General features: G+C 38.6%; 1 protein-coding gene across 2 annotated transcripts; it reads right to left on the bottom strand.

Moving 5' to 3' along the window:
• Positions 1-146,798: 146,798 nt before the first annotated feature.
• On the bottom strand, positions 146,799-284,548 carry SCARF1 (scavenger receptor class F member 1). 2 transcript variants are annotated; one of them, XM_053706231.1, is made up of 13 exons: positions 284,344-284,548; positions 284,143-284,270; positions 260,503-260,854; positions 240,190-240,251; positions 210,138-210,239; positions 192,720-193,245; positions 189,859-190,077; positions 187,667-187,795; positions 180,876-180,979; positions 149,503-149,614; positions 149,008-149,129; positions 148,781-148,918; positions 146,799-148,029 (listed from the first exon to the last, which is right to left on the bottom strand). In XM_053706231.1, the coding sequence occupies exons 3-13, from the start codon at positions 260,664-260,666 to the stop codon at positions 146,975-146,977; spliced, it is 2,733 nt and encodes a 910-aa protein (XP_053562206.1). In that variant the 5' UTR covers positions 260,667-260,854; positions 284,143-284,270; positions 284,344-284,548; the 3' UTR covers positions 146,799-146,974. The 2 variants fall into 2 exon arrangements, with proteins under 2 accessions (XP_053562206.1, XP_053562207.1); XM_053706232.1 differs by lacking the exon at positions 210,138-210,239.
• Positions 284,549-288,358: the final 3,810 nt, after the last annotated feature.

Raw genomic sequence — 288,358 nt, 5'->3', positions numbered from 1 at the left:
ATGCTAATTTCTTATACCTTGAAGGCCGCCTCTAAGCTGAATGCATTTTTACAGTTTTTCACCGCTAGAGGGTGTTAGTTCATGTGTTTCATATAGATAATATTGAGCTCACGCATGTGAAGTTACCTAGGAGTGAGCACTGATTGGCTAAAATGCAAGACTGTCAAAAGTACTGAAATAAGGGGGCAGTTTACAGGGGCATAGATGCAAGATAATCATAGAGGTAAAACGTGTATAATTAAAACTGTGTTGGTTATGCAAAACTGGGAAATGGGTAATAAAGGGATTATCTATCTTTTTAAACAACAACAATTCTGGTGTTAACTGTCCCTTTAAATATATCACATCACATTAAAATAAATAGACATATATATATATATATATAAACAACATTTTAAATTAGGGAGAATACAACAAAATTTTAAATTAGGGGGAGATAAAAGGCGAGTTCAAAATCCTCCACTATGCACAAAATATAGACAAAATAACTCATTGTGTAATTCATTAACAAATTTAGACAGGCCCGGAGGCTTGTTTTCCCACAGAAAACCTCTGAATTACATTGTTTCCAATGCAGCAAAGGATTCTGGGTAAGATATGCAAATTAAGTACACAATGACACACCTTTTTACTTCAGTCTGCTTTTCAGCAGGTTCCCTTTACGCCAAAGTATCGCTGTTCACACAGCTTACAAACTTAGCTAGAATTAGTGCAGTGATTCATAACCATCCCAGAACAGACTGTTTCATGGTTTTTGCCACTCATCAGCTGGGCGAAGGTTAGAATCACTGCTGGGTGAAGTTGATTCCAGGCAGAATACAAAAATATTTTAAATTAGGGGGAGATAAAAGGCGAGTTTAAAATCCTCCACTACGCACAAAATATAGAAAAAAGAACTCATTGTGTAATTCATTAACAAATCTAGACAGGCCCAGAGGCTTGTTTTCCCACAGAAAACCTCTGAATTACATTGTTTCCAATGTGGCAAAGGATTCTGGGTAAGATATGCAAATTAAGTACACAATGACACCCTTTTTACTTCAGTCTGCTTTTCAGCAGGTTCCCTTTACGCCAAAGTATCGCTGTTCACACAGCTTATAAACTTAGCTAGGGTTAGTGCAGTGATTCATAACCATCCCAGGACAGACTGTTTCTGCCTGGAATCAACTTCACCCAGCAGTGATTCTAACCTTCTCCCAGCTGATGAGTGGCAAAAACCACGAAACAGTCTGTCCTGGGATGGTTATGAATCACTGCACTATCCCTAGCTAAATTTATAAGCTGTGTAAACAGCAATACTTTGGCGTAAAGGGAACCTGCTGAAAAGCAGACTGAAGTAAAAAGGTGTGTCATTGTGTACTTAATTTGCATATCTTACCTAGAATCCTTTGCTGCATTGGAAACAATGTAATTCAGAGATTTTCTGTGGGAAAACAAGCCTCTGGGTCTGTCTAGATTTGTTAATGAATTACACAATGAGTTATTTATATATATATATATATATATATATATATTGTTTAACAAGTAAAGGGGGCACTCAGAATTGTACCAAATAAGTGCATGCTCCATGCAAGCAGTCCCAAAATAATGTATACCATACTTAGGAAGATAGGGTCCCAAAAATATATGTGGAACCAAAGAAGGACAAGGATGCACAGGATATAACTTTAAACAAAATGTTTTATTGAAAGGGAGATAAGAACTCCAGATCTGCCTTTACAAATAAAATAATAAAATATACCAGACAACAGGTAGAGCTGATAATGCACATCACAAAGCTGCAGCAATCAAAAAGAAAATAAAAAAATCCCTATTCCATGCTAGCATGTACTCTTAGAGTAAATTCACAACCAGGTACCCTCCCAAATACTCTGCTGTAATCGGGGCACTTAGGTGTAAATACACGCTATGGCAGTCATATTATAAGTCCTGTCTACTATGTATCTTAGCAAGGCTGATGACAACCTTCCAACTGGCCATATGCTCAAACACAGTTCTCAGGGAAATGCTACCGGGTGCAAGACTTAAACCGCACGGCTTACCTTCACCACCTTGACAATTCCGGCCGATACTTCCTGAATATCACTTGCCTCCGTGTCTTTGTATCGCGTGATGCCTATGCCGATGCGATACTTCACTTGCTAAACTCCGGTAAGTGCACAGCATGTGAACAGGTACATCAGAGCAGCTTCACCTGTGGCATTCTCCTTGGCTGCACAAATTAGACTCCACACATTACGCGTTTCGCCCCTCCCATTTGTGGATTGGACTAGGGCTTTGTCAGATGTATGATGATCCTACACCTATGGTGCTTAAATACTTGTTCAGTTACTTTATTGCATATCCCTTGTAACCGCATCTTAAAGAGATATAGCGCCTGGCACAAAATTAAGTCTGGTAATACTTTTAATACATTACATTAAACAAAATACGCATTAGAGGTGACACACCTTCATGGCTTATTTACAAATGTTAACATCAGCATATTGTACGTCAAATTCTTCAATTCAATATAAATAGAAGACAAATATATTATCACAATGTCTCCCAATAAATATTGTAAGATTCTTTTATATACTTCATGTGTCATAATTAATTAAAATGACTACAGAATCATAGAAAACAGGCATATTCAATCTTGTAGGGGACAGTGTGTTCAATCTATACATTCAGCGTGATTCATGCTGGAGTAATATTTGATCCACACTGCCCCCTCTCCTCTTAGGTCTCTCATGTTCAAGTACTTTTAATTGTGCATAATATGAGCAATGGGACATCTGGAGATGTCTGGCCACAGGGCTATCTTGATCGTTATCTTTGATGCTATCCCTGTGCTCCCTAACTCTTTCTTTCAGTTCTCGTGTCGTTTTACCAATATAAAACTTTGGGCACGAGCAATGTAGCAGGTAAATTACATTTTTAGTGTTGCATACAATTCTTTCATTGATATGATAAATTTTATCTGAGGTTTCTGTACTAAAGCCGGATGATTTTTCAATAAATTTTCAGTATACACATCGACCACATGGGTGGCATCCTTTTACTACCTGAGATCTAGTCAACCAGTTTGTAGGAACTGTGCACTAGCTTATCTCCTATGCTAGGGGCCCTTTTGGCAGTCATCAGGGGATATTCTGATATATATCTCGCCACTGAACTATCACTGGACATTATGTGCCTGTGTTTGTTGAGTATATTACGAAGTTTATTCCAGTGGGAATTATAGGGTGGGATTAGTCGTATTTGATTATCTTTGTTTTTAGACTCACTTCTACTATATAACATCTGAGTTCTTGGCATTTGTCTGACCCTTATCCACCCTTTACGAATCTGCCTTCTGGAGTAACCCCTTTGTAGAAATCTGTTTGCCATTTCTGCTGCCTGTGTTTCAAAATCTTCCTCAGTGGAGCAGCATCTTTTTAAGCGTAGGAACTGTCCCACCGGTATCCCATTTCTAAGTGCTTGTGGATAGTGACTAGATGTGTGCAACAAGCTATTGGTTGCCGTTTCTTTACGGTATACCTTAGTCCGTAACATGCCATTATTTATGGTTATCTTTAAGTCAAGGAATGTTGCCTCCTTCTCACTTATCTGATAAGTCAAATATAAATTCCTGTTATTACCGTTCAACATGTCTGCAAATTTGCTCACAGACTTAATGTCACCTTTCCACAATACCAAAATGTCATCCACATATCTCAGCCATAGGGCGACATGCGCCTCCACCCATTGGTTCAAACCCTGGAAAAAAACAATTGTTTCCCATACCCCTAGATGTAAACAGGCATAGGTGGGGGCACATGCCACACCCATGGCTGTACCTCTCAACTGTCTATAGTATTTACCGTCAAACATAAAAAAATTGCGTAATGTATTAAAAGTATTACCAGACTTAATTTTGTTCCAGGCGCTATATCCCTTTAAGATGTGGTTACAAGGGATACGCAATAAAGTAACTGAACAAGTATTTAAGCACCATAGGTGTAGGATCATCATACATCTGACGAAGCCCTAGTCCAACCCACAAAGGGGAGGGGTGAAATGCGTACACAGGTGAAGCTGCTCTGATGTACCTATTCACATGCTGTGCACTTACCAGAGTTTAGCAAGTGAAGTACCGCATTGGCATAGGCATCACGCGATACAAAAACACGGAGGCAAGTGATATTCAGGAAGTATCGGCCCGAATTGTCAAGGTTGTCAAGGCGGTGAAGGTAAGCCGTGCGGTTTAAGTCTTGCACCCGGTAGCATTTCCCTGAGAACTGTGTTTGAGCATACGGCCAGTTGGAAGGTTGTCATCAGCCCTGCTAAGATACATAGGAGACTGGACTTAGCTGCAGGAGCGTGTATTTACACTTAAGTGCCCCGATTACAGCAGAGTATTTGGGACGGTACCTGGTTGCGATTTTACCGGAGCGTGGTTTTACACTAAGTGCCCGAAATGTTTACTGGACTATTTTGGCCTAGAGAGTACATGCTAGCATGGAATAGGGATTTTTTCTTTTCTTTTTGATTGCTGCAGCTTTGTGATGTACATTATCAGCTCTACCTGTTGTCTGGTATAATATTTTATTTGTAAAGGCAGATCTGGAGTTCTTATCTCCCCTTTAATAAAACGTTTGGTTAAAAGTGATATCCTGTGCAGCCTTGTCCTTCTTTGGTTCCACATATATTTTTGGGACCCTATCTTCCTAAGTACGGTATATATATATATATATATATATATATATATATATATATATATATATATATATATATAAAATCAAAATTTTCATACCACTCAATATCTTCCTTGTAGTATCTGGGATCAGTTACTGGTGACAGATGTGGAAAAGGGTGCACAATCACAACAGTGCTGGTGAGACTTACAATTAAATATTACAAATGAAAAATAAAAACACAACATTTGTAGATGTCGGGGACCTGTAGTGACTTTTTGTGCACTTCCCCTTAGCAGTGCATGATATCACATTGTCAGCATGTAGTACATATGTATATGAACCCTTACCTATGTAAATGTGTGCCCTGTTCACTGTATACAGCCTCTCCAGTAGGGATGAATGGAACTTTAATGAATTGATACCATATATGTTAGTAAATCTCTAGAATGTCTGCTGTGGTCATTTTTAGAGTGTTTAACATGTTTGCAAGATAAAAGACTGCTTGCAAAAAGCTGGGAAATAGTGTTAGATTTTGCCAAAAATGAAAGTTTAAAGGGACCAGAACCACAATTTTATTATTTCATGATTTAGAAAGAGCATGTACTTTTAAACAACTTTTCAATTTACTTCTAATATCTAATTTGCTACTTTTTTGAAAAGCATATCTAAATAAGCTAAGTAGCTGCTGATTAGTGGCTGTACATAGATGCCTTGTGTGATTGGCTCACCCACGTGCATTGCTATTTCTTCAACAAATGATATCTGAAGAATAAAGCAAATTAAATAATAGATGTAATTTGAAATGTTGTTTAAAATTGTATTCTCTATCTGAATCATAAAATAAAAATATTGTTTTTCATGTCCCTTTAAATTGAAGTTTTGTGTCCCTCTAATGACAGTTATACTCCATATCCAATGCTATTCTCATTATCTTTCCTTAGAAACACTGTTTACAGCACATTTTACTTATCTACTTTTATTGCTATAATTCTCAAAAGCTCCACCCAGCACATTTCTGTGTAGCTTTGCCCTTGTTCACCCTTCGGGTAACAAGAGACAAACAGCAGCAACTGTAATTATACATCTGGAGACTTCAGATTGCTGAATAGCACTGAACCATTAAAAGAAAATTACACAATTCTAGCTCTTACTGGATAGGGATAATGTGTGTTATCTTTTGCAATCATGAAAATTGATTACATATAGTAGGGAATGAAAGAGGAGTTGGTTTTTATTGAAATAAAAATATTCACATTGACCCTTTTATATTTGCATATATACAGAGTATTTAAAAATAACAGTTATTTCATGGAACAGCATGTCTAAGAATTACTGAATCCTGACAGACGTAAATCTTTGCCTATAATGTTTGAACAGCTGCAGTTGTTTATCTTTAATCTCTAGCAAGCATTTGAGGTTATCATGGCTCATATTCTGAAGCCAGGCAAATAACAAAACACGTTTTAGAAATATTTCCAGTCAAAGAAAAGAAGCAGAACAGCGCACCCTGTTGAGATTCCGTAATTTCTTGTTCTTGTTGAAGACAAAAAAAAAAGTACAAACTTGTCATGAATGTTTCTTTTGCTACTAATAAATAGACATGAAATCTGACAGTGAACAGTACTTTAAAGGGATATTAAATACTAAATACATTTTATAAGAGTACTATTAAGGTTATTCGCACCTCCCTCTAATTGCGGGTGTTGCCATGTTGAAATATAGCTTTCACTGCATTCGAGTGCTGACACGTGTTTGCGCATGTGCAGCAACTTTCCTTCAGACACCTACAGTGAAACAGAGGTTTCCAATTGGTGGCACACATAATTAGAGGTAGGTGACTGAAATTTAAAGCATTTTAATGTCCATTTAAGGAAAAGTGTTTTAATTTTTATTTATTTTTTTGCTATACTGAGTTATATCTATCTAAATAAAGATTGACCCTTGAATTATTCATCTAAGATTCCCACCCAACAGTAACTAAGACATCTGTTTATATAGCCCACATCAAATATATGTATTTTATTGATTAAAACACCCAGGAAACCATTTTCATGTTCCTATAAATGTGAACACCCTGAAACACTGACACTGAGCATGAACTACTTCTTTGGGTCCCCTATAAAAGTTTTTAAGGCCAGATAGAATAGCATGGGTGTTTGAAATAGCCTACCAAAGATAAATCCAGAAACATATCAACAAGAGTTCTAGAACTGTTGGATTTCCTACACTCAGATTAGGTAAACATATAAAAACCTAGTATGTAGATATCATGTCTACCTTGGAGATCACATACCTCAGCCTATTCCTTCTATACATGATTATAGACTTCTATTTAGTTGCTGCCAGATAGAACCTTATCATTTTTTATGAAGTGCTCACAGATAACCCAAATAGATAAAACTTTAGGTGTCCAGTTTTACTATGAGCTCTTGCACATGCTCAGTAGGAGCTGGTGCCTCAGTGCATATAAAAATGATATATAAATCACGAATTGATGATTGAAGTACATTGTAAAGTTGTTTAAAATTGCATGCTCTATCTGAATCATGAAGGTTTATTTTTTTACTTTAGTTTCCCTTTAATTTAACTAGAATCTATTTGGAGACATGCATCTGAGCAGAAGGCTTTAGAGATCGTTCCCCAAAGTGGACCCATTTGTTTATAAAGGGCCAACAAATAGTTTAAAAAAGGACCCCTTTATTTGAAGACCTTCACTTCATAATGCTGAAAATAAATTCTGATTGTACACCCCCAGTATACTATTAACTGGTTATGCCCCTTATTAGACGATTAAACAATAATACAATCACTGCAAAATACTAATGAAATGTTACAACCTAATTTAACACTATTTATAACTTCCCGTCTTAGAACTGTTCTGTTAATATAATTTTTGATGTTGATAGCCGGGGTTAGGTTGCTACAATTATCTCTACCTGTATTGCTATAACTCAAAGTTATTCCTCCCAGAACATTTTTGCATTGTTATACATGGGGTCAATGAGGACAAGAGAAAAACAAAACACCTGTAATTTAGCTGTCTATGGGCTTCACATAGTTTACCAAACACTTCAATGAATATAATTACTAAAGTTTAGCCTCAATATAAAGTTGTTTTTTTTCCAACTGTTAAACAATTAAAACAGTAGAAGTGAAATGACACTGTTCTTAGTTCACTTTACGAAACACAGTTCTCAGTTTTTTACCCATGGATATACCATTATTAAAATAAAAACATTCTTCCATAGAAGATCATTTAGAAAGGACTGAGCATAGTGGAGATATATGACTACTTTGCATTAGCCATCTGATATTATTATTATTTTTTATGACTGTTGAACGTATGTGTCTCCTGGAAACATTATTTTCTGGCTCACTCTCTGTGGCTAGAAAGCTTTTGGAGGAGTCTTAGCTCAGATAGCTGCCAAAGTACACAATCCATTGGCAGCCCAAACTGGGAAAATCTTTGACTATTCAAGATTGAAAAAAAATATTTTTCAACACTTGTAAGTCCTCTTTCTTCTTCTCCCAATCTTATTTCTCCAAATGCAAATCATAACTGTTGGAGATAGTGTGGTTCGAGTGGCACCATATACATGATGGCAATGCTAATTCATAGCTCCTTTTTGGAAGACCGTAGAGTCTGCTGCTAAGAACTTTTTAGATTGAAATAATTTTTATTAGCATTTTCCGCAATTTACAAACATTGCAAACCAGTTACATTCTCATTACATCAGAAATAAAGACATTTACTACATATACAGCTTAAGGCATTGACCATATATGAATCCCTCTTAACTTCTCGCTGTTTCCAGAGTGAGTTTAATGTCACTAGTATCCTTCTACTTATCACTTATATATCTTCTCACTCTAAAGGTTTACATAGGTATTTGAGTTGTAACATTACAAAACAAAACTAACCTAACACACAAATGCAAAACAGAGAAAAAAAAATTGTCACCATATTGTATATGTAAACTTTCACATAGGTTCAGAAATTTGACTGCTTAATATGTCTAAAGACCTTGTTTCACTAACTTCTCTTGAAGTGTGTTTCTATTTCCCTTTCTCAATAGGGATCTGTCCCAAGTTAGCTCTCTCTAGCATCACCCATATCTGCTGCCTTCCACCTGTGTTAGTATTATGAAGCACCTCCTTGGAGTATCCAGTATTACCACATCCTACTAAAGGAGTCCACAGTGTCCTGTATATGAGCTGCAGATTCGTACATGGAGTATGTGTGCTGAATTCTGGCCATAATTTTCCAATGCTTAGCGATACTGGTTCTCGTAATGGTACATAAGATTCTGACAAAAACATTCGTAGGAGTATTTAATCTAGGAACTCTCTCATGCAATAAAGCTTGCTCCCTAGTCAGAGCAATATTTTCGCTTAGCATATTGCTTATCAATTTAGAGAGATCTGAACATATCTTTCTGACTCCTGGGCAATCCAACCACATATGAAGATATGTACCAATTGCGTTGCATCCTCTATAGCAATATCTGGAACCCCCATTCGGTAAATGAGAGGTTTTAAGGGGCGTGAGGTACCACCTGAAAATGGTTTTTATAGTGTTTTCTCTTAGATCTGCACTCAATAAACCTCTACATGATTGGAAAAACATTTGTTCCCAGACAATTATATCTTCCTCTCTCGCCAAATCCGCCTCCCATTTACATATAACTGGGGATCTAGTTCTATTCTTAGCAGTTTGAATACTCAGGTATAGGTGTGATATAGCATGTTTCGGTCTATCTAGAGAGTTGTATATCCTTTCTAGTGTTGTAGTGGGCTGCATCTTTGCATCTGAGAGATAGCTCCTTATAGCTGTGGTAATCTGCAAATATAAAAACCAATGCAAGGGCAAATTATCCAGTTTAACTTGTAGCTGAGCATAAGTAAGGGGTGTTCCACAAGACACAAAATCTGCTACTCTGTAGAGTCCCTTATTTTCCCACTTATCCACAAGAGAACTACAGTCCTCTAGCACAATATATTTCAGAGGCTTTAGAAGGGATTTAGTCAGTAGTAGATTGAATTTTTTGGTCAGTGATACCCATAGTTGTCTAGAGGATTCCGTAACCCCTGGTTTACGGCCTTTCCCCCCTTCCACCTCATCCCACATTATGTCCTCCAAGGACTCATATCCTCCCAGGAGGGATTCCAATCCAGGCCAAATCGCATTATCCCTGTGTTTTATTTCAGAGGAACCTGTGTAAAGTTGCCTGGAGTGAGTCAATATCAGGTTTGTGAAGCCTGACTGGCAGGGCTCTAAATAGGTACATTAGCCTTGGAAGAACGTTCATTTTTATTGAAGATAGTCTACCATACCAAGAAAAATTAGCTTTCTGCCATTTATTAATGTCTGTCCTTATTTTTTGGAATAGTAGTATATAGTTTGCCTTATATAGATTCATAGAGTGAGTTGTTAAGTTTATCCCCAAATACTGGATTGAGTATTTGGCCCACTAAAAGTCAAAATTTGTCTCAATAATTTTTGCCGTAATGTTAGGTAATGCAATTGGAAGAGCCTCACATTTATCCCTATTAATTTTGTATCCTGATATAACTGAAAAGTCCTTCAGTATAGAGTAAAGATTGGGGAGCGAAATTAAAGGTCTCGTCAGAGTTAATAATACATTGTCACAAGAGTGATTTTGTGGTTATATGAACCAATCTCTTGGCCCGTGTTGTCTGGGGAGTTCCGAATCGTGATTGCTAGTGGTTCTATACATATGGCAAACAGAAGGGGAGAGAGCGGACACCCCTGTCTGGTGCCATTTAGAATTTGGAATGTACTCGACTGATGTCCTATCGCTCTAACAAAGGCTGTCGGTTTGGAATATAGATTTTGGATAGCATTAATAAAGGGTCCTCCTAAACCCATCATATCTAAAACTGTCCTCATATAAGTCCAGTCCCCTCTGTTAAATGCCTTCTCTGCGTCCAATGAAAGCAACAGAGAAGGCACCTTCCTTTCAGTCAAGTAGTCAATCACCACTGTCATCCTACGTATATTGTCCGGGGCCTCTCTGTCCTTGATGAACCCTACCTGGTCTGGGTGTATTACAGTCGGTAAGATTAGTTTAAGTCTGTTTGCCAATACCTTAGTCACAATTTTTATGTCTTGGTTAATCAAAGAGATAGGTCTATAACTAGAACACAACTTAGGGTTCTTCCCTGTTTTGGGTAACACTATAATTTTGGCCTGCAGCAGTTCCTCTGGGAGATTGTGTCCCTCCATTACATAGTTTGCGAATTTCACTAGGTGGGGCATCAATGTTGATGTAAACAACCGGTAATATTTGCCTGAGAAACCATCCGGGCCCGGGGCTTTTCCGGGCTTAAGCTCTTTAATTACCCTAGCGATTTCAGAGTGTGTAATCTCTTTATTTAAGCTTTCTTTAATTTGGCTGCTTCTAAAAATGAGTGTAGGAGACCTCTGGTTGTCTCATTTTGCTCCACCTTCCTGCCATCATATAAGTTCCTATAATAATGAGCAAAGCTATCCACTATCTCTTGTGGGTTTGATGTGGTATGTCTGTCTGAAGTCTGTATATATGGGATCACCATAGTCCGATAATTGTCTCTAGTTTTCTTTGCTAGGTATTTGTCAGGTTTGTTTTCCAACAAAAAATAATTAGTTTTTAGTCTGTGTGCTATCTTAATTGAATTGTCATTTAATAAAGTAGCTAGATTCTGTCTTTTGTTTTGTAGTGCTTGTAAAGTCGAATTATTGTTTGGAAGTTTATGTTCCCTCTCTAGCCGTTCTATTTCTGAGTGTAGCTGTGAGATGTGTGTATTTGTTTTTTTATTGTAAATGGCCTTTTCTTTAATGAGGAGCCCTCTAACAACTGCTTTGTGAGCGGCCCAGACTAATGTGGGATTGCGGGTAGTGTTTAAGTTAATCTGCCAGTATTCCCCTACAGCTTTCAGTACATTAGTTTTTGTTGTGGGGTTCTTTAAACATGAGGGGTCATATGTCCAGGATTTTACTTTTCTAGGATCCCGCAATTCTCCCAATAACAATTGAGTGATCGAATGATCCGACCATACACACGCATGAATATCAGCCGATCTAATAATTGGCTGGAAAATTTGACTAGTAAGGATATAATCCAATTTAGAATATCTATTATGTGCTGCTGAGTAGTACGTGGAATCTGCTGTGGTCCCATATAAAGACTTCCAGGAATCTATTAGAGTATGCGGGGCCAGCAGGTCCAGTACTCTTTTAGCCATAGATCTTTGTCTAGCATTCTTCTTGTTCTGTATTAAAGGCTGTTTGTTTGTAAAATTTTGTAAGTCTAAATTAAAGTCCCCTGCCAGTATTATTCACATTTTAGACCAGCCAGTGAGCAATTGGGAAATAGACATAAAAAATGCGGTTTGATTATCATTTGGAGCATATATGTTGCATATTACTATATCTATACCCTGAATTTGACCCTGGACTATTAAATATCTGCCTTCTCTGTCTGATACCATGTCTTTGTGGGAGAATTGCAGAGAAGAATGGATTAATATTGAAACCCCCCTTTTCTTAGCGTCAGTGGTGGAATGAAAGTGATGTGAATATTCTTTGGACCAGTATTTGGGTATAAGGGATTTAGCAAAATGAGTCTCCTGGAGAAAAATAATATTTGCATGGAGTCTTTTGTATTGAGTCAGGGCTGTTCTTCTCTTAATATTTGAGTTGAGCCCTCTCACATTGTGTGAGAGGAGATTAATATTAGGAAGAGACATCAATACATTGAAGTGATTTTAAATATTCTATATGCATAACCATATATTTGGTCCCAAATTTTCCCCCGTGATGTATCAGATCTGACTATGCCCAGCAAACTACAGTCTCCTAGTAATGTTGAGGTATGCGTGTCCCTCATGTAACCCTCCCAATTGCCTCCCATCCCCTTAGAGTTAGTTACTACTGCTCTTAAGATCCATGTGAAGTTTCTTCGTTTCATGTGACAATTCTCTGTTTTTTTTTTTTAAATGGTGACATAATAAATAACAATAAACAACAATATGAACTGCATGTAAATATAACATACAATATACACAATACATTTACAATACTAAACGAATAAAGAAATTAACTACTGTTCACTTGTATACAAGCACCTTAAACGATATGAACCTGAGTACTCAAGTCCATTCTTGTATACTAATATTGACGGCAATTGATACTCTGTCCAAACCAGCTCGCTGAAATAGAAGCAAAGAACCCTATAAGTTCATTTTGCTGGTATACCCTTATAGTGAATAGTGTCCTCCCATTCTTAGAGTCTAGTCAGGCTAGGATTTTTTTTTAACAGCATCCTAACTCCTGAAACAAAGGAAACCATACTTTACCAAAGATTTGCCCCCCACATCCTAGATATCACTCTTCTCCATGAATATATTTCATCTGTTCCATTTCATGCTTTAAATTTCTTCCTGCTGACCCTAGTTCATGTTCTCTAGTGATCCCACTCTATTCCCCATTTCTGCAATATCATTTTTAATATCCTTCAGGCTAGCAGTGACTGAAGTGTGTAGGTTGTAATTTTACTCCAGAGCTTTTCAAAATTGGCATTAATATCTTTCTTAGGAACCAGCTCCTGTAAGTCAGCCTTTGTCACTGGCGTCTGGTCAGAATCTCCTATTTGTGAGCCCTGGTCTGACTCCATATCTTCTTCTTGATCTGTGTCAGCCTTTTCAATTGGTTTATTTGTTTTGGACGATTTCAGAAAAACATCCATAGATGTGGGTTTAGAAGATTTCTCTGGTCTATTCGATTTTCTCATGGACATCTTTCCAACCTCAGAGTTGGTTTACAGATAAAGTTGACTGAGAAGAACAAATTAGTTGATGTCTGCTAGTGTAGCTGCCTTTATCCCTGAAAAGATTCTTCTTAAGTAATGAGTACTGCAGCTTATAGTAGTGATAAACCTAATGCTAACTATAGTGGGAACTCATGCATCAAAGAAGCTCAGCCTTAGGGTATGTAGTTGTTATGTCAGCACTCATATTTTGCCTTTGGTGCCTGTGTAGCATAGTGTTGCCTATGCACAGCGTAACTTGACAGGCTCATACCTTGCTCAACTTTCTAATCAGGTCGGCAATGTAATCTCCCCTTTACTACGCTCCACTCCTTCCCCCTTCAGCCACTTATTACCCCTCTGTCAGCAAGCCGCCTTTCTCAAATCACAGATGGCACCTATCTGTCAGGCATCTATCACTGCGAGAGTGATGTAGCTGTAAGCTGTGAGGAAGGCCTTCTCCTTGATGCGCCTCTAACTCCCTTCTTGCTTTCCCGCAACACTCATACCCTCCTCACCTACTTTCTGTTGTTGTCGCTGCCTCCTTGTTATGTGAAGATGAGCTGCAGGTTTGATGGAAAATCGCTAAGATGCCGTACACTCCTGGTTCTTGCTTAGACACATAATCACCATGTGACTCCGGCCTGTAAGAGGTGTGTAGCAATGAACCTGGATCTTTGTGCTCCGTGCTGCTTAAAAACCTCCTCTCAGGTTAACAGTCGACACCCACATGAATCCGGAGCATGAATCCCACAGGTCTGCTCATTTAATCTGTGAGAAAGTCAAGATTGCCACTTTGATGTGCTTGTTTATTCTGGAGCTCCTAAATCACAGCTCCATCTTGGAGCTTGGTCAAGCTACGCCTGCTAAGAACTTTTTAGAGGGACGCTTTTACACATTCTCCTCTAATTGCCCTCCTGAACTATAAAACTAAAAAATGTTCTAAAATCTGATGGAGCCTTCTACAGATTGGGCTGAATAGTGCACACTCCCTTATATATAGGAAGTTGAAATCCACACAGGTCCCATCCCTTGCTGATTGGATTAAAAATATATCCGATCTTCTATTCCTGGAAGACTATTTCTATTTTAGAAAAGGGTAATCGCCTTTATAACATGATATCAAGTTTTACTGGGAATCCATGGTTGTTACTGTTCAATCCCATAGAGTAAACTAATAAAGTAGCAATAGGGCAATGTAATAATGACTCTCTTTACAGTCTTTAACTATTAGCCAGGAGGATTGGGATTGGCTGGCATATTCACCCATTCTATTATGCTCTACTTAAACTTTACCTATTCAATACATTCTAACTTTCCTTAGATGTCTCATGTTTTCTTGGAACTTTGGACTCTTTCTCTAGGTAATCTTCCTTTCATCTCTTCTATTTCTCTTTTTATATTCCACCTGAGATTTTTCTTTTTTATGATGAGTTATTTTGAAATGGAATACGAACTACCACTTTTACTATTCAGGCTTATTCCTTGAGTCTATTTTGATAACCAGTTTGACTATGAACTGTATAAAAGACTTTTCACATGGTTGGAAATGGTGCTAACAATGCCATAATCCATTGTCTCAATTTGTAAATTGATTACATAACATCTGATTACCTATTCTCCATGTGAAAATTAAAGGTTATGGGCTAGCTAGATAACAAGTGGCACGCTAATGTTTTTTTGCAAATGATATTGTGTTTTTGCGTGTAACAAAAAGAGCGTTCGTATTACAAGTTGAAAGTAAACGTGATCACGGGAGCACAATCACATTTTACCCTCATCAGGTTAGCAGGATTGAAAACCTTGCGTAAAAGGGTAGTGTGTTGTAATAAAGTTGCACCAAACACAACATAAATATATTTAGAATTACAGTTACACTCATGTAAACTCTATATGACAAAAATATTAATAACATTAAAAAAAAAAGTTATATGGGTTAAAAGGTATATGGTATAAAAGGTGTTTGATTGCAAAGGGCTATATTGTATATGGTATAAAAGGTGTTTGATTGCAAAGGGCTATATTGTATATATAAATACATACACATGTCTAAATATGTGTATGTATACAAAAAATTTATACTGTATATATAAATATATATATATATATATATATATATACACAGTATCCCACAAAAGTGAGTACACCTCTCACATTTTTGTAAATATTTTATTATATCTTTTCATGTGACAACACTGAAGAAATGATACTTTGCTACAATGTAAAGTAGTGAGTGTACAGCCTGTATAACAGTGTAAATTTGCCGTCCCCTCAAAATAACTCAACACACAGATATTAATGCCTAAACTGTTGGCAACAAAAGTGAGTACTGTATGTATATGTATATATATATATATATATATATATATATATATATATATATATATATATATAAAACAGACAGAGCAATACAGCGCTATAAATGCAGAAAGTCCCAATCAAAAAAGTACCAGTACTGTCCTATGTGTATAGGTCTCCCTGTTATCTTCCAATAACACCAATTGTTGATGTCCGGAGGGAGAAAAGGTCCTTCTCTTCCACCTGCAGCCCAATCCCAAAAGGAAACAAAGTCCCCCTGCGAACAGGAAAGCTCCTTGGAACAGATCTAGAACATAAGAGGGAAGGGCGCACAGCAAAAGAAACCTCCTGGTGTAGTATATCAAAACACTTACTGTATGTTCTATAGTATAGTGCCAAATGCAAACTCACATGTTTCTACCTCAACCTTATGAGGTATAGATGAGACTCTGAGTGGTGAATGTCCACTAAGGAAGGCAATCCAATCACCTTGTGTTTCCAGCTTCTTTCTCTCTCCATAGACACAGTCTTCACCTCTCCAGCAGAAAGTTAACCACTTCGAAAGATGTCAGCAAAACCTTGATGTCACAATCGTGGCGGTTGGCTGGTTGCCTGGAAAGAGACGCCATTGCGTCTGGTGGGTGCTAATTTTTACCAACCGTGTGCGAGGTTGGGGCTTATGCATATATAGTGTGCACGTATATTTGCCTCAGACAAATAAAATGTCTATGCACAAGAAGCTGATGTATGAGCACTGTATATAAGGCTTATACATATTTACTGTGTGTGCTTAGGGCTGTGTCTGATAATATCAAGTGTTTATAAACATGTTACTTATCCTCCTTTGAATACTGTATACAGAACTTTGGTTTCCTTCTAAAAAAAAAAAAAAAAGGGCACTGCTGGTTTCAAATATCATCATGTCATGGTACTTATGTGTGTGCTCTGTGTACCATGCCAGTGCTGTGCTGCTCACCTTATGCTAAGGATAGACATGTAACTCAATAGAACAGGGGAGGGCTGTACATTTTTAGCCATTTTGGTCCTCTTTGGGCCGAAATTGGAATTGCACATTTTCGGCGGCTCCAATTTTGGTGCATCGCTAGTATTATTCTTTATTTAGTTCTGTGTAACAGAATCAGATTAAGCCATTTTTTTTTTTTTTACCAATTATCAAAATAAAGTATAGTCCTAGAAAACTATTATTATATGCAAAACAGTAAGTCAAGTAATGAACTCAAACAGCAGCTCTAAGCTGGCATCAAATTTGAAATATGCTACACAATAATTTTACCGAAAATAAAAGGAAAAAAACAAAAAACGAAATAACCAAAAATGCCATTTTCGGGCCTAAACTTTCTGCGGCCGAAATTTCGGTGCATCCCTAATGTGTACATATGGTTTTATGTGTTCATATGTGTATATATGTCATAAAAATACATACATATATATATATATATATATATATATATATATATATATATATATAAAATATATATACATACATATACATTTTTAGACATGTATATGTATATATGCCTATATTATAGCCCTTTGCTTGCTTTTTCTTCTAACACCTGAGATCTCATATTTTTGAGCCTTTATTACTTTTTAAAAAAAAAAATATTTTAATTATATGGTGTTGTTATGTGTCACTGTACTGACTGTAATGTATTTTTAAATGTATTTTGTGACAGTTTTGCAAAACAGTTAACCAGAGCTCTGAGTTTGCGTAATCACTCTCGAGTAAATGGCTATTGCGCTTACGCGTTCACATTGACTTTGAACTGGTAATCCGAACGCAATTTATCTTGCTTCTAAACGAATGTGAGAACCTGATATCGCTCGCGCAAACAACAGCCACTCGTAATCTGGTCCAAAATGTTTTATGAGTAGTAATACTTCAAATAATGCCTGTGTAAACTTTTCAGTAGATTTCACACACTGGAAATTCTCGCCACTGAAAAGCGGCGAGACTGATATGCCTGAAAAGTGCATCTAACATGGAGGGCAGTGCTCTGAATATTAGAAACAAAAATATTTCCCCATTAAAAGACAAGATACTCCCATGGAACGCCCATCAAATTTCACGGAACTCCTTTTTATTTCTTATGTCTGCAATCTTCCTTGTTAATAAAGACAAAAAAAAAAATTACTATTAAATTTATACATTTATATACAAATATTTATTTATATGTGTTTTCTTGTATAATGCAATAAGTATTGTTGTGATTTGAAAAAGGTTTAATTTGTTTACGTTTTTTTAGGAAGATTTCTTTTTTGTGATATTAATATGTCATAAAAGCCATTATCCCCTAAAGCGACATAATCACCACAGCTACCTAACCCCACTACACTATTAACCCCTAAAGCGAAATAGACACAACAGTAAATGGAAACAACATATCACAACAAACAACAACCAAAGCCCCACAACATTAAACCACATTAGATGCACTTTGTTATGGTTTATTGTTCTTGGCTTTTGGTTAATGTTTTGTTTACTTTGTTGTATTTGTATTGTTATTGGTTTTTGGTTTACTGTTTTGTTTACTTTGTTGTGGTTTATTGTTGTTGGATTTTGGTTAAACTTTTGTTTACTTTGTTGTTATTTACTGTTGTCGGGTCTTGGTTGTTGTTTTTTGTTATAAGTTGTTTTGTGGCTTATGTCGTTAAGGGTTAATATTGTAGTGGGTTTATTTTTTGGTGGGCATTATGTTGCTTTAGGGGCTAATAGTGTAGTGGGGTTAGGTTGTGTTGAGGGTTATGTCACATTAAGGGTTAATAGTGTAGTGAGGGTAGGTTGCAATGTGGGTTATGTCACTTTAGGGTTTAATATTGTAGCGGGGTTAGGCTGTGTTGGGGGTTATGGCACTTTAGGGGTTAATAGTGTAGTGCGGGTAGGTTAATGTGGTGGTTATGTGCTTTAGGGGTTACAGACAGTAGACTTACTATAAGTGAAGAAAGTTAATGTAAATGTGGTGGTAAAGTCTGCATATAACTTTGTCCCCTGGCTATGATGTAGAACAGTTTTTACCTACTAATAGCCTGTGGGCTATGTGAGTGCATGAACCTTGAGATGCACCCACTCTACCGTGCTTACCAGTAGTGATGTTGCGAACTTAAAATTTTCCGTTCGCGAACGGCGAACGCAAACTTCCGCAAATGTTCGCGAACGGGCGAACCGGGTGAACCGCCATTGACTTCAATAGGCAGGCGAATTTTAAAATCCACAGGGACTCTTTCTGGCCACAATAGTGATGGAAAAGTTGTTTCAAGGGTACTAATACCTGGACTGTGGCATGCCGGAGGGGGATCCATGGCAAGGTATGATGTTGTATCGATCAGTTAGTGTAAGGTTTACGCCCGCTTCACAGTGACAGACCAAACTCCCCGTTTAACGCACCGCAAACAACCGCAAACAGTCCATTTGCACAACCGCAAACTCCCCATTTGTATAAGGTTGGATACCAAGCTAGCCATGTCCCGTCCCTTGTCTTCACTGATGTCATTGAAGGTCTCTTCCTCCACCCAGCCACATACAACACCAAGGGTCCCTGAAAGGTGACAACAAGCCCCCTGGGACGCCTGCTGTGTTTGGTCTTCCACCTCCTCAAAGCCACCTTCCTCCTTTGACTCCTCTTCTTCAGACTCCTCTCTCTGCGTTGCCTCTCTCTGCGTTATTATAAGGTGTGTGTTAAGTTGTACTATTCCTATCAGTTTAATCTTCCACTGCGGTGTCCCAATATCTACCTTCCACTGCGGTGTCCCAATATCTACAAATTTTTTGAACGCCTCAGACTCCACCAGCTTGTATGGTAAAAGCTGGCGGGCTAAGAGTTCAGACAAGTCAGCTGTCAGACGCCGGGCAAGGGGGTGACTTTGTGACATTGGCTTCTTACGCTCAAACATGTCCTTGACAGACACCTGACTGTGGGCAGATGAGCAGGAAAGGCTCCGGAAGAGAGACGGAGTGGCGGATGGTTGAGAGGGGGCAAGGAGGACAGCAGTGGTTGACGTGGCTGAAGATGCTGGACCAGGAGGAGGATGGCGGCTTTGAGTTTGTGTGCTGCTTCTACTCATGTGTTGATCCCATAGGCATTTGTGATGTGCGATTATGTGCCTTCGCAAAGCAGTTGTACCTAGGTGGGTGTTGGACTTCCCACGACTCAGTTTCTTTTGGCACAGGTTGCAAATGGCATCGCTGTTTTCAGAGACAGACACACACAAAAAATGCCACACTGCTGAGCTCTGCGATGACAGCATTCTGGTGGTGGCAACAGCATGCGTTGATTGGCGTGCTGTCTGGCTGACCCCGGGTGCCGATGCATGCTGTCTGACTGTGCCACTAGCTCCTTGCGACGACCTCCCCCTGCTTCCAACTCGTCTCCTCCTCCTCCTCCTCTCTGTCTCCCCATCTGAAATTCCCCCTGTTCTTCTTCTCTTCTAGCGGGCACCCACGTGACATCCACGGACGCATCGTCATCATCAACCGCTTCACTTGTATCTGACAAATGAACAAAGGAAGCAGCAGCGGGTACAACATCATCATCATCACACAGTACATCCATGTCTGTAATGCTGCCTGACTGAGACATATCACTGTTATCTACATCCTCTGTCAATGATGGTTGCGCATCACTCATTACTTCCAACTGATGTGTAAATAACTCCTCTGACAGATCAAGTGAAGCGGCTGTGGTGCTAGTGTTGGTGGTGGCGGCAGGCGGGCGAGTGGTAACTTGAGAGGTGCCCGAAGATAAGCTGGAGGAGGATGGTGCGTCAAGGTTCGGAGCGGAAGCTATAGAAGATTGGGTGTCCTGTGTTAAAAAGTCAACTATAAAACAAAGTTGTTACGGAGCTGAATATTGCTTGCTATGCTGAGGTGATTTCTATCGCATATCGTCAACAATATGCTATTGAGCCCTATTTGTACCTAACATATGGTGAATATATATGTAAGACAATAATTTACTATTTTAAAGAAAAATACTGGAGATTATATGAGGCTACATTAACAAATATAAATGTCTATCTGATATACAGGATAGTTCAGCGATCTGCACTTGAGACTGAGAGTTTTAATAAAATATAAAGTTATAACGGAGAGCTGACATACAAAATAATACGATAACCTGAATTTGAAGCTGGAAGTTATAGTTAGCTACAAAGTTATTTCGGACCTAAATACATCTTAATATACTGGAGTAATTTCTGTCATATGTCATCGACATTCAGCTGTTAATTTATATTGCAGTTCCATAATTTTTCACAAGACAAGATTGAAAACTTTTATACAGCTGTGAATACGTTAATTAATTACAACTGTACTGAGGTAATTTAAAAGGAGGAGTTTATTCGACATCCCTTACTATTTTGTTGGTATTACTTGCTTTAAAGTTGTAAACTTTGACATCAGTCATTATTGGTCCGATCTTTTCAGGCTAGCAAATTTCAATAATAGTTATTAAAATCTGAGCCATATAACTGACATCTATTACAATACAACTGTCTAAACTTGAAACTAAGATCTGTGATAAGTTACAGGTTTATGCCAAAGTTAATACACTGTTCATTTTGCTGAGGTGATTTCTGTCTCCTGTCATCGTTGATCAGCTGCTGGGCCCTGTTTACACCAAACATCTTATAGACATAAATATAGAATCGTAGTTTGTCATTTCAAGATAAAGACTAAAGACTTTGTGAAAGTACGTTGATAGATTTCACTGCTTTAAACACTTTTTAATATTTTGAAGTAATTTCTATCATCTCCCATTAACGATCAGCTGCTAAATCACACTGCTGAATCGCAGCAGTCTATTATTTATTAAAGTCTGAGGCCTATAACTAACATATGGAGTAAAGTAGCTGACTAAATTGAGACTGTGAGCTGTGATAGTGTTCAAGATTTTATCAGAGATCAGAACTTATTATTATACTGAGATAACTTCTTGTTATTTTTCATCAACGATTACCTGTTAAGCCCTGTTTCGGAACCACAACTTTTTACAAGATTAAAATTGTTTACAGATATGACATAATGTTTATTTATATTGCAACAGATATATACAAGGGATGTCCGGTTAACAAACAATTTATAATTATAATATTCCTCACAGATTAAATATGTCTGTCAGAAAAGCTAATAAACAAGATAAAGTTGTTAAACCTAGTGCAAATGGTTCAAATAGTACAAATTCTATCCTAAAAAATATAAATAGACAAAAAAATATGGAACACACTACAGATTCAAGTTTATCAATCCATATTGACAATGAGGAACCTGTCATTGCATCTCAAATGAATCACTCTGAGTTAGATGAAGGAGGTCCTGTTACCTTAAAAGCTATGGAATCACTTATTAATCAAGTGAAATCCTGCATTAAGGAAGAATGTGCAAGTCTCAAAAAAGAATTAAATTATTTAAATGGGAGAGTTGAGACTCTTGAAACTGACAAAGAAGAAATAACATCTGATATACGAATGCTGTCTAATAAAATGCAAAATCAGCAAATTCATATACAAGATTTGGAAACAAAGATTGATGATATAGAGAACAGGACAAGACGTAACAACCTAAGACTGAAAGGTATACCGGAATCTATTTTAATTTCTCATTTACGAATTTATTTAGATGATCTTTTTAGATCATTACTTGGTGAAGATCATCCCAAACATTCAACTATCCAGATGGAACGAGCACATCGCTCTCTAAAACCTAAACCTCAAGATAGAGATCCTAGAGATGTTGTGATTTGTTTTACAAGTTTCCAAGAAAAGGAATTAATATCTCAAAAAGCTCGTCAACAACACAACTTTCAATATCAAGGTGTAAATATCAAATTCTTTGCAGATTTATCAAGTAGAACACTTCAAAAGAGAAGAGAATTCAATGTTTTAACTCTTTACCTCCGTAATTTGAATATTCCTTATAAATGGGGATTTCCAGTTCATTTACAAGTTGTTAAAAATGGAAGAAGATTTGATTGCATTCAGCCAGAAGATACTATCGCCTTCTGTAGAAAGTTGGATATCCCTACACCTAACAAGACACAAGAAATATCTTCAATTCATCCAGAGACAAAAAATACATCTCTTCAATCTACATCTACTAAAACATGGAGTGATGTTATCTCAAAAGCCCACCAAATAAAAAACATAAACATCGAGATCTACTTCAGGCAAATTCATCAAATTGAAATATGTTATCGGTTCTGTTACTATTTATGGAACTTTAAAGTTGTTATTAATCAGTAATATATATGAATCTATTCTTTTTATATGTTTTGTTTTCAGACGTTTTGATTCCTTTACAGTTTGGAAACTCTTTAAGATCCCATGGAACTGCTTCAATTGAAGTTATTATATGCGGCTCTTTACTTAATCCTCAGTCATTGTTATTTGAATGAATTGATATTTTGATTCCTTTACAGTTTGGAAACTCTTTAGGATTCAATGGAACTGCTTCAATTGAGGTTATTGTATTCGGCTCTTTATTTAGTCCTTAGTCATTGTTATTTAAATGGATTGGTAAGTTATTAACTTACGGCTAGATTTGGAGTTTGGCGGCCAAGGGGGTGCGTTAGCTACGCAGGGTTTTTTCTGGCCGCATCATAAAAATAACTCTGGTATTGAGAGTCCAAAAAAATGCTGCGTTAGGCTCCAAAAAAGGAGCGTAGAGCATTTTTACCGCAAATGCAACTCTCAATACCAGAGTTGCTTACGGACGCGGCCAGCCTCAAAAACGTGCTCGTGCACGATTCCCCCATAGGAAACAATGGGGCAGTTTGAGCTGAAAAAAAACCTAACACCTGCAAAAAAGCCGCGTTCAGCTCCTAATGCAGCCCCATTGTTTCCTATGGGGAAACACTTCCTACGTCTGCACCTAACACTCTAACATGTACCCCGAGTCTAAACACCCCTAACCTTACACTTATTAACCCCTAATCTGCCACCCCCGCTATCGCTGACCCCTGCATATTATTATTAACCAGTAATCTGCCGCTCCGTAAACCGCCGCTACTTACATTATCCCTATGTACCCCTAATCTGCTGCCCCTAACACCGCCGACCCCTATATTATATTTATTAACCCCTAATCTGCCCCCCTCAACGTCGCCTCCACCTGCCTACACTTATTAACCCCTAATCTGCCGACCGGAGCTCACCGCTACTATAATAAATGGATTAACCCCTAAAGCTAAGTCTAACCCTAACACTAACACCCCCCTAAATTAAATATAATTTAAATCTAACGAAATTAATTAACTCTTATTAAATAAATTATTCCTATTTAAAGCTAAATACTTACCTGTAAAATAAATCCTAATATAGCTACAATATAAATTATAATTACATTGTAGCTATTTTAGGATTAATATTTATTTTACAGGCAACTTTGTAATTATTTTAACCAGGTACAATAGCTATTAAATAGTTAAGAACTATTTAATAGTTACCTAGTTAAAATAATAACACAATTACCTGTAAAATAAATCCTAACCTAAGTTACAATTAAACCTAACACTATACTATCGTTAAATTAATTAAATAAAATACCTACAATTACCTACAATAAAACCTAACACTACACTATCAATAAATAAATTAAATACAATTCCTACAAATAACTACAATGAAATAAACTAACTAAAGTACAAAAAATAAAAAAGAACTAAGTTACAAAAAATAAAAAATTTTTTACAAACATCAGAAAAATATTACAACAATTTTAAACTAATTACACCTACTCTAAACCCCCTAATAAAATAACAAAGACCCCCAAAATAAAAAAATGCCCTACCCTATTCTAAATTAATAAAGTTAAAAGCTTTTTTACCTTACCAGCCCTGAACAGGGCCCTTTGCGGGGCATGCCCCAAGAAATTCAGCTCTTTTGCCTGTAAAAAAAAAACATACAATACCCCCCCCCCCAACATTACAACCCACCACCCACATACCCCTAATCTAACCCAAACCCCCCCTTAAATAAACCTAACACTAAGCCCCTGAAGATCTTCCTACCTTGTCTTCACCTCACCAGGTATCACCGATCCGTCCTGGCTCCAAAATCTTCATCCAACCCAAGCGGGGGCTGGCGATCCATCATCCGGTGCTGAAGAGGTCCAGAAGAGGCTCCAAAGTCTTCATCCTATCCGGGAAGAAGAGTAGATCCGGACCGGCAACCATCTTCTTCCAAGCGGCATCTTCTATATTCATCCGATGACGACCGGCTCCATCCTGAAGACCTCCAGCGCGGATCTGTCCTCTTCTTCCGACGACTTCCCGACGAATGACGGTTCCTTTAAGGGACGTCATCCAAGATGGCGTCCCTTGAATTCCGATTGGCTGATAGGATTCTATCAGCCAATCGGAATTAAGGTAGGAAAATTCTGATTGGCTGATGGAATCAGCCAATCAGAATCAAGTTCAATCCGATTGGCTGATCCAATCAGCCAATCAGATTGAGCTTGCATTCTATTGGCTGTTCCGATCAGCCAATAGAATGCGAGCTCAATCTGATTGGTTAGATTAGGGGTATGTGGGTGGTGGGTTGTAATGTTGGGGGGGGTATTGTATGTTTTTTTTACAGGCAAAAGAGCTGAATTTCTTGGGGCATGCCCCGCAAAGGGCCCTGTTCAGGGCTGGTAAGGTAAAAGAGCTTTTAACTTTATTAATTTAGAATAGGGTAGGGCATTTTTTTATTTTGGGGGTCTTTGTTATTTTATTAGGGGGCTTAGAGTAGGTGTAATTAGTTTAAAATTGTTGTAATATTTTTCTGATGTTTGTAAATATTTTTTTATTTTTTGTAACTTAGTTCTTTTTTATTTTTTGTACTTTAGTTAGTTTATTTCATTGTAGTTATTTGTAGAAATTGTATTTAATTTATTTATTGATAGTGTAGTGTTAGGTTTTATTGTAGGTAATTGTAGGTATTTTATTTAATTAATTTAACGATAGTATAGTGTTAGGTTTAAGTGTAACTTAGGTTAGGATTTATTTTACAGGTAATTGTGTTATTATTTTAACTAGGTAACTATTAAATAGTTCTTAACTATTTAATAGCTATTGTACCTGGTTAAAATAATTACAAAGTTGCCTGTAAAATAAATATTAATCCTAAAATAGCTACAATGTAATTATAATTTATATTGTAGCTATATTAGGATTTATTTTACAAGTAAGTATTTAGCTTTAAATAGGAATAATTTATTTAATAAGAGTTAATTAATTTCGTTAGATTTAAATTATATTTAATTTAGGGGGGTGTTAGTGTTAGGGTTAGACTTAGCTTTAGGGGTTAATCCATTTATTATAGTAGCGGTGAGCTCCGGTCGGCAGATTAGGGGTTAATAATTGAAGTTAGGTGTCGGCGATGTTAGGGAGGGCAGATTAGGGGTTAATACTATTTATGATAGGGTTAGTGAGGCGGATTAGGGGTTAATAACTTTATTATAGTAGCGCTCAGGTCCGCTCGGCAGATTAGGGGTTAATAAGTGTAGGCAGGTGGAGGCGACGTTGAGGGGGGCAGATTAGGGGTTAATAAATATAATATAGGGGTCGGCGGTGTTAGGGGCAGCAGATTATGGGGTACATAAGGATAACGTAGGTGGCGGCGCTTTGCGGTCGGCAGATTAGGGGTTAATAAGTGTAGGTAGCTGGCGGCGACGTTGTGGGGGGCAGATTAGGGGTTAATAAATATAATATAGGGGTCGGCGGTGTTAGGGGCAGCAGATTAGGGGTACATAAGGATAACGTAGTTGGCGGTCGGCAGATTAGGGGTTAAAAAAATGTAATCGAGTGGCGGCGATGTGGGGGGACCTTGGTTTAGGGGTACATAGGTAGTTTATGTGTGTTAGTGTACTTTAGAGTACAGTAGTTAAGAGCTTTATAAACCGGCATTAGCCCAGAAAGCTCTTAACTCCTGCTTTTTTCCTGCGGCTGGAGTTTTGTCGTTAGATGTCTAACGCTCACTCCAGAAACGACTCTAAATACCGGAGTTAGAAAGATCCCATTGAAAAGATAGGATATGCAATTGACGTAAGGGGATCTGTGGTATGGAAAAGTCGCGGCTGAAAAGTGAGCGTTAGACCCTATTTTCAGTGACTCCAAATACCGGCGGTAGCCTAAAACCAGCGTTAGGAGCCTCTAACGCTGGTTTTCACGGCTACCGCCAAACTCTAAATCTAGCCGTTAGTTTTAATAGTTTTACTGTTATACTAATTTTATTCTTTCAAAATATTTGGAAAGCTCTTATGCCTTTGAAATTTCCTTTATTTATTTCCAAATATATGACATTTCTAATTATATTATACTCTTCATATAGTTTGTCTTATTTTAAGATCTTCATTGATCTCCAATGTTAACTTTGATAATAGTTTTGATTATAGTTCACAACTTTCTGTTTTAACTATTATCCAAATTGTGTTTAGTATTTAATTCTTCTTATTGTGCCTTAATTATTACCTTGTTTATCTTCCTGCAAGATGTAACCATTAACTTTTTGTCATAATATTCTAACAACTATACATATGGTGTTTATTGTGTAATATGATGTTATTTTGGTTCTATTCTTTTATTTTTTTTCCGATGTAAATTACATTTAATTATATGCCTTATTATCCTATATTTGTTTTAATTACAATACTCCTTATAAATGTAAAGATAGTCTTGCCAAACCACTCCTTGACCCTTATTAACTACATAGTTAATATTTTATTTTTTTATTTATTATTTTATTTATTATTACCTTTATTGGTAATCTTAGCTATCCTCTTTTTTTCCTACATCAAAGACACATTCCCTTTAACCAAGAAATACTTATTTATAATTTATTATCTATATTTCCTCACATAGAGATAAAACTTAATCTAGTTATTATGTGTTCAAATAAAGCATTTAATAATCTAAAAATAGCAGCCCAAAATGTAAAAGGCTTCTTATCTGCACAAAAACGTTCAATTGCCCTACATGATTTTCACAAGAAACATCTTGACATAGTTTTTAGCCAAGAAACTCATTTTAGAAAGACACACAAACCTAGACTTCCTACTTTCTATTTTGATAAACATTACCATTGTTCCAACATAACTAAAAAAATGGAGTTAGTATACTCTTTAAGAAAGGTCTTCCCTTTGAACTTATATATAAGAAACAAGATAATGAAGGTCGGTATCTTCTTTTGGTAGGAACTTGTTACGGCAGACCGATCACCCTCCTAAACATATATGCACCAAATAGACCCAAGTCATCTTTCTTCAGAAAAGTTATGATAACATTGCTTGACCAGGCTAAGGGACCTATCTTTATAGCTGGAGATTTTAACTTTCCATTAGAACCAGAGTTAGATGTTTCCACTAAGAAATCCTATATGTCAAATAATATAATTAAAGCTAATTGGCTTGCATTGCAAATTATTCCTACTTTTGATACTTGGAGATTAACACACATTTCGATTAGAGACTACACTTTCTTTTCTCATCCTCAAAAAACTTACACACGTTTAGATTATATTCTTTGTGATCAATCCTCCCAACATCTTTTAATACATTCCAAAATTTTGCAAACTCCCTGGTCCGACCACGCAATGGTCATAAGTTCCTTTAAATGGCCCTCAAAAACTGGAATCAGAAACTCTTGGAAACTTAATAATATGATTTTCACAGATCCTCTTATCCTTAAAGATATTACTGACAAGACCACATTATTTTTCGATATTAATGATCCCAATCACACATCATATATTAATAATTGGGAAACTTATAAATGTTTCATTAGAGGGGAAATCATTAAAAAAATTTCACAACAACGTAAAATACTTGAATGTAAATATTCTGAATTGATTCAGGATCTAAAGAATAAGGAAACAGTTCATAAAAATAATCCAACTTCTATAGATCTTTTGGATCAAGTTAATCATGCCAGAGATGATTTAAATCAACATCTAATTAAATGCGCTCATCGAAGAGCCCTAGCCTTAAATGCAAAATTCTTTGTAGAAAAAAATAAAGCTGGCAAATTAATGGCTAGATCACTTAAAAAGAAAGCATATAAATCTTTTATTAGAATGATTAAAACTAAAAATAATCAATATTTACATACCAATCCCGAAATAGCGAATAGTTTTTCAGAATATTATAGCAGATTATATAATCTGGACTCGAATGAAACTCCTGAAGAAAAACTTAAACAGATTAAAGACTATCTTTCACAGATATCCCTTCCTTCATTAGACGATATGAGTAAAAAAGATCTAGAATCCCCGTTTGATCTCAAAGAGTTGCAAGAAACTATTAAGATGTTGCCCACAGGTAAAGCCCCTGGCCCAGATGGGTTTACTCCCAAATTGTATAAACTTCTGGCACCCCACATTATTAAACATCTATTAGACCTTTTTAACTCCATAAATAGTTTTTCTCCTTTCTCTAAACAAATGCTAGAAGCCATTATAACTGTCATTCCTAAACCAGATAAAAATCCCAAAATGGTTGAAAATTATAGACCAATTTCCCTCCTGAATATTGATCTCAAGTTATATGCCAAGCTCATAGCAAATTGACTCAAACGATACCTTCCACTTTTAATTAATGAGGACCAAGTTGGTTTTATACCAACTCGTGAAGCTAAAGATAACACTACTAGGCTCCTTCAAATTATACACTCTACATCGGTCAATAATATGCCTATCACTCTGTTATCAACTGATGCTGAAAAAGCTTTTGACAGAGTTGATTGGCAATTTCTGTGGTCTGTATTAATGAAATTTGATATTCCCCAAAAATTCATAGAGAAAATATTACCCATTTATTCATTCCCTAATGCGAAAGTTATAGCCAATAACACATTTTCTTCAAACTTTCAAATTTCTAATGGAACTCGTCAGGGTTGCCCTTTATCTCCACTTCTTTTTGCTTTGTCAGTTGAAGTTCTAGCAGCCAAAGTCTGAGCATCCAATGAAGTAAAAGGAGTTATACTTGGAACAAGAAATATTAAAAACCTATTATTTGCAGATGACATACTATTTACCTTAACTAGTCCTTTGACTTCATTGCCTTCTCTTGTAGACATATTAACTGAATATGGAAGACTTTCTAACTTTTCAATTAATATGAGTAACTATCATGCCAATTGGAGTATCAAATGAAGAAATTCAGTTTATTAGAGACCACACATCCTTTGTTTTATCCAATAAGTTTACTTATTTAGGTCTTATCATTCAACCCACCTTTTTTGATATTATTACAACTAACTATATGAAACTAAAACAAAAAATTGATTTAGATCTTAATTCATGGTATCAAACTGGTCACTTGTCATGGCTAGGGCGAATTAATGCCATTAAAATTAATATTTTACCAAAAATCTTATACCTATTACAAACGTTGATTCTTGTCCCTTCAAGTTCATATCTTAATAATTTACAAAGATGTATAAATAAATTCATTTGGTCCTTTAATAAATCGAGAATTTCAAGTCATACTTTATATTTATCCAAAGAACAAGGAGGTTTGGGAGTCCACAACATTGTAAATTACTATATATCAACATATCTCTCTAGAATTGTAGCCTGGAATCAAATTATTACCCCCAAAGCATGGGTTACTCTGGAAGCACAAAATCTTGTACCCATTAAGTTATACGAAATTTGTTGGATACCAAATAAATTTAGGTCCTATTCTACTCCAGTAAACCCTTTTACAGCTGAAACATTACGTATCTGGGATAAAATTATCATCAACAATAAACAGATATCTACTCTTTTTTCTCCCCTCACTCCCATATTAAACAATAAATTTTTCCCTGGTATTAATATTAAAATGCCTGTTCAAATATTAAACTCTCAAGCTTATATTCATATTTATTCTCTCTTACAAAATGGTCATATTAAAACATTTCAAGAAATTCAAGAAGAGTTTGGCCCCCCATTTAATACGTGGTTTTCTTACTTTCAATTAGGACATTTTATAATGAATCATTCAAATAAAAATCAGTTTACAAGAAATTGTACATTATTTGAATTATTATGTCTTTTACCTAAAACCCCTAAACATCTAATTTCCTCTGCATATAAATTCTTGCAACAACATGACTCCCTAAAACCCTCATCTTTTAGAATACAATGGGAAAAATAATTAAATATATCCCTTAATGATATTAATTGGAAACGATGTTTCACATCCATTAAAAAATCCTCTATTTCAATGACTATTGTTGAAACCAATTATAAATTACTTTCTAGATGGTACTTAACTCCGACATGTTTACACAAAATATATCCATCAGCATCTCCTAACTGCTGGAGAAATTGTGGAGCTAGAGGAACGTTATCCCAAATTTGGTGGGATTGTCCCATACTAAAGCTGTTTTGGTCTCAAGTAGAAGTTAATATTAATACAATATTAAATTCTTATATAACCCTGGATCCTCAGACGGTAATTCTAAACCTGATTCCACAATTTTCTTGTCAAAAAAAGAAAAATGTATTCCAAATTTTATTAAATAGCGCTAAAGGACTTATCCCTCGTCTTTGGAAAAAATTACAACCCCCTACTCTTCAAAATTGGTTATGTGAGGTAAAACATGTTTTGACTTTAGAAGAATTGTATCACTCTTATAATAATGAAGTTGATCAATTTTCTAATATATTATTCTTGTGGAATCAATATATTTAAAAAAATAATATTGTATAATACCTTTAGATTTCTCTAGTATTTGATGATTATTTAGTATTTGTTTCTTGGTACTTTTTATTCTCCTAATCCAATTTTTGTTTTGGTTTTTGTTTTTGTTTTTGTTATTTATTTATTTATTAATTATAAATATATTATTATATTGTTATTATTTTATTTCTAAATATATTTAACTGCATATAAATTTCTGTATGCATTGTAAAATGATATACCTGTTTTATGTATCTTATTGTAATTTCAATAAAAATCATTTAAAGTTAAAAAGTCAACTATGTCCTCAGAACTTTTCGAGTTCATGGGACGTGGCCTCTGAACACTGGGCATTATTCTATGGCCAAAGGGAATAACAGCACCACGACCACGACGGCACCTGCGGGGTGGCCTGCCTCTGCCTGTCATTTTTTTTTAAATGTACACTTACACTACTATTAAACAAGATATGAGTGGTGCCACTGGGCAAGTGGGCACAGTATACGCTGTGAGCCTGACACAAAAAAGCAGACTGATGTTTCACAGTCCAAAAAGTTTTTTTTGTTTTAAATGTACACTTACACTACTATTAAACAAGATATGAGTGGTGGCACTGGGCAAGTGGGCACAGTATACGCCGTGAGCCTGACACAAAAAAGCAGACTGATGTTTCACAGTCCAAAAAGTTTTTTTTGTTTTTAAATGTAAACTTACACTACTATTAAACAAGATATGAGTGGTGGCACTGGGCAAGTGGGCACAGTATACGCTGTGAGCCTGACACAAAAAAGCAGACTGATGTTTCACAGTCCAAAACGTTTTTTTGTTTTAAATGCACACTTACACTACTATTAAACAAGATATGAGTGGTGCCACTAGGCAAGTGGGCACAGTATACGCTGTGAGCCTGACACAAAAAAAGCAGACTGATGTTTCACAGTCCAAAAAGTTTTTTTTTTTTAAATTTACACTTACACTACTATTAAACAAGATATGAGTGGTGGCACTGGGCAAGTGGGCACAGTATACGCTGTGAGCCTGACACAAAAAAGCAGACTGATGTTTCAAAATCCAAATTTTTTTTTTTAAATGTACACTTACACTAATATTAAACAAGATAAAAGTGGTGGCACTGGGCAAGTGGGCACAGTATACGCTGTGAGCCTGACACAAAAAAAACAAACTGATGTTTCACAATCCAAAAAGTTTATTTTTTTTAAATGTACACTTACACTACTATTAAACAAGATATGAGTGGTGGCACTGGGCAAGTGGGCACAGTATACGCTGTGAGCCTGACACAAAAAAGCAGACTGATGTTTCACAGTCCAAAAAGTGTTTTTTTTTTTAAATGTACACTTACACTACCATTAAACAAGATATGAGTGGTGGCACTGTGCAAGTGGGCACAGTATACGCTGTGAGCCTGACACAAAAAAGCAGACTGATGTTTCACAGTCCAAAAAGTTTTTATTTTTTGAAATGTACACTTACACTACTATTAAACAAGATATGAGTGGTGGCACTGGGCAAGTGGGCACAGTATACGCTGTGAGCCTGGCACAAAAAAGCAGACTGATGTTTCACAGTACAAAAAGTTTTTTTTTTTTTTAAATGTACACTTACACTACTATTAAACAAGATATGAGTGGTGCCACTGGGCAAGTGGGCACAGTATATGCTGTGAGCCTGACACAAAAAAGCAGACTGATGTTTCACAGTCCAAAAAGTTTTTATTTTTTTAAATGTACACTTACACTAATATTAAACAAGATATGAGTGGTGGCACTGGGCAAGTGGGCACAGTATACGCTGTGAGCCTGACTCAAAAAAGCAGACTGATGTTTCACGGTCCAAAATGTTTTTTGTTTTTTTTAATTTACACTTACACTACTATTAAACAAGATATGAGTGGTGGCACTGGGCAAGTGGGCACAGTATACACTGCGTGAGCCTGACACAAAAAAGCAGACTGATGTTTCACAGTCCAAAATTTATTTTTATTTTTTTAAATGTACACTTACTCTACTATTAAACAAGATATGAGTGGTGGCACTGGGCAAGTGGGCACAGTATACGCTGTGAGCCTGACACAAAAAAGCAGACTGATGTTTCACAGTCCAAAAAGTTTTTTTTTGTTTTAAATGTACACTTACACTACTATTAAACAAGATATGAGTGGTGTCACTGGGCAAGTGGGCACAGTATACGCTGTGAGCCTGACACAAAAAAGCAGACTGATGTTTCACAGTCCAAATTTTTTTTTTTTTAAATTTACACTTACACTACTATTAAACAAGATATGAGTGGTGCCACTGGGCAAGTGGGCACAGTATACGCTGCGAGTCTGACACAAAAAAGCAGACTGATGTTTCACAGTCCAAATTTTTTTTTTTTTTTAAATTTACACTTACACTACTATTAAACAAGATATGAGTGGTGGCACTGGGCAAGTGGGCACAGTATACGCTGTGAGCCTGACACAAAAAAGCAGACTGATGTTTCCCAGTCCAAAAAGTTTTTATTTTTTGAAATGTACACTTACACTACTATTAAACAAGATATGAGTGGTGCCACTGGGCAAGTGGGCACAGTATATGCTGTGAGCCTGACACAAAAAAGCAGACTGATGTTTCACAGTCCAAAAAGTTTTTATTTTTTTAAATGTACACTTACACTAATATTAAACAAGATATGAGTGGTGGCACTGGGCAAGTGGGCACAGTATACGCTGTGAGCCTGACTCAAAAAAGCAGACTGATGTTTCACAGTCCAAAAAGTTTTTTGTTTTTTTTAATGTACACTTACACTACTATTAAACAAGATATGAGTGGTGGCACTGGGCAAGTGGGCACAGTATACACTGTGTGAGCCTGACACAAAAAAGCAGACTGATGTTTCACAGTCCAAAATTATTATTTTTTTTTTAAATGTACACTTACTCTACTATTAAACAAGATATGAGTGGTGGCACTGGGCAAGTGGGCACAGTATACGCTGTGAGCCTGACACAAAAAAGCAGACTGATGTTTCACAGTCCAAATTTTTTTTTTTAAATTTACACTTACACTACTATTAAACAAGATATGAGTGGTGGCACTGGGCAAGTGGGCACAGTATACACTGTGAACCTGACACAAAAAAAGCAGACTGATGTTTCCCAGTCCAAAAAGTTTTTATTTTTTGAAATGTACACTTACACTACTATTAAACAAGATATGAGTGGTGCCACTGGGCAAGTGGGCACAGTATACGCTGTGAGCCTGACACAAAAAAGCAGACTGATGTTTCCCAGTCCAAAAAGTTTTTATTTTTTGAAATGTACACTTACACTACTATTAAACAAGATATGAGTGGTGGCACTGGGCAAGTGGGCACAGTATACGCTGTGAGCCTGACACAAAAAAGCAGATTGATGTTTCACAGTCCAAAAAGTTTTTTTGTTTTAAATGTACACTTACACTACTATTAAACAAGATATGAGTGGTGCCACTGGGCAAGTGGGCACAGTATACGCTTTGAACCTGACACAAAAAAAGCTGATTGATGTTTCACAGTCCAAAAGGTTGTTTTTTTTTTAAATTTACACTTACACTACTATTAAACAAGATATGAGTGGTGGCACTTGGCAAGTGGGCACAGTATACGCTGTGAGCCTGACACAAAAAAGCAGACTATTGTTTCAAAATCCAATTTTTTTTTTTTTTTAAATGTACACTTACACTACCATTAAACAAGTTATGAGTGGTGGCACTGGGCAAGTGGGCACAGTACAGGGAGTGCAGAATTATTAGGCAAATGAGTATTTTGACCACATCATCCTCTTTATGCATGTTGTCTTACTCCAAGCTGTATAGGCTCGAAAGCCTACTACCAATTAAGCATATTAGGTGATGTGCATCTCTGTAATGAGAAGAGGTGTGGTCTAATGACATTAACACCCTATATCAGGTGTGCATAATTATTAGGCAACTTCCTTTCCTTTGGCAAAATGGGTCAAAAGAAGGACTTGACAGGCTCAGAAAAGTAAAAAATAGTGAGATATCTTGGAGAGGGATGCAGCACTCTTAAAATTGCAAAGCTTCTGAAGCGTGATCATCGAACAATCAAGCGTTTCATTCAAAATAGTCAACAGGGTCGCAAGAAGCGTGTGGAAAAACCAAGGCGCAAAATAACTGCCCATGAACTGAGAAAAGTCAAGCGTTCAGCTGCCAAGATGCCACTTGCCACCAGTTTGGCCATATTTCAGAGCTGCAACATCACTGGAGTGCCCAAAAGCACAAGGTGTGCAATACTCAGAGACATGGCCAAGGTAAGAAAGGCTGAAAGACGACCACCACTGAACAAGACACACAAGCTGAAACGTCAAGACTGGGCCAAGAAATATCTCAAGACTGATTTTTCTAAGGTTTTATGGACTGATGAAATGAGAGTGAGTCTTGATGGGCCAGATGGATGGGCCCGTGGCTGGATTGGTAAAGGGCAGAGAGCTCCAGTCCGACTCAGACGCCAGCAAGGTGGAGGTGGAGTACTGGTTTGGGCTGGTATCATCAAAGATGAGCTTGTGGGGCCTTTTCGGGTTGAGGATGGAGTCAAGCTCAACTCCCAGTCCTACTGCCAGTTTCTGGAAGACACCTTCTTCAAGCAGTGGTACAGGAAGAAGTCTGCATCCTTCAAGAAAAACATGATTTTCATGCAGGACAATGCTCCATCACACGCGTCCAAGTACTCCACAGCGTGGCTGGCAAGAAAGGGTATAAAAGAAGAAAATCTAATGACATGGCCTCCTTGTTCACCTGATCTGAACCCCATTGAGAACCTGTGGTCCATCATCAAATGTGAGATTTACAAGGAGGGAAAACAGTACACCTCTCTGAACAGTGTCTGGGAGGCTGTGGTTGCTGCTGCACGCAATGTTGATGGTGAACAGATAAAAACACTGACAGAATCCATGGATGGCAGGCTTTTGAGTGTCCTTGCAAAGAAAGGTGGCTATATTGGTCACTGATTTGTTTTTGGGTTTTTTTTGAATGTCAGAAATGTATATTTGTGAATGTTGAGATGTTATATTGGTTTCACTGGTAAAAATAAATAATTGAAATGGGTATATATTTGTTTTTTGTTAAGTTGCCTAATAATTATGCACAGTAATAGTCACCTGCACACACAGATATCCCCCTAAAATAGCTAAAACTAAAAACAAACTAAAAACTACTTCCAAAAATATTCAGCTTTGATATTAATGAGTTTTTTGGGTTCATTGAGAACATGGTTGTTGTTCAATAATAAAATTAATCCTCAAAAATACAACTTGCCTAATAATTCTGCACTCCCTGTATACGCTGTGAGCCTGACGCAAAAAAGCAGACTGATGTTTCACAGTCCAAAAAGTTTTTTTTTGTTTTAAATGTACACTTACACTACTATTAAACAAGATATGAGTGGTGCCACTGGGCAAGTGGGCACAGTATACGCTGTGAGCCTGACACAAAAAAGCAGACTGATGTTTCACAGTCCAAAAGGTTTTTATTTTTTTAAATGTACACTTACACTACTATTAAACAAGATATGAGTGGTGGCACTGGGCAAGTGGGCACAGTATACACTGTTAGCCTGACTCAAAAAAGCAGACTGATGTTTCACAGTCCAAAAAGTTTTTGTTTTTTTAAAATGTACACTTACACTACTATTAAACAAGGTATGAGTGGTGGCACTAGGCAAGTGGGAACAGTACACGCTGTGAGCCTGACACAAAAAAGCAGACTGATGTTTCACAGTCCAAAAAGTTTTTTTTTTTTTTTTTAAATGTACACTTACACTACTATTAAACAAGATATGAGTGGTGTCACTGGGCAAGTGGGCACAGTATACGCTGTGAGTCTGACACAAAAAAGCAGACTGATGTTTCACAGTCCAAAAAGTTTTTATTTTTTTATATGTACACTTACACTACTATTAAACAAGATATGAGTGGTGGCACTGGGCAAGTGGGCACAGTATACGCTGTGTGAGCCTGACACAAAAAAGCAGACTGATGTTTCACAGTCCAGAAAGTTTTTATTTTTTTAAATGTACACTTACACTACTATTAAACAAGATATGAGTGGTGCCACTGGGCAAGTGGGCACAGTATACGCTGTGAGCCTGACACAAAAAAGCAGACTGATGTTTCACAGTCCCAAAATGTTTTTTTTTTTTTAAATGTACACTTACACTACTATTAAACAAGATATGAGTAGTGCAACTGGGCAAGTGGGCACAGTATACGCTGCGAGTCTGACACAAAAAAGCAGACTGATGTTTCACAGTCCAAATTTTTTTTTTTTTTTTTAATTTACACTTACACTACTATTAAACAAGATATGAGTGGTGGCACTGGGCAAGTGGGCAGAGTATACGCCGTGAGCCTGACACAAAAAAGCAGACTGATGTTTCACAGTCCAAAAAGTTTTTTTGTTTTAAATGTACACTTACACTACTATTAAATTTTATTTATTTTTTTTAAATTTACACTACTGTTACACCAGATATGAGTGGTGGCACTGGGCAAGTGGGCACAGTATACGCTGTGAGCCTGGCACACACGCTGGCAGGCAGGCAACTGCAATTAGATTACACAAGCAGACTGATGTTTCACAGTCAAAAAAGTGTTGTTGTTTTTTAAATTTACACTACTGTTACACCTGATATGAGTGGTGGCACTGGGCAAGTGGGCACAGTATACGCTGTGAGCCTGGCACACACGCTGGCAGGCAGGCAACTGCAATTAGATTACACTAGCAGACTGATTTTTCACAGTCGAAATTTTTTTTTTTTTTTAAATTTACACTACTGTTAAACCAGATATGAGTGGTGGCACTGGGCAAGTGGGCCTGGCACACACGCTGGCAGGCAGGCAACTGCAATTAGATTACACTAGCAGACTGATGTTTCACAGTCAAAAAAGTTTTTTTTTTTTTTTAAATTTACACTACTGTTACACCAGATATGAGTGGTGGCACTGGGCAAGTGGGCCTGGCACACACGCTGGCAGGCAACTGCAATTAGATTACACTAGCAGACTGGGGCACGATCCGATAAAGATCGTAGTTAGCGGCGCAAGCGAGGGAACCCCTGCCGCCCGCAGTTTCAGCTCGCAACTCGAGCTATCCTATATACGGCGCCGTCAGAGGCTAAAGTGCCGTAAGTCTGACAAACCAGCGATGTCCAGAAATCTGCGTAAGTACAAATTTCTGGAGTCGCCAGTGACTTATGGCACTTTAGAAACTGCCGGCGCCTACAAAACCTGACTAAAGTTATTAAATCTCCCATACTGTCTAACACGCCTCCCTAACATAGCCCGACACGTCTAACCCTCTATCCGCTATCCCCCCTCACTATCCTGACAATAAAAGTTTTTTTTTGTTTTAAATGTACACTTACACTACTATTAAACAAGATATGAGTGGTGCCACTGGGCAAGTGGGCACAGTATACGCTGTGAGCCTGACACAAAAAAGCAGACTGATGTTTCACAGTCCAAAAAGTTTTTATTTTTTTATATGTACACTTACACTACTATTAAACAAGATATGAGTGGTGGCACTGGGCAAGTGGGCACAGTATACGCTGTGTGAGCCTGACACAAAAAAGCAGACTGATGTTTCACAGTCCAGAAAGTTTTTATTTTTTTAAATGTACACTTACACTACTATTAAACAAGATATGAGTGGTGCCACTGGGCAAGTGGGCACAGTATACGCTGTGAGCCTGACACAAAAAAGCAGACTGATGTTTCACAGTCCAAAATGTTTTTTTTTTTTTAAATGTACACTTACACTACTATTAAACAAGATATGAGTAGTGCAACTGGGCAAGTGGGCACAGTATACGCTGCGAGTCTGACACAAAAAAGCAGACTGATGTTTCACAGTCCAAATTTTTTTTTTTTTTTTTAATTTACACTTACACTACTATTAAACAAGATATGAGTGGTGGCACTGGGCAAGTGGGCAGAGTATACGCCGTGAGCCTGACACAAAAAAGCAGACTGATGTTTCACAGTCCAAAAAGTTTTTTTGTTTTAAATGTACACTTACACTACTATTAAATTTTTTTTTTTTTTTTTAAATTTACACTACTGTTACACCAGATATGAGTGGTGGCACTGGGCAAGTGGGCACAGTATACGCTGTGAGCCTGGCACACACGCTGGCAGGCAGGCAACTGCAATTAGATTACACAAGCAGACTGATGTTTCACAGTCAAAAAAGTGTTGTTGTTTTTTAAATTTACACTACTGTTACACCTGATATGAGTGGTGGCACTGGGCAAGTGGGCACAGTATACGCTGTGAGCCTGGCACACACGCTGGCAGGCAGGCAACTGCAATTAGATTACACTAGCAGACTGATTTTTCACAGTCGAAATTTTTTTTTTTTTTTAAATTTACACTACTGTTAAACCAGATATGAGTGGTGGCACTGGGCAAGTGGGCCTGGCACACACGCTGGCAGGCAGGCAACTGCAATTAGATTACACTAGCAGACTGATGTTTCACAGTCAAAAAAGTTTTTGTTTTTTTTTAAATTTACACTACTGTTACACCAGATATGAGTGGTGGCACTGGGCAAGTGGGCCTGGCACACACGCTGGCAGGCAACTGCAATTAGATTACACTAGCAGACTGGGGCACGATCCGATAAAGATCGTAGTTAGCGGCGCAAGCGAGGGAACCCCTGCCGCCCGCAGTTTCAGCTCGCAACTCGAGCTATCCTATATACGGCGCCGTCAGAGGCTAAAGTGCCGTAAGTCTGACAAACCAGCGATGTCCAGAAATCTGCGTAAGTACAAATTTCTGGAGTCGCCAGTGACTTATGGCACTTTAGAAACTGCCGGCGCCTACAAAACCTGACTAAAGTTATTAAATCTCCCATACTGTCTAACACGCCTCCCTAACATAGCCCGACACGTCTAACCCTCTATCCGCTATCCCCCCTCACTATCCTGACAATAAAAGTTTTTTTTTGTTTTAAATGTACACTTACACTACTATTAAACAAGATATGAGTGGTGCCACTGGGCAAGTGGGCACAGTATACGCTGTGAGCCTGACACAAAAAAGCAGACTGATGTTTCACAGTCCAAAAATTTTTTTTTTTTTAAATGTACACTTACACTACTATTAAACAAGATATGAGTGGTGCCACTGGGCAAGTGGGCACAGTATACGCTGTGAGCCTGACACAAAAAAGCAGACTGATGTTTCACAGTCCAAAATGTTTTTTTTTTTTTAAATGTACACTTACACTACTATTAAACAAGATATGAGTAGTGCAACTGGGCAAGTGGGCACAGTATACGCTGCGAGTCTGACACAAAAAAGCAGACTGATGTTTCACAGTCCAAATTTTTTTTTTTTTTTTTAAATTTACACTTACACTACTATTAAACAAGATATGAGTGGTGGCACTGGGCAAGTGGGCAGAGTATACGCCGTGAGCCTGACACAAAAAAGCAGACTGATGTTTCACAGTCCAAAAAGTTTTTTTGTTTTAAATGTACACTTACACTACTATTAAATTTTTTTTTTTTTTTTTTAAATTTACACTACTGTTACACCAGATATGAGTGGTGGCACTGGGCAAGTGGGCACAGTATACGCTGTGAGCCTGGCACACACGCTGGCAGGCAGGCAACTGCAATTAGATTACACAAGCAGACTGATGTTTCACAGTCAAAAAAGTGTTGTTGTTTTTTAAATTTACACTACTGTTACACCTGATATGAGTGGTGGCACTGGGCAAGTGGGCACAGTATACGCTGTGAGCCTGGCACACACGCTGGCAGGCAGGCAACTGCAATTAGATTACACTAGCAGACTGATTTTTCACAGTCGAAATTTTTTTTTTTTTTTAAATTTACACTACTGTTAAACCAGATATGAGTGGTGGCACTGGGCAAGTGGGCCTGGCACACACGCTGGCAGGCAGGCAACTGCAATTAGATTACACTAGCAGACTGATGTTTCACAGTCAAAAAAGTTTTTTGTTTTTTTTTAAATTTACACTACTGTTACACCAGATATGAGTGGTAGCACTGGGCAAGTGGGCCTGGCACACACGCTGGCAGGCAGGCAGGCAACTGCAATTAGATTACACAAGCAGACTGATGTTTCACAGTCAAAAAAGTTTTTTTTTTAAATTTACACTACTGTTACACCAGATATGAGTGGTGGCACTGGGCAAGTGGGCACAGTATACGCTGTGAGCCTGGCACACACGCTGGCAGGCAGGCAACTGCAATTAGATTACACAAGCAGACTGATGTTTCACAGTCAAAAACTTTTTTTTTTTTAATTTACACTACTGTTACACCAGATATGAGTGGTGGCACTGGGCAAGTGGGCCTGGCACACACGCTGGCAGGCAGGCAGGCAATTGCAATTAGATTACACTAGCAGACTGATGTTTCACAGTCAAAAAAGTTTTTTTTTTTAAATTTACACTACTGTTACACCAGATATGAGTGGTGGCACTGGGCAAGTGGGCCTGGCACACACGCTGGCAGGCAACTGCAATTAGATTACACTAGCAGACTGGGGCACGATCCGATAAAGATCGTAGTTAGCGGCGCAAGCGAGGGAACCCCTGCCGCCCGCAGTTTCAGCTCGCAACTCGAGCTATCCTATATACGGCGCCGTCAGAGGCTAAAGTGCCGTAAGTCTGACAAACCAGCGATGTCCAGAAATCTGCGTAAGTACAAATTTCTGGAGTCGCCAGTGACTTATGGCACTTTAGAAACTGCCGGCGCCTACAAAACCTGACTAAAGTTATTAAATCTCCCATACTGTCTAACACGCCTCCCTAACATAGCCCGACACGTCTAACCCTCTATCCGCTATCCCCCCTCACTATCCTGACAATAAAAGTTTTTTTTTGTTTTAAATGTACACTTACACTACTATTAAACAAGATATGAGTGGTGCCACTGGGCAAGTGGGCAAAGTATACGCTGTGAGCCTGACACAAAAAAGCAGACTGATGTTTCACAGTCCAAAAGGTTTTTATTTTTTTAAATGTACACTTACACTACTATTAAACAAGATATGAGTGGTGGCACTGGGCAAGTGGGCACAGTATATGCTGTGAGCCTGACTCAAAAAAGCAGACTGATGTTTCACAGTCCAAAAAGTTTTTGTTTTTTTAAAATGTACACTTACACTACTATTAAACAAGGTATGAGTGGTGGCACTGGGCAAGTGGGAACAGTACACGCTGTGAGCCTGACACAAAAAAAGCAGACTGATGTTTCACAGTCCAAAAAGTTTTTTTTTTTTTTAAATGTACACTTACACTACTATTAAACAAGATATGAGTGGTGTCACTGGGCAAGTGGGCACAGTATACGCTGTGAGTCTGACACAAAAAAGCAGACTGATGTTTCACAGACCAAAAAGTTTTTATTTTTTTAAATGTACACTTACACTACTATTAAACAAGATATGAGTGGTGGCACTGGGCAAGTGGGCACAGTATACGCTTTGAGCCTGACACAAAAAAGCAGACTGATGTTTCACATTCCAAAAAGTTTTTTTTTTTTTAAATGTACACTTACACTACTATTAAACAAGATATGAGTGGTGCCACTGGGCAAGTGGGCACAGTATACGCTGTGAGCCTGACACAAAAAAGCAGACTGATGTTTCACAGTCCAAAATGTTTTTTTTTTTTAAAATGTACACTTACACTACTATTAAACAAGATATGAGTGGTGCCACTGGGCAAGTGGGCACAGTATACGCTGCGAGTCTGACACAAAAAAGCAGACTGATGTTTCACAGTCCAAATTTTTTTTTTTTTTTAAATTTACACTTACACTACTATTAAACAAGATATGAGTGGTGGCACTGGGCAAGTGGGCACAGTATACGCCGTGAGCCTGACACAAAAAAGCAGACTGATGTTTCACAGTCCAAAAAGTTTTTTTTGTTTTAAATGTACACTTACACTACTATTAAAAATTTTTTTATTTTTTTTTAAATTTACACTACTGTTACACCAGATATGAGTGGTGGCACTGGGCAAGTGGGCACAGTATACGCTGTGAGCCTGGCACACACGCTGGCAGGCAGGCAACTGCAATTAGATTACACAAGCAGACTGATGTTTCACAGTCAAAAAAGTGTTGTTGTTTTTTAAATTTACACTACTGTTACACCAGATATGAGTGGTGGCACTGGGCAAGTGGGCACAGTATACGCTGTGAGCCTGGCACACATGCTGGCAGGCAGGCAACTGCAATTAGATTACACAAGCAGACTGATGTTTCACAGTCAAAAAAGTGTTGTTGTTTTTTAAATTTACACTACTGTTACACCAGATATGAGTGGTGGCACTGGGCAAGTGGGCACAGTATACGCTGTGAGCCTGGCACACACGCTGGCAGGCAGGCAACTGCAATTAGATTACACTAGCAGACTGATTTTTCACAGTCGAAAAAGTTTTTTTTTTTTAATTGACACTACTGTTACACCAGATATGAGTGGTGGCACTGGGCAAGTGGGCCTGGCACACACGCTGGCAGGCAGGCAACTGCAATTAGATTACACTAGCAGACTGATGTTTCACAGTCAAAAAAGTATTTTTTTTTTTTTAAATTTACACTACTGTTACACCAGATATGAGTGGTGGCGCTGGGCAAGTGGGCCTGGCACACACGCTGGCAGGCAGGCAACTGCAATTAGATTACACAAGCAGACTGATGTTTCACAGTCAAAAAAGTTTTTTTTTTAAATTTACACTACTGTTACACCAGATATGAGTGGTGGCACAGGGCAAGTGGGCACAGTATACGCTGTGAGCCTGGCACACACGCTGGCAGGCAGGCAACTGCAATTAGATTACACAAGCAGACTGATGTTTCACAGTCAAAAACTTTTTTTTTTTTAATTTACACTACTGTTACACCAGATATGAGTGGTGGCACTGGGCAAGTGGGCCTGGCACACACGCTGGCAGGCAGGCAGGCAACTGCAATTAGATTACACTAGCAGAATGATGTTTCACAGTCAAAAAAGTTTTTTTTTTTAAATTTACACTACTGTTACACCAGATATGAGTGGTGGCACTGGGCAAGTGGGCCTGGCACACACGCTGGCAGGCAGGCAACTGCAATTAGATTACACAAGCAGACTGATGTTTCACAGTCAAAAAAGTTTTTTTTTTTAAATTTACACTACTGTTACACCAGATATGAGTGGTGGCACTGGGCAAGTGGGCCTGGCACACACGCTGGCAGGCAACTGCAATTAGATTACACTAGCAGACTGGGGCACGATCCGATAAAGATCGTAGTTTGCGGCGCAAGCGAGGGAACCCCTGCCGCCCGCAGTTTCAGCTCGCAACTCGAGCTATCCTATATACGGCGCCGTCAGAGGCTAAAGTGCCGTAAGTCTGACAAACCAGCGATGTCCAGAAATCTGCGTAAGTACAAATTTCTGGAGTCGCCAGTGACTTATGGCACTTTAGAAACTGCCGGCGCCTACAAAACCTGACTAAAGTTATTAAAACTCCCGTACTGTCTAACACGCCTCCCTAACATAGCCCGACACGTCTAACCCTCTATCCGCTATCCCCCCTCACTATCCTGACAATAAAAAATGTATTAACCCCTAAACCGCCGCTCCGGGACCCCACCGCCACCTAATAAAGGTGTTTTTTTTTTAAATGTACACTTACACTACTATTAAACAAGATATGAGTGGTGGCACTGGGCAAGTGGGCACAGTATACGCTGTGAGCCTGACACAAAAAAGCAGACTGATGTTTCACGGTCCAGAAAGTTTTTATTTTTTTAAATGTACACTTACACTACTATTAAACAAGATATGAGTGGTGCCACTGGGCAAGTGGGCACAGTATACGCTGTGAGCCTGACACAAAAAAGCAGACTGATGTTTCACAGTCAAAAAAGTTTTTTGTTTTTTTTAAATTTACACTACTGTTACACCAGATATGAGTGGTGGCACTGGGCAAGTGGGCCTGGCACACACGCTGGCAGGCAGGCAACTGCAATTAGATTACACAAGCAGACTGATGTTTCACAGTCAAAAAAGTTTTTTTTTTAAATTTACACTACTGTTACACCAGATATGAGTGGTGGCACTGGGCAAGTGGGCACAGTATACGCTGTGTGCCTGGCACACACGCTGGCAGGCAGGCAACTGCAATTAGATTACACAAGCAGACTGATGTTTCACAGTCAAAAACTTTTTTTTTTTTTTAATTTACACTACTGTTACACCAGATATGAGTGGTGGCACTGGGCAAGTGGGCCTGGCACACACGCTGGCAACTGCAATTAGATTACACTAGCAGACTGATGTTTCACAGTCAAAAAAGTTTTTTTTTTTAAATTTACACTACTGTTACACCAGATATGAGTGGTGGCACTGGGCAAGTGGGCCTGGCACACACGCTGGCAGGCAGGCAACTGCAATTAGATTACACAAGCAGACTGATGTTTCAAAGTCAAAAAAGTTTTTTTTTTTAATTTACACTACTGTTACACCAGATATGAGTGGTGGCACTGGGCAAGTGGGCACAGTATACGCTGTGAGCCTGGCACACACGCTGGCAGGCAGTCAACTGCAATTAGATTACACAAGCAGACTGATGTTTCACAGTCAAAAACTTTTTTTTTTTTTTAATTTACACTACTGTTACACCAGATATGAGTGGTGTCACTGGGCAAGTGGGCACAGTATACGCTGTGAGCCTGACACAAAAAAGCAGACTGATGTTTGACAGTCCAAAAAGTTTTTATTTTTTTAAATGTACACTTACACTACTATTAAACAAGATATGAGTGGTGGCACTGGGAAAGTGGGCACAGTATACGCCGTGTGAGCCTGACACAAAAAAGCAGACTGATGTTTCACAGTCCAAAAAGTTTTTTTTGTTTTTTTGTTTTAAATATTTTTATTGAGGGTAATAAAGTATACAGCATACAGGTTACTCAATGAAACATATGCATATAAAACATTTAACATGAGAATCTCACAGTATAATAGGCAAACTGGGGAGCAACCTCACCACCACCCTCTATTTTTGCCCCTCCATAAATGCTCAGGCCACTTTTGGACCCTCGATTTTACTGTACACTAACTGAGGGGATTAGTGAGATACAGACCACTTTTGGGCCTGCAGATGACTGTCGCATAGAATACACAAAGCATATATATAAGCATCAAGAAATTATCACAATGCTATCATGAAAAAACATCCTACATTTACAATTTTTTGAGATTGTTAGATCGTGATGACCTCCAGGCAATCAGGTCCGCTTAAGGGACTAGAAACATTAGTCAGTCACTGAGGGCCCATAAACAAAGCTAATTTCATAGAGTCCAGTGTCCATGTGTATAGATTAGCGGCAAGATTGGGAATCTGTAAACAATATCACAATATAGAAGTACAGCAATGTACTTAGATTACTCTTAGTTAATGTAATTTAGCATTAGACACGGTAAACTGGTCGAGGTGTTATACTGAAGCAGGCCTCTGTTACCTCTGCAAACATAGTTGAACACAAACACTGAACATTAGCGATAACCTGCATAATAATGAAACTTTTAACCCAGGCAATCTTCGAATACCCAGAAAATAGTAGACACAGTAAATTGCCTGTATTGAGGCCTAAAGAACCAATCTAAAGAATGTAGGAAAGACTTGTTACAAGTGATGGGGGGAGGGAATTAATATAATAGTAACGTACTCCTCCATTTATTGGCCCACATGCCAGGATTTAAAGCAACTCTATCAATAATGGGAAAATTAATAAATAAAGAGAACAAAGATTAAACTTGAACAGTAAGTCCATTAGTGCTCTGCAGCATTATAAGAGAGGGGAGCATGCTCCTAAAACCAGAAATATAATGTGGTGCTCAGGAATATTAGCAGGCATGGGACAGCTGAGTGGCTACTATATACATACGCATATCGTTCCCACTAAGAAAAAAGGCATATATAGCCCATTTGCAGTAGCACATATCTGCTATAAAGATACCCATTGTATGTTATGATGGGGTTTATATAAGGGGGGAATAGGCACACATTTAACAAAATAGCATACAGATATTATCCTGCACAATATGGAAACCTTAGATATTCATTCACATTTTATAGAGGGAGCTATATGTACATGCTCACACTTCGACATCTATACTTATGTAGTCTGGTTCTCAGAGACATGCAAGTTAAGCACAACACAACAATCAAAAGAATAATTACAGTAAAACTGGTACAGTCTGCAGGAGTCCAATAGCATATATTGTAACATGGTGGGCCTCATCTTCAAACTTTACAGTTATCATTAAAGTGCCACAGTCATAAACTCCAGAGGGCATATCGTGCGAAAGCTAGTTGTTTTATTATGCTGCATTGTACTATGCCGAGCCCACAAGTCCCTGATTCCTACCATGCTGGGAACTTCACCCGACACCCACTTTCACGCGGGCATTACGGCAGTGAGTGCCCTCCGGAGCCCGGACAGCTACTTGTAGAGCCAAGTTCATACCTGAGTCTTTGTTAACCCTGATCGGCAGGGAGATCGCAGCAGAGTCAGTCCTCCTTCTCAGGGCCTCCCGCTGCACCCGCCAATGTGATCTGGCTGCAGAGTTCTCTCCGGTAAGTGCCATAATGACGGCCTGAATGCGCACAGAGCTCTCCATGTCTGTGTAGGCGCCATCTGGCAGCACCGCTATCCTTCCTGCGGTTCTCAGCTCATATTCCTGTGCGGTGTGAAAGCGTAGTGGTTCTCTCCGAGAAGGGATATCTTGAGCTGCACTTGTCCCGACATCTAGCGTGGTGCCCCCGGGTTGAGCAGCTAGTGAGCTCATACCTGCTTGTGTCGCACGCTGGATGTGCGGAGATTCGAAACGCTGGGGCATCTGCAGGTTGCCATGTTGCGGGGAGCAATCCTTCCTCTTAGACATATATGCCTCATCTTCTTCCCCAGCCTTTTGAGGTCCCGCCAGAGCCAATATATCCATTCCCGCCTCATCCCGCTCTGCAGTAGGGCTTTCTTCAAGATACAAAGCAGTTTTACTGAGGCGGGCGGACTCCATGCGGGCCAAAAGCCGGTCTAATCTGGCACACATTGCGTTTTCGAACGAAATCATCAGCTCCTGTAGGGACACTTAGAAATCCCCCATGATCAATATTGAAGTTGGACAGAGGATCTCTATATCGATCTGGGATTAGTTTGTTTGCAGAATTATTCGTTTTTAATTATTTTATGTGCAATGCTCAAACACGTCTGCTCTATAGGCTAGTTGGCTCCGCCCCCCGTTTTTTTTGTTTTTAAATGTACACTTACACTACTATTAAACAAGATATGAGTGGTGTCACTGGGCAAGTGGGCACAGTATACGCTGTGAGCCTGACACAAAAAAGCAGACTGATGTTTCAGAGTCCAAAAAGTTTTTATTTTTTGAAATGTACACTTACACTACTATTAAACAAGATATGAGTGGTGGCACTGGGCAAGTGGGCACAGTATACGCTGTAAGCCTGACACAAAAAAGCAGACTGATGTTTCACAGTCCAAAAATTTTTTTTTTGTTTTAAATGTACACTTACACTACTATTAAACAAGATATGAGTGGTGGCACTGGGCAAGTGGGCACAGTTTACGCTGTGAGCCTGACACAAAAAAAGCAGACTGATGTTTCACAGTACAAAAAGTTTTTTTTTTTTAAATGTACACTTACACTACTATTAAACAAGATATGAGTGGTGGCACTGGGCAAGTGGGCACAGTATAGGCTGTGAGCCTGACACAAAAAAGCAGACTGATGTTTCACAGTCCAAAAAGTTTTTTGTTTTTTTTAAATGTACACTTACACTACTATTAAACAAGATATGAGTGGTGGCACTGGGCAAGTGGGCACAGTATACGCTGTAAGCCTGACACAAAAAAGCAGACTGATGTTTCACAGTCCAAAAAGTTTTTTTTGTTTTAAATGTACACTTACACTACTATTAAACAAGATATGAGTGGTGCCACTGGTCAAGTGGGCACAGTATACGCTGTGAGCCTGACAAAAAAAAGCAGACTGATGTTTCACAGTCCAAAAGGTTTTTATTTTTTTAAATGTACACTTACACTACTATTAAACAAGATATGAGTGGTGGCACTGGGCAAGTGGGCACAGTATACTCTGTGAGCCTGACTCAAAAAAGCAGACTGATGTTTCACAGTCCAAAAAGTTTTAGTTTTTTTTAAATGTACACTTACACTACCATTAAACAAGGTATGAGTGGTGGCACTGGGCAAGTGGGCACAGTATACGCTGTGAGCCTGACACAAAAAAGCAGACTGATGTTTCACAGTCCAAAACGTTTTTTTTTTTTTAAATGTACACTTACACTACTATTAAACAAGATATGAGTGGTGTCACTGGGCAAGTGGGCACAGTATACGCTGTGAGTCTGACACAAAAAAGCAGACTGATGTTTCACAGTCCAAAAAGTTTTTATTTTTTTAAATGTACACTTACACTACTATTAAACAAGATATGAGTGGTGGCACTGGGCAAGTGGGCACAGTATACGCTGTGAGCCTGACACAAAAAAGCAGACTGATGTTTCACAGTCCAAAACGTTTTTTTTTTTTTAAATGTACACTTACACTACTATTAAACAAGATATGAGTGGTGTCACTGGGCAAGTGGGCACAGTATACGCTGTGAGTCTGACACAAAAAAGCAGACTGATGTTTCACAGTCCAAAAAGTTTTTATTTTTTTAAATGTACACTTACACTACTATTAAACAAGATATGAGTGGTGCCACTGGGCAAGTGGGCACAGTATACGCTGTGAGCCTGACAAAAAAAAGCAGACTGATGTTTCACAGTCCAAAAGGTTTTTATTTTTTTAAATGTACACTTACACTACTATTAAACAAGATATGAGTGGTGGCACTGGGCAAGTGGGCACAGTATACTCTGTGAGCCTGACTCAAAAAAGCAGACTGATGTTTCACAGTCCAAAAAGTTTTAGTTTTTTTTAAATGTACACTTACACTACCATTAAACAAGGTATGAGTGGTGGCACTGGGCAAGTGGGCACAGTATACGCTGTGAGCCTGACACAAAAAAGCAGACTGATGTTTCACAGTCCAAAATGTTTTTTTTTTTAAAATGTACACTTACACTACTATTAAACAAGATATGAGTGGTGCCACTGGGCAAGTGGGCACAGTATACGCTGCGAGTCTGACACAAAAAAGCCGACTGATGTTTCACAGTCCAAATTTTTTTTTTTTTTTTTAAATTACACTTACCCTTCTATTAAACAATATATGAGTGGTGGCACTGGGTAAGTGGGCACAGTATACGCCGTGAGCCTGACACAAAAAAGCAGACTGATGTTTCACAGTCCAAAAAGTTTTTTTTGTTTTAAATGTACACTTACACTACTATTAAAATTTTTTTATTTTTTTTAAATTTACACTACTGTTACACCAGATATGAGTGGTGGCACTGGGCAAGTGGGCACAGTATACGCTGTGAGCCTGGCACACACGCTGGCAGGCAGGCAACTGCAATTAGATTACACTAGCAGACTGATTTTTCACAGTCGAAAAAGTTTTTTTTTTTAAATTTACACTACTGTTACACCAGATATGAGTGGTGGCACTGGGCAAGTGGGCCTGGCACAAACGCTGGCAGGCAGGCAACTGCAATTAGATTACACAAGCAGACTGATGTTTCACAGTCAAAAAAGTTTTTTTTTTAAATTTACACTACTGTTACACCAGATATGAGTGGTGGCACTGGGCAAGTGGGCACAGTATATGCTGTGAGCCTGGCACACACGTTGGCAGGCAGTCAACTGCAATTAGATTACACAAGCAGACTGATGTTTCACATTCAAAATTTTTTTTTTTTTAAATTTACACTACTGTTACACCAGATATGAGTGGTGGCACTGGGCAAGTGGGCCTGGCACACACGCTGGCAGGCAACTGCAATTAGATTACACAAGCAGACTGATGTTTCACAGTCAAAAATTTTTTTTTTTTTAATTTACACTACTGTTACACCAGATATGAGTGGTGGCACTGGGCAAGTGGGCCTGGCACACACGCTGGCAGGCAGGCAGGCAACTGCAATTAGATTACACTAGCAGACTGATGTTTCACAGTCAAAAATTTTTTTTTTTTAAATTTACACTACTGTTACACCAGATATGAGTGGTGGCACTGGGCAAGTGGGCCTGGCACACACGCTGGCAGGCAACTGCAATTAGATTACACAAGCAGACTGATGTTTCACAGTCAAAAACATTTTTTTTTTAATTTACACTACTGTTACACCAGATATGAGTGGTGGCACTGGGCAAGTGGGCCTGGCACACACGCTGGCAGGCAGGCAGGCAGGCAACTGCAATTAGATTACACTAGCAGACTGATGTTTCACAGTCAAAAAAATTTTTTTTTTAAATTTACACTACTGTTACACCAGATATGAGTGGTGGCACTGGGCAAGTGGGCCTGGCACACACGCTGGCAGGCAACTGCAATTAGATTACACAAGCAGACTGGGGCGCAATCCGATAAAGATCGTAGTTTGCGGCGCAAGCGAGGGAACCCCTGCCACCCGCAGTTTCAGCTCGCAACTCGAGCTATCCTATATACGGCGCCGTCAGAGGCTAAAGTGCCGTAAGTCTGACAAACCAGCGATGTCCAGAAATCTGCGTAAGTACAAATTTCTGGAGTCGCCAGTGACTTATGGCACTTTAGAAACTGCCGGCGCCTACAAAACCTGACTAAAGTTATTAAATCTCCCGTACTGTCTAACACGCCTCCCTAACATAGGCCGACACGTCTAACCCTCTATCCCCCCTCACTATCCTAACAATAAAAAATGTATTAACCACTAAACCGCCGCTCCGGGACCCCGCCGCCACCTAATAAAGTTTATTTTTTTTTAAATGTACACTTACACTACTATTAAACAAGATATGAGTGGTGGCACTGGGCAAATGGGCACAGTATACGCTGTGAGCCTGACACAAAAAAGCAGACTGATGTTTCACAGTCCAGAAATTTTTTATTTTTTTAAATGTACACTTACACTACTATTAAACAAGATATGAGTGGTGGCACTGGGCAAGTGGGCACAGTATACGCTTTGAGCCTGACACAAAAAAGCAGACTGATGTTTCACAGTCCAAAAAGTTTTTTTTTTTTTTAAATGTACACTTACACTACTATTAAACAAGATATGAGTGGTGCAACTGGGCAAGTAGGCACAGTATACGCTGTGAGCCTGACACAAAAAAGCAGACTGATGTTTCACAGTCCAAAATGTTTTTTTTTTTTTAAATGTACACTGACACTACTATTAAACAAGATATGAGTGGTGCCACTGGGCAAGTGGGCACAGTATACGCTGCGAGTCTGACACAAAAAAGCAGACTGATGTTTCACAGTCCAAAATTTTTTTTTTTAAATTTACACTACTGTTACACCAGATATGAGTGGTGGCACTGGGCAAGTGGGCACAGTATACGCTGTGAGCCTGGCACACACGCTGGCAGGCAGGCAACTGCAATTAGATTACACAAGCAGACTGATGTTTCACAGTCAAAAAAGTGTTGTTGTTTTTTAAATTTTTACACTACTGTTACACCAGATATGAGTGGTGGCACTGGGCAAGTGGGCACAGTATACGCTGTGAGCCTGGCACACACGCTGGCAGGCAGGCAACTGCAATTAGATTACACTAGCAGACTGATGTTTCACAGTTGAAAAAGTTTTTTTTTTTTAAATTTACACTACTGTTACACCAGATATGAGTGGTGGCACTGGGCAATTGCGCCTGGCACACACACTGGCAGGCAGGCAACTGCAATTAGATTACACTAGCAGACTGATGTTTCACAGTCAAAAAAGTTTTTTTTTTAAATTTACACTACTGTTACACCAGATATGAGTGGTGGCACTGGGCAAGTGGGCCTGGCACACACGCTGGCAGGCAGGCAACTGCAATTAGATTACACAAGCAGACTGATGTTTCACAGTCAAAAAAGTTTTTTTTTAAAATTTACACTACTGTTACACCAGATATGAGTGGTGGCACTGAGCAAGTGGGCACAGTATACACTGTGAGCCTGGCACACACGCTGGCAGGCAGGCAACTGCAATTAGATTACACAAGCAGACTGATGTTTCACAGTCAAAAACTTTTTTTTTTTTTAATTTACACTACTGTTACACCAGATATGAGTGGTGGCACTGGGCAAGTGGGCCTGGCACACACGCTGGCAGGCAGGCAACTGCAATTAGATTACACAAGCAGACTGATGTTTCACAGTCAAAAAAGTTTTTTTTTTAAAATTTACACTACTGTTACACCAGACATGAGTGGTGGCACTGGGCAAGTGGGCCTGGCACACACGCTGGCAGGCAACTGCAATTAGATTACACTAGCAGACTGGGGCGCAATCCGATAAAGATCGTAGTTTCCGGCGCAAGCGAGGGAACCCCCGCCGCCCGCAGTTTCAGCTCGCAACTCGAGCTATCCTATATACGGCGCCGTCAGAGGCTAAAGTGCCGTAAGTCTGACAAACCAGCGATGTCCAGAAATCTGCGTAAGTACAAATTTCTGGAGTTGCCAGTGACTTATGGCACTTTAGAAACTGACGGCGCCTACAAAACCTGACTAAAGTTATTAAATCTCCCATACTGTCTAACACGCCTCCCTAACATAGCCCGACACGTCTAACCCTCTATCCGCTATCCCCCCTCACTATCCTAACAATAAAAAATGTATTAACCCCTAAACCGCCGCTCCGGGACCCCGCCGCCACCTAATAAAGTTTTTTTTTTTTTTAAATGTACACTTACACTACTATTAAACAAGATATGAGTGGTGGCACTGGGCAAGTGGGAACAGTACACGCTGTGAGCCTGACACAAAAAAGCAGACTGATGTTTCACAGTCCTAAAAGTTTTTTTTTTTTTAAATGTACACTTACACTACTATTAAACAAGATATGAGTGGTGGCACTGGGCAAGTGGGCACAGTATACGCTGTGTGAGCCTGACACAAAAAAGCAGACTGATGTCTCACAGTCCAAAAAAATTTTTTTTTTTTTTATTTACACTTACACTACTATTAAACAAGATATGAGAGGTGGCACTGGGCAATTGGGCACACTATACGCTGTGAGCCTGACACAAAAAAGCAGACTGATGTTTCACAGTCCAGAAAGTTTTTATTTTTTTAAATGTACACTTACACTACTATTAAACAAGATATGAGTGGTGGCACTGGGCAAGTGGGCACAGAATACGCTGTGAGCTTGACACAAAAAAGCAGACTGATGTTTCACAGTCCAAAAAGTTTTTTTTTTTTTTAAATGTACACTTACACTACTATTAAACAAGATATGAGTGGTGCCACTGGGCAAGTGGGCACAGTATACGCTGTGAGCCTGACACAAAAAAGCAGACTGATGTTTCACAGTCCAAAATGTTTTGGTTTTTTTAAATCTACACTTACACTACTATTAAACAAGATATGAGTGGTGCCACTGGGCAAGTGGGCACAGTATACGCTGTGAGCCTGACACAAAAAAGCAGACTGATGTTTCACAGTCCAAAAAGTTTTTTTTTTTTAAATGTACACTTACACTACTATTAAACAAGATATGAGTGGTGGCACTGGGCAAGTGGGCACAGTATACGCTGTGAGCCTGACACAAAAAAGCAGACTGATGTTTCACAGTCCAAAATTTTTTTTTTAAAATTTACACTACTGTTACACCAGATATGAGTGGTGGCACTGGGCAAGTGGGCACAGTATACGCTGTGAGCCTGGCACACATGCTGGCAGGCAGGCAACTGCAATTAGATTACACAAGCAGACTGATGTTTCACAGTCAAAAAAGTGTTGTTGTTTTTTAAATTTACACTACTGTTACACCAGATATGAGTGGTGGCACTGGGCAAGTGGGCACAGTATACGCTGTGACCCTGGCACACACGCTGGCAGTCAGGCAACTGCAATTAGATTACACTAGCAGACTGATGTTTCACAGTCGAAAAAGTTTTTTTTTTTTTAAATTTACACTACTGTTACACCAGATATGATTGGTGGCACTGGGCAAGTGGGCCTGGCACACGCTGACAGGCAGGCAACTGCAATTAGATTACACTATCAGACTGATGTTTCACAGTCAAAAAAGTTTTTTGTTTTAAATTTACACTACTGTTACACCAGATATGAGTGGTGGCACTGGGCAAGTGGGCCTGGCACACACGCTGGCAGGCAGGCAACTGCAATTAGATTACACAAGCAGACTGATGTTTCACAGTCAAAAAAGTTTTTTTTTTTTTTTAAATTTACACTACTGTTACACCAGATATGAGTGGTGGCACTGGGCAAGTGGGCCTGGCACACACGCTGGCAGGCAACTGCAATTAGATTACACTAGCAGACTGGGGCGCGATCCGATAAAGATCGTAGTTTGCGGCGCAAGCGAGGGAACCCCCGCCGCCCGCAGTTTCAGCACGCAACTCGAGCTATCCTATATACGGCGCCGTCAGAGGCTAAAGTACCATAAGTCTGACAAACCAGCGATGTCCAGAAATCTGCATAAGTACAAATTTCTGGAGTCGCCAGTGACTTATGGCACTTTAGAAACTGCCGGCGCCTACAAAACCTGACTAAAGTTATTAAATCTCCCGTACTGTCTAACACGCCTCCCTAACATAGCCCGACACGTCTAACCCTCTATCCGCTATCCCCCCTCACTATCCTAACACTAAAAAATGTATTAACCCCTAAACCGCCGCTCCGGGACCCCGCCGCCACCTAATAAAGTTTTTTGTTTTTTTTAAATGTACACTTACACTACTATTAAACAAGATATGAGTGGTGGCACTGGGCAAGTGGGAACAGTACACACTGTGAGCCTGACACAAAAAAGCAGACTGATGTTTCACAGTCCTAAAAGTTTTTTTTTTTTTTAAATGTACACTTACACTACTATTAAACAAGATATGAGTGGTGGCACTGGGCAAGTGGGCACAGTATACGCTGTGTGAGCCTGACACAAAAAACAGACTGATGTTTCACAATCCAAAATTTTTTTTTTTTTTTAATTTACACTTACACTACTATTAAACAAGATATGAGTGGTGGCACTGGGCAAGTGGGCACACTATACGCTGTGAGCCTGACACAAAAAAGCAGACTGATGTTTCACAGTCCAGAAAGTTTTTATTTTTTTAAATGTAAACTTACACTACTATTAAACAAGATATGAGTGGTGGCACTGGGCAAGTGGGCACAGTATACGCTGTGAGCCTGACACAAAAAAGCAGACTGATGTTTCACAGTCCAAAAAGTTTTTTTTTTTTTTAAATGTACACTTACACTACTATTAAACAAGATATGAGTGGTGCCACTGGGCAAGTGGGCACAGTATACGCTGTGAGCCTGACACAAAAAAGCAGACTGATGTTTCACAGTCCAAAATGTTTTGTTTTTTTTAAATCTACACTTACACTACTATTAAACAAGATATGAGTGGTGGCACTGGGCAAGTGGGCACAGTATACGCTGTGAGCCTGACACAAAAAAGCAGACTGATGTTTCACAGTCCAAAATGTTTTTGTTTTTTTTTAAATCTACACTTACACTACTATTAAACAAGATATGAGTGGTGCCACTGGGCAAGTGGGCACAGTATACGCTGTGAGCCTGACACAAAAAAGCAGACTGATGTTTCACAGTCCAAATTTTTTTTTTTTAAATTTACACTACTGTTACACCAGATATGAGTGGTGGCACTGGGCAAGTGGGCACAGTATACGCTGTGAGCCTGGCACACATGCTGGCAGGCAGGCAACTGCAATTAGATTACACAAGCAGACTGATGTTTCACAGTCAAAAAAGTGTTGTTGTTTTTTAAATTTACACTACTGTTACACCAGATATGAGTGGTGGCACTGGGCAAGTGGGCACAGTATACGCTGTGACCCTGGCACACACGCTGGCAGTCAGGCAACTGCAATTAGATTACACTAGCAGACTGATGTTTCACAGTCGAAAAAGTTTTGTTTTTTTTAAATTTACACTACTGTTACACCAGATATGAGTGGTGGCACTGGGCAAGTGGGCCTGGCACACGCTGACAGGCAGGCAACTGCAATTAGATTACACTATCAGACTGATGTTTCACAGTCAAAAAAGTTTTTTGTTTTAAATTTACACTACTGTTACACCAGATATGAGTGGTGGCACTGGGCAAGTGGGCCTGGCACACACGCTGGCAGGCAACTGCAATTAGATTACACAAGCAGACTGATGTTTCACAGTCAAAAAAGTTTTTTTTTTTTTTAAATTTACACTACTGTTACACCAGACATGAGTGGTGGCACTGGGCAAGTGGGCCTGGCACACACGCTGGCAGGCAACTGCAATTAGAATACACTAGCAGACTGGGGCGCGATCCGATAAAGATCGTAGTTTGCGGCGCAAGCGAGGGAACCCCCGCCGCCCGCAGTTTCAGCACGCAACTCGAGCTATCCTATATACGGCGCCGTCAGAGGCTAAAGTGCCGTAAGTCTGACAAACCAGCGATGTCCAGAAATCTGCATAAGTACAAATTTCTGGAGTCGCCAGTGACTTATGGCACTTTAGAAACTGCCGGCGCCTACAAAACCTGACTAAAGTTATTAAATCTCCCGTACTGTCTAACACGCCTCCCTAACATAGCCCGACACGTCTAACCCTCTATCCGCTATCCCCCCTCACTATCCTAACACTAAAAAATGTATTAACCCCTAAATCGCCGCTCCGGGACCCCGCCGCCACCTAATAAAGTTTTTTGTTTTTTTTAAATGTACACTTACACTACTATTAAACAAGATATGAGTGGTGGCACTGGGCAAGTGGGAACAGTACACACTGTGAGCCTGACACAAAAAAGCAGACTGATGTTTCACAGTCCTAAAAGTTTTTTTTTTTTTAAATGTACACTTACACTACTATTAAACAAGATATGAGTGGTGGCACTGGGCAAGTGGGCACAGTATACGCTGTGTGAGCCTGACACAAAAAACAGACTGATGTTTCACAATCCAAAATTTTTTTTTTTTTTTCATTTACACTTACACTACTATTAAACAAGATATGAGTGGTGGCACTGGGCAAGTGGGCACACTATACGCTGTGAGCCTGACACAAAAAAGCAGACTGATGTTTCACAGTCCAGAAAGTTTTTATTTTTTTAAATCTACACTTACACTACTATTAAACAAGATATGAGGGGTGGCACTGGGCAAGTGGGCACAGTATACGCTGTGAGCCTGACACAAAAAAGCAGACTGATGTTTCACAGTCCAAAAAGTTTTTTTTTTTAAATGTACACTTACACTACTATTAAACAAGATATGAGTGGTGCCACTGGGCAAGTGGGCACAGTATACGCTGTGAGCCTGACACAAAAAAGCAGACCGATGTTTCACAGTCCAAAATGTTTTGTTTTTTTTAAATCTACACTTACACTACTATTAAACAAAATATGAGTGGTGCCACTGGGCAAGTGGGCACAGTATACGCTGTGAGCCTGACACAAAAAAGCAGACTGATGTTTCACAGTCCAAAAAGTTTTTTTTTTTTAAATGTACACTTACACTACTATTAAACAAGATATGAGTGGTGGCACTGGGCAAGTTGGCACAGTATACGCTGTGAGCCTGACACAAAAAAGCAGACTGATGTTTCACAGTCCAAATTTTTTTTTTTTTTTTTTAAATCTACACTTACACTACTGTTAAACAAGATATGAGTGGTGCCACTGGGCAAGTGGGCACAGTATACGCTGTGAGCCTGACACAAAAAAGCAGACTGATGTTTCACAGTCCAAATTTTTTTTTTTTAAATTTACACTACTGTTACACCAGAAATGAGTGGTGGCACTGGGCAAGTGGGCACAGTATACGCTGTGAGCCTGGCACACATGCTGGCAGGCAGGCAACTGCAATTAGATTACACAAGCAGACTGATGTTTCACAGTCAAAAAAGTGTTGTTGTTTTTTAAATTTACACTACTGTTACACCAGATATGAGTGGTGGCACTGGGCAAGTGGGCACAGTATACGCTGTGACCCTGGCACACACGCTGGCAGTCAGGCAACTGTAATTAGATTACACTAGCAGACTGATGTTTCACAGTCGAAAAAGTTTTTTTTTTTTAAATTTACACTACTGTTACACCAGATATGAGTGGTGGCACTGGGCAAGTGGGCCTGGCACACACGCTGACAGGCAGGCAACTGCAATTAGATTACACTAGCAGACTGATGTTTCACAGTCAAAAAAGTTTTTTGTTTTTTTTAAATTTACACTACTGTTACACCAGATATGAGTGATGGCACTGGGCAAGTGGGCCTGGCACACACGCTGTCAGGCAGGCAACTGCAATTAGATTACACAAGCAGACTGATGTTTCACAGTCAAAAAAGTTTTTTTTTTAAATTTACACTACTGTTACACCAGATATGAGTGGTAGCACTGGGCAAGTGGGCACAGTATACGCTGTGAGCCTGGCACACATGCTGGCAGGCAGGCAACTGCAATTAGATTACACAAGCAGACTGATGTTTCACAGTCAAAAACGTTTGTTTTTTTTAATTTACACTACTGTTACACCAGATATGAGTGGTGGCACTGGGCAAGTGGGCCTGGCACACACGCTGGTAGGCAGGCAGGCAACTGCAATTAGATTACACTAGCAGACTGATGTTTCACAGTCAAAAACGTTTTTTTTTTTAAATTTACACTACTGTTACACCAGATATGAGTGGTGGCACTGGGCAAGTGGGCCTGGCACACACGCTGGCAAGCAGGCAACTGCAATTAGATTACACAAGCAGACTGATGTTTCACAGTCAAAAAAGTTTTTTTTTTAAATTTACACTACTGTTACACCAGATATGAGTGGTGGCACTGGGCAAGTGGGCACACTATACGCTGTGAGCCTGACACAAAAAAGCAGACTGATGTTTCACAGTCCAAAAAGTTTTTTTTTTTTTAAATGTACACTTACACTACTATTAAACAAGATATGAGTGGTGCCACTGGGCAAGTGGGCACAGTATACGCTGTGAGCCTGACACAAAAAAGCAGACTGATGTTTCACAGTCCAAAAAGTTTTTTTTTTTTTAAATGTACACTTACACTACTATTAAACAAGATATGAGTGGTGGCACTGGGCAAGTGGGCACAGTATACGCTGTGAGCCTGACACAAAAAAGCAGACTGATGTTTCACAGTCCAAAAAGTTTTTTTTTTTTTTAAATCTACACTTACACTACTGTTAAACAAGATATGAGTGGTGCCACTGGGCAAGTGGGCACAGTATACGCTGCGAGCCTGACACAAAAAAGCAGACTGATGTTTCACAGTCCAAATTTTTTTTTTTAAAATTTACACTACTGTTACACCAGAAATGAGTGGTGGCACTGGGCAAGTGGGCACAGTATACGCTGTGAGCCTGGCACACATGCTGGCAGGCAGGCAACTGCAATTAGATTACACAAGCAGACTGATGTTTCACAGTCAAAAAAGTGTTGTTGTTTTTTAAATTTACACTACTGTTACACCAGATATGAGTGGTGGCACTGTGCAAGTGGGCACAGTATACGCTGTGACCCTGGCACACACGCTGGCAGTCAGGCAACTGTAATTAGATTACACTAGCAGACTGATGTTTCACAGTCGAAAAAGTTTTTTTTTTTTAAATTTACACTACTGTTACACCAGATATGAGTGGTGGCACTGGGCAAGTGGGCCTGGCACACACGCTGAAAGGCAGGCAACTGCAATTAGATTACACTAGCAGACTGATGTTTCACAGTCAAAAAAGTTTTTTGTTTTTTTTAAATTTACACTACTGTTACACCAGATATGAGTGATGGCACTGGGCAAGTGGGCCTGGCACACACGCTGGCAGGCAGGCAGGCAACTGCAATTAGATTACACAAGCAGACTGATGTTTCACAGTCAAAAAAGTTTTTTTTTTAAATTTACACTACTGTTACACCAGATATGAGTGGTGGCACTGGGCAAGTGGGCACAGTATACGCTGTGAGCCTGGCACACACGCTGGCAGGCAGGCAACTGCAATTAGATTACACAAGCAGACTGATGTTTCACAGTCAAAAACGTTTGTTTTTTTTAATTTACACTACTGTTACACCAGATATGAGTGGTGGCACTGGGCAAGTGGGCCTGGCACACACGCTGGTAGGCAGGCAGGCAACTGCAATTAGATTACACTAGCAGACTGATGTTTCACAGTCAAAAACGTTTTTTTTTTTAAATTTACACTACTGTTACACCAGATATGAGTGGTGGCACTGGGCAAGTGGGCCTGGCACACAAGCTGGCAAGCAGGCAACTGCAATTAGATTACACAAGCAGACTGATGTTTCACAGTCAAAAAAGTTTTTTTTTTAAATTTACACTACTGTTACACCAGATATGAGTGGTGGCACTGGGCAAGTGGGCACAGTATACGCTGTGTGAGCCTGACACAAAAAACAGACTGATGTTTCACAATCCAAAAATTTTTTTTTTTTTTAATTTACACTTACACTACTATTAAACAAGATATGAGTGGTGGCACTGGGCAAGTGGGCACACTATACGCTGTGAGCCTGACACAAAAAAGCAGACTGATGTTTCACAGTCCAAAATGTTTTGTTTTTTTTAAATCTACACTTACACTACTATTAAACAAGATATGAGTGGTGCCACTGGGCAAGTGGGCACAGTATACGCTGTGAGCCTGACACAAAAAAGCAGACTGATGTTTCACAGTCCAAAAAGTTTTTTTTTTTTTAAATGTACACTTACACTACTATTAAACAAGATATGAGTGGTGGCACTGGGCAAGTGGGCACAGTATACGCTGTGAGCCTGACACAAAAAAGCAGACTGATGTTTCACAGTCCAAAAAGTTTTTTTTTTTTAAATGTACACTTACACTACTATTAAACAAGATATGAGTGGTGCCACTGGGCAAGTGGGCACAGTATACGCTGTGAGCCTGACACAAAAAAGCAGACTGATGTTTCACAGTCCAAAATGTTTTTTTTTTTTTTTAAATCTACACTTACACTACTATTAAACAAGATATGAGTGGTGCCACTGGGCAAGTGGGCACAGTATACGCTGTGAGCCTGACACAAAAAAGCAGACTGATGTTTCACAGTCCAAATTTTTTTTTTTTAAATTTACACTACTGTTACACCAGATATGAGTGGTGGCACTGGGCAAGTGGGCACAGTATATGCTGTGAGCCTGGCACACATGCTGGCAGGCAGGCAACTGCAATTAGATTACACAAGCAGACTGATGTTTCACAGTCAAAAAAGTGTTGTTGTTTTTTAAATTTACACTACTGTTACACCAGATATGAGTGGTGGCACTGGGCAAGTGGGCACAGTATACGCTGTGACCCTGGCACACACGCTGGCAGTCAGGCAACTGTAATTAGATTACACTAGCAGACTGATGTTTCACAGTCGAAAAAGTTTTTTTTTTTTAAATTTACACTACTGTTACACCAGATATGAGTGGTGGCACTGGGCAAGTGGGCCTGGCACACACGCTGACAGGCAGGCAACTGCAATTAGATTACACTAGCAGACTGATGTTTCACAGTCAAAAAAGTTTTTTGTTTTTTTAAATTTACACTACTGTTACACCAGATATGAGTGGTGGCACTGGGCAAGTGGGCACAGTATACGCTGTGAGCCTGACACAAAAAAGCAGACTGATGTTTCACAGTCCAGAAATTTTTTATTTTTTTAATGTACACTTACACTACTATTAAACAAGATATGAGTGGTGGCACTGGGCAAGTGGGCACAGTATACGCTTTGAGCCTGACACAAAAAAGCAGACTGATGTTTCACAGTCCAAAAAGTTTTTTTTTTTTTAAATGTACACTTACACTACTATTAAACAAGATATGAGTGGTGGCACTGGGCAAGTGGGCACAGTATACGCTGTGAGCCTGACACAAAAAAGCAGACTGATGTTTCACAGTCCAAAAAGTTTTTTTTTTTTTAAATGTACACTTACACTACTATTAAACAAGATATGAGTGGTGCCACTGGGCAAGTGGGCACAGTATACGCTGTGAGCCTGACACAAAAAAGCAGACTGATGTTTCACAGTCCAAAATGTTTTTTTTTTTTTTTAAATCTACACTTACACTACTATTAAACAAGATATGAGTGGTGCCACTGGGCAAGTGGGCACAGTATACGCTGTGAGCCTGACACAAAAAAGCAGACTGATGTTTCACAGTCCAAATTTTTTTTTTTTAAATTTACACTACTGTTACACCAGATATGAGTGGTGGCACTGGGCAAGTGGGCACAGTATATGCTGTGAGCCTGGCACACATGCTGGCAGGCAGGCAACTGCAATTAGATTACACAAGCAGACTGATGTTTCACAGTCAAAAAAGTGTTGTTGTTTTTTAAATTTACACTACTGTTACACCAGATATGAGTGGTGGCACTGGGCAAGTGGGCACAGTAAACGCTGTGACCCTGGCACACACGCTGGCAGTCAGGCAACTGTAATTAGATTACACTAGCAGACTGATGTTTCACAGTCGAAAAAGTTTTTTTTTTTTAAATTTACACTACTGTTACACCAGATATGAGTGGTGGCACTGGGCAAGTGGGCCTGGCACACACGCTGACAGGCAGGCAACTGCAATTAGATTACACTAGCAGACTGATGTTTCACAGTCAAAAAAGTTTTTTGTTTTTTTTAAATTTACACTACTGTTACACCAGATATGAGTGGTGGCACTGGGCAAGTGGGCACAGTATACGCTGTGAGCCTGACACAAAAAAGCAGACTGATGTTTCACAGTCCAGAAATTTTTTATTTTTTTAAATGTACACTTACACTACTATTAAACAAGATATGAGTGGTGGCACTGGGCAAGTGGGCACAGTATACGCTTTGAGCCTGACACAAAAAAGCAGACTGATGTTTCACAGTCCAAAAAGTTTTTTTTTTTTTTAAATGTACACTTACACTACTATTAAACAAGATATGAGTGGTGCCACTGGGCAAGTGGGCACAGTATACGCTGTGAGCCTGACACAAAAAAGCAGACTGATGTTTCACAGTCCAAAATGTTTTTTTTTTTTTTAAATGTACACTTACACTACTATTAAACAAGATATGAGTGGTGCCACTGGGCAAGTGGGCACAGTATACGCTGCGAGTCTGACACAAAAAAGCAGACTGATGTTTCACAGTCCAAAATTTTTTTTTTTAAATTTACACTACTGTTACACCAGATATGAGTGGTGGCACTGGGCAAGTGGGCACAGTATACGCTGTGAGCCTGGCACACACGCTGGCAGGCAGGCAACTGCAATTAGATTACGCAAGCAGACTGATGTTTCACAGTCAAAAAAGTGTTGTTGTTTTTTAAATTTTTACACTACTGTTACACCAGATATGAGTGGTGGCACTGGGCAAGTGGGCACAGTATACGCTGTGAGCCTGGCACACACGCTGGCAGGCAGGCAACTGCAATTAGATTACACTAGCAGACTGATGTTTCACAGTTGAAAATGTTTTTTTTTTTTAAATTTACACTACTGTTACACCAGATATGAGTGGTGGCACTGGGCAATTGCGCCTGGCACACACACTGGCAGGCAGGCAACTGCAATTAGATTACACTAGCAGACTGATGTTTCACAGTCAAAAAAGTTTTTTTTTTAAATTTACACTACTGTTACACCAGATATGAGTGGTGGCACTGGGCAAGTGGGCCTGGCACACACGCTGGCAGGCAGGCAACTGCAATTAGATTACACAAGCAGACTGATGTTTCACAGTCAAAAAAGTTTTTTTTTAAAATTTACACTACTGTTACACCAGATATGAGTGGTGGCACTGGGCAAGTGGGCACAGTATACACTGTGAGCCTGGCACACACGCTGGCAGGAAGGCAACTGCAATTAGATTACACAAGCAGACTGATGTTTCACTGTCAAAAACTTTTTTTTTTTTTTAATTTACACTACTGTTACACCAGATATGAGTGGTGGCACTGGGCAAGTGGGCCTGGCACACACGCTGGCAGGCAGGCAACTGCAATTAGATTACACAAGCAGACTGATGTTTCACAGTCAAAAAAGTTTTTTTTTTTAAATTTACACTACTGTTACACCAGACATGAGTGGTGGCACTGGGCAAGTGGGCCTGGCACACACGCTGGCAGGCAACTGCAATTAGATTACACTAGCAGACTGGGGCGCAATCCGATAAAGATCGTAGTTTGCGGCGCAAGCGAGGGAACCCCCGCCACCCGCAGTTTCAGCTCGCAACTCGAGCTATCCTATATACGGCGCCATCAGAGGCTAAAGTGCCGTAAGTCTGACAAACCAGCGATGTCCAGAAATCTGCGTAAGTACAAATTTCTGGAGTCGCCAGTGACTTATGGCACTTTAGAAACTGCCGGCGCCTACAAAACCTGACTAAAGTTATTAAATCTCCCGTACTGTCTAACACGCCTCCCTAACATAGCCCGACACGTCTAACCCTCTATCCGCTATCCCCCCTCACTATCCTAACAATAATAAATGTATTAACCCCTAAACCGCCGCTCCGGGACCCCGCCGCCACCTAATAAAGTTTTTTTTTTTTTTAAATGTACACTTACACTACTATTAAACAAGATATGAGTGGTGGCACTGGGCAAGTGGGAACAGTACACGCTGTGAGCCTGACACAAAAAAGCAGACTGATGTTTCACAGTCCTAAAAGTTTTTTTTTTTTTAAATGTACACTTACACTACTATTAAACAAGATATGAGTGGTGGCACTGGGCAAGTGGGCACAGTATACGCTGTGTGAGCCTGACACAAAAAAGCAGACTGATGTCTCACAATCCAAAAATTTTTATTATTTTTTTATTTACACTTACACTACTATTAAACAAGATATGAGAGGTGGCACTGGGCAAGTGGGCACACTATACGCTGTGAGCCTGACACAAAAAAGCAGACTGATGTTTCACAGTCCAGAAAGTTTTTATTTTTTTAAATGTACACTTACACTACTATTAAACAAGATATGAGTGGTGGCACTGGGCAAGTGGGCACAGAATACGCTGTGAGCCTGACACAAAAAAGCAGACTGATGTTTCACAGTCCAAAAAGTTTTTTTTTTTTTAAATGTACACTTACACTACTATTAAACAAGATATGAGTGGTGCCACTGGGCAAGTGGGCACAGTATACGCTGTGAGCCTGACACAAAAAAGCAGACTGATGTTTCACAGTCCAAAATGTTTTTTTTTTTTAAATCTACACTTACACTACTATTAAACAAGATATGAGTGGTGCCACTGGGCAAGTGGGCACAGTATACGCTGTGAGCCTGACACAAAAAAGCAGACTGATGTTTCACAGTCCAAAATTTTTTTTTTTAAATTTACACTACTGTTACACCAGATATGAGTGGTGGCACTGGGCAAGTGGGCACAGTATACGCTGTGAGCCTGGCACACATGCTGGCAGGCAGGCAACTGCAATTAGATTACACAAGCAGACTGATGTTTCACAGTCAAAAAAGTGTTGTTGTTTTTTAAATTTACACTACTGTTACACCAGATATGAGTGGTGGCACTGGGCAAGTGGGCACAGTATACGCTGTGACCCTGGCACACATGCTGGCAGTCAGGCAACTGCAATTAGATTACACTAGCAGACTGATTTTTCACAGTCGAAAAAGTTTTTTTTTTTTAAATTTACACTACTGTTACACCAGATATGAGTGGTGGCACTGGGCAAGTGGGCCTGGCACACGCTGACAGGAAGGCAACTGCAATTAGATTACACTAGCAGACTGATGTTTCACAGTCAAAAAAGTTTTTTGTTTTAAATTTACACTACTGTTACACCAGATATGAGTGGTGGCACTGGGCAAGTGGGCCTGGCACACACGCTGGCAGGCAGGCAACTGCAATTAGATTACACAAGCAGACTGATGTTTCACAGTCAAAAAAGTTTTTTTTTTTTTTAAATTTACACTACTGTTACACCAGATATGAGTGGTGGCACTGGGCAAGTGGGCCTGGCACACACGCTGTCAGGCAACTGCAATTAGATTACACTAGCAGACTGGGGCGCGATCCGATAAAGATCGTAGTTTGCGGCGCAAGCGAGGGAAACCCCGCCGCCCGCAGTTTCAGCACGCAACTCGAGCTATCCTATATACGGCGCCGTCAGAGGCTAAAGTGCCGTAAGTCTGACAAACCAGCGATGTCCAGAAATCTGCATAAGTACAAATTTCTGGAGTCGCCAGTGACTTATGGCACTTTAGAAACTGCCGGCGCCTACAAAACCTGACTAAAGTTATTAAATCTCCCGTACTGTCTAACACGCCTCCCTAACATAGCCCGACACGTCTAACCCTCTATCCGCTATCCCCCCTCACTATCCTAACACTAAAAAATGTATTAACCCCTAAACCGCCGCTCCGGGACCCCGCCGCCACCTAATAAAGTTTTTTGTTTTTTTTAAATGTACACTTACACTACTATTAAACAAGATATGAGTGGTGGCACTGGGCAAGTGGGAACAGTACACACTGTGAGCCTGACACAAAAAAGCAGACTGATGTTTCACAGTCCTAAAAGTTTTTTTTTTTTTAAATGTACACTTACACTACTATTAAACAAGATATGAGTGGTGGCACTGGGCAAGTGGGCACAGTATACGCTGTGTGAGCCTGACACAAAAAACAGACTGATGTTTCACAATCCAAATATTTTTTTTTTTTTTAAATTTACACTTACACTACTATTAAACAAGATATGAGTGGTGGCACTGGGCAAGTGGGCACACTATACGCTGTGAGCCTGACACAAAAAAGCAGACTGATGTTTCACAGTCCAGAAAGTTTTTATTTTTTTAAATGTAAACTTACACTACTATTAAACAAGATATGAGTGGTGGCACTGGGCAAGTGGGCACAGTATACGCTGTGAGCCTGACACAAAAAAGCAGACTGATGTTTCACAGTCCAAAAAGTTTTTTTTTTTTTAAATGTACACTTACACTACTATTAAACAAGATATGAGTGGTGCCACTGGGCAAGTGGGCACAGTATACGCTGTGAGCCTGACACAAAAAAGCAGACTGATGTTTCACAGTCCAAAATGTTTTTTTTTTTTTAAATCTACACTTACACTACTATTAAACAAGATATGAGTGGTGCCACTGGGCAAGTGGGCACAGTATACGCTGTGAGCCTGACACAAAAAAGCAGACTGATGTTTCACAGTCCAAAAAGTTTTTTTTTTTTAAATGTACACTTATACTACTATTAAACAAGATATGAGTGGTGGCACTGGGCAAGTGGGCACAGTATACGCTGTGAGCCTGACACAAAAAAGCAGACTGATGTTTCACAGTCCAAAAAGTTTTTTTTTTTTTAAATGTACACTTACACTACTATTAAACAAGATATGAGTGGTGCCACTGGGCAAGTGGGCACAGTATACGCTGTGAGCCTGACACAAAAAAGCAGACTGATGTTTCACAGTCCAAAATGTTTTTTTTTTTTTTTAAATCTACACTTACACTACTGTTAAACAAGATATGAGTGGTGCCACTGTGCAAGTGGGCACAGTATACGCTGTGAGCCTGACACAAAAAAGCAGACTGATGTCCAAATTTTTTTTTTTTTAAATTTACACTACTGTTACACCAGATATGAGTGGTGGCACTGGGCAAGTGGGCACAGTATACGCTGTGAGCCTGGCACACATGCTGGCAGGCAGGCAACTGCAATTAGATTACACAAGCAGACTGATGTTTCACAGTCAAAAAAGTGTTGTTGTTTTTTAAATTTACACTACTGTTACACCAGATATGAGTGGTGGCACTGGGCAAGTGGGCACAGTATACGCTGTGACCCTGGCACACACGCTGGCAGTCAGGCAACTGTAATTAGATTACACTAGCAGACTGATGTTTCACAGTCGAAAAAGTTTTTTTTTTTTTAATTTACACTACTGTTACACCAGATATGAGTGGTGGCACTGGGCAAGTGGGCCTGGCACACACGCTGACAGGCAGGCAACTGCAATTAGATTACACTAGCAGACTGATGTTTCACAGTCAAAAAAGTTTTTTGTTTTTTTTAAATTTACACTACTGTTACACCAGATATGAGTGGTGGCACTGGGCAAGTGGGCCTGGCACACACGCTGGCAGGCAGGCAACTGCAATTAGATTACACAAGCAGACTGATGTTTCACAGTCAAAAACGTTTATTTTTTTTTATTTACACTACTGTTACACCAGATATGAGTGGTGGCACTGGGCAAGTGGGCCTGGCACACACGCTGGTAGGCAGGCAGGCAACTGCAATTAGATTACACTAGCAGACTGATGTTTCACAGTCAAAAACGTTTTTTTTTTTAAATTTACACTACTGTTACACCAGATATGAGTGGTGGCACTGGGCAAGTGGGCCTGGCACACACGCTGGCAAGCAGGCAACTGCAATTAGATTACACAAGCAGACTGATGTTTCACAGTCAAAAAGTTTTTTTTTTAAATTTACACTACTGTTACACCAGATATGAGTGGTGGCACTGGGCAAGTGGGCACAGTATACGCTGTGTGAGCCTGACACAAAAAACAGACTGATGTTTCACAATCCAGAAAGTTTTTATTTTTTTAAATGTACACTTACACTACTATTAAACAAGATATGAGTGGTGGCACTGGGCAAGTGGGCACAGTATACGCTGTGAGCCTGACACAAAAAAGCAGACTGATATTTCACAGTCCAGAAAGTTTTTATTTTTTAAAATGTACACTTACACTACTATTAAACAAGATATGAGTGGTGGCACTGGGCAAGTGGGCACAGTATACGCTGTGAGCCTGACACAAAAAAGCAGACTGATGTTTCACAGTCCAAAAAGTTTTTTTTTTTAAATGTACACTTACACTACTATTAAACAAGATATGAGTGGTGCCACTGGGCAAGTGGGCACAGTATACGCTGTGAGCCTGACACAAAAAAGCAGACTGATGTTTCACAGTCCAAAATGTTTTTGTTTTTTGAAATGTACACTTACACTACTATTAAACAAGATATGAGTGGTGCCACTGGGCAAGTGGGCACAGTATACGCTGTGAGCCTGACACAAAAAAGCAGACTGATGTTTCACAGTCCAAAAAGTTTTTTTTTTTTAAATGTACACTTACACTACTATTAAACAAGATATGAGTGGTGGCACTGGGCAAGTGGGCACAGTATACGCTGTGAGCCTGACACAAAAAAGCAGACTGATGTTTCACAGTCCAAAAAGTTTTTTTTTTTTTAAATGTACACTTACACTACTATTAAACAAGATATGAGTGGTGCCACTGGGCAAGTGGGCACAGTATACGCTGTGAGCCTGACACAAAAAAGCAGACTGATGTTTCACAGTCCAAAATGTTTTTTTTTTTTTTAAATCTACACTTACACTACTATTAAACAAGATATGAGTGGTGCCACTGGGCAAGTGGGCACAGTATACGCTGTGAGCCTGATACAAAAAAGCAGACTGATGTTTCACAGTCCAAATTTTTTTTTTTTAAATTTACACTACTGTTACACCAGATATGAGTGGTGGCACTGGGCAAGTGGGCACAGTATACGCTGTGAGCCTGGCACACATGCTGGCAGGCAGGCAACTGCAATTAGATTACACAAGCAGACTGATGTTTCACAGTCAAAAAAGTGTTGTTGTTTTTTAAATTTACACTACTGTTACACCAGATATGAGTGGTGGCACTGGGCAAGTGGGCACAGTATACGCTGTGACCCTGGCACACACGCTGGCAGTCAGGCAACTGTAATTAGATTACACTAGCAGACTGATTTTTCACAGTCGAAAAAGTTTTTTTTTTTTAAATTTACACTACTGTTACACCAGATATGAGTGGTGGCACTGGGCAAGTGGGCCTGGCACACACGCTGACAGGCAGGCAACTGCAATTAGATTACACTAGCAGACTGATGTTTCACAGTCAAAAAAGTTTTTTGTTTTTTTTAAATTTACACTACTGTTACACCAGATATGAGTGGTGGCACTGGGCAAGTGGGCCTGGCACACACGCTGGCAGGCAGGCAACTGCAATTAGATTACACAAGCAGACTGATGTTTCACAGTCAAAAAAGTTTTTTTTTTAAATTTACACTACTGTTACACCAGATATGAGTGGTGGCACTGGGCAAGTGGGCACAGTATACGCTGTGAGCCTGGCACACACGCTGGCAGGCAGGCAACTGCAATTAGATTACACAAGCAGACTGATGTTTCACAGTCAAAAACGTTTGTTTTTTTTAATTTACACTACTGTTACACCAGATATGAGTGGTGGCACTGGGCAAGTGGGCCTGGCACACACGCTGGTAGGCAGGCAGGCAACTGCAATTAGATTACACTAGCAGACTGATGTTTCACAGTCAAAAACGTTTTTTTTTTTAATTTACACTACTGTTACACCAGATATGAGTGGTGGCACTGGGCAAGTGGGCCTGGCACACACGCTGGCAAGCAGGCAACTGCAATTAGATTACACAAGCAGACTGATGTTTCACAGTCAAAAAAGTTTTTTTTTTTAAATTTTCACTACTGTTACACCAGATATGAGTGGTGGCACTGGGCAAGTGGGCCTGGCACACACGCTGGCAGGCAGGCAACTGCAATTAGATTACACAAGCAGACTGATGTTTCACAGTCAAAAAAGTTTTTTTTTTTTTAAATTTACACTACTGTTACACCAGATATGAGTGGTGGCACTGGGCAAGTGGGCCTGGCACACACGCTGGCAGGCAACTGCAATTAGATTACACTAGCAGACTGTGGCGCGATCTGATAAAGATCGTAGTTTGCGGCGCAAGCGAGGGAACCCCCGCTGCCCGCAGTTTCAGCTCGCAACTTGAGCTATCCTATATACGGCGCCGTCAGAGGCTAAAGTGCCAAACCAGCGATGTCCAGAAATCTGCCTAAGTACAAATTTCTGGAGTCGCCAGTGACTTATGGCACTTTAAAAACTGCCGGCGCCTACAAAACCTGACTAAAGTTATTAAATCTCCCGTACTGTCTAACACGCCTCCCTAACATAGCCCGACACGTCTAACCCTCTATCCGCTATCCCCCCTCACTATCCTAACAATAAAAAATGTATTAACCCGTAAACCGCCGCTCCCGGACCCCGCCGCCACCTAATAAAGTTATTAACCCCTAAACCTCCGCTCCCGGACCCCGCCGCCAGCTATATTAAATCTATAACCCCCTAATTTGAGCCCCTACCCCACCGCCATCTATCTTACCTACCCCCTAAAGTGAGCCCCTACCCCGCCGCCATCTATCTTACCTACCCCCTAAAGTGAGCCCCTACCCCGCCACCATCTATCTTACCTACCCCCTAAAGTAAGCCCCTACCCCTCCGCCATCTATCTTACCTACCCCCTAAAGTGAGCCCCTTACACCGTCGCCATCTATTTTAAAAATATTAACCCCTAATTTAATCCCCCTACACCGCTGCCAGCTATATTAACTATATTAACCCTAATTATATTAGGGTTAATATAGTTAATATAGTTATTATATTATATATATTAACTATATTAACCCTAATTATATTAGGGTTAATATAGTTAATATCGTTATTATATTATATATATATGTATATATTAAGTATAATAAACCTATCTAAATACTTACCTATAAAATAAACCCTAAGATAGCTACAATGTAATTAATAATTATATTGTAGCTATTTTAGAGTTTATATTTATTTTACAGGTAACTTGGCATTTATTTTAACTAGGTACAATAGCTATTAAATAGGTAATAACTATTTAATAGCTACCTAGTTAAAATAATTACCACTTTACCTGTAAAATAAATCCTAACCTAAGTTACAAATACACCTACACCATAAATAAATTAAATAAACTACAAATATCTAAACTAAAATACAATAAAATAAACTAAACTAAATTACAAAAAAAAAAAAACACTAAATTACAAAAAATAAAAAAAATATCACAAGATTTTTAAGCTAATTACACCTATTCTAAGCCCCCTAATAAAATAATAATGCCCCCCAAAATAAAAATATTTCCCTACCCTATTCTAAATTAAAAAAGTTCAAAGCTCTTTTACCTTACCAGCCCTTAAAAGGGCCTTTTGCGGGGCATGCCCCAAAGAATTCTGCTCTTTTGCATTGAAATAAATATACAATACCCCCCCCACATTACAACCCACCACCCACATACCCCTATTTTAAACCCACCCAAACCCCCCTTAAAAAAACCTAACACTACCCCCCTGAAGATCTCCCTACCTTGTCTTCACCCAGCCGGGCCGAACTCTTCATCCGATCCGGGCGATGTCCAATCAAGCGGCAGTGAAGTCTTCTTCCATCCATGCGATGTCTTCAATCATGCGGCATTGAAGTCTTCTTCCATCCGGGCGATGTCTTCAATCAAGCGGAAGTGAAGTCTTCTTCCATCCGGCGATGTCTTCAAGCAAAGCGGCATCTTCAATCTTCTTTCTTTGCTCCTCCGCCACGGAGCATCCATCCAGCATGACGACTGAACGCGGAATGAGGTACCTTTAAATGACGTCATCAAAGATGGCGTCCATTGAATTCCGATTACAAGATTCAAGTTCAATCCGATTGGCTGAACTAATCAGCCAATCGGATTGAACTTGAATCTGATTGGCTGATTCAATCAGCCAATCAGATTTTTCTACCTTAATTCCGATTGGCTGATAGAATTCTATCAGCCAATCGGAATTCGACGGATGCCATCTTGGATGACGTCATTTAAAGGTACCTCATTCCGTGTTCAGTCGTCGTGCCGGATGGATGCTCCGCGGCGGAGGAGCGAAGAAAGAAGATTGAAGATGCCGCTTTGCTTGAAGACATCACCGGATGGAAGAAGACTTCACTGCCGCTTGATTGAAGACATCGCCCGGATGGAAGAAGACTTCACTGCCGCTTGATTGAAGACATCGCCCGGATGGAAGAAGACTTCACTGCCGCTTGATTGGACATCGCCCGGATCTTATATATATATATATATATATAATATAATAACGATATTAACTATATTAACCCTAATATAATTAGGGTTAATATAGTTAATATATATAATATAATTACTATATTAACTATATTAACCCTAATATAATTAGGGTTAATATAGTTAATATAGCTGGCAGCGGTGTAGGGGGATTAAATTAGGGGTTAATATTTTTAAAATAGATGGCGACGGTGTAAGGGGCTCACTTTAGGGGGTAGGTAAGATAGATGGCGGCGGGGTAGGGGCTCACATTAGGGGGTAGGTAAGGTAGATGGCGGCGGTGTAAGGGACTCACATTAGGGGGTATGTAATGTAGCTGGCGACGGTGTAGGGGGATCACATTAGGGGGTTATACTTTTAATGTAGGTGGTGGCGGGATCCGGGAGCGGCGGTTTAGGGGTTAATAACTTTATTAGGGATTGCGGCGGGGGATCGCGGTTGACAGGTAGATAGACATTGCGCATGCGTTAGGTGTTAGGTTTTATTTTGCAGGTAGTTTAGGGAGTTACAGGGCTCCAATACACAGCGTAAGGCTTACTACAGCTGCATTTTGTGGCAAGGTGAAAATGGAGTAAGATTTCTCCATTTTCGCCACGTAAGTCCTTACGCTGTATATTGGATACCAAACTGCGCTGGTTTGGTATACCTGCCTATGGCCCAAAAAACTACGGGCGACGGCAGAAATATACGAGCGTAACTTCTAGGTTACGCCGTATAGAGGATACCAAATAAGCGCAAATTTCGGCGTCACCGGCTTTTGCGGGTGACGCTGCATATCGGATCGGGCCCCTGATGTTTCACAGTCAAAAAAGTTTTTTTTTTTTTTAATTTACACTACTGTTACACCAAATATGAGTGGTGGCACTGGGCAAGTGGCTTGGCAGGCAGTCAACTGCAATTAGATTACACAGGGAAAAAAAAATAAATGATGTTCTAGCCCTAAAAAGGGCTTTTTGGGGTGCTGTCCTTACAGCAGAGATCAGATGAGTCCTTCAGGACTGTAGTGGACACTGAATACACTAGCCTAGCTATCAATTTCCCTATTAAATCACCAGCAGCTACACATTCCCTCCTCTCACTAACAATGCAGCTTCCGAATGAATCTAAAATGGCTTCTGTCCAGGAGCTGGGAGGGTCTGGGAGGGAGGGTCTGCTGCTGATTGGCTGGAATGTGTCTGCAGACTGTGAGATACAGGGTCAAAGTTTACTCAATGATGACGAATAGGGGGCGGATCGAACATCATGTTCGCCCGCCGTTGCGAACGTGAACAAGCTATGTTCGCCGGGAACTATTCGCCGGCGAACAATTCGCGACATCACTACTTACTAGCTGCTGAAAAGACTTCTTCCAGTAGAGAGCCCATCCAGTGTTGTGCAAGCAACAGCAGAGGATCTTTATGTGGAGTACAAGACAACCCAACAAGAGGAGGCTAAAGGACAGGTCCCCACGACACCTGTGGCAGGTTTGTGACTATCCCCCATAGGGTGAAATTGTGTCATTACCCAGTACCCCGGAACTCCTCTGTCCCAATACTAGCTCTCTGAGGGGGAAAATTGGTCTCAAATTGGTCTGAGAACCCCTTTCAATGAAGAATCTGGAGCACCTCAATTCCTTCCCCCTGTGGGGACAAATATAACAATGGGATACCAGAGAGGTGGGAGTGGTTAAAAGCTCTTGGCATGTTGGGAATCTTTGGTTCCTCCTATTGTTCAAGAGTTAAATCCCAGGAGTAATGATAGACATGTTAATCGAAGTTCCTGTTTTAGAAATCTTAGTAGAAATGTTGTTAATGCTCATATGCTTGTAGTTTAAGGAATAAATTACCTGAACTTACTTTAATAATGTCTAGGAACAACTTGGATTTAGTAGCTATAAAAGAATACTGGTACAATAATTCTCATAGTCACATGGATACAAGTTATTTAAAAAGAACAGAGTAGGAAAGAAAGGTTTTGCTCTATAAGTGAAAGGATACTGAAACTAATAATAATAGAACTAATGATAATGTGGAAAGTATTTGGTTGATTATAACTAAAAAGATAACAGAGCGCACCTGCGATTCACAGCATTGTTTATTCAACTTCCACAGACACACAATAAAATGCACTTACAAAATATAAAATTCAAAGGAGCCTCTCACACCAATACCGCTCTGTACGGTCTCCCTTTTGAACAGCTTAATCTCCACTTCACCGGCACACGGTTACTGGATTTGCTGTATGGGTTTAACCAAGTTTAGGGCTTGTGCTGAGCGTAGATCACATCCCGTGTAACGTCCTTAAGCTCCTCCTAGCTGGGTAGGAGGAGCCTAAGGATGTTACAAACATTCCTGCTAGTTCCTGCTAACACACAATTTTTTGATGGCAAATATTATGTACAGTGTTGTAGTACAGCTATTGGTGCTAAATATTCACCATAATTTGCAAATGTGTTTGTCGTGTGGTGGAGGTTCCACGACTTGTACAATACGTTGAATAACAATTCTTTGGAACATGTTTCAATTTATTCACTCTACATAGATTATTTAATCTTTGTGGTAGATCAGTCTATTGTGTTTGATGCTTTTTTTTACAATTCTTAATGCAAATTAAATTAATTTATGATTTTCTGGGGATATTCATGAAAAACAAGTGATTTTTTGGATTTATCTTTAAAAGCACAAGCAGAACAAGGCATTATTTTATCTAGTACTTTTTAGAAATTCATCGGCAGTAAACACTATCCTGCCTGCCATCTTGTGCAATCCTAAGCACCTAGTTAGGTCGATACCCAAGAGCCAGTTTCTGACAATTAGTCTATATGTAAAATTTGAAGGTCTAATTGGACATATTACGTAATGATGAGGCATTATCTGCAGATATTAATAGATGCAAGTTTGTAGCCAAAAAACAGATTTAATAAAGTTTGCGGGTGTGGGGTGCTAGACAGAAAATGGCAAAACGAGACTGCAGTCTATAGGGACTGTGTAATTACACAAAATGTATATGTATATGCTTATATACATTTATATATTTATGTGTTAATATGTGTATATATACATATAAACACATTGATATATATGTATATATTCATATACATGTATATTTACACTTTGCTACCCATCTCTGCACAACTTACCCCCTTTGCTGCACTAGGATCTCTGCTGTAACTATTGGCATGATAATGAGGCTCCCATTGGAGCCTATGGAAGCATGCTCTTGTGAACACAAAGCTTCCATGCAATTTGCATTGCGGTTCACTTCTAAAACAAGTGCAATTTTTCACTCCACTTGTAATCTAGGCCTAAATTAATTTATTGCATTCATGTATTGCATTGTTAAATGCACTGGGTGGGGAGTTTGATTTTGGCATTTCAATGCTATTAATAAACTCTAACTAACTTTTGTGCCAATATATTATCTAGGTTTCTTATTGCATGTGTTGTGTGTATACTGTGAGTGCAGTGTCTGTGTGTGTGGGTGTACTGTAAGTGAAGTATCTGTGTGTATGTCTATGGGGCATATTTATCAAAGCATCAATCTCAGTGCATTCGCCGGGGTCAATATGATTGCCAGACATCGCTGACGCGGATCCACATACAATAGGCTTGTTTATTAACAAAAACGTAAAAAATGTGCGTCAAGTACGGCGCAATGAGCATCAGACTGTTTTTAACTAACAGTCATCGATGACGCAGTTATTTGGGTAATTCCCAACTTTATTGATACCATTTCATTACTGTCCATGAACAAGCACATTTCTCTAAAGCTAATCTTTTATTTTTCATCTGTTAATGTACAAGAAATAGATAGATTTATACCTCAAAAAACAATATCTCATAGAAAGTTTTTTTTATATTTATTTGTTATATGATACTTTCACATAAATTAATGTGTATTTGTATTTCTAGAAGTCATATTTTTTATTTATTTTTTAAATTATTATTAATGTTAGAATTTGTGCATATATCTTTGCACATACTTTTATATATATATATATATATATATATATATATATATGTGTGTGTGTGTGTGTGTATCAGAAATCTTTTGCAAACATATTTACATGTCCCTAAGTTCCTTTTTTTGTTCGAAACAATGTTGTCTGTCATATCTCTGTGTTTATTTATCACACTATATGTGTATAGTGCAAATGTATTATTATTATGAGCAGGAATAATTGCGAATATAGCATGTAATCAGGGTATCATATGTATTTATTTGCAATCAATGGATATTTTAAGAGCTGGGCCATTTTTCTCTCTGTACCTGTGTAACCCCTCCTGATTACAATATAGTTTTAAAAACCAACCCTACACAGGTGTTATAAAATGGGCTGGCATATAAGATGACATTTCTTACTGAAAAAGAAATTTAAGAGAAGGAAATACACTGAAAATAGCATGACAGTAAAGAGGTGATTTTAATTTCTGCTGTATCTAAATCATGACAGTTTATCATTATGTGGGCTATCCCTTTGAGCTATCAGTTTAAGATTCTATTGAATCAAACATCAATTCAAATTTTAAAATCATTGTCTAAAATATTACACTGTGTATCCTAATGTCAGTATCAATGTTTATCTTTAATACTAATTTCACATATACATACTTTCAAAGTATAATACACAATGTAACAAATGGCACTTACAAATTCTGATGAGTGATCAATGACACAAGTATCGAGCTATTTGATTTGTTAGTGATAGTTTAAAATGTATATTTAAAGCATATTTGCTGATGTCATAAATCAAGTGATTATGCATATTCCTATCAAAAGTGGTTGAAAAATTCACTATTGTTTGTGTGGGTTGTTTAGGAGTTTGCGTCATAATTGATGTGAAAAGTGTTGCGTCAAAATTTGTGCGAAGTGGAGAGTATGACTTGTATCACATGGCTTAAACATGGTGCACATAGATTTTTCACAAAAAATAAAAAGGAAGTTAGCTATATTATGTTGTGTATTTATTTCATTTTTTTCTCTATGTGACAAGTTTAGGGCAAAACTTTTCAACAAATTTGGAAAAATAATATTGTCCCCTTGCATTGTAATGAGAGACAAATTTGTAACACAATCCATAAGTAGTAATGTATTTTTTGTTTTTATCCCTATATCTACTAGTGCACCAAATGTGGAGCAATAATATTGTTTAATTTAAAAAGGGTATACAATTTTAATAGAGTTTCTAATTTACTTTTATTATGTAATATACTTCATTCTCTTGCAGCATCGAACATAATAAGCTTTCTGTGTTTTCAGCCTCCCATTGATTTCTATGGCATCCGCGGCCTTAAGGGTGGCGGATTGAAAACTAGGTATGCTGCATCGGAATAGACGCGAGCGTACCTGTTAAATGTTTGATACATTTGGAAAAGGGTCAAATAGAGTTTAATCTGAATTTGAAACATCTGTAATGACGCAAGCATCGATCTGCGTCGGATTGAGATCATGGGAGCGTATATTACGTCACAAATTGCAACATTTGACGCTTTGATAACTACGGTGGATCAATCCCGCGACAAATACGATGCAGTATTCAAGCATATTTTCAGTTGACACTTTGATTAAGATGCCCCTATGTGTGTACTGTAAGTGCAGTGCCTGTGGGTGTCTGTGTGTGTACTGAAAGTGCAGTGTCTGTGTGTGTACTATGAGTGCAATTTTTGTGTGTGTCTGTGTGTCAGGGTACAGTGTCTGTGTGTATCTGTGAGTGCAGTGTCTGTGTGTGTCTCAGGGTGCAGTGTCTGTGTGTGTACTGTGAGTGCAGTGTTTTTGTGTGTCTGTGTGTGTGTCAGGGTACAGTGTCTGTGTGTGTCTGTGAGTGTAGTGTCTGTGTGTGTCTGTGTGTGTGTGTCAGGGTACAGTGTCTGTGTGTGTCTGTGAGTGCAGTGTGTGTGTGTGTGTCTGTGTGTGTCTCAGGGTACAGTGTCTGTGTGTGTACTGTAAAAAATCTCCATAGAGTTTAATGGAGAAAAATGTTTTTACCAACACTTTCCAAACTTTACCACCTCAATGGAAACTTGGTCAAAGTGCACAATGTAAATAGTTCTTATACAAAGTGCATTATATGATTTAAGGGATTATGACTGAGTGTAAAAACTAGCTTTACAAACTAGAGATATGATAAGGATTTCATGATAAAAATAGTGAATAAAGCATATACAAAAAGTCAAAGGTTGTGCCAAAGTCACAGGTGTTTCTGGCAAACAAGTCATAAATAGAGGTATTTTGTTGCTAGATATGATATATTCAAAGCAAAGATTAGCCTAAAACAGGCAATGGAAGACAGTGTGCAAACAAGGCTGTGTGGAATATTGGACTGTTAAAGTAACTACATTATGAAGCGCTAATTGATGCGCCCACTCAAGCATTAATTGCGCTAGAAGTAAGCTTTTTGCGCCCGTCAGGTTGCGCTCATATTAAGAGTTGAAAGTAAACTGTTTTTGCTCTAGTGGTAACCAGACGAGAAAAAAAAGCCAAAAATAGAATATTGCATGCGCATTCACGTATTGCCACATAGAAGTCAATAGAAAAAAAAACTGTGGGAAAAAAACCCCACTCTCGCGCAAACCCGATCTCATATTGTCATTTGCGCTAACCCAACATGAAATGAATATTTCAGATTCCAATATTCTCCACATAGAAGAATATGCTCTATTTATTCATACATATTTCTATATATATGATAGTTTTTTAGTCAAATATATATCTATACATATATATATATATATATATATATATATATATATATATATATATATATTTATATATATATATGATTATATATTGGTATAGCTATATAAATATATATATATATATATATATATATATATATATATAGGAATATCTATTTAAAAATACTTAGAACATACACTGCTATGTGCATAATATTGGAATGTGAAATATTTACAGTAAATACACAGTATAACACTTTATTAAATATGAATACTGTATTGTATAAATATGTTTTTACATGTTTTCATTTACTTAACTGCAAAGAGCTCCAATGCACTTCTATATATGTGTATATATGTATTTATGTGTTTATATGTGTATATATGTCTGTAAATAATATGTACATATATATATTTAGACATGTATATGTTATGTATCTCAATATTAAACCCCTTTGTCTGCCTTATTTCTCTCTAACACCTGAGACCTTATATCTTTGAGCCCTTATAACTTTTGTGTGCAATATTTTTGGTGAATAATTTTTATCAGATAGTGTTATTGAGAGTGTAAGTGTGCTTTGTAATGTATTTTTTATGTGTTTTGTGCTACTTTTTAGTTTCATGAAACAGTTAACCAGAGCTTTGATTTTGCGGTAATCATTTAAGCGCAAATCGTGATTGCGCTTACAAGATCGCATTTACATTCAACTCATAATACCAGTGGTAAGCACGATGAGCACAAAACCCTGCGATAAACCCAGTTTGCACTCCAATCGTAATCTGGCACTATATCTACAAAAGTATTTGGACACCCCTTCTAATTATTGAGTTCAGGTGTTTTGCAACAGATGCGTAATTTCCAGCACATATTCATGAAATCTCCTTATACAAACATTCGGCTAGATTACGAGTCTTGCATTAGCCTTAAAAAGCAGCGTTGAGAGGTCCCAACGCTGCTTTTTAATGCCCGCTGGTATTACGAGTCTGGCAGGTACAGGTGTACCGCTCACTTTTCTTCCGCGACTCGAGCTTACCGCAAATCCCCTTACGTAAATTGCATATCCTATATTTTCAATGGGACTTGCCTAACGCTGGTATTACGAGTCTTGGAAGAAGTGAGCGGTAGACCCTCTCCTGTCAAGACTCCTACCGCATTTAAAAGTCAGTAGTTAAGAGTTTTATGTGCTAATGCCGTAACATAAAACTCTTAACTATTCACTGGCGGATGACCCAGTTCTCCCGGGCTCTATGTTAGAGGCCTACATTACGGTCCTTCCCAAGCCAGGGAAGTCTCCGGATAGACCAGAGAATTTCAGGCCTATATCTTTACTTAACTCAGATGTGAAGATACTTGCAAAGGTCTTGGCCACACGCCTAAACAGATTCCTCCCAGATTTAATCTCAACTGAACAAGTCGGATTCATACCCGCACGCGAAGCCAGGGATAACACCCTTAAAGTCTTACAGTTAATAGCCTATGCCCACGTCCATGACAAACCGCTCTCTCTGGTCACAACAGACGCGGAGAAAGCGTTTGACCGAGTCAGCTGGTCATTTATTCGGTCAACGCTACAAAAATTCGGCTTTGGGCCTAATTTCACAAATAAAGTGATGTCTCTCTACTCAACCCCAAACGCAAGGGTGAGAGTAAACGGTACCCTCTCGGACACATTCTTGATCAAGAACGGAACGAGACAGGGGTGTCCCCTCTCGCCGCTTTTATTCGCCCTCACCATTGAAATATTAGCAAGCAAAATCAGAGCTAATTCGGCGGTGAGAGGGTTTACGGTGGGCAATACTGAGCACAAATTATCCATGTACGCCGACGATATCCTCCTTACCATATCGGACTCGTCCAACTCATTGAGAGCAGTGCTAGCGGAGTTCGCGGCATACGGAAAGGTCTCGAACTTTCTCCTCAATCCCCAAAAATCCGAGATTTTAAATATATCCGAACCAGCAGAGTCCTTTGCCGCCCTGGGGACCAATTGCCCGATACAGATTGCCACGCATAAAATCAAATATTTAGGAATCACACTCACATCCAACATAGCAGAAACAATATCCCTGAATTATAAAAATATCTGCAATGAGATTTGCAAGGATCTTTCCAACTGGAAAAAAAAAACAATCTCTTGGATGGGCCGCATAGGGGTGGTGAAGATGAACATCTTACCAAGGGTGCTATATATTATGCAAACGATCCCTGCTATGGCGGCATCCCACTACATCCACCAAATCCAGTCGGCCATGGAGGCGTATATCTGGAACGGGATAAGACCACGCATCAGAAAACAAACATTATATTTACCTAGAAATAGTGGGGGTCTGGGAATCCCCCTCCTGGGAGAGTACCAAAGAGCTATCTCTCTCCAGAGGATTGTGGAATGGTGCAGGAACTCTAATAACAAGAGGTGGATACAACTGGATAACGAGATCCTCAAACGTGGAAACGTGGGGTCTCTGGCCTGGGTCTCGGCGGGGAATCGACCGGAACCAGCTACATTATACCCTATGATAGCTGAAACCCTCAAAGCCTGGGACAAACTAATGGTAGAGGGCAAGTACGTATCCACACTTGCATCACCAAACATCCCGATAAGGGAAAACCCAGATCTGGGCATGGTAATTAAATCACATGCTCAGGGGGACCCTTATGAACTGGCAGACATAACCATTTCCAATATCTTACAACAAGGCAAACTTAAACCACAGGCTGAGTTGGTGGATTGGGACAGGACCATATTTTCATCATGGTTCAGAGTTGCACAGATGGCTCACTACCTTGAAACACACAAGGAACGAGGAGCATTGACCAGAGACAGAACTCTGTTTGAAGTGTTATGTACTCAACAACAAATACCAACTCATCTCATATCGCGACTATACAAAATTCTACTGACAAAGGGGGGAGCCACGCTCCCATCTTACACCACTGCTTGGCAGACCGAGCTTGGGACAGAGATATCACCCAAAGAATGGACAAAGATCTTTGCGAGAGCCAAAAGGGCCTCGACATCCGCGAGAATGCAAGAAATGCATTATAAATACTTAAGTAGGTGGTATTTGACTCCTCAAAGACTACAAAAAATCTATCCTCGCTCGGGTGGGGGGTGCTGGAGGGGTTGCAGAGAAGAGGGATCTCTTCTTCATATCTGGTGGATGTGTCCACACATACGACCTTTCTGGGAGGAGGTGCTGGGAGTAATGAGCAAAGTTCTGAATATTATACTCCCCCCAAAACCAACATACCTAATCTACCATGAGCTTCCTAAGATCACGAGGGAAGATAAATATTTCCTGCTCATATTGATGCTAAATGGAGCAAAAGCGCTCATCCCAGCCCACTGGAAGAGCCCGCAAGTTCCCAGTGTCCGGGAGTGGAGGGCTAGAGTGGAGGACTTGCTACGACTAGAACGCTACCATTACCTAAAAACCGGTAAATTAGCAACACACGAGATGATGGTATTAACATGGGAAGGCAGGGGCCTGTAGTCCTCCAGCCCCCGGAGATAACTCTCGCCGACTCACATCTTCTGACCGTCCCAATAGACTTCCCCCTCGGTTCGTTCGTTCCCCCCCCCGTGAGGGAGAGAGAGAGTGGAAACAAATCCCCCCCCTTTTTTTTTTTTTTTTTTTTTTTTCTCTCCTTTACCCTCTTTTACACATCCCTTCACTCCCCCCCGCTGACCCCCTTTCGTTTCTTTCTCTCACTGTCGTTTCCTTACCTCTGCACTCATCTGAGTGCATTCATCAGGTATTCAGATACACCCAGCTCTGTGCAAAATTTATGCTGGGTATCCCTATTGAAATAAATACAATAACACCTGATGTATAAATTGTTAGCTTATAACTTGTTAGTATCACTGGACTCTTTTTGCAGCCCACATTAATTATCGAGGGAACAAGCTCAAAATCGATGGACCAATGCAATGCAGTCACCGACAAGAGTACTGTTTTTGGCAATACTATTCAAAGACTTATTGTGTTAATCTATGTTTATGTTGTTTTAGCCATATCACTTTGCTATGCTCGACATTGTATATCTCTTGTTAATGAATAAAGCTTGTTTGAAAACTAAAAAAAAAAAACTCTTAACTAAAGTGCTAAAAAGTACACTAACACCCATAAACTACCTATTAACCCCTAAACCAAGGCCCCCTCAACATCGCAAAAACTTAAATAAAGTTTTTAACCCCTAATCTGCCGACCAGATATCGCTGCCACTTTAATAAATATATTAACCCCTAAACCGCCACACTCCCACCTCACAAACACTAGTTAAATTTTATTAACCCCTAATCTGCCGTCCCTAACATCGCCGCCACCTACCTACATTTATTAACCCCTAATCTGCCGCCCCCAACGTCGCCGCTACTATATTAAATTTATTAACCCCTAAACCTAAGTCTAACCCTAAGTCTAACTCCCCCCTTACTTAAATATAATTTAAATAAAACGAAATAAAATTACTACAGGCAAGTTTGTATTTATTTTAACTAGGTACAATAGTTATTAAATAGTTATTAAAGGGACAGTCTACACCAGAATTTTTATTATTTTAAAAGATAGATAATCCCTTTATTACCCATTCCCCAGTTTTGCATAACCAACACAGTTATATTAATATACTTTTAACCTCTGTGATTATCTTGTATCTAAGCCTCTGCAAACTGCCCCTTTCTTTCAGTTCTTTTGACAGACTTGCAGTTTAGCCAATCAGTGCCTGTTACCAGATAACTTCACGTGCACGTGCACGTGCACAGTGTTATCTATATGAAATACGTGAACTAACACCCTCTAGTGGTGAAAAACTGTTAAAATGCATTCTGAAAAGTGGTGGCCTTCAAAGTCTAAGAAATTAGCATATGAACCTCCTAGGTTAAGCTTTCAACTAAGAATACCAAGAGAACAAAGCAAAATTGGTGATAAAAGTAAATTGGAAAATAGTTTAAAATTACATGCTCTATCTGAATCATGAAAGTTTATTTTGGCCTAGACTGTCCCTTTAACTATTTAATAACTTCCTAGTTAAAATAAGTACATATTTACCTGTAAAATAAATCCTAACCTAAATTACAATTACTAATACTTTATTGGTCGCACTCAGACACTCTATAATTGCATTGCACTCAAATACAAGGTATACTGTAATTTGTAGTTCAGATACTGGTAATACTCCAAACAATGTAACAGTGTAAGTGAAAATTTGCTCGTATGTAAAGAAACTCTGATCCACTTATAAGTAGAGAACATTGAACTTCTGACTTGATAGTGTGGACAGTAAAATACTTCATAAAGCGGTATCTTGGTATATTCGAAAGATTACCTTATGTCCGTTGTATGTCTCTTCATAAATGGTAAGAAGATTACCTTATGTCCGTTGTATGTCTCTACGTGGATGGTAAGAAGGCTCCTTGTAATCGGAAGTAGAGACACTCCTCAGTCTCTTGTAAGAAAAGCTTGAATACTGATAAGAGAATCCGCTACAAGGAAAGCACAAACAGCCGCAAAAATTGCAAATAAAGGCCGACTTTATTGAAAGTCAAGGTGAAGCCCAGGTACATACAAGCTCGGGAGGGAGCACAAAGAATGAAACGTCCGACGCGTTTCCTGCCCGGAGGCACTTCGTCAGGGACTTACACACAGTAAAACACTTGGTTCTTTTAAACATGTATTACTTCCTGTTACGTATGCTTACCTGTGTTGCAGCACACCTGTTGTCATTAGTTAATTAAGTCGGGCAGTCTGCACTCCTGGTCTGGTCGTATTCAGCTATTGCGCGCATGCGCTACCGATAACTTACAGTCAAGTATACACTCTTTGTATATAGATCTTGTATCCACAAGTGCCGCTGTAAGTCCGTTGGTCTTATCGTAGACAGCTAACGGACTTACAGCGGCACTTGTGGATACAAGATCTATATACAAAGAGTGTATACTTGACTGTAAGTTATCGGTAGCGCATGCGCGCAATAGCTGAATACGACCAGACCAGGAGTGCAGACTGCCCGACTTAATTAACTAATGACAACAGGTGTGCTGCAACACAGGTAAGCATACGTAACAGGAAGTAATACATGTTTAAAAGAACCAAGTGTTTTACTGTGTGTAAGTCCCTGACGAAGTGCCTCCGGGCAGGAAACGCGTCGGACGTTTCATTCTTTGTGCTCCCTCCCGAGCTTGTATGTACCTGGGCTTCACCTTGACTTTCAATAAAGTCGGCCTTTATTTGCAATTTTTGCGGCTGTTTGTGCTTTCCTTGTAGCGGATTCTCTTATCAGTATCTAAATTACAATTACACCTAAAACTACACTATCATTAAATAAATTAACTAAATTACCTACAATTAATTACAATTAAATTAAATTAAATAAACTAAAGTACGGAAAATAACAAACACTAAATTACAGAAAAAAATAAAATAATTACAAGAATTTTAAACTAATTACACATAATCTAATCCCCCTAATAAAATAAAAAAGCCCCCCAAAATAATAAAAATCCCTACCCTATACTAAATTACAAATAGCCCTTAAAAGGGCTTTTTGCGGGGCATTGACCCAAAGTAATGGGTGTAATTGTAACTTAGGTTAGGGTTTATTTTACAGGTAAATTTGTACTTATTTTAACTAGGAAGTTATTAAATAGTTAATAACTATTTAATAACTATTGTACCTAGTTAAAATAAATACAGATTTGCCTGTAAAATAAAAATAAACCTTAAAGGGCCATTATACACTAATTTTTTCTTTGCATAAATGTTTTGTAGATGATCTATTTATAAAGCCCATAAAGTTTTTTGTTTTTTTTAAATGTATAATTTTGCTTATTTTTAAATAACATTGCTCTGATTTTCAGACTCCTAACCAAACCCCAAAGTTTTATTTGAATACGGTCAGCTACCTTCTCCAGCTTGCTCCTGTTTGTGTAAAGGGTCTTTTCATATGCAAAAGAAGGGGGAAGGGGGGCAAGTGTCTTATTTTCCACTTGCAGTGGGCTTTCCAACTGCCTTTTCAACAGAGCTAAACTGAAAGCTTCTAAGTATGTTTTAAACCATTTTTACTGGATTTTTATATCAGTATCTGTGCATCTTATTCTTTATAGTAGTGTCTATTACATGCAGTTATATGAAAATGAGTGTATACTGTCCCTTTAAGCTAGATACAATGTAACTATTAGTTATATTGTAGCTAGCTTAGGGTTTATTTTATAGGTAAGTATTTAGTTTTAAATAGGAATAATTTATTTAATTGTAGTAATTTTATTTAGATTATTTTAAATTATATTTAAGTTAGGTGGGGTTAGGGTTAGACTTAGATTTAGGGGTTAATAACTTTATTATAGTGGCGGCGACGTTCGAGGTGGCAGATTAGGGGTTAATAAGTGTAGTTAGGTGGCGGCGACATTGGGGGCGGCAGAGTAGGGGTTAATAAATTAAAAGTAGGTGTCGGCGATGTTGGGGTCAGCAGATTAGGGGTTCATAGGGATAATGTGGTGGCGGCGGTGTTCGGAGCGGCAGATTAGGGGTTAATAATATAATACAGGTGTCGGCGATGTTGGGGGCGGCAGATTAGGGGTTAATAAGTGTAATATTAGGGGTGTTTAGACTCAGGTTTCATGTTAGGGTGTTAGGTGTAGACATAACTTTTGTTTCCCCATAGGAATCAATGGGGCTGCGTTAGAAGTTGAACGCTGCTATTTTGCAGGTGTTAGGTTTTTTCAGCCGGCTCTGCCCCATTGATTCCTATGGGGAAATCATGCACAAGCACGTATTGCCAGCTCACCGCTACCGTAAGCAACGCTGGTATTGAGGTGAGATGTGGAGCTAAATTTTGCTCTACGCTCACCTTTTTGCGGCTAACGCCGGGTTTAAAAAAACCTGTAATAGAAGCGTTGTCTTAAGTGAGTGGTGAAAAAAAAAATGCTCGTTAGCAACGCACCCCTGTTACCGCAAAACCCGTAATCTCGGTGATTGGCAGTACAATGGACCGTACTGAAGAACTATGTAATAGGATGCCACTTTTGCCATAAGTCTGCCCTACTAGATCTGACCCGGTCAACCACAAGTGCTATTTTTGTGAAGTGGGAGTGACTAGGAGCAATCTCAAACTGTTTAACTGATGTCCCATTATTTAAATCGAGTAGAGTGTTATTTAGTGCTTTTTCTTGCGCGCTAACTGTGCAAGAAGTAAACTTTTTTCAAGCGTCATGTAGCACTCATATTACAAGTTGAAAGTAAAAAGTTATTGCTTGTGCGCTAACCCGATGTGCGCAAAAAGCCAAAGTTAGAACATCGTGTGCGTGATAACTTATTCCCCCAAGTCAAAGCAGCAAAAAAGTAAAAAAACCTAATATCCTACTTGCCTGCTAACCAGAACATGCTTTCATACATAATACAGAATAAGAAAGATCAAATAGATCTTATGTGAACATGAACATTCAAGGTTAAAATGTAAACATCTTTTATTTAGTTAAAATGTATCTGTTTTGGACCTAGTACAGAAAATAATCAAAAACACTTCACTGAATAATTTTAAAGAACCATTGAAAGGGAGAAATTGTAATATTGTGACTTTTCATACAAACAGACACATATCATTTCCTTATTGCGTATTAGGTACATTCTACATTAAATATCCATTTCCCCTTATTTTAAACAAATGATCAGTGAGTCTATAATAATACAATTGTAGTTAAAAACACAATGCTGCAGCTTCTGCCAGAATTGCACTTTATACTTTATTAATAATAGCAGTTTGAGATGGATTCTCCAATCTCATTGACCATTGGTCGTGGCGTTTTACTGAGTAGTGGAGACTAACTAAATGGAGTGACCACTGTAATCGCACCACCCAGATTACACTGTGTTTACAAGTGTGTATTGGTTTGTCTGTCAGAGCAGTTTGATTGGTCTGACCTGAGTGCACAGGTTTGCCTCTGGATATCTACTCTGTGCATGAGGTTGCCTTCACTTTGAATTTTTGATGTCTTTAGTGCTATCCTGTGCTTGGTATTATTCTATCAAACTGATCAGAGTAATATGTTATTTGTGTATTGTGTGTGCTTATTCATTAACAGAGCCTGTGCTTCAGTTCAGGAAAATGACTAATGACGCATCAGGTCACGAAGTGCGTGCACACCCAGATCCAGTGAAAGCACTTGAGAAAAAAAATGCTTATGCACTCCATGTTCTCCAACATGGGCGTAATTACCAGGAGTATAGAGAAAGTAAAAGACAGACACAAAATTAGAACAAAAGGAGACATTATGGGGAGCTACAAATTAAATTCAGGGTCTGTATTAACATCATACAACACAAAACTAAATAGTGTGTATATATATATATATATATATATATATATATATATATATATATATATATATATATAAACTTTATAAAATATTTTCTCTTTGGGTCTGGCTTTTCTCTCTGTCTCATCTTCTGTTTTTTTTTTTATTTCTATCTCTTTCTATATCTACCTTGTTCCCTGTATCTGTATATATTGTTCTGCCTGTTGCTATCTCTGATCTTTATTCCAGTCATTTAGAAAAGCTCTTTAAAATCAAAGCTATTTTAGTTGATTAGAAGCCTAGCTGTGTAGTAATGGCTTTGCAATGAGAAAACACATCAGGACATATTTAGAATTGAGTATATTGTTACACCCCAGCACTTAAAGGGTTATGAAACCCAACATTTTCTTTCATGATGCAGATAGAGCAAGAGATTTTAAACATCTTTCGAATTTACTTCTATTATCATTTTTCTTTGTTCTCTTGCTATTGTTTGTTGAAAAGCTGGGACGTATGCCAGCCCATTTCTGGAGCACTATATGGCAGCAGTTTTGCAAGAATATAATTCATTTGCAAGAGCACTAGATGGTAGCACCTAATGCCTACCTAGGTATCTCTTCAACACAGAATATCACGGGAATTAAGCAAATTTGATAATAGAAGTAAATTCGAAACTTTTTAAAATTGGTATGCTCTGTCTGGATCACAAAAAACATTTTTTGGGTTTCATATCCCTTTAAAGGAACATTCTACTCTAAAATTTTCTCTCCTTTAACCTGTTCCCAATGATCCATTTAACCTGCTGGGGTGTATTTAATTTTTTGCAAACAAATACTTTACCTTTATTTGTTATGTGAAATAGCTAATTTTGCCTGTTGTATCTCCACCTACACTGAAAATATGAGTAACACACATTTTCTCTGTAGACAACCTATGTAAATAGGAGAAAATAGCACTAATCTCCCAGTGGGGGTATGAGGGAGAGAGAGATTTTGTATGTGAAATAGCTGCTTGTACTTATACAACCCCCAGCCATAATTTGCATTTAAATACATAACAATTTGTAACATAAATACTTGCAGGCTATTTCAAATACAGAAAAACATGAAGGGACAAATTCCCATACATTTAATACTTTGCAGTAGGTGTAACAAGTTATATTGAAATGAAGGGGAAAACAAATTTTATAGTACACTGTCCCTTTAATGCATAATGCTTACTGGGAAACGTGATTAAGCAGTTTTTTAGCCTTCCTCACTATCGCCTAGATTACAAGTTTTGTTGGTAAAAACCTGCGGGGCTAACGAGCCTTTTTTTTCCAGCGCTTACTTCAAACAACGCTGGATAGTAGTGATAGATGGCGCAGGTCTATTGGATGATTTTCTCTAATGAATAAAGAGAAAAAGGCTTGGAGCGCTCCAAGTCTTTTTCTCTTTATTCATTAGAGAAAATCATCCAATAGACCTGCGCCATCTATCACTACTATCTATCTATATACAGTCCAAAGGGAGAGACTGCAAGAAGGCTGCGGTCTGACCTAAAGGAAAGTATCAGTTCTTAGTTCATTCATTACAGAATATTGTGTTTTTTCCATCTAACACTTCTGTATATTGTTTGTTTTTTCAAACAACGCTGGTATTATAAGTTTTCTGAATGGCTGTGTTAGCCTCAAAAAAGTGAGCGTTGAGCAAATTTAGCTCCACTTGTAAGCGTTTCTTACGGTAGCGGTAAGCTGGCTAAACGTGCTCGTGCACAATTTCCCCATAGGATACAATGGGACTGAGCTGGCTGAAAAAAAACCTAACACCTACAAAAAAGCAGTGTTCAGCTCCTAACGCAGCCCCATTGTTTCCTATGGGGAAACACTTTCTAAGTCTACACCTAACACCCTAACATGAACCCCAAGTCTAAACACCAATAACCTTACAATTATTAACCTCTAATCTGCTGCCCCCAACATCGTCGCCACCTGCATTATACTATTAACCCCTAATCTGCCGCTCTGGACACCGCCGCAACCTACATTATACCTATGAACCCCTAATCTGCTGCCCCTAACATCGCCGACACCTACATTATATTTATTAACCCCTAATCTGCCCCCCAACGTCGCCGCCACCTACCTACACTTATAAACCTCTAATCTGCCGACCAGACATCGCTGCCACTATAATAAATGTATTAACCCCTAAACCGCTGCACTCCCGCCTCGCAAACACTATAATAAATTGCATTAACCCCTAATCTGCCCCCCCAACATCGCTGCCACCTACCTACAATTATTAACCCCAAATCTGCCGCCCACAACGTCACCGCTACTATAATAAAGTTATTAACCCCTAAACCTAAGTCTAACCCTAACACCCCCCTAAATTAAATATAATTTTAATAAAACGAAATAAAATTACTATATTTAAATAATTTAATCCTATTTAAAACTAAATACTTACCTATAAAATAAACCCTAATATAGCTACAATATAACTAATAGTTACATGGTAGCTATTTTTTATTTATGCCGCCTGGATGAAGATGTCTGCCGGTCCGGATGTCCTCTTCTGCCCGGATAGGATGAAGACTTCTGCCGGTCTGGATGTCCTCTTCTGGCCCATCGGTGCCTGGCTGGGTGAACACGGCTCAAGGTAGGGTGATCTTAAGGGGGTAGTGTTAGGTTTTTTTAAGGGGGGATCGGGTGGGTTTTAGAGTAGGGGTGTGTTGGTGGTGGGTTTTAATGTTGGGAGGGGTCTTGTATTTTTTTTTTTACAGGTAAAAGAGCTGATTACTTTGGGGCAATGCCCCACAAAAAGTTCTTTTAAGGGCTGGTAAAAGAGCTGATTACTTTTGTAATTTAGTATAGGGTAGGGAATTTTATTATTTTTTAATTTATGTAATTTAGTGTTTGTTTGTTTTTGTACTATAGTTTAGTTTATTTAATTGTATTTTAGTTTAGATAATTGTAGTTAATTTATTTAATTAATATATTGATAGTGTAGTGTTAGGTGTATTTGTAACTTAGGTTAGGATTTATTTTACAGGTAATTTTGTAATTATTTTAACTAGGTAGCTATTAAATAGTTATTAACTATTTAATAGTTATTGTACCTAGTTAAAATAAATACAAATTTGCCTGTAAAATAAATATAAATCCTAAAATAGCTACCATGTAACTATTAGTTATATTGTAGCTATATTAGGGTTTATTTTATAGTTAAGTATTTACTTTTAAATAGGATTAATTTATTTAATTTTAGAAATTTTATTTAGATTTATTAAAAATAGATTTAACTTAGGGGGGTGTTAGGGTTAGGGTTAGGGTTAGACTTAGGTTTAGGGGTTAATAACTTTATTATAGTAGCGGCGACATTGTGGGCAGCAGATTAGGGGTTAATAATTGTAGGTAGGTGGCGGCAATGTTGGGGGGTGGCAGATTAGGGGTTAATACAATTTATTATAGTGTTTGCGAGGCGGGAGTGCAGCAGTTTAGGGGTTAATACATTTATTATAGTGGTGGCGATGTCTGGTCGGCCGATTAGGGTTTAATAAGTATAGGTAGGGGGCGGCGACGTTGGGGGGGGCAGATTAGGGGTTAATAAATATAATGTAGGTGTCGGCGATGTTAGGGGCAGCAGATTACGGGTTCAGAGGTATAATGTAGGTGGCGGCAGTGTCCAGTCGGCAGATTAGGGGTTAAATAATTTTATTATAGTGTTTGCGATGTGGGGGGGGCTCGGTTTAGGGGTTCATAGGTAGTTTATGGGTGTTAGTGTACTTTGTAGCACTGTAGTTAAGAGCTTTATGTTCCGGCGTTAGCCCATAAAACTCTTAACTACTGACTGGCTGTACCGCTCACTTCTCAAGACTTGTAATACCAGTGTTAGGCAAATCCCATTAAAAAGATAGGATACGCAATTGACGTAAGGGGATTTGCGGTACCCAAAAGTTGCGGAAGAAAAGTGAGCGGTACACCTGTACCTGCCTGACTCGTAATACCAGCGGGCGTTAAAAAGCAGCGTTGGGTCCCAACGCTGCTTTTTAAGGCTAACGCAGAACTCGTAATCTAGCCATATCTTAATTGTTGCATTTAAACTTTTTTAGGGCTAGATTACAGGGGCTGCCCTCAGGAAATTATCTAAAAAAGGGTTTGTCCCTGCAAGTTGCAAGGTGCTCAACCCATAGAAAGTACTGGGCTCACTAGAAAACTTTGCTAGGGAGGGTGTGGTCAGAAGGGGGGATACTCTGTTTTCAGTGAATAGTATCTTAAAATTGCCTCTATTTTTGTATACATATGTATTTATTATTTATAGTAATAAGTGTTTGTCGTATTTTGACACAATCTTGCCACTTTTCAGTTTGCAAGATAAAACAGCAAGATGTGCATGAGAAAAATGTTGCATTAGCTGAAACACCTTGCAGAGATGTTTCAGCTAATCCTACTGATCGTCCCTGTTCAGGTTACTGACAGAGTTGGCGGTAGCTGACCTACTCAACAGAGGGCCCCGATGCAAACTTTTATTTTGGGCCCTCCCAAAAATATCTCAGTAATAAGCAATAGTAATAATTATACATGCTTCAAATGATTTTGAGAGTGTGTGTATAAATATATCAATTATATATCAGGCGCTAGTAACCATAAGGAAAATAAATGCAATATCATAAGAAACAGTATGCTGAAAAATCTCATTCATATGAAGTACATGCAAATTAATGTATTCTCAATTAATACAGTGTGGCAAAAAAGTATTTAGTCAGCAATCAATTGTGCAAGTTCTCCCACTTAAGAAGATGAGAGAGGCCTGTCATTTTCATCATACCTCAACTATGAGAGACAAAATGTGGAAACAAATCCAGACAATATCATTGGGCTCCATGTACTAAATGGCGGGCGGACAGCTTCTCAACTCGCGAAGCTGTCCACCCGCCTTCGCTACACATGGGCAGCGGATCTGTTGATCCGCTTGCCCGTATGTATCATTACACACTCATCGGACCAATCACGCGACTGAAGGGGCTGTCCATCACCGAGAGCGAGCGCGCTCTCAGTGATTTTGCCTCGCCACCTAAGAGGTGGCGTAGGGTGTAGGAAGCAGCGGTCATTAGAGCCCATTGTGATTGTCTGGATTTGTTTCCACATTTTGACTCTCATAGTTGAGGTATACCTATGATGAATATTACAGGCCTCTCTCATCTTCTTAAGTGGGAGAACTTGCACAATTGGTGACTGACTAAATACTTTTTAGCCCCTCTGTATATATATCATATGTAATATGATCCAACATAAATACAAGGCAAGTTCATGTAAACATGACTCTGCTGTGAAGAGAGTTCTTATGCAATATATGTAAAATACTGCAAGTAGTGTCATGAAAAGAATGTTCCTTTGTATGAGAATTTTATGTTGATTTAGTCATATACATCCAGCATATGGATACAGTTCACATGTAGAAGATTCACTGCACTTAAGGGTATTAGCCCACCGTAGGTAACCTCCGTAGCAATAGTAAAGTTTCAGTTAATAAAGTGCAGTAAACTTTAGCTATCTGAAAATTGCATGATTCAGATAGAGCATTTAAATTTAAGGTATTTTTAAAATTACTTCTATTTTCAAATGTTCTTTGTTCTCTAAGTATTCGCTGTTGAAAAAGAATATGTGCATATACTAGACTACTGGGAGCTAGATTGGCTCACTAGGGGCCAGAATACGAGTGATGCGCTAACAGTTGCGCACAAGCGATATCGGATTTATTTCTGCTGTTTGTGCACGTCGGAAGTAGCGCTCATGTTACAAGTTGAAAGTAAACGCAATTGTTTGAGCGCAATTGAATTAAGCACATGTCAGGATATCACAACCTCAGAGCTCTGGTTAACTATTACGCTCGAATAAAAAATACATTTAAAAGTACAGTTACATTCATAAAAACACTATCTAATAAAAAACAAAAATTGCACGAAAATGTTACAAGGGCTCAAAGATATGAGGTCTCAGGACTGCAAAGGGCTTTAACATAGAGATACATTCATATACATGTCTAAATATGTATATGTATGTGTGTGTATATATATATATATATATATATATATATATACACATATGTATTTATGTATTTATATGTGTATTTATGTATTTACAGACATATATACACATATAAACATACAGTATATATATATATATATATATATATATATATATATATATATATATAAATACATATACGTGCTCACAATATTCGAAGTTCGCTACCCGATGCACGCAAAAAGCTTAGTTCTAGCGGAGTTAACGCACGTGCTGGAGCGATAAATACCGCTCCACTCATAATCTAGCCCTAGATGTGTTCAGCTAACTCTCAGTAGTGCATTGCTGCTCATCCAGAAAATGATAACAAGAGAATGAATCAATTTTGGTGGTAGAATTGGAAAGTTGTTTAAAATTGCACGTTCTTTCTGAATCATGAAAGAAATGTACTGCATATATACATACACACACACATACATACACACACACATACATGCACACATACTGTATATATACATACACACACATACACATGCACACGTACTGTATATATATATAAACACACATACATACGTACTGTATATATGATTACATATACACACACATACATACATGCACACATACTGTATATATATATATATATATATATATATATATATATATATATACATAAACACACATACATGCATACACATGCACACACACTGTATATATACATAAACACACATGCACACGTACTGTATATATACATAAACATACATGCACACGTACTGTATATATACATACACACACATACATGCATACACATGCACACATACTGTATATATACATAAACACACATGCACACGTATTGTATATATACATAAACATACATGCACACGTACTGTATATATACATACACACACATACATGCATACACATGCACACACACTGTATATATACATAAACACACATGCACACGTATTGTATATATACATAAACATACATGCACACGTACTGTATATATACATACACACACATACATGCATACACATGCACACATACTGTATATATACATACACACACATACATACGTACTGTATATATACATACATGCATACACATGTACACGTACTGTATATATACATACACATATACATACGTACTGTATATATACATACACATATATACATACACATACATACATACACATACACACATACATACATACACACACACACATACATGCACACATACTGTATATATGCATACATACACATACACATGCACACGTACTGTATATATACATACATACACACACACACATGCACACGTACTGTATATATACATACACACATACATGCATACACATGCACACATACTGTATATATACATAAACACACATACATACATACTGTATATATACATATACACACACATACATATGCACACATACTGTATATATACATAAACACACATGCACACGTACTATATATATACATAAACATACATGCACACATACTGTATATATACATACACACACATACATGCATACACATGCACACATACTGTATATATACATAAACACACATGCACACGTACTGTATATATACATAAACATACATGCACACGTACTGTATATATACATACACACACATACATGCATAAACATGCACACATACTGTATATATACATACACACACATACATACGTACTGTATATATACATACACACATACATACGTACTGTATATATACATACACACACACATACATACATACACATACACACACACTTACATACACACACACATACATGCACACATACTGTATATATACATACATACATGCACACGTACTGTATATATACATACACACACACATACATACATACATACACATACACACACACTTACATACACACACACATACATGCACACATACTGTATATATACATACATACACACACACACATACACATGCACACGTACTGTATATATACATACACACACATGCATGCATACACATGCACACATACTGTATATATACATAAACACACATACATACGTACTGTATATATACATATACACACACATACATACACATGCACACATACTGTATATATACATAAACACACATGCACACGTACTGTATATATACATAAACACAGTCATGTACACGTACTGTATATATACATACACATATACACATACTGTATATATACATACCCTTACATACACACCTACTGTATATATATATATATATATATATAAACACACATACATACATCTCTGACCCCTCCTCATTCCCGCCCCTTGTCATATACCATATCCCTTTAATTCTGTCACAAAATCTTCTTTTAATGATTAAACCTTTATTTCCTAAGTATTAAGCCTTAAATCCTTAATTTCCATAGCATTTTCTTGTGTTTTGTTATGCAAACTAGCAAGCGATAATCATTACATCAGGTCTCAAAAGAACAGTATTTTAGATTGCATACACGTGCAGTGCATAAACCAACGCTTACAGCACAAGCGCCACAATGAACTAGCTAATAGTAATCTCTGTGCGATCCATTAAAAGTATTGGGCGTGCTAAAACAAATTGTATGCAATAAGATGCTTTGGTTAACATTTTTAACCATCCGCTTGGAATACCAGATTGTGATTCTTTGCACAAAGCTGATTGCAAGATAACGAACCGTTGTGCTCCACTTGTAATCTAGGTCTATGTGTTGCTTTTCAGAATCCCAAGCTTTTTTTTTTTTTTTAAACAAATATCATTGTTTATGTAATTACCCAAAGATAGTGAGAAACCACCAAAGTAGATACAAAACATTAACAACATGGTATTCATTATTTTCTGAATATCTCAAACATACTGTACATTCAGGACCCCAATGGCTGGATGGACAAGGTTCACTTCCGCAAACCTGTTCGCCCAGGATCAAAGCCAGCATGCAGCAGTACATTGCCTGCATTTAGATGCTTGTGCAATGCGGCTCCCTGCGCACGCTAGACACATGGCATGCAAGCAGGGGCTGTCAATCAACCTGGGTGAACATGTCCGCAGTGATTTTAATCTGCCAGCTGAGAGCCTGTGCCGAAGGCGCTGCAAAACTGCATACACAGCCTAATAAATAGAGCCCTTTGTGTTTTGACTTTTAGCATTCACATCCAAAAACAAAGCTCAGGATTCCATGCAAATGTTTTGGAAAAAAAATGATTAATTAAAAAAAGGAAGATTCATTATCATTTTATGCAGAAAACAAATTATAAATAAATGATCTAACCATAACAATATTACATTTATTACCAACCAAGATTCTAAATTCAAGGAGGTTTCAATTAACTCATTTTAACTGCCCTGTCAAGACTCACACAGTACAGTAAATATAAAAAAATACACCACAAATCATTTTAGAGAGATTTTCACAGAATGTCTCATATTTTCACACTCATTCAATTCTCCCAATTATTCAGATACCTTCACATTTGTATTTGCTAAGCAACTCATGCATAATATACAATGCAATACATTTTATTTTCAAATGAGCAGTAGATTTTTTTTTCTGACAAATTTCAATGTTTTCTGTAATTTCCGTGTCCCCTGTATCAGTTCACCAGCCAATTACAAACTCAAATACATATATACTGCGAACTCGCACATGCTCAGTAACAACTGGTGCCACAGAAACTGTGCATATAAAAAGACTGTGTACAACTAGATAAAGGAAGCGAATTGGAAACATTTTACATTCACAGCAGAATAAAAGCCAACTGGTAGGTAATCACAGTTCCTTTTAGAACAATTATATAAATGCATAAGGTAGGTGATTTTATTGTAATCACCTGTTAATTACATGGGCACGATAATGTGTGGTTCATGGTGGAAGATATGGGCAGTGGGCTCCTTATATATACACCCCATCTACCTAGCTGTGCAGGTGACCACCAACACTACAGTGATCCCCTGCATGTAAGAAGGACATGTGGCCCTTATTATTATTATTGCTATTAATCGGCTAGATTATGAGTTTTGTGTTATGAGGGGTGCGGTGCTAACTTGCACGTTATTGTCGCTGCTCACTTATCAACAGTGCTGGTATTACAGGTTTTCCTAATTCCGGCGTTATTAGGCAATAAGTGAGCATAGAGCAAAATTGTGCTCCATACCACACTCCAATACCAGCGCTGCTTAAGTCAGCGGTGAGCTGGTTTTACGTGCTCGTGCACGATTTCCCCATAGTCATCAATAGGGAGAGCCGACTTAGGTGTAATTAGTTTAAATATGTGATAATTTGTTTTTTATTTTGTGTAATTTAGTGTTTGTTTGTTTTTTTGTAATTTAGGTAATTGTATTTAATTTATGTAATTTATTTAATTTATTTAATTGTAGTGTAAGGTTAGGTGTTAGTGTAAGACAGGTTAGGTTTTATTTTACAGGTAAATTTGTATTTATTTTAGCTAGGTAGTTAGTAAATAATTTACTAACTATTCTACCTAGTTAAAACAAATACAAAGTTGCCTGTAAAATAAAAATAAACCGTAAACTAGCTACAATGTAACTATTAGTAATATTGTAGCAAGCTTAGGGTTTATTTTTTAGGTAAGTATTTAGTTTTAAATAGGAATTATTTAGGTAATGATAGTAGGTTTTATTTAGATTTATTTGAATTATATTTAAGTTAGGGGGTGTTAGGGTTAGACTTAGGTTTAGGGGTTAATAAATTTAGTATAGTTGCAATATGTTTATTATGTTGGGGGCGGCAGATTATGGGTTAATAAGTGTAGGTAGGTTGCGGTGACATTGGGGGCGGGAGATTAGGGGTTAATAAATATAATGTAGGTGTCGGCGATGTTGGGGGCAGCAGATTAGGGGTTAATAAGTATAATGTAGGTGTCGGTGATGTCTGGAGCGGCAGATTAGGGGTTAATAAATATAATGTAGGTGTCGGCGATGTCGGGGGCGGCAGATTAGGGGTTAATAAGTGTAATATTAGGGGTGTTTAGACTCGGGGTTCATGTTAGGGTGTTAGGTGTAAACATAAATTTAGTTTCCCCATATGAATCAATGGGGCTGCGTTACAGAGCTTTACGCTATTTTATTTTAGGTGTTAGTTTTTTTTTTCAGCCAGCTCTCCCCATTGATGTCTATGGGGAAATCGTGCACGAGCACGTAAAACCAGCACACCGCTGACTTAAGCAGCGCTGGTATTGGAGTGCGATATGGAGCACAATTTTGCTCTATGCTCACTTCTTTCCTAATAATGACAGGTTTAGGAAAACCTGTAATACCAGCACTGTAGGTAAGTGAGTGGTGACAATAACGTGCAAGTTAGCACCGCACCCCTCATATAGCAAAACTCGTAATCTAGCTGAAAGTGATATATAGGGGCTCTATAATAGCCCATCCTCCCTCTCCATAAAACTCCCTGGTGCCCAGTGGAGCAAGTGATAACCATATTCCATAATGATTACTTGCATCCTAGAGGGAGAAGTGACACCCATTTAAAAGAAGAGATCTTTCCTTTTCCAAATGGCTACTTGTCCCTCTAAGTTGCACAAGTGACATGTCCTTGGTGCTTCAGGTGATTTCCATTTTAACAAATCACCTGGGGCCCCATCTGATATGCAGCGTCGCCCGCAAAAGCCGGTGACGCCAGATTTTGCGCGTGTTTGGTATCACATATACGGCGTAGCATACAAGTTACGCGTGTATATTTCACCCTTCGGCCGTAATTTTTTTAACCATACACTAACATAGAACTACGCGCAATTTGGTATCCAATATACAGCGTAAGGACATACGTGCTCAGATTTCAGAAAATCTACTCCATTCTCATCTCACCACAAATTGCAGGCGCAGGAACCCTTGCACTGACTAAAAAACCAACGTAACTCCCTGAAGGCCTAACAAATGCATGCGTAATCACATACATATCAGCAGCAGATCTCAAACAATTAAACCTCTTCTAAGCATTCAGAATTCCTGCCCCTGCAAGTGTGTCAAACCAATCACAAACAGCACAACTTCTCATCTGCAGCCTTAAAACACCTGGCAATGCACACCCTCATTAGCCACCATGTTTCCCCTGCATTATCTGCAATTCATACAGAGACAGCATCGTGGGGCACAAGGGGTGCTGGAAGCCCTACAAGCCCCTGTTGTGGAGGATATAGTTGCTGCTGAGGTCCCTGGTCATGGTGCTGTAGCCGTCCCTGCTCCTGCTGCTGCTGTCCCTGCTCCTCCTGCTGTTGTCCCTGTTCCTGGTGCTGCCCCTGCTGCTGCTGTTGTTGCTGCAGCTGGTCATAGGCCAGCAGGGCCTATACGACGTCGACATCAGCAGAGGGGAAGAGCAAGGGCAGCAAGGATACACAGGGTTAGGGTCACCCTGTTTGGGATGACAGAAGTGGAGGTCAGGGAAAAATATTGCTTGACATCTGCAAGCCTCATTGACCTATATGAGGTCTTGAAAGATGATATTGACCCTCAAGCGAATAGGAACCGAGCTCTGACTGGTATGCAGAAGCTGTTGTGTGTTGTACACTTCCTGGCATCCGGCTCATTCCAGTCAACAGAGGGGCTTGTGTCTGGCCTAGCACAGTCTACCTTCTCCAGGATTCTAAGGGAGGTTTTGACTGCTCTAGATAACCAGACACAGCGATACATTCATTTCCCCCGTACTCCCAAGGAATGGACCCGTCTTAAACAATGCTTCTATCGACTGGGGGGTATTCCCAATGTCATGGGGGCAATTGATTGCACACATGTGCGTATCGTGGCCCCACATGAGGAGCCATTCCTCTATATTAACAGGAAAGGGTTTTACTCCTTGAATTGCCAGATGGTCTGCGATCCCACTCTGAAATTCATAAATGTGTATGCAGGCTTTCCAGGTAGTGCACATGATTCCTACATCCTGCGCCAGACCTCCTTATTCAAGCTTTTTGAATCTGGCACACTCTCGGGAGGTTGGCTGCTTGGTGAGTATGCACTACCTGCATTCTATCTGTATATTTCTACTAAAGGAACACTAAACACAAAATAATTATGTCATGTTTCAGATAGAGAATACAATGTTAAACAACATTACAATTTACTTCTATTTTCTCATTTGATTTATTCTTTAGATATCCTTTGTTTAAGAAATAGCAATGCACATAGATGAGCCAATCATATGAGGCATCTATGTGCAGCCACCAATCAGCAGCTAATGAGCATATCTAATATGCTTGTCACTGTCACTGTTGTCAGAAAATGATATCAAGAGAATGGAGCAAATTACATAATAGAAGTAAATTATAAAGTTGAATAAAATTGCAGCTTCTTTTTAACTCATGAAAGAAAAAATGTGTGTTTCATGTCCCTTTTAAAGGGACAGTATACTATAAATAGTTTTTCACTTAAAAGGACATTTTCTTAAAATGGAATGTTCTATCTGAATCATGAAAATAGAATTTTGTCTAGACTAATCCTGGCATAAAAGTAGATTGCTTACAATGCACCAATTTAATGTATTTGAAAAATATATCTTTTAAATGAAATCCATGTTATGTCCCTTTAAGCACATGATGAACCAGTAGTAATCAGAATACATATGTTACATGACAGGTGACGCAGGGTACAGCTGCAGACCATGGCTGTTAACCCCCTTGGTACACCCCTTTACAGAGCCACAACTCAGGTACCAGGAGGCCCATATACGGAGCAGAAATGTCATCGAAAGGAGCTTCGGCCTACTCAAAACCAGATTCAGGTGTCTGGATTTGACAGGCGGAGCTTTACAGTATAACCCCAACAAAGTGTGTTCCATTGTCAATGCATGTTGTATTCCCTATAACATTGCTGTGGACACACATATATTGGGGGACATGGAACCAGAACAAGATCAGCAGCTAGTTCCTGTACCTGAGGATGTGGACAGGGGGACACTGAGGGGGAATGAAGTGAGGGAACTTGTCATCCGTCAATACTTCTCCTGTAAGTTACTTGTTCATAAGTACAGAAAACCGTAACATTCACATGTATTATGATGTTTGACTGTACCTCACCTCCCGGCGGGGAGGGCCCTTCCGCCCAGGGCATCCCACACGGGGCCACCCTGCTTCACGGGCAGGAAGGGTTCCCTCCCGCGGCCGGGAGCGTCGACCTCCCCCGGGCATGTGTATATACCATGTCTTGCAGAATTACATACTGCGGATTTCCACTTCATGTAAGTGTAACTACTACAGCCCACCCCCCTTCCCTTAACCACCCTAATTACTGAAAATGTCTCATTTGTTTAATTTATGTTTGTGTCACTATGATTTATTGACTATCATTAATAAGAATGAAAATGGATGTTTATACCTTATGTTCACACCTTCTGTAAATACATTATTATTTATATATATACCCATGTTGCAATTTATATTGGATGTGAGAAACCTTGATTTACATCTTAGAAGTGAATATTAATATATGTACCCTTCATACACAACTATGTGATGTGTTTTCTAGAACATGAATATGTCATAAACATGATAATATTACCTTTGTTTGCCATTTCCACACAGGTCATATTATATGTTTTAACAATATTAGTGTACTAAAACACACCTCACATGGATGTGGATGACAAATATATGGTAAATAACAGAGGACAAGATTTATGGTGAACTATAAGAATATTTATTTCTTTTTTGGCTTCTTGTATGAGGGAGCTGAGGTGGCTGTAGTGGATTTCCTTGTTCTCCTGGTTTGAGAGGATTGTTCTGTTTCTGCTGGTGTGCTGGCCACAGATGATAGGCTGGAGGCAGTGTCCTGCTGGTGTGTAAAGTGCTCAACCAACACACCCAAGAGTTGATTTTGTTCCCGCCATCTATTGTCCATCTGCTTCTGCATATCAGACTGAATTCTCATCATCTGCGACTGGTTTTGTACAATTCCATTTAATGATGCTGCAATGTCCCTCTGCAGTTCTAGGCTACGCTTGAGTAACCTCTCTTGGCTCCTGTGAAACCTCTGTTGGCCTCTTTGAATGCTCTCGCAGCTTGTTATGAGCCTCCTCTGTAGTGAAATGTATTCCTCACCCAGGGGAGAATACAAAGCATCCACAGGCTCTTCAGCAGCAGGGCTTCTCGGTGCTTGATGTGCAGGTCCAGCTGATTCTGCTTGTGCTGGTGGGACATCATCAGCTGCTGGTGCTGGTGGGACATCCTCAGCTGCATCTGCTGGTGCAACATACTCAGCTGCATCTACTGGTGCAACATCCTCAGCTGCATCTACTGGTGCGACATCCTCAGCTGCATCTGCTGGTGCAACATCCTCAGCTACATCTGCTGGTGCAACATCCTCAGCTACATCTGCTGGTGCTTCAGTAATTCCAGCTATATGTTCATCTGCAGATGTTGGAGCTCTCCCAAGGGAAGAGGATGGTGGAGCTCTCCCAAGGGAAGAGGATGGTGGAGCTCTCCCAAAGGAAGAGGATGGTGGAGCTCTCAGGGTGGATTGATAGTCCCATTGATGAGCAGTGTGTGACCACTCAGCCTGTCCAGTTTGCACTTCTTGGGACATACCGTGTGTTTAAAATCCATGACTGCCCTGATATTATGTTGGGGGGGGGGGGGGGTAAAGACATGTACCCTTTGTGGCTGAGTTGGCTCCCCCTCAAAGCCAAAAGAAGAGTATTCCTCTGGCCAGGGGTCATATGCCAATGGTGGTAGCATCACTTCCGGGTCCTCTACTGATGCCATCCAACCCTGCTCATGCCTGGGAGCATAATGTTCAACTTGTTGCCTGAATACTGGTGGTGGTGGCTGCATGCCTGTGACTGGTGGTGGTGGTGGAGGTGACGGCATGCCTGTTTGCAGCCTGGTGACAGGAGGTTTTGTGGAGGAGTCAAATGATGAGAGGGATTAGTACAGTCATATATATGTCCATGTGCGCATACAATGTACATTGATACATGCTAGGGCCTATACTCATTCTCATGTCAAACTCTATAACATGCATGTGCACAATGTGATTTGTGATATGAGGGATTTTAATCTGCACAGTATACAGGTATGTGTTTCATACAATAGTTATGTGTACATGTCAATGATGGAGAAAATGTGTTCTTTAAGTGACACTATGGTCACACAATTTACTTTAGCCTGATGTAGGCACAGAACCTGCTTTCTGAGCTAAAAGTATTGTGATGGCTATAGTGTCCATTTACTGAAAACTCTACATGTGGCTTGTGGCCTGTGTTACTCTGAGACATGTTAGTATTGCACTATTCCACCTCATATCATGAATTGCATTGTGTTAAGTAGCATTAATGTCAAATATAATTGTAGATGTCTTTGTTAGTAGGCCAAATACCATGCTCCTCATAGTGTACATGAATGTGTGACATTAAAGGATGCTATATCTCAAATACATATGATACTGGTGTGTGGGATGTTACTCACCAGCATGAGGTGCTGTGGTTGCAGCCCCTGAGTCACAAGCCCCTGGAAGTCCACGGACTGCTGTGATACTCAGGGACCTGCGTATCATCTCCTGCCAGGTGTTGTATTCTGTGTCTAGAGGTGGACCACCGCCTGTTCCCTTCTGGTGCATGGCTTCCTGCCCCATCTTCTCTTTCACCCACCTCTTACAGTCGCTCCACCTTTTTTTAAGGCCCTCAACAGTCCTCCTCTGCGGGGTCACACTGTTGATTGCATCCTCTACCGCCAACCATGCTGCTTCCCGCCTTCTGGCCACACCTTTGCCCTTCTCCTGGCCAAAGAGGGCACTGTGATTGTCCATGATGGCTTGGACTAGGGCAACATTCTCAGAGAATGAGAAATTAAGGCATCTCATCCTCTCATCCTCTGTGGACACCTGGCTTCCTCCCTGCGATGTCCCTGGTGTGGGTTCCTCCCTATCCTCTCCCTCCTCCCCCCTTCTGTCCCCATGTGCACCCTCTGTCCCTCTCCTTGATGTGCCTGGTCTCTGGGGCTTTTGGGCATCTCCCCTCCCATCATCCCTTCTAGCTCTCCCTGTCCCAACTCCACTTACTCCCTGACGGGGATCCCGCTGCTTCTCCTGTCCGCTACAATACTCCTCTCCCTGCCACTCCTCTCTCCTCTTCCCCTCCGCCCTACCTCTCCCTACCATCCTCACACTACACACACTCACACTCCCAGTTCAATCACACACAATCACAACCAAACACTCAGCCTATCACACTGTAAAATAGAAAAAAAAAGTGTGAGGTATTAGAATTTTTTTTTGTGTGTATTTTGTATATGTATGTATGCAAAATGTGTGCAATGTGTAAGTGTACAAGCTTAATCAAACAACAATGCGAGCTAACTTACTCCTCTGTTTGCGCCTCTCTCTCTACTCTAACTAATTCTCAACTCCACTGTAGTGTGCTGTAGCTCAACGAACCATCCAAACACACTGAAGAAAATGGCGGCTGCGCATGGGTTTATATATGAATTTTGAATAGCGTAATTACGTGGTGCATTTTTAGATGAAGTCGTGGTTCATTTTTACGAGTGTTAGCCTAATTTGCATAAAACTACACTTTATTGAGACTTTACGTGGACAAAATACTGGTGTAAGTACTTGCAACGACTAAAATGTGTATTTGCGCACTTTTCGGAAGAACGCCAGTTTGTCCTACTTACGCCACTTTAGCATCTGACGGCGCAGTATATGTAATACCCCGATGTGCAAGGTGAAATTACGGGCGGCGCGGGTTACCTCGCTTGCGCCGAAAAGTACGCTGTATATCGGATCGCGCCCCTGCATTTTAGATGTCACGTGGAATCTCATTTGAAAGTGAAGATTCTCATATTTAACTGATGGAGCCAGATACTGCTAATTTGAAAGTGAAGATTCTCATATTTAACTGATGGAGTCAGGTGTGCCTCTGATATTGTCATCCTCTAAAATAAAGAGGTTGAGAATGACAAAAATTGTCAAAGTAGAAAAAAAATGTTTTCTGAATATATTCCCTGTTATATATATCTTGTAAGAACAGCAGTCACATGATAATGGAGGGAAACGTTATCAGTAATCAGTCTGCTCACATTAAAGGGACACTGAACCCAAATTTTATCTTTCATGATTCAGATAGAGCAGCAATTTTAAGCAACTATCTAATTTACTCCTATTGTTAATTTGTCTTCATTATCTTTCTATCTTTATTTGAAAAGCAAGAATGTAAGTTTATAAGCCAGCCCATTTTTGGTTCACAACCTGGGTTGTCCTTGCTGATTGGTGGATAAATGCTGTCCATGTACTGAACCAAAAATTGTCTGGCTCCTTATCTTAGATGCCTTCTTTTGCAAATAAAGATAGCAAGAGAACAAAGAAAAATTGATAATAGGAGTCAATTAGAAAGTTTCTTAAAATTGCATGCTCTATCTGAATCATGAAAGGAAAAATGTGGGTTTAGTATCCCTTTAGCTTAGGAAATTTGTGAATTGCTCTAAACATTAACAAATACTGCCTCCATGTGGAGAGAATCTGAATTTTCACTGAGAACAAAAGATTATAGCTTTAGAATAGTTCTTCAACCATATGACTATTATAACATGCTGTAAATCAGTTTCTGAGTTCTGAGTAGCTTTGTTACATAGCACTGACTGACCTATAATATCTAGAGGAAAAATCTTACAGTGTCCTTGGTGTTTTTTATCTCAAAGGGACATTTACTTTGAGATTGTAATATTATGGGGTCGATTTATCAAGCTACGGTGGACAGGGGCGTAGAAACGTGCCCCTGTCTGCCGTAGCTTGCCTCTGGTGAGCTGAATTCTGCAGCCGGAATTCAGCATTGCACAAGAACACAATTTTGCGCTCTTGTGCAATGCCGCCCCCTGCCCGCTCACAGCCAATTACGCGCGAGCAGGAGCTATCTCCCCAGTCTGATGACCGTTGCTTCATATATATGGACTGCAGGTTCTTACAAGAGAACCTGCAGTCGTAGGGGTGCAAATCCTTTGATAAATCAATCTCAAGATGGTTAATAATTTGCAGAAAAAATGCAGTATACTTTCATTATTAATTTTGTCCCCTTTTCCTGTAATGTCAATGGTGGGCTTTCCAAATCCCAAAAGAATTGGAAGTGCAGATTTCACATTTCCCAAGCCTAATCTTGCTAAATCCTTCAAAAGCATTATTTGCTCATCCTAGTAATGAATTTATATCTGTACCTAACTGGCAAGAATGAAAGCAAAAATGTTTTTTCTTTTAACTTATACAGGAACATCTGCATTACAGAAAAACAGCACCATTCATTTCTGGAGAAATTAAAGGGACACTATACCCAAACATTTTCTTTCATGATTAAGGTAGATAATATCATTTTTAACCCCTTAACGACACGCGTCGTACAGGGTACGTCTTGCACAAACTGGTCTTTAAAGACCAGCGACGTACCCTGTACGACGTTGGGGTTGAAAGCGGCTGATCGCTTCCAGCCGCTTTCCGGTTATTGTAGTGATGCCTCGATATCGAGGCATCACTGCAATAACATTTTACCCCATCCGATGCAGAGAGAGCCACTCTGTGGCCCTCTCTGCACCGGACATCGATGCCGCGATCGTTGGTGGGTGGGAGCAGACGTGGGAGGCGGGTGGGCGGTGATCGATGGCTTACCGGTGGGCGGGATCATGGGCTTGCTTGGGAGCGTGCACAGGGGAGGCGGGCGGGTGGGAACCGTTACACTATGGAACAGTGTGGTTTCTGGTTTGTGTTTAGAGGGAGAGAGGGGGAATAAATATGTGTATCGAAGTGATCTGGGAGGGGGTGGGGGCTTAGTCTTGGGGGGGGGAAGCTACACTACAGAAAAGTGGGGAAAAAATATACATTTTTTTTGTAAACTCGCTGCCAGTACCCAAGATGGCTCCCAATAATGTAGAGGGGGAGGGTTAGAGAGCTGTTTGGGGGGGGGATCAGGGAGGTTTGGGGCTAAGAGGGATCCTACACAGCAGCATATGTAAATATGCTCCCAAAAAAAAAAGAAAGAAAAAAAAAGATACCTTTTATTTTAGTACTGGCAGACTTTCTGTAAGTACTTAAGATGGCGGGGACAATTGTGGGGTGGGGGAGGGAAGAGAGCTGATCTCTACACTAAAGCTAAAATTAACCCTGCAAGCTCCCTACAAGATCCCTAATTAACCCCTTCACTGCTAGACATAATACAGGTGTGATGTGCAGCGGCATTTAGCAGCCTTCTAATTACCAAAAAGCATTGCCAAAGCCATATATGTCTGCTATTTCTGAACAAAGGGGATACCAGAGAAGCATTTACAACCATTTGTGCCATAATTGCACAAGCTGTTTGTAAATAATTTCAGTGAGATACCTAAAATTGCGAAAAAAATTAAGTTTTTTTTACATTTGATCGCATTTGGCGGTGAAATGGTGGCATTAAATATACCAAAATGGGCCTAGATCAATACTTTGGGTTGTCTACTACACTACACTAAAGCTAAAATTAACTCTACAAGCTCCCTACATGCTCCCTAATTAACCCCTTCACTGCTGGGCATAAAACACGTGTGATGCACAGTGGCATTTAGCAGCCTTCTAATTACCAAAAAGCAATGCCAAAGCCATATAAGTCTGCTATTTCTGAACAAAGGGGATCCCAGAGAAGCACTTACAACCATTTATGCCATAATTGCACAAGTTGTTTGTAAATAATTTCTGTGAGAAACCTAAAGTTTGAGAAAAAATTTGTGAAAAAGTGAACATTTTTTTTTATTTGATCGCATTTGGCGGTGATATGGTGGCATGAAATATACCAAAATGGGCCTAGATCAATACTTTGGGTTGTCTTCTAAAAAAAAATATATACATGTCAAGGGATATTTAGGTATTCCTGACAGATATCAGGGTTCCAAAGTAACTAGCGCTCATTTTGAAAAAAAGTGGTTTTGAAATAGCAAAGTGCTACTTGTATTTATTGCCCTATAACTTGCAAATAAAGCAAAGAACATGTTAACATTGGGTATTTCTAAACTCAGGACAAAATTTAGAAACTATTTAGCATGGTTGTTTTTTGGTGGTTGTAGATGGGTAACAGATTTTGGGGGTCAAAGTTAGAAAAAGTGTGTTTTTTTCCATTTTTTCCTCATATTTTATAATATTTTTAATAGTAAATTATAAGATATGATGAAAATAATGGTATCTTTAGAAAGTCCATTTAGTGGCGAGAAAAACGGTATATAATATGTGTGGGTACAGTAAATGAGTAAGAGGAAAATTACAGCTTAACACAAACACCGCAGAAATGTAAAAATAGCCCTGGTCCTTAAGGGAAAGAAATTGAAAAATGGCCTTGTCCTTAAGGGGTTAAACAACATTCCAATTTACTTCTATTACCTAATTTGCTTCATTCTTTAGATATACTTTAATGAAGAAATAGCGATGCACACAGTGTACCAATCAGAGGAGGCATCTATGTGCAGCTACCAATCAGCAGCTACTAAGCATATCTAGATATACTTTTCAGCAAAGAATAGCAAGAGAATGAAGCAAAATAGATAATAGAAGTAAATTAGAAAGTAGTTAATAATTGTATGCTCTGTCTAAATCATGAAAGAAAAAATTTGGCTTTCATGTCCCTTTAAGAACCTCAAAGTGCCAGCTGCCTTGGATCTTCAAGCTATTGCCTTTTTGTATGAAATATTACCTAAACTCTACAGATTACAGTAATAACACATTTGTGCTATAAATATTAATACTAGCTATTTTTTTTCCTACCAATCATTATTGAAATGGCATTCTGCAAGCCTATACATGCATGTGTGTAGTATGTGCTTAGTCTTTCTCCATACTAACACAATCTTTTTTTGGTTGATGTTGTGATAACACAGGACTTTTCTATCAGTGATAGTCATTCTGACATTGATGAATCTTTACAGTAAATCTGTGCTCTTGAATGTATATTTACCTGCTTAATCCAATACTGGGGGTTCAGTTTACTGAATACACAGTGAAACATATAGGAAACATTTTGGTAAACAAAAACAAAAGTTGGTTTTAAAAAGTAAGATGAGAAACCTATAGATAGATTAACATTGTTCTGTAGATTTGTTAAGGGAATTAAAGGGACACTAAGGTATTTTTTTATTATATTTTAAGTACTGGAAAATAAATGTTTTAGAAGTAAATAAAGATATATCCACTTTAGTAATTCAAAGGAATTCATATGCAACCAGAAAAATATCCTAAACCACACTGTCCCAGACAATATTATCATAACACCATGGTATGTGCACATGTCTAGAGCATTGTCATGGGTACATTGTTGCTGAGTATACCTCAGTATGCTGTCATGGAAAGGAACTAATTTTCAATAAAAAAAAATAAAAAGAGAAAGAGGTAAACATGATCATTAAAGGGATAGTAAAGTCAGAATTAAACTTTTATTATTTAGATAGAGTATGTAATTTTATACAACTTTCCAATTCAATGCCATAATCAAATTTGCTTTGTGCTCTTGTTATCCTTTCTTGAAGAGTAAGTCTAGGTAGGCTCATAGGAACTCAAGAGGGTCATATGTCATTAGTATTCTATGGCAGCAGTGTTTGCAACAATCTATAGCACTTTAACAAACCATGTTGCAAAACACTGCTGTCAATGGAATACTAAACACACGTGCACACTCCTGAGCTCTTATGAGCCTACCTAGATGTACTTTGAAACAAAGGACACCAAGAGAACAAAGTAAATTTGATCATGGAAAAGAAATGGAAAGTTGTATAAAATTAGATGCTCTATCTGAATCATGAAAGTTTAATTCTGACTTTACTGGCCCTTTCAAATTGGAAGACATTTTAATTCTACACTCTGAATCTGAATCATGAAAGTTTCAGTGTCACTTTAAGACTTCTGTGTCACTTTAAGCATGGACCAAACACAGAAATATCTTGAAAGGACAGTAAAGTAAAAATTAATATTCATGATACAGACAGAACATGCACTTTTAAACAACTTTCCAATTTTCTTTTATCACCAATTTTGCTTTGTTCCCTTTGTATTCTTAGTTGAAAGCTAAACCTAGGAGGCTCATATGCTAATTTCTTAGACCTTGAAGGCAGCCTCTGCATTTGACAGTTTTTCACCACTAGAGGGAGTTAGTTCATGTGTTTCATATAGCTAACATTGAGCTCATGCACGTGAATTTACCAAGGAGTGTGCACTGATTGGCTAAAATGCAAGTCTGTCAAAAGAACTGAAATAAGGGGGCAGTCTGCAAGGGTTTAGATACAAGGTAATCACAGAGATAAAAAGTGTATTAATATAACTGTGCTGGTTATGCAAAACTGGGGAATGGGTAATTAAGGGATTATCTATCTTTTAAAACAACACAAATTCTGGTAATGACTGTCCCTTTAATTATTATGAAAGTCTGTAAACATCCTAAGGTACAGCTATGGCTAAAAACCTAGGGTTTATAAAGGTGCACATTGCACCTATTGCAAAATAAAATGAGACAAATATTTTGTATATATTTGTGTACTATTGAGTCATATTAGCCAATGTCACTCTTACTGCTGGCAATGAAACCCTAACAAACCACCACTTAGTATTACATGTTGATTCAGTGTTAGCAACAACAATACAGAATGTTCCAAAGTGTTTGTCTCCAAACCACCATGGTTAAGTTATTAGCCAATCAGAGAATTGTATAGTGTGCACTAGCAAAGTTTTTACATGTAATAAATACAGGATTTTTAATATTCTTATCTTAAAAAATAACTGCTCAGCTATATCTTGCTGTAATATGATCAGGAACCGAATGTCTTGTCTGTCTGTAAATTCAATTTTATATGGTTTTATTTTTGTACTTTCAGATTTAACAGCTGTGTGATACAGGGAATACAGTTCACATTGGTAGTGTTAATGTTCAGGCATATGCATGTTTGACTGGTGTAAAGTGAAATTTTGCACCTTCCTTTCACCTTCTCAACTGCATTGAATTTTATGCAGGAACAAAAAAGGTAGGATCCAGGTCACATGAGTAAAGGTGGTTTATTCAAGCTATGGCAGTACATACACACAAAGTTTGAAAGGGAAACTGCGGAGGAACTGACGCGTTTTGCGCATTCTCAGATGAGCTTAATCAGAGATCACAGCTGTCCCCCAGGGTGTTCCTTAGGAAGGAACATTAGCCAATCAAAATACAAAGTGCACATAATTTGTTAACAACTATATCATCATTGTTACAATACATGTTGAATACCATGATAGCCTCAATGGTACACTAGGGAGAAATAAATGATAATAATAAAGAAGTAAAAATAAGGAATATCAAAAACATGTAAACATATTACTCTGACAGTAAAACATTAAAATAAGTTAAATAGAAATAAGATTCAATAAAAGTAAGTATAAACCTTTTTTTATGTTTTTTACTGTTATATGGGGTAAGCTTCTTAATAAATTAATAAATATCAGGAAAAATGTAATAGTGTCCTATAGTGAATGTTCCTAAATTCTGGATGGATGAAAAATAAGCTGTAAGAGTAAGGAACAGGCAGCGTAAGGCATATATGTAATCTAAGTAATGGGAGTAAATAAAATAAATAAAAAGAGAGAGAGAGAGATGCACTCAGCTGAGACAGAACAAAAGCTGGAAAAACTTCCATGCCTGTTCATTTTATTATAGTGTGTCACTCAGGGTGCATACTCTTAGCACACTATGCCCCTTCACAGAGAAAAAAAATATCCTGTAGCATATCAGTCTGACCCTGCTCAATGACAGTCCAGCGCCGAAATACCAGGCAATTCTTCTCTGAACAAGAGAAACAACAACCCCAGACGATCGTTTCGGCCCTCTGTGGGCCTCGTCAGTGAGGTGCAGTCGCATCTCTCTAAGGGCATGTGTGCAAGGAGTCCACGTCTGGTTTCCCCTTTTACTCTTAGGGAGACCCAAGAGCAATTTGCATAAATAAAAAGAGAGAGAGAGAGATGCACTCAGCTGAGACAGAACAAAAGCTGGAAAAACTTCCATGCCTGTTCATTTTATTATAGTGTGTCACTCAGGGTGCATACTCTTTTAGCACACTATGCCCCTTCACAGAGAAAAAAAAATATCCTGTAGCATATCAGTCTGACCCTGCCCAATGACAGTCCAGCGCTGAAATACCAGGCAATTCTTCTCTGAACAAGAGAAACAACAACCCCAGACGATCGTTTCGGCCTTCTGTGGGCCTCGTCAGTGAGGTGCAGTCGCATCTCTCTAAGGGCATGTGTGCAAGGAGTCCACGTCTGGTTTCCCCTTTGACTCTTAGGGAGACCCAAGAGCAATTTGCATAAATAAAAAGAGAGAGAGAGAGAGAGAGAGATGCACTCAGCTGAGACAGAACAAAAGCTGGAAAAACTTCCATGCCTGTTCATTTTATTATAGTGTGTCACTCAGAGTGCATACTCTTTTAGCACACTATGCCCCTTCACAGAGAAAAAAAATATCCTGTAGCATATCAGTCTGACCCTGCCCAATGACAGTCCAGCGCCGAAATACCAGGCAATTCTTCTCTGAACAAGAGAAACAACAACCCCAGACAATCGTTTCGGCCTTCTGTGGGCCTCGTTAGTGAGGTGCAGTCGCATCTCTCTAAGGGCATGTGTGTAAGGAGTCCACGTCTGGTTTCCCCTTTGACTCTTAGGGAGACCCAAGAGCAATTTGCATAAATAAAAAGAGAGAGAGAGAGAGAGATGCAATCAGCTGAGACAGAACAAAAGCTGGAAAAACTTCCATGCCTGTTCATTTTATTATAGTGTGTCACTCAGGGTGCATACTCTTTTAGCACACTATGCCCCTTCACAGAGAAAAAAAATATCCTGTAGCATATCAGTCTGACCCTGCCCAATGACAGTCCAGCGCCAAAATACCAGGAAATTCTTCTCTGAACAAGAGAAACAACAACCCCAGACGATCGTTTCGGCCTTCTGTAGGCCTCGTCAGTGAGGTGCAGTCGCATCTCTCTAAGGGCATGTGTGAAAGGAGTCCACGTCTGGTTTCCCCTTAACTTAAAATGAACATGGCACGGAAGTTTTTCCAGCTTTTGTTCTGTCTCAGCTGAGTGCATCTCTCTCTCTTTTTATATTTATGCAAATTGCTCTTGGGTCTCCCTAAGAGTAAAAGGGGAAACCAGACGTGGACTCCTTGCACACATGCCCTTAGAGAGATGCGACTTCACCTCACTGATGAGGCCCACAGAAGGCCGAAGCGATTGTCTGGGGTTGCTTCTTGGGCCTTTGGCTTGGATCAAGTGCAGTTTTCTGTTCTTGGTCTTGGTTTGCTGCCTGGAGACCTGCTCCTTCGGCCTGGGGTCCTTTCCCTTTGGGGTTTGGGCTCCTGCTGCTATTGGGGGGGGGTGTGCTACTCCTTAGGTGTAGAGCAACTGGGTAGTAGGGCCGTCCCCTTGGCCTTGTGGCATTGTCCCTGGACTTCAGCCACATGCTGCTTTTGGGGGGCGCTCTGAAATCCAGCCTAAAGAGGCAATAGGGCAAATATGGCTACCAATGTGCCAAATGTTCCCCATACACTTCGGGTGTTGATCTCTGAGGACTTTTGAGAGAAGATTGGTTTGGCTCATGTCCAGCAGGTGGTTTTGGAGGGTGTTTTGAAGATGCCAAGAGCAAGTTTGCATTGTGTTCAGTCATTCCCTTCAAGAGCGATTTTTGATGTGGCTTTCACCGATGAGCATTATTTACAGACCTGCTATCAACGGACTATTGATATGGCTGCTGCTCCAGAGTTGGTTGGCATGAAATTTGTTGCCTGTGTGCAGAGGGAGAGAAGAATCCCGGTGACAGTACATATGTACAACCCTTGGGTCACTGATGTGGAAATTTGTCTGTTTCTTTGTCGCTACTTTGATGATGTTCAAGGAGGTAGCAAGCTGAAGAATCAGTTTGGGACTTTCAATGGAAAGCGCAGGTTCTGGGTGCGGTTTGTGCCTGATGAATTAGGTATTGGTGGAAAGAAACACCCTCCACAGACTTTCGCCATTGGTGGAAATAGAGGTTTCCTATACTATGATGACATGCCTCTTTTTTGCCGTAGTTGCAACCTGTTTGGTCACATTGCTGAAAATTGCCCAGGTGCCAGATGTCGAAATTGCGGTGAGGAGGATCATCTTGTTGCCCACTGTAGTAAACGCCGGACCTGTGACCTGTGTGGTTCTTCAAGTCATCTGTGCAGGATGTGTCCTTTGAAGATGTTTCAGGGGCTTGATAGAGTGAAGCCTTCCTATGCTGATGTTGCAAAAAAAAACATCTTCAGTTGCAGCTGAGCCATCTGTGAATGAGGAGGAGGTCTCTGATGAGGCATTGAACTCTATATTACCTCTTTTGTGCAAGAAATCTGCATTTGGGGTCCCTGTCGGAGAGGTGTCTGATGCTCCTGTGGTGGTTCCTGTGGCTGAGAAGGTGGAGGAAGCCCAATCTCATCTTCAGGAAGTGGATCTTGCTACATCTAATGTGATAGCTGCTTCAGATGTTCTTGAAGCCCTGTTGCCCAATTCTGTGGATGATACTGTTGCTGTTCCTGTGACAGAGAATTTTTCCTTCACTGAGTCATCTTGTGATGCTGCTCCTGATGCTGTTCTTGGTGAAGGGGAGAACATTGATTGGTCTGCTGTTGTGTCCTCTAGTTCTGAGGAGGATATGGACACTGAAGGGAAAAAATCTGCCTCCAAGCGAAAAATAGATGCGGATTCTGATGGATGGGAGAGTCCTGATTTGAATCTTCCAGTAGTTAAGGGTGCAGATCCAGATACTACAAGTGATGCTGACTCTTTAATTTCAGAGTTTCCTTCTGTCTCTACTAAAGACGTTCCTTCTGACTCAAGCCAGTGTATAGGTGACTTTTCTGATGCCTCTTCTGTTGGTTATCTAGATAAAAGAGATGTGAACCAACTTGCTGAAGTTACTGGTTATGAGGCTGACAAGGGGGAGCCTAAGAGGTCGGAACGTCACAGAGGCAGATTTAAAGGATCTCCTTGGAGTCCTAAGAAAAAGAAAGGAAAGAAGAAGTCCTGATGTTATTTCTTTTTTTGTTTTTCTTTAATTTATTTTTGTGATGTCTCTGACCATTTATTCCCTTAATGTCAGGTGTATGACAACTATAGCAAGGAGAGCTGCAATTTTTAAATTATTATCTGTATGTTCTGCTAATATTTTTTGTTTGCAGGAATGTGGTCTCTCTGAACATCCTAAATGTGCTGACTGGGAATATGGTCCTAAAGTATGGTCTTGTTCTTCTGATAGGAATGGGGGGGCGGGGGGGAGTTTTGTTTAAGGGGTTTAGTTTTTCTATCCTTAATGTAGTTCATATTGTCCCAGGTCGGGTACTTTTGGTTAGTTTTAGTTTTTGTGGGACTGTTTTTCGTTTGTTTAATGTATATGCTTCTCCAAATAGGGTAGAACGTTTGCTTAATTTTGAAACTTTAAAGTTTTTTCTGCCAGGCCGAGAACCAACTTTTTTGGTTGGGGATTTTAATTGTATTATTAAGAATGGGGACAGAGAGGGTGGGAGTGATTATAGGGTGGATAGCTCAGGGAAGTTTTTACTTGATTTGCTTAAATCTTTCGGTTTGAAGGATGCCTTCGGGTCTGTTTCTTTTTCAGGGGAGAGTTTTACTTTCTTTAGTGATAGTGGTAGGATAAAATCTCGAATTGATTTTTGTTTTTTATCTAAATTTTTATGTGTTGATGATTTTTCTTTAAAGCGGATGCCCTTTACGGATCATGCCCTTTTAATGTGTAAGGTGAATTGTGATTTGAAGATCAAGTATGGTAAGGGTGTTTGGAAACTGAATGTGGATTTGTTAGAAGATGAGAAGTTTAAGCGTCAGTTTGTTTGGATGTATGAAAGGTGGCGTGAAAGAAAATGTGATTTTAGTAATGTGCTTATGTGGTGGGAATGGTTGAAGGTGGAAATAAAGAGGTTTTTTATTAAGAAAGGCTGTGAGAAAGCTAGAATGGAAAGGGAGTTGTATGATAAATGGTATCTGAGGTTGTTGTATTTGTATGAATTGAGAAATTGTGGTGTTGATGTGCATGAGGAAATTGCTGAAGCAAGAAAGATAATTAAAAAGTGTATGTATGAAAAAGGAAAGAAAATTGTTTTTATGGCAAGATTGGAGAAAATGGAAAAGGATGAGCCTTGTAGTAAATATTTTTTTAAGAAAGCTTTTGAAGGAAAGACTGGTTTTGTTAGTGTTTTTGATAAGGTTGAGTGGGAAGTTAGTTAATGGTACGGATGGTGTTTTGCGTGAAGTTCATGAGTTTTACAGTGAGCTGTATAAAGAAAAAACAAGAGATGTTTTATTGGAAAATGAGTTGTTGGAAAACATTGAGGTTAAGATGGAAAAATATGATAATGATTTGTTAGAAAGGGATCTAAGTTTGGATGAGATTGCAGAGGTTGTTAGGAGTTTTAAGAATGGGAAGGTACCTGGTTGTGATGGTTTGCCTGTTGAATTTTATACTTGTTTTTGGAATTTGATTGGGGTGGATATGTTGGATGTTTGTAAGTTTGTTTTTAGAATGAATGTTTTGCCTGTTTCAATGAGGAAAGGTTTGATTGTTTTGTTATTTAAAAAGGGTGATAAGAGAGATTTGAGGAATTGGAGGCCGATTACGTTGTTGAATGTTGACTATAAGGTTATTGCAAAGGTGTTGGCAAATAGAATGTGTGGAGTGATTGGTAAGGTTGTGGGTGAAGAGCAAGTGTGTGCTGTTCCTGGGCGTCAGATTTCTGAAAGTTTGTTGTTACTACGTGATGTACTGTGGTATGTGAGGGAGAGGATGAGGTCTGTTGCTGTTGCTATTGTGGATTTTGAAAAAGCGTATGATAGGGTAGTGCATGAATTTATGTTTCATGTTTTAGAATGTTTAGGTTTTTCTGGTAAGATTATTGGATGGTTTAAATGTTTGTATAGTGATATTGTGAGTCAAGTCCAGGTTAATGGTTTTTTGACTGAGGAATTTTGTGTTAAATCTGGAGTGCGTCAAGGATGTCCTTTGTCTCCTGTGTTATTTGTATGTGTCATTGAGCCATTATTAACTAGTTTGAGGAAGGATAAATTAGTTAGAGGTGTGAGTGTTCCTGGTAGTAATGGAAGGTGTTTAAAAGTGATTGGGTATATGGATGATGTGAGTGTGGTATGTGAGACTCAGGCTGGTTTGAGGAGGGTGAAAACTTTAGTTGAATGTTTTTGTATGGCAAGTGGTTTCAGAGTTAATTGGAATAAGTGTAAAGTTAAAGTTTTTGGTAATGATAGGGAGATTGATTCCTGTGGATGGCCTGTGACTGAAGGTGCAATTGAGGTGTTGGGTGTGAAATTTGATGTGGATTTGAAAGGCTTGGAAAGTTGGGAGAATGTTTTTGATAAAGTGAGTAGAAAACTTCAGTTTTGGTCTTTAAGGACTTTATCTTTGGAAGGAAAAATGTTAGTTATTAAATCGGTTTTGATCCCTATTATGTTATATTTGGCGTTAGTTTTTCCGCCACCTGAGAGGATTTTTCGGAGAATTTTGAGAGTGTTGTTTTCTTTTTTCTGGAGTTCTGGTATGGAGCGTTTGAAAAGAGATGTTGTTGTTAAGAGTAAGAATGTTGGTGGTAAGGGTTTTCCAAATGTGGAGAGATTTTTGGCTGTGAAATATGTTAGTAGGTGTGTGGTTCTGAGTGGTAAGGATAGCATGGCTGGTTGTATGGTAAAGTATGCTTGTGGAAATGTTTTAAGACGATATGGTTTATTTGAGATTGATAGAAAGAAACCGGTATTTTTTTGCTGTTCCGTGGTTTTATGTAAGGGTGGAATGTTGGATTAAAAAATATCATTTGGAGAATGTTAGTAGGGAGATGTGGTGTGCAAACAGAATGGTGTTGAAAATATTGGAGAAGAAGGAAGGTCTTGAGTTGATTGGGGGTTTGACTGAAAATGAATGTGTGTTGGTATGGAAAAATGTGTGTAATAAGTATTTGATGAATAGGCAGAAAGATATTAGTTGGATGAGTGTGCATAAGTGTTTGCCAACAAGGGATTTTCAGAGAATGTGTCGTTTAGTGGCTTCAGAAGTGTGTCCTAGAGATGGTTGTTTTCAAAGTGAGAGTGTTATTCATTTGTTTAGGAATTGTGAGTATGCTAGGGATGTTTGGAGAAGTTTGAAAAGGATGATTAAGGGTTTGACTGGAGTGCAGTTTTTTACTTTTAATATGATGATGTATGGTTTGTGTGGAAATGGTGTGGAAAAGGAGAAAGCAAGATTGATATGGTTGTTGGCATGTTGTGTGAAGGAGGTGTTGTGGGATGTGCGTAATATTTTGATTTTTAAGAAAGAGGTAGTTACTGTAGGTAATTTTGTGGGTATGATCCGTGGGAAGTTGTTTTTGTATTTTTCTTTGATAGGAGGCGATATGGGGAATTAGATTCTGAAGGCATCTGGAAGACAAAGAAGTGGAAGGATTGGATTATTTAGTTTTTTTTTTTTTTTTTCCTCCAGTTTGTTTTTGTCTGTATTTGAAATATGTTTAATTTTATTTTGTGCGATTATTTAAGTTTAATTGCATTTTGATTTTTTTCTGATGACAAAAATTTGGGTCAATATTTCAGTTTTGTAACAAGAGTTATTTGTTATTATGATTTTATTTTGTATATATGCATATATGATTATTTTTCTAATAAAAGAATTACGAAACGATCGTCTGGGGTTGTTGTTTTTCTTGTTCAGAGAAGAATTGCCTGGTATTTCGGTGCTGAACTGTCATTGGGCAGGGTCAGACTGATATGCTACAGGATATTTTTTCTCTGTGAAGGGGCATAGTATGCTAAAAGAGTATGCACCCTGAGTGGCACCTTAAAATGAACATGGCACGGAAGTTTTTCCAGCTTTCGTTCTGTCTCAGCTGAGTGCATCTCTCTCTCTTTTTATATTTAAGTAAATAAAATAAACAATGAATGAGACTAAAATGAAGGGGATTACAATAATAATACTAGGGGACCACTCATCCAGAGTGGTAGATCTGAGCTATACAGAGGAGCACAGAAGAGTATGTCTGAGGTGAAAAGAGGGAAGTCCAAAATCTATAGAGTTAATATGTGTATATATTCATTGTAATTAGTCAGTGAATAAGTCAATATCGTACCTCTTGTTTATGCCTTTGGATATCTAGTCTGCAACACTAGTATCCAAAATGCCTCTCTTCTAAGTAGTTTAGCCATTCAATCACCTCTTCTAATATCCCTATTGATGAATTATATACCCACAAATTTAAAAAGATTTTTTTACGTGATCCCCATGTGAGCGGAAATGTTTTGCTACAGGTGTCTTTGGTATCTTATCATCCAGTGACAGCAAGTGCTCCCTTATCCTATCTTTCAAAGGGCTTGAGTTGATGCCCACATATTGTAGGGAACAATGCTGGCACGTGATGAGGTATGCCATAAACTCAGTGGTGCAGTATATTCTGCTGTTTAATATGGAAGTCTTTCCTGTCTGTGAAGATCTGAATTTTCGTGTTATTGGTGTAAGAGCGACTCTTACCGATGTGGCCACATTTTTGCAGAAGTACTTTCTTACTTTGTCTCTTATTGTTGGGGCTTTTTTAGCTACACACTTTTTTTAAACTATAAATCCATTAATCAGTATGAAGTAAAGGTAAGTATGTGTGTACTATGTCACAAATTTTATGATTCTGTCTGCTGTGTTGGGTAGAGAAAATTACTGTGTCCTACAGGTAGGGGAATAGTTGTCCTCTTGATTTCCCTGTAAACAGTTTCTTCCTGTCCATGCTCTCTACCTCTTTCAAAGTTCTGTTTAAAGACCTTTTATTATAGCCCCTTTGTTGCAGTCGTTCCACTAGGGAATTTGCCTGTATTCTGTACTCCTTTATGGTTGCACAGTTTCAAATAAATTGGTCCTTAGGAAACCTCTTTTAATGTGATTGACATGGCAAGAGTCTGCTCTGAGGATGGTACTGCGGGCTAGAGGTTTTCTATAGATAGTAGTGTGGATCTGTTTGCTCCTGTCTATAGATAGGGATAGGTCCAAGGTTATGGCAGTATCATTTGAGGCATTTTTGAGCCTGAGGTTATAATCGTTAGTATTGAGATATTCTGCAAATAAATGGACAGAATGTGCATTGTTGTCATTCCAGATGATAATTAAATCATCTATGTAGCAGCCGTACAAAATTATGTTGTCTCTGAAGGGAATGTCATCCGCAAAGATGCAGTTCAACTCCATCCAACCCATGTATAAGTTGGCGTATGCTGGGGTGAACTTTACCCCCATGGCTGTGCCGCATCTCTGTAAGAAAAACTCCCCTCCAAAGACAGAGTCATTATGGGCAAGGAGGAATCTCGTTACTGAGACCAGGAAGCCAATATATTCATCTGTGTGGTCAGTAAGTCTCCTGGTCATGTCTCATTTGCTGTATTATATGGGAGCTGTCTCTGATGTAACCTGGTAGGGCTATTACAGTGGGTTGCAGTACTGAGTCAAGCCAGGCACCCAGTCTTTCAAAGAGTGACCCCATACTGGCCACAATGGGTGTGCCAGGGGGGGTTCTCTAATGTTTATTTAAACTAAAAAAGAAAGATACCAAGGATATAATAAACCTTGTATGTAAAGAATGGGACTTCAGCACTCTTTTAAATAGATAGTAATAATAAATTGTTTTTATTTTATTCACATACATTCATTGTTAGGCATAATCCGTTACTGTGGCATAGTAAACACACAAATACCCCTAGAAAAAAAAAAAAAAATATATATATACAATTAGTGACATATAAAATACAAAAGTGAATAGCATCATATAGCAAATACTAATATAGGCAGTTCTGGCATCCTAGATACATGGTTCTTGACATGCAACACCCTGCTGCACCAAACCCTGTAGATTAACAGGCAATGTCTGGGCAGGTTACCGTGGGGATCTATGCATGTTAGGCAGGTGTAAAAATAAAGAATAAGTAGCCCAATTGTGCTTAACATACGAGACAGTTCCAAAAACTTCCAAACTTTTTCTTCTTCAGAAAATGCTTATTAGTGCAAGTTTACTTCCAGCATTTATGGATTGAATTGAAGCAATTAGTTAGTTAGGCAACAAACATATATGCAGATAAGCAGCAGAATAAAGTGCAAATCATGGTGTGCAGGAAAAAAAATGTCAAGAAGCAGCAAAAAGGTCTATTTTCATTAAAAAGCAACATCAAGCAAGCTTCCACAAAAGCGGTTCCGTATCTGACACACAATATTATATAGTACCTCTCCTCAACGTGCAGGAAAAAGGAATGACAAAAGGTAACACAAAGTCAGTTTTCAGCAAAGCAAACAGTCCGGACAGCAAGCAACATCAAGCAAGCTTCCACAAATGCGGTGCCGTATCTGTCATAAAATTTTGTACCTCTCCTTAGTGTGTTAGAAAGTTCTTACTGAAATTCAAATCCGCACATGCCTTGTCGCTGTAGTGTACTAAGGCGTAGTAGAGCGTTGCTAAGTTGTCATATCAGATGAGCACAAAAAGTTCAATGGAAACCAAACATCGGGTGCCAGAGGGTCTAGCCAACTCCTACCTACGTTTCACTCCAATTGGCTATACAATGGAGCTTCGTCAGGGCATGATTACGTCATGCAAAGACACATAATTTATTCACTTTACCTAGACCAACCCCTTAACGAATAGTGAATTTTAATTGGATTATATAAAAGACGTTACCCTAAATTAGCATATCTATATTAAATTAGTAAAATAGAAACTTCAAAGAAGATAAAGCTAAAAATTCTAGATGAGGGTGTTTAAAACGCTAACATATAGAATTTTTAGCTTTATCTTCTTTGAAGTTTCTATTTTACTAATTTAATATAGATATGCTACTTTAGGGTGAATGCCGTGGGCTCTCCACACACTTATCTTGCTATTTAGATTCACAATGGTAACGTCTTTTATGTAATCCAATTAAAATTCACTATTCGTTAAGGTGTTGGTCTAGGTAAAGTGAATAAATTATGTGTCTTTGCATGACGTAATCACGCCCTGACGAAGCTCCATTGTATAGCCAATGGGAGTGAAACGCACGTAGGAGTTGGCTAGGCGCTCTGGCACCCGATGTTTGGTTTCAATTTAACTTTTTGTGATCATCTGATATGACAACTTGGCAACGCTCTACTACGCCTCAGTACACTACAGCGACAAGGCATGTGCGGATTTGAATTTCAGTAAGAACTTTCTAACACACTAAGGAGAGGTACAAAATTGTATGACAGATACGGCACCGCATTTGTGGAAGCTTGCTTGATGTTGCTTGCTGTCCGGACTGTTTGCTTTGCTGAAAACTGACTTTGTGTTACCTTTTGTCATTCCTTTTTCCTGCACTTTGAGGAGAGGTACTATATAATATTGTGTGACAGAAATGGAACCGCTTTTGTGGAAGCTTGCTTGATGTTGCTTGCTGTCCGGACTGTCTATTTTAATGAAAACAGACCTTTTTGCTGCTTCTTGCCATTTCTTTTCCTGCACCCCATGATTTGCACTTTATTCTGCTGCTTATCTGCATATGTGTTTGTTGTCTGACTAACTAATTGCTTCAATTCAATCCATAAATGCTGGAAGTAAACTTGCACTAATAAGCATTTTCTGAAGAAGAAAAAGTTTGGAAGTTTTTGGAACTGTCTCGTATGTTAAGCACAATTGGGCTACTTATTCTTTATTTTTACACCTGCCTAACATGCATAGATCCCCACGGTAACCTGCCCAGACATTGCCTGTTAATATACAGGGTTTGGTGCAGGAGGGTATCTATGTATCCATGTATCTAGGATGCCAGAACTGCCTATATTAGTATTTGCTATATGATGCTATTTACTTTTCTATTTTATATGTCACTAATTGTATATATATATACATATATTATTTTCTATGGGTATTTGTGTGTTTACTATGCCACAGTAACGGATTATGCCTATCAATGAATGTATGTGAATAAAATAAAAACAATTTATTATTACTATTTAAAAGAGTGCTGAAGTTCTATTCTTTACATACAAGTTTTATTGTATCCTTGGTATCTTTCTTTTTTAGTTTAAATAAATATAGTTTCAAGGGGTCTGCACCACTATAACTACTTTTACTACATATAATTTAAATTTAATTGTTGAGCTGTTTCAATAGTTTATATTTGGGTTCTCTAATGTCTTGTGTATCTTTGGCACTGCTCTGATAGTGGGAATCAATGGGTCATCTACAAGTAGGTACCTTGCTAGTTCGTTAGAGAGGTGACCCTCTTCCACAGCAGTGTCCAAGAATGACATGAGTTCCTCTTTAATGGTCCGAGTAGGATCAAATCTTAGTTTTTGATATGTCTGCTCATCATTCAATTGGTTGGATATTTCTGAGAGGTAGTTTCTTCTGTTCAAGACTATTACAACACCACCTTATCTGCTTGGGTGATGACTATGTCTTAAATGTCATGTAGCTGTCTGAGGGCTAGTCTCTCTTTGGGGGGTAAGTTGTGTTTGAGTGTGCTGCTTGTCTCCTTAACTGCATCATGTAGAGACACAAGTTCTCTCTGTACCATATCTTGCTAAAGCTCTATGCCTGGGCTTCTGGATTGTACTGGGTAGAAGTATGAACTATCTTTGAATTGGAATGATATTAAATTATTTAGATCACATACATCTTTGTATAATAAGCCAACTTTATTATTAGATTCATCTGAAGTGTGTGAGTGGGTGTAATAGTGTCAGAACCAAAAAAAGTGCTTCATAAGGGTATGTGCAGTGGTACACTTCTAGGACTTTGCATAAGAGCAGCGGTAAGACGCCAAAGTAACTGACTGAGTGCGGAAGCTAGTGCACATATGCATACACTGCCAGTTGTGGCTTGCGTATAAGGCAATCTCACCTCACGCCCAATACAGCGGCCACACAAGGAGGAGAGGTTACATACTTCCCCATCACTGAACCCGGACTCAGACTTTTCCTGCACCGCTTCCACGTATGCTACGGGTGAGAGGTGAGACTGCCTTATACTTCCGCACTCAGGGCTCGTTTTCATTGAGCCGTAATTCCGTTTGTGTGCACTTGCAAACTGATAAATATGCTGTCGGAAGCAATATCATTTATTGACTGCTTCCAACGGCCCGTTATAACCCAATTTTGGCAACCGGACTCCGGCTGCTGAAATCATTATCGTGTCCCATACAAAGTATAGGAAGCCACTAATCTTTAAATTATACCTGGTTTCCAATGCCCACACAAACCGTAAATACACTCTCGGAGGCTGCCGATACACTAACAAAAATTACACCCAGCTCAACTAGGTGTAAAACAGGAAAAGGTGCTCTTTGAGACCTTTTTCCCATTCAAATCTAACCCAACACTTCAAAACGCCTCTATCCGTCATCCCCCCCCCCACACACACATCGCAATTTATAATACATGTATTAACCTCTAAACCGCCATGCCCCACACAAGTGTTAACACAACGCTAACTTACACCTACGTGAAAAGAGCGACCGCTCGCAAAGCGGAAACCTTTTCAATAGAAACCTGGTACTAAAATGGAGCTTACTTTTAACTGTCGGCCGCGTCGGTAGCTTACGGCTCCATTTTCAATGGCTCAATTGAAATGAGTCCTTAGTCAGTTACTTTGGCGTCTTACAAAGAGTCCTTGAGGTGTACCACTGCAGTATTACTGCAAACTTTTCATTACATTTTTAATTACAGCATTCACCTCTGGGTCGGATGTGATCACTTACCACCACAGACTGTACACATTGAGAGATTACTGTCATTGGGATTTACTAGGATGTATTACCAATACAATACAGACAGGTTCCTTTCTTACCTCATAGTTGCATTGAATTTTAGCCAGGTGGTAAGAGTTACCTTCTCCCACTTTTTTTTCCACATCCATCAACTTGGTAATTATTAGAGAAAATTAGCAAATCAGAGTATGTTGCTTAGAAACAATTACATGATAGTGCAATTTTGCTTTTGCAGCCTTAACTAGTAATTGGTTCAACCTCAATAGATGCACACATATATTTTTAAATATGTACTAAATTAATAATTTACTCATTTGATATAAATTAAATATGTGTATGTTTTACATGTTATAAATATTTTTCAGATTTTAAATACCAGTCTTAAAGGGCATTTTTAACACTTTCTGTCCAGGAGAGTGGGACATGAATTTATTTTGACCAGTAGTATACCTTTTTTTTGTGTGAGGACATTATAGTATGTTGGCAAAAAGAGAGAGAAAAGTGGACAGTATAATAGCACTCAAAGGCACTCAAAAAAAAAAGTGTGTAATTATAGTGTGACAAGGGAGATCACCTCAAAGGGGATCCGGTAAAACTTAACATTTAATATGAAGTAATTAAAAAATAGGAGTGTAGGTGTACAAATGCAATACAACTTAGATTAAATATATATATACAAGGGTAATAACATCCACTCAAGCTATTATTGATAACGAGTAAATAACAGCCAGTAACGCACACAGCTCAGTGCAAACACAAACGCTCACGTATTGCATATAGAATTAACTAAAAAAGAGGATTGGCCTTGATACAAATACACTGAAAAATGCAATTCTGGAGCAAAGTAAGCACCGCTCTGTGTGACTAGAAATAACTAGTGGAGGTAAAGATAACCCCAGTATCTATGAATTATCATATCGAATATAGAGGAGCTATTAAAGTGGAGGTTATCCCCAAAAACCCCTGATGCGCATTTCGCCGTGAACGCGGCTTTCTCAAAGGCTAACCCGATTCGGGATAGCCCCCTTGTCTTTGTATATTTAGTTGGACAATCAAAACTGAGGGTGATTACACACCCTACGTATTGAACCTATCACAAGCTACCTACAATAATTGGATGACAATATGTCACATTGTTGAGCTAAGCCCATGATAGTATCGCATCCCACTAAGGTTTAGGAAGAATATACATGATGTATAATAAACGATGTATAAATCTGGAATAAAATGTAGCGGACAAGCTCAGATGAGTAATCATTAATTGTACAAACAGGAAATAATGCAACTATATCCAATAGGTTCTCAGATGACTAGTACGGAAAATGTGATGTAAATAAGAAACAAACATTTACTCTGGTATGGGTCTTATCAAGATATCCGTAATAAACGATCCAAAAGTGTCAGGTATATAGAAAAGAAAGGAAAGATAAATAGAATCTATGGAGGAGTGATTGGATCTTTTGTGGCAATAAATAGTATGGATTGAATAACGTATGTTATACTTAGTCAAAAGTAATGGTCCAAATCTTAACGGTCAGAAAAATTTAAGAAATGGGGCAAAATAAATAAATGGATTTTAACTAAGAAAAGAGAGCATAAAAAACTGAAAACTAAAAAACTAAATAAATGAATTCCGTGGAGAAAGTTGAGAAAGGGGAGCAAATTAAATAAGTTGATATTAAATAGTATAAGTACCTAATAAATACATTCTGTAAGATTGAAGTAATTAATAATAAGAAATTAGATTTAATTGATTAAGTTTGGCTAGCTATTCATACCAAAAAGTTATGCAATACGTTTTTTTACTGTATCTATATACTACAATTACTTATTTAGTATTATTTGTATTCCATATATCATATCATAGGAATGATCCATATCCATCCTGTTCATGTAGACCTTGTGGTGCAATGGTATTTAACCAGAAAATCCATCTGCATTCAGCTTGAAGTAGCATGGATTCAATGTCTCCACCTCTTATACCTGGTTTGATAACTTGGAGAACAGAAACTTTAAGATGTGGTTTGGTTACATGTTTGCTCAAATAATGTCTAGCAACAGGAGTTACGTTTTTATTTTTTATCTTGTCAGCTTCACAATTCTTAATACTATTTATATGTTCCCCCAATCTTATGCGGAGTTCCAGTGTCGTGATCCCTATATACCTTTTACCGCAATCACATAATAGGCAATAGACAACATTCTTAGTTTTGCAATTAGCAAACCCATACATGCGTTTGGTTCCACCTGTCAGGGTACTATATTCCCTCTCATTGTGAATGTATTTACAGAAACTGCATGAACCAAATGTATATGTACCACAGATATTTCTATCACTAGGTCTTTTCCTGATAAAGTGACTCCTCACTAGTTTGTTACCTATTGTGGGTGCCCTTCACCAACTGGTGCTAATTTTCTCACCTACAAATTGAAATATAACTTTATCAGACTTCACAATATTAACATGATGATTAAGTATTCCACTTATAGTTCTATGGTCTGCATTAAATGTTGTGACACAACAGTATTAGTTTTCTTTTTAGGAGTTAACAGTAGGTCTTTTGGAGTTCTCCTTGCTCTTTGGAACGCTATTCGAATTACATTACGTGTGTATCACCTTTCTTTCAGACGTAATTTTAGCTCCTTGGCTCATTGGTAAAAGACTGCATCTTCTGTACAATTTCTTCTTATTCTAAGAAATTCCCCAGTAGGGATTGCTCTCTTAGTCTGCCAAGTGTGGCAGCTGTCAAATTGTAATAGCGAGTTGGTAGCTGTTTCCTTTCTGTAGAGGTCTGTTTTGAGTTTATTTTGTTCATCTTTATAAATTGTAACATCCAAAAATTCAACCTTTTTTACACTCATATTGTAGGTGAGTTTCAAATTCAAGTCATTATTGTTCAGTATGTTAATAAATTCTTTGAACTGAGTCCCACTGCCAAATTATGAACAGGTCGTCTATGTATCTACACCAAAGACTTATATATTTAGTGTATTGAAAAAGGTCATCATCAAAAACAATTTCTCTCTCCCACCAGCCCAAATAGATGTTGGCATATGTGGGGGCACATGAGTAGCCCATTGCGGTGCCTTGAATCTGTAAATAAAAGTTATCATTAAACACAAAGTAGTTGTGTTTTAGGACAAATTTGAGTAGTTTAAGGATAAATTCATTATGTTTCTGTTTGTCATTAGATTCCATATCCAGGAAGTATTTTACTGCTTCACAACCTTTATCGTGCTTAATTGATGTGTACAGTGACTCTACATCGCATGTTATAAGTATTGAGTCATCTTCCAGTGATATATAATTGATTTTGCTGAGAATATCCATAGTATCCCTGATGAAGGATGGTAGGGACCAGACAATGTCACGTAAACACAAGTCTAAGAATTTGCTAGCTTGTTCACACAAACTACCAATGCTTGAGACAATCGGTCTCCCAGGGGGTTTATTTTTGTTTTTATGAACTTTTGGTAATAGATATAGAGTTGATACTTTGGGATTTTTTGCTTGTAAGAATTGCCATTCTTTTCGACTAATCAGGCCCTCAATTTTGGCATCATTGATCATATCATTATATTGACTCACAAATTGAGACGTGGGATTAGAGAACAGATGTTTATAACATTTTTTATCCTTAAGTTGTCTCATAGCCTCCATCATGTATTGTTCTTTCTCCCAAATGACAATATTGCCCCCCTTGTCCGAGGGTTTCACTATGATGTCATCCCCTAACTTAATCTCAGATAAGGCCATAGTTTTTTCTCTGCTTAAATTTGAAGTCTTGCTTTCCCTAATGTTAAGGAAATCCTCCATTACCATTTTGAGAAATACTTCAAGTTGTGGAATTTTATTCATGGACGGCATAAACTTAGATTTTATTTTTAGTTTTTTGTCAAGAAAGGTTTCTAATTTGGGAGAATCACATCCCTCACTTTCGTTCCACAGTTCTATTAGGGTATCTAAAGTTTTTAGCTCATCAGTAACAGGGTCACCATGTGGGCCAATTTCCTGCAAAATAAGTGCAAATCTTTTATTAGTTCAAATTTGTCTAAATTGGGTGTGGGTGAAAAGGACAGTCCTTTAGACAGAACTTGTAAATGACTGGGAGTTAGGATTCATTCAGAGAGATTCATGACCTGAAGTTTTTTGTCTTCTCCTACCATTTGGGTCGTTTACCCCAATCCTCCCTCCTCCTGTATTGATTGTCTGTCCTGTATCCCCATCTGGACCTGTCTCTTAATGTCCAATCTGCCCCCTTTGCCCCTTCTTGTTGGTCTCTTATCTCTTTGTCTAAAAGGTCTGATTTCCTGCCTAAAAAACTGCTGTTTGTTGGATTACTATTGCTGTTTTCAGAGTCACTGTCTTCTACAGCTGATGACTCACAATCAGACTGTGACATATTTTTAGACGGGGAAGACTATAAATTGGCCTACGCCTGGGTTGTTTATCATCCCACGTAAAGTTGCGACCTTTCTCAAAATCTTTGAGATCATGTTTCATCTTGGTGCATTTAGTTTGTTTAATTTCTTTCTCTCTCTTATCTAAGTCTTCTCTTAGATCTTTATAGGCTTGTTTGAATTTGTCCAAATTTTCAAACCTTTGTAGTTTGATGTTATATTCAGTAATCTCTCTGTCAAGTTCTGTCATGACTTACGTTTCATAATCGGATAGTATAGCTACTAGAAACTCTGAACTATTAATTAAAGCCTGTTCCCATCTGTCTTTATAAGAATCTATGTGGAAGGCAAAAGAAGGAAATAGTCGTACAGGTAGGCCCCTAGGTATAATATGTTTAGCCAGATATTTGTCATAGGAGCTCTTATTCCAAAATGACCTGATATGTTTCTTTATCAAGTAACCCAGTGATTTTAAACCTTCCTCCCAATTATCTATTTCTGTAGTAGATATAGATTCTTGGTCACAAAAGGATGCGAAAGTCTTGTCAATGTCCTTTAGACGTTGGTCATGCCGATTTTTAAAGTCTAGTGATAGGTTTGAAGACATAATATTAAGAATATGTGAATATTATATATACATACATTATAGTATGTTCCATATCTTATACTACGGTTACTTATTGCTGTGCAATAGTATACCTTATTTATGCATGGATATTTCAGTAATTTCCATATTTTGTACTTCTGCTGGGTATCGCCGTACAATACTATACCTTTATTTGTGCAATGAAACTACAGTATGTTCCATCTTTGGTTCTATTGTTATCTATTACTGTTGCAATATTATACCCTTATTGGGGGTGGCTACATCAGTATTTTCCATTTGGTTATACTTTATTTTTGCTGTACAATGGTATCTGTACAGTATCCTATTTCTTATGCTGCTGTTATACATGGCTTTACATTTGTATATCCCTTATCTCGAGTGCATATTACAGGATATTCATACAGTTCCTTTATAGGTTATACTGTTGTGGTTCTGTACTCCCTACGATTTCCTTAGTTGAGTTTGTGTTTTCTTTCCTTTGCCTAAGGAATCTATGGTCCATTCTGGAATTTATCTCCTGGATTTTCCCTCTGACTGTTATTCTTACAATCAGATGCATGCTTTGCACTTTGGTTGCAGTCTTCCATTGTGCAAACTTATATATATTGTTTTATTAGGAATCACACATAGACATACAATTTGACAGAGCGATAGTCTTGTCAATTATAAGACAAAATATGAGCAGAAAGGACATATAATACTGAGTTACAAAGGTTCATGATTTCAATTTATAAGTCTCTTGGAAGAGTCCTGTGTTGAATCTGAGTGTCGTAATAGGTTGATCCAGTCCAAGAGATGAAGAGCAAGGCCAATGATTAAGCCTATGTGAGTTCCTATATATATATATATATATATATATATATATATATATATATATATCTATATATATATATATATATATATATATATTTATATATATATATATATATACATATATATACATATATATATATATATATATATATTTTAACATTTAAACAATTTACTATTAAATACCTACAATAAATAAGAAAGATGTCTAATTAACAATATCTAATAATAATTGTAACCAGGGGTCTAGACAGAGGTACAAGTGTAGTAATGTTATGATTTCAATACCAATCTAGGGTATAGGTGAATCAGTTTGCCTTAGTCCAGTTTAGAGATTTTATCTGTGTATTTCAGATGACAGGTTCTCCCTCCAATAACTTTTCAGTCAAGGGCGTTTTAGTAAAGTGTCGTTAAGTCAATCTATTCCACTATGATATTCCATTCCCCTCTGAGAGTTGCTTCTAAAAATATTTCATGATGTATGAAAGCTTTTAATACCTGACGTTGTTGGTGAAGAAATGTCGTAGCTTATATTTAATGTCTGGATTGGCGTAGAGCTGTTCAATGAAAAACTGTCTAAGCAGTTTTTGTTTAAATTGAGTTATATATTTTTATTCTAAGATACATTGTCATGCTATTAGGGTACATAGCATGAGTATGGGGTGTAGGGGGTGTTTTGAGTTTGGGTTTGGGCAGTGAGCATTTGACACATTGATTTAGGGTGGGGGTAATGTAGTCTTTTTGTTTATCATTCTGATCTGCATTTCTTTAATAGGTACTGCTAAGCTTGCTGCTTTAATCCTTTCTAAAATGGTAAGTATATCTTTAGTTGAGAGGTCTTCTATTTCTTCCTTTTGGAGTCTAGAAGTGATACCCTCCAACACATCTTTATAGACATATGTGATTAGCTAATGGTAGATGGGGGTATGGAAAAGCTTACCATTTTGTAAGTGATATGTATATGAGCAAGTGGGGGAAGGTCCCAAAAGTTGGGGGGTTGTAAGGATGTTTTTCAGGTGCCCGGCGAGGTTCCTACTTTCTGCAATTATTATTCTAGAGCATATATCTGGGTTTGTTAACCTGCGCCCTCTGGGGTGAATTGCCTTGCTTTATTGATAAAGTGGTGATTAAGGCTGACCTGTGGTTTAGAAGTAACTCACAACAATAAAACTCCAGGAGTCCTGGGTTCAATACCCATGTAGGCCTTGTCAAAGCCTGGTGTTTCTTTTCCTAAAGAAGTTGATATCCTTAGCATTTTAGGATCGGAGACCTCCTGAGGATGAGGGTTTTTTTCTGAAATATGTCCAAGCAATGCAACAGTCTGTCTTTATTGCTTGCTCTGCATAAGAAGGAGGCATATTATGGCCTAGACCAACTAGGCCGGTGCCTAGGGTAGCAGATTTGTGAGGGGCAGCACATCTGCCATATCCTCTCTCAAAAAGCCAGCACACAGTACAGTGAGCAATAAAGTGCAGGTTTTTAAGGTCACTTTTTTACAGGCAGTGCTCCTTTAAACCATTGCTTCATTTAGAGCCACCGGCATTTTTGCAGTGGAACCGTTCTTGGTGAGAAACTTGCCCGGGGATATGCTTACAAGGTGAGGCTGAAGGAGAAGACCTTGTGCCGATATGCTGCCTCCCCTTGTCAGATGTGGTGGGTCTGCGAGCGCAGTGCTTATTGCAGGTCTTAGTAACTAACAGACTGGATGCCTCTGTGAACTGCTTAGATCAGCTTGTGATGTCTAATCATAAACTCTCAGCACTAATGTATGTTAGCTTCTAATAGCTAGATTTCTCTGCATTTATGAACCCGTGGAATAAATAGTAAACGGACACTTTTTCATTACTTGAATGATGGTAATTATTGTATGTTGTTGCATGTGAAGGGCAGTGATTGTTTCAAAGTGTATTCTTCTTTCTCTTCCTTCCTCTCTCCCTTATTTCCCTTTCTCCCTCAACTCACTCCCTCCCTTCTTTCTTTCTCTCTCTCCCTTCCTCCCTTCTTTCTCTCAACTCCTTCTTTCATTCCTTTCTTTCCCTCCCCCCTTTTCTCCTCTCCCTCCCCACTTTTCTCTTCTCTCTCTCTCTCTCCCTCCCTTCTTTCCTTTCCCTCCCTTTTCTCCCCTCCCCTTCTTTTTCTCTCCCTTCTCTCAGGTAGAAAATGGTATGAGATGCATGCAATTCAATCCACCTGTATGCAAGTGCTAGCCCATTTTCTTTTGAATTGTTATGAATAAAATAAATAAAAATAAAACATTTTACACACTGACCCCAAAAAATATTACGGGGAGAAAAGGCCTAAAACCTTTGGTGGGGGGTAGCAGAATTTTGACTGCCTAGGGCAGCACAAAAACAAAATATGCCGCTGGAAGGACGTTTCAGTAGGCTTGTTTTGTTTGGTATCACAGGGTTCTGGGATTCGTTTTATCATGGGTACAGGACAAGTTTTGTTCTGGGCAACCTTAAGAGATCTGTTTGTTTTTTGTTTTAGCAGATCAGAAGAATAATAGTTGTCTTTTCAGTTTACAGGATCTGGAGATTCTGGAAATAATTATCACTATTCTGGGAATCCTTCGTAGGAGAGGTCTTTATCTCTAGCTCCTGTTTATTTTGAGTATATCTATACAGAGCATCTACTCTGGTTTTCTTCGTAGATATGGCTAAAGTCTATAAATGTTTAGGAGTCCATTTTTTTTTTTATTCCAAGGGTGTTCCCTTGGGGAGTAGCAATAGTTTTGGTCCCCATGAGCTTCTTCTTGACAGTCCATTGCCTGTTCTCATTAGTTCCTATCTCTAGTACCTTTTTTCAGTATATGGAGATAGAAGGTCTGATTGTGACTGCTTTCAGGAGGGTGGTCTGGAGTGCTCGAGGGTATTATGACGTTTTTTCGCTTTAAGGGGAAAGGCTTACATTTATGTTGGAATCTTTGTGCAATACACAGATTCCTTCAGCAAACTTTTTCTCTAATCAGTCAGATGTCTTATCCTTGATTCCCTTTTTCATCTTCTCATTGGTACCACCGTGCTCTGGCACTCACAGAGTGTTCTTATCTTCAGAAGGTGAGAGATATTCTGTTTACTTCTCAGCGTCTTGTTTCAAGAAGTAGTTTGTAGGAGTCGGTACGCAGTCTCTTCCTGGAGATTACACGGTCTTCCAGCTTTGATTTGAGTGATCCTCAGGCGAAATTGATTGACTGGTTAGCGGTCTATTATTATTATTTGTTTTCTTCTTCCCCAATTTTGTTTCAAACAAGAACAGATCATTGCAATCTCCTTGCTTCTGCTTGCCTTGGGAGGTGGGTTGCATATCTGGTGCGTCTGCTTGGGGATGTATGTTTAGATGGGGGTAAAGGTTTTTTTCTTTCCCAGCACTTGGTTCAAGGAAACATGATGTGCTATCTTAGTCAGCCCTCTAACGTGGGGTGTACTGCATTTTCTATTTTGTCATGCAGTTAGTTTGTTTGTCTTACTATTAGCTAGGTGTTTATTCTTATTCTGGTTTGTATCAGACCTGTTTTCAACCCTATTTCTCATTGATGGAGAATCTGGTTCTAAGAGGCTTATGGCATCAATCTTTGGATCCTTTCCTTCATGGTTATTTTGTCTCTGCCTCGAGACCTTTGTTTGTTAGCTTTTCTTCAGCTAGAGGTATTTGTAAACCTTTGACTCTTCCATGTTCTCCAATATTTCTTTGTTGGGGTTTCTTGCCTAACATGGAATTTATCCAGGAAGGTGTGGTTCGTTTCTTGTGTCCTATCCAAAATTATTTTTGGAGAGATTGTGGTAGATTTGCAAGTAAGGACAGTGGGCTACTTTGCTGTTTCTAATCCTTTTAGGATTTTAAAGGCCGTACAATAGTGGCCTTTATGTACTTCAGTTCTTTGAGCTCAACTAATGCTTAAATCGTGAGAACAAAAAATAAACACAGAACAAGTTCAATTACATGATGATAGCAATTGTGCTTTTTAGACACTTCCGCTTGAGGATGTGATGTGTTTTCTTGGTGTAGGCAGATTTTGGAAGACAGGTTCTTCAGACAGTAGTTCCTGGTAAATAGATGCCTGCCTTTTCCTTCTTTTCCTACACCTTTCCTTTGTGGACTACACAGCTTGGGTATTGGTTCCCACAAGTAAGGATTTTTGTGGACTATCACCACCATAGAAAAAAAAACAACATAATTTATCCTTACCTGATAAATTCCTTTCTTTCTTGGTGGTGATAGTCCATGAACCCACCCGCTTTTTTTCAAGGTTGGCAGCAGTTCAAGTTTGCACCTCTTTACCCTACTATCTTTCCTACTTCTTCCTCCTTAAAGGGACAGTATACACTCCTTTTCATATAACTGCATGTAATAGACACTATTATAAAGAATAAGATGCACTGATACTGATATAAAAATCCAGTATAAAACTGTTTAAAAACTTACTTAGAAGCTCTCAGTTTAGCTCTGTTGAAAAGGTAGCTGGAAAGCCCACTGCAAGTGGGAAATAAGACACTCCCCCTCCCCCTTCCTTTGCATATGAAAATACCCTTTACACAAACAGGAGCAAGCTGTGGAAGGTAGCTGATGGTATTCACATCAAACTTTGGGGCTTGGTTAGGAGTCTGAAAATCAGAGCAATGTTATTTAAAAATAAGCAAAACTATACATTTAAAAAAAAAAAAAAAAACTTTATGGGCTATATAAATAGATCATCTACAAAACATTTATGCAAAGAAAAAATGAGTGTATAATGTCCCTTTAAGCTTGGCTATTTGTACTACTGGGAGAGAGGGGGACGTGGGAGGTATACTTAAAGCTTTTGTTGTGGGGTGTTTTTGCCACTTCCTGGTGGACAGGAAGTAAATTCCCACAAGTAAGGAGGTTCATGGAGTATCACCACCAAGAAAGAAAGGAATTTATCAGGTAAGCATGAATTATGTTTTTTTAGATTAAAGAAACTCAAACTAAGAAGCTTCTATGTATAAGACACACACACACTTATACTGTATATATACGTAAGCTGTGAATCTCTATACACTGAGGACGTTTCACTATAATCTCTGAAACATGGCTACTTAAAAATATTAACTGTCTTCTGTGGTTTTGAACCTAAGATCCATATTATAACAGTGAAATGTCATGCAAAACAATTAGACCTGTTGTTCATTTTACACACAAGTGAAATATATCTGCAAATGAGCTGTGTATGTAAATTATATCACCTAGAGATGTCTATGTTTATTGTAAACCTGAAACATAAGAGAAGTGAGGTTGCTTATTGGGTTTGTAAAAAAATAGGACTATACATATTTTGGTGGAAAGAGTTTTTAGTCTAGGTACTTGCACTGGGTTTCAGTCCCAGATGAGAGAGCCACGCTTGAGATATATACACTGTTTTCCTTCTGTGTAATATCTCGGGTCCCTGACTACATGTGGGAATGCAGAGTTTGCAATTGTTCTGCAAAGTGTATACACATATTAAAACAAAAATATATATATATATATATATAAGCATATACAGTACATATCTATTTACAGAGAACACACAGTTCCCATAGACTGCAATGTAAAGGCACTTTTCAGTGCCAGTTTTTTTCAATCACCCCAGACCCACCACATTTAACCCCATAAAACTGCTTCATGCAGTTTTTTTTATTTTTATAATGGAAACAAACATTAAAGTTTGGGGGAAATTAGGACACGTTTTAAAAATTAACCAGAGGTCTGACCTCTGGTTATTTTTCGGAGCGCTAATTGCTACCACAAGTTCCCGGTAGCAACAACCAGCCATTTCTAATGGTTGGTTATTTATTGCGCGCCTGCAAACAAGTGAATTGGCAAAAAATTACATTCTTTATCAGTGTGCTAAAATTATTTGTTAGATCTCATTCCTATTACAGAAACAGCACTAATACTGTTTTATGCAATGGAAAATATCTGCATAATATAACTGAATACAAATAAATTCATTTAAACGCATTTAAACTCTGTCATTTTGTGAGAAAATATGCAGTTTTGCAGTCTCAGAACAGACCTGTTAAAAGACTCCTTAATGCTGTTTATTTTCCGTTCTTTGCTGTGGTCAGTTAGGGACAGGTATAAATGCAGTCCTACACATATCAACCTAATCACTCTCAGGATTTTGAATTTTGTGGAAAAGGGGGAGTGGAAACAATACAAAGTTTCAGAATAAAACTACAGAAAAAGAAGGCAAAATAATTGAAGTTCATTGCACAGATGCTTAAAGGGATACTAAACCCAAAAATGTTCTTTCATGATTCAGATAGAGAATACAATTTTAAACAAGATTCCAATTTACTTCTATTATCTAATTTGCTTCATTCTTTAGATATCCTTTGTTGAAGAAATAGCAATGCACATGGGTGAGCCAATCAGATGAGGCATCTATGTGCAGCAACCAATCAGCAGCTACTAAGGCTATCTAGATATGCTTTTCAGCAAAGTATTTAAAGAGAATAAAGCAAATTAGACAATAGAAGTAAATTAGAAAGTTGTTTAAAATGGCATGCTCTTTCTAAATCACAAAAGAAAAAAATTGGGTTTAATGTCCCTTTAATTATGTATAAATAAACATTTTATCCCAGATTAAAAGGGGAATCCTATTGATAAACAAATTGATAAATTGATTGCTCATATTACAAGTGAGTTAGTGCAACACATAACAGGGCTAAAAAGTTATTGCAACTACAGGGAGTGCAGAATTATTAGGCAAATGAGTATTTTGACCACATCATCCTCTTTATGCATGTTGTCTTACTCCAAGCTGTATAGGCTCGAAAGCCTACTACCAATTAAGCATATTAGGTGATGTGCATCTCTGTAATGAGAAGGGGTGTGGTCTAATGACATCAACACCCTATATCAGGTGTGCATAATTATTAGGCAACTTCCTTTCCTTTGGCAAAATGGGTCAAAAGAAGGACTTGACAGGCTCAGAAAAGTAAAAAATAGTGAGATATCTTGCAGAGGGATGCAGCACTCTTAAAACTGCAAAGCTTCTGAAGCGTGATCATCGAACAATCAAGCGTTTCATTCAAAATAGTCAACAGGGTCGCAAGAAGCGTGTGGAAAAACCAAGGCGCAAAATAACTGCCCATGAACTGAGAAAAGTCAAGCGTGCAGCTGCCAAGATGCCACTTGCCACCAGTTTGGCCATATTTCAGAGCTTCAACATCACTGGAGTTCCCAAAAGCACAAGGTGTGCAATACTCAGAGACATGGCCAAGGTAAGAAAGGCTGAAAGACGACCACCACTGAACAAGACACACAAGCTGAAACGTCAAGACTGGGCCAAGAAATATCTCAAGACTGATTTTTCTAAGGTTTTATGGACTGATGAAATGAGAGTGAGTCTTGATGGGCCAGATGGATGGGCCCGTGGCTGGATTGGTAAAGGGCAGAGAGCTCCAGTCTGACTCAGACGCCAGCAAGGTGGAGATGGAGTACTGGTTTGGGCTGGTATCATCAAAGATGAGCTTGTGGGGCCTTTTCGGGTTGAGGATGGAGTCAAGCTCAACTCCCAGTCCTACTGCCAGTTTCTGGAAGACACCTTCTTCAAGCAGTGGTACAGGAAGAAGTCTGCATCCTTCAAGAAAAACATGATTTTCATGCAGGACAATGCTCCATCACATGCGTCCAAGTACTCCACAGCATGGCTGGCAAGAAAGGGTATAAAAGAAGAAAATCTAATGACACGGCCTCCTTGTTCACCTGATCTGAACCCCATTGAGAACCTGTGGTCCATCATCAAATGTGAGATTTACAAGGAGGGAAAACAGTACACCTCTCTGAACAGTGTCTGGGAGGCTGTGGTTGCTGCTGCACGCAATGTTGATGGTGAACAGATCAAAACACTGACAGAATCCATGGATGGCAGGCTTTTGAGTGTCCTTGCAAAGAAAGGTGGCTATATTGGTCACTGATTTGTTTTTGTTTTGTTTTTGAATGTCAGAAATGTATATTTGTGAATGTTGAGATGTTATATTGGTTTCACTGGTAAAAATAAATAATTGAAATGGGTATATATTTGTTTTTTGTTAAGTTGCCTAATAATTATGCACAGTAATAGTCACCTGCACACACAGATATCCCCCTAAAATAGCTATAACTAAAAACAAACTAAAAACTACTTCCAAAACTATTCAGCTTTTATATTAATGAGTTTTTTGGGTTCATTGAGAACATGGTTGTTGTTCAATAATAAAATTAATCCTTAAAAATACAACTTGCCTAATAATTCTGCACTCCCTGTAAAGACCTGAAGTAAAGTTTCAGGACTAGAATAAAAGTATATATATATATATATTGTATATATAGATAGACATACATACATACAGTATATATATATATATATATATATATGTACTGTATGTATGCATGTATATATGTATGTGTATATATATATATATATATATATATATATATATATATATATAGATAGATAGATAGATAGATAGATAGAAAGTAGAAAAAATCGCACTCCAAAGGAAACTTTGTAATATAATGTCACTTTATATGACATTATATTACAAAGTTTCCTTTGGAGTGCACTTTTTTCTACTTTCTACTCATTTGTTTGCTGCACCCAGGGCATTTGACTGTTTCGTAAGTTTGGAGTGCATTTTCTCCTCAATTCTATATATACACACACATACAAATACACACACAACTTTGAGCCCTTTCCCGTCCAGCAAATTGTGATAAACCATATAAATTTAAAACAATGTTAACACCACTTTTTATTTAATAAATATAATCATGAAGTCTATGAGGTAAGGGATTTAGTTTAACCGTGCCATCTGACTTCCAGATGTTTCTGGCACTTAGACTTTCGCTCAAGCGCTACCTTTTTACTTTCCAATTGTAATACGAGCCCAAGAATAAGAGCGCTATTGATTTAACTTAAAGGGATATGAAAACTATTTTTTCTTTCTTTCATGATTCAGACAGATTGTAAGCAACTTTCTAATTTACTCTTATTAACAATTTTTCTTTGTTCTCTTGGTTTCGTTATTTGAAAGCAGTAACGTAAGCTTAGGAGACGTCCCATTTATGGTTCAGCACCCTGGGTAGCGCTTACTGATTGGTGGCTACATTTAGGTGCTGAATCAAAACTGGTATGGCTACTAATCTTACATTCCTGCATTTCAAAGAAAGATACCAAGACAATGAAGAAAATTGATAATAGGAGTAAATTAGAAAGTTGCTTAAAATGTCCTGCTCTAGCTGAATTAGGAAGAAAACAATGTGGGTTTCATATGCCTTTAAAAAGTGTTAGAACTCATATTTTTGCTCTCCACTTGTAACCTGGGCCTTTAGGAAAAATGTAATTTTAAGTTTAACATCCCTTTAAGCTATTGTTTTCATGTGTACTCAATTTATGCAACATCATTAAACCAAATTATTATTTTTTTGTGACTTATAAATAGCGAACTGTCACTAAATAAAAAAACAAGCTAGGTATAGGTCTAGGGCTAGGTCGTCTATTGTTGCAGTTATGGTTAATTGCATCAGAAGTGATGGTTTACTGCTGTGGGTGGTCTTGATAAGAGTTAAAGGGACACTGAACCCAAATTTTTTCTTTTGTGATTCAGAAAGAGCATGCAATTTTAAGCAACTTTCTAATTTACTCCTAATAGCAATTTTTATTTGTTCTCTTGCTATCCTTATTTGCAAACAAAGGCATCTAAGCTTTTTTATTATTTCAGAACTCTGGACAGCACTTTTCTATTGGTGGATGAATTTATCCACCAATCAGCAAGAACAACTCAGGTTGTTCACCAAAAATGGGCCGGCATCTAAACTTACATTCTTGCATTTCAAATAAAGATACCAAGAGAATGAAGACAATTTGATAATAGGAGTACATTAGAAAGTTGCTTAAAATTTCATGCTCTATCTGAATCACGAAAGAAAAAATTTGGGTTCAGTGTCCCTTTAATTATAGCTGAGGGTCGGTGGGATCACAAGATCCCCAAGTTATGTTAAAGTACTAGCACTGATACCTATATAATAAGGAATCAATCTGTGCATTCTTATGTTATTTTTTTCAATTAGCTATTTAGTTTGTGGTTCCATAAAGGCGTGTATGCTTCTTATAGGCTTTCACATATTTACTTAATCCTCATTAAATAAACCTAAATGTTCTGGGTTTTTTGTGCTAACTGATTCAGACACACTTCTAGTTGAATGTAATGAGTTTGGTATAAAAACCAGAAAAAAACAATCTTAGGCTGAAAATTTCACAAGAGGAACAGTAAAAGTATTGACTGAAACACTGTATTCTAAAAATGACTTTTATGCCCCTTTAAGGCCTAAGTCTTATGACGTTCTTATACATATTTGTATAGCAGGCACTATTACATTACTTGTAATTTGTACATTTTATTCTATATTTTTGTCTTTCTGGGGATACAGTATTTAGAACGGTATGCCATATTAAAGGGGCATTCATATCCACAAATGACATGTTCTAATAGTCTAATTCGTTAGATGATGTCATTTTTGTTTAATTCAGATTACTGCGTTTAAAGGGATATGAAACCCAAAAAAAATGTTTTTCTGATTCAGACGGAACATACAATTTTGAAAAGAGTTTCCAATTTACTTCTGTAATCAAATTTGCTTCCTTGCCATATTATTCTCAGTAAAGGTCTATAATGGTCAATAAAAACAGTAAATCTGATGATTTATAAAGCCTTAGGAGTAAGGCGAAACCATCGTCAGATTTATAGACTGTTTTCACTGTTATTGCAGCTAAGGACTTGTACTTTGATTGCCATAATAGCTTTAACAGCACCGTGCCACTATACACTGTTTAGAGGGCTTAGCATTTGTTTATTTGTAACAATGTCTAGCCTTAGTCCTGTTTATTTTAATAAAGCTGTATTTTACTATTTGAAACTAAGACCGGTCCCTGTCTTGCCTGGGAAGCCGAGGGGCTAATACCTACCTGCAATCACACTTAGACCTGAGTTATAGCTCCAATTAGTGTAAGTACCTGACTTGAATTGGAAGTTCCTAATATATATACTGTACATAGTGCACTATTGTTTTTCTCTCTTTCATTTACATCTCTCCCCCTGGAGACACATCTTGGAATTACTTGGATCCTCCAAAGCTTACTATCATAAGAGCGCTTTACAGATTATGCACACTTTTTGGACATTTTATTTTAATATTTTAAACTCTCCACATTGTTTTGTTATGTTCATATACTGAATGTACTTTATTTTAATATGTTTTACATGTGTGTTTTTTTTAAATTGTATTCTAGCCCTAACACTTTGCTTCAGGTCTCAGGTTACGTTTTTTTGTGTGTGCTATTTTAGATTGTGCAACACATGACTTTAAACTTGCAATGTTTAGAACAGCCACAAAATCGCACGCTTAAGGAATATCGGCTGCGTTGAACATTCTCTGGCAATTCTTCTTTACCATAGACTTGTGCTAATCCTAGCATGGCACATCAATATTAATAACGCACCTAGTGGTAGTAGTGGTCTTGTGGGTCGAGGAGACTCTTGCCTTGGGCTTTTTTGGGTTGTTGTTGCATAGTTAGATAATGTAAGTGGCACCCAGTGGTGCTCAGACATGAGTTGTGGATACTGTAAGGGTGGTGGAATGGCAAGTATTAATTGCTGTGTGAGAATTTAGATGTTATTAGTATGTGATTGTGGCGGAGATTGCTGTGTGGTCCTGAACAGGCGAATTTTAATAATCTGTAACCTGTTGGGTTTTTTTGTTCCACTTGTGGGACAAAGCAGCAAATGCAAGCTGCTAACTGGTTTTAGGCAAGTACAAAACTTTATTCATCACATCTGCATTTTAAACCATTTTGCATGGTAACACTGCTTTTCATCAGAGAATTATGCAAAACACTTCAGAATGCACCTACCAGTATTACCTATGTCTCTATTTTAGTCCAGATCTATAAAATTAACTAGTGTGTATCTATAATTTAAACAAAAAACTTGCTCATCTTGTTTACAAACCGATCCGTTTTACAGTAAGTCCCAGATTGGAAGGGGAGGTATGCAATAGGCACCAAGGAATATTAATATAGAGGCATTTACAATACAATTGATTGGTTCATATCCACATTAAAACTAAAGCTCGTCCATAGTGTGAATGAATAAGTTTTACTGTAACTTCCCAGAATGGCATTCAAGTAACTTGGAAAAAACAATATATTAAAAGGTAGGAATAACATAGTAAAGGGACTCAGTACTCAACATGTTCTACCATATGCTAAAAATAGTTACTTCAAATTTTAAGTAAAAGTTTTATATTGAAATTAAAACTAATAGTGGAGCCTTGGTTCTGTACTTCTTATTAATCTTCACTGGCTGAGAAGGACAATTGCTATTACTTTATTGGTGGAGAGGGACACACCCTTGTAACTATTACCATAATTTATTTATTTTTTTATTCAGGAACATTCGTTTTTCAACAAGTGAAAACAATTATATACGTTTTAAAATGTCCTCTTAACAAAGAAAACAATTGACTACAATGTTCCATTAAGTTTCCCTAAGGACAGGTTTGGCAACCATTGTTCTTTAAGATAGAAAAACTGCAAGTAAATCAATGCATATGGAAAATATTTCATAAACATTAAAACAAACATGTAGGATGCATTTTATTATTTCCTTCTATACAAAAAAGTCAACTTATATACAATATATATGGTAAATGAAGGCTCTAAATGTCTTGTAATGACACAGCTTGCTAAAACACAGCGATATCTCGACATACAGTATCATTTAATCGTGAAACCCACAGCAAACACTTAAAGGATCCTGTCATTCACTGATCATTTCTGCATCTTCATATATACCAGATGTATCAATTTCTTTACTCAGACAATGTGTGATTGATATATTTTCATATTTTGGTTCAATGTTTTCTGTACCCTCTGCACTGTGGTATATATGTTCTACATTTTGGGTTTGTTCCAATAATACTCCATGATCAGGTAAGTAGGAATATGTATTCTCCATCTTATCACAGCTTCCCACAGATTCTGTCTCTTCTGCATTAGGTACTAATTTTTTAAGCATTGAAGATGCTGGGTTGAGTGGATTCTTTGATAAGTTGTCGGACAATTTAGTACTTGAAGTTATAAAAGATGGGTCAGAGCTTTTGCTGTTAATTTTTAAATCTTCTTCACATGATATTTTAGACTGTGAGCTTCTGAAGTTAGGAGTTTGAGACACATTTCTTCGGACTGGTTTTGGAATCCCTTTTTGAAAACTACCCAAACGTTTCAAAACTGCCTGTACTGCTCCGTCTACATTTCCTTCTGACTTTCTACGAGGTTTGTAAAGCTTCCTAGGATGTCCCACACTCACATAAACAGTTGATATCTTGGGATTCTTCTTTCTCATTTCATTAATATTTTCTCTTAAACCAGATTCCACTATTTCAGCTTTCAATGTCATGTTCTGAGCATTAGACATAGTCCTTCTACGCCCAACTGGTCCAATTCTTTGAAGTTTGGGATGATCATCTGGCTCTTTGCAAATATTTACATTTTCATAGTGTTCATTGGTTTGCACACAATCCTGTAATTCTTCTCCATTTATGGACTGTTTCTGTACAGAGGGCAGTTTTGGAAGACTCAAAGCAAGTTTTGGTTTGCGAAGAAGATTGGGTGTATCAGTAGAAGACCTTCTGCTTTCAAATTTAGTTCCTTCTGCAAATGATACTGATGGTCTCTTAGCTTTGGCAATACTAGAAGTCCTTGGGATAGAAAATGGTTGGGATACATCTTCTGAGTTGAATGCTAAAGATTCTGGGAATACATTGCATTTAGAGCTTATCTCCTGAAACCCATCCATATCAGCTATAGATATTCCTGAAATAAAACAGAAATAATTACAGGGAATTCCGATTTCAATGTTTGTACAATATTAATGTCTTAACTTTATCAAAGCATTATAATATTATTTAACCAATTCTTAGTTATGTCAGAAAATAATGCCCGCCCCCCCATTTACATCACAGACTTTGCTTCCATACATTTGGAACTTAGTATGAAATAATTTTATGTAATTAGAAATACATTTTAGCATAATGTTTAAATTTCACTGTCAGTTTTAACATGTGGGACTAAACACAAGTATAGTCATTCATTGAACACAAATTGTTATATATATATAACCCAATGTGCCTAGAAAGATATAGCTGCACCTCACTGATGAGTCCCAAACCAGGCAGAAATATACATCTAAGCTTTGCCATGTTTCTTGTTCAGAGAGGGATAGCCTGATATTTCAGGGATGGATCATAGAGCAAAATATTGCGCTATTGTTCATTCCATGGTTTGTTTATATCCAGTACTTATTCCTATAACATATAGTAAATAATAAAACTAATAGTAAGAATCTATTATAGATTCACCATTTGAGACCATGCTTGAAAAGCAATAACAGCATTTAAACTATCTCTCCATTAAAAATGCAAGTAAAATATATCATACAAATTGTATTAAAATGGAAATGCTATATATATATATATATATATATATATATGCTATATATATATATATATATATATATATATATATATATATATATATAATAGTAGCGTAAAGTCAATGATACTACCTTCTGTTGGAGGAACACAATAGACTGGTCCATCTTCATCAGATTCAAAAGAAGAGAAAGAATTTTCTGACAACCAACCAGTAGAGGGTGACTCAATGAAACTGTGATTAAAGGGAAGCTCAGCATCATGATGAGATACTGGAATACAATACAAAGAATGCATGATTACTTTATTAAGTGGTATATCTTCTATAAAAAAATATTACATAAAGGACACTTTATCTTACCAGTAACCCAGGAAACCTTTGAGTTCCCAACTAAACAACATGGTAATACAGAGCTTATGTTAGCCAAAGCGCCCTGAAAATTGTGCTTCATTCGGGATAAAGAATTTCCTTCACTGGATACTCTGCAATATAACACAAAACAATACTACTGAAATTGTACCCCACCTTAAACAGATGATTTATGGGGATGGCATTTATAATAATAATAATATCAGTAAAGGACAGCCAAATAAGGATTGACTATACTAAACATCTCTTTGTATAAAAACATTTATTTGAATAGTAGTAGTTTTTATTTTGTTTCAAACTCTAGATAAAGTACTACACATTTTCTCCATTGAAAATATAGGTGAAATATGTTTAAATCATTTCTATATGTTAAAGATTTTTTATTTTTTTGCTTAAAATAAAAATGTAAATTTAATGATTTTAAAGCAAGGACCACTCTCAATATAAACTGTGGCTATGTATACACATAAGATGGTCATTATCTACCTGTCTTTAGATTCCGACTGATTGTCTCCACAGCAACAGCAGCAGCATAGAAAACATAGAAGAAGCAATGGCACAAGGACTCCAGCAACTATGGCTCCTTTCTGACCAGATGCTATGAAATAAAGACTCAGTGTTAGTAAGTACACTGTACACTAGTTATTAACCATATGTAGAATGTAAGTGTGACAGAATAAGAGAGTGATTTTTAGTGATACAAAGTATAGTACTAAGAAAATCAAGGTTTTTACAATATTTAGTATACAACAAATGTAATCAACCTTTTTGAACTGCTCGTCCTGATTCTGGATCACTACATTAATAGTTCGTTTATGGTATATTGGTTATATGATGATGTCTCCATTATATTCTTGTCCTGGTATTAGTGGATGCACGGAGCTCATCACACATGATGTATTTTACATCATGTAGTAAAAAACAAACAGCAGCACTCCACAAGAATAATAATTACCAGTTATTTTATTGTAGCATAAGCACAACTGAAGCAGTGATGTTTCGGACTACATGTCCTTAATCATGCTATTCATACATCACTTCCCCTTTAACCTTATATACCCAACAGGGCACACCCACTTACAAATAATTAACCCTCTGTATTACACAACAATACTGACTTTCACCACAGCATATGTACTGTAGATATCCTAACTATTTTCATACAAATGTGTAAATACACAATAACATTTTATTCTCTTTTATAAATAATAGGGAGAAAAGCAAATACACAGTTATTTGGAGAAATCTTTATATAACAAGTAATTGCTTTTATTTAAATTTTTATACAAAGGGGTATCTTTTATACAAAAAGCAACAAATCTTGACCAAAGTGTATAAAAGATACCCCATGATTAAGGACATGTAGTCCAAAACGTTGCTGCTTCAGTTGTGCTTATGCTGCAATAAAAGAACTGGTAATTATTATTCTTGTGAAGTGCTGCTGTTTGTTTTTCACTATTGGATATTGACATAGGGATTGTGCAGTGCCCTATTACAGCTTGCACCCAAGATATGAACAGTGAGTGCTGGACGGTCTTTAGATTTGTATTTTACATCATGGACACACATCAGTATATACACCCACTTAGAGCAACATTGGACATTAGGCAGGCTCAGACACACCCTATCCTGACGCTATTGATGACGTTTACATACACGCCCCTATAAAGACACAAATCAGCTGGCACACCATTGGCCTTTCGTTTTTACACACACCCCTGACATCATGGGTTATGTTGAGAGCCGCGATCTGCAAATATTTTCTTCACATTTGAATGGTATTTGTCAGTTTTAGTACAACTAAACATCACTTATGAAGATCATTAAAGATTTGTTATGATCCCACAATAGAATTAGATAAGGCTACTGTTACCATGACGATCAGTCTCACTAGGCCAAATGGCATACTACATCTATAGCCAGTTTAAAATGGATTTTTTAGGCCCAAATTTATGGTTTTAAATTCTATATACTATTTTTTGATTGAGGTAGTTTGTAGAACGTCTGAATTATTATTTTATTAGTAGTTAGGGCCATGCCCTCTTTTATAAAATGAATGGTGTTAGCATGTTGCTTTATCAACGACATTGCTAACACAAATAGCAATATTTACCATCAGCTGTTTTATTGTTAGGATACAAGAGGTTACCAACAGGTGTATATTGATTAATTAGGTGTTAGTATGTTGCTTTATCAACGACATTGCTGACACAAATAGCAACATTTACCATCAGCTGTTTTATTGCTAGGATACAAGAGGTTACCAACAGGTGTGTATTGATTAATTAGGTTAAAAGAAGAGGGTGGGTGCATTAATTTACCAATGATATGGTTTGTAAGTGTATATAGCAAGTGTATCAATGTTATATTTTTATTGTTTAGCCTGAGGAAACAGCCCTTGTGGGCTGAGAAACGCATTGCTTTGTTTTTAATAAATACATTCTTTTATCTGATACACTTGCTGTATTTATTTTAGACTTATCTCTTGGATCTGTACTGTGTGGCTGGTGAACGGACGCCATCTATTCCTGAGCACAGTCTGCTGGGCGACTGAGAGGTTCCAGCTTGCCTCTATTTCACTTGGTGGTGCGCTGCTTTCTATAAGTCTGACAAATAATTGTGCACTTTGCATACCCAAACTGTACTAGGCTATGGATATTGTTTTATGTCACTCACAGGAATAGGATTTCTGTTTGCTGCCTGCTGTTTTTCATCTGAGCGCATATCCCCTGTGAGCATTCAGTGAGCTGGACCACTGCTACTTGATCCAGTCTGCGTGATTGGCACTTTTGGGTGCTCTTTGTTTGTGAGTATCATTCTACTCCACATTGTTTCTCTAGTGTATAGACGTTACTAGGCCATGTTGGCGCCTCTGTGTCTCCTTTTTTCTAGATTCATCATCACCAGGGACTGACCATCCTTCTGACAGAGTGCTGCCCTCCATTGGATGTTGGATTATAAGGACTTTGTATTGTATTGTATTTTATTTTATGCTGTTTACATACCCTTGTTGAGCTCTTGTGGTAGCTCACACCAATGTGATAGGTGTTTCTATATATTGCTTTTGGGTTTTATTTCTTTTAAGATTTGTTTGGAGGAAGCGCCCCCTATGGGAATAGTGTTTTTTGTATTTCCCATTTTCTTTTTTTACACTTAGAAGGTTAACTATTTCTATATTTATTCTTTATTATTAAATTGCCCTGAACCTTATATTGGACATGCAGTAAAATAACGTCTGTAACCTTATTATATATTCTTGTCTTTGAAACTTGGGATTGGTTAGTGGAGACAACACCTTGGATTTCTACCCCCAAATCCCCTCTTTTCCCGATATCCCCTAATATGGAGTTTCTGGGGGATATCTAAATCTAAAGGTAAGAAAGAGATCATTTACAAGAAACTGGACTCTATAGCCATCACCAAAATTCTACATCAGGGGAAATTAAGACAACAACAAGATTGACAAGATATACTAAGAGGGGCCTTTGCCTCTTGGCTAAAATATACTCAAATACACTACTTTCTGCACGCCACTCAGTATAAAATGACATCACCAGAGCCCCAAACTATTGAGGAGCACTGAAATACCAGACCGTAAATCAAAACATTGTAATTGGCTGATAAGTAAAAGAAGACGCCCAGATGGAAGACAGACGTAAAGTAGCATAGAGCTGGGATACAGATATAAAAGTATATAGACTGGGGAAAATGTATTATATTTATAATATTTTACATCATGCCTGTCCAGCCTAAAGCCACCTAGCTCTCCATCTCTACAGGTTGAATGTGGTATGTGTTAAAAAAAAAGGGCTTTTTGAAGACAGATATTTGTAAAAGACAAGCTAAACTGTTGTCATTAGCTCTCTTCGTGTAAGAAAGTTGTACACTTCTGATTTACAGGTCAGATTATCCTCATTGGGACAAACATTTAGACACAGACGTGCACAAGCTCAGCTTTTCTGCAGCAATAACGCTTCTTCACCTGGTTACACATAAATACAGCGCCGTAAAATGTGACAAATGAATATGAAAAGGGAAGTCTTTGACCACAACAAAATGCTTTACTATTAACCCCACCTTTGTTACCACTTATTGTAGTATTTACATTCCCAACTTACATGTAGAATACAATAAAACATTTAGGGCTAGATTACAAGTGGAGCACTAAATATTGTTTTTGTGAACGCAATATTTGCGTTCCACTGAGTAATACCAGCGCACGCGAATGTGCGCTGGTATTACAAGTTGAGAGTAATGCGAACAAGAGTAAACTTCCCTAGGCTCCAACGGGAGTCTTGTTCTAGCGCAGAGAAGGGGGTAAGTCGTGCACCGATGGCAGCAAATTGTAAATATATATGTTATATTACTATAGATATCCAAAAGTAGCAGAGCGCAAAGAAGCGCAAAGGGGGGAGACTTCCTGTGGGTGGAGCGTTGAGGAAGGTGTGCACGCTCCTGCTCCCCTGACGGTGGAGCATTGACCAGCGTATACCCAGCCACAGAGCCCTATTGCTGGGGGAAAAAGAAGTACCCTGCCTGGGGAAATTGCAGTGGCAGAGGAAGTCTACATATTCCTTTTTTTAGCTGTCTGGACACAGCTGCAACACAGAGGAGGGAGCGGCAAGGAGTGTGAAGGGCAGTGCTAACGGTTGATGGCTGCCGGCCACCACCACAATTACAGACAGACAAGTTCTTACAAAAGGAACAAACTGAACTGAGTTACAAAGAAGTGTATCTGTCCCAGGAGAGAGATACCCCTTGTGCGATAAGGACTACCGCCCATCACGATTAAGAGCTGAAGACTAGTTGTGAGACTAACCGGGAGTGAGCTGTAAAGGAGCCCAGGAAGTAAGAAGCTAACCCCCATAAGCAAGTTACAAGTGGCTGAAAGAGGAAAAAAACGGAGAGAAAGAACACTTACCGGTGTGGAGCAAGCAACGATCCGTTGGAAGCTGCAAGAGCTTGGAGCTACCTTACCCCCACGTAAGTCGGCGAAGGCAGGCGACGTCATCTCTACGGGCCGGGCAGTGTGTGGGGAAGTGGCGTCTGACACGTTGGAGTACGGTGGCCCTAAGCACAGCATACACACAGAGACCCGGTTGGAGGGAGAGTCGCCCGAGAAGAAATGCAAGCCCAATATATGCCGTGAAGAGGAGTGGGGGTAAGTAAGTAATAAGGGGGAACCTGTTGAACTGTCCTTAACACTCACATTGAAGTATAGTAAAAAAGGGCTGGACATATTTAAATGCAGGGGGTACCTCATATTAACCTGGAAAACTTGCCATAAAACTTACTAGTTGGTTGAGACTGATCAGTAAGGGTAAAAGGAGTGCATAAAAGCTAATATACATCTAATAACTGTTGTTATAAAAGACAAGGTGGATAACAGATGGGACCTTAAATTTAATAACGGATTAACATATAGATATCAACGCTTGTAAGAGCAAGCAGAATAAGGAGCATACTATAAGATAATTGAAAGGCTCTGTCTGCTGTAATATCTATCTGAAATAAAGACTGTAAGGAGATTTATGTCCGGCCATACATTTCCCTGACTTGGAAGGACTGGTAAAGGGTCTGATAGTTGTTGAAATACGACAAAACAGAGGCCCAGCACAGAATTGCTTGTTTTTTTTTTTTGTTTTTTTTTCTTTTTTACAGTGGGCAAGTAGGCTGAAGCAGACAGAAGAGAAATTCTCTGTAAAAAGGCACTAACTGCCTACAGACTATAAACTTTTATTGTCAAGAATTTTATTATTTGCTTTCTTCCCTTTTTCTTTTTTCTTTTTTCTCTCTCTTTTCCTCTTTTTTTTCTTATTTTGCTGGTTTGTCTTTCTTCCTCTTGTTTTTTTTTTTCTGGTTGTCTGTTATGGTCTGTGCATATGTTTTCCCTCATTTAAATAGGCACGTTTCTTAAGGTGTAAAATAATAGCATTGGTTGATACTGGAATAGTATTAAGCAATATAGTACTAAGCAATTACAAAGTATAAAATATCTGAGCGATACACGACAAAAGGGCATTACAGCACAAGGCACTGGTACAAGAAAATCTGATTATAGGTCTATTCTCTCACTTTATCTAGACCATAAACAGACCTATACACCTGCACAGTTTTTGTTAATGTACTATATACAACACTGCGCACGGGTAAATTTAAAGGGTAAGGGGTCAGGAGGACAGAAAAAGGGGGAATAGGGCATAGGATTCCGGGAATAGAGAATTTTGGCAAACACACAGCTCAGATAGAACAGGCCGCAAAGTTACAAAGGTGTATGATTGTATGAAATTCAATAAGAGTATATATAACAGAGCTTGATGTTAAGCTGCAGTAAGGTATGCGAATAGGCCCATTCAGGTTATAGACAGTCAGAGGTTTAAAAGTTTGCAGACAGGTGCACATACTAGGGAGGCCTAGAAACCAGAGTACAGAGTATATTTACTTTAAAAAGGAACCCACCTCCCTAAACTTCCATGGATAAATATATGACAGGGGCAAAAAATAAATCCCCCGCGATGCCCCCAAGGAGAAAACCGAAAACAGGTCAAGATACAGGGACTGAGAGCAGTCTTGAAAGTTCCTGTATAAATCAAGATACACAAATGACAATAAATCAGTTAGCAGAACTCTTACTTCCTCAATTTGAACTGGTTAAAAAGGAGATTACAGATTTATCACAGGAAATAAGGCTGTTCTCAGTTAGAATCTCAGAAATGGAGGCTAGGGTCTCAGAAGCAGAAGACAAGCTAAATACCCAAGATATAATTATAGGGGAGAATACAGATAATATCAAAGCACTTTTATTGAAAGTGGAAGAATTAGAGGATAGATCCCGCCGGAATAACGTCCGGGTTGTGGGACTCCCAGAGAGTAGAGAGTTTGAGGATCTGCTGAAATTTGCTGCTAACACACTTCCCAAGATACTAGGGATCCAGACAGACAGAGATACACTCCAGGTAGAACGGGCCCATAGGGTTGGAAATGTCAGGACCTCCACAGAGGGAAATTCACGTCCTAGGATGGTTATAATCAAGTACCTAAACTTCCAAGACAAGATTAACATTATGCAGCATTACAGGAAATTACAAGGATTAACAATTGAGGGGAAAAAAATCCTGTTGTTTCAGGACTTCTCCTCTGAAACAGCTTCTAAGAGGAGGGTAATGGCACCATTTTGTTCAGGGCTAATTAAGGCTGGTTTAAGAGCAATGTTGATATATCCTGCAAGAATAAATGTCTTAACAATGGAAGGGAGAGTAATGCTAAACTCAGTCAAGGAAGCAAAAGATTTCTGTCAGGAGAATAATATAGAAGTCTGAAGGGAAGTTTTCATTCAATAAGTACGTGTTATATAAGGATGATGTATCAGAATTTTAGAATGTCAAGTGTAATAAAAAGTTTCAGAGGGGGGGGGGGAGAGCGGCTTGCCCTTGGGTTTCTTTTTTTTTTTTTTTTTTTTCTTTCTTCCCCCCTCCCTCCTTCCCTTTTCCCTACTTCCTCAGATGGTTTTCGGGGTTAAAGGAATAAAATGGCAGAACCCTTAAAAGTAGTTTCGTGGAATGTGGGTGGAATAACTTCCCCCATAAAACGAAAAAATGTTTTGAGATTGTTGAAAAGAGAGACCCCGGATATCACTTTCCTTCAAGAACTGCATTTAAAGGGCCATGAAATAGAAAAATTGAAAGTGAATTGGGTGGCAGAAATAGTAGCAACACCTTGTAGTAAGCGCAAGCGGGGGGTGGCCATTATGATAAATAGAAAGCTTAATTATAAGATTCTGAAACAAGAATGTGATCATTTGGGTAGGTTTATAGTTCTTCAGATACAGATAGAGGGGGTTACCTGGGTCTTCTGCAACATATATGCCCCCAATAAACTTGATAAAGACTTCTGGCAAAAAATACAACAAAAACTTTTACCATATTTAGAGCAGAACTTGGTTATAGCCGGGGATATGAATCTTACCTTGTATCCAGAGATGGATAGGTCAAAAACCAGAAGCAGTCAGTCGAATAAAAGGGAAGCTAAATTTTTCAGAAATTATATTAAGACATTAAAATTGACGGATATCTGGCGGTGCCAACATCCGGATGATCGAGTATATACGTGTGAGTCTAAGGCATATAGGTGCTTTTCACGCATTGACATATTTCTGATAAATCAGCAAGTAGCTAGGCTGGAGATTGAAACTCAGATAGCGGATATCTCGATATCCGATCATGCCATTATTAGCCTACAGGTCTGGCCGGGAAAAAAAACTAGAAGTCCTGGGAATACGTTTAGTTTCCCAACATACATGAGTCAAAATGCACAGTTTACGAATTGGCTGAAAGTAAAGTGGCAGGAGTATGGGGACCAGAATAGGGAATATCAAGACAAATCAGAGACCTTCTGGGAAGCAGGGAAAGCAGTCATGCGAGGAGAAATTAAGGCTTACATGGTGAAGTTAACGCGCAAATTTAAAGCAAGGGAGTTACAGTTGGCAAATCAGCTTAGAAACGCATATAATAGATTTCTTCAATCCCAGAATCAAGTAAATTGGAATAAATATATTGCCTTTAAAACTGAACGAGAGGATTTTCTCAGAGAGAAATGGGCGGGGGAAGATTTTAAGGTGAGAGCCAAGTATCAAGGGTATCAGGGGGTTTCAGCTAAATATTTAACAAAAATAATAAAGTTTCGACAAAAGAAAAATATTATATCAGCAATTAAGGATGGGAATAAGGTATTAACACAACCCTCAGATATTCGGGATGCTTTCTTTAAATACTTTCGTAATATTTATACCAGTGGTGGAATAAATGAAAGGGCTAAGGCACAATTCTGGGAAAAAATTAAATTACCTAGTATTTCATCGGAGGATCTTAACCAAATCAATGCGTCAATAACAGAGGTAGAAATAGTCAAGGTAATACAAAGGATAAAAACAGGAAAAGCACCTGGCCCAGACGGCCTTCCGATTGAATTTTATAGAATATTATTAGACACAGTGGGCACCACATTAACCCCTTAACGACTGAGGATGTGCAGGGTACGTCCTCAGAAAAAAGGCAGTTAACGCCTGAGAACGTACCCTGCACGTCCTCAGTGTGGAAAGCAGCTGGAAGCGATCCTGATCACTTCCAGCTGTTTTCCGTTTATTGCAGGATGCCTCGATATTGAGGCATCCTGCAATAACATTTTTTACCCCTCCGGTGCAGAGAGAGCCACTCTGTGGCCCTCTCTGCACCGGACATCGATGGCCGCATTCGTTGGTGGGTGGGAGCTGAAGTGGGAGGTGGGTGGGCGGCCATCGATGGCTTCTTGGTCAGAGAGGGGTGCGGGATCGGGGGCGGTATCACCGGGGGCGCGCACGGGCGCGCGCACGGGGGGTGGTGGGCGGGCGCGTGCACGGGAGGGAGCGGGTGGGAACCACTTACACTACAGAAACGTTTTTTTTATTATGGGGAGAAAGGAGGGAAAAAAATCCCTGATTAAAGTCATCTAAGGGATCTGGGAGGGGGTGGGGGATTAGTCTTGGGGGGGGGGAAGCTACACTGCAGAAAAACCAAAAATTAAAAAAAATAAAGAAATTTTTACATGCAAACTGGGTACTGGCAGACAGCTGCCAGTACCCAAGATGGCCCCCAATAAGGCAGAGGGGGAGGGTTAGAGAGCTGTTTTGGGGGGGATCAGGGAGGTTGGGGGCTAAGGGGGGGAATCTTACACAGCAGCATATGTAAATATGCTATATATAAAAAAAGGATACCTTTTATTTTAGTACTGGCAGACTTTCTGCCAGTACTTAAGATGGCGGGGACAATTTTTGGGGTGGGGGAGGAAAGAGAGCTCTTTGGGAGGGATCAGGGGGTCTGATGTGTCAGGTGGGAAGCTGATCTCTACACTAAAGCTAAAATTAACCCTGAAAACTCCATACAAGCTACCTAATTAACCCCTTCATTGCTGGGCATAATTCACGTGTTGTGCGCAGTGGCATTTAGCGGCCTTCTAATTACCAAAAAGCAACACCAAATCCATATATGTCTGCTATTTTTGAACAAAGGAGACCCCAGAGAAGCATTTACAACCATTTGTGCCATAATTGCACAAAATGTTTGTAAATGATTTCAGTGAGAAATCTAAAATTTTGAAAAATTTAACGTTTTTCTTTATTTGATCGCATTTGGCGGTGAAATGGTGGCATGAAATATACCAAAATGGGCGTAGATCAATACTTTGGGTTGTCTACTACACTACACTAAAGCTAAAATTACCCCAAAAAGCTCCCTACATGCTCCCTTATTAACCCCTTCCCTGCTGTGCATAATACACGCATGGTGCGCAGTGGCATTTAGCGGCCTTCTAATTACCAAAAAGCAACGTCAAAGCCATATATGTCTGCTATTTCTGAACAAAGGGGATTCCAGAGAAAAATTTACAACCATTTATGCCATAATTGCACAAGTTGTTTGTAAATAATTTCAGTGAGAATCCTAAAGTTTGTGAAAAAATTTGTGAAAAAGTGAACAATTTTTTTTATTTGATCGCATTTGGTGGTGAAATGGTGGCATGAAATATACCAAAATGGGCCTAGATCAATACTTTGGGATGTGTTCTAAAAAAAAATATATACATGTCAAGGGATATTCAGGTATTCCTGACAGATATCAGGGTTCCAATGTAACTAGCGCTCATTTTGAAAAAAAGTGGTTTGGAAATAGCAAAGTGCTACTTATATTTATTGCCCTATAACTTGCAAAAAAAAGCAAAGAACGTGTAAACATTGGGTATTTCTAAACTCTGGACAAAATTTAGAAATTATTTAGCATGGGTGTTTTTTGGTGGTTGTAGATGTGTAACAGATTTTGGGGGACAAAGTTAGAAAAAGTGTGTTTTTTTCCATTTTTTCCTCATATTTTATATTTTTTTTTATAGTAAATGATAAGATATGATGAAAATAATGGTATCTTTAGAAAGTCCATTTAATGGCGAGAAAACCGGTATATAATATGTGTGGGTACAGTAAAAGAGTAAGAGGAAAATTACAGCTAAACACAAACACTGCAAAAATGTAAAAATAGCCTTGGTCCCAAATGGACAGAAAATGGAAAAGTGCTGTGGTCATTAAGGGGTTAAAGAACTTATATAATGACTACTTTTTAAGACAAGCTTTAAAATCCCCATACTTTTCGGATTCTATTGTGACTCTTATACATAAGAAAGGGAAAGATCTAGATGAGTTATCATCATATCGTCCAATTTCCCTGTTAAACCAGGACTATAAAATTTTTATGGCAATTATAGCCGATAGGTTAAAAAAGGTCGTGGGTAAGCTGATTCATACGGATCAGGCAGGCTTTATCCCGGATAGGAACTCGGTCCGTAATATGAGAAGAGTCCTGACAGTGGTGGACCACTGTCGCCAGATCTGCCGGCCGGGCAGTAAGGATTACCACAATTCTATAAAAAAAAAGATCTTGCTTTAATCACTATAGATGCTGAAAAAGCTTTCGACTCCATTGAGTGGAACCATCTTATAACTTCCCTTGAAAAATTCGGTTTCTCTGGTCGGGTGGTAGATCTGGTGAGAGTGGTCTATAACAAGCCTAGATCACAGCTTCTAGTGAACGGGGAGTTAACACAGCATATTATTCTAGAAAAAGGAACACGTCAGGGCTGTCCATTATCCCCGCTCCTATTTGACCTGGCTTTGGAACCCCTGGCAGTTCACATCCGGCAAACAATACAACCAGTTAAGATAGGCAAGGAAACGTTACTCATATCATTATATGCAGATGATATACTTTTGTTTTTGCAAGATACTGTAAAGTCTATCCCATGTGTCCTTCAAATCATTACAGATTTTAGTACCTTTTCAGGTTACAAAATTAACCCTAAAAAATCAGAGCTATTATGGGTAAACAAAACAAGGCAAAGTTCGAACTACATCTTCAGAGAAGTTATGCCATCAATTATCTAGGGGTTAAGATCACTAGGAACCCTAGTGAATGGTACCAACTAAATTATTCTGAATTATTTGATAAGATTCAAGACGATTTGAATAAATGGAATTTATATTTCCTGTCAATATCGGCCAGATGTATGATAATCAAAACAATCATATTCCCGAAAATTTTATTTCTGTTGCAGAACCTTCCCCTCTTTATCACAAGAAAAGATATAAAAAGATATAATAAAGCTTGTACCTCTTTTATTTGGGGGAAAAAGAGACCAAGAATAGCCTTAGATAAAATGGGTAATTCAAAACAATATGCAGGGTTTGCTCTTCCTAATATTAAGCATTATAATTTAATAGCCCTGGCAAAATTCAGATTAGACTGGCTTTCAAAAGCAGATTATGTAACATATTATAATTTAGATGCAGAATTGATTAGCCCTTTCAACCCACAAGCTATATTACACTGCCCATATAGGAAGCTACCTCAGAATATAGCTGTAATGCTAACATTCGCCAATATCATTAAAGGCTGGCAGTCATACTGTCTCTTAGTGGGACAGGAATTTCGTGTGTCCCCGTATTTACCGATCATTGGGTGCGTTAATTTCCCATCGGGCTATAATTATGGATTATTTTCTGAATGGAGGGAAAAGGGGCTGTGTTATATTGCGCAGCTGAAGAGCGATAGGGGCGGTCAGACCTGTACTTTCCAGAGATTAGCAGAGCAATACCATTTACCAACTAATAATTTTTATGCTTACTTGCAAGTACGTCACTATATCGAAAAAGTTAACAGAGAAGTAACAGCTGAGTGGGGATTGGCCCAAATAGCTCCGGGCGTTAAACTTTATCAAGCAGGGAAACGCTCAATCTCCTGGTGGTATCAAAAAAATTTAAATACGAAAGGGCCGATATACATCAATCAAGCTAAAGACAAATTCAACAAATACTTCGGCACGTTACAATCCGAAGCAATACTAGAGAGTATCAAATTAGCAGCTGAGGCGACCTCATGTATTAGCTGGAGGGATTCTCAATGCAAAATAATAAATAACTATTATTTGACCCCAGCAAGAATGGCCAAGTGGACCGAGACAAATGCAGGGAACTGTTTTAGATGCACAAAGGCAGGAGCAGATCTTCTGCACTGTATCTGGAATTGTCCTAAAGTTAGGCAATATTGGGCAAAGGTTCAGTACTGGTTGAACTGCCATCTCCAAAGTAAAGTTGAATTACAGGCAGAGCATATATTCTTTTTAAAAAAGTCGGCTAACATGGGTGAGAGAATGCTGGTTAACATAGTGATATTGGTGTCACGTAGTTTGCTGTTTAAAAAATGGAGGGAAAGAGAAGTTCCCTGTATTAGGGAAGTTAGCAATATAATTAAAACCCAGATGCTCGTGGAAAGGCAGAATCTTAAGAGTGATTCAGAAAAACAATATAACAGTTATTTTAAAAAATGGAGGAGTCTGATTAGTTCCTGGGCCCCAGAGCAGCAGGCCCGATTCCTGGAGCGTTTTCAGAATGCAGTTCCATTTCTAAATTTGATTATATCCGGGGTAATACCTAGGCTCTGGTTAAAGGAAAGGATTAATTGACAGGGGCTTATTTCAAAAAAGATAAGAGGCCTGCCCCCCTCTTTTCCCTTTTTTTTTTTTTTTTTTCCCTCCCTTTCGCCGCTTCCTCCCCCCCCCCCCCACCCCTTCTCTGCTTTCTGGTATGTGTATTTGGACGCTGAGGTTTCTGTCCATATAATGCTACAAAAAGTAAAACTTTGTGTTTGTTCCTTTTGTACTAATTAACTTAGAAGTATTTTTGCGTTTCTTCTTCTTTTTCTGTTTTGTTCTCTTTTTGGAATAAATGTTTCAGAAGTTATCCATATGCCTAGAATATAAGTGGTTCAGGCTAGGAAAAGGGAGGTTAAGATCTAATGGTATGTTTGATTTTTTTTTTTTTGTATATATATACATGGATCTTTTGGCTACAGAAATGAATCTGTATATGTGATATATGTTCATATTGTGAGGTGTATCTTTTTCTTTCGGTTTCTGTATATTGTGTATTTTCGATCCATGCTGTAATTTGATTTTAACCTCAATAAAAAGATAAAAAAAAAAAAAAAAAAAAAAAAGAAGCGCAAAGGGACTCCTTGTAAAGTAAAAAATATTCCAACTTTATTCAGCTACCATGGCTGTATAAAGCACAGTGGATAAAAACAATCACAATGTCTGATGATCAGGACCTCACGCAGACATGTTTCATGCGGTTGCGCACTTGGTCACTGCATGTGTGTGGTCCTGATCGTATGCAACTTTATAGCTTAATTTCTCAAAGAAACAGTATACAATTTTTAGACATTGTGTCAAAGTTCCAATTATTTAAACCTGAGTTATTTAAAGTGAAAGGAAGAAAACAATGTGTGTATTCAGTATATGTTTTTGTTTAGACCCTAATTACACTGAAAGTGCAATAGTACACATATATTTGATTGTATATATTTTCAGTCATATTATTATATCTTTACAGTCGGTTAATACCTTTTATGATGTTTTTAATATGGAGGCATCAGCATTGTGATGATTTTTTAAATGTCTGGATACCGGCGTATCCGTTTCCTCATCCTCAATAGATCTTAAATGTTGGAGAAATCTATCTTTAATACTACGCTTCATTTTGCCTACATATTGAATATTACACATTTGGCATGTGAGTAGGTACACTACATGTGATGTTGAACAATTTATGTAATAATTGATATTATGTTTTTGTTGTGTAGCATGTGAGATAAAATTATCTCCTTCAATTACATGATGACAAGTTTTACAGATGTTTCTTCTGCACTTGAAGAAACTGCTCCAATGATGAAGATTTTGCTAGACAATGTGATATCATAACCACCAGATTAAAACAGAGAGGTTACAATGAGGACACACTAAATAAGGCAAAACAAGAGGTACAGAAAAAAACTAGGGAAGAATTACTTAATTATAGGACAAAAAAGTCTGATTCCAAAGATAAAGATAAACTTAGATTTATTACCACCTATAGTAAAGATTTCAATAATATTAAAAAAAATTGTAAAAGAAACGATTCCTGTTCTATACTCAGACCCTACATTAAAAATGATAATTAGCAAAGGAATAGATATAGTATCTAAAAGAGGTAAGACTCTATCTAATTATCTTTCTCCATCTGATCTCCCAACTAAAATCAACAAATGTTGGTTGAAAGGAAGAAAGGGTTTCTTCAAGTGCAGAAGAAACATCTGGAAAACTTGTCATCATGTAATTGAAGGAGATAATTTTATCTCACATGCTACACAACAAAAACATAATATCAATTATTACATAAATTGTTCAACAACACATGTAGTGTACCTACTCACATGCCAAATGTGTAATATTCAATATGTAGGCAAAACGAAGCGTAGTATTAAAGATAGATTTCTCCAACATTTAAGATCTATTGAGGATGAGGAAATGGATACGCCGGTATCCAGACATTTCAAAAATCATCACAATGCTGATGCCTCCCTATTAAAAATCCAGGGCATAGATCATGTCCCTATATGGAGAAGAGGGAGGAATAGGGAAGATAAACTTAACAAGCACAAAGTTTTTTGGATTTTTAAATTGCAAACTAGCAACCCTTTAGGCCTTAATATGAGGAGAGACCTTGATTTATTTGTAAATTAAAACATAAAATCAGCATCCAAGAAACTAAGTTTACTTATATCTTAACGAATATAGAATTTAATCTAATGTTTTCAAAAATCAAAAATATAAAAACATCATAAAAGGTATTAACCGACTGTTAAGATATAATAATATGACTGAAAATATATACAATCAAATATATGTGTACTATTGCACTTTCAGTGTAATTAGGGCCTAAACAAAAACATATACTGAATGCACACATTGTTTTCTTCCTCTCACTTTAAATAACTCAGGTTTAAATAATTGGAACTTTGACACAATGTCTAAAAATTGTATACTGTTTCTTTAAGAAATTAAGCTATAAAGTTGCATACGATCAGGACCACACACATGCAGTGACCAAGTGCGCAACCGCACGAAACATGTCTGCGTGAGGTCCTGATCGTCAGACATTGTGATTGTTTTTATCCACTGTGCTTTATACAGCCATGGTAGCTGTCATGTTTTTACGCCGTGAATTATTTTGAATAAAGTTGGAATATTTTTTACTTTACAAGGAGTCCCTTTGCGCTTCTTTGCGCTCTGCTACTTTTGAATATCTATCTTATATTGACCCGGCTCACAGACCGGGTACTGAGCGTTCACAGCTGCAGGTCTCCTCCAATCAGCTACTCCCACTCTCTTCAGTGTGCCGCAACTCAACGTGAAAACAGGTACTGTTTATCGTTACTATTGTGGGGTCCCGTTGTGCACTGTTACTTTGATTGTTTGCACATGTATATTACTATATACATATATATTTATGTGTTAATATGTGTATTATATATTTATGTGTTAATATATATATGTATATAAGCATATACATATATATTTACTGGGAACACACAGTTCCCATAGACCACAATGCAAAGGCAACTTTCAGTGCCGTTTTCTTTTTTCTAACACCCCACACCCACCAGCTTTAGCCCCCCCAAAAATGCCTGGTGCAGTTATTTAAAAATAAGAAAAAAATGCTACAAATTGTATTTTTTTTTATAAAATACACACCATTGTATTTTGGGGGCATTTGGGGCACATTTATAAAATTAAAGGGACACTGAACCCAAATTATTTCTTCCGTGATTCAGATAGAGCATGCAATTTTAAATAACTTTCTAATTTACTCCTATTATCAATTTTTCTTTGTTCTCTTGCTTTCTTTATTTGAAAAAGAAAGTATTTAAGCTATTTTTTGGTTCAGAACCATGGAAAGCACTTGTTTATTGGTTGGTGAATTTACCCACCAATCAGCAAGAACAACACAGTGTGATCACCAAAAATGGGCCGGCATCTAAACTTACATTCTTGCATTTCAAATAAAGATATCAAGAGAATGAAAATAATTTGATAATAGGAGTAAATTAGAAAGTTGCTTAAAATTGCATGCTCTATCTGAATCCCGATAGAAAAAATTTGGGTTCAGTGTCCCTTTAACCAGAGATCTGATCTCTGGTTAATTTTATAAGCGCTAATTGCTACCGCAAGCTTGTGATAGCAATAATCAGCCACTTGTAATGATTTGCCCATTTGAAGGTGCACAATAAAATAGCACTCCACTTGTAATCCAGCCCTTATTATACAAAAGGAAACACAGGCTTTTACCAGTCCAAAAACTCTTGCCAGCTAACTGGGTCAGCTACAACAAAGCAATCCATTCAATTGTTTTCTATGGCATTTTGCACAGTAAATGAAGCAAAGCCTACTTGGTTTCTGACGAAGATACTGACCTAGATTGCCTAAGCAGAGTTAGACTATGCTCTTCTTTCTCTGTTTTAAAGGAATATAAAGGTAAATTTTCAAATATATAGTAGTGCTTTTCAGATTTGACTAGACATATTTTTTGCAGTATACATCTTTTGTGATAACTTCTCTAGTGTATGCAGCTCCCTAACTTACAAAGATGAGTGCCAGTAGTGACATCATACATAATGTCCCCAGCATAGAGTATATTTCAAATTTGACTTATATGTCTCAATTTACATATTGAGCAGTTTCATTAAAAATGTGGTCATTACATAAGAATAGAAGACACCTGCCTAATTGGAGAATGCTCTTCATTCTTCGAACTCTAAACCACTGAAATTCCAGGGTGACATAGTGATTAATCTAGGTAAAAATCCCAGTCAAACAAAACTGATCTGTATTTAGTAACTTTGAGTTTTGTAAACTTTTATTTACGTTAATATTTTTGGACGTAGAATACAATTTAAAGAACTTTGTAACTGGAAGCTTGACAGAAGCAAAAATTTGTACATGAGATTCCCTAAAAATTACACAAAGTAGCGCAACATAATGGGGTTGATTTATCATATGTTGAGCGGACATGATTCGCTATAGCCATAAATGTGACCACTCCACTACTGCAAGTAACTCTAAGGGCTGATCCAATTAACCACCCCTTCTGTTCTAACTATGACTTCAAATCCCTCTTAGCACCCCCAACATAATACAACCCCTCAGCAACCTCAAAAACAACCCCCTATTAGTAAACCACCTTCCTATATGATTCCCTCCCCCACTCTAATTAGCTTGCTCTGGGCCTGAAGCATTAAGAGGGCCGCTGTGCATTGCTTGTAATCGATTTTAAGATGGTTTTCAGGAGAGCGATCAGAATGTAATGCTTTCTATCCAAGAGGAATGAGAGGGAGATAGTGGCTGCACACATGATATAATTATCCTGTCGTTCAAGTGCAGAAGAGTGTCACATCCAGCAGCGCAGAAGGGTACATGTCTTGTATTTAACCAAGCACTGCATGGAGCCCTGGCCAAGTAGTTGGCCGTATAAAAGCCAAAGTCAGCCGCAACAGTAATCTTCAAATGATTTTTATTCCATAAATGGAGAAACTACAGATGTAGAACACCTGTATTTGCTCCATTTATGGAATACAAATATTTTAAAGATTACTGGTGCTCCTGACTTTGTTTTTTCTGTATCTATAGTGGGTGGTGCCGTGACCCACACAACTCGCACAGTCCCTGGAAGTCTAGTATGCTGGATGTACTTTGTTGTTTACTATGAGTAGTTGGCTCTGTAAGTGGTCTGTACACTGTAGCTAGCTTAAGTAGATTGGAGAAGTAACTAAGCCTGGCTATAAAGAATCCACTTCTCCTGTGTGGGGTAGCTCTGGAGGGTTTGTATAGGCTTTTCCAACTAGCATTACTAAGAAAGTTCCTTGAAACCTTTCTTCATGCTTACAGCAGCCATTATTTGTTAAACAACAAACTTACCCTTACATACGCCTAGATTTAGAGTTTTGTCGGACCGCGGTGCTAACGCTCCATTTTTTTCCAGCGCACCCTTAAGACAACACTGGTATTACAAGTTGTCTGAATGGCTGCGTTAGCCTCAGAAAAGGGAGCGTTGAGCATAATTTAGCTCCACTTCAACTCTCAATACCAGCGTTGCCTATGGTAGCGGTAAGCTGGAAAAATGTGCTCGTGCACGATATCCCCATAGGAAACAATGGGGCTAAGCTGGGTGAAAAAAAACCTAACACCTGCAAAAAAGCAGCGTTCAGCTCCTAACGCAGCCCCATTGTTTCCTATGGGGAAACACTTTCTAAGTCTACACCTAACACCCTAACATGAACCCCGAGTCTAAACACCATTAACCTTACATTCTATTGGCTGTTCCGATCAGCCAATAGAATGCAAGGTCAATCCGATTGGCTGATTGGATCAGCCAATCAGATTGAACTTCAATCTGATTGGCTGATTGAATCAGCCAATCAGATTTTTCCTACCTTAATTCAGATTGGCTGATAGAATCCTATCAGCCAATCGGAATTCGAAGGACGCCATCTTGGATGACGTCCCTTAAAGGAACCATCATTCGTCGTTAGTCCGTCGGTTGAAGAGGATGGCTCCGCGTCGGCTGGATAGAAGATGGCTCCGCTCCACTCCGGATGGATGAAGATAGAAGATGCCGCTTGGATGAACACTTTAATCAGATGGAAGACCTCTTCTGCCCCATTTAGATGAAGACTTCTACCGGATGGAGGACCTCTTCTTGCTCCGCTTGGATGAAGAATTCGGCTCGGCTGGGTGAAGACGACTCAAGGTAGGGAGATCTTCAGGAGGTTAGTGTTAGGTTTATTTAAGGGGGGTTTGGGTGGGTTAGAGTAGGGGTATGTGGGTGGTGGGTTTTAATGTTGGGGGGTTGTATTTTTTTTCAGGTAAAAGAGCTGATTACTTTGGGGCAATGCCCCGCAAAAAGCCCTTTTCAGGGCTGGTAAAAGAGACGATTACTTTGTAATTTAGAATAGGGTAGGGCATTTTATTATTTTGGGGGGCTTTTTTATTTTATTAGGGGGCTTAGATTAGGTGTAATTAGTTTAAACTTCTTGTAATCTTTTTTTATTTTCTGTAATTTAGTGTTTGTTTGTTTTTGTATTATAGATTAGTTTATTTAATTGTATTTTAGTTTAGCTAATTGTAGGTAATTTATTTAATTAATTTGTTGATAGTTTAGTGTTAGGTGTATTTGTAACTTAGGATTTATTTTGCAGGTAATTTTGTAATTATTTTAACTAGGTAGCTATTAAATAGTTATTAACTATTTAATAGCTATTGTACCTAGTTAAAATAAATACAAAGTTGCCTGTAAAATAAATATAAATGCTAAAATAGCTACAATGTAATTATTATTTATATTGTAGCTATATTAGGGTTTATTTTATAGGTAAGTATTTAGTTTTAAATAGGAATAATTTATTTAATTATAGTAATTTTTTTTCGTTAAATTGAAATTATATTTAAGTTAGGGGGGTGTTAGGGTTAAGGTTAGATTTAGGTTTAGGGGTTAATAACTTTATTATAGTAGCGGCGACGGTGGGGGCGGCAGATTAGGGGTTAATATTTGTTGGTAGGTGGCGGCGATGTTAGGGAGGGCAGATTAGGGGTTAATAAAATGTATTATAGTGTTTGCGAGGCGGGAGTGCGGCGGTTTAGGGGTTAATACATTTATTATAGTGGCAGCGATGTCCAGTCGGCAGATTAGGGGTTTATAAGTGTAGGTAGGTGGCGGCGAAGTTGGGGGGGCAGATTAGGGGTTAATTAATATAATGTAGGTGTCGGCGATGTTAGGGGCAGCAGATTAGGGGTTCATAGGTATAATGTAGGTTGCGGCAGTGTCCGGAGCGGCAGATTAGGGGTTAAAAAAATTTATTATAGGATTTGCAATGTGGGGGGGGGGGCCTTGGTTTAGGGGTTCATAGGTAGTTTATGGGTGTTAGTGTACTTTATAGCACAGTAGTTAAGAGCTTTATGTTCCCGCGTTAGCCTATAAAACTCTTAACTACTGACTTTTTTTGACGGTAGGAGTCTTGTCGGTAGAGGGTCTACCGCTCACTTCTTCCAAGACTCGTAATACCAGCGTTAGACAAATCCCATTGAAAAGATAGGATACGCAATTGACGTAAGGGGATCTGCGGTAGCCTCGAGTTGCGGAAATAAAGTGAGCGGTAGACCCTTTCCTGCCTGACTCTAAATACCAGCGGGCGTTAAAAAGCAGCGTTAGGACCCCTTAACGCTGCTTTTGACGGCTAACGCCAAACTCTAAATCTAGGCGATAGATTTTTATAGTTGATCTTTTTTTTTTCTTCTGCTGAAAAAGTTACCTATTCCCAAAAAAACAGCTTCACTGTTCATTGAACAAGTCATTTGAATGCACATCATTCTGTAGACCACAATATTCTATAAGGGTCACTAGAAATATCTGGGCTCTAACATTTGTTTGTCCTCCAAAAATGGAAAGAAAGAATCAGGATCGACTAGAGTTAGACTGAGCTGTTACCACTGCAGAAACTGTCTTTGGCATTCCCTATGAAAGTACTCCACTTTTTTATTTTGGAGTTTTGGAGGATCATCCACGGTGTTATCCTTGCAAACGTTTTCGGCAGCTTCAATTTATTATGCTAGTTTGCTTCTCTTGCACTGGCATCAGGTTTATAAAATCTTGTTACATTCTTCTTGTCAGTATAAGACTTTTGCTCATCACTATAGATTACAACAACCATGTTTACAGGAAGTTGATTGAGTTTGGCTGCCAACACAACACATAAGACTTAAAAAACTATCTTATAAATTTTAATTCAACTACACTATTCCTTTATCGAGTCATCTCACAGCTTCAATCAGTGTTTTAAAAGTTGTCTGTACTCCCCATTTGTGTTTATGTCTTTACTTTCCTGTCTCTTTCCTTAAAGGGACAGTCTAGTATAAATTAAACTTCCATTATTCAGATAGGACTTTTAATTTAAATCTACTTTCCAATTTACTTTTATCATCAAATTAGCTTTTTTCTCTTGGTATTCTTAGTTTAAACTAAACATAGGTAGGCTCATATGCTAATGTCTAAGCCTTTGAGGGCTGCCTCTTATCACAGGCTTTTTAAATTCCTTTTTAACACAAAGAGACTGAAAGTACACGTGGGCCATATAGATAACACTGTGTTCAGGCACAGGGAGTTATTTAAGATTTAGCACATTATGCTAAATGCAAGACAATAGATAATTAACAGTCACAGTCATGTGATCAGGGGGCTGGAAGAAGGTTCCTAGATACAAGGCAATCACAGAGGTAAAAAGTATATTAATATAACTGTGTTGGTTATGCAAAACTGGGGAATGGGTAATAAAGGGATTATCTGTCTTTTAAAACAATAACAATTCTATGGTAGACTGTCCCTTTAAGCCGACTGTTAAAAACCGTTATGCCATTTCCTCTTATGCTCCTATATGTTTTGGATTCTATATGCTGGACAACAGTTTGGTACAATATGTGGTACATTGGAAAGGCTAATTCATTGATGAGGGATCCTAGGTACCTGCTCAAGATATTCATGAACTTGCCTTGGTCCCGGCACTTACTCTGACAACCTTATCTGGGTCCCCAAAAGGGGCATTTTTTCAGCAAGGTAGTGTTGTACATATGTTTTTAAGTCCAACCCTTCTGGATTACGCACTTCACTGTCCCAATAGTTGCATTTGCATCATAAATTCATTTTAGTCACATCAACCTTTATGTTTTCTGCATTTGGAGCCTCTTTACCATTAAATAATGACAAGAATAGTGTCTTGTATGTAGCCCTTCCTGTTGAACATTTGCACCTGTATACATTCTGCAGGAGAAGTTGCCTAGGCAACTATTAGACTGGTTGGTCATGTGATCAAGTGAAACTGAAAGAAGAGTGTAAGACACAGGAGGAAGCAGACATGTCAGAGCAGTGAAGGTGTGTGAGGCCTGGCTGTGTGAGAGCTGCAGACTTCATCTTGTAAAGTAACAGCATTCCTCTGCTGATTTAGTGTATGCTGCCAGCTGCAGTCTGACCCTGTGAGAGAGCTGTGGAGAAGAATGCAGACAAAGTAAATGACTGGCAGACCTTGGAGTTTTCTTTCAGCCTGTGCAGAATCCTGTCAGTGGTAAGAAGTATCCTCTCTCCTTGTCATACTGACAGGGCATTCTGTCCATCACATAAACTTATAAACAGCTCTTCCTGTGGATTGCAGTTTCCTATGAGCTGCAACTGTTTAAATGCATGTGGATTACCTTAAAGGGCCCCAACATTTATGTGCACCAACTGGTACCCATCAGCCATTAGGGTGAAGCCTGAGGGTGGGTTCGCAGGTGGTTTGGGAGGGTGCTGGGCCTGGTTAGAGAGAGTCGGTGTGTTAGTTAGCCACTGTATTTCTTGCCTTATTTTTATTTACCATAATCCTTTAATACATGTTCATACTGTTTTACTGTTATTACTGTGTGTGTTGTAGTTATTTATTATGTTCCTGTCTGGGAAACCCATTCTTGCCCTGGATGCCCAGTCAGGTGGAGGCACTGCCACAGTCATGTACCCCAACTCCCAGGTAGCGGAGACTCAGGATCAGCCTGCAGAGCACATGGAGGTAGCTGGGGTAAAGACCCACAGGGGTAATTGTGGGCCTAGGCCAAACCCCGTTACATTTGGTGGTACTGCTGAGATAAATTGGGGTACACCCAGTAAGGATCCGTTAATTCCCCGGCCCACACTCCCATTTGTAACAGATTGGGCCCAGCAACAGAAGGTACCATTGCATCATGCAGTGATGATATGCCAGGTACCTCCCTATAGTGAGATAAAACATGTCACCAAGTGCGTAGAGATTATACTGGGAATAGAGATGGTTACCATCAGAGACATCCTGCATGATTCATACGGTCAAACTTACATGTTAGTATATTCCCATGCAGATTTGAGAGGCCGTCATAGGCCTACATGTCTATACCTTCTTGAAACAGCTCCTGAAGGATGTCGCTTAGTGTACGCTCTCCCTGATAAGGAGGAAGGGGTTACACTGCAGCAACCCTCCACTATAGGCCAAAGAGACTTTAATGTATCAAGTTATTCCCAGATTCTGTCCCCTTTGTCAGAGAAACCCCCCAGGAGATTACCGGTTACCCCTGTAGAGACTGGGGCCATCCCCAAACGAAATGTCTACTTTTCCAGTGTGCAAGGGACAACTGCCCCTAAGACCCCAGATCTAGTGGTTCCCTCATCTCCAACATCCCCAAAACCAGGCGATTCCCTATTGAGAACCACAAGTTCAGGAGAGAGTAACATATCTGAAATACTGCAAAAACTCTCAGAAGCCATAGTAACAGCTACCCATACCCACAGTTACCGTAAGCTGAAAGTGTTTTCTGGGAATCAACCTGTTCCTGCCGGGGAGGAGCCCTTTAAGGCCTGGAAGGATAATGCTGTACAATTTTTGGAAGAATGGTCTTGTACGGATAACATACAAAAACAACGGATAATGGAGAGTCTTCGTTTCCCAGCTACAAATATGATAAGGCTGTTTAGGGGAGTGAATGAACAAGCTACCGCACAAGATTACCTGAAAGTTTTGCAGGATGCGTATGGAAAATCTGAGGACTCTGATGATCTATTAATCAAGTTCCTAGCCACTAAACAGAAGGAACATGAGAAAGCTTCAGACTATATCAATCGATTACAATTGTCACTGGGAAAACTGTTTCATAATGGAGCAGTCACTGCATCTGAGTTGGATGCTCGACTATCCAAACAAATTCAGAAGGGAGGCCTTAGCAATGATCCAGTCATGATCATGTTAAGAGTTAAGTTGGATGATCAAGTCTTGTCCTATTCCACACTGATCCGAAAAGCAAAAATACTGGAGAACCAAATGTCCCCATCTCCTCCACAAAAAGGAAATTCTTCTAAAGCTGCAGATAAAGAGGATATGGAACTGTTCGTCCTTAAAAAAAAGGTAGCTGAATTAGAATTATTGTCTAAGTCATCGCCAAGAAGAACAGATTATTCTCCTACCAGGAGGCAGCACCGCAGGGAGACCACAGGAAGGTTATTCCCAGAGGAACAGTCCCCCCGAGGGAACTGTTTTAAGTGTGGAAAATCAGGGCATTTCAAGCGGGAGTGTCCCACTAATTCATCAGATACAGAAGTGGATGTGCTAGCTATTGAGCTGGAGGAGGCTCAAGCTACCAGTCCTTTCAGGAAAAGAGGAAAAAGAACCACACCCATATTATCTGTGGGGGCCAAGATCGGGCCCAAATCTCTGATACAGTTACAAATAGAAGATATTCATGCCTCGGCCTTGTTAGATACTGGATCCCAGGTCACCATCATTAATAGAGACTTCTATGACCATCATCTAAAACATATTCCCCTGGAGCCAGCAGGAGAGTTGCAGTTGTGGGGAGTGGGATCTCAGGCCCAGCCTGTAGAGGGATGTATAAGAGTGACAATAACAATCCCACAGTTAAACACAGGAATGATCTGCCCTATGGAATTGGAAGCTCTTGTATGCTCCATGAAGAAAACAATGTGCGCCCCAATAATTTTGGGTACCAACGCAAGAATGGTGCAGGACATGTTCAGGGCCTACCTAACTGAAGTGGGAGATGTATCTCTAACCAGACTGATGGAAGTCAGCCCTGTTCTAGGGAAAGAATGCCATCGACTAGCCCTACAAGCTAGACCAGGATCATGCCACTACTCGGGGAAAGAACCTTTATTTGTAAGGCCTGGAGAGACTAAGACTCTACGAGCCATAGCATCTATGCACCATGAAATATCAGGAGGAACCAGGCAATACCTCATTGAGTCCTTGCCTGAGGAGGATGCAAAAAAAGGGTGGACTCTCATACCTGAGGTGAAAGACTGGCGGAATCACTGGTGTAAAGATTTTCCCATAATGATAAGAAACTTAACACCCACAGAGATCAGAATTGATCGTCACCAGAAGATTGGTGTGATTCACTTGTTGGACCAAGTCTCTTCAGTAATGTCTGTAAAGGCAGAACAGGGAGGTGATCATGAAGGACCTATAGTTTTTGAACTGGAAGATTCTCCTCTACCACCAAAGTGGAGAGATAGCCTCCGATCCAAATTAGCTACTCGAGAGAAAGTTTTCTCCAGGAAAGAAATGGATGTGGGATGTGCAAAGAGTGCCACACATGCTATCAGACTTTCTGACCCAGCTCCTTTCAGAGAAAGATCAAGGAGAATACCCCCTCGAGATGTGGAAGATGTCCGGGATATACTCAAACAGATGGAAGAATCTGGCATTATTAAAGAGTCCAGAAGTCCATATGCCTCACCCATAGTGGTAGTTAGGAAAAAGAATGGCACAGTCCGGCTTTGCATAGACTATCGGACTTTAAACAAAAGGACTGTGCCAGATCAATATACTCTGCCACGGATAGAAGATCTGCTAGATGCCCTTTCTGGAAGCCAGTGGTTCAGCGTCCTGGACTTGAGGTCTGGGTATTATCAGGTACCCATGAAGAAGGAGGATCAGGAAAAGACAGCTTTCATCTGTCCCTTGGGATTCTACGAGTTTACCAGGATGCCCCAAGGGGTCACTGGAGCTCCCGCCACCTTTCAAAGGCTGATGGAGAAGACTGTGGGGGATATGAATCCCAAAGAGTGCCTAGTCTATCTTGATGACCTCATAGTGTTTGGAAGGACACCAGAAGAGCACGAACAGCGATTGCTGAAGGTGTTGGATCGACTCCAAGCAGAGGGTCTGAAATTATCAATAGACAAATGTCGATTTGCCCAGAACTCTGTTACATATGTAGGTCACATTGTTTCCGCACAAGGTGTGACAACTGACCCGACCAAAATTGAAGCGGTGATGAACTGGCCCAGGCCAGATAACATCAGTGAGCTGCGCTCATTTCTTGGATTCTGCGGTTACTACCGGAGGTTTGTGAAAGACTATTCAAAGATTGCTCGAGAGCTACACAACCTGTTAAAGACTACCTCAGCTATAGAGGGTGTTAAGGCGCCAAGTCCTAAAGACTCCTTCGGAAAGAAATGGACCTCAGGATGCGAAGAAGCCTTCTTAATCTTGAAGAAAAGACTCACAGAAGCTCCTGTATTGGCATATTCAGATCCCGAGAAACCATATGTGCTCCATGTTGATGCCAGTATGGAAGGCCTAGGGGCCGTATTGCATCAGAGCTACCCAGAAGGGTTAAGACCAGTGGCCTACATAAGTAGAAGTCTAACTGGTGCAGAGAAAAACTATCCGGTCCATAAGCTAGAATTCTTGGCGCTCAAGTGGGCAATTGTGGACAAGTTACATGACTATTTATATGGAGCAACATTCGAGGTAAGGACGGATAACAATCCGCTTACTTATATTCAAACAACAGCAAAGCTGGATGCCACAGGGCATAGGTGGCTGGCAGCATTGTCAAACTATAGTTTCAGCCTTAAATACAAGCCAGGCCCTAAGAATGTCAGTGCGGATGCTCTGTCCCGCAGACCTGGACTTCCTCCTCATGAAGAAAAGGAGGAATGGGAAGAAATCCCTGTGCCTGGGGTAGGAGCCCTGTGCCAAACATATGTAGTGGCTGAGAGGCAGGATGAGTTCTCTGAACTCAGAGGAATAGACTCCATATGTCACTCCCCAGAAGCCGTACCAGAGGTATTCTGTGCTCCAGCAATGCTCCAACAGTGGTCTCACATAACCAATGAAGACAAGAAGAAAGCCCAGTCACAGGACTGGTATATAGGTACAGTCCTCAAGGCAATGAGAGCCAAGAACCCTAAATTACTGAGCTCCCTTCCCATTGGACAAAGAGATTTGTACCGGAGAGAATGGAGTAAACTACATCTAGAAGATGGAATCCTTTATAGAGTTATAAAATACCATGACCACCCTGGTCGAAAGCAGCTAGTGTTACCTCATAGATATCGGGGAATGGTCCTGAGAGCTCTCCATGATCAACATGGGCATCTTGGGGTAGACAAGACCTATGGCCTGGTACAAGACCGGTTCTATTGGCCTCGCATGAGAGAACATGTTGAACATTATGTGAAGACCTGCAGAAGATGTATTCAGAGAAAGACTCTGCCTGTGAGAGCTGCCCCTATGGGCCACCTGAGAAGTACAGGACCCCTGGATCTTGTGTGCATGGACTATCTATGTATTGAGAATGATACTACCGGAATTGGGAATGTTCTGGTAGTAACAGACCATTTCACCAGATACGCTCAGGCTTTTCCCACTAAAGACCAGAAGGCTGTGACCGTAGCCAAGGTCCTCTGGCAGAAATATTTTATGCACTACGGTCTGCCCAATCGAATACATTCTGATCAAGGTAGAGACTTTGAGAGTAAGCTGATCAAAGAACTGCTGGATATGTTGCAGGTTCACAAGTCCAGAACAACACCCTACCACCCTGAGGGTGATGCCCAGCCTGAGCGTTTTAATAGGACACTCCTAGACATGCTCGGGACTCTGAAACAAGTAGAGAAGCGGTCCTGGAGTAAGCATGTAGAAGCCATGGTCCACGCATATAATTGCACAAGGCATGAGTCTACAGGATTCTCACCCTATTTCCTAATGTTTGGAAGGGAAGCCAGACTACCGATAGATGTCCGGTTGGGGGTGTCCCCAGATGGTACAAAGTCAGACTCTCACTTCCAGTATGTGAGGACCCTCAGACAAAACCTTCACAGTGCCTACGAGTTGGCCACTCAAGCTGCGGCAAAAATGGAGGAACGCAACAAAAGAAGATACGATACCAAAGTGAAGCATCAGGAAGTCCAAGCGGGAGATAAGGTTCTCCTCCGGAATCTAGGGCTACCTGGGAAACACAAATTAGCAGACAGATGGAAGGATACCCTATTTGAAGTTGTGTCTAAGCTAAAGGGGCTGCCAGTGTATAATATAAAAGGCCCAGAAGGCCGGATCAAAGCTTGGCATAGGAACCATCTACTACCAATAGCCTATATCGATGAAGAGGAAGGGAGTAGTAGTGAAGGGGAGAAAAGCACAACGGAGAGTCCTGAAAATGAGGCAGTAGAGACCCCAGAAGCTCTTAGTGCTGATGATCAATGGTGGTCTCCTCCTGCTGAGGAAACACAGCACTTTCCTTCCTCTCCTCCCTTAGCCTCCTCTACATTGAATCCCAACAGCCCCAACTTTGTGCCTGGGACCCCAAAAGGAGACTCTTGTATCATGGGAAAGCCAGGGTCTCAAGCATCTGGTGACCTCCCCACCCAAGTGGCCAGAGCTGAAGATTCCCAGGAACATTCTGGACTTCCTCAGAGAGAACAGAGACTGGGTACTAGAATACGACAGCCTCCCAGGGTTCTTACTTACGATCAAGTCGGAGAACCCAGTTATGTACATATGCCCCAGGTACAATCTAAAATGGTTGATTTACTGTATGCGGTTGCGGACATTATGAATGTTGGAACCTCTCTGTACTAGAATAAACTGTAAGATAGTTAACATTTGTTTATAGGACTGTTAGTGCATTTATTATTATTTATATGTTTTGTTTTTTCAATTTACCTCTTGGTGGAACCTTGCCAGTGGAAGGCAAGGATTTTACAAGGGGGAGAATGTAGCCCTTCCTGTTGAACATTTGCACCTGTATACATTCTGCAGGAGAAGTTGCCTAGGCAACTATTAGACTGGTTGGTCATGTGATCAAGTGAAACTGAAAGAAGAGTGTAAGACACAGGAGGAAGCAGACATGTCAGAGCAGTGAAGGTGTGTGAGGCCTGGCTGTGTGAGAGCTGCAGACTTCATCTTGTAAAGTAACAGCATTCCTCTGCTGATTTAGTGTATGCTGCCAGCTGCAGTCTGACCCTGTGAGAGAGCTGTGGAGAAGAATGCAGACAAAGTAAATGACTGGCAGACCTTGGAGTTTTCTTTCAGCCTGTGCAGAATCCTGTCAGTGGTAAGAAGTATCCTCTCTCCTTGTCATACTGACAGGGCATTCTGTCCATCACATAAACTTATAAACAGCTCTTCCTGTGGATTGCAGTTTCCTATGAGCTGCAACTGTTTAAATGCATGTGGATTACCTTAAAGGGCCCCAACATTTATGTGCACCAACTGGTACCCATCAGCCATTAGGGTGAAGCCTGAGGGTGGGTTCGCAGGTGGTTTGGGAGGGTGCTGGGCCTGGTTAGAGAGAGTCGGTGTGTTAGTTAGCCACTGTATTTCTTGCCTTATTTTTATTTCAATACCAGGAAGTACTGCGGCTGGGACAATACCAGGAAGTACTGCGGCTGGGACAATACCAGGAAGTACTGCGGCTGGGATAAGTTGAGGCGGTAGAGGTACACCGCTTCGTCCCGGCGCCTTCCGGAGAATTTGCCTTGTTCCTGATTAGAGCCTTACCTGCACGGAGTGTGGCGGATGTGAAGCGGCTGAGGTCTGCCAATAAGTACCCCCAATCCGCACAACACGGGTGAGTGAAGTTTAACGTAACGTTTTATTTGGTTTGCCTAAGAGTGCCGGTTACTAGTTACAAGCATTGCAATTGTTTATTAGACAAAGTATTATTTGCCTGTTCAGAGCAATTACCTGGGGCAGCTCGCAACCAATAGACATTTCTCATCATTCTGTTCTACACATATTGGCAACACATTTGGTGCACATACTTTGAATTTTTTCGAAACAGTTAAAGTTTGAACGGCTGGCACTACAATAAGAGTTTCTCTTTATCTATTAGCTTATTTTTATTTACCATAATCCTTTAATACATGTTCATACTGTTTTACTGTTATTACTGTGTGTGTTGTAGTTATTTATTATGTTCCTGTCTGGGAAACCCATTCTTGCCCTGGATGCCCAGTCAGGTGGAGGCACTGCCACAGTCATGTACCCCAACTCCCAGGTAGCGGAGACTCAGGATCAGCCTGCAGAGCACATGGAGGTAGCTGGGGTAAAGACCCACAGGGGTAATTGTGGGCCTAGGCCAAACCCCGTTACATGTAGTTTTTGTTTTATGACCCTCCTGCTACCTATAGTATTACCTGTCTATAGCACAATCTACAGGCATTATTGCAGTATAAACTCACTACACAATAAAGGTTCTTCTTAAAGGGACAGTCTACACCAGAATTTTTATTGTTTTAAAAGATAGATAATCCCTTTATTACCCATTCCCCAGTTTTGCATAACCAACACAGTTATAATAATATACTTTTAACCTTGTGATTATCTTGTATCTAAGCCTCTGCAAACTGCCCCTTTTTTCAGTTCTTTTGACAGACTTGCAGTCTAGCCAATCAGTGCCTGCTCCCAGATAACTCCTCGTGCACAAGCACAGTGTTATCTATATGAAATACGTGAACTAACACCCTCTAGTGGTGAAAAACTGTTAAAATGCAATCTGAAAGAGGTTAGCTTCAAGTTCTAAGAAATTAGCATATGAACCTCCTAGGTTAAGCTTTCAACTAAGAATACCAAGAGAACAAAGCAAAATTGGTGATAAAAGTAAATTGGAAAATTGTTTAAAATTACATGCTCTATCTATCTGAATCATGAAAGTTTATTTTGGCCTAGACTGTCCCTTTAAGTCAGTTTATATTAACTCCCCGCACTAGATTTCAGCAGCTTTTACGTCACATTTTTTTCATGCAAAAACAAGAAATACAACATGTCTAAGTGCTGCAATTCCATTTGAATGACAGACATTTTTAGGTACAGCCTCACTTTAAATATTATCCACATTACTCTATCAACAGCTTTAAAAGGTTACACTGGAATCAATGAAACAAAAGAAAAGAAAACTATTAAACCAACACCCCCCCCCCAAAAAAAAAAAATCTATCTAATTCACCAAATGGCACAAAAAATTAGCTTGATAAACACCAATAGAGTGTCTTACACCATTAGACCTTTTACTGTAGAAAGTGAAATGCAAACTGAGCATTGATTTAGAAGCAAACTTACTCAATTCACATGTCCCATAATGGGGACTACAGTAGCCCCTGCCGCATTCACATATCTCTGAACAGTTTGGTCCATACAATCCTTCAGGACATGTTTCATTACAACTAAAGGAAAAAAGAAGAACAAGATTTAGATACAAAACCTCATTGATTCAGATTTCTAACTTAAAAAACATAACGAAGAAGCAGAAGACATTATTCATTTAGGGCTAGATTACAAGTGAAGCACTAATTTATTGCGTGCTGTAAAATGGCGAATGAATCCGTTTACGGACTCGAGATAAATAACCAATCATTACAAGTGTCTGATTATTGTTAAGCAATTAGCGCTCCGAAAATTAACTAGAGATCAGATCTCTGGTTAATTTTCTAAATGTGCCCCAATTGTCCCCAAAACAGTTGTCAGGGGTTAAAGTGAGAGGGTGTGGGGTGTTAGAGAAAAAAAACCACTGATAAGGGCCTTTACATAGCGGCCTAGTTCTTACATAATTTATGTAAGAACTTACCTGATCATTTCTTTCATAGCGGCAAGAGTCCATGAGCTAGAAACGTATGGGATACCTGGAAGGGGCAAAGTTTCCTAAACCTCAAAATGCTATAAATACACCTCCCACCTCCCTCATACTTCAGTTTAACGTATAGCCAAAAAGTGAGATGTAAAAAAGGAGTAAAAAGCATACAAAAAAGAGGAACTGGAAAAAATAATGTGCTTTATACAAAAAAAAACATAACCACAAAAAAGGGTGGGTCTCATGGACTCTTGCCACTATGAAAGAAATGAATTTATCAGGTAAGTTCTTACATAAATTATGTTTTCTTTCATGTTAGTGGCAAGAGTCCATGAGCTAGTGACATGTGGGATATAATGCCTAAGATGTGGAAGTCCGAGAGTCACTAGAGAGGGAGGGATAAAATAAAAACAGCTAATTCCGCTGAGAAATTAAATCCAAAAAAATAATTAAGATTTCTTTAAAAAGTCAGAAAAACTCAAATCAAAGGCATTAGAATCAAACTGAGACAACTGCCTGAAGAACCTTTCTACCAAAGGCTGTATCCGAAGAAGCAAACACATCAAAATGGTAAATATAGTAAAAGCATGCAAAGAAGACCAAGTTGCTGCTTTGCAAATGTGATCAACTGAAGTTTCATTATTAAAAGCCCAAGAAGTGGCAACTGATCTAGTAGAATGAGCTGTAATTCTCTGAGGCAGAGACTACCCTGCCTCCAAATAAGCTTGATGAATCAAAAGTTTCAACCAAGATGCCAAAGAAATGGCAGAGGCTTTCTGACCTTTCCTAGAGCCAGAAAAAATAACAAATAGACTAGAAGTCTTTCTGAAATCTTTAGTAGCCTCAACATAATATTTCAAAGCTCTTACCACATCCAAAGAATGTAAAGACCTTTCAAGAGTATTCTTAGGATTAGAACATAAAGAAGGAACAACAATTTCCCTATTGATGTTGTTAGAATTCACAACTTTAGGCAAAAATTTAAATTAAGTTCGCAAAACAGCTTTATCTTGATGGAAAATCAGATAAGGAGAATCACAAGAGAGAGCAGACAACTCAGAAACTCTTCTAGCAGAAGAGATAGTAAAGAAATAACACTTTCCAAGAAAGTAATGTAATATCCAAAGCATGCATGGGCTCAAAAGGAGGAGCCTGCAAAATTTTCAAAACCAAGTTGCGACTCCAAGGAGGAGAAATAGATTTAATAACAGGTTTAATATGAATCAAAGCCTGAACAAAACAGTGAATATCAGGAAGTTTAGCAATCTTTCTATGAAATAAGAGAGAAATAGCAGAAGTTTGTCCTTTTAAAGTATTTGCAGACAAACGCTTATCCAAACCATCCTGAAGAAACTGTAAAATCCTAGAAATTCTGAAAGAATGCCAAGAATAATTATGAGAGGAACACCAAGAAATATAGGTCTTCCAAACCCGATAATACATTTTCCTGGAAACAGACTTACCAACCTGTATCATAGTGCTAATCAGTGAGTCAGAAAAACCTCTATGACAAAGCACTAAGCGTTCAATTTCCATGCCATAAAATATAGAGATTTGAGATCCTGATGGAAAAACGACCTTTGAGACAGAAGGTGTGGCCTTAAAGGAAGCGGCCAAGGTTGGCAACTGGACATCTTGACAAGGTCTGCATACCAAAACCTGAGATGCCAAGCTGGAGTTATCAGAAACATATAAGATTGTTCCATTAGGATCTTGGAGATCACCTTTGGAAGAGGCGGAAAAATGTAAGCAGCTTGGTAAAACCAAGGAACTGCTAGAGCATCTACCATCTCTGCTTGAGTATCCTTGGACCTGGAAAGATATCTTGGAAGCTTCTTGTTCAGACGCAAGGCCATCAGATATATTTCTGGGGGACCCCACATCTGTACCAATTGAAAAAATTCATCTGGATGGAGAGAACACTCTCCCGGATGTAAAGTCTGATGACTGAGATAATCCACTTCCCAATTGTCTACTCCGGGAATATGAATCGCAGAAATTTGACAAGAGTTGGATTCTGCCCAAGAAAGTTCATTGCTAAAGGACTGCGAGTCCCCCCTTGATGATTGACATATGCCACTGTAGTGATATTGTCTGTCTGGAATTGAATATAAAGTTCTCTCTTCAATAGAGGCCAAGCCTGAAGAGTTCTTCCACCAAGACAGAGATTGTCGAATGTTGGGACTTAAGTATATCAACTGTGATATCTGAGAATAATCCCTGCACCATTGGTGCAACATGCAAAGCTGAAGAGGTCTCATATGAAAACAAGCAAAGGTGATCACGTCCGTTGCTGCAATCATGAGACCTAAAACTTCCATGCACATAGCCACTGAAGGAAATGATAGAGACTGAAGGTTAAGACAAGCTAACACTAACTTCATTTGTCTCTTTTCTGTCAAAAAAGAGTCATGGACACTAAATCTATCTGGAAACCTAAAAAGGTGACCTTTGTCTGAATCTGAGGAATCAAGAAACTCTTTTGTAAATTGATCCTCCAACCATGTCTTTGAAGAAACGACACAAGATGTTTTGTGTGAGATTCTGCTAAATGAAAAGATTGAGCTTGTACCAAGATATCGTCCAAATAAAGAAACACCGTAATACCCTGCTTTCTGATTACAGATAGAAGGGTGCCAAGAACCTTCGAAAAGACTCCTGGAGCTGTCACTAGACCAAATGGAAGAGCGACAAATTGATAATGCTTGTTTAGAAAAGAGAATCTCAGAAACCGATAGTGGGCTGGGTGAATCAGAATATGAAGATAAGCGTCCTGTAAATCTATTGAGGACATGAAATTACCTTGCTGAACAAAAGGCAGAATACTCCTTATAATTACCATCTTGAAAGTTGGGTCTCTTACAAAACGATTTAAAGTTTTCAGATTCAGAATTGGTCTGAATGAATCCTCCTTCTTTGGCAAAATGAGTAGATTTGAATAAAACCCCAAACCCTGTTCCTGTAGAGGAACAGGAACAATCACCCCTGAAAGCTCTAGGTCTGAAACACACTTCAGAAAAAGCTGAGCCTTCACAGGGTTTGTTGGAACATGGGAAAGAAAGAACCTATTTGATACCCCTGAGAAACAATATCCTGAATCCACTGATTTTGGACAGAATCTGCCCAAATGTCCTGAAATAATTTAAGTCTGCCCCCCACCAGTTGAACTGGATTGAGGGCTGCACCTTCATGCAGTCTTAGGGACTGAATTTGGTTTCTTATAAGGCTTGGACTTATTCCAATTTGTGGATGGTCTCCAATTGGAACCAGAGGCCTTAGGGGCAGGAGTGCTTTTTTGTTCCTTAGACTGAACTAAAGGAACTAAAACAATTGGGAGCTTTAAATGTACCCTTATATTTAGTTTCTTGGGGCAGAAAAACTCCCTTACCCCCCAGTGATAGTGGAGATAATAGAATCCAATTGAGAACCAAATAAATTATTACCTTGAAAAGATAATGATAGTTATCTAGATTTAGACACCATATTTGCATTCCATGATTTAAGCCATAAAGCTCTTCTAAATAGAATAGCTAAAGACATAGATTTGATATCAATCTTAATAATATCAAATATAGCATCACAAATGAAATGATTAGTATGTTGAATTTAAAACAACAATGTTAGATAAATCAGGATCCAATCGCTGCTCTACTAAATTGTCCAACCAAAAAGTTGAAGCAGCAGCAACATCATCTATAGAAATAGAAGGTCTAAGAATATAGACAGTATGTAAATATGCCTTCCTAAGATAAGATGTAATCTTCCTATCTTCCTATGGAAGTACTATCTTCCATAGGAATAGTAGTACATTTCGCAAGAGTAGAAATAGCGCCGTAAAGGATAGAATTTTTTAAACCTAGAAGAAGGATTAAAAGAAGTAGCAGGCTTATACCGTCACCATTCCTTAGTAATCATATTAGAGATAGCGTCTGGAATAGTAAAAACCTCAGGAATAACCTCAGAGGTTTTAAAAACAGAATTCAAACATTTGCTATTCTTGTTATCAAGAGGACTAGATTCCTCAATACCCAAAGTAAACAATACTTCCTTTAATAAAGAACGGATATATTCCATCTTAAAAAGAAAGGAAGATTTATCAATTTCAGAGTCTGAAGTAGGATCCTCTGAGCCAGAGAAGTCCTCATCAGCAAACAATACTTCAATATGCTGTTGGTCAATACAAACTTCATCAGAATTATGAGAAGTATGAAGAGACCTTTTACGTTTATTTGAAGGCGGAATAGCAGTCATAGGTTTATCAAAGGTCTTGCGGACCTGATCCGACAGTGCAGATCAGGTCCGCAAGACCTCGCTGAATGCGGAGAGCAATACGCTCTCCGTATTCAGCATTGCACTAACAGTTCACAAGAGCTGCTGGTGCAACGCCGCCCCCTACAGACTCGCGGCCAACCGACAGCCAGCAGGGGGGTGTCAATCAAACCGATCGTGCTCGATCGGGTTGATTTCCGGCGATTCCTGTCCGCCTCATCAGAGCAGGCGTACAGGGTTATGGAGCAGCGATCTTTAGACCGCTGCTTCATAACTGGTGTTTCTGGCGAGTCTGAAGACTCGCCAGAAACATGGGCCCACAAGCTCCGTTCGGAGCTTGATAAATGGGCCCCATATCCTTCTCTATGGCTGCAGCAATATAATCTTTTATATCTACAGGAATATCATGTACATTAGATTGTGAAGGTTTAACAGTAGATGTATTTGTACTTATAGAAACTTTATCAGCATGAAACAATTTCTCATAACAAGTGCCACATACTTAAGCTGAAGAAGGAAGATCAGTCAATTTACAACATACGCACTTAGCTTTGGTAGATTTGTTTTCAAGCAACTGTTCCTACTGTGACATCAGAGGCAGGATCAGTTTGAGACAGCTTGAAAAATGTAACAAAAAAGAAAAAATAACATTTAAACAAAATATCCAATTTCCTTAAAATAGCAGTTTCAGCAATGGGAAAAAATGCTTAGAAGAAAAACAAAAGCAAATATCATAGCCCTCTATAACAAATAAAAACAGAGAGCAAAAGAGGGAGAGACTTAATATAACTACATTTTTTGTGGCAAAAGTGACGCCAACAAAGATGACGCAAATGCTGCGAAAAAATTTTTGGCACCAAGGTTAATAGGAAATAACACAATCCGCAGCATAACAGGCGCGACTTCGTGCCAAAAAAATTTGCATCAACAAAGACGCAAGAAATTGCGTCACAACAAACGAAACGCCAAAAATGATGCAATAAATAGAAGTATTTTGCGCCTGCGCGAGCCTAATATGCCTGCGAAAAATTGAAAAAACAGATCAAAGATACAACTAGCTGAAACCTCAGGTAATTAAAAAATATACTAAATTTCTCCCAAACATAATTTTCCATGCTGAAACTGGAAATAAACATAGACCTGACTCATGGCAAATATATGCAATATTTATTTAAAACTTTAAAAATATAAAGTGCCAAACATAGCTGAGCGTGTCTTAACAATAGATATATACTTACCTGAAGACACCCATCCACATATAGCAGACAGCCAAACCAGTACTGAAACATATCAGCAGATGTAATGGTAGAGGAGTATAATGTCGATCTGTAAAGGAAGGTGGCAGATGAATCTCCACGACCGAATTTACAGAGAGCCTTAGAATAGATTTCCCATAGGCGAAAACATGGCATCATTAGGCAAATACTCCCTTCACATCCCTCAGACAAACATTGTACTTTGAGAGCAACTGGGTTTCAAAATGCTTAGAAGCGCCTTTCACAGAAGAAATCAAGCACGACTTGCTTCACCATCCTCCAACGAAGGCAACGTTTGTAAAACTGAAGTATGAGTGAGGTGGGAGGTGTATTTATAGGCATTTTGAGGTTTGGGAAACTTTGCCCCCTCCAGGTAGGAATGTATATCCCCATACGTCACTAGCTCATGGACTCTTGAAATTTACATGAAATAAATGATGGCCTGAGAACGAGGCTTCCATTAGAACCTATGGAAGCGTGCTCTAGTGAGCGCAAATCTTCCATGCCATGCGATCATGAGGTTACGTTTGCATTGCAACCCACTTCTAATACCAGCGCGCAATTGCGTGCGCTGGTATTACGAGTGGAGTGCAAATATCACGTTCGTGAAAGGTGAAGTTTTGCGCTCCACTCATGATCTGGCCCTTACTTGGCTAAGGTTGCAATGTGTTTTATAGCATATTAATGGAGTGAATTATTACAAAAGCACACAGGCAATAATTTATTTGGCAATATGAACTGCTCCACCACTGTCTTACCTGTTTTGCCAATAACCAGGTTCACAGATACATTCTCCTGCAAATGGGTTACAGTTTCCATGGACACAGGCTGTACATTTCATCTGGCATTTGTCTCCGTAGTTTCCCGCTGGGCAGGTAGACTCACACCTATTAAAATACATTTGCATTTATTATGATGCACATGTTTTCTGACACACAGTGTATTAACAGCATTAATACAGCTTAAAGTGAAAGTAAATCCTAGCGTTTTACAAACGCTAGGATTTACTATTGAAACGAATAAAGGGGACTTTCATTCATGAAGTATAAGATACTTTATGTAGAAAGCTCCTTTATTTGAATCAATCGATCAGCGTTTTTACCTTGTACAGCAGCCCAGGGCGAAAAAAAATTGGCTAAGAGATGATGTTTTCACCTCTTAGCCAATAGCTGTGAGGTAAATCTGGCTTGGCGCCCATGGGAGCTGGATTTACTGCATGGCTATTGGCTAAGAGGTGAAAACGTCACCTCTTAGCCAAATTTTTTTTTTGCTGTGGTCTGCTGTACAAGGTAAACACGGCAATCGATTGAATCAAATAAAGGAGCTTTCTACATGAAATATCTTATACTCCATGAATGAAAGTCCTCTTTATTTGTTTCAATAGTAAATCCTAGCGTTTGTAAAACGCTAGGATTTACTTTCACTTTAACCTGCTTGGTCTGATAAATACACTGTGATAACCAAATTTAGAAGGAGATGGGTGTTTAACCTCTCTCTATGCAAAAATGTGATTCTTACATCTAATGTGAAAGTTAAGGGACTCCTCTATCAAATAAGAGGCAACACAACTCCCCAATGTCATATGGTTCATGAAAATATGGTAAATATTTATTCCATTAGACACAAAGTACAGAGAAATAAAAATTAATATAATTTTAACCTGCTGGGTAAAAATAACAGTAGCATAGTTACTATTCACCATGCTTTTTTGATTTTGTAACTGCAGCTCTCTTTAAAGCTGTTCTGTTATTTTAACCCATAACCGAGCCAGTTGGTAAAGCTCTGTATCTTTATAAAGGGTGCCGCCATCTTTAAGGCATGTATTGTTACCTAATCTGGTTAAACAAGCAGTGAGCTTTCATAGGTCAGTGATGTTACTCGCATTTACCTTATACTTTAGATTAGTTGACACAATAGAAAGCAGAAGCTTTACATATATGCAGTTTCTTTTACACAGTATATAAATTACATACCAAATATAACAAAACCCTAATATAGAGTAATGCAGCCACTGCAAAAACAAACAGCTCCCGCTCTGTACTGTGCAATTGAATTGCACAACAACAATATTACTGATCTGTGATGTGCATTACTTTTGTCACAGGGCCTAGTATTCAAAAGCTCCCCGCTTAGGTGACATGATCTGACATCTTGTCAGTATGGAGAGGTCCCTAAAAAAATGTTAGAAACACAAATATTTATTTATTATATATTTATTTGAAAGATATTTATCTTACCACGCAGGGTTCTTGATGTGAAGGAGGGACGCCTACATTACAATATAAGGTCTAAAAAAATTCCAAATATTTTGCATGATTTCTCTTCGGTGAGCTTTTGAATATTTGGCCCACAGTGTGTGAGAATACTTTGGGGCCCATTTATCAAGCTCTGTATGGAGCTTGTGGCCCCTTGTTTCTGGCGAGTCTTCAGACTCGCCAGAAACAGCAGTTATGAAGCAGCGGTCACAAAGACTGCTGCTCCATAACCCTGTCCGCCTGCTCTGAGCAGGCGGACCGGAATCGCCGCAATTCAACCCGATCCAATACGATCGGGTTGATTGACACCTCCCTGCTTGATTGGCCGTGAGTCTGCAGGGGACAGCGTTGCACCAGGAGCTCTTGTGAGCTGCTGGTGCAATGCTGAATACAGAGAGCGTATTGCTCTCCGCATTCAGCGAGGTCTTGCGGACCTGATCCGCACTGTCAGATCAGGTCCGCAAGACCTTTCATAAATAGGCCTCTTAGACTCAAAGATGGCGGCGTCCAGTGTGAAGATGCAGAGCTTCACTAACCAGCACTTGTAAAGGGTTAAAATAGCACGTCTTTGAAGATAGCTGCAGGCATGGCAGGAAAAACCACAGTGAGGTCAGTGTACTATGATATCCCTCTAAATAAGAAACATTTGCACTTTTAAGCATGTGAGCTACACAAGCATGAACAACTGAACATACCTTGGTCCTATTTTCCCAGTATCACAGTTTGTACAGTTCCCAGTCTCCCTATTGCACGTTTCCTCCCCACGGCACTTTGGACATCTATAGACACAATTCTCCCCATAGTACCCAGGTAGACAAGGCTGGTCACACAGGGTTCCATTCCAGCCACTTTCACAAGAATGACAGAATCCATCTACTGGAGAGCAAGGCTGCCCATCTTTACATTGCCCACACCTGGTGGTAAGTTAGACACAAGTAGAGGTTACAAACTAGAAGGAGATATGTTTTAGTACTCTGAGCAATAAACTGCACAGAATACTGGTGCATTGTCACTTTTAAAGATTAGCCCAACCACAAAATAAACCCTTGGATGGCTGCAGTACATCCCTATGCATTCTATTATAGTTCTCTGTGTTAGCTTAGGGGTTATATATATCATTTTGGAGAAAGCACAAATAATAGTGGTTACTGGGCACAAGTCTCAGTAAACATAATTTTTTACTGTAAAAACATAAAGCGCAATATATAATTGATACATGGATTACAATTGTACTTTATTCTCATTTTATACATTAATCTAAACTACTGTACTGTACTGTACACAAGTGATGTCATACATGAAAGTAGAAGTACATATGTATAAAAGACAAATTAAACCTTAAAAGGATAAGAGAATACATTGTTAAACAACTTTTCAAATTACTTCTATTACATAATCTGCTTCATTCTCTAAGTATCCTTTGCTGAAGGAGCAGCAATCAACTACAGGGAGTTATATGAACACATTGGTCAGCCAATTAAAAGAGGCATATAGGTGCAGCAACCAATCAACAGCTCTTGAGCCTACCTAAAAAAGAATATCAAGAGAACAAAACAAATTAGATAATAGAAGTAAATTGGAAAGTTGTTTTACATATCTTGCTCTATCTGAATCAAGAACTAAACAAATTGTGTTTCATGTCCTTTTAAAGAGACATAACGGTCAAAATTGAAATGCATATAAGTGTATTTCAGTTTTGAATAGAACCCTCTATGCAATATAATTGTATTAGCGAATATGCTTTTATTAAAAGCTACGACTGTTTCAGAAGCCCATGCACATTGCTCCCTCATTTAAACACTGTGCCAGATCTAGCAGAGAGCAAGGAGTCAGTTGTATGTATCATGTCAGTGATTACTTAAAGGGACACTGAACCCAAATGTTTTCTTTCGTGATTCAGATAGAGCATGCAATTTTAAGCAACTTTCTAATTTATTCCTATTATCATTTTCACTTCGTTCTCTTGCAATCTTTATTTGAAAAGGCAGGAATGAAAGCTTTGGAGCCGGCCTATTTTTTGGTCAGAACCCTGGATAGGGCTTGCTGATTGGTGCCTGCATTTAGCCATCCAATCAGCAAGTGCAACCCAGGTTCTCTACCTAAAATAGGCCTGCTCCAAAGCTTTTATTCCTGCTTTTTCAAATAAAGATTACAAGAGAATGAAGAAAAATTGATAATAGAAGTAAATTAGAAAGCTGTTTAAAATTGCATGCTCTATTCGAATCATGAAATAAAAAATTTGGGTTTAGTATCCCTTTAAATAATGTAAACACCTTGAGATGTTTATACATAGGGCTAGATTACAAGTGGAGCACTAACTAACTGACTTGGAAAGTTGTTTAAAATTGCATGCTTTGGGGCCGATTTACTAAGATGCGGGCGGACATGATCTGCTGTAGCGGATCATGTCTGCCCGATATACCTAAATGCTGACAGCGTCATTGCACAAGCATTTCTAGTGAAATGTTTGTGCAATGCGGTCCCCTGCAGATTCTCTGGCGTATCTGATCGGGATGATCGATGTCCGCCGCCTCAGAGGTGGCAGATAAGTTAAGACCACTGCTTCTTAACTCATGTTTCCAGCGAGCCGAAACTGCTGCATTCGCAGCATGTTAAATCGGCCCCTATGTCTGAATCAGAAAAGAACATTTTTGGGTAACTAAGATAATATTTTTTATATTTTTTTTCTGTAAATATATTTTAAAAAGTCAATAGAGAATTCCGCAACTGTTTCTTATGAAAGACATCTAGCATGAACTGGGCTTATCCTTAAAGGGACACAAGTCATAAACTTTTCTGATACAGATAGAACATGCAATTTTAAACAACTTTCCAATTTACCTCCATTAACATAATGTGCAGAGTCTTTTAATATTTACACTTTTTGAGTCATCATCTCCTACTGAGCATGTGCAAGAATTCACAGACTAATGTATTTGCATTTGTGATTGGCTGATGGGTGTCACATGATATAGGGAGAGTGGAAATACATAAAATAAACATAACTGTAATTTGTCAGAAAAAAAAATGTACTACTCATTTGAATTTCAGACTAAGTGGTATTGCATTATCTTTTTATCATGTATTTGTTGTTTATGCAAATCTACTGTATTTACTGGTCCTTTAAAGGGATACTAAACCCACATTTTTTTAATAATGATTCAGAGAGAGCATGCAATTTTAAGCAACTTTCTAATTTACTCCTACCATCAATTTTCTTTGTTCTCTTATTATCTTTATTTAAAAAGCAGGAATTTAAAGCTTAGGAGCCAGTCCATTTTAAGTCCAGCACCTTGGACAGCGCTGGCTACATTTAGCAAACCAAAAAGCAAGCATAACCCAGATTCTCAACCAAAATTGGGTCAGCAATTAAGCTTTACATTCCAACTTTTTAAATTAAGATAGCAAGAGAATTAAGACAAATTGATAATAGGAATATATTAGAAGGTTGCTTAAAATTGCATGTTCTATCTGAACCATTAAAGAAGAAATTTGGTTTTAGTGTCCCTTTAAGCATGTATGAAAACCACACCCCTTTGAAGTGTGCATAACTGACCTGATTTTACATTTTGGTCCATAGGTTCCAGCAGTGCAAAGGTCTGCACAGGTTTTCCCTTGGTATCCTACGTCGCAGTCACATTCCCCGCTCACAGGGTTACATTTGCCATGCACACAACTGCACCTGTGTTCACACGATACACCCCACCAGCCTTCCTGGCATTTGCATTTTCCACTGATTTGTAAACAAGGGGACTTGTTGCAATTGCATCTCACACTACACTTCTGACCCCACCAACCATTGTCACAGATGCACTGCCCAGTTGCAGGGTTACAGCGGGATGTTGGCAGGTTGCAGTGACATGTCTTATTGCAATTGAATGACCACCAGCCAGGTTCACATTGACAGGATCCAGTGAGAGGATTACACATCCCATGTCGAGAGCAGTGGCAGGAATGCTGGCATTTAGGACCCCAGCGGTTAGCATTGCACGTGCATTGTCCAGTAACAGCATCACATTTTCCGTAAGGGTAGCAGGAGCAACTTTGCTTGCAGTCTGAACCCCAGTATTGGTTTGGACAAGCTAATGCAAAAGAAAGAATATCCAGTATGATTAGTGTCCTGACCAATAGCTGTAACAATTACCCACATTAGATATATATCTGAATTACTCAAGAACAAATCAAAGTGAACAGAACTGTACACAGAGTATGATGCTGCTTTAAAATACTGTGTTTTAGAAAAGGTGATCGTAAAGGGCTTGTTACTAAACTTTTCCTAGATCCCTAACATGCTTTGAATGTCTGGATAAAACTGCCTGAGTTCAGGTGGTTAATCATTTGCCCAGGTGGGAGTATCTTGAAACCATTAAATGTTTGGAGACAGTGAGGTTCAAACAGACCTTGCTTATTAAGGGTTAGATTACGAGTGGCGTGCTAACTGTAGCGCATAAACGATATGGGGTATTTTGTGGCTCTTTGTGCACAACAAAAGTAAACGCGTTCGCTTGAGTGCAATCAAATTTAACGAGCTTCGGGTTTGCTCAGGGCTCTAGTTAACTGTTACGCAAGAAAAAAAAAAGTTGCACAAAACACATCAAAAAAACATTTAAAAGTACAGTTACACTCATAATAACACGGCTTGAAAATAATAATTTATTAGGGCTCAAAGATATCAAGTCTTAGGTGTTAGAAGAAAAAAAAGGCAGGCAAATGGCTTTAACATAGAGATACATTCATACCGGTACTCTTTGATAGGCATGGGCATTCAAATGCCTCGTTAGCAACCAAACACGGAGAAAGGCAACTGCTTGCGGCATTTGTCACTTCACACTGACATACACATTGTCACCAACGCACACTCATACAGCACAGCTCACACTGACACAACAACTTACCACTGAGTAACACACAATGTGACCAACACACACTTATTCAGCACATCTCACAGACACCACATCACACTGACACACACATTGTGACCAACACACATTCATACAGCACAGCTCACCCAGACACAACTTCACACTGACACACACATTGTGACCTACCCACACTCTTGACACTGCTCACAGAGACACAAGAACTTCACACTGACACACACATACTCATGCAGCACTGCTCACGCTGACACAACAACTTTACACTAAGAAACACACACACATTGTCACCAAACATGAAAAGTATAATGTACTTGTTTGATTAACTTTATACACAAGTACTCACATAATAAACTCACACATTATCACCATCACACACTCATATAGCACAGCTCACACAGACACAACTTCACACTAACAAACACACACATTATGAGCTACCCACACTCATACAGCACAGCTCCCACAGACACAAGAACTTCACACTGACACACACAGTTACCAACACACACTCATACAGCACAGCTCACACAGACACAAGAACTTTACACTGACACGCATAGTTACCAGCACACACTCATACAGCACAGCTCACACAGACACAAGAACTTTACACTGACACACGCATAGTTACCAACACACACTCATACAGCACAGCTCACACAGACACAAGAACTTTCACTGACACACACAGTTACCAAAACACACTCATACAGCACAGCTCAGAGAGACACAAGAACTTTACCCAGACACACACGCAGTTACCAACACACACTCATACAGCACAGCTCACATAGACACAAGAACTTTACATTGACACACGCAGTTACCAACACACACTCATACAGCACAGCTCACACACACACACACATTGTTACCTACCCACACTTATACAGCATAACTCACACAGACACACACACATTGTTACCTACCCACACTCATACAGCACAACTCACACAGGCACACACACACATTGTTACCTACCCACACACTCATACAGCACAACTCACACAGGCACACACACACATTGTTACCTACCCACACTCATACAGCACAACTCACACAGATACACACACATTGTTACCTACCCACACTCATACAGCACAACTCACACAGACACACACACATTGTTACCTACCCACACTCATACAGCACAACTCACACAGATACACACATTGTTACCTACCCACAGTCATACACCACAACTCACACAGACACACACACATTGTTACATACCTAAACTCATACAGCACAGCTCACACAGACACACCAACTTAACACTGAGAAACACACAATACTAACAGTACATCTGCACCGGGTCGGCCTTAGGGCAAGGCGAGCGAGACAGCCGCTTAGGGCCCCACATTTAGAGGGCCCTGCACTGGTCCCAACTAATGCTGCAAAACAAATATTATTATTTTTATAAAAACTCTTCCATTTTTATTTTTATTGCGCCATTTGTACCCAATACGGCTGCAGTGCATGAGTGAGTATTCAGGCATGTGACTCCAGTCGCAAGGCACGCTACTGCACGTGGTCATTGTATAAAGCTGCTGTTTATAAGAGAGGCTCTCAGACTCCAGTTGCAGTTTTAACAAATTTATTAAAAGAACATCTTATAGCAGAATGCATAAACTTCAGCTCTTGTTACAGTTAATGTCTGTGTAGCTGCCTTACTCATCAACTAACTATTTCCTGCTGAACTGCAGTGTAACATATATTAAACTTCCCTCCTGGAACCAAACACTATCTTTTTTGGTTCCATACATATTGATACATCTTTTCCCTTTTTGGGGAAATGGCAAAAGCTATCTCTTTTAATTATTGTAGGAATATGGATTCTGAGATGCAGTCTTTCATTGTGCTAAATATTAGTCCACATAGTCATTTAGATATTCTGGTTTTCGGATACATCTCCCACTTCTAGTCTGGGTGTTTCTGGATCCCTGTGGTTGTTCTGACAGGACTCTGTTGTCATCCTGCAATCTTTCCGTGTCTGATATTTCACTGTTTATTTCTTCTTGTCCTTCTTCTTCAGAGTTATTTGTCATTAATGGCTGGTTTGTATTCTCAATGTGAGATTCCTCTTGGGTGCTAGTTTGGGTCCTTGCTGGAGGCCTGTAGCGTCCAGTGCCTCTCAGATGCCTCCTATTTCTCCTCAGGACCTGTCCTGACTCTGTCACCACTTCATATGACCTAATTCCTACAGGAGCTCTTAGGCAAGCCTTCCGCCACTCTTTTCCTTGGTTTGTTTGTGGTTGTACCCACACCTGTTCACCAACATTTAGAGGCCGCAGGTCTTTGGCTCCCTTGTTATATTGAGCAGCTTGCAATGATTGCTGTTCCTGCACAGGATTTGGTGCCTGTCATTCATCACCTGATCCTGTATTAACAGACTCCCTCTCATTGGAAGCAACAATTTGGTCCTTCGACCCATCAGTCTTTGAGCAGGACTGCACTCCATGCCTTGTGTTAGTGTGTTGCGATGATCCAAAAATGCTAGATAAGGATCATTTTGAGAAGTCACAGCTTTTTGCAGTAGTCTTTTGGCTGTCTTTACTGCTGACTCTACTTTTCCATTGCTTTGAGGGTATCCTGGTGATGAGGTAATGTGGTCAAAGTCCCAACCCATACTGAAGTCTTTAAACTCCATTGAAATAAACTGTGGTCCATTATCAGAACATACCGTGTCTGGAATTCCATATCTGGCAAAATGGGCCTTTAATTTTCTTATTACTGTAGTAGATCTTGTATCCTGAAGATGGTCTATCTCCCAGAAATTAGAGTCATAGTCCACTGTTATTAAATACTCTTTTCCTTGGAATGTGAACAAATCAATGCCAAGCTTTTCCCACGGTCTCGTTGGGATCTCATGAGGAACAAATGTCTCTTTCTGTTGTTTAGTATCAAATGAACGGCATATGTCACATTGGTCGATATATTCTTTTAGCTGTGCATTCATTCCTGGCCAGTAAATACTCTCCCTGGCTCTGCGTAGACATCCTTACACACCAAAATGTGAAGAATGTATTCGAGACATAATATCTGTTCGGAGATCAGATGGAATAACTACTCGCTCACCTTTGAATAGAACACCATCCTGTACACTCAATTCATCACATATGTGGTAGAATGGTGAAGCCTCTAGGGGTACCTGTTCCTTAGCATGAGGCCAGCCACTCATCACAATTCGCTTTACTGCTTGTAAAGTCTTGTCTTTTTCTGTGCTCTGTTGTATAGCAACAAGTCTCCTGTTTGAGATGGGTAGATATTGGAGCATGTTTATAGTTTCAATCTGGTGCTCCACAGAACCCTCCATGGAACCTTCTTCTAAATAAGCCCTACTTAATGTGTCTGCCACCGCCAGAGACTTCCCCGGGCAGTATCTGATACATGCATCATACATCTGAAGCCGTAACATCATACGCTGAAGACGTCTTGGTGCTTTAAGTAAGGGTTTTTTCATGATGCTTTCAAGGGGCTTATGGTCTGATTGTACAGCTACTGTCTGCCCAAATGTGAATTGGTGAAATTTTTCCATTCCAAATAGGACTGCTAATAGCTCCTTCTCTATTTGTGCATAACCTTGCTCTGTCTCTGTCATTGCTCTGCTTGCAAAAGCGATTGGTTGTTTACCTTGCATCAGTGCTGCTCCCAGACCTTTCTCTGATGCATCACATTGAAGTTCTAAAGGTTCGTATGGGTTATAATATTTAAGCACTGGTGCACTGCTGATTTTTGATTTAATCTGCTGAAATGCCTCTTCCTGCACCTCTGTCCATTCCCACACTGTACCTTTCTGGGTTAGTTGTCGCAGTGGTTTACCTGCATCTGAGAGGTTTTCACAAAACCTAGAAAGATAGTTCACCATCCCCAAAAATCTCTGTACTCCTTTAACATCTGAGGGTCTGGGCATTTCAGTGATGGCTTTTACTTTATTTGGATCTGCTTGAAGTCCCTGGGCTGATAATAAGTGACCAATATATGGCACTTCTGTTTTCCTTAGCTGAAATTTTTCTGGATTTAATTTCATGTGTCTTTCTCTACAACAATTTAGTAATTTCTTCAACTTTTGATAGTGGTCTTGAATAGCTTCCACATCGGTATTGCCTTCTCCTACAATCAGAATATGATCTGCAATGATCCTTATACCTGGTAGCCCTTCCAGTGCATGATTTAGTTTTCGCTGGAACACTTCTGGGGCTGGGCTAATACCCATAGGCATTCGAACCCAGCGGTATTGGCTAAAAGGAGTAGAGAAAGTGGTCAAATAGCTGGATTCTTCCTCTAATTCAATATGCCAAAATCCACTCTTGACATCGCATACTGAAAAAATCCTAGCTTTTGCTAGGTCAGGGAGAATATCTTCAATTGTTGGCAAAGGATAGTGGCTCCTTTTCAAGGACCTATTCAGAGGCTTAGGGTCAATGCAAATTCTTAACTTCCCTGATGGTTTTTTCACTACCAACATACTACTAATCCAGTCTGTACTTCTCTCTACAGGAGTTATAATGCCCTGTTTTTCTAAACTGGTAAGCTCCTCTCTAAGGGGTTTGAGTAATGACACAGGAACCTTTCTTTTTGGAAGTCTAACAGGCTGTACCAGAGCATCCACTTCCAATTTTAGTTTTCCTTCTAGACAGCCTACTCCTTGAAAAATATCTGTATACTCTTCATTAATGGCTGACCAGCCCCACACAGTGGCATCTGGGTGGTTGCCGTCTTGTTCAACATTTAGGATATTTTGGTGTTGCACTGAGATCAGATCCATAGCTTGTATAGCTCTACTTCCTAGTATAGGATTACACACTTCTGTGTCAATTACAACAAACTCAGCCTGATATAACTTTTGGTTGCATGGGTTTCTTATTTTGAGCTTACATATCCCTATTGGTTTCAGTGTGCTCTTATTATACATCCTTAGCATTTTGTCACAATGTAAAATTTTAGATTTGTCTTTCACCAACCTTGCTGGAATGACATTACAGTCTGCTCCACAATCCATTTGGAATCTAACAGATTGTTGGTAAAGTAGCATAGTAGCAAACAAAGCTGATGGAAATCTGCTTACTGTTTTCTTAAATGTACAAATCTGAAAAGCTGGTTCCAAGGTCAGACCCAGAATGTCTTCATATTCCTCTAAGTCTTCAGTCTCTCTATAGACAGCTTGTACTGTTGGCTTTCTTTGTTGTGTATTGGCACGGCACTGGCTAATAAAATGATTTGCTTTACCACACCCTTTACATTGATTTCCAAATGCTGGGCATTTTTCTTTCAGTTTCTCATGATGCTTTCAACAATAGATACACTGTATTGTCTTGTCTGGAGTCATTGTCATTCTTTTATGACCCTTCCTAAAGTTGTAACTTGTGTCCATCCTATGGACTGACACTGCACTGGTGCTGGAACTCTCAATGATCTTCGCCCTTTCTTTAGACAGCTCAGCAGCTCTACCTATTTGAATACATTTTTCCAGTGTTAAATCCACTTCTCTCAGTAGGCATTCCCTAAGTTTAGAGTCTCTTGTGCCACATACAATCCTGTCCCTGATTAATGGGTCTCTTATATTACCAAAGTTGCAAGTTGCTGCCAGTGTACGCAGATCTGTGACATAAGCATCTATTCCTTCATCTTCCCTCTGACATCTTGAAAAAAAATTATATCTTTCCACAGTCTCATTTTGCTTTGGCTCACAATAATCATCAAATGCTTTAATTAGCAGAGCTAGTGTGGGAACTGCTGCTTCTGGGAGAAGGGTGTCTTTTACCTCTCTGCCTTTTTCTCCAATTAAGTACAGAAACAACTTTACCTTCATCTCCTCTGGTTTGTCAGCCATGATTAGGTCTGTATATAAAAGAATGTCTTCTTTCCATCTCTTCCATGCCTGAGACAGATTCCTTGCCTGAAAATCCAACAGACCTGGGGGTTTTAAACCTTCCATATCCTCTTTTGGTGTATTTCTCAAATAACATCCGCTGCCACCATGTATAAAGCTGCTGTTTATAAGAGAGGCTCTCAGACTCCAGTTGCAGTTTTAACAAATTTATTAAAAGAACATCTTATAGCAGAATGCATAAACTTCAGCTCTTGTTACAGTTAATGTCTGTGTAGCTGCCTTACTCATCAACTAACTATTTCCTGCTGAACTGCAGTGTAACATATATTAAACTTCCCTCCTGGAACCAAACACTATCTTTTTTGGTTCCATACATATTGATACAGACTGGTCATGTCTCTGGATGTGTATGTGGGCGGGGCAGAGTGGCGCTGAACATCTCATCTCGGTCTGAAGTCTGTGACAGTGAGTGAGGACTGTGGTCAGGAGGTGGGTAATCAAATCTATTCTGACAGTGTCTCACATGTCATGATATTATAGATGGGGTGCTGCAGCAGCAGCCAGGGTGCAAACTGTGCTGGTACCTTCCTTAGACTTAGGAATGAGACTGGTGCTTTGGCTGGTGGCTCACTGACAACTTCTGGGTCCCGTGGTCTCACTCACTGAACACTGGCTCCAGGCTGTAGAGATTGGATCTGGCCGCTGCAGGCAGTCAAAAAAGCACAACGTAAGTTGAATTTAGTTGTGTGCACTCAGGGTGGAGGGTGGCCGGTTGCTCTGACTTGCAGCTAACTAGTAAGCTCACTTACTGCCAGTGTCCTCCTTGATTGCTACATCCGCATAGAGATTTTCCCGCTATGGCATCTGTCTGAAGACAAGGTAAAAGCAGAGGAAACTCCCATGAGCAAGGTGATTGTTAATTGCCAATGCCTTATGCAGACTTTTCAGGGAGTGATGATCTCATATGTTGTACTTTTTGTCAGAGTAAATCTGAGTTAATCTAGGACTTCTATTTTTTGGAGGATTGCTTTCCGGTGTATAATAAAACAGCACGGCTCTGTTACCTAATTATTCTTAATGGCCAATTGTTTTGAAAGGCACTACAAAAAAAAAATGTTGGAAACCACATTTTCCTTATATTTTAGTGTAGAAATAGTCCCCTTCACCATCACTCTAAAATTCTCAGCATTTTGTTTATCCCTGCACCCCTCTCCCTGCAGCTCACAGCCTTTTTATTAACCATTTTGCTCCTAAATGTGATTGACTGATGGGCTGTTAGTAACTTTATACTGAATTAAATGTGCTTATCAGTCCCTTCTATGACTCTCTCTTTACTCTCTTCTCTGTCCCCCTCTTTCCTTTCTCTACTTTCTCTTCTCTCTCTGTCTACCCCTTCTCTCAACCTTCCTCTTGACCCCTCTCACCCTTTAATCTCACCACTGTCTATCATGCTCTCATCGCTATCTCCCCTCAATCCTTCCATTATCTCTCCACACTGTTCCTGCTCCTCTCACACCTTTCTTCCCCATCACTCCCCCCTCCTCTATCCATTCTTTCTACTGCCCCCTTCTCTATCTCCCTTTGCTTATATCTGCCCCCTCAATCTTTCATCTCTCTTTCTTTTGTCTTCTCTCCTTCTGTCTCTTATTACTGAAAAGTGTGTACTGTGTGTGTCTGTGTCTGTGTGTGTCTGTAATGTGCGTGTGTGTGTACTGTGTGTGTGCTGTCTGTGTGGGCTGTCTGTCTGTGTGGGCTATTAACTAAATTTGTGCCAGATTCTTTACCACATTTACAGAGGGTTTATTCTGCTTCTATCTGTGTATGTGTGTGTGTGTGTGTGTGTGTGTACTATGTGTCTGTCTGTGTGTATTGTCTGTTGATGTGTGTGTGCTGTCTGTCTGTGTGGTGTGTGTGTGTGTGGGATGCTGCCTGTGTGTGTGTGTGTGGGGGGCTGGCTGTGTATGTATGTGTGGGCTTTCTCTGTGTGGGCTGTCTCTGGTCTGTGTGTGTCTGCTGTCTGTGTGTGGGGGGGGGCTGTCTGTGCATGTGTGTGCTGTGTGTGTGGTCTGTATGTTGTGTGTGGTACAGTGCATTGCCACATTTCTTTTAAGTATTTTTTGTTCTGGGTAGAGGCCACCACACTGTCATTCTGCCTAAGGACCTGCACTTGCTAGGGCCGGCCCCGGCGTCTCTGTAATGTTCTTGTTATCATAATAAAACACATAAAAATTAAGGCCCAGTTCAACTCAACTGTCCCTAATTGTCAGCATAATTCTTCATCATATAAATAAACAGTTGTTCCAATAGTACAAATGGTATATTGCAAAATATACGTTATAGTGACCTGCTAGCTGTATAGGACGGCTGCTTCCTTTAGTAGCAGAAGACCCCTCCCTCCCCACTGATCATCCCCAACACAGCCAAGAGGGCCACTGACACACTAAATCATTTTTGTGGGTGAAGCAGAACATGTGTTTATACAAACTGTGAAACTGTCACCCCAGGGGCCAGCACATCTTTAATTATGCAGCACATGAAAAACTTAAAGCTTTTTATCTTATTGAAAATATTAGTGCAGAAAACATTTTTTATTACATGATCTCTCCCCTTCCCCCCTCCCCAACCGTGGATTTGGATTTATCCTCAAGTCAGGACAGAGAAAGTGCGAATCTGTGTAGGAACAGAAAGAATAAAATACACTACAGTGTATACCATGGAACAGGAGACCAGCAGTGCTGTGTGGGCCAACAATCTCACTATGTGCAATATGAGGTCACTGCTACGTTTGAAGACTGCACAATACTGAGGCTCAGGCTGCGCAGCTGTTAATAGTTGTGTAACTCCTTATTGCCTGAGTATGACCCGCCCTCACATTACACGTCATCATTTCCCCTCATAACAGAGTACAGACTGTGACTATGTTGTTCCAGATGCCATTTATATAGACATTATCACCAGCAGTTTAACCCCGTTTTTGCAAGCGTGTTTTGCTGAAAATAACCTGTCAGTTTTTAATACTGCAGCAATATCACCTGATATTATTTAAATATCCTGTTGCTCTAACAAAGTCAGCTGTGCTTTGAGGAGGTGAGGGAACGGCTTACAGAGGTTCCGGTACGGTGTACCGTTGCTCACCGGCAGAAAAAAGCCCTGTATATGTATGTGTATGTGTATATATATATATATATATATATATATATACTGTATATATTTGAGTGTGTGCGTGTACATATATATTTAAGTATGTATGAAATAAAAATTATTATACATACTGTATAAAATATAGATATATTCTATGGATTATTTAGAATATCTTACAGTATGTATAAGGATTTTAAATAATTTGTAATCTTTTTATAAATATTTTATATATAATATTTTAATAACGAGCATTGATGATAGCAATTCTTTACATGCGCTAACCCGCCAACATCAGTTCTAAGTTGCAAACCCTGATGCACGTTATGCAAAAAATTTTATTCCTATGTTCTTCACATAGAATTTTTTTTACTTTTTATTAAATATATATTTCTAAATATCTGATACTGTTCGTGTAAAATACATATCTATACCTATATATCTATAGGAATAAATGCCCATGTGGGCAGACCCACAATGGAAAAATGGAACGTACTTTTAAAGAAAAAATAGCAGTTCTTAGGTCAAATATCAGACAAGCCTTTGATACAGGCAGAACAGAATATCCAGTAGCCCAACATTTTTTGGACAATGGCCAACCATTATTCTCACTGAGATGCTGCCCTTTTGACCATATACCCCCCTGAGAAGGGGGGGGGGGAATGATCTAAATAAATTATTACAGAAGGAGACATTTTGGATAGCAGAATTATAAATATTACATCCTATGGGTTTAAATACATACCTGTCATTTTCACGTTTTCTATAAAATATTACTAATAAATTTCAAGTTTTCAGTTAGGAAAGTTTTGGTAACTAGTTTTCTATTTCTTTAAAGTTTTTAGTTACGTTGATTGATACATGTCATTCTTATTTTCAGCATATCTATTCCACTTTAGAGATGCAAAGAGTGCAGTTTATGAAATGGCCAGTAGATGGCGGTGAAACTTTGTTTTTGCTGATGATCAGGGAAATGAGTATCTAAATAAGCAGCTTTTTATCCATTCAGTATGACAAATGTGATGTTTGGTATATTTTAATAACCTTGAAAAAGCCTCCTGGGTGAGCCGAATTGTTGGGGACAACTATGTAACATATGTTATGATGTTATGAATTATCAATACAGTCAATTTGAAATGAGTATGGATCACTGAGTCTTTTAGAAATATTTATAGGAATAGATATACAGGCAAAGGTATATATAGATAGATATAGAAATATGTATTTACTATAAAAAGTAGATTATCCTATAAGTGAAGAACACTGGAATGTTAAAGGAACAGTCTGCACCAAAATTGTTATTGTTTAAAAAAACTATAGACGAGTTAGGTTCTTGTACATGGGAGATCCTAAAGAGCTCTTGTTCTTTTGTGTTTTTGCCTTAATGAGCTCCTGTGTCTTAGATTCCCATAATTAGAATGAAGCCAGATAAAGCTAACAAATACAATGTAAAACAGAATTTAAAAAAAAGACAGTGTCAGTTACCATGAAGCACTACTATTACTATCAAACTATTCACTACTTAACACCACTTTTATAAATTTAAGTAGTACTAGATGATATGAGAAATTAAATCCAAAACACAGTATTTTTAATACATTGACTAATATCCCTAGATTATACTCACCAAAGAGAGACTCCTCTCCTGAGTGGGAATGAACAGAATTGACCACTTTAAATATGTCTCCCCTTACTGAAACTCTTCTTTCTCAGTGAAACTGCACTATAGGATGGATAACAAGGGGAGGGGCATTGGTGAGTCCTATCTAGAGATATGAGCCAATACATTTCTGTATTTTGGATTTAATTTTAGGTTTACCTTAGATAATGCTCACCAATGTATGAAGCAATACAAAATAGGGTGGGAAAATGACAAAAGAGATAAATACATTTATTGCAAGACAACATCATTTAATATCTTTCTGCTAGACTTTGCAAATGCTGACTGATTAACTTATAATTAAAAAGGAATGTATTTTGTGTCTGACCGCTACCTGATTAAATGCAGAAGTTGATGCATTTGTCCAAGAGGTTGAGAGGCATGAGCCCTCCTAGATCTAGAACTCCATTTAATTGATGTTCTGACAATGTATTGTACTATGCAAGTCAAAATGGTAGTAGCAGAAATACCTTTGATGTGTTCCTGCATAATAAATTTATTTTTCTCCATCTACTGTTCATTTAACACAAGTATAACCATCTGACAACATCCAGTCTATACATTGGCTTAACATTAATTTTCTTTTTATCTGGATCATAAAAATGTAGGATTACATAACTCTTATTTCACCTTGTTCCATGTATGCCTAGACTCTACATTTTCTCTTTGTTGAAGTCCTGCCTGGCCAAAATCTGGTAAAAACAAGAACTACCTGCACTTAATCAGACTTGTTTCCATTTTGAATATGTACAGAAGATGGGGAACAATGTGTCTTGCTGGATTAGATATGTACACTCTGGGTTGAATTCTGTGAGGGGCTACATGGCAGGTGTTTTAGATCCACATTCATCCACTGGAGAGGGATTGATGGTTCTGGTGTGCAGTGGGGAGGTTTACTAATCTTCATATTGGTCTTACTTTTCCCATAATCCCCTTATTTTTATTTTTTTGTTCTGGTGGGGGGGTTTTACTTTTCCACAAAGCAAGTTCTGCTCTATGTCTTTATTTAATCTTTTCTTTAACCATTGAAGCCCATCACACCATATACCTATATGGGTTTTCTTTCTGGTTTGTCATGATATATTATGCATATCAATTAGAATTAAGGGTTGGCCCTCACTGCTAGAGCCTGACAGTCTTTTTGTATACACATTTCTCTTTCCCTTTCACAAGGCTGAGTCCAGGCTCAAATTGTTACTCTGTAATTGTAGGTTCTGTTCCGCTAGGTCATTCTGTATTTTGGGAAGTGGACATAGGTTGGACTTTTAAAATCCTGATTATTAGAGTTCAGAAATTACAAAATATATCATAACAATATTTTATGATATGTTGATCATCCATATGTATATTCTGTGTTAAGCTGAAGAAGTACACATTTTACATGCTTAGAGCTTTTAAAACTAATTGCTGCAATCTTTCAGTAACCCATCAGCCAAAATTAACATAATTTGGTAAATTTGACATTCATGCAAGGTGTCGGATAGAGTTGCAATGAATTACTCCTTCTTCATTCTGCACAGAGGCTGAAGTGTCATTTAAAAAGCATCCTGCAGTGTATAAAGGTATGGAGAACCTAGGCAATTGATTATTGTTGCTGGGTGCTATCAAAGTCACATCTGAACGCTTCAGTTTTGATTTGTTATCATGTAGAAATTCTACCTGATGAGTTTTCATTCTAATTGGTGGATTGGATTTCTCCTTAAAATATTCGCTGCTCAGAGCTGTTAGATGGTTAATCTATTTTTCATACTGAGCCCAAATGAATAGTAGACTCTTCCTTGTAAGCAGAATGGATTCCTCCACGTTACATGATTCTTTCACATATTGCCTGTGAAAAGTTGCTTCTTATTCACATTTGCTGCAATTTGTCTTTATCTGAATGTAAAGAGGGTCTTTGGAATGGACTGACCTCTTGTTTCATTTCTTTATAATAGTGCAAAGGTGGATCATGTGCCTTCTCCCTCACTTGACCAACTATTATTACAATTATTATCGGTTATTTGTAGAGCGCCAACAGATTCCACAGTGCTAGGTTGTTGATTACACCTTCCACCACATTTTTTTATTTTTTTTTATTTATTGAATGAGTCTTCAAAGAAAAGGGTTATAAAATAAAGTACAAGTTTGACACAATCAGTTTCAAACATAGAGGCCGAATTATCAAATGTCTGTCGGACCTGATCTGACAGTGCGGATCAGGTCCGACAGACATCGCTGAATGCGGAGAGCAATACACTCTCTGTATTTAGCATTGCACCAGCAGTTCTTGTGAGCTGCTGGTGCAACGCCGCCCCCTGCAGACTTGCGGCCAATCGGCATGTCAATCAATCAATTCAGGCGATTCCTATCCTCCTCATCAGAGCAGGCGGACAGGGTTATGGAGCAGCGGTCTTTAGACCGCTGCTTCATAACTGGTGTTTCTGGTGAGTCTGCAGGCTCGCCAGAAACACAGGCCCTCAAGCTCCGTTCGGAGCTTGATAGATAGGACCCATAGTCTGCGGTCTATACAATTTAGGAAGAGTGTTATACAAAGCAAGCATAGCTTAAAGAGTATTTCTGGCAGTTGTCTCCGCAGCCACATAAAAAATCTACGATCAATGCGTACTAAAAGGGTAAATAGACAAAATGTAAATTAATTACATAGATAGACCAGGCCATCCCACCCGTGAACGTTTAGTCAATACATCATATATACCTTCCCGAAGACTCAAAGAAAGTAGGAGAACAAGAGAGAGGAAAAGAAAGAGGGAACAACTCAAAAATAGTAGGGAAAATGGAGGGAAAGGGAAACCAGTCGGAGAGAAGGAAATCAAGTTAAGGTAAGGAATCGTCCATCCAAAGGTAAAATATTTGCTCAGTTTATCTGTGGCATCGTAGTTGTGTCTGTGCCTGATGAGTTTCTTCCACCACATTTTTATCCAAGACATTGCTAACAGAAATGTCTTTGTCAACAGATTGGTCAGATGGGACATTAGGGACCTGATGATCTAAAGCTCTCTGGTGTGACAAGATTATATAAGACGTCTTGTCAGTACTGTGAGGGCACTCAAAGAATTATAAAAAGGCAAATTGTGTCTTCCTCTGCAGGTTTTGTATGTGAATGAGACACAAATGCATCACAACATGATGTAAAAAAACAACAAAGATTTCAAAAGACTTTTCTCCATATCGCCAAATGTTTGATCATTAGCCGGAAGAGACACCGTACCATAGAAGATAAAACAGATTACTTTTTGGAGCCACATGTCACATCATGTTTGTTTCTCTCTTCTATAATAAAACAATAAAGTATAAATCTATAACTGAATGCTGCTGTATTTGTGACTTTTGGTGAATGCTTAGGTCATAAGCACAGGGGCCTGCAACGGTTTATTGCGGGTTTACCGCTGGTATTACGAGTTGAAAGTAAACGCAATTGCTTGAGCACAATCGTGATTTACGCTAGAATGACTACCGTGTCCACAGAGCTCTGGTTAACTGTTTTGGAAAACAAAAAAGAGTCACAAAAGACAATAAAAAAATACATTACAAAGTACAGTTACACTTATCTTACACGCAGTCTAATACAAAATTATTGGAAAAAATATTGCACACAAAAGTTATAAGGGCTCAAAGATATGAGGTCTCAGGTGTTAGAAAAAAAAAAGCAGACAAAGGGCTTTAACATAGAGATACATACATATACATGCTTAAAGATGTATATGTATATATATATATATATATATATATATATACTGTACATATATGTATAGCTATATATTGTACCGAAATACCATCAGATATATGTAGAAATATGTATTTATGAATAAAAAGAGCATATTCTGCTATGTGAAGAACATTGGAATGTGAAATATTTATATATTCATTTCGGGTTAGCGCACTTGAGAATATGTATCGTGTTTGCGAGCAAGTAGGGTGTTCCCCCCACACTTTTTTTGCTCCATTGACTTTAATAGGTGAATATGTTATAACCCTCGCGATATTCTGTATGGCTTTTTACGCGCATCAGGTTAGAGTGCGAGCGAAAACTGTTAACTTTCAACCAGTCATATGAGCGCTACACAGCGCAAGCAAAAAGCTTACCTCTAGTGGAGTAAGTGCTCGAGTGGGAGTGTTCACTACCGCTCCACTTGTACTCTAGCTCTAAGTTTGCATTATTGCTGACATAATACAAGCCCCAGTGGCTCTCTGAGAAGTTGCAGTATTTAAAATGCTGGAGCACTGAGAATATCTAGCTATGCTTCACATACACATGCAGAGAAAAATGTTAACACTATAACAGTAAACACTTTTACAAGAAGCATTTTTGCCAATACATGTATATTGTAAATATGTTTCTATTCAAATATTTAATCAATCTGTGCGCATTCAAATTTTGACATGAATGTTTCTTTAAAACTATTCAAAACGAATAGTAACGGTAGATTTTTAAGAGTTCTAGAACCCAAATGCAGAGAACAGCTCATCCTTATATTCACCACTAAAAGTAATCCAAAACTAACACAAGTCACAATATAGTGGATGGACGCATGGATACTTGAGGAATCAGACATCAAATATGGAGCATGGTCAGAAAGCAGGTGTCAGGTGAAGGTCAAAGGAAACTGGGCAGGTAGTTTAGAGCAAAGCCCACAAACCGGTACCATAAAGTTTGATGCAGGATCAGCAAGCAGATTCCAAAGAAAAGCCAGGGTTGGAAGCCAGATAAGCAAGTACGCATCATAGCCATAGGATAAGACAATAAGCAAAGTCCAGAAAACATTGGCGGGAGTAGAGGTCCAGGTCAATGTGCTGACATAGAGCAGAGCTCCCCATGTTGCACCTGTCCACCTTCAAAATTATATTGTGACAGTAACTGAGCATTCAACCTCTCCCACTTGTGCATCAAGTTTGTCTCCAAATATGTTAACATAGGGAGTATACATTGAAAAACACAACTGTGACACAAACCTTTAATCTTCTTATAGACAATTAAGTGACCACACCTTCCTTTGTGGTCCTGACAACACAAAGCCAGTTAAAGATGAGTGGTAATTTTCTGTATATTGACCCCCAGAAGATGGGTCTTTGAATAGTGAGTACAGTCTAAGCAGGTGTACTTCTAGTAATATGCTGAATTGATGACTGATGCTGAGGAGTACAAGGGAGGAGTGATATCATGATCAAGTAATTATTATTATGGTGTGTTATGGTCATCAACCACTCAGTAAAATCGTATGTTGACGGTAAATAGGATTGATGACAAGTTTTGTGTAATATTTACACTGGAAGCAGATGGGGGTAAACTCTCTTATATGTTCTAGCATGGGGTATTGACATATGATAATTGATGTTGTTTTGGGGTGTATACACTGAGTATATGACAATATATATATATATATATATATATATATATATATATACATATATATGTAATTTTCAATAAAACAAAAAACTGTATAGAGCAGATTTTCCTATACTTACGCGAGGTGCAACTGGCTCCAAAGAATCCAGGTTTACAACGACAGACTCCTGGCCTGATACAGACCTCATCTTTTTTGCACGCATCAATTCCCTCGCAAATGGCTAGAAAAAGGGAAAACATATTTATTGCACTTTACTATTTGTTATATATCTAAAGATTTTTAAAATTGATGGTGGCGAGCTAATGTTAGCAATTATAATGACTGCACTAATGCGCATATTACAAGTTAAAAGCAAAGGTGACTCTCAAGCGCAAACAGAAACTGTAAGAGTAAAAACACATCTAAAACTAATTTAAATAAACTATTACATTATTTAATTAAAAAATATATAATGTAAATATTAATAAAAATGTTTTAAAGATTAAAAGCAATATGGTATATGAGAACATGTTGACTGGAAAGGGCTAATATGTGTGTGTGTGTGTGTGTGTATATATATATATATATATATATATATATATATATATATATATATATATATATATATACAGGGAGTGCAGAATTATTAGGCAAGTTGTATTTTTGAGGATTAATTTTATTATTGAACAACAACCATGTTCTCAATGAACCCAAAAAACTCATTAATATCAAAGCTGAATAGTTTTGGAAGTAGTTTTTAGTTTGTTTTTAGTTATAGCTATTTTAGGGGGATATCTGTGTGTGCAGGTGACTATTACTGTGCATAATTATCAGGCAACTTAACAAAAAACAAATATATACCCATTTCAATTATTTATTTTTACCAGTGAAACCAATATAACATCTCAACATTCACAAATATACATTTCTGACATTCAAAAACAAAACAAAAACAAATCAGTGACCAATATAGCCACCTTTCTTTGCAAGGACACTCAAAAGCCTGCCATCCATGGATTCTGTCAGTGTTTTGATCTGTTCACCATCAACATTGCGTGCAGCAGCAACCACAGCCTCCCAGACACTGTTCAGAGAGGTGTACTGTTTTCCCTCCTTGTAAATCTCACATTTGATGATGGACCACAGGTTCTCAATGGGGTTCAGATCAGGTGAACAAGGAGGCCATGTGATTAGATTTACTTCTTTTATACCCTTTCTTGCCAGCCACGCTGTGGAGTACTTGGACGCGTGTGATGGAGCATTGTCCTGCATGAAAATCATGTTTTTCTTGAAGGATGCAGACTTCTTCCTGTACCACTGCTTGAAGAAGGTGTCTTCCAGAAACTGGCAGTAGGACTGGGAGTTGAGCTTGACTCCATCCTCAACCCGAAAAGGCCCTACAAGCTCATCTTTGATGATACCAGCCCAAACCAGTACTCCACCTCCACCTTGCTGGCGTCTGAGTCGGACTGGAGCTCTCTGCCCTTTACCAATCCAGCCACGGGCCCATCCATCTGGCCCATCAAGACTCACTCTCATTTCATCAGTCCATAAAACCTTAGAAAAATCAGTCTTGAGATATTTCTTGGCCCAGTCTTGACGTTTCAGCTTGTGTGTCTTGTTCAGTGGTGGTCGTCTTTCAGCCTTTCTTACCTTGGCCATGTCTCTGAGTATTGCACACCTTGTGCTTTTGGGCACTCCAGTGATGTTGCAGCTCTGAAATATGGCCAAACTGGTGGCAAGTGGCATCTTGGCAGCTGCACGCTTGACTTTTCTCAGTTCATGGGCAGTTATTTTGCGCCTTGGTTTTTCCACACGCTTCTTGCGACCCTGTTGACTATTTTGAATGAAACGCTTGATTGTTCGATGATCACGCTTCAGAAGCTTTGCAATTTTAAGAGTGCTGCATCCCTCTGCAAGATATCTCACTATTTTTGACTTTTCTGAGCCTGTCAAGTCCTTCTTTTGACCCATTTTGCCAAAGGAAAGGAAGTTGCCTAATAATTATGCACACCTGATATAGGGTGTTGATGTCATTAGACCACACCCCTTCTTATTACAGAGATGCACATCACCTAATATGCTTAATTGGTAGTAGGCTTTCGAGCCTATACAGCTTGGAGTAAGACAACATGCATAAAGAGGATGATGTGGTCAAAATACTCATTTGCCTAATAATTCTGCACTCCCTGTATGTTCAGTACAAAACATTATTGCACATTTTATAATAAACTGGGAACACTGTAGATCACATAAGAATGTGCTGTGGTGTATGGCTACCTAAAGGTCCTTGCAAAAAAACACCTGCCTAGAGAATGTTATTAAATCTGAACCTTTAGGTTATCAGCACAATAAATAGTTTGCACACTTACCTCAGGAGACTGAGTTAAATCCCCAGATTTACGCTAATTAGTAGGTAACCCCTGAATGACAAGTACAGGGCAAATCCCCTCTGCAAATTGGATGGTTGCGGCTGATATGTATGCAAAATTTGAGGTATACAATTCTCATAGATTTCAGAGACCTGGCATACTGGAACATAATTACAAAATAATATAGACAGAGGGAGATCAGAAACGGATTCCTCTTATTGAGATTTCAGTAGCGACAGAGACAAGGGTATGTGGGCTTGGATATGGGAAAAGGGAACCAAAGAAAGGGAGGGAAAACAAAGGAGGGGGAAGGGAGAGGGCCCTAGGATTTAAGGAAAGTATGGGGTAGGGGAGTTACTGGTGAAGGGAGTCCCAGGCCTGACATTTATTATAATGTAAGTCAAGTTTGTTTGTCATCCTAAAGGCATAATGTTCCATTGCTTTGATGTATTCCATAATGGTTATGATTTTTGGGAAAGAGGGAGGAGAAGGCTGTTTCCAGTCTCTCACTATTGCAAGTTTTGTGGCCATTAAGAGATATATCATTAGGGATCTGTCTACCTCTTGCAAAGTTGAGATCACATGGTGAAGGAGACCCAAGGCTGGATACATTTGCACATTAATATGTAAGTCATGAAGAGTTTTGAATATTATTCTACATAAACCCTTAACCTTAGGACACTCCCACCAAATATGTATAGCTGTACCCATTTATGTAGTGTAGAGGGGACAAAAGGCCAATGTACAGTTATTTTGTAATATAGCTCCCACAGTTTTGCACAGTGCAATAATTTCTTAGCTACCACCAGCTCCCAGAACCACATGTCAGTCTCAGTAACTGTACGCAGGTCTCTCTCCCAAGCAGTATATTGGTTATGTTTGGTGGGTTCCGAAGGTGTGATTAATATGCAATAGTGGAAAGAGAGGGAGAACTTAAGAGATTTACCTAGAGCCCATCTATGTTCCCCTTTTGTTGGTTTTCTAGAGTTGCGCCCATCCAGACCCCAGGAGGTTAATAGGCTTGTAAGGCCAGGGGTTCCATAGCTTGGGCCAGGGGTTCCATAGCTAAAGCAAATAAAAGAGGCAACAATGTGGATATTTTAGATACCATAGATTATTGACACCTTTATATGTTAAATTTATCCTCATTGAGATAACCTAATATATAGTTGTAAATATGAGAGATGTAGTGTGAATTCCCCTATTAGCCTTATTTATTTAATCTACTTTTAATCTTCTATATAATTGGATCAGTAAGCTGTCATAAGGAATACTGACCTCCTTTTTGCTAAAACAAAAGGCATTAACTTAATAAGCAGCTGTAATTTATCTAAAGGATAGATGCCATGAAATCTTTTTCCGGTCTAATGTAACTGGAAATCACATGGCTTCCCATCGACGATACCGGAAGTGACGCAAATGGCTCATGCGTCACTTCTGGTTTGACGATGTTTCTCTTTTTTCATTTTCTAATTTCTCCTTGCCCATTTTTACTTACTAAACGGAGATACTAGATCCCCACTAGCACTATACCTTGGATAGAGTAACCTAAAGTGGGACAGAAGCCATACGAAACGCCACTAAGAGTACCGGAAGTGACGTAATTGACTATACCATTGCTTCCGGTTTGCCGGTCTTTTCCGTATTATCTATTTATTTTATTATCCTGATCTTTACATCTAAAGAGTAATCAGAAGAGGCATAATAAAGCTTATGCCCTAATTGTTATTGGGGAATAAAGGATATAATTACTAATTAAATGTTAAACAAAAATGCACAGGGAAGTATCATTTCCGGGTCAAAAGGTCAACTTTTTGGCGCAAATTAGCGGCGATAATGATTGGCTACCTCAAACTATAAAAGAAACTAACATGACTTACCATAAGTATAGTCTTGATAAAGGCCTAAGGAAGGGCTGAAACGCGTTGACACTTTATGGTAAGCCTCATTTCAATTAGATTTTGACACCACTTAAGCAATTTTGCACTATGTTGTGTTTTTTACTTTACAGGATTTGAGTTGGAAGAACTTTAGTTTTTTTTTGACACATTAAGAACATCAAACTATTGCCATCACTCTTTTAAGATCACATACATCACTGGGAAATTTATTAAACCAGGAGCAACACATTTTTTTCACCTATTTTTCAATTTTGTTCTTATTTTTATTTTTTTATATAATTTTATTATATTTTTTAAGTTTGCAAACACATTTTTAAAGCACATATTTTTGGCTATTTGGAGGATTCACTGTTTTTTGTTTTTTAGTTTTTGGATTTTTTCTTGATTTGATCACCCCATAGGTCTTTGGACCAATCACTATATGACTTTATTTTCTGCACAATTTGAGTAAGGATTATTGTAAGACTCATTAACTGTATATTATTATTAATACACATTGGACTGAGGGACTAATTCAATATTATTTGGACATTTTTTCACAACAGGATTTACTGAAGTAGTCAAACCTGATTTATCATTATCTCATTATATGTTTTATATTGTTAAGTTATAAACAACATGGATCCATGATTGATTTTATATTTTGTAAACTTTTAGATGTTTGTCAGTTTTGAAATGTTATATAACATAATAAATGTTTCACTGTAAACATATATTGTAAACACATAATCCTTTGCCTATTCCAAGGCGCTCCTTAGATTTCCTTTATCTAAAGAGGCAACAAAGGACAGCCCTGCCTCGTACCATTGGTAATGGTGAAATATTCTGAATTGAACCCCACTCCCCGAACTCTAGCAGTCGGGTGGGAGTAGAGAGCCTGGGCAGCCACCATAAATTGATAGAGGAGGTTGAAGATTCTCAAAACCTCCCACAAGAAATCCCACCTGACCCTGTCAAACGCCTTCTCAGCATCAAGTGACAGGGCCAGGAGAGGAGTCCTCCTCTTGTCTGCCTCATATAGGATAGATAAGATATGATGAGTATTATCTGGGCCCTCTTTGCCAGGTAAAGCCTGGTCTTTATGAATTATTTTTGGAATTAATTTTTGGGTTCTGGAGATCTCTAAACTTCTAATGTCTGTGCTGATTTTCTCAAGGCATAACGCCCCGAGACTAGTAGGGTTAGTTTTTTTGAATAGAGGAAAATTATATATACAGTTTATGCATGTTAGTTCAGCTAAAGATTTCCCTAACTTATTTCGAGCTAAGGCGGCCTGCTTCATATATAGGCCTCTAACAAAGGCCTTAAGAGATGCCCAAACATACTGTATAGGTGTTTGACCCGTGTCGTTGAAGGCTATGAATTCTTTCATCTGTGTCTCAACTTTTTTTTAAACTACTGGGTCTTTTAGAAAACAATTGTCATATCTCCATTTTGGATTGGATCTCTTATGGGGATAATTGCAGGAGACCAAAACAGGATCATGGTAAGACCAAGCGGTTAGTGGTATCTGAAAGCCCTGGCTAGGGAACTGGTGAAGCGGTCTTGTGCATATACTTTAAGCCTTTTTTATCTATAGAGGGGTCCCATACTAGGTTGAAGTCACCTCCCAGCAGTAAAGTACCCTGTTTAATCTCCATCACTAATTTAAAGTGAAAGTCAATCCCAGCGTTGTACAAATGCTAGGATTGACTATTAAAACAAATAAAGGGGACTTTAATTCATTAAGTATAAGATACTTCATGTAGAAAGCTCCTTTATTTGTTTCAACCGATCGCCGTTCTTAGCTGCTACAGCAGCCCACGGCTAAAAAAATGTTTTGCTAAGAGGTGATGTATCCATGCGGTAAATCTGGCTTGGCACCCACGGGAGCTGGATTTACTGCACGGCTATTGGCTAAGAGGTGAAAACGTCACCTCTTAGCAAAACATTTTTTAGCCATGGGCTGCTGCAGCAGCTAGGAACGGTTACGGTTGAAACAAATAAAGGAGCTTTCTACATGAAGTATCTTATACTTCATGAATGAAAGTCCCCTTTATTTGTTTCACTTTAAGAATCTTTTTAGAAATGGAATCTGATGAGTGTTAGGTGCAAATATGTTTGCAAGTGTATATGTGTGGTTGTTGAGCTTACATATCACTTTTACATATCTCGCCTCAGGGTCTCGTTCAACATGAATTGTCTCCACAGCCATATTATCTCCAATTGATATAGCTACTCCTCTGGCTTTAGAACTATATGAAGAATCAAAAACTGTAGGGAAATGTTTAAATGAAAATTAAGTGCCTGAGTTCGCCACCCAGTCTGTCTCTTGTATAAACGCAACATTAGCTTTGGTTCGTCTTAGATTGTTCAGTAGGAGACTTCTTTTAGTTGGGGAGTTGAGGCCTTGGACATTATGGGTAATTACTGTTAGGTCCATGGCAGAAGTGTATGAAGAACCAGAGGGTAACAAAGAAGGGTTGCCGAATGAGAGTGAGAAAAAAAGGGGGGGGGGGAGGAAGGGAGGGTAGTTGATAAATTAAGGGAGATTGGGTAATGACACCAGGAGACAATCAATTGCTATAACCCCTTTTGAACACTTATGCTGCAGTATATTTGAGCTATGCTGGGACAAACATATCAAACCCGTTTACCCCTCTTGATTGAATTTATGGTATATTTGTACTAAGTTATATAGTCAAATTAAATATATATGGTACCTAGTTATGGTGATTAGACAATTGTATTACAATAAATAAAATAAGATAAATGGGGGGGCGGAGCCTATAGCTATAGCTGTGGAGCTTCTGATCCTAGACCTAATTTTTGGGAGTTTATCTTAAAATATTCCTCTAAAAACCAGGTATACCTATACCTCGCAACAACTTGCTGACTTTTGAGGTGCTAAAGGATCCACATCAAGATTGCTGACCACCTATGCTCTTCAGTTAAGCGACGAGGTGGTCGACATACATTGTGGGGTTGATTACAAAGCAGATATATAATTCTGCTTAAAGAACTTTCCAAATAACCTTATATTCCACTGCATTTATTTAAATATGGAGTTTACAGTCACATTTATCAGGGAGCTGAGCGATCTTCTAGATGGCTACCAAGCTGCGTTTGAAAAGACTCTGGAGATGGCGTACCTACCAACTACCGCAGTTACCCAAGAACGGCAGATCCGGGAGGACCTTGCAACAAGTATTGATTTGGGTGCTGGCAATTTGGGTCCCCAAAGATCAAAACCTATCTCTAAAGATCCCTTAAAGGATCTAGCTGGAGACCACGTGGCACCCTCGAGACCGGTCAGTAAGATGGATAACAGATATGCCGGAGGAACTGACTTGAATCTTGATGAGAAACCTAATCCCCACAAAAGCTCCAGTTCTACAGACTTCCCACTTCAGACCGCAAGGAACCACGCTTCTGAAGACATCTGGTGGTTTGACATACAGGAAAAGCCATAGAGACACCGACTAAAGTTGCCCCATGGATACCCCGCGCTCCCTGTAAAAGCAGGAGTGCTGATCCTCCTAACTCATAGCGCAACAAGAGCCCTCATTTATGCAAAGACCGGAGTGGGTTAGATAGCTAATGGAACTGGTCCAAACTCATTATACATTGCGGTTTACATGCATGATGACCGAGGGGTCTGATGACTAAACTGTATTTCCATGAGTGGAAAAATTAAGCCATGCTTTAGGAATAACTTAACTTCATTATCTCACACTCAGATATAAATACCTGTCTTTCATGTATGCTTCAAAACAAATGTATGTAAACAACTCAAGGCACTGCGATAGATTATTTTATTGCTGATCTATATTGTTATAAACATGACTATTAAGTTTCACGCGTTTACCATATGTTCTAGCCTGTATGCTGTAACTAGCGAAGGGATAGGCAAGGTGTCCGTATACGGACACTGGTGTCCGTGACTGGTTCCTGCAGTGTCCGCCACTCGTTTTGTGGAGGGGAGGGAGGAGTAGGACAGATGAATGCTGGTCCTCACTCCTCCTTGATCCAAGCGGCGCCCCACTTAGTAGCAGGAAAGTGAGGGAAGAAGGAAGCTGCCTGCAGTCAACTAACCGTGAGTCGTGACTTATCCCAATTCCTTTGGTCAGGAGTTGCAGACTCTCAATATAACCCCCCAAAAATAAAAGGTAATACCACCAGCAGTCTTTATATAAATGTTATTTTAAACTTGTTTGATTAGATAACTAATTTGTACTTGTGGAACTAGACCAGGGGTGTCCAACGTGCAGCCCATTTGACAGCAAAGTGTCGCTTTCCTGACTTATAGAAACATAGAATATGTCGGCAGATAGGAACCATTCGGTCTCTCTAGTCTGCCCAATTTTCTGAATAATTGAATTAGTTCCTCGCCTTATCTTATATCTAGCATAACCTTAGACCAATCCCATGCATGTTTAAACTTCTTCACTGTCTCTACCACTTCTGCTGGATGGCTATTCCACCATGTATCCACTCCCCCCTCTGGAAAGAGTGTTTTTTCATGTTTTTAATTTGAAATGTACCTTGGTGTCCTTCAATAACGTCTGTACTTTGTAAAATGTCCGCCATAGCCTTGGTCTGTGCCTATCCCTGAACTAGCGGCTGTAGCCGAGGTGAGTTCAGGACGTTGTATGATAAGTTTTGTTTTTACATTAAATGGAAATAACCTCATTTGGTCCTTAAAGGGTCATATTGCAATAATGAGAGATGCGGCTTTATAGCGAGAAATTCAGAGATATAGGTAGTTCATAACCTTAAATCCCTATAGTTGTCACTATCAGCTCTCCTGCCTACTTTATATCTTGGTGCCATCCTGTCTATAATAGATAGTATTTCCTGCAAGGTGATCTATGCTCTGCAAAATGTTCATTGTCTATTTCGTTTTGGCTGTAGCTCCCAATCTGACTACTCTTTGGACTATGCAGTGATCATTAATGTGCTAATCGATAATTATAAATGTGGAATATCCTAAACGGATCCTACCTTTAATTAGTTTATATAAAATTAAAAAAGAGGTTCATAAACTGGGACCCAAAAGTGGTCTCCTTTTATTTCAGACTGCTCCCTTAGTGTTGCAGTCTTCGCAAATATAAGAGGCCCAAGGGTGACCTCATGTGTTATCAGGGGGGTATACAGACTATTAGGCGAATATTGTTTGTGCTAAAAGTCACCATAGGAACAAGAGCTGTCCTTGTATGATTATTTTTGATGTACATTGAAATATGCTGTTTTGTTTTATTAATTACCGATGATAATTGTCTGTATGCCTACATATGAACCTCAATAAAAATATAAAATTATAAAAAATAAAAAATAAATAAAGAGAAAGGAATATAACAATATGACCTACCGCTAATGAATATAAGTGAAACTCAGCGGGTAAACACGCTTCTAAATTACAATACAGAAAACGAAGCTGAACATATTGATACACTTAAGTATATATGTATAGGAATTGGGGAATTTTGGGGTTATTTGGGGGGCGGAGGTGTGGGGGCACTGACCAAGGGAAAAAAGATAAATATTGGTCGATCTGTATAAAGGGGTATGAGGCCCATTCAGTTATTATGACAAAAAAGGGGGGCAGGAATAAGCTGGATTAAAATATGAGGGGGGGGGGGCACATGTACTACCCCCCAAATCATTTAAGAATTTGAAGTGGAGTTAGGAGAAGCTTCAATGCTAAAGTAGATTTAACAGGTGACAAAAGGTGTATGGTTTCAAAGTTTAGCCTTAGAGTACTTGTAATAATCTAACTATGTGATACTTTAATTACCTGTTTAAGTAAAGGTGTAGAACAACCAAATCTAAATGTTGTGTGTGACAGCCCTGAAACTTAAAACAAGATAAAACATGGCTATTTTCAAGTGAAGATAAACCGGTCCATAGTCAATATCCCCCAGGGTCAACCAGTGCGCCCAAAGCACAGTGATAAATGTTGTGAGAGTGGGTCTATCCCGTGAGATAATACTGTTCTGTACTCCCGGCGAACAGCAAACACTTAGGGAATGTAACCACGTTAAATCACCACCACTAATGCGGAAACCATAAAACATCAAAACATTTGTAAAAACTGGTGTAGCAAGATTACTAGCTATCAAAATGTTTGCCAAGGTGTCACCCAATAGGATGGTATAAGTCTGGAAAGAAATCCTAAACATAATCAGGAAAAGGATACAGTTATCTAAGTGTCTGTCTAGGGGGGTCTTTTCTAATGTTGAAAATTGAAATGGGGTTAGGAGAAGCTTCAACGCTATATTAAATTTAACAGGCGGCAACAAGCGTATGGCTGTAAAGGTGTGCCTTAGAGCAAATGTAATAACTTAACTATGTGATACTTAAAGTACCGGTTTAAATAAAAGTGTAGAGCAATCAAACCTAAATGTTGTATGTGACCGCTAGGACATGGCTATTTTCAAGTGAGGATAAACAGGTTCATAGTTAACATCCCCCAGAGCCAACCAGTGCACCCAGAGCATAGTGAAAAATATTGTCGGGTTGGGTCTAACTAATGAGTTAGTACAATTCTATACTGCAGGTGAATAGCAAACACATAGGGGATGCAACCATGCTAAATTACCACCTCTAGTGAGGCAACCATAAAACAGTAAAACATTTGTAAAACAAATTGGTATTGCAAGATTACTAGCAATCAACAAAAAGAATATGAAATTAAAAGATATATAATATTTGTAATAGAATGTCCAATATACAAACGTAGAGAGTCATGATCTGGCACTTAACTACAAACCTGTAGTCCCTTTAGAAAGAATATACCGTTAATGACAAGTAGTTAATCATGTATAATGTTCGCCAAGGTGCGACCCAAGAGGATGGCAAGAATCTAGAAGGAAGTCTTAAACACAATCAGAAAAAGGATACAGTCATCTGGGTGTCTGTCTACGGGGATCCTTTCTTTTTATGGGGTCTGATGAATGCCCGTGCTGAGGTCTTCATTCGGGAGCTGTAATGTTTAAGGCTGGTGGGTTAGTGCAGAACTGGGTTGAGGCAGAAGAGGTTTGCATGAGAGACAAAGTCTCAAAGAGTTTTAGGCCTTGTTTGAGGGAGGAGATGACATAGGAGTGTTCCTTGAACTGAAAAAAACAGTTTTACTGGAAACCCCCATCTGTACTTGTACTATGCATTGGTTTCTAAGTAATGTGGTGAAATGATTTTCTTTTGGCCAAGGTATGAGATGATTAGTCCTGGAACAGTTGTACTGACTGCAAAGGATCCTTAAGTGATTTGTTCAGGAAAGCAACTTTCAAGATCTTTTCCTTAAATGTAATGTAGACGAATGATAACGTCTCTTGGCTGGTAATTATTGGAGTTTCTAGGGCGTAAGGCTCTATGAGCTCTGTCAATTAGTGAGTCTCGTTCCTGAAAGGAGCCTAATAGGACTATGTCCCTTTTGAGATCTGCCACTGAAGTTTTAATATCTTGTTTCAGAGAAGATTGATGTGAGTCCATCTTAGTGGACAATGAATTGATCAATTCAATGATTGCAACGTTATCTTTACCTGACAGAGGTAGATCAATTGGGCTATAGGAGCCAGCCATTCTGTGGGGAGTGGGTGAATCTCTGAAGTCCTCATCTGAGAACTCTCTTTCTATTTGCATTTTGTTGCTAAAATGATCAGCCATTGTTCTCTTGGGTGCATCTTGGTGTTTGGGCTTTTTTCTTTGAGCATGTGCCATTTGTATAGTAAAATAAGCAAACCTACCCAGGTGATAGTACAGGTATTCGTCCTGACTCTTAAACAGACAGAGTTAGTGGTGTTGAGCCTTAGAGCGTCGCCGTTTGTATAGTTGTAGATGGAAGCTTCTGGCAAAAATGGACATTTTGGGGGGGTTCCTCTGTCCCAAGATGGGTACGATTACTCCATCATATTATTGTGCTCCCAGATGAGATAAAGTAGTAGGTGGGGAGATAATGGCAGTTAATGATGCCCTCGACCTCACTCCCTCAAGGATTTATCCACATGGGATGATAAAAGGTGAGGGAACTCTGGGATATTACCCACTGGGCGTGTATATAGGAAAAGGGGATGCAAGTGCGGATGAGTCCCCACCAGTAGAATATCCTATAAGCTTCTATGAAGCGGTCTTTACCCCAAATAAGGAAGAAAAATAAGCTTGCACTGGTACTCAGTAATGTAGATTAAGGAACCCTGGCCCCAAACTCCGAAAGGGACCTCTATTTTACGTCATAGCATTGAAAAAAATCCTCTATGGGGAAGGTGAGGAGACTGAACCTTGCTACATTAAAGACATGTTGCCTGCTCTCTATGTAATAAAGTATAGGTGAGAGAATATAGCTGCTCCTTAGCACTAGGGATTGACTCCTAAATGTGTTCTATTAGCCAGAATAGGGATCTCCAGGCCTTGGATGACTTGAGCATCATAAAGCATGCACAATATGAGATAGGATACATACGTATAACTTGTTGGATTTAGGTGAATGTCACGTGGAGGACCAGAACACTAGCAAGGAGTATCTGAAAGTGGTATGCCCCTTCTGGGTCGGTATTGCTATTTTAAGCCTCCCACTATCCAGAGGTCTAACATTTCCAACAAAATATACTGCCCCAAGGAGCCAAGGCATCAAGATATGTGAGGTCTGAGGTGATAATTACAACTGTGAGATAATGCCTCCTTAAATCTTGGCCTTGTGGTGAAAGCAGATTTTGCCTTATGAGTCTACCTCATGCTGGGAACAAATCCCGTGCCAAGCACAGGTCGTGGGCATGAGAAGTTGTCCCGGGAAGTCTCAAACAGTCTGTGAGGTATACGTAGAGTGGGGCCCTCCCGGTGTCAGTTGTAGTGCAGTTGGAAAATGGCCCCTCGTGCCATCTCTTACAGATGTAGTCTCCTCAGTTCCGGATGATTCCACTATCAGATGCACGGATGGGTAAGTTTTCTGTTATGAGCTCGAACGTCCTCTCCGGGAACAGTCGGAACAGCCTCCAAAGTGCTCTGCCCAGCTCTAGGGCTATGTCGTCGGCGGCTCCTATGATCAGTGATCACGTATCTCGGGAAAGTGATTGATCAGACGTTCGGGTTAAAGAGGCGATTTCAGGAACTCACTTGGGATATCAGGTGGTCGAATATGGCTAGTTATTGCCTGGGTGATAGATTTGGCCTACCTTTATGTCAAATATTTAGCTAGTATCAACGGAGCTGCACATGAAAATGTCAACTCTCGTTGCTGGCTAACTCCACCCCCACTTTTGGATATTTTAATAAAAATTAGAGCACCAAGCATAAAACACTTCCTAACTAAATAAAAACCTGTTCCCTGCCTAACTGGAGCTTCCTCTACTGAACCACTCACTGCACTAAGCAGATGGTGGTTTAATTAAAGTGCCATACACCGAATTATGAAAAGTGCCCCCAAAAGTATCCCCAGAGGTGCCAGAGGGCTGAAAAGGGTGATAGGCTTCCCAGACTATGTCCCTGAGCATGATAGGACAGGTAGGGACGTGAAAAGGAGACAAAATGTGTCATGAGGAGAGCACCCTGGATATGCTGTACCTGTGTCAGAGTACCTATAAATCGCCTCTGGGCTGTGTTTGGGCTGTGTAAAGTCACTTACCTTAGGAAGTACCCCTCCACTGGCTTACCAGGCATGTCAATCCATGTCCATGCAGTATCCAGTAGAGAGCCCATTGAGTGCAAGTATTGAGAACCGCAGAGGATTGCAGTTGGAAGGAGTTATGGCTGAATTCCCGTTTTCATATGTCCCTGTATCATTCAGCTGCTGTGAAGAGCCTTTTCTGTCTTCTTTGTAAATGATACTCCCCAGGGACTCTGGGTCTCATATAGGTCTGAGCTCCCAATTCGTAGTCCATAAGCAAGCAGCTGAAACAAATGCTATTGTCAACCATCTCCTACGAGGCCAAGAACAAAACGAAAACAGAGATGGGAGGTTGAAGGGATTTTAAGCTCTGATATGTGTTCTTGACCTCCTCCTAGTGGCGGAAATATATCCTATAAGTTATGGAGGACTGTGGACCATCATTGTTTTATGAAATATATATATATATATATATATATATATATATATATATATATACACACATACATACATGCAAATAAACATACATACACATACATATATACATAAACATACACATATACATACACACTCACATAAACATATACACATAAACATATATACATAAACATACACACACATATACAGTACATATATTTATATATATATATATATATATATATATATACACACACACACAAATACACATACTCACACACACAAATAAACATACACACAAACACACCAACATAAATATATATTCTGTATATATATATATATATGTAAATATTATATATATATATATATATATATATATATATATATACACACACAAATAAACATATATACACATATACAATTACAATAAATACACACATACATAAACTTACACACACATAAACATACACACACAAATAAGCATACACACACATACATATATACATATATATACATATACTGTGTGTGTGTATATATATATATATATATATATATATATATATATATACACACACACATACATACACACACAAACCAAAACATACACACACACACAAATATATACACAAAATAATTTTCCAGGAGACAGCGTTTTAAGTGATAGAAACAGGTGAAGGTGTCAGGAAATACAGCGTACACAGCTGAAGCGTTTCACGAGCTAACATGCACACACCGGACACAGCAATTTAACCATGAGGGGCTGTTCATATAAGCCAATCAAATGGCGTTTCATTATTTTCTTTCATAAGTATTAATAACTTGAACTCATACCTCCTCAACAACAGCCTTAATATACAATATTAAAAAAATATTTCACATGGTTAAAAAATAAATAGAAAAAAGACTCTGAAGTGGATTATACCTTCATTTATTCTATTGCTAGTTGTTATCATTTCTTATATTACATAGAACTATATTAATAAGAAACAGTTTTTTAGGGGAAGCTACCTTGAAACTCGTAATAGTTGTCATTAAGTTCTCAACAAACTCTATTTAAGTATATCAATTTAAATGAAAGAGTTATGTGTTGTTAGGTACTAACCAACTATGTCTCTCCCTCTACAGGAATTTTAATTACACAATAAAGAAATTCATTTAATTTAGTATGATGACAAATTAATTTTACATTCAGCTTATTCATATATTTGAATATTTAAATTTTCAAATATCTACAGGAACAGGATCTACAGTTGTGCTTAACTTTACATACCATGGCAGAATTTATGATGACTTGGCCATTTTTCAGAGAATGTGAATGATAACACAAAAACTTTTCTTTCACTCATGGTTAGTGTTTGGCTGAAGCCATTTATTATCAATCAACTGTGTTTACTCCGCTCTAAGGATTGTATTCCCAGAGATCTTCCTATGAACTTTTGAGACAACTTCATGGCTGAGTCTGAAATCCAAATTGGGAATAAAATTCTTTGAGGAACTGAACGTAAACGTCAGATTTCCTCTATTGTCATTTAGATGTCGTACAAAGTCATTAAGGCTGTCTAAATCTCCTTTCCAGAATAGGAGAATATCGTTGATATACCGTGTATAAAACTTGATGTTCCGTCTATACAGGTTATCAGAACCGAACACTGCTCCTTCCTCAAAATCTGCCAGGTATAGGTTGGCATACGATGGGGCGAATTTCGCCTCCATCGCAGTGCCCCTTTTCTGAATAAAAAAACTCTACATTAAACACAAAATAATTGTGAGTAAGTAAAAAAGTGATAGCTTCAATGATAAATCTAATAAGTTCTTCCTCATAATTTGTATTTGTAAAGCATCTTCTTAACCGCTGCAACCCCCAGCTCATGTGGTATGCATGAGTATAGGGACACAACTATACTTACAAAGGCTAAGTCTTTGTCCCAACCATACCCACTCAGTAAGTTTATAAGATGTTTTGTATCCCTTAGAAATCCGGGGAGTGATTGAACTACTGGTTGCAACTGTGCATCCACCCATTCACCCATTCTTTCTTCTAGGGACCCAATTGCAGAAATGATGGGGCGTACTGGGGGATTGACTAAGGACTTGTGTATTTTAGGTAAAAATGTGAATACTGGGACTCTGGGATACTTAACAAATATATATTCTTTCATTTTATTAGTCAGAACTGACCTCTCAACTGAATCATCCAAAATGTGGTTTAATTCACCCAGAAATTTATTTGTGGGGTTAAAAGTTAATTTAGTATAGGTTTCAATATCCCCTAGTTGTCTATATGATCCCTCTAAGTATTGCTGTTTACTTAGGATCACTATAGACCCACCTTTGTCAGAGTCAAAAATTACTAATTCTGGATCTTTATTTTATTGAGGGCTTCTGTTTCTCTTCTAGTCAAATTGCCCCTATGTTTAAACTTTCTGGATGTGATGTTAGACAAATTGACTAAATATTGCTCAATGATTGAGTGAAATATTTCTATTACATCATTGCGTGCTTGTACTGGGTAGAAGGTACTCATTTTTGTTTCTTTTATTGGTTGCTGACTATTAACATTATCTCTACCAGTGCCCAGTTGCAAATCACACATATAAACTACGTCACAAAGTTCAACAAAATTTAACCTAGCTTCAGAACCCAGATCATAAAAGACATAAAAGACATTGATTTTTTGATTAATCTTCATTATCCTTGAAGTGCTTTTTTAGGGTCATCTTTCGTATAAATTTGTTTAAGTCCAGAATTGTATTAAACAAATCAAAGTCCTGTGATGGAGCAAACCCCAGACCTTTAGAAAGCACTGATTTTTCAAAGTCACTCAAAACTGTAGTTGATAGATTAATGATTTCTAATTCCTTTCGGCTAGATTACGAGTTTTTGTCGGTAAGGCTATGTGGGGCTAACAAGCAGTTTCTGCTCACCGCTCACCTACAGACAATGCTGGTATTACAGGTTTTCTCAAAGCCGGCGTTAGCCGCAGAAAAGTGAGCGGAGAGAAAAATTTAGCTCCACATCTCACTGTAATACCAGCGCTGCTTATGGTAGCGGTGAGCTGGCTAAACGTGCTTGTGCACGATTTCCCCATAGGAATCAATGGGGCAGAGCCGGCTGAAAAAAAAACTAACACCTGCAAAAAAGCAGCGTTCAGCTCCTAACACAGCCCCATTGATTCCTATGGGGAAATAAAAATTATGTCTACACCTAACACCCTAACATGAACCCCGAGTCTAAACACCCCTAACCTCACACTTATTAACCCCTAATCTGCCGCCCCCGACATCGCCGACACCTACATTATATTTTTAACCCCTAATCTGCCGCTCCGGACACTGTCAACACCTACATTATACCTATGAACCCCTAATCTGCTGCCCCTAACATTGCCGACACCTAAATTATATTTATTAACCCCTAATCTGCTACCCCCAATGTCGCCGCCACCTACCTACACTTATTAACCCCTAATCTGCCGCCCCCAACGTCGCCATGACTATAATAAAGTTATTAACCCCTAAATCTAAGTCTAACCCTAACCCCCTAACTTAAATATAATTTAAATAAATCTAAATAAAATTACTACAATTAAATAAATTATTCCTATTTAAAACTAAATACTTACCTATAAAATAAACCCTAATATAGCTACAATATTAACTAATAATTACATTGTAGCTACCTTAGGGTTTATTTTTATTTTACAGGTAACTTTGTATTTATTTTAACTAGGTACAATAGTTATTAAATAGTTATTAACTATTTAATAACTACCTAGTTAAAATAAATACATAAGTACCTGTAAAATAAAACATTACCTAAGTTACAATTACACCTAACACTACACTATAAATAAATTCATTATCTAAATTAAATTAAATTAATTACAATTAAATAAAATAAACTAAAGTACAAAAAAACCCCACTAAATTACAGAAAATAATAAAATAATTACAAGAATTTTAAACTAATTACACCTAATCTAATCTCCCTAATAAAATAAAAAAGCCCTCAAAATAAGAAAAAGCCCTACCCTATACTAAATTACAAATAGCCCTTAAAATGGCTTTTTGCGGGGCATTGCCCCAAAGTAATCAGTTCTTTTACCTGTAAAAAAAATTACAATACCCCCCCAACATTAAAACCCACCACCCACACACTAAACCCTACTCTAAAACCCACCCAATACCCCCTTAATAAAACCTAACACTAACCCCTTGAAGATCACCCTACCTTGAGAAGTCTTCACCCAACCGGGAATAAGTCCTCTACGAATCCAGGCGAAGTGGTCCTCCAGACGGGCAGAAGTCTTCATCGAATCCAGGCAGAAGTCTTCATCCAGACGGCATCTTCTATCTTCATCCATCCGACGCGGAGCAGGTCCATCTTCAAGCCATTCGACGCGGAGCATCCTCTTCAAACGACATCCAACTGAAGAATGAAGTTTCCTTTAAATTACATCATCCAAGATGGCGTCCCTTCAATTCCGATTGGCTGATAGAATTCTATCAGCCAATCGGAATTAAGGTAGAAAAAATCCTATTGGCTGATGCAATCAGCCAATAGGATTGAGCTTGCATTCTATTGGCTGATCCAAAAGTAATTATTAGTTAATATTGTAGCTATATTAGGGTTTATTTTATAGGTAAGTATTTAGTTTTAAATAGAAATAATTTATTTAATTGTAGTAATTTTATTTAGATTTATTTAAATTATATTTAAGTTAGGGGGGTTAGGGTTAGACTTAGATTTAGGGGTTAATAAATTTAATATAGTGGCGGCGACGTTGGGGGCGGCAGATTAGGGGTTAATAAATGTAGGTAGGTGTCGGCGATGTTAGGGATGGCAGATTAGGGGTTAATAATATTTAACTAGTGTTTGCGAGGCGGGAGTGTGGCGGTTTAGGTGTTAATACATTTATTAAATTGGAGGCGATGTCCGGTTCGGCAGATTAGGGGTTAAAAAATTTATTTTAGTGTTTGCGATGTGGGGGGCCTCGGTTTAGGGGTTAATAGGTAGTTTATGGGTGTTAGTGTACTTTTTAGCACTTTAGTTAAGAGTTTTATACTACGGCGTTAGCCCATAAAACTCTTAACTACTGACTTTAAAATGCGGTACCAGTCTTGACAGGAGAGGGTCTACCGCTCACTTTTAGGAAGACTCTTAATATCGGCGTTAGGAAAATCCCATTGAAAATATAGGATACGCAATTGGCGTAAGTGGATTTGCGGTATTTTCGAGTCGTGAAAAAAGTGAGTGGTACACCTGTACCTGCCAGACGCGTAATACCAGCGGGCGTTAAAAAGCAGCGTTGGGACCTCTCAACGCTGCTTTTTAAACCTAACTCAAGACTTGTAATCTAGGCGTTTGTTTCTTGTTGTACTTTTTGGAGTTCTGACGACTGTCTGTTTCTAAGTCACTAGATACAGCCCCTTGATCACATGCTTTGTATTAGCTTTACACAACAGGGGAGTGCTAGTTCATGTGAGCCATATAGATAACATTGAGCTCCCGCCCGTGGATTCTAACAACACAGCACTAATTGGCTTAAATGCAAGTCAAAAGATAAAGTCATGTGATCAGGGGGCTGGGGAATGGTTAATAAAGGGATTATCTATCATTTTAAACAATAAAAAAAATTGTGTTGACTGTCCCTTTAAATAAATTCCTCTGACTGAGAGTGTTCTGCTCATGAAAGTGAACAAACTGCACATAAAAACAAAAGGAAGGAAGGAGGAAGCAGTTTACACCAATCACACAGGAATTCCCATAGATGGATAGAGTTAAGATTTTGCTAACAAGAGAGATGACATACATTTATAGAAACCATGGATGGGAACTGATAGGAAAGAATAATTTCATTTTTTATGGCATTTTAAAGGGTGCAATGACAAACAAATTACATGGTGTAAAGGATAATCAGAATTCTCTCCTATTGATGTTAAACACTAATAATTATTGAGTTCAGGTATTTAAACCACACCCATTGCTAATAGGTGAATAAAATTCAGCATATAGCTATGACAGTAAAATGGGTCCTACTGAATAACTCAGTGACTTTAAATGTAGCACTGTCATAGGATGCTACCTTTGCCACAAGTCATTTTGTGACATTCCTGCCCTACTAGATCTGCCCCAGTCAGCTGTAAGTGCTTATTGTTAATGATGAAGCATCTAGGATCAATAGCCCAACCAAACTCACAGAGTGGGGCTGCTGAGTGCTCAAGTGCATAATGAGTAAAAATGATCTGTTGCATCACCAAACTGCCTCAGTAAGCAACATCGGCACAAAAACTGTGCATAGGCCGAGCAGCCACACACAAGCCTCGTGTCAATGCCAAGTGTCGGCTGGAATGCTGTAAAGCATGCTGCCCCTGAGCTCCGGAGCAGTGGAAACGTCTTCTCTGATAACTCACACTTCACTATCTGTCAGTCTGTTGGAGAAATCTGGGTGTAGCCAATGCCAGAAGAATGCTACCTACTGGAATCCATGGTGCCTACTGTAATGTTTGGTGGAAGAGGGATAATGGTTTGGTAGTGTCTTCTTGGCTTTGGCTAGGCCCCTTAGTACCAGTGAAGGCTACAGGATATAAAGATATTTAGACAATGGGGTGCTTCCAGCTTTGTTGCAACAGTTTGGGAAGGCATTTGCCTGTCCCAGCATGACAGTGCCCCTCTGCACAAAGAGAGGTTCATAAAGACATGGTTTAACAAGTTTGGTGTGGAGGAACTCAAGTGGCCTGCACAGAGCCCTGACTTTAACCCCATTAAACACATTTGGGATGAACCTTTAACGCTGTGAGCCCAACATTCTCATCCAACCTCACAAATGCTTTTTTGGATTAATGGATACAAATTCCCACAAACACACTTTAATATCTTGTAGCAAGCCTTCCCAGAGGAGTGGTGGCCAGTTATGACAGCTGCTTTCTAAACCCTCACTGCCACCTCAGAGGTGTCAGATTAAAATCACCCTAGACTGATCTGACAGGGGTCATTGACAAGCCCTGCTTTAACGTCATTGCTTGGAGGTATTGGAATGATAAACAAGGGCAGCAATGCTGCTCTCAAGTTGTGATCCTGGGTGTGACTGTGAATCTTTTTCATCCAGATAATGATAAATCTGCCCAGAAGTATGTTAAAGTTTAAAGTTACAGTCTCATATTTATTAAATCATTAACATGAAATAAGATCAAAAGCTCATTACTGAAATATAAAGTGTGGTACTGGACCTTACAAAATGCAATATGCTATAATGTTTACCCTTCAAAAATAGGCTTTTATTTATATATATATATATATATATATATATATATATATATATATATATATATATATATATATATATATATATATATATATATATGAGAAAGTGTGTGAGAGAGAGCGAGAGAGAGTGAGAGACCATATGTAAAGAATGAATATAGGTGATATATAATAAAGATGGAAGATTTGGATACAAATTAAGTAATGTGAGTGTCTCCTTTTTAGAAGCCATGTTTACCTTATAATATATATAATAATATATTCTTGTAAACTGCTTGTGCAATGCCACCCCCTGCAGATTTGCGGACAATCGGCTGCTAGCAGGGGGTGTCAATCAGTCCGATCGTATAGGATCGGGCGGATTGAAGACAGCAGCCTCAGAGCAGACGGACAAGTTATAGAGCAGCGGACCGCTGCTTCATAACTACTGTTTCCGGCGAGCCTGAAGGTTCGCACAGAAACAGGGGCATCAATCTCCATTCAGAGCTTGATAAGTTGGCCCCATAAAATTAGTATAAAGTAAATTGTTTTGCAGTTATTACCTGTTAAATCTAATTTTGACAGATAAGTAGCAGGGTTAGCTGTGCAGGGTTGCTCAATTTTAAGAGCTAAATTACATGAAAGGGAACAAATAAATAATATAAATATATTGCAAAGTTATTTCATTTTCAGTTAACTAAACATTTTTTTTTAGAAGTCTCAAGGTGTTTACGGTCCCTTAAATATCATAAATAGAAGAGTCATTGACACTTGGCAGGTCCAAACCAAATCTTGTGACCTAGAATAAGCACCTTAGAAAGTTTTAAAGGGACTATAATAGAGGTAATATGCAGCATTAAATACTGTAGGGAAGGACTTTTGTGGTTGAGATAGGAATGACAAGAATATTAAACTACAGGGAGTGCAGAATTATTAGGCAAATTAGTATTTTGACCACATCATCCTCTTTATGCATGTTGTCTTACTCCAAGCTGTATAGGCTTGAAAGCCTACTACCAATTAAGCATATTAGGTGATGTGCATCTCTGTAATGAGAAGGGGTGTGGTCTAATGACATCAACATCCTATATCAGGTGTGCATAATTATTAGGCAACTTCCTTTCCTTTGGCAAAATGGGTCAAAAGAAGGACTTGACAGGCTCAGAAAAGTCAAAAATAGTGAGATATCTTGCAGAGGGATGCAGCACTCTTAAAATTGCAAAGCTTCTGAAGCCTGATCATCGAACAATCAAGCGTTTCATTCAAAATAGTCAACAGGGTCGCAAGAAGCGTGTGGAAAAACCAAGGCGCAAAATAACTGCCCATGAACTGAGAAAAGTCAAGCGTGCAGCTGCCAAGATGCCACTTGCCACCAGTTTGGCCATATTTCAGAGCTGCAACATCACTGGAGTGCCCAAAAGCACAAGGTGTGCAATACTCAGAGACATGGCCAAGGTAAGAAAGGCTGAAAGACGACCACCACTGAACAAGACACACAAGCTGAAACGTCAAGACTGGGCCAAGAAATATCTCAAGACTGATTTTTCTAAGGTTTTATGGACTGATGAAATGAGAGTGAGTCTTGATGGGCCAGATGGATGGGCCCGTGGCTGGATTGGTAAAGGGCAGAGAGCTCCAGTCCGACTCAGACGCCAGCAAGGTGGAGGTGGAGTACTGGTTTGGGCTGGTATCATCAAAGATGAGCTTGTGGGGCCTTTTCGGGTTGAGGATGGAGTCAAGCTCAACTCCCAGTCCTACTGCCAGTTTCTGGAAGACACCTTCTTCAAGCAGTGGTACAGGAAGAAGTCTGCATCCTTCAAGAAAAACATGATTTTCATGCAGGACAATGCTCCATCACACGCGTCCAAGTACTCCACAGCGTCGCTGGCAAGAAAGGGTATAAAAGAAGAAAATCTAATGACATGGCCTCCTTGTTCACCTGATCTGAACCCCATTGAGAACCTGTGGTCCATCATCAAATGTGAGATTTACAAGGAGGGAAAACAGTACACCTCTCTGAACAGTGTCTGGGAGGATGTGGTTGCTGCTGCACGCAATGTTGATGGTGAACAGATCAAAACACTGACAGAATCCATGGATGGCAGGCTTTTGAGTGTCCTTGCAAAGAAAGGTGGCTATATTGGTCACTGATTTGTTTTTGTTTTGTTTTTGAATGTCAGAAATGTATATTTGTGAATGTTGAGATGTTATATTGGTTTCACTGGTAAAAATAAATAATTGAAATGGGTATATATTTGTTTTTTGTTAAGTTGCTTAATAATTATGCACAGTAATAGTCACCTGCACACACAGATATCCCCCTAAAATAGCTATAACTAAAAACAAACTAAAAACTACTTCCAAAACTATTCAGCTTTGATATTAATGAGTTTTTTGGGTTCATTGAGAACATGGTTGTTGTTCAATAATAAAATTAATCCTCAAAAATACAACTTGCCTAATAATTCTGCACTCCCTGTATGGTTTTCAGTAAGTATAAGAAAGATGTGGCACCTACAAACTGATTGTCAATCTGTATCACAAAGGTAATTATATTGTTGTATATTGATACGCTGAAAATCCACAATACCTAATGCAGATTATTAGTGAGAGTGAATGTAGCAATGAGATCATTGACAAAATGATCTGAGCAATTCACCTGCAAATAGAGAGAAGCTAAAAAGAGGCAATATTTTTATTTATTGTTTTTTTTTTATTATTATTAACAGAATTCTATAAAATATACAGTTCGAAAAATAGTAAAAGAAATAAATACATTATACTTCAGGTACTGATTGGGCAACCAGCAGATTTTTTATATGCAGGTTATTTTTCAAATGTATGGTTCAATTGACCAAGATCTAGAAAGGCATTTTATGTTTATATGTACTTGTAAATTTGTTTTACCATTGGTCGGCAGATGCTATTTTGATAACCTGTAGTTTGATCGGGGTTGTATTTTACTACTCATTTACAATTGATCAAGATTTGTAGTGGAGTTATATGTAATCTACTATGGCTGTATGAGAACATTGTCTCTCAATAAAAACTATTTAAAGAAAAGAATTGTGGCTTGTCTTTCTATCTGGTGCCAGATCTCATTAACAGACAATAATTTAAAGGGACATAAAATAAAAAAATATCTATATTTTTTTTTATTTTTTTTTTGATGATTCAGATAGAACATACAGTTTTAAACAACTTTCCAATGTACTTCTATTATCAAATTTCTTTGTTTTCTTGTTATTTTTTGTTGAAGAGCAGGACTGTTAGCTAAGGAGCGTGCATGTGTCTTCAGCACTATATTGCAGCAGCTTTGCAACAATGTTAAACATTAGCAAGAGCACTAGATGGCAGCACTACTTCCTGTTATGAAGTGCTCCACAAAGAGGTCGTAATAGCGGAAGACTATGAGTATGTGCTTCAGAGCACTGCTGATGCTGATTGGCTGCTGTTCATTTCTTCATTTTTTTTTTTTTTACCTGCAGCTGGGCAGTAACTGAGTATAACTTTTTACACAGAACTTACTCTGCTGAGCTGAGGAAATTGTGAGGTAAAATATCTTCCTTTTTTACATAGAGATGCTCAGGTGATATTTTCCTGTCAGCTTTTTACAGTTATACTGCATCAGTTTCAAGTGATTTAGCATATGAGTATTATGTCCCTTTAAAGTGAAAGTCAATCCTAGCGTTGTACAAACGCTAGGATTTACTATTGACACAAATAAAGGGGACTTTCATTCATGAAGTATAAGATACTTCATGTAAAAAGCTCCTTTTTTTGTTTCAACCGATCGCCGTTCTTAGCTCCTACAGCAGCCCACAGCTAAAAAATTTTTTGCTAAGAGTTGACGTTTTCACCTCTTAGCCAATAGCCGTGCAGTAAATCCGGCTTGGCGCCCATGGGAGCCGAATTTACCGCACGGCTATTGGCTAAGAGGTGAAAACGTCGCCTCTTAGCAAAAAATTTTAGCCGTGGGCTGCTGTAGCAGCTAAAAACGGCGACCGATTGAAACAAATAAAGGAGCTTTCTACATGAAGTATCTTATTCTTCATGAATGAAAGTCCCCCTTCATTTGTTTCAATAGTCAATCCTAGTGTTTGTACAATGCTAGGATTGACTTTCACTTTAAAACATTCTTTTATTACAAGGGACATGCACATAGATTACTTACATCTTTGAATAGAAACACATTTTATATATATATATATATACAGGGAGTGCAGAATTATTAGGCAAGTTGTATTTTTGAGGATTAATTTTATTATTGAACAACAACCATGTTCTCAATGAACCCAAAAAAACTCATTAATATCAAAGCTGAATAGTTTTGGAAGTAGTTTTTAGTTTGTTTTTAGTTATAGCTATTTTAGGGGGATATCTGTGTGTGCAGGTGACTATTACTGTGCATAATTATTAGGCAACTTAACAAAAAACAAATATATACCCATTTCAATTATTTATTTTTACCAGTGAAACCAATATAACATCTCAACATTCACAAATATACATTTCTGACATTCAAAAACAAAACAAAAACAAATCAGTGACCAATATAGCCACCTTTCTTTGCAAGGACACTCAAAAGCCTGCCATCCATGGATTCTGTCAGTGTTTTGATCTGTTCACCATCAACATTGCGTGCAGCAGCAACCACAGCCTCCCAGACACTGTTCAGAGAGGTGTACTGTTTTCCCTCCTTGTAAATCTCACATTTGATGATGGACCACAGGTTCTCAATGGGGTTCAGAACAGGTGAACAAGGAGGCCATGTCATTAGATTTTCTTCTTTTATACCCTTTCTTGCCAGCCACGCTGTGGAGTACTTGGACGCGTGTGATGGAGCATTGTCCTGCATGAAAATCATGTTTTTCTTGAAGGATGCAGACTTCTTCTTGTACCACTGCTTGAAGAAGGTGTCTTCCAGAAACTGGCAGTAGGACTGGGAGTTGAGCTTGACTCCATCCTCAACCCGAAAAGGCCCCACAAGCTCATCTTTGATGATACCAGCCCAAACCAGTACTCCACCTCCACCTTGCTGGCGTCTGAGTCGGACTGGAGCTCTCTGCCCTTTACCAATCCAGCCATGGGCCCATCCATCTGGCCCATCAAGACTCACTTTCATTTCATCAGTCCATAAAACCTTAGAAAAATCAGTCTTGAGATATTTCTTGGCCCAGTCTTGACGTTTCAGCTTGTGTGTCTTGTTCAGTGGTGGTCGTCTTTCAGCCTTTCTTACCTTGGCCATGTCTCTGAGTATTGCACACCTTGTGCTTTTGGGCACTCCAGTGATGTTGCAGCTCTGAAATATGGCCAAACTGGTGGCAAGTGGCATCTTGGCAGCTGCACGCTTGACTTTTCTCAGTTCATGGGCAGTTATTTTGCGCCTTGGTTTTTCCACACGCTTCTTGCGACCCTGTTGACTATTTTGAATGAAACGCTTGATTGTTCGATGATCACGCTTCAGAAGCTTTGCAATTTTAAGAGTGCTGCATCCCTCTGCAAGATATCTCACTATTTTTGACTTTTCTGAGCCTGTCAAGTCCTTCTTTTGACCCATTTTGCCAAAGGAAAGGAAGTTGCCTAATAATTATGCACACCTGATATAGGGTGTTGATGTCATTAGACCACACCCCTTCTCATTACAGAGATGCACATCACCTAATATGCTTAATTGGTAGTAGGCTTTCGAGCCTATACAGCTTGGAGTAAGACAACATGCATAAAGAGGATGATGTGGTCAAAATACTCATTTGCCTAATAATTCTGCACTCTCTGTATATATATATATATATATATATATATATATATATATATATATATATATATATATATATATATATATATATATATATATTGGCAAAAATATTACTAGTGAAAGCTATCACTGTTTTAACATTTTTCTCTGCATGTGCATGTGAAGCATAGCTAGATATTCTCAGTGCACTAGCATTTTAAACGCTGCAGCTGCTCAGAGCATAAGTGGGGCTTGTATCATGTCAGCAATTAACAAATTGAGTTATTACCAGATGGTACAAGCACCATGGGCTCTATGAGCAAGTGCTGTGTGTAAAATGCTGGTGCACGGTGCATACTTACTTTTGAAACAGCTATAGATTTTACTAGAAGCATTTTTGCTAATACATGTGTATTGCAAAAATGCTTCTATTCAAAACTGAATTTTACTTGTGTATATTCCAATTTTGGCTGCAATGTCCCTTTAACATCCTTTAAAAAACATAATATGACACTTATTGACCCTTAGGAAAAAATATCAGATTTGTTTCACTGATATAAGCTTTATCAAAAAAAGTATTAAAAGTGTTATACCTAAATATTCCAACAACCCAAGCAACAATGTATGCAGAGCTACATTCTCTCTATGACTTTCTGGTAAAAAGAGGAAAGACCTTTCAAATTGTCTTTATGTTTCAAAACTATTATCCACTCTTTTATTTCTAGTTATATTATTATGTTAATTAGAATTAAAACTATTATCCACTCTTTTATTTCTAGTTATATTCTTATGTTAATTAGAATTAAAACTATTATCCACTCTTTTATTTCTAGTTATATTCTTATGTTAATTAGAATTAAAACTATTATCCACTCTTTTATTTCTAGTTATATTCTTATGTTAATTAGAATTAAAACTATTATCCACTCTTTTATTTCTAGTTATATTCTTATGTCAATTAGAATTAAAACTATTATGAATCACACCTTAAAGTGAAAGTCAGCTTGAGTATATCGCTATATATGGTTAAATAAATAATTTAAAAATAAGTAAACTTTTATTCATCATTTTTTTATTAATTTCATTTTTAAAACTACGTCTTCACCTTTAAAGCCGCCAGACATGTTTGCTGTTCCTCCGCCCGCATTAAAAACAAAATTTTATTTGCTGTGATGAATAGTGATATCTTTATTTTCTGTGATGAATAGTGATATCGTAAAATCATTGGTCCCCCATGGGCGCCTAAAACCGTTCTATCTATGCCCCATTTTGAAATGCGGCTATGCTAAAAGTTCATCCATGATCCGATGCACGTTCATGATAGCCGCATGCGCATTTAAACGCTAAAAGGAAATTCCTTATAGTGACGTAACTGCATTGAAACAGAACGATCGGACAAATTAATAATATTACCGCAATAGGAATTAGCGAGTATGTAATGAAATCGCATATTCAATGCTGTTTTTATAATGTAATAACATGATATTTATTTATTGCTTGTTAAAGTCTGCGGGGAATCCACTGCTTTCAAACAGCTAATATGATTTCTGCACTGATACTAAACAATGAATCGAGTGATTCAATGTTTAAAACGTATCGGAGCGGAGCTCAAATTATTGAGCATGCGCAAACAATTGGGTGGAACCGCTCTTACATGTAACACTACTAAACCCAGAAGCTAGCAGGGGGCGGAGGAAGCTAGCAAAAAGGTGTGGAAAATAAAATATTATTTTTTTTATTTTCGGCACGAATTTATAAAAAAGAAGTTAGCGACTATACAGTATGAAAGTAGTAGTATCCATAGCGATCTTTGTGGATGGTAAAATTTACTTTCAAATTAATTCCTTCTTGTTTTTTTTTGTTCTAAAATAAAAAAATCTATTTGACCTCTCTAAAGGGGGCGATTTATGAAGCAGCGGATGCTGCTTCCAACCCTCATCGCTTCAGGTCCGCCTGAAGCGGAAGTTAAGAAGTAGTGGTCATAAGATCGCTTCTCCTTAACTGACAGCAATTAGCCAGATCAGATACAATCGGGTTGATTGATACCCCCTGCTAACAGCCGATTGGCCGAGAATCTGCACAAACATTTCACTAGAATTATGTGACGCTAGAAGTAAACCATCACAGAAAATATAAAATTTTGGTGATATCCTGATTTTAAAGATAGTAATAACAGACATTTAATTACTCTTTTTGAGAGCATATTTGCTACTACACTGCATTTCACATTTTGTGGCCTTTCAAATAATACTGACAGAAGTCAATAAATTAAATCTTTATAAAATACATAACCTACCTTCCCAATGTGTTTGTCATTTACATTACAGTCATGGGGGTCAATTTATCAAGCTCCGCACGGAGCTTGATGCCCCGTGTTGGCTCATCGGAAACAGAAGTTATACGATTGGGTTAATTGACACCCCCTGCTAGCGGCGATTGCCCGCGAATCTGAAGGGGGCGACATTGCACCAGCAGTATACTGTCGGCATTTATCGATGTGCAGCGGACATGATACGCTACATCGTATCATGTCCGCTCGCTCATTAATAAATTGACCACATGCACTTCTGCTTGAAAACAGCTCATTTCTGTGGGTTGTGTCATTTTTGTCATCTGTCTATCTATACATTTTTTTGTATCATCCCACAACACAATACCTATAACTGAATGATCGCCCCAATACATTATTTTATATAAAAAAAAACACTACACACAATAATGTAAACAGCATTTGTACAGAATGCTTATAGACACATAACTTGTTCCTTTACACAAGATATATTAGAAGTTAACCAATTTTGAATACTGTAGCTAAAATAGACGCTTGTGTGCTGCAAAGATTATGTGTTTGTTTGCCAGCTTTGATGACTGAAAGTGTATTTATCCCAAACATCCTGTTGTATCTATTACTGCTGTGTTATCCCCTCCTGTGTGTGGTGACTTACCAGTCGTACATGCGCGCCCTTCCTGTTTCCAGCCTGGGCAGCATACAAGCTCCTGGGTGATACTAAGGAAACAGAGATACAGGAAGTAGATTAGTGCTGCCATTTTGGTTCGGTAACATCCTGCTATTAAAAACAAAAAAGAAATTTGGAGAGTTGTATTTATTTAGACAGCAGAAAGCTATGAAGTAGCACAGAAGTAGATAGTATACAGCAAGTGATTACAATACTATACCAGATAATAAGGCAAAAAACAATACCTTGCCTTAAAGGGACATAAAACACTTTCAGATTATAAAATCAAATGGTTAATAATGGTTGGTAAAAATATACATGATATATTTTGTCCACTTTTCCTCTGATGTAAAGGGACATAAAACACACTAATTACAATATTTCCTGCAGTCTTGCAATACATTTACATACTAGATGAGTGTGATACAATTTTTGAACGCATTACCACCTTGTTTGTTGCAATTGTATTTCAAATATGCCCCCTCCCCATTACTTTAGTTGGTACTGCAGTACACAAGACTTGTTGCTGTGATTTTGTTAGTAAAACCTGCATTGTTTTAGGCTTGTGAGGTCTTCAGTGTGCACTTTTCTCAAAAATAAATTACAGGAAAATTGGGGAAAATAAATTATGACATTTGATTTCATAATTAAATATTTTATATTATAATGCCAAAGTGTTTCATGTCACTTTTACTCTCAGTGAGATCTGGAAGTTCACAGAGCGGACTTAACATAACCCTAATACATATCTATGCATAGCTGGCCTCTGCAGGGGGGGATTAAATAAGATTTTTACACAATGCAATTTATACTAACAAATGAAAGGTCAAACCTTGCTTCCTCTAGTAACAAGTCTGGATTAGCAGTTGTGGAGGAGTTTAGTCATTCTGTGCTAATGGATACACATTAATATGCAAATGTTTTAGTTTGTAAAATTTAGAATAATTTATATAAATTAAATTTTCTTTGATAAAATGCTGAATTTTTATTAAGAAGCACAACTACCCCCTTTTTATAAATGCAAGCATGATTATAAAATGCAAATGTTAATATCTTTTACATAAACTATTAGTCAACTCTGTGGTGCATATAGCATCCTGTAAGACTCATACCTCTAGTGCCTGTAGCATACTGTTACCTCAGGGCCTGGAATTCAGTCACTACTGAATGACTAGAATTGTCAGATCAGGTGAATTTTGTGTTAAAGGCATATTAAACACTGTAGTAAAACAACAGTAGCAAGCCCTTAAAAGCATTTTATTTTTTTGTCCCCCTACTCTTCAGTTCTTTTTTTTTTTATCAGCTCTGTGCTAAAACCAGCAGTAACATATTTATCATGTATTGACTGAAATAGTCACTTTATATTTGTTGGTTCAAATTTCCAAATTCCCAAATTATTCTGAAATCCAGACTTTTTCAACATCATCATCATCATCATCATCATCATCATCATCATCATTATTATTATTATTATTTTTAATAAAACAAAAACTACACTTTTCCTCTACCAGTAAGTCACAATCTTCTCTGCCTGCATCTCTGGTTTGCAAATACTAGTCTATATTTACCTTTTTGACTACAGTACTGTACTATCCTTCTGATGGTATAAAACTACCTTTAGGTTGCATCCAACAATATCGAAGCATAAATGACTTGATCCTTTCCTATATCTGCATACATGTTCTCTATATGATGCAGTTGCTGGATTCAGCTGCTACTAACCAACTCTGATTAGCTGTCTAATGATACAGTTATCATCTTGCCTGTTACTTTACAGCTTCTATATGCTTGGCTACTACACACAGGCTTTGCTGAACTGAACTTTTTCTCCTGTACAGAGGTTTCTATTTAGTGCTACTGCCATTTCAGTATACATAGATCCCATTGGTAACCTGCCCAGACGTTTCCTGCTCCTCAGGGTTTGGTGCAGTTGAACATTTATCTGTCTTTGGACATCACTTATATGTATTTGTTGTATATACATTTTTTATTTTGCACAATGTTGTATTTGATTTGTCTGTATGGTTTATGATTCTTTCTTTTTGGGGGGCACTGTTCATGACCCACGATGAGTAACTTATGATATTATAATTGTAATCATAATGCTTTATGACTCATTGGCAGATAATAAATGAATGTTCATTCTTGAATTACAAAAAGAGTGCTGCAGGCGCCCCAACTCTCCCTGAGTTGCTGGGACGTTATAGAACCCTCAAAGCATGCATCAGTAACAAAAAACAGAATTTATGCTTACCTGATAAATTACTTTCTCCAACGGTATGTCCGGTCCACGGCGTCATCCTTACTTGTGGGAATATCTCTTCCCCAACAGGAAATGGCAAAGAGTCCCAGCAAAGCTGTCCATATAGTCCCTCCTAGGCTCCGCCCACCCCAGTCATTCGACCGACGGACAGGAGGAAAAAAAACAGGAGAAACTATAGGGTGCCGTGGTGACTGTAGTTAGAGAAAATAATTCATCAAACCTGATTAAAAAACCAGGGCGGGCCGTGGACCGGACACACCATTGGAGAAAGTAATTTATCAGGTAAGCATAAATTCTGTTTTCTCCAACATTGGTGTGTCCGGTCCACGGCGTAATCCTTACTTGTGGGAACCAATACCAAAGCTTTAGGACACGGATGAAGGGAGGGAGCAAATCAGGTTACCTAAACAGAAGGCACCACGGCTTGCAAAACCTTTCTCCCAAAAATAGCCTCTGAAGAAGCAAAAGTATCAAATTTGTAAAATTTGGTAAAAGTGTGCAGTGAAGACCAAGTCGCTGCCTTACATATCTGATCAACAGAAGCCTCGTTCTTGAAGGCCCATGTGGAAGCCACAGCCCTAGTGGAGTGAGCTGTGATTCTTTCTGGAGGCTGCCGTCCGGCAGTCTCGTTAGCCAATCGGATGATGCTTTTAAGCCAAAAGGAAAGAGAGGTAGAAGTCGCTTTTTGACCTCTCCTTTTACCAGAATAGACGACAAACAGAGATGAAGTTTGTCTGAACTCTTTTGTAGCTTCTAAATAGAATTTTAGAGCACGGACTACGTCTAAATTGTGTAAAAAACGTTCCTTCTTTGAAACTGGATTCGGACACAAAGAAGGAACAACTATCTCCTGGTTAATATTTTTGTTAGAAACAACCTTTGGAAGAAAACCAGGCTTAGTACGCAAAACAACCTTATCTGCATGGAACACCAGATAGGGCGGAGAACACTGCAGAGCAGATAACTCAGAAACTCTTCTAGCAGAAGAAATAGCAACCAAAAACAAAACTTTCCAAGATAACAACTTAATATCTATGGAATGTAGAGGTTCAAACGGAACCCCTTGAAGAACTGAAAGGACTAGATTTAAACTCCAGGGAGGAGTCAAAGGTCTGTAAACAGGCTTGATCCTAACCAGAGCCTGAACAAAAGCTTGAACATCTGGCACAGCTGCCAGTCGTTTGTGTAATAGGACAGATAAAGCAGAAATCTGTCCCTTTAGAGAACTCGCTGATAATCCTTTATCCAAACCCTCTTGTAGAAAGGAAAGGATCTTAGGGATTTTGATCTTATTCCATAAGAATCCCTTGGATTCACACCAGCAGATATATCTTTTCCATATTTTATGGTAAATTTTTCTAGTTACCGGTTTTCTGGCTTGAACTAGAGTATCTATCACCGAATCTGAAAACCCACGCTTTGATAGAATCAAGCGTTCAATTTCCAAGCCGTCAGCTGGAGGGAGACCAGATTTGGATGTTCGAATGGACCCTGTAGAAGAAGATCCTGTCTCAAAGGTAGCTTCCATGGTGGCACCGATGACATATTCACCAGGTCTGCATACCAAGTCCTGCGTGGTCACGCAGGAGCTATCAAGATCACCGAGGACCTCTCCTGCTTGATCCTGGCTACCAGCCTGGGAATGAGAGGAAACGGTGGAAACACATAGGCTAGGTTGAAGGTCCAAGGCGCTACTAGTGCATCCACTAGAGTCGCCTTGGGGTCCCTGGATCTGGACCCGTAGCAAGGAACCTTGAAGTTATGACGAGACGCCATTAGATCCATATCTGGAATGCCCTATAATTGAGTCAACTGGGCAAAGATCTCCGGGTGGAGTTCCCACTCCCCCGGATGGAATGTCTGACGACTCAGATAATCCGCCTCCCAGTTTTCCACACCTGGGATGTGGATCGCAGATAGGTGGCAGGAGTAATCCTCTGCCCATTTTATTATTTTGGTCACTTCCTTCATCGCCAGGGAACTCCTTGTTCCCCCCTGATGATTGATATAAGCAACAGTCGTCATGTTGTCTGATTGGAATCTTATGAATCTGGCCTTTGCTAGTTGAGGCCAAGCCCTGAGAGCATTGAATATCGCTCTCAGTTCCAGAATGTTTATCGGGAGAAGAGACTCTTCCCGAGACCATAGTCCCTGAGCTTTCAGGGATTCCCAGACCGCGCCCCAGCCCACTAGACTGGCGTCGGTCGTGACGATGACCCACTCTGGTCTGCGGAAGCTCATTCCCTGGGACAGGTGGTCCAGGGTTAGCCACCAACGGAGTGAGTCTCTGGTCTTCTGATCTACTTGAATCACTGGAGACAAGTCTGTATAGTCCCCATTCCACTGTTTCAGCATGCACAGTTGTAATGGTCTTAGATGAATTCGCGCAAAAGGAACTATGTCCATTGCTGCAACCATCAATCCTACTACTTCCATGTACTGAGCTACGGAAGGACGAGGAATAGAATGAAGAACTTGACAAGCGTTTAGAAGTTTTGACTTTCTGACTTCTGTCAGGAAAATCCTCATTTCTAAAGAATCTATTATTGTTCCCAAGAAGGGAACTCTTGTCGACGGAGACAGGGAACTTTTTTCTATGTTCACCTTCCATCCGTGAGATCTGAGAAAGGCCAGAACGATGTCTGTGTGAGCCTTTGCCTTTGAAAGAGACGACGCTTGTATTAGAATGTCGTCCAAGTACGGTACTACTGCAATGCCCCTTGGTCTTAGAACCGCTAGAAGGGATCCGAGTACCTTTGTGAAAATCCCAGCCTACTACATGAGTAGCAGGCATCCAAAAATTATTTAATTTAATGAGAGTCCACGATCCATTTTTTCTAGTACTAGGGGCCTCCTGCGTGGGCAAAACTGGTGTAGACACAGAAGGAGATGATGTAGAACTATGTCTACTCCCTTCATCTGATGAATCATCTTGGGCAACTTTACTATCTGTGGCAATACTGTCCTTACTTTGTTTGGACACAATTTTGAAGGGGGACACACATTGATCTTCAAACATATAGAACATAGCTTATCTGAAGGTGCAGACATGTTAAACAGGCTTAAACTTGTCAAAAAAGTACAAAAACCGTTTTAAAACAAAACCGTTACTGTCTCTTTAAATTTTAAACAGTGCACACTTTATTACTGAATATGTGAAAAAGTATGAAGGAATTGTTCAAAATTTACCAAATTTTCACCACAGTGTCTTAAAGCATTCAAAGTATTGCACACCAATTTTCAGAGCTTTAACCCTTAAAATAAAGAAACCGGAGCCGGTTACATTTTTAACCCCTCTACAGTCCCAGCTACAGCCTTTGCTGCGACTTTACCAAACCCAGGGGGGAATACGATACCAGATGAAGCCTTCTAGGAACTTTTCCAACTACTTTCAGATCCTCACACATGCATCTGCATGTCTTGCTCTCAAAAGTAACTGCGCAGTAATGGCGCGAAAATGAGGCTCAGCCTACAACTGGGAAGGCCCTTCCTGACTGGAAAGGTGTCTAACACAGTGCCTGACGTTAAAAAACGTTCCCCAAGCTTATACATGTGAATTACAAGCATAAACATGTATAAAATGCCCAAATAAAGCAATCGCTTTTGCCCATAAAAGTGTCTACCAGTTTTATAGCCCATATTAAGCCCTTTATTCTGTTTGAGACTAAGAAAATGGCTTACCGGTCCCCATGAGGGGAAATGACAGCCTTCCAGCATTACACAGTCTTGTTAGAAATATGGCTAGTCATACCTTAAGCAGAAAAGTCTGCTAACTGTTTCCCCCAACTGAAGTTACTTCATCTCAACAGTCCTATGTGGAAACAGCAAACGATTTTAGTTACTGTCTGCTAAAATCATCTTCCTCTCACAAACAGAACTCTTCATCTTTTTCTGTTTCAGAGTAAATAGTACATACCAGCACTATTTTAAAATAATAAACTCTAGATAGTAGAATTAAAAAACTACAACTAAACACCACATACTCTTAACCATCTCCGTGGAGATGTTGCCTGTGCAACGGCAAAGAGAATGACTGGCGTGGGCGGAGCCTAGGAGGGACTATATGGACAGCTTTGCTGGGACTCTTTGCCATTTCCTGTTGGGGAAGAGATATTCCCACAAGTAAGGATGACGCCGTGGACCGGACACACCAATGTTGGAGAAAAGGTTCCACTGATTTTAATAAAATAAAACACAAATACTACCTTATTTACTGCACATATTTAAACTTTGTATTCTAAAATATTTAAACTTTCAACAAGCGTACAATCACTGGAAAATAGGTTTGTTGTATGTGGTTGTGCAATAAAGCTACTTTTTTTTTAATGTGACTTTAGTGGGAAGCTACTTTAATGATAAATCTTATTTAGGGTTTTAAGGTGTCCAATATATAACGGGGGGGGGGGGGGCAGCGCAGTAGCGGGTGAAGCCATCTCCCTGAAATTAGTTTTTGCAGGTTGGGATGTCTGGTGCTGTATTTCCCTTTCTTTTGGGCAGTGCCAATTGTAGCACTGTCTCTTCCTTTCAGTGTTTATCATATCTTTAGGTTGCGTGTATAAGCTGTGTTATGACAAGTAAATATATATAAATGACACAATGTTTTGTAATTTACATTTGGGGTTAGATTTACTAAGGTTCGGGCGGACATTGATTCGCTGTATAGAATCATGTCCGCTCGACCTTGCTAAATGCTGACAGCATATGCTGTCTGCATTTATAGTTGCACAAGCATTTCTAGTGAAATGCTAGTGCAATGCCGCCTCCTGCTCACCGGCAGACGATTGACACCCCCTGCTAGGATTGGCCGCTAGCAGGGGGTGTCAATCGTTCCAATCGGATCTGGATGATTTCAGTCCCCACCTTTAAGGAGCAGTGGTCTTACGACCGCTGCTTCTTTACTTATGTTTCAGAGGATCCTGAAACGATGGTGGTAGGAAGCTGCATCCGCTGCTTAATAAATCTACCCCTTGGTCCCATCAGCATTCCAGTCTGTACTATTTTACAGATGAAAATATACAAATACAAATATTCCAAAAGCCAAACTATTCCAAAATCTAAAACTTTTATGGTTCCAAACAGTTTGTATAAATGGTTTTTGTATTTCCAATTGTTTTACTTTTTCATATTAAAAACAGGATGTTCTGAAAACAAACCTTTTATTTGTTGTAGCTTTTGGAGCTACTTACAGGCCACCAATTGTGCTGTGTGAGTTGTTCTTATTAGCCAATAAGCAGCTGAGACATCAGCAGTATGGAAATATGCCTTTTCTGCTAAATTCAATATCAATTTAAAAGCTTTAACATGAAATAGTCATCATTTTTATTTTTGTAATTACATTTTTTTCAGATGCATCATAGAAACTTTTTAAATTTAATATCCATTTAAAAAAAGATAATAAAGATCTTTGTATATTTGAATGGCTAAATCCCTAGATAAAAGACAACGCAGCTATTGGTCAAAACAAAAAGACAAAATACATGACCCTGATTATAATAAGACGCTAATGTGGGAGAAAGTCACACACACATCTCTATATAAAAAAAGCACACACCTTTTACATTTGGCCATCTAGCAAGCTGGTATTCAACCATATGAGCCCAGATTACAAGTGGACTGCAAATGATAGCGTGGGTGCAATATTAAAGGGATATGATACTTAAAAAAATATTTTGCGAATCAGACAGAGCATTCTATTTTTAAAAAGTTTCCAATTTACTTCTATTATCAAATTTGCTTTGTTCCCATGGTATTCGGTGTTGAAGCGATACCTAGGTAAGCATCTCGAGCAGTACATGGCAGAAAATAGTGCTGGATACCATTCTTGCAAAACTGCTGCCATATAGTGCTCTAAAAATGGGCTGGCTCCTAAGCATACGGTCCTGCTTTTCAACAATAGATACCAAGAGAACGAAGAAACATGACAATAGAAGTAGAAAGTTGTTTAAAATCGTGAAAGAAATGTTTTGGGTTTCATATCCCTTTAATATTGCTAGGCCGTGCTAAAATTAGTGTGCAAATTGATATTCCAAGTCCATGGTAAAATAGGTTTAGCGAGGCCAACATTGCTTTAGCACACCCTGACCTTTCAATGGAGATTGCAACCGGACTAAATATCTCTGATATTACAAGTTAGAAAGTGAAAATAAGAAGGGTGACTCCTAGCGCAGAGCAATAAGGTAGATGAACCCCTTATCAGAATCCCAGATGTACAGGTACTCACAATTTGAAGCATACACGATAGTGCAGTGCAAGTATCACCTACTGGGTATATTACAGTGGCCCAGTGCACATATTGCTCTCAGCGGCAGATGCAAAATATCCCAATGTGTCCTTCATTGTTAGGCGTTAAAGGCCATATAAAAATAGGAGACTCAAGATGATATTAAATATATTAAAACTTTATATGGTGTGGATAATATAACAATGAATAATAATAAAATATATCTAAAAACAATCCAGTATTACTTGCTAATACTAGATTGTTTTTATATATATTTTATTATTATTCATTGTCATATTATCCACACCATATAAAGTTGCTATATATTTAATATCATCTTGAGTCTCCTATATTTATATGGCCTTTAACACCTAACAACGAAGGACACATTGGGATCTCCCTTGAGCCCTTATCAGTCAAATACCTTGAAGTATGCAATATCATTTATAAACAGTTTTAATGGGTTTATGTGTTTTTATTTTAAATAAATACTTGAAATGTCTATGCACTTCACTATCTACAATATAGATCTATATATACTGTATATCTATATAGACATATACATTTAAAAATAAAAATAAAATTTTCTTTTATGTGAAGAACGTAGGTATTTGAATTATTCCTAACGCACCTTCAGCTTTAGCAGAGTTGTCCGAATTGGCATTGGAGAAAAAAAAAGAAAAGGAAAAGGCTTTTTTAGCGCCCCCACAGAAGTTTATTAGGAAAAGGAGTTAACATGGTTACACAATCCGATTCCAGGTCTCTTAGACCTGTGGTGTCCATCTAAGCCACTGAAGACCTCTTGCTCACCCTGATTGTTCGGGAGATGTGTTGCTTGCACTGGCTGACTTACTGGGGCTGATCTATTATGCTGCGAATGCAGCAGTTTTTGCGCGTGCCTTCAGGCTCGCCGGAAATATATGTTAAGAAGAAGAGGTCATAAGACCGCTGCTCCTTAACCTGTCCGTCACCTCGGAGGCGGTGGACAGCAATCAGCCCAATCAGATACGATCGAGTTGATTGACACCCCCTGCTAGCGGCTGATTGGTTGCGAATGTGCAGGGGGCGGTATTGCACAAGCATTTCATGAGAAATGCTTGTGCAATGATAAATGCCGACAGCGTATGCTGTTCGGCATTTATCACAGTTAGGCGGACATGATCCGCTATAGCGGATCATGTCTGTCCGACAAATGATAAATCATCCCACTGGCTCCACCTGCCAGCTCTAGGTGGTTACATAATCAAGTACAGACTATTTAAAGGGACATGAAACCCACATTTTTTCTGTCATGATTTAGATAGGGCATAAAATGTTAAACTCTTTGTTGGAGCAGCAGCAATGCACTATTTGGAGCTAGCTGAAAATATCAAGTAAGCCAATGACCAGAGGCATTCATATGCAGCCACTAATCAGCAGCTAGCTCCCAGCAGAGCTTTGCTGCTCCTGAGCCTACCTAGGTGTTCTTTTCAACAAAGGATAACAGGAGTACAAAGTAAATTAGATAATAGAAGTAAATTGGAAAGTTTTTTAAAATTAAACGCTCTATGTGAATCATGAGACAAAATGATCATTTGGGTTTCAAATCCCTTTAAAGGGACACTGAGCCCAAATTGTTTTCTTTTGTAATTCAGATAAAGCATGTAATTTTAAACAACTTTCTAACTTACTCCTATTATCAATTTTTCTTCGTTCTCTTGCTATCTTTCACCGAAATTACGAGTTTTGTGGTAACAGGGGTGCGTTGCTAACAAGCATTTTTTTTTCACCGCTCCGTTAAGACAACGCTGGTGTTACGGGGTTTTTTAAACCCGGCGTTAGCCGCAAAAAGGTGAGCGTAGAGCAAAATTTATCTCCACATCTCACCTCAATACCAGCGTTGCTTACGATAGCGGTAAGCTGGCTAAACATGCTCGTGCACGATTTCCCCATAAGAATCAATGGGGCAGAATTGGCTGAAAAAAAACAGCGTTCAGCTCCTAACGCAGCCTCATTGATTGAGAAGTTCAATCCTATTGACTGATCCAATCAGCCAATAGGATTTTTTCTACCTGATTGGCTGATAGAATCCTATCAGCCAATCGGAATTCAAGGGACGCCATCTTGGATGACGTCATTTAAAGGAACCTTCATTAGTCGGGAGTCGTCAGAAGAGGAGGATGCTCCGCGTCGGCTGGCTTCAAGATGGACCCGCTCCGCTCCAGATGGATGAAGATAGAAGATGCCGCCTGGATGAAGACTTCTGCCCGTCTGGAGGTCCTCTTCTGGCCGGATCGGATGAAGACTTCTGCCCCTCTGGAGGACCACTTGTGCCCGGCTGGGTGAAGACGGCTCAAGGTAAGGTGATCTTCAAGGGGGTAGTGTTAGGTTTTATTAAGGGGGGATTGGGTGGGTTTTAGAGTAGGGTTGGGTGTGTGGGTGGTGGGTTTTAATGTTGGGGGAGTATTGTATTATTTTTTTTACAGGTAAAAGAGCTGATTACTTTGGGGCAATGCCCCACAAAAGGCCCTTTAAGGGCTATTTGTAATTTAGTATAGGGTAGGGAATTTTATTATTTTGGGGGGCTTTTTTATTTTGTTAGGTGGATTAGATTAGGTGTAATTAGATTAAATTTCTTGTAATTATTTTTTTATTTTCTGTAATTTATTGGGGGGTTTTTGTACTTTAGTTTATTTAATTGTATTTCATTGTAGTTAGTTTAGGTAATTAATTTAATGATAATGTAGTGTTAGGTGTAATTGTAATTTAGGTTAGGATTTATTTTACAGGTATATATGTCTTTATTTTAACCAGGAAGTTATTAAATAGTTAATAACTATTTAATAACTATTCTACCTAGTTAAAATAAATACAAAGTTGCCTGTAAAATAAATATAAACCCTAAGATAGATACAAGTGTAACTATTAGTTATATTGTAGCTATCTTATGGTTTATTTTATAGGTTAGTATTTAGTTTTAAATAGGAATAATTTATTTAATTGTAGTTATTTTATTTAGAGTTATTTAAATTATATTTAAAGGGACATAATACTCATATGCTAAATCACTTGAAACTAATGCAGTATAACTGTAAAAATCTGACAGGAAAATATCACCTGAGCATCTCTATGTAAAAAAGGAAGATATTTTACCTCACAATTTCCTCAGCTCAGCAGAGTAAGTTCTGTGTAAAAAGTTATACTCCGCTGCTCCCAGCTGCAGGTAAAAATTAAAAAAAAATGAAGAAACGAACAGCAGCCAATCAGCATCAGCAGTGCTGAGGTCATGAACTCTTACTGTGATCTCATGAGATTTGACTTAACTCTCATGAGATTTCATAGTAAGCTTCCTTTACCTGATAGGTGAAATAATATGAGAGTTCACGAGGCTCATCCTTTCAGCTGTCCCAGGACAGACATACAAAAATGCTGCTTAGAAATCCTTTACAATGGGAGGTGGCTACTGAGGAACTTTTGAGGTAAAATATCTTTCTTTTTAACATTTGGGTATTATGGCCCTTTAAGTTAGGGGGGTTAGACTTAGGTTTAGGGGTTAATAAATTTAATATAGTAGCGGCGACGTTGGGGGCGGCAGATTAGGGGTTAATAAATGTAGGTAGGTGTCGGCTATGTTAGGGACGGCAGATTAGGGGTTAATAAAATGTAACTAGTGGTTGCAAGGCAGGAGTGTGGCGGTTTAGGGGTTAATATATTTATTAAAGTGGCGGCGATGTCCGGTCGGCAGATTAGGGGTTAAAAATGTATTTAAGTTTGCAATGTGGGGAGGGCCTCGGTTTAGGGGTAATAGGTAGTTTATGGGTGTTAGTGTACTTTTTAGCCCTTTAGTTAAGAGTTTTATGTTACGGCGTTAGCCCATAAAACTCTTAACTACTGACTTTTAAATGCGGTAGGAGTCTTGACAGGAGAGGGTGTACCGCTCACTTCTTCCAAGACTCGTAAAACCGGCGTTAGGAAAATCCCATTAAAAAGATAGGATACGCAATTTACGTAAGGGGATTTGCAGTAAGCTCGAGTCGCGGAAGAAAAGTGAGCGGTACACCTGTACCTGCCAGACTCGTAATACCAGCGGGCGTTAAAAAGCAGCGTTGGGACCTCTCAACGCTGCTTTTTAAGGCTAATGCAAGACTCGTAATCTAGCCGTTTATTTTTAAAAGAAGGTAGCTAAGCTAAGGAGCCAGCCAATTTTTGGTTTAGTACCCTGGACAGCACTTGTTTATTGGTGGGTGAATTTATCCATCAATCAGCAAGAATAACCCAGGTTGTTCACCAAAAATGGGCCGGTATCTAAACTTACATTCTTGCTTTTCAAATAAAGATACCAAAAGAATGAAGAACATTTGATAATAGGAGTAAATTAGAAAGTTGCTTAAAATTGCATGCTCTATTTGAATCACGAAATAAAAAATGTGGGTTCAGTGTCCCTTTAAGCCTGCTTTCCAAACTACTCCCTGCTGGTACTGTTTGATGTTAAAACCAGTTATTCAGGTACTTGTAATAACGAAAACAAATTTCATTTGAATTGGATATTTTTATGGGCACCCCCAGTAACAGTAAAATATTGAAAATTTTAAGCAAATTCCTTGAATATTTTTTAATAAATGTTTCTAAAAAAATATTTTTCCTTATATTTTACCTTTGGAAACAATTAGTCAAACCTACAACAAAGACCACTGCATGAATCGTAAAAATATTGCCATGAAGATAGTTTGTCTAGTAGGTTTTTTGTGTGGTGACAAAAATAGCAGTGGTTGCTGAGATATTACGTTTTAAAATTATAACAACATATGTATGCTCATTAGCAGCAATTCTTGGCAGCAGAGGATTGTGGGTGTTGGAGTTGTAGTTCCAAATATTGGTACGTAAAGACTATAAATACCTGCAGCCGTGTCCTGCTACTTGTAAGTTACATATAATATGTGTGTGTATACAGGGAGTGCAGAATTATTAGGCAAATGAGTATTTTGACCACATCATCCTCTTTATGCATGTTGTCTTACTCCAAGCTGTAAAGGCTCGAAAGCCTACTACCAATTAAGCATATTAGGTGATGTGCATCTCTGTAATGAGAAGGGGTGTGGTCTAATGACATCAACACCCTATATCAGGTGTGCATAATTATTAGGCAACTTCCTTTCCTTTGGCAAAATGGGTCAAAAGAAGGACTTGACAGGCTCAGAAAAGTCAAAAATAGTGAGATATCTTGCAGAGGGATGCAGCACTCCTAAAATTGCAAAGCTTCTGAAGCGTGATCATCGAACAATCAAGCGTTTCATTCAAAATAGTCAACAGGGTCGCAAGAAGCGTGTGGAAAAACCAAGGCGCAAAATAACTGCCCATGAACTGAGAAAAGTCAAGCGTGCAGCTGCCAAGATGCCACTTGCCACCAGTTTGGCCATATTTCAGAGCTGCAACATCACTGGAGTGCCCAAAAGCACAAGGTGTGCAATACTCAGAGACATGGCCAAGGTAAGAAAGGCTGAAAGACGACCACCACTGAACAAGACACAAGCTGAAACGTCAAGACTGGGCCAAGAAATATCTCAAGACTGATTTTTCTAAGGTTTTATGGACTGATGAAATGAGAGTGAGTCTTGATGGGCCAGATGGATGGGCCCGTGGCTGGATTGGTAAAGGGCAGAGAGCTCCAGTCCGACTCAGACGCCAGCAAGGTGGAGGTGGAGTACTGGTTTGGGCTGGTATCATCAAAGATGAGCTTGTGGGGCCTTTTCGGGTTGAGGATGGAGTCAAGCTCAACTCCCAGTCCTACTGCCAGTTTCTGGAAGACACCTTCTTCAAGCAGTGGTACAGGAAGAAGTCTGCATCCTTCAAGAAAAACATGATTTTCATGCAGGACAATGCTCCATCACACGCGTCCAAGTACTCCACAGCGTGGCTGGCAAGAAAGGGTATAAAAGAAGAAAATCTAATGACATGGCCTCCTTGTTCACCTGATCTGAACCCCATTGAGAACCTGTGGTCCATCATCAAATGTGAGATTTACAAGGAGGGAAGACAGTACACCTCTCTGAACAGTGTCTGGGAGGCTGTGGTTGCTGCTGCACGCAATGTTAATGGTGAACAGATCAAAACACTGACAGAATCCATGGATGGCAGGCTTTTGAGTGTCCTTGCAAAGAAAGGTGGCTATATTGGTCACTGATTTGTTTTTGTTTTGTTTTTGAATGTCAGAAATGTATATTTGTGAATGTTGAGATGTTATATTGGTTTCACTGGTAAAAATAAATAATTGAAATGGGTATATATTTGTTTTTTGTTAAGTTGCCTAATAATTATGCACAGTAATAGTCACCTGCACACACAGATATCCCCCTAAAATAGCTATAACTAAAAACAAACTAAAAACTACTTCCAAAACTATTCAGCTTTGATATTAATGAGTTTTTTGGGTTCATTGAGAACATGGTTGTTGTTCAATAATAAAATTAATCCTCAAAAATACAACTTGCCTAATAATTCTGCACTCCCTGTATTGATTCCATTGACAGATAGACAGACAGATTAAAAAGCATTGATATTTCAATTAAAACAATCTGATCTTTTACTTTTTGACATCATCCAGTGGAACTTAGGCACCCCATTTTGAAGACCTTTTTATTTTTTTTTAATATAAATTGACCTATTAGGAAATGGAACGTTCTGTCTCGAGTCAGAGGATATTTTTTTTCATTCTTTAACAATGTATTGTAAAGTATTTATAGAAGACATAATACTAAGTTTTATACTATGCGTGACTGTCAGTTTGCTTGAGATGCCTTAATGCTAGTCTGTATATATGAACCGGAAGCCTGTGTCTATGGGGCTGCCTACATTTCTGTTTACAGTATTCAGATGTATAACTGGAAGTGACCAGAACAGGAAGTCAGAATGTGTAGGTCAGTTCGACAACAATCAGCAACAATACAGGGGAAGGGTTGTTACTGGTCACATTGCATCTTACCCATAACAGTGTGTATGTGTGTGTGTATATACATACAACATACATACATATATAAAATTCTAATATTGCCCAGTGAATGTGGATTCTTTGATACCTAAATATCCAGCTGCTAATCCAATCACCCTGGCATTTGTAAGAAACATTGGTGTGACTGCAAATTATCTGGACTTCCATTGCCAATAGGTACAAATTAATTTTATGTTCTCTATCTTCTTAACAAAGTTGTGCAAAATACGTCACTTACAACATGTGCATTTACTATTGGCATCCAGGAAACATAACTTTGTAAGCAGAGCCATCCCCCATTATAGTTTTTGATTGGCTGTACTGCCCAGCCATTTTTACAGGACACCAAATAAAAGGGACTTTAGAGCAAAGGCAGCTCATAAAGTAAGGTAACCCTAGGCAGATGTCATAATGAGATATTATGGCATCAGACAACTACTTTACTCAGATTCATAGATGGTTTTTTATGGTTTAAATGTTTCAGGATTTTCTTTTCCTGAAATTACATTATTGATTTCTCATATCAGAAGTTACTGATATAAAAGAGTTTGGAACATTATAGTGCAAGTATTAGCAAAGTGACCAGTTAGAAATATTAGAGGTAGAAAAACAAATATTCTAAAAACAGGAGAGCAAATTTAAAGTTATATGTTACTCAACAGTGAGAAAGAAAAAAAATAAACTCACCAGAGCAACTGTTCCTGCTCAATGAGCAGTAATCATTCAGCTCCGCTTTTTACTTTCATGGTGGAGAAAAACATCCCATCAGCATCCTCCACGCTGAGTTCACTCTTTGCTTTGCTGTAATGTTATGGGCTTTTGACATAATGAGGCCCATTTATCAAGCTCCGAATGGAGCTTGAGGGCCCGTGTTTCTGGGGAGTCTTCAGGCTCACCAGAAACAGCAGTTATGAAGCAGCGGTCTAAAGACTGCTGCTCCATAACCCTGTTCGTCTGCTCTGAGCAGGCGGACAGAGATCACCACAATTCAACCTGATCGAGTACGATCAGGGGGTTGACTGACACCCCCCCGCTGGCGGCCAATTGGCCGCGAATCTGCAGGGGGAGGTGTTGCATAAGGCAGCTCACAAGAGCTGCTGGTGCAATGCTGAATACGGAGAGCGTATTGCTCTCCGCATTCAGCGAGGTCTGTCGGATCTGATCCTCACTGTCGGATCAGGTCCGACAGACCTTTGATAAATAGGCCTCAATATCACCAGATTTAAAAATGTTCTTGCAAAATTTAATTGTGGCTTTAAATGCCAAATGCAAATTCCTTGCAAATCCCAGGACAATTATTCTGATTGAATGCTTAAAGTGCCTCTTCAATGGGATGTGCCAACTGAGGAAATCTTGAGGTAACATACTGCATTTTATTTTTTTGCATAGATTTGTTCATGTAATATTTTCTAGCCATTTTTTACACAAATGCTGCATCATTTTAAATGGACATGAAACCATGTTTCATAATTCTGATAGTATGTGAGTATGTGAGTATGTGATTGTATGTGATAGTATGTGATAGTATGCGAGTATGTGATAGTATGTGATAGTATGTGAGTGTATGTGATTGTATGTGATAGTATGTGATAGTATGCGAGTATGTGATAGTATGTGAGTATGTGAGTATGTGATTGTATGTGATAGTATGCGAGTATGTGATAGTATGTGATAGTATGTGAGTATGTGATAGTATGTGATTGTATGTGATAGTATGTGATAGTATGCGAGTATGTGATAGTATGTGATAGTATGTGAGTATGTGAGTATGTGATTGTATGTGATAGTATGTGATAGTATGCGAGTATGTGATAGTATGTGATAGTATGTGAGTATGTGATAGTATGTGATAGTATGTGAGTATGTGATAGTATGTGATAGTATGTGAGTATGTGATAGTATGTGATTGTATGTGATAGTATGTGATAGTATGCGAGTATGTGATAGTATGTGATAGTATGTGAGTATGTGATAGTATGTGATAGTATGTGAGTATGTGATAGTATGTGAGTATGTGATAGTATGTGAGTATGTGATAGTATGTGATTGTATGTGATAGTATGTGATAGTATGCGAGTATGTGATAGTATGTGAGTATGTGATAGTATGTGAGTATGTGATAGTATGTGATAGTATGTGAGTATGTGATAGTATGTGATTGTATGTGATAGTATGTGATAGTATGCGAGTATGTGATAGTATGTGATAGCATGTGATAGTATGTGATAGTATGCGAGTATGTGATAGTATGTGATAGTATGTGAGTATGTGATAGTATGTGAGTATGTGATAGTATGTGATAGTATGCGAGTATGTGATAGTATGTGATAGTATGTGATTGTATGTGATAGTATGTGATAGTATGTGAGTATGTGATAGTATGTGATAGTATGCGAGTATGTGATAGTATGTGATAGTATGTGAGTATGTGATAGTATGTGATAGTATGTGATAGTATGTGATAGTATGTGATAGTATGTGATAGTATGTGAGTATGTGATAGTATGTGATAGTATGTGATAGTATGTGAGTATGTGATAGTATGTGAGTATGTGATAGTATGTGATAGTATGTGAGTATGTGATAGTATGTGATAGTATGTGAGTATGTGATAGTATGTGATAGTATGTGAGTATGTGATAGTATGTGATAGTATGCGAGTATGTGATAGTATGTGATAGTATGTGAGTATGTGATAGTATGTGAGTATGTGATAGTATGTGATAGTGTGTGAGTATGTGATAGCATGTGATAGTATGTGATACTATGTGATACTATGTGATAGTATGTGAGTATGTGATAGTATGTGATAGTATGTGATAGTATGTGATAGTATGTGAGTATGTGATAGTATGTGATAGTGTGTGAGTATGTGATAGTATGTGATAGTAGGTTATAGTATGTGATAGTATGTGAGTATGTGATAGTATGTGATAGCATGTGAGTATGTGATAGTATGTGAGTATGTGATAGTATGTGAGTATGTGATAGTATGTGAGTATGTGATAGTATGTGATAGTATGTGAGTATGTGATAGTATGTGATAGTATGTAATAGTATGTGAGTATGTGATAGTATGTGATAGTATGTGATAGTATGTTATAGTATGTGAGTATGTGAGTATGGGATTTTAAATAACTTTCCTGATTTTAAACAACTTTCCAATTTACTTCTATTACCAAATTTGCTTGATTCTCTATGTATCCTTTGATGAAGGAGCTGCTATGCACTACTGGGAGCTAGCTAAACACATCTGATGAACTAATGACAAGAGGCATTTATGTGCATCCACCAATCAGCAGCTCGCTCCCAGTAAAGCGCATAAGCCTACCTAGGTATACTTTGCAACTAAGGATAACAAGAAAACAAAGCAAATTAGACAAAAGAACTAAATTAGAAAGTCGTTTAAAATGACATGCTCTATCTAAATCATGGAAGAAAAAAACACTGGGTTTCATGTACCTTAAAGTGATGTTAGGATATGGGTAACAAGAGTAACGTGTTCCTTTTAAGGAAAAAATAATAATCAATCAATATAAAAAAAAAATCTATTGTTATCCATAAAAAGTTAGTATTGAGTCATAATGATAACAACATAGCATTATACTGCAGTACTTATGTAATTAATATAGCGCAAGGGTTTTCAAACCTGTCCTCAGGCCTCCCTAACAGCCCAGATTTTCAGGATATCTGAACTAGAACACAGGTGAAACAATGAGCGGATTAGTAAACATGGTTATGAACCTGCTCCCACCCAAAGTAATCCTGAAACTCTGGCCTGTTAGGGAGTCCTGAAGACAGGTTTGAAAACTCATGATATAGGGGCTTGTCCGCCTGCTCTGAGGCTGCGGACAGAAATTAACCCGATCGAATACGATCGGGTTGACAACCCTGCTAGCGGCTGTAGGGGGCGGCATTACACCAGCAGTTCACAAGAACTGCTGGTGCAATGAAAAATGCTGACAGCGTATGCGGTCGGCATTTATCAATGTGTGGCGGACATGATGCGCTACTTCGTATCATGTCCGCTCGCACATTGATAAATATGCCCCATAGAGTATTCTTTAAAGCACAGTGAAATGGCAATAGTTCTATATGAATTTAAATCTAGTACCGGTTTTGTTTGGCAAATGACTGAAACAATTAAATGGTCTCTGTAATTCACACTATATTCATATAGTTAAATACTCCAGAACAAAAACACATGCACAGGAATAGAACTCCAAGCAAACTGCATTCAAAATGAGTACATTAACTATGTGCTGCTTAAAAAACAAAGCCATTATGAAGATAAATGAATTCATGTTGATGTACACTGTTGTAATTGACCCAACCTAAACCTCTTTGTTAGAAGAAGAAAACTTTCAACCTTCCAAAATGTCTTCATTGAACAATACAATGTTTATGCTAATATGTATTTGTAATAAGAGACCAGGGATACAAAACGCAAAAAAAATATTATTTTGTGATTCAGACAGAACATACTATTTTAAAAAAGTTTTCAATTGACTTATTTTATAAAATGTGCTTTGTTTCCCATGATATTCTTTGATGAAGAGATACCTAGATAGGCATGGGGAGGACTACTTGGCAGGAAATAGTGCTGCCATTTAGTGCTCTTGCAAATGGATAACATTCTGCTGACATTTAACGCTCCAGACATAGGCAGGCTCCTTCGCTTACATACCTGCTTTTTTAACTAAAGATTCCAAGAGAACGAAGAAAAATTGATAATAGAAATAAAAGAAAAAAATCATACTCTTCTAAATTCAAAACATTGAATAACAAAACTAAAAATGACTGAAATTAGTAAAACTACCGTTTCATTAGACCTTGTTATAGGTTGGTACCTACCTGTCTGATTTACAGACATTTATCCCATGGGGATCCAACTCATGCTGTGTTCTCACCCCTTGAAGCCAGCTCCAGAGGAAGAGTAAATGGTTGAATGTCCTCATTCTACTGACCATTACTGGTGTCTTATCCAACATTAAGTCCAATGCTGAAGAGCAGAACATCTGATTAAAGAGATGAGCCAGTGAGCACTCTGGACTTGTTCCACCATCTTAACATTTTTAGTGGGATTTTACTTGCAACTTCACACAATGTGAATTCCCTCTCTCCTGGCTCTCTCCAGGCTCTGGCTTCTCCTTGATTTTGTTCCTGAGGAAGTAAAGGCGGTGGGGACAGAATTCCTCTCATTCAACTGTGGGTTGGAGAACCGTGACATACAGGATATGAAGTGCAAACCAACAAGCAGATTATTACTCTCATTATTACCTAAAGTATTATTTGTCTTCTTGTCTGTCAGTTTTTACACTTTATCTGCATAAAAAAATATCCAAACTATTCTGCAAAATAAATAAAAGATACCACCTACATATGTAATATCATGTGTCATTATGTCAGAGCTTTACAAATTACTCTTTAACTTTTTTGGAGTAATATTATGTATGGATATTAAAGGGATATAAAGTACAAAAAAGCATTTTATTATTGCACTATAGCTGACATATAACTATGTGTTTTTACCCAGAAACAAAATCAGCTCCATGGCAGCAATACACTACTGGAAGGTAGCTGAGCACATCTAGAAAGTTAATGACAAGAGGCATATGTCTACCCATCAATCACAATACATCATCTAATTCCCAGTAGTGGGTTGCTGCTACTGAGCCTTTCTAGGTATGTTTTTCAACAAAGGATACTACAAGAACAAAGTCATTTTGCAAAGAGAAGTAAACTGAAAGTTCTCTTAACGGGACATGAAACCCAAAATGTCTCTTTTCAGATAGATTTTTAAACATAGTACGTAGATAGTGTGCACGTATTACAGCAAACACACATTTAGAGCTCCTGCAAATATTTAATATTGATAAAAGTATTTTTGGAAAACTACCGCCATATATTGCCCCAGACACATGCACACTCCTTAGCCTACCTACTTGATTTTTAAACAAACACACAAGCAGTGCGCTCTATCATGTCCTCACCGCATATGGACAGCACTTCCGGTATTCGGCACACAGGAGAGTGGGGATGACATCACAGTCACATGAACCAGTAGGGAACAAGAGCGTATCCGTCCTATACGCTAAACAAGTAGAGGATCCAATGCAAAAAATAGTAGTTCCAATGCCGGTTAAAAGTAGAAAGTTCCTTTATTGTAATGCACTTTAAAAACACCAACGGGCACAGTACAGTTTAACTGAAGCACAGCACAACAAGGGATACCAAGAGAACAAAATATATTTGACAATAGAAGATCATTATAAAGTTTTTATTTTATTTTATACTTTATCTGAATCATGGAAGAAAAAAATGTGAGCCTTATGTCCCTTTATAAATACTCTCTCTAAACAATGAAAGTAAAAATTGTTCCAAAAACACTCTCTATTCTGGTGGAGTTACATATATGTCTCTACTAACTAAACATTTGAGATGGATAATCAACTACATATAACTTCAACATTTTAGTGTAAAAAATAAAATTCTCTATTTCTTCTCTTATACAGTGGGCTCGATCACAAAAGCCGGCATCAGCTATTTTTTGTCGGATTTAGCAATCACATATACAGCACCACATTGAAATGCGGCACGTATATTTCACCCGTCGCCCGCTATTTTTACTCCCATAAACTAACATACAACCGGAGTCGCAAGTCGGTAGCACATATTCAGCGCAAGGACATACGCAGCGAAAATTGAGAAATTGTACTCCATTTTCACCTCGCCACACATATGCAGGCGCAGCAAGCCTTGTGGTGAGTATATGAGCACTGTAACTCCCTGGAAGTTTTAACAAACACCTAACGCATACGCAATATCTGCCTGTCAACTACCACCCCCCCCCCACTGCAATAACTAAATAAAATGTATTAACCCCTAATCCGCCAACCCCCACATCACAAAGTACCTAATAAAGGTATCTAATTACACTATTAAGCCCTAATCTGCCAACCCCCATCACAAACATACCTATTAAAACTATTAACACCTAAATCGCCAACCCCCCGCAATGCAATCTACCTAATTAACTTATTAACCCCTAAACCGCCATCCCCCCACAACGCAATCTACCTATTAACCACTAAACCGCCATCCGCCCACAACGCAAAGTATTAATCTAATTACTAAACCCCCTAACCTAGCACCTCCTAAGTTAACCCCAATTAAATACAATTAAAAAAGACTATCAACAAAATGTAAAAATCATTATTTAACATTAAAATAAAAAATCCTAACATTACATTAAAAAAAAACTAAGATTAAATGAAACAAAAAAATCTAAGATTACAAAAAATAAAAAAATCTAAGATTACAGAAAAAGATAAACTAAATTATCCAAAATAAAAAAATTAAACCTAAACTAATACCCCTATAAAAACAAAAAAGCCACCCCAAAAGAAAAACACCCCCTAATCTAAGACTAAACTACCAATAGCCCTTAAAAGGGCCTTTTGTAGGGCATTGCCCTAAAGTTTTACAGCTCTTTTACATAAAAAAAAATACTAATTACCTCATACAAAAGCCCACATGGGTAGTGTGATGAGAGCAGGATGTGATGTCACTAGTATGTGGGCGGGGCTTAGGTCCGGTGTCTGTGTCGCAGTTAGTGTAGTACAATCAACCTGTCTGGATGTGTATTGCTATGCTCTGTAATAAAATAGAGTTGTACCATCATTGCTGTGCCCTGCATATGTCCTGCATCTCATGACATGGTGTCAGAAGTTCTGGACTGCGCTTCTGTTCCTGATCGATTGCAATGTCAAAGTTTACCCCACCTGAGCCTTTTGACTTTTCTCAGCCTGCAGCTTGGCCCACATGGCGTCAGCGGTTTCAGCGCTTCAGGATTGCATCCAAACTGAACAAGGAGAGTGGTGAAGTACAAGTTAATTCTCTTTTATACTCTATGGGGAAAGATGTGGAGCCAGTGTTCAATGCTTTTACTTTCCAAGAAGGGGAAGAAGTTAACTTTGATATAGTTATGGATAAACTCAGTGCCCACTTTGTGCCCAAAAGAAATGTGATTCATGAGAGAGCTTGTTTTCACAAATGTAATCAGCATGTGGGAGAATCTGTGGAGTCATTTGTGCGCAGCCTGTATGAATTAGCTGAATTCTGTGAGTTTGGTGTTGCTAAAGAAGAGCAAATCAGAGACAGAATAGTTATTGGAATTGCAGATGCTGAAGTCTCCCTGAAGCTGCAGTTAGAGCCTGATTTAACGTTAGAAGGGGCTATTAGGATGGCCCGCCAGAGTGAACTGGTGAAAAAGCAAAGTGCTGATCTGAGGTCTGAGAGTATTGTGGATGAAGTGCAACAGTCTAGGAAAATTACTAGTGAAAGGCACAGTGTGAGCGATAGATCTAAAGTACTGGAAAGGCCTAGAAGTGGATGGGCGCAACATGGCCGATGCACACGGTGCTACCGGGCTCATGATCAGAGTACTATATGCCCGGCCAGAGATAAAAGATGCAGAAAATGTAACAGAATAGGCCATTTTGAAGTGGTGTGTAAAACTGAATACATTAAGGAGATGCAGGTGGACAGTGACCAGGAGGGTCAGGAAGTGTCTTTTGTGGGGTCTGTGGTGGAACGGACAAGCTCAGAGGAAGATTGGAAAGTTACTTTTACTGTAATGGGAGCCAAAGTTGATTTTAAGATTGACACAGGAGCAGATATCACTGTAATGTCTTTTTCTGAATTTATGAAACTGCCTCGACAGCCCCAGCTGGCGAAGGTTACTACAAATGTCCATAGTCCTGGTGGCCGCATTGATTGTGTGGGGAAATTTCTTGCCAGCTGTGAGTACAAGCAAAGGAAGTTTACCATGTGGGTGCATGTGATCCGAGGTCAGTGTGTTAACAGTTTATTGAGCAGAAAAGCAGCCTGTGACTTGGGCCTCGTGGCCAGAGTGAATGAGATTTCCGAAGATATGTTTGGCGAGTTGGGCCTACTGAACTGCAAAACTGTCTGTATAGCACTTAAAAGTGACGCAGTCCCATACAGTATTTCTACCCCTCGTAGAATCCCGTTCCCGCTCATGCCTCAAGTGGAGAAAGAGCTTATGCGCATGAAATCTATGGGGGTTATTGAAGAGGTTGTTGAAGCGACTGATTGGTGTGCCCCCATTGTTCCAGTTGCAAAGAAAAACGGAAAGGTGCGCATCTGTGTGGACCTGAAAAGGTTGAATGAAGCAGTGAAGAGAGAGAGATTTGTGCTGCCGACATTAGAAGATATAGCTCCAAAGTTGGCTGGGGCGAAGTTCTTTTCCACATTAGACGCTTCTAGCGGCTTTTGGCAGATCCCCCTGGATCCAAAGTGCCGCAAACTGACTACCTTTATCACACCGGTAGGTCGGTTCTGCTTCTGCAGACTCCCCTTTGGGATATCCTCCGCTCCTGAAATCTTTCAAAGGGAAATGAGTTCTCTCCTGAGTGACCACGTGGGCACAGCGGTCGTCATGGACGACATTCTAGTGTATGGGTCTACAGTGGAGGAGCATGATCAGCGTTTAAGTTGTGTGCTACAGGCTATCAAAGAGTCTGGGCTGAAGCTGAATAAAGAAAAGTGTCATTTTAGGAAAACTGAATTATGCTACTTTGGGCATATCATCAACGGGGATGGCATCAAGCCAGACCCCGAGAAAATTTGTGCTATTGAACAGATGAAAAGCCCTTCGCATGTACATGAGCTGAGACAGATATTGGGCCTTGTAAACTACGTGGGCAAGTTTCTTCCAGATTTATCAACAGTTTTACACCCTGTCACAGAGTTGCTTAAGAAAGACGTTGCCTGGGTCTGGGGACCTTCACAAGAAAAAGCTTTTCAGCATGCCAAGTCCCTGCTGGGGTCTGCCCCAGTGCTGGGGTTCTACGACCCTTCAAAAAAGACTGTGGTTAGTGCTGATGCAAGCAGTTATGGGTTGGGGGCTGCACTCCTGCAGCTGAATGACAACAAACTACAGCCCATCGCCAACTGTTCCCGCACACTGACGGCTGCGGAGTCAAAATACGCTCAAATTGAGAAAGAGTGCCTGGCTGCAGTTTGGGCCTGTGAGCGCTTTCAGCGTTATCTAGTGGGTTTGGAGAAATTTAGTCTGGAAACTGACCACAAACCGCTAGTCCCTCTAATCAATTCTTATGATATTGACAAAACACCCTTGAGATGCCAGAGACTTTTAATGAGACTGCTCAGGTTCAATGTTCAGGCAGTGCATGTGCCGGGGAAACAACTGGTTGTGGCAGATACACTATCCAGGCTCCCGCTGGCTGCTGCTGAAGAATCCTCCACAGAATCGGATGTGAAAGTGTATGTAGATTCAGTTCTGGCCTCTAAGTCCATTTCTTCAAGGAAACTGGAAGAGATAAAGAAAGAGACATATTTGGACACAGATCTGCAAGAAGTTATAAGGTACATAAAAGAAGGCTGGCCCGAGAGCCGGGCAGCCTGGATGTCTTTAAATGCTTACCAGCCAGAGAGGTCGCAGCTCACGGAGCTGGAGGGGTTGGTGCTGTTCCAAGACCGCATTGTAATTCCTGTCAGCATGAGGAAAGAGATGTTAAACAGGATTCACGATGGCCACTTAGGCATTACAAAGTGCAGAGAAAGGGCAGCTACAGCTGTGTGGTGGCCTGGGATCAGCTCCGACATTGCAAATCACGTGTCTAAATGTGCCTTTTGCCGGGAACGCCGGCCTACTCAGAGAAGGGAGCCCTTGATGTCTACTCCGCTGCCTGCGGGGCCGTGGCAGAAAATAGCTGCTGATTTGTGTGAACTGCACGGGAGAAAGTTTCTTGTTGTGATCGACTACTATTCCAGGTATTTGGAAATTGCACCCCTGAATGATATCACAAGTCAGGCCGTTATCATTCGCCTGAAGAGCTTGTTCGCCCGCTGGGGCATTCCAATGGAGCTGGTGAGTGATAATGGTATGCAGTTCGCTTCTACAGAGTTCAGTGCTTTCAGCAGGGAATATGATTTTGTACATTCCACGTCAAGTCCACATTATCCGCAGGCCAACGGAATGGCTGAAAGGGCAGTTCAAACTACAAAATTCATTCTAAAGCAATCTGAGCCGTACCTAGCCCTCTTGTCATACAGGGCGACGCCCATTCAAGCCACCGGGTTTAGCCCGGCACAGCTGATGCTAGGACGCCAGATTCGCACCACTTTACCCTCAGTGGGTGTTTTCAAGCCGCCTGGCCCTGTTCCTCGGGACAAAGTCCTTAGGAGGGATGAAGAGGCCAAAAAGGGTTATCGTTTCTTCTACGACAGGAGACATTCTGTCAGGCCTTTACAGGAACTGAAAGCGGGCCAAAGTGTCAGAATTAAACTGGATGATGAGAAGAAATGGAAGACGCCTGCTACGGTAGTGGGCCGCTCTCCAGAACCAAGGTCTTATACAGTCCTTACAGAGGGAGGGAAGGTTACACGCCGTAACCGAAGACATCTTCAGCCTGTACCTGAGAGTCTGGAACCGGATACCTCAGTACCACCGCCGGTGGGATCCCCTGTTCTAAGAGAGGTGCCTTCCCCTCAGCAAGATCACAGTGGGGATATATCTTTGCCTCCAGCAGACTCTTGTTCACCATCTTCTGTATCAGAGGACAGTTCATGCAAAGTTACATCAAGCGGAAGAGTGGTGAAACTTCCGGCCCGATACAGGGACTGACTTTAGCTAGAACAGTGACCGGAAGTATGGGCAGAATAATCCCATGGTCAATGTGGACTAGGGTAGTCTACCCCGATGTCCAAGTCAGGATGTAATTTATTTGTTCATGTTTTCTAATCTATCTGTTTTTATAATGTTCAAAAACAAAAATGTTGTTGTATACCCTGTTGGTGTACCTTGTTATTTATTATATGCAAATGTATGCTTTGCCTTTGAAAAAGGGGAAGATGTGATGAGAGCAGGATGCGATGTCACTAGTATGTGGGCGGGGCTTAGGTCCGGTGTCTGTGTCGCAGTTAGTGTAGTACAATCAACCTGTCTGGATGTGTATTGCTATGCTCTGTAATAAAATAGAGTTGTACCATCATTGCCGTGTCCTGCATATGTCCTGCATCTCATGACAGGTAGATTAGATTTTTTTAGAGATTTATTTTAGGGGGTTGGGTGTTTTACTGTTAGGGGTTAATTTGTAGGTTTTGTTTGCCCTACAAAAGTCCCTTTTAAGGGCTATTGGTAGATTATTCTTATATTAGGTACTTTGTTTTATTTTGGGGTGGCTTTTTTTTCTTTTTATAGGGGTATTAGATTAGTTTTAATTATTTATTTTTTTGGATAATTTCGTTTATTTATTTCTGTAATTTTAGATTTTTTTTTTTTTTAAATATTAGATATTGTATTTTAATTTAATCTTAGGTTTTTGTTTTTTAATGTGATGTTAGGATTTTTTATTTTTATTTTAAATTAGGAATTTTTTATTTTGGTAATTTTTAATTTATTTTTTATTTTATGTAATTGGGGTTAATTTAGGAGGTGTTAGGTTATGGGGCTTAGTAATTAGATCAATGATGGGGGATGACGGTTTAGAGGTTAATAGGTTGATTAGGTAGATTGCATTGTAGGGGGTTGGCGGATTAGGGGTTCTTAGTGTTAATTAGGTACTTTGCGTTGTGGGGGGTTGGCGGATTAGAGGTTAATATTTTTAATAGGTAGTTTGCGATGTGGAGGGTTGGCGGATTAGGGGTTAATAGTTTTACTAGGTAGATTGCATTGTGGGGGATGGTAGTTTAGAGGTTAATGCATTTTTATTATCAGTTGCAATGTGGGGGGATGGCGGTTTAGAGGTCAATTTATTTTATTATTAGTTGCTATGTGGGGGGGTGGCAGTTTAGAGTTTAATACATTTTATTATTAGTTGCAATGTGGGGGCATGGCGGTTTAGAGGTTAATACATTTTATTATTAGTTGCGATGTGGGGGGATGGCGGTTTAGAGGTTAATACACTTTATTATTAGTTGCAATGTGGGGGGATTGCGAATATAGGGGTTTTGACTTGTTGAGTTAATTTTTGGGAGGCGGGTTAGACTTTTATGGGTGTTTTAACTTTTTTTGTTTTTTTACTTAGGCACCGGCAGTTCATAAACTGCCATAAGTCACTGGCGACTCCAGAAATGTCAATTTCCGCACATGTCTGTACCTCGCCAGTATATCCGACTTATGGCAGTATATGGTCTGCCACCGTCGTATATGTCATACACTCGATGTGCAAAGTGAACTTACGGGCGGTATGGGTTTCAGCAGTTGTGCTGAAACCTACGCCGTATATGTAATCTCGCCCAGTGTGTTTAACTCATGCAAACAGGATAAATACATAGCCAAAGTCATGCTCCTGTGTCACCCCAGATGATGGTATTGCTGTTTAACAAATCATTTGGTGCCAACATACATTTATGCAAAGCTTTAAAATTAAAAGGATACTAGAGCTTCAGAAAGATTAGTCTTCAGTAAAAACCTGACAAGAAGGGATGTTCTACATAAAAATGTACTATTGTGTTAAACACTTTATTTTTAACCATTTCAGTGCTGACCCACTTCAAACATGTGTGCTGGAGCTGTTTTTAGTAGTTTTTTACCCTCATTGCATTTATATTAAAAAAAGAAAATTAAGAAAATAATTTCAGTTTACAGTAATACCATAATATGGGAAAATGCCACCATATTTTTAATAACAATTATTAATAGAAAATCAGAAAATAAAGTGAACTATTTTATCATTTTTCTCCATTTTGCAGTGTATGCAGAAAAATGTCTAGCCATAAGTACATTTTTAAATTACAGAAATGTAGGATTTCTCATAGGGGTGGCTTAACCCATTTTGGCACTGTATATATACTCATATGTCCAAACTCAACCAGTGTAGTAGAAAAACAAATGTTAAAATAAATAAAGAAGTTCCATTTAAAAAAAAATCATCATATACAGCATTTTGTATTAAAAAAAAAAAATTGATATATAACCAAAACAAGACTAGGGGGTTATAAAGGCCCAAAAAAAGTAGAACCAAAGCTGAGAGGTAAGATCACCACTTCTTTTATATATGAGAGTTGCTTCTTTTTAAATAAGTGGTTTCATAATTGTCTAGGTATTGTGAGGGTAACATAGGGGATAACGTATGACAATGGTTCTTCTGTCAGGTGATTGGTGACCAGCTGATAGCCACCTGGGCATGAGACCTATTCTTTGAAAAGTTGCTTTCCTATGTCAAACGAGGGGTCACTTGACCATTGTAGTTCTTATTTAGGATACTAAGGTCTATTGTAAAGCAGAGATCAACGTAATTAGTAGACATGTGATTGGAATTTCTTTCGTAATTAAAGAGTATGCTTCATTTGAAAATGGGCATACCCCTCTTTCATGTGAGGGTTACAGTGTGTGTGTTGTATGGTGTCTTTTTTGGATAATTTCTGATTTGAAATCATTGCCCCCCACACACAAAATACATTAGGCGTTTGGTTGCAATTTTTATGGCAATCACCTACTAATAAACGGGGTATCATACCCCACATTGGAAATAGGAGGATCCCCTCTTCCCAACCTCGGATCTCATATCCCTGAGTTAACCTTATTTAGGGCAGATAATCACACTTACCACAGTAATCTTCTGAAAAGAGGGGGTGACCACTCATTTAAAAGAGGGGAATTCCCTCTTTCCCATGATGGTACTCATACCCCTCCAATTAAATCAGAAGGGGAGACATATGCTTTAAATTAGCCACATCCTCCACCTTTAGAAAATATCTGTTCCCTAGTGGGACAGGTGATCACTGATTTTAATATTGATCAGCAGCATACTAGGAAGACATTATACTTTCAAATTGCATCACTTGTCCCTCTAGCACCTCAGGGAAAGCAGCACTTTAAGCACCTCTACAGATTATTGCAATTTTTCTCCAATCCACTGTATCTAAAATTGCAGCTGACCCCTCATGAGAGGGAAGACCCCTTTTAAATGAGGGGTGTGTAATCCATATAAATTATCTGGGGGCTGAGGTATGGGATTTTAAATATGCAACTAGGTAAGAGGGAAGTCCCTGCAGTGACTTTTTGGTTCATCTTGTGACGTTCTCACGTGTGCACGTAGTGATGTCACAGGGAGTTCCTCCTGCAAGCAGTGATGGGGAAGGAGACTGCAGTTTCCTACCAAGCTGTAGTTCTTTGGGTTTAAGACCCACATTGGAAAGAGGACGCCTCATTTGAATGCACATTGGTTCCCCCTGCATTCTGTACTTAGTGCAATGGATAATAATGTACGCAATGTAGGAGTTAAACAAATACACTTTAATTACTAATACAACTGAAATTGTGCATGTAAGATGCACCTTTACAGATCAATATGAGGATGCAGCTGATGATTGGAGCATAGAAGGGATGAAAAAGAAGAAGGCGCCACCATAGTGTGTATCAGCAGACAAATGCACTCCCCACGCTTGGGGAGTGCATTTGTCTGCTGATACACACTATGGTGGTGCCTTCTTCTTTTTTATCCCTTCTACAGACCTGTCAAGGCTGTGACACACTGCAAGCGGAGCGGCGCGCAGCGTGTAGATGCGGCTGTGCGTGCTCAGTGTGTCCTGCCTTTTCATCTCTGAGCACTCTGCTGCGTCAGGTCACGTAGCTGAACGATCAGAGATGAAATATCTGAACTTCTGAAGCGATGCAACGTGAAGCGAAGCAGCTGCTTTGCCTCGCACCGCATCGCTTGCAGTGTGTCACAGCCTTCATGCTTGAACTGCCTTCAAGTATTGGAAGAAGAGTTTGCAGCCGCAGAACTAATATAGAATAGAGACTTTACTTGTGGACTTTAAGGTCTTACATACCTCTCTTTGTGTATTTTTTTGGTATGATGAACATGATTTACTTTGATCACGAGTATTCTTATATATATTAGCACATATATCTGGTGATATAGTGTTGCACCCATACCTATACACTTTATCTACAGGTAATACCTTATTTTACAGGTAGTACTGATTATTATTGTTTATTATTCCTCATTTGTTTATGCACGGATTGTATTTTTTGTAGCACTGTTTATATATTATTCAGCAAAGTAGGCGCATCTGACTTTATCATTTATATTTTGATGATTGGAGCATACCTACATATGCCTTCCCTTGATTGGCTCAACAGCCGTAACCTCCCCTGAAGTAGCAGTAGTAGTAGTGTATATGCAGCTTTGACTTTGAATGGGTTAAACAAATAGTAAAACTGGCATTTGTTTAAAAAAGTCATTACAAAATAGAGTATTTTATTTTTAAACTAAAATGTCATTTTAAATATTAAACATACATCTTCTAACTGCTTTGCATAAAGAAGCTTTTCAGTGACTACATTTTTAAGATCTTTCTCAAAATATAAATATCGACCATATATATAGGGACATTATACACTCATTTTTTCTTTGCATAAATGTTTTGTAGATGATCTATTTATATAGCCCATAAAGTTTTTTTTTTAAATAAATGTATAGTTTTGCTTATTTTTAAATAACATTGCTCTGATTTTCAGACTCCTAACCAAGCCCCAAAGTTTTATGTGAATACCGTCAGCTACCTTCTCCAGCTTGCTCCTGTTTGTGTAAAGGGTCTTTTCATATGCAAAAGAAGGGGGAGGGGGGGGTCTTATTTCCCATTTGCAGTGGGCTTTCCAGCTACCTTTTCAACAGAGCCAAACTGACAGCTTCTAAGTAAGTTTTTAAACAGTTTTATACTGGATTTTTATATCAGTATCTGTGCATCTTATTCCTTATAGTAGTGTCTATTACATGCAGTTATATGAAAATGAGTGTATACTGTCCCTTTAATATTTACAAGTTCTCCAGAACTAGGACAATGTTAAAAGGATATGAAACCCCACATTTTTTTTTCATGATTTAGAGAGAGCATACAATTTTAAATAACTTTCCAAATTACCTCTATCAACTAATTTGCTTTCTTCTTTGGTATGCTTTGTTGAAAATACCTAGGTAGGCTCAGGATCTGGGATCTAGCCCTGAACTCCTTAGATAAAGTAGAATAACCAACATTGATAATAGAAGTAAATTGGAAAGTTGCTTAAAAATGTATGTTCTATCAGAATCATGAAATAATTTTTTTAAAATGTAATGTCCCTTTAATATCTTTATTTTTTATTGGGTCTTCAATAATTAACAAATACAAAACAAATAAAGCAAAAAATATTGTGACACATATGTTGTACAAATAAAAACAAATTTTGTCATACCATGTAATTTAAAATAAAATAAAAAAACAACAGTATCTCCTCTTAATTTGTTAGATAATCCAAAAACATATGCACAACATATACTAATATATTTGCAGTGCAGTATGTAAGTATCAAGAGTCAAGCAAAGGCTTGAACAACAACTTTTGAAAACAAAAGGGTATAATGTATTAACAGATATAAAGTATTTCTGCTGAGAGAAAGGCTTAAAAAGATTGTGCTCCCTGTGTGACCATCCCAACAAGTTACTGAGTTATGTCCATTCTCAGAGGGGGCTCTCTCCCTTGAGTTGTAAAATCTCACACTGCCACAAGTCAATATAAGTAATTTCAGCATTGCAAAAATTAAACAAAAATTACAGATGTGCTTTAAAAAAAAGAAGAAGAAAAATGTTATTATTAAATATATATTTCTATGTATATCTGATAATGTTAATGTCAAAAATAGTAATAGATATATAGGTATTAGACATGTGCAAGTCATTTCGGCCGCATTTAGTTTTCGGCCGAATTTTGGCTGATTTTGAGATTCGGGTCAATCCGAATTTCTGAATCGGCAACATAACGAAAATACCGAAAACTAAAAAATAAGTTACCGAATTTTCAGATTAATTCGGTATTTCGGCTCCATTCTTATGCATTCTAATCTAAACCTCCGTCCCCCCACATCGCCAACACTAAATAAACCTATTAACCTCTAAACCGCCCCCCCCACATTGCCAACACTAAATAAACCTATTAACCTCTAAACCGCCATCCCCCCACATTGCCAACACTAAATAAACCTATTAACCTCTAAACCGCCCCCCCCCCCACATTGCCAACACTAAATAAACCTATTAACCTCTAAATCGCCATCCCCCCACATTGCCAACACTAAATAAACCTATTAACCTCTAAACCGCCCCCCCACATTGCCAACACTAAATAAACCTATTAACCTCTAAACCGCCCCCCCCACATTGCCAACACTAAATAAACCTATTAACCTCTAAACCGCCATCCCCCCACATTGCCAACACTAAATAAACCTATTAACCTCTAAACCGCCCCCCCCACATTGCCAACACTAAATAAACCTATTAACCTCTAAATCGCCATCCCCCCACATTGCCAACACTAAATAAACCTATTAACCTCTAAACCGCCATCCCCCCACATTGCCAACACTAAATAAACCTATTAACCTCTAAACCGCCATCCCTTCACATTGCCAACACTAAATAAACATATTAACCTCTAAACCGCCCCCCCTACATTGCCAACACTAAATAAACCTATTAACCTCTAAACCACCATCCCCCAATGTCGCCAACACTAAATAAACCTATTAACTTCTGAACTGCCATCCCCTCACATCGCCAACACTAAATAAACCTATTTACCTCTAAACAGCTGTCCCCCCCCATCCCCAACACTAAATAAAGCTATTAACCCCTAAACCGCCGTCCCCCTACATCGCTAACACTAAATAAACTTATTAACCTCTAAACCGCCATCCCCCACATCGCAACTACCTAAATTAAACTTTAAAACCTAAGCTTAAACTAAAAAAACTAACATTACTTGTTTAAAATAAAAAAAGAACACAAAAAAATAACAAAACGAACATTACTAAAAATAATAAAACCTAACATTAAAAAAAAACTAAAATTACAAAAAAAAACTACAATTACAAAAAAAACTACCATTACAAAAAATAACAAACCAAATTATCCAAAATAATAAAAATGATTCCTATTCTAATTCCCCCCTGTTTAAAAAAACAAACAAAAAAACCCCAAAATAAAAAACTAATTTATAAATAAACTACCAATATCCCTTAAAAGGGCAATGCCCTAAAGTTAACAGCTCTTTTGCCAAGAAAATAAACCAAATACACCCTAACATTACAACCCCCCCACCCCCCAAAATAAAAAAAACCCTAACTTAAAAAAGCCTAATCTACCCATTGCCCTGAAAAGGGCATTTGTATGGGCATTGCCCTTTAACCTCTTAAGGACACATGACGGAATTTTTCCATCATAAAACAATTGAGCAAACTGAAAGCTGTGTCCTTAAAGGGTTAAAGGACATTCAGCTCTTTTAAGCCCATAAAAAAAGCCTATAAAAAACTGCAAAATCGTTACGCACCATTGCTGAACTCCGGCGAAACATCTTTATCCAGGTGGCTCCATCTTCATCCATCACAGGTCCATCTTCTATCTTCATGGTGGAAGCACGGAAGCGGAGGTCCATCAGCGACACGGAGGTCCTCTTCATTTGATAGTCCGTCGCACACAGAAGATTGAATGCAAGGTACCCCTTTTATATGGGGGTACCCTTGCATTCCTATAGGCTGACAAATTCAAATCAGCCAATAGGAGGAGAGCTGCTTACATCCTATTGGCTGATCAAATCACCGGACTTCAGCAATGGTGAGTACCGATTTTGGGGTTAGTGTTAGGTTTTTTGGGTGTTTTTTTTAAAGATTAGGGCTTTTTTATTTTTGGTAGGCTTAAAAAGAGCATAATAATGTTCTTTTAAGGGCAATGTCCATTACAAATGCCCTTTTCGGGCAATGGGTAGATTAGGCTTTTTTTTTAGTTAGGTTTTTTATTTTGGGGGGGTTGTAATGTTAGGGGGTATTTGGTTTATTTTCTTGGCAAAAGAGCTGTTAACTTTAGGTCATTGCCCTACAAAAGGCCCTTGTTATTTTTTGTAATGGTAGTTTTCTTTTATTTTTTTGTAATTGTAGTTTTTATTTTATTTTTTAATGTTAGCTTTTATTATTTTTAGTAATGTTAGTTTTTTGTTTTTGTTTTGTTTTTTTAATTTTAAACCAGTAATGAGGTTTTTTTTTTGTTTAAGCTTAGGTTTTATTTTTGTTTCACAGGTAAGTTTGTATTTATTTTAAGTAGGTAGTTAGTATTGTAATATTGTAACTTTAATTTAGGCGTATTTTAATTATGTTAAAGTTATGGGATGTAAGGTTTAGGGGTTAATAGTTTAATTTAGGTAGTTGAGATGTGGGGGATGGGGGTTAGAGGTAAATACGTTTATTTAGTGTTGTCGATGTGGGGGACGGTGGTAAGTTTGTATTTATTTTAACTAGGTAGTTAGTAATATTGTAACTTTAATTTAGGTATATTTTAATTATGTTAAAGTTAGGGGGTGTTAGGTTTAGGGGTTAATAGTTTAATTTTGGTAGTTGCTATGTGGGGGAATGGCGGTTTAGAGGTTAATAAGTTTGTTGAGTGTTGGCAATGTTGGGGGGGTGGTTTAGGGATTAATAGCTTTATTTAGTGTTGGGGATATTGGGGGACGGTGGTTTAGATAGATTTTTAATAATGAATGGATATGAAAAACGATTTAACTTAACATAACGAATATGCCGAAACAAAATTATTTATTTAACTAATGAAAACAAAACAATTTTTTTTGGTGTGCACATACATGTCTAATAGGTATATACAGAAATATATATTATACAAATATATATTTACAATAAAAATAAAATGATTCTGTATGTAAAGAACATTGAAATGTAAATTTGAATTAGTCCTGTCTGATTAGTGAGTGAGCGTTATGAGTGTTATCTTTTTTCTTCTGCGCTATCCATTGATGTCTATGGCGAGAATAAGTAAACGCGGACGTGATATTCAATATTTAAAGTCATTTGGTTCGAATAATTGTACTTGTAATCTAGCCCATATTATTTTTGAAGGTTCCATCCCCTAGTATCATAAAATTATGCAAGTATCATTGTATTGCTGAAATTACCAGGATATATAGGTCAGAAATTTAGTGCTTCACAACTCTAGAACATAATTTAAATGTTTTGGAAACCTTAGGTCTTTATCAATTTTACACATCAGTCAGCTGATTTAATGAATTAAAAATAATGAGGCCTTAAAGGGACAGTCTACACCAGAATTGTTATTGTTTTAAAAGATAGATAATCCCTTGTTTACCCATTCCCTAGTTTTGCATAACCAACACAATTATATTTATATATTTTTTAACTCTGTGATTATCTTGTATCTAAGCCTCTGCAGACTGCCCCTTTATTTGTTTTTTTGACAGACTTGCAGTTTAGCCAATCAGTGATGGCTCCCAGGTAACTTCACGTGCACGAGCACAGTGTTATCTATATGAAAAACATGAACTAACACCCGCTAGTGGTGAAAAACCTGTTAAAATGCATTCTTAAGAGGCGGCCTTCAAGGTCTAAAAAATTAGCATATGAACCTCCTAAGTTAAGCTTTCAACTAAGAATACCAAGAGAACAAAGAAAAATTGGTGATAAAAGTAAATTGGAAAATTGTTTAAAATTACATGCCCTATCTGAATCATGAAAGGCTTTTTTGGACTAGACTGTCCCTTTAATATAATTTATACAGAATGTTTAAAAAAAAAAAAAAAAAAAAAAAAAAAAAGCAACAGCAAAGAGGTGGATATAAAATACAAGCAAAGGCTCTATACAAAAAAAAGAATGTTTATGTTAGTCAATAAGATCTTTATGGGCTGTTCATCATACCAAGTACATATTCAGTGTTTACAGATTTAAATAAAATAATGGGGGATTATTGGAGGGATGTGGCCTTGAGAATAAGTTAAATGGGGCATGCTACTGCAAAAAAACACATGCTTTAAGTTGTTAGAACATGTCATTTTTCTACTTAGGAGATGTGATCCGTGAGGTTCCAAAGCAGGACTTTATCTATGTGCTTAAACTCTTGCACACAGAATTAGCTAAGATCAGCAATGCAAAAATGACTTGCTCTAGCAAATTAGAAGATGCTATCTGTGCATTAGAAAGCCATTTTAGCAAAGAAGAAGCACATTTATTGTTTGTATGATAAAGATAGAGGAGCAAAGGGAAAGCATTTGTTTAATTAAGACTCTTTCCCAAGTAAGTTGTAAACATAGTACCAGGTGCTGGAATATGGCATAATGTGCAGCTATGATAGCATGTGAGAGATTACTGCATAAAAAGTCTTAAAGAATAAATTTTCCTTGCAATTAAAAGCACACAGCGCTTAGGCATAGGGACGGTTTACTGAACGCTGTGAGAATGAACGTATGAGCAGATACAGGATGACCCCATTTCTCAGTACTGGCAAGGACTTCCCTCTCTCGGCCTGTATGTTCCTACCATTGTTACAGCTACTGATTCCTTTTGTCAGGTTTCAGCTTTCTGACCAGTCAGCAGTTTTCTAGGAAGCACCTTTTTCCTGAGTAGATCAAGCGATCAGCTCAGGTCTTCCTGACAGTAAATGTGTTTTCTTAGATTTGCACAGAAGAGCAAAAACCTATGTTGGACTTTTGCCTATAGTGGAATTAAGCAGACAAAAAACCACATGGGCAAAATAAATTAACATTTTATAAAAAGATTAAAAAAAAAAGTCTAAATATAGCTGAATTAAAGTCCTGTGGCTGTGCTTTAAACAATAACCAAACTAATGAAAACAATGTTAAAATGCACTTTGGTAAATTTACTCAGTGAGCTGGATGATGTTAAATAAAAAGTCGGAAGAAGACACTAAGTCACCAAATGAGTCACCAAATGAACCAAGCAGGATGCAGATACCATCAAAATGAATGTGCCTTTTTGGCTTACTGAAATGTGACTCAGTGTCCTTAAAGTCTCAAGGTTTGAAATGCATTTAAGACAATTCTACAACAGCTATAAATGTTATTGTCCAGTAACATTTATAGATGTTTTATTTTCTCTTGCCATAAAGATTTTATTTAAAGTCAACCAATTATAAATTACTTCACAATCACTGTTCTTCACTATTTTTTAGGATATGAACAGTATAGACACCTCAGCACTAACAGAAATAATAACCCCACTAAAGCTAGCTTGTTGTAGCCCAATAAGTTAAAACAACAAGGGCCAGATTACAAGTGGAGCGCTAATTAACGCTCCTGCTCGAGGGTTAATTGCTCTAAAAGTAAGCTTTTTGCGAATGTTGGGTTGCGCTCGTATTTTGAGTTGAAAGTAAGCTGTTTACGTTTGTGCGCTAACCTGACTAGCGCAAAAATCCGAAGTTAGAATATCACATGTGCGTGCACGTATTCCCCCTTAGAAGTCAATGGAGAAAAAAAAGTGGAAAAAACCACCTACTCACTCGCAAACCTGATTGCATATTCTCATATGAATATTTCACATTCCAATGTTCTTCACATAACAGAATATGTTCTATGAATTTATGAATAAATATTTCTAGATATATCTGATTGTATTTTGGTACAATATATATTTATACCTATATATACTGTACATACATGATCATATATAGGTATATACAGTATATACCTATACAACTTAACTGCAAATGACTCTAATACAAATGGCTCCAATGCACTTCTATATATGTCCATATATGTGCACATATATATTTATGTGTTTATATTTGTGTATATATGTCTCGTTGTGGGGGGTTGGTGGTTTAGGTGTTAATAGTTGTATTAGGTACTTTGCATTGTGGGGGATGGCGGTTTAGGGGTTAATAAGTTTTATTAGTGATTGCGTTGTGGGGGGTTGGCGGTTTAAGGGTTAATACGTTTTATTAGTTATTGTGATGTGGGGGATGTCAGTTTAGGGGTTAATAAATTTATTAGTGATTGCAATGTGGGGGCTGGCAGATTAGGGGTTCTGAATGGCATTTTGACGTGTCAGTTTAATTTTTATATTACAGTCTAGTTTTTTATGGGGAAATTCAACATTCATTTAATTTCATGCAAGATGATATACTGGCGTAAGTTACTGGCAACGCCATAAATGTGTGTTTGCTCACATTTCTGAACCTCGCCAGTTTTTCTAACTTACAGCAGTATAGCATCTGGCAGCTCCGGTTATGTGATTCCCTGATGTGTGAGGTGAACTTACGCGCGACGTGGGTTTCAGCAGTTGTGCTGAAACTTAAGCCACATATGTAATCTCGCCCATAGTTAAAACCTTTATTAAAAATGAATATTGCATAAATATGCTTTTACATGTGTTCATCAATTTAACTGCAAATTACTCCAATGCACTTCTATATATGTGCACATATGTATGTATGTGTTTATATGAGTATATATGTCTGTAAATATATACATATTTAAACATGAATATGTATGTATCTCAATGTTAAAGCCCTTTGCTTGCCTTTTTTCCCCCTAATACCTGAGATCTCATATATTTGAACCTTTATAACTTTTTTGTACAATATTTATTTAAGTCAATGGGAGCGTGACATGACCACCCACATCGCTGCTCGTCTGCATTTTGTTGCTGGGGGGGGGGGGGCAAACAGTGTGCTCACTGAAACTAAAATTAGTTTCCGTGTGAGGCACACTTCAAATATTGCCGTGGGGACCTAAGTTTAATTACACCTACACTAACTAGCTTAGGCAATGTAGTCTCGGCAGCTGATAGCTGGCGAGACAAACATGGCCGCTACCCTCCTCCCAACCTGCACTTCGCTGCTTCGAACATAACGATCTTGTGTCGATGTGTCTGAAGCAAGGTGTAGGTTACTTCCACTAGCACGACTAACTCCCCCTGAATGCCTATAACTATGTCACGCCTAACCTACACTCCACCTTGCTACCTCCCACCGACTGCCTACACCTACGTCACAGCTAACCTAAACTCCCCCTGCACCGCCCAGCTAACTCCCCCTGACCACCTACACCTACATCACGCCTAACCTACACATCCCTGGAACGCCCAGCTAAGTACCTAATACCAGATTTGAAGGGTCCCTATTCTCCCAGAAGGTAGCAACCCCAAACAAGTAGCATCCCTAGGTGCCTCATCAAACTACCGACAAAATACTAAAAGATCGACTTGATCCCTTGCACCCTACTCGATTAACACCAATTTAAAGAAGCAGCAGACCGAGGCTCAATTTCAGGAGCCCGGATAGGCCACCAAGGTTTTGCCAGCCCTCCGGTGTTTATCTCATCTCCTTGACAAAATATGCTTTGTCATGTACAATGTAGATTTTCTTAAATGTTGGAGATATCTTAAAAGGGATTTAATAGTTGCTTGCTATTATTTCAAACATAAATAAATATTTGAAAATATATGTTTATTTTTCAAATAATATTAGGCAACCATTAAATCCCTTTTAAGATATCTACAATACTTTAAACAATATGCATTGTACATGACAAAGCATATCATTTAAACATTGACCCCTAATCTGCCATAACCTAAAACTAACTGTAGAAGCTAATGCCCTACACATAAATATTCAATATTTAAAATGATGCATTGATATGTAGAATGCATAATCTTGCATATCAATTAAAATGTAATTAATGTTGATTGTTGTGTTTATTATTTCTAATTAAAGACAGTATAATTAATATTATAGGTCTACATAACTGCATGCCTGTTATGTAAAAAAAGAATTTAATGCTACTAACATAAATACATATTAGCATATATATCTTATCACTAATAAACACAACAAGCTAACATAAATACATTTAATGTATATGCAATATTTAAACCATTATGCATAACTATTTAAATATTGAATATCAATGCAAGGCCTGACTACATTATATCTACAATCTTTTAAATAAAATGCATGATCAAAGTATTGTATATATAAATAAAAATTTAGATATTCTTGCTTGATGCATTTATTATTGTAAATATAAATATCTTTTCAAAATAGATATTTATGTTATAAAAGACAGTTGCATTATAATTATAGTATTCCTTTTGTAACATAATATACATTTTAAAATAAATATTTGTGTTTAAAATTAAAAACAATAGTTAAAACAATATGCATCATACATAAGAATGCATATTTTTTAATGCACTATTAACCCATAAGCTGCCCTAAACTAATCACCTAATCAACCTCCATACATGCATGAGGGGAGGTTAGGAGATTAAGGCCTAATAGAATTGGTTAGGATATTAAGGCCTAATACATACTAACTAGCACTAATCACCTAATCAACCCCCATCCAGGTATGTGGGATAGTTAGGAGATTAAGGACTAATAAATACTAACACTAATCACCTAATCAACCCTCATACAGGCAGAGGTGGACTTTGGCGGCCTCTTCTGTCGCCTCCACAATCTTTGGCTCTTTAGGGATCTTCATGAGGTCGATTCTGCATACTGAAAATCCCGGGAAGTATGGAACCACAATATATAGGGGTACAGCTTAATTCCAATTGGCTGATTTTAAGTCAGTCAGTCCCTATTGGCTGATTTGAATAAACCAATAGCAAGAACTTTTTTAAATATAAATTCTAATTATCCTTTTTCTATGTCTATTAAATTTAAAAAAGTTCTTGCTATTGGCTGATTCAAAACAGCTAATAGGGATTGACTGATTTAAAATCATCCAATCCCGCGCTTCTGGGATTTTAGTGTGCGGCGGTGACCGCATGAAGAACTCCCAGAAGAGAGCCAAAGATTGTGGAGTGGAGGTGGTGGAAGAGGCTCAAAAGTCTACCTCCACAAAGATGGGCCCCCGGTACCTGGATGAAGAGGGCCCTGTCGTGGAAGAAGATTGCGAAGGTAGTTGAAGAGGCCTCCAAAGTCTGCCTCTGCGAAGAAGGATCAAGAGGAGCCAGAATCCTCAAAAACTGTGAGTACCTCTTTTGGGGTTTGTAAGGGCTTTTTTGTGTGGGTTTTTTATTTTTAAGATCAGTGTTTTTTTTTATTTATTTTTATTTTCTATCCTAGGTTAGTTAGTTTTTGTTATTTTAGGCGGTGGGGGGTTACTTGTAATATAGATTGGAGGTTTTGTCTTTTTTTTAAAAAAGAGCTGATCACTTTAGGGCAATGCCCTGCAAAAAGCCCTTTTAAGGGCTATTGTAAAAATGTTTTGTGTTTTATGGAGTATGTAGTTTAGTTTTAGATATAATGGTGTTTTTTTTATTTTGGACACTGTAGCTTATTTATTTATTTTTTGTAACAGATTTTTTTGTGTGTGGTAATTTAGTGTGGTTAGTTTAGTGGGGGGGTTTAGTTTAGAGGGAGGGGTTAGTTTAGAGGGGCGTTAGGTGTTAGGTACAGTAGGGTTAGATTGCATTTGGTTATATCTAAAACTAAACTACATACCCTGAAAACACTAAAAAATTTACAATAGCCCTTAAAGGGACAGTCTACACCAAAATTTCTTATTTAAAAAGATAGATAATCCCTTTATTACCCATTCCCCGTTTTTGCATAACCAACACAGTTATATTAATATACTTTTTACCTCTGTGATTACCTTGTATCTAAGTCTTTGCAGACAGCCTCCTTATCTAAGTGCCTTTGACAGACATGCAGTGAAGTCAATCAGTGAAGACTCCTAAATAACTTCACGGAAGTGAGCACAATGTTATCTATATGACACATGTGAACTAGCACAGTCTAACTGTGAAAAACTTTAAAAATGCTCTGAGCTAGGAGGCGGTTTTCAACTGTTTAGAAATCAATTTGAGCTTAGCTAGGTTTAGCTTTTCAAAAATACCACCAAGGGAACAAAGCAAATTTGATGATAAAAGTAAATTGGAAAGTTGTTTAAAATTGCATGCCCTATCTGAATCATGAAAGTTTAGTTTTGACTTTACTGTCCCTTTAAAAGGGCTTTTTGCAGGGCATTGCCCTAAAGTGATCAGCTCTTTTTAAAAAAAAAAAAAAAAAAAGATAAAACCTCCCATCTATATTACAAGTAACCCCCCACCGCCTAAAATAACAAAAAATAACTAACCTAGGATAGAAAATAAAAATAAATAAAAAACACTGTTCTTTAAAAAAAAAAAAAAACACACCAAAAAGTCCATACAAACCCCAAAAGAGGTAATCATAGTTTTTGAGGATTCTGGCTCCTCTTGATCCATCTTCGCAGAGGCAGACTTTGGAGGCCTCTTCAACTACCTCCGCAATCTTCTTCCATGACAGGGCCCTCTTCATCCAGGTACCGGGGGCCCATCTCTGTGGAGGCAGACTTTTGAGCCTCTTCCACCACCTCCACTCTGCAATCTTTGGCTCTCCTCTGAGAGCTCTTCATGCGGTCACCGCCGCACACTAAAATCCCAGAAGCGCGGGATTCGATGATTTGAAATCAGTCAATCCCTATTAGCTGTTTTGAATCAGCCAATAGCAAGAACTTCCCATCTACATTACAAGTAACCCACACCGCCTAAAATAACAAAAACTAACTAACCAAGGATAGAAAATAAAAATAAATAAAAAACACTGTTCTTAAAAATAAAAAACCCACACCAAAAAAACCCTTACAAACCCCAAAAGAGGTACTCACAGTTGTTCTTTGCTGCTCTTTCTCTTCTCCATGCTCAGTGTGGCACACAGAGACCGACAACAGAGAGGTTGAGTCCATTTTCTTACCATTTTAACTGGTTGCCGGTGGGATTTCTAAATTGTCAGCACCTGTTAATTGATACAGGTGAGTTTATTACAAATTACAAGAGCATCACAAACTTGGAATGCAATTATTTCTTACAATTTTGAGAAGGTGTCAATACTTTTGTTCAGTCCATTTTTGGAGTTTTGCGTGGAATGTGTCAGATTTGGCTTCTTTTCTCCACTTTTTGTGTCAGACCAATACAAACAAAAGAAATAAACATGAGAATACCTAAACATTTTTAATTGCAACAATTTTCTTCGCAAGTGGAGCATTATCTGACACAAATACAGGGATGCCAATATTTTTGGCCATGACTGTGTGTATATATATATATATATATATATATATATATATATATATATATATATATATATATATATATATAAAGGGACACTCAAGTCAAAATTAAACTTTCATTATTCAGATAGAGCATGCAATTTAAAACAACTTTCCTATTTACTTCCATTAACAAAATGTGCACAGTCTTTTTTTATTTAAAATTTTTGAGTCACCAGCTCCTACTGAGCATGTGCAAGAATTCACCGAATAAGCGTGTATGTATTTGTGATTGGGTGATGGCTGTCACATGGTACATGTATGCATTTGTGATTGTCTGTATGCATTTGTGATTGTCAGAAAAAAAATCTACTACTCATTTGAAGTTCAGACTAAGTGCTATTACATTTACTTGTTATAATGCATTTCTTGATTATGCAAATCTACTTTGTTGACTGGTCCTTTAAGTTTTGGAGAAAGTTCGGATAAACTCTCTAGGAAGTAACTGAACTCTAAAGGGCAGCAAAGCCCTGTTTAGGATTAGAAATATACTCAGTACATAGCTGAGCAGGGGGATACACCTAAGAATCCTTACAAAGCAAACACAAACTAGAAGGGGTTAAAAAATAAGACAATCTCCTTTCAAACAGATAAGCTGATGGACCACAGGCCTGAGCTTTTGCCTCCTCCAAGTGGTCAGAAAGGGAATTCACACATGTGATAACTTGACGATACTCCCCATCTAATGAAAGAAAAATAAATTGCGTTATTAAAAAATAACCAATACCTGTTCAAAAACAAATTAATTCTTAAAATCTTAAAATTCCATTCTGTAACAAACACAGTAAATAATGGAGCATTCATATTTACATCATGGGGCCTATTTATCATATGTCTGTCGGACCTGATCCAACACTGCGGATCAAGTCCGACAGACATCGCTGAATGCGAAGAGAAATACGCCGCCCCCTGAAGACTTGCGGCCGCCAGCAGGGGGTGTCAATCAACCCAATCGTACTTGATCGGGTTGATTTCCGGCGATTCCTGTCCGCCTCATCAGAGCAGGCGGAGAGGGTTATGGAGCAGCGGTCTTCTGACCACTGCTACATAAATTGTGTTTCTGGCGAGCCTGAAGACTCGCCGGAAACACGGGTCCACAAGCTCCTTACGGAGCTTGATAAATGGGCCCCAATATCTACATGGAAATGGATCAGTTGGAGGAATGGATGACAAGGGTAATTTTTCTTTTCAGGAGGTCCTATACGGTTTTGTGCGTGAAAGAGGTTGAAATATTGTTACTGTTCACTTTCTTAAGCTGTAGTTGTTGTTACGTTTATCAAAGTGACGTTTCGTTTTTGTCAAAATGAAAATGGACTTTCAAAAGAAGTGTGGGGGAAAGTATTGATTTAAGCTTAACGTTTTATGCTATTTTAGGTGATCATAAACATTAATGGGGGATTCTATGTCCCTTTAACTTGGATATGATTTAAAATGTTTTCACCCTTTGGAATTTGGGTGCGATAGCTTATTTACTGCAGTGTTAAAGAGAGGCGAGAGGTATGTTGTATACCATTATGCATCAAATAGAAGATACAGTATTTAAAAAGTATTTTAATTTTTTTTTTGGAACAAGATTTATACTCATCAATAAATCTTTTTTTCTTTTCAAACTTAAAATGTCAAATTCAGATAGATGTGGCCCTCTCTTTAATTTGCTTATGCATAGCTAAGCAATGACATGATGGAGGAGTGAATTGAGAAAGGAGTATGGGAGATAGGAAAGCAGGGGCAGAAATCAGATTGTACAACAGGACCCAGGTCTTCTTATAATAGTACTAGGGAGAATAAAAAGTGAAATTACTCACTGACCTCCCATATCATGGGCATGTCCTCACTGCTCTCAACAACAAAGACTATTTTCTTAAATAGGAGGCTATACAGAAGCTCAAAAGTTGGAAACCTCACATTTTCAGATTGGTGTAAGACACCTTGCCCCTTGAAATGGATTTTTTAAATGTATAAATAGTTTACATTTTTCTTGGTTTATGTTACTAGCATTCACAAATTAAGATTTATTAAGCTGTAGAATTAAGGGTGGGCAAGACAGAATCTCCAAATAGAAGATAAAGTTGATACAAGTAGCTAATGGGCTTCATTAAAAATTCACATTTAAAGCAATAACAACACTCCACAACCACAGGTCACCATAAGCTTTCATAATAAAAGGTGTGTGTATGTACATATATATATATATATATATATATATATATATATATATATATATATATATATATATATATATATATATATATATCAGGTAATATTTGTGATCCTCATGTAAATACTCAAGAGGGTGATGCTAAATATATCAAACATTGTAAATAACTTTGTCCCTTTGCTTTTCTTGAAGTTATTAAGCTCAATATATCAATCAATAATCAATAGAAGCACTCACTGGATATTTTTCCATAACAATATACAGTAAGTGCTTTCTTGGAGAATGGTTTCGTATTTGAAGTGTTAGCACCCTGGTGGCTGTGAAGATAAAGAGAGTGCACTAATCTTGGAATACCTATATATACACTATATACACACAGTATACACACACACACATTTAAAAATAACATGTTCTCCTAAGTGAACAACACAGCTATATTAAAATATTTCTCACTGCACCTCCAGCTTTAGCACAGATGTCCTAGCGCACCTTTGGGTTAGTACGTGAACGAAAGCCAGAAGAGGCTTTTGCAGCATGGCTCAGCATGCTTTGGTTCTTGCGATCTTTTTACTTGTAATAGGAGCGCAAGAGTAGGAGAGCTATTGATTTAAGTTGAGAGCAGTTGTTGTATATAGTGTTGGTTAGAATCTATCTACACATATTCTTCTGCATTAATATGACGTTGTATATTAGACATGTGCAAATGAATAAATCAGTTTCCGAATTTTCGGATCCATCCTTTATTTATTCACATTGCCAACACTATCTAAATCACTAAATAAAGCTATTAACCCCTAAACTGTTCCCTGACATCGCCGACACTAACTAAACCTATTAACCCCTAAACCGCAGTTCCCAGACATCGCCGACACTAACTAAACCTATTAACCCCTAAACCGCAGTTCCCCGACATCGCCAACACTAACTAAACCTATTAACACCTAAACCACAGTTGCCCGACATCGCCAACACTAAATAGACGTATTAACACCTAAACCGCCGTTCCCAAACATTGCCAACACTAACTAAACCTATTAACCCCTAAACCGCAGTTCCCACGACATTGTCGACACTAACCAAACCTATTAACCCTGACATTACTAAAAATAAACTAAACCTATTAAACCTGACATTACTAAAAATAAACTAAACCTATTAAACCTGACATTACTAAAAATAAAAGATTATTAAAAAATTAAAACTAAAATTTAAAAAAATAATAAACACTAAAATTACAAAAAATAAAAAAACTACCATTGCAAAAAATAACAAACGAAATTATCCAAAACAATAAAAATTATTCCTATTTTAATACCCTGTTTTTTTTTTTAAAAAAAAAAAAAACACCCCAAAGGGTGTTTAAAAGGGCCTTTTGTAGGGCATTGCCCTAAAGTTAACAGCTCTTTTGCAAAAATAAAAAACAAATACGCCCTAAAATTTCAAACCCCCACCCCCCCAAAAATAAAAAACCTAACTAAAAAAAAATAATATACCAATTGCCTTTCAGCTCTTTTAGTGCCCTTAAAATGGCATTCAGCTCTTTTTCTGCCCATTAAAATATAAAAAGCCCTAATCTAAAAAGAAAAAATACCTATCACTAACCCTAAAATCGGTACT

This window comes from Bombina bombina, chromosome 3 (genome assembly GCF_027579735.1).
Source record: "Bombina bombina isolate aBomBom1 chromosome 3, aBomBom1.pri, whole genome shotgun sequence".
Taxonomy (NCBI): Eukaryota; Metazoa; Chordata; class Amphibia; order Anura; family Bombinatoridae; genus Bombina; species Bombina bombina.
The sequence above is the reverse complement of the archived record's forward strand: the minus strand, read 5'-3'. Positions and strand labels throughout refer to the sequence as shown.

Bases quoted from the DNA above. Each gene is read 5' to 3' on its own strand.
- SCARF1 (XM_053706231.1), bottom strand. From the start codon at position 260,666: ATGTTCTGCTCTTCAGCATTGGACTTAATGTTGGATAAGACACCAGTA. The intron at 193,246-210,137 runs GTAAGTATAGGA...CTTTTGCATTAG, and splicing joins TGGAGCCAGTTGCACCTCGC to CTTGTCCAAACCAATACTGG. The intron at 149,130-149,502 runs GTAGATAATGAC...GTTATATTGCAG, and splicing joins CAGTCGGAATCTAAAGACAG to AGTATCCAGTGAAGGAAATT.